This window comes from Phoca vitulina, unplaced genomic scaffold (genome assembly GCF_004348235.1).
Source record: "Phoca vitulina isolate PV1807 unplaced genomic scaffold, GSC_HSeal_1.0 scaffold8, whole genome shotgun sequence".
Taxonomy (NCBI): Eukaryota; Metazoa; Chordata; class Mammalia; order Carnivora; family Phocidae; genus Phoca; species Phoca vitulina.
Window position 1 is genome coordinate 17,708,690 of NW_022589711.1, and position 275,830 is coordinate 17,984,519.

General features: G+C 36.2%; 1 protein-coding gene across 3 annotated transcripts; it reads left to right on the forward strand.

The window, feature by feature from the left end:
- Window positions 1-90,685: 90,685 nt before the first annotated feature.
- On the forward strand, window positions 90,686-225,865 carry HTR1F (5-hydroxytryptamine receptor 1F). Of its 3 annotated transcripts, XM_032406331.1 has the most exons (7): window positions 90,686-91,342; window positions 96,986-97,131; window positions 100,423-100,636; window positions 104,362-104,483; window positions 130,603-130,744; window positions 136,122-136,309; window positions 223,851-225,865. In XM_032406331.1, exon 7 carries the CDS (start codon window positions 223,905-223,907, stop codon window positions 225,003-225,005), a length of 1,101 nt encoding a protein of 366 aa, XP_032262222.1. In that variant the 5' UTR covers window positions 90,686-91,342; window positions 96,986-97,131; window positions 100,423-100,636; window positions 104,362-104,483; window positions 130,603-130,744; window positions 136,122-136,309; window positions 223,851-223,904; the 3' UTR covers window positions 225,006-225,865. The 3 variants fall into 3 exon arrangements, with proteins under 3 accessions (XP_032262222.1, XP_032262223.1, XP_032262224.1); XM_032406332.1 differs by lacking the exons at window positions 90,686-91,342; window positions 96,986-97,131; window positions 130,603-130,744 and having other exon boundaries at window positions 99,807-100,636; window positions 136,161-136,309; XM_032406333.1 differs by lacking the exons at window positions 90,686-91,342; window positions 96,986-97,131; window positions 130,603-130,744; window positions 136,122-136,309 and having other exon boundaries at window positions 99,807-100,636.
- Window positions 225,866-275,830: the final 49,965 nt, after the last annotated feature.

Genomic DNA, 275,830 nt, shown 5'->3' on the forward strand with positions numbered 1-275,830 from the left:
GGAGAAAGACCAAAGTCTCCCTGAGCAAGAAGAAATTGTGCCAAAGACAACCTTCTAACTTGAACTGTAGTATTGGCTTTTCCCTGGGTCTCCAGCCTGCTGGTTTACCCTGAGGGTTTTAGATTTGCCAGCTATGATCTCATGAGCCAATTCTTTAAAATAAATCTTTTCCCCATATACACATATTCTATTGATTCTGTTCCTTTGGAGAACCCTAATAGATTTGTAACTAGGTGTTTGCAGATGTATTCAAATTAAAATGAGATTATACTGGATTAAGTCATGTGCCCCAGACTATCTAATGGATAGGTGTTTCAATGTTTGATTGGTGTTGACTGGTGTTTTGGTAAATAACTAATCTAATGACTGGTGTTTTGGTAAAACTGGTAAAAAGAGGGGAATTTGTACATAGAGACAACAGGGAGAAGGCTAGGTGACAATGAAAGCAGAGATTGGAGTGATCAATCTACAAGCCAAGGAAAGGCAAGGATTGCTCATCAGAATTTCAGGGAAAAACCAACTCTGCCAATACCATCATTTCAAACTTGTCCCACCAGAACTGTGAAAGAATACATTTCTGTTGTTTTAAGCCATCCGGTTTGGGGTAACTGGTTACAGTAGCCCTAGGAAACTCGGACAAGAGGTTAAAAAAGGTTTCAGAAGTATTATGATGTACTCTCTGAACATCAACCACAAAAAAACTAAGGGGAATTGAATTTGGGAGTAAAAAGATCAGGTCCAAAGGTAACATGTATAACTCATTAAGCTCTATTCTCTATGTTATTGTACTGGCAATGAAGATTTCACCAAAAAAATAAAAATAAACCACTTGTAAAATGTAAAATGTTCATCTGTTTTGCATTTTAGACCAATTTTTATGTTCTGGTTATTCATGCATTTTTATGCCAACCTTTCGTGAATATTTCTGCACAACCTTTTGTTTCACACAACTCCTGCTCTTGAAAATCCCTCTTGACCCCTTAGCATTGGAGGGACCACGTTCCAAGGGCATAAAAGCATATCCCAAACAGAAGCATTCATTCAGAGACAGCTTAAGCAAAGTGAAATCATAAGGCAGTTATGCATCTGTCAAAGTAATTCTTTAGATAACATGCAATGAATTCTGATTTGCTGAATTAACTGTTTTTTTCCTACTGGCCACAGGAAAATTATTCTAATATTATCTTGACCTTAGATATTCAGACCTTTACCCACCAAGGTTAATGTATTAGTTCCTGTAACTGGGTAGCAAATTATTATAAACTTGGTCACTTACAACAACAGAAATTTATTCTCGCAGCTGTGGAGGCCAAAAGTCTCAAATTAAGGAGTCGGCAGGGCCGCCCTCCCTCTGGAAGATATAGGGGAGAATCTGTTTCTTGCCCCTTTCAGCTTCTAGTGGTCGTCCGTATTCACAGACTTGCGACCACATTGCCTCCTCTTTTGTCTCATCTGAGGACCCATCATTGGAATTAGGGCCCACCTGCATAAATCCTTAATTGCAAGTGCAAATACTTTTTCCTACTCATAGGCTCCAGGGGTTAGGATATGAATATATTTTTGGAAGATCCACATTCAGCCCACTACACTAAGTTTTACTCATGAATTTCTCTTTAATTTTCCACCCAAATCTGGTAATCCTGTATTCACCTTCCAGGAGTTATCTCTTGAATGAAAATATTTTGCATCTGTGTCATTTGACACATAATTAGCCACAATTGTTTTAATTTAACTCTAATTAGGAAATGGGCAGAAACAGCTTTTATCAAATAAGTTGAGACCACACATAAAATGAAAACAGACCTTCACTCCTGAAACCAGTATTACACCATATGCTAACTAGAATTTAAATAACCTTTAAACATAAAAATGAAAACAATTTAAAAATAAAAAATAAGATAAAAATAGACTTTCAGCGTAGCAATTACAATCTGAAGTTTATTTTATACAGGAAGTCCATAAACAACTGAAATTAAAACACATTCCCGAAATGTAAAAAAAAAATCTACATAGGAACACACACCTCCACGTATATGAACAATGTTTTCTCCTGTTTATGTCACTTTATAACTAAATCCTATCAATTTTCTTTCCTTCCTTCTTCAAAGCCTACTAAATGCTACTGGGTTTCAAATCTGTTCCTCTCATATTCCTTATCTCCTTTAATGACCCCATCCTTAAAAATTGCAAATCTGCCATTTCATTCGCCTTCCTTCCCCTGCTCCGCATCCAGTCATTTATACAATCCTACGCGTTTTACCTTCTAAATGTCTCTTGAATCCATTACATTCTCTCCAGCTGTCCTCCTTAGTTAACCCACTCCTTGGTTCAGATATGCGTCCCCTCTTATTTGATTAATTGCAAAGGACAACCTGAGATTCCTAGCTCACAGAAGGACCCAGGACTTCCTGCACACGGCCACCCCTGACCCCTTTCCAAAATACAATTCCACTCATTCCATTCCCTGATTTAGAAGCCTCCTGGGGTTCCACACTCGTAGGCTAAAGTGCAAGTTATTCTTTATGACATGCAAGTTCATAATCTCTTTCAAAACCTCCAATTCTCCCTGCTGCCCACCACCTCCAGCTAACCAGGGGCTTACACTATCGCCCAAGAGTTCCCAACTATTTCACTCGTGGGCTTCCAACTTGGAACACACAGCACAATCCTGCTCTTCATTCTCCTTGTTTAAGGATAAACCCCTGTTCATCTTTCAGGAAACAATTCAAGCATCTCTCACTCTATGACAACCACTCCATCCGTTCTTACTGATGACGGTGAATTTTTACATGCAAAAATAGGGCTGACAATCAAACGTTACTCACCTATCGTGGACTCACAGCTTCTAGAGTTCTGCGGGTGAAATCTGAAACTGGCCACTGCACAGGGAGGACAAGAAGCTGAAGAAAGTGGTAGTTGTAAAAAGCAAGGGAATTTACACATACAGCTTGTCTCGGAGGACTGCAAGACCAGCAGACCTATTACAACCACCCACCAGAATCCTGACTTTATATAGAGGCCTCAAAGGGGTTTAGTCCTATATATAGTCCAGGTGATCTCAGTAACATTACTCTTTCAAGGCTGAATCCTCCTTGAAGTGGTCCCTGCTGTGGAAACCGAAAGCCGAGAGGTACATTCCAAGGACAGTGAGGGGAAAAGAGCCCCTGATTGCCCCGATCCAGCTCCGAGGTCAACTGGCGGTCATGTCCTCTGGATGACCTCCTCTGACACCTGTATGGCCTATTGTTAAAGTGTTGAAATAGTTTCATTCGGCTTTATAATCATTTAATCAGTGCCATGAGTCCTCAAGAATTTTCCTAATGATTGCAGATGCCAATGTTCTTCCTGCAAGAGAAATACCTGATATTTCAGGGGAGCTGCAAGGATTTGCCCCAACACTGTGGTCAACATCGATTCTGATTTGTTAATGCCTATATGTTGTTTCACTTTTTAAGAATCTTTAATATAACTTCTAAGAAGGAAATCTAGGAATTGATACTCCCAAGTTTTCATAATTTAGAGCATCATCCATGAGTAAGAAACTATGCAATTATGCTAGAAATTCAAGGTATAATCACATGTCTTTAAAGGGTATATAGCTAGCAGGCAAAATATACATCTATGCACATAAATTAATACAAGATATCCTATATAACTGAGCCATGCATGGTGCAAAGAACTATGTGTTATAGAAGAGGAAGCAATCAATCACTGCTGGCCCAAAGAAATGAGATAGAATCTGACAAATGCACAAGATGTAGTAAATGTAGAAAGGCATATAGGGAGGCAATTCCGGATCAAGTATTTGGTGCAAGTAGTGAACTGAGATAATAGAATGTGCACAGCGATAGTGATTAAATCAGTTTAAACAGAACATTTGGTGTGTATAAGTGACCAGGGAAAATTAAGCCAGTAAAGTTATGGTGGCAAGCATAAAAAAACTTGAATGGAAGACTAAGAAAAGTGCATTTAATCAAGAGGAGAATATTTATTGCAATACTATTTTTAAATTGTGGAGAAAACCACAAGTCATTCTTTGTCCATTAATAGATCAGTGGTTAAAACATGATACAATCATGCTACAGAATTTTGAGACACATGGGGTAAATCCGTATGTATTGACAAGAAAAAAAAACACTAAGACGTATTAAGTTATAAAAGAAAGTGATAGAGCCGTAACTGTCCCTCTCTCCTTTCCCTTTTTCTTGCTCCCTCTCTTTTAACCACAAAAGTATCCATAACTTATTTGGGAAATTTTGGAAGTTAATAAAAAGAAATTTGAGGAATTTTGGAAACTAATAAAAAGAAAATCATACCCTCCACAAAATAGAATTTTATACATGTTATACTTCGTAAGGCTAAAAAAAAGACAAATTAAAATAATCTCCATTCTACACCTCTCCGGGCACCCCCACCAGAACACTTGTAGGACCAAAAAGGAAAAAAAAGCATTGAAGGTATTTAACCATAGGAATCGTGACAGTGATGAAATTGATGTGATTTGAAGTTGGGTTTGTGAGTGAATGACTAAGAAAGAATTCTTGAGGCATTTTTGGTGCAAAAAGGTAGTTTTATTACAGCACGGGGACAGGACTCTTGGGCAGAAAAAGCTGCACCTGCAAATATGAGGGGTGACTATGTATTTTAAGTTTTGTGGAGGGAGGAGAGGTAGAGATAACAAGTTTCTAAAGAATGTTCCTATGCAGGACTTTGAAGATTTCACTATTGTCAAGATAAGGTTACTTTTAGCCTTTTTTTTTCTTAAGACTTATTTATTTGTTAGAGAGAGCACAAACAGGGGGAGCGGCAGAGGCAGAGGGAGAAGCAGACTCCCCTCTGAGCAGGGAGCCTGACACAGGACTCCATCCCAGGACCCTGTAATCATGACCTGAGCCAAAGGCAGACGCTTAACCAACCTAGCCACCCAGGCGTCCCTACTTTAGTCTTTAATGAAATATAAACATTATTAAGGCATAAGACAGCCACGAACTCCTTGAGGAATGTCACGCTCTGCATGTCTCAGGTATCTATCAATGGGCTGCAAGCTGTAAGGAGATTCCACTTAAACTACATTTTCCTTGCCTTTGTTCTCCTAATCAGTAGGATCTGCTTTTGCGCACATCATTTGTTTCACCCCTAAGATACTGAAGAGGTTTCAAAATTTGAAAACACTGGGGGAGGTCATCGAGAGGGTGAGACTTCCAGCCCACCGAGTGAGAAGGACCCCACAGCAATTGGAGGCTTTTCACCCCTTCCCCTGTCCTTGGAATATACATTCTGCTTGCTTTCCCCACTCCCAGAAGCTGCCCCCAAGACATAACCTTGAGATAGTGAGCTGGTGCTGAGAACATCTAGACGCTGCACGTGACTGAACCCAGTTCAGCCTCTACATAAACTTTTAAGATTTTGCCGGCAGATGAGATCTACTTGTTTCGCGGCTGCTCAAGACAAGCCTCGTAAGTTCCCTGCTTATGAAAACGGCCACCTAAAAATCTGGAGGGGCTTGCTTCTTTCTTAGGTCTCTCCCTGTCTTCTGAGTATGGGACCAGTTTCATATTTCACCTGGGAAGCTCCCAAGGAGGTGGCACACAAGCAGAGAAGTGTCTGCTTTTTATTAATTTTAGTATTGTATTAGAGTGTATTTTTTAATTTTTACCAAGAAAGTTTAAGAGTTTTTCCCACCGATACTGATTTTAGAGGAGAGAAACCAAATGTAAATGTAAAAGTAGGTTTGCTGATTACTCGATGATTTAGCGGCTTCTCTCAAACTTTTCTAGAAACACAGAAAATTACTCTTAATCCATAATCATTTGCTTCCTGGGGAAAGAGCTTTTCAAAGTCAGAATATAAAGGAGGTGTTAAATAAACCTCCAGTTCTCAAATAAAGCATCTCTGCCAGAAACAATTGAAAATAAACATATTCTTTGGTAGAATTTATGCCACAAATTGAACTGTTTCTTCAATGCTTGCCCATACAGTCCATTTGAAAGAATGTATGTCACAAGGAAAAAAAAGATTTGACGGAGAATTTTTAAGACTGAAAAAAGATTGAAATAGCTTCACCCCCTTCTCCTTACCCCAAGAACACTTACAGGTCCAAACAAAGAAAGCAATACCTTTTGATGTCAAGATTCATACAGAATTATTTGGTGCATTTTATTGTTTTATTCAAGACTATTTTCAATAGAAAAGTTTGGTTTTTTTTTCCCCTTTGCCTCAGAGCCCTTGTCAAGTTGCTGCTACCTCTTAAAGACAAATGCAAACACCTGCTGAGTAATATCTAGTGGTCTGCAGACCCGGAGAGTACCTCAAAAGCATACCAAGTACACTGAAAACATTTTTTATGAAAATGTTTCATTCTGTGACTTCGAGTTTAAACAAGAAAACAGAGGAACCTAAGTTTGGTAAGATCCTAAAAAATTTGAAATTTAATATTTTATCACTTAAAAGAAATAAGGGTACTTCATTTTTCTTGTGTGGAACTAAAATCGTAAGATGTCTTCATATATTCTAAAACCAGTAGGCTGTGTTTAATATTATGATTGAATTTTCTCTATATAATTTTGCATAAACTCAAAAGAATAAGAGTTGATATATTTTAAAATGAAAGAAAAATTTACCTTATGTATTTGTGTTATATGTTTATAAAATATATTTATATAAGACATAAATATACATGTATTTTGAATACATATAATGAATACATATTCATTTGCTGAGGTCTAAAAAAGAAGGTGGTTTATATAAGCTAAAATGTTCTAAAGAGATCAGATTTCTGAATTTATATTATAAAATTATTCCCACGGTGATCAACAATGCAAACTTTAATACTTACAAAATATATTAACCCTCCTTGTAGTAGATGTTATAATAACGTGGTCCATATAAAAGACTGAGATATCAATTTTTTTAGGTTGATACCAAATGGTATAATATTTATTGAAATGTGTGACCTGACATAAAGTCTTCATCCTCAAAAACATTTCTGAAAGATATAAATTAAACTATAGTGGCAAGCAACATTTTTTAAATGTTTCATATAATTTGATTTGCTTTTTTTTTTTTTTTTTTTAAAGATTTTATTTATTTATTTGAGAGAGAGAGAACGAGAGACAGAGAGCATGAGAGGGAGGAGGGTCAGAGGGAGAAGCAGACTCCCCGCCGAGCAGGGAGCCCGATGTGGGACTCGATCCCGGGACTCCAGGACCATGACCTGAGCCGAAGGCAGTCGCTTAACCAACTGAGCCACCCAGGTGCCCTTGATTTGCTTTTTTAAGAAAACATTAATTGTATACTAATATCAGATATTAGTAAATATCGGGTAGTGTGTATATAAATAAAGAGACATTTACTTTTCTTGGTATTCATGGCACAAGTGACTGGCTGGCAGTAAGTGGACAATGCTGAACTCATTCTAAATCAATCTCCACAGAAAATAGCTATTTGAGAGATAAGTTTAAAAAGGAAATCAGAAGAAAAAAAAAAACACAACACAGAATTTGAAGGTCATGGAATTTGCCAAACTTTTCTACTCAAAGAAACATTCTACTTTCAATATTCTTTCATTTAAGTTGTAGTATGGATATAGATATGTAGTTTATTTGGGCTTTTATAACTTGTATATATATATGTGCATGTGCCTATACATAAATACTATAATCAATAGTTTTATAGTGAAAATTTCTTGTTTTCACAAAGACCTTCAGATATTAAGTATAAGACAACATAGAAAAAAGTATGTTTTACTTTGCTTTATTTTTTTATTTTTCCTCTAAAGGCAAATATTTAAAATCAGAAATACCTAAGATATGTTTTGCTATGATAGAGAAACTCTATCTTCAGAATTAAGAAAAAAAAAATCTGACTAAACAATACATCTGGGCCCTCAGAGAAACTTTGCTCTGATTATTATTCACAATCCCTAAATTGCAGAGGAAATGAAAATGGCAGAGGCAAATTTAGCAGTTCAGTGGTTGGGATCAAGCTGCTTTGTCATCAAAATAAAATAGAATATATTGGTAGCCTGACATATGAACAATAAAAATGCACACTCATTGGGGCACCTGGGTGGCTCGGTTACTTAAGCATCCTTAAGTAACCGAGGTCATGATCTCAGGGTCATGAGATCAAGCCCTGCATAGGCTCCGAGCTCAGCAGAGTCTGCTTGAGATTCTGTCTCTCCCTCTTCCTTCCCCTCTGTCCCTTCCCTCATTTGTCCTCATGCTCTCTCTCTCTCTCTCTCAAAAAAATAAATAAAATCTTAAAAAAAAAAAAAGGCTCACTCGTTGGTGAGTTAAACTGGAAATTGTACAAAGCAGATAAAAATGTCCTATTTGTTCGGTTAGGGTTTCAATCTAAACAACAGCAACTTTTACCTGTGTACCCTAGAGCTTTAGAAGTATATAAATTTGTAATTCACCTGGATATATATATTATCTCAATTTTCAGAACCTCACAAAGTATGCCATGGAGTAATTATATTTGCTTATATAAATCATGTTAAGTTGTCAAAATAACTCATTAATGCCTTTCTATCCTATACACCTAAGATACTGCCTCACCCCAAGAGCTGGGCCCTTCATTTGATTATGTGTATGGGACATGTGCCCACAATTAGAAGACACCTATTATTTGTGTTGAATAAACTGGATGACTAGGAAAATTGTGGTCCCATTCTTAAGCTATATATTTCCTAGTATGCAAATGATGATGCAAGTCTGGACTTTAGAGAGGGTGACTAAAGATTTGGAAATTCTAAGAAATACTAGAAAATTACAGAGAAATTTTACTAAAAATAGATGCCTGTGTTCCACCCTGAGCATTTATGAGTCAGAAAGACGGAAGAGGCAATAAGATACGTGCATTTTTAACAATAGTCCCACGTGATGTTGAGGTCATTTTCAAGGTGATCAAAATGGAATATTTGTGCAAAGGGGCTACACTACACCATTCATCATTTTAATAAAGAACAGAGAAGATGTCAGATAACAGTCAACTAAAATATGTTGGCCTTACCCAGTTTTGACATTTTGTGTGTGTGTGTGTGTGTGTGTGTGTGTAGGAATTGCAGTGAACTTATTCTAAGTTGTTATGTTTAAAACAAATTTTGATAATTACAGCATATAGACCTTTGAACAAAATATAAGACTTATGTTTTCTAGGAAGTTTAATAGTAAGAACTGTCAGTTGTTGTGTTCCATTAGGTTGGAATCTCAACCTAGTAGAAAGCTGGGAACTGTAAATCAAAAGCCGAATTGACCAATACCTGCCAGCACCCTATCTTTCAAAAGACTACAAACATAAGAAAGCTGGGATACTCAGAATTCCTTCCTACACATTTTTGTATCCTTTTATACTACAGGTAATCTAATGGGAGCATAGGCATTGCCAGGTTTGCCTTTGAGATTAGTCAGTTTCAGTGGGGAGAAGGCACAAAGAGAAGGTGGAGGAAAGGAATTGCATAGCATCACCATTCCTGTTGGGTCAATATTCTCAGATAAGTGGACTGAAAAATATTTCATGTGATCCACTATATTTTTTATTGCAAACTAAAGCAGGACAACTACTAGGATCTGACATTAAAATTATTCTGGTCTCAGGACGCCTGGGTGGCTCAGTTGGTTAAGTGTCTGCCTTCAGCTCAGGTCATGATCTCAGGGGCCTGGGATTGAGTCCCACGTTGGGCTCCCCGCTACTGGGGAGTCTGTTTGTCCCTCTTCCTCTCCCTCTGCCCCTCCCCCACCGCTCGTGTGCTCTCTCTCTCTCTCTCTCTTTCTCTTCCAAATAAAATCTTTTAAAAAAAATTATTCTGGGGGCGCTTGTGTGGTGCAGTAGGTTGAGCGCGCAACTCTTGGTTTTGGCTCAGGTCTGATCTCAGGGTCTTGAGATCAGGCTCCATGCTCGGCACAGAGTCTGCTTGCGATTCTCTCTCTCTCTCCGCCCCTCCCCCCTGCACACAAGCACATGTGCTCTCTCTCTCTCTCTTTCTCTCTCTCTCTCTGAAATAAATAAATCTTTAAAAAAAATTATTCTGGTCTGGATTCCCAAGAATCCAGCTTTGAGAAAGGAGACAAGAATAATACAATTTTATGAAACTATATCATTTCTAATGAGACTTGAGAAAGAAAAATTTTAGAAAAATAATTCTATCAGAATTTGAGTTTTAAAAACAGAGCTGGAAAACTTCCAGTTGTACTCTTATAGAGGCACAGAAATGATGTCTAATAAAGGAATATGATGCACATGGCCAGGAAGGTGAAGTCAGAGGTGGTGGAGATGGCAGAGAATTGGGCTGGCATAGCCTCAACCTCACCAAATACCGTCTGCGCACAATCCCATAGCTGCTTCCACAACTGGAAGCATAACAATATATTCCATTGCCCTCATTAAAAGGTACAAGTGTTATTTAAAACTGTAATAGTTTGATTGTTTAGTAAAAGCATGATAAACCAAATAGTTTCCATACTCACATGATGAATATTAGACAAGCCTGCCTCTCAATGTGTGTATTTCTGTTGTCTTAATTATACAGTTTATGATATATCGGGAACGGTGTTCTGGTTTATGAATAGCACCTCATCAACCATGCATTTCATCTGCCATTCACCCATTATTTTTTGGTGACAACCCAATATCTACCTATGGTAATTACATGCTGGTAATTTATTTTTAATATCTTCCAGCTGGTTTGGCTGGAATTTTAAAATAGATAATAACAGCATTGAGTCCTACAACAATGTGATTTTTTTCCCTCTCTATTAGATACAAAATGACTACCTTTTGTGAAATAGAGAAATTACAAAAATAATTTTCTAAGACACTTGAACATATTAGAAAAAGACATTTAACAAATCATTAGATTTTGAGTGCTACATCTGTCATCCAATTGTTTCATGGATGTATGTCTTATTACTTTATCCTTCTAAGTAGAATACCATTTTAGTCTATTTTTTTCAAGTAAATGAAATATTAAATAACATTAATTTTCCAGAAAATTTAAATCAACCAATTTTAACTCTTACATTTATTTTAACCATTTTGGTTGTCTTTCTAATATATAATGGCTAGTGCTAATTAGGAGGAAAAGGTAATAAAATAGAAATTATTAAACTATTAAGCAGATTTGTAAGAGGCATCAGGGTGTGACACAATATTTTGGAGATCTTTGGTGTGTACCATTAACCAAGATGAAACATATTAAACCAGAAGTTTAGGGATCTGCTAGGCATATGAAAACTAGGCAAAATATGAATACATTCAAGCACTTTTGGGACAGTGTAAGAAAATGAGCAATGAACATAAGAGAGACTGAGTTAAGAATTGAAGAGGCATCATATTTAACATCTCCCTTTTAACCAGATTTTATTCTTTTGATCAGTACGTTAATATCTTTAGATAGACCTCTCTTCTGATCTCAAAATACATGTGTAATTGTCTGCTAACCTCTCCACGTCGTTGATGTCACAGAGCACCTTAAATTACACAGACACATCTAAACCAGTCATCCTCCTCCTCCTCCAGCAAGTTCCAAATCAGTTTGAAAAACTTTTTTTTTAGTGTGGTCATCCCTAATCCATTTGATTAGTCCATTTCTTTTGCTACATCCTTTTATTGTACTTCCCACAATACATATTTACCATTAAAAAATCTGTCTTCCCTGCAACCCTATGAGCTCTTAAAGTAAGGCGTAGGTCTAAAAATGTTCACCATTGTTTTCCAAACACAGTGAAATATCTGCCTCATGGTATGTATTTATTAAATTGAATTAAATTGATTTGAATGAAAAGCATTTACTTGAAAGTAAGGCCAAGAGTAGAGTATTTTTCTCTATAACATGAGTCCATGATTTAAATAAAGTCCAAGAAGTATAATGAAGGATAATAAAATAAGAAATAGGAACATAACCCAAAAATAAAAAAGAAAAGTTGGTAAGAAGAAAATCCCAATGTATATTCCATATGCTGAGTTTACAAAAAAACCAGACACCCATTCTAGCAATTGTCATTAGAGCATTTTAGCATTATTTTCCAACTTGCCAATGACATTGATATTTATGTTATAAATCAATATTTTTTTAAGATTTTATTTATTTGACAGAGAGAGACACAAGCAGGGGGAGTGGGAGAGGGAGAAGCAGGCTCCCCACCAAGCAGGGAGCCCCAAGTGGGGCTCGATCCCAGGACTCTGGGATCATGACCTGAGCTGAAGGCAGATGCTTAACCGACTGAGTCACCCAGGCTCAATATTTTAGAATTACAAAAATATATATACAAGCACAATGCCTAAAACACACACACACAGACACACACACACACACACATACACACAAACCCATTTCAACATTTAGAGAGTATACCATGATTTTGTTGTTATTATTTAAGGATGAATTTTCAAAAAGATATGAAATGTAATTTAACTTTAATTGTATTTTATTGATTTTTATAATGAAGTAATTATTTCCCCGTCTGGTATCCTAAAATGCATTGGGTATCCTAAAATTGCATCTTACTTTAGCAATTAATACCACGTAGGTGTCATGATAATGTTCAAGGCCATTACCTTAAAGAGTATTGCCAAGATGTTTCATTATATCATAATCTTTATAAAAATTTGAATCCTCAGACTTCTGTCTTTCATAGTTTGATTTTAGTTTGTGTGAGGGCTGCAAAATAATGTGTACAACTTTGTCAATCTTTTTTGAAGAAAGTATTGACTTATTATTCATAACCAAATTTAAACAGTAGGTAAGAGCCAGCTGCTTATAAATTAAAAACAACCTTTTATTTAATAGGAATCTGTAGAAAATTGGTAAATTTAAGATCTATTTATCATTAAGTTTCTTTTCAAAATACAGTTGGATCTGTTTACCTCATTGCTCAATTTTATTAATATTTTACAAGAGAATTATTAGCAATTTGTCTTTCATATAAACACTAATATTTTTGTGAAACACAAATATTTGTTTCTGGGATAGTCTGAGCTTCTTCTATATTTTAGACAATGAATGGTATTTTTTTGACTTGGTAGTTAGGAAATAAACCTTATTTTGCAATAAATACCTATATCAAGGAACAACATGTGCCTCAGGGATAAGTTAATTGTATGAAAGAATTACTCTTTGATTTTCTTAATGACATAAGGAAAAAACAAGACAACCAAAATTATTTTTCAGGTTAATGTTTTGCACTGGTATTTTTCCATTACTTCTTCAAGCATATTTCTTTTACCATTGAGATTGCTTCCAAGTTTATACCTCTCTTAAGGATTTTATATTGTTTGGCTTTGTATTTTATATTCTGTTATAGAGAATTTAAGCAGGTGTAGAGTAAATTAGATAGCATAACAAATCCCTGTGTATCCTTCCCCCAAATGCAAAAATTATCTCTGTTTACAGTTCTTGTTCATCTATGACCCCTCCCACATCCCACTCCCTAACATGGCAACAATTGGTAATGATGATGATGATGATTACAGTGATATGGGGGGGGGGGTGGCTAGCATTTACAACCATTGAAATACACAAATCTTAAATGCACAATTTTGAAAAATGGATGCCCCATAAAGGACATAGGTCTATTGCATTTCTGTCTTCCCAGAAATTTCCCATGTCTCTTCCCAGTCAATCTAGCCATCAGAGGCAACCACTCTTTGAATTTTTTTTCAAATCAGATTATTATTGTCTATTCCAGGACTTCACATAAATGGAATTATACATTATGTATTCTTTTGTTTATGGCTTTTTCGCTAGCATTTTTTTCTGTGAGATGCCTCTATGTTGATGTGTGTATCACTACTTCATTCTTTGTCATTGCTGAGTAATATTCCATTTTATAAATACACAAAAATGTATTTGATTCCTTCCTTTATTGATGGCTATTTGGATTGTTACCAGTTTTCAGCTGTGTATAAAACTGCTATGAACATTCTTGAACCAGTCTTTCTGTGGACACATGTTTTTATTTTTCTTGGATAGATAATTAAAAATGGAATTGTTGGGTCAAAAGTAGGTGTGTACTTAACTTATTATGAAACTACCAAATCTTTTTCTGAAGTTATTATGTCATTTTATTTGTAATGCATGAGATACTGGCTTTTCCACATTTTCACCAACATTTAGTGTGGTTAGTCTTTTTACTTTTAGCCATTTTGATAGGCATATAGTGGTATTTCATTGTGATCTTAGTTTGCATTTTCTTAACCAATGGTATGCAATTTTTCTCATGATTTTTGGCCATTTGTATCTTCCTTTGGGAAATATCTGTTCAAATATTTGCCCATTTTTATTTGTATTTTTCTATTACAATATCATTGAGCTAAAGAATTTTTAATATGTATATTGTTGGATACAGGTCCTTCATCAGATATGTTTTGCAAACATTTTCTTTCAGTCTTTAGCTAGCCTATTCATTTTTCTCTTAATGGTATCTTTTAACAATCAGACATATAACTTTAAGGAAGTTTTTTTTGTTTTTTTTTCTGTGTCCTCTTTAAGAAATCTTTACCAAATTGAAAAAAAAAAAAAAATTTCCTGTTTCCCCCTTAAAGCTTTATAATTTTAGCTTTTATAATTTTTTTTTCATTTTTCAATTGTTTCCTTCTTATAAATACACTTGATCTTATATATTCATCTTGTATCTTGAGACCTTGCTAAATACTTATTAGTTCTAAAAATTGCTGGTAGTTAATTTTTTGATTGCCATGTAAGCAATCTTATCATATGTGACAGAGACAACTTTATATTTTCTTTCAAATCTGTATGTTCTTTATAAATATGAGCAATATTTAATGTTATTCAGTTTATTTACAGAAAATGTTTGATCACAATTATAAAAAAATGTAAACTTATTAACAATTTGAGAGCTATCCTAGAGTTATCTGTAGAATTCTAGTATTCCAACTTTGTCTAATAACTCCTTTGAAGCTTTATATGCACATTAAGGAGTAAATAATAGTGAAAGAGTAATTGAATAATGTTATTTTATTTGCACACAATTAAAAATCAAAGTGTTTTTTAATTCAGTCTATTAGGCCATCATTTTGGACATATAGTTCAGACTACCATTTTATTTTTAGGAACTTCAGCATAGAAAACTGTTCCACTTTATTCTTTCTCAAAGTTGTTTTCCACAGATACAGCTTCTGTGGGAATAAAGAATTTAGGCATCTTAAATCTTAGGAATCCAAAATTCCAATAGTGTCAAAGTTGAGAAACTCTGCTGTAATGAAGTTATCCAAAGGCTTCAGGAGACTGGAATGTTAGACGCTGGATTTATCATGGAAGGCCTGTTCACCCATTCCCTAAGTCTATGCCCTGGAAGGGTCCAGAAGAAACTCTCTTTGCTACTTACAATTATGAGAAATACATTAGTGAGGGAAACCCCAGTATCCTTGAAAAGCTCTGTGGTGGCTATTTGTTTTCTGTGTACCAGAAATGATAAAGGGAGCTGCTGTTATCAAAATACACTCCCTGAATTCAGGTGCGGATAATGAGATTCCAGGATGGCAAGAACTTAGTGGCAACACAAAACTGCCAAAAAAAAAAAAAAAAAAAATGAGCATAGTTACCATAAGGAACACCAGAATTGAGGCCAGCATCAGAATGTTTTGACCAGTATAGATCTTTAGCTTTGACCAATTGATCATAACGTCTCTAGAACTGAAATAGATGGACAATCTACTAAAGTCTTATTTAATTTATATATATAGAAAAGATCTAGATCTGGTGAACAGACTTGTATCACCACACTAGAAAGTCACAGCCCTTCCACAGTTCCCACAGACTTTAGCAGTTTACAGACCTAGAGACCCTTTAAATGAAAGGGAGCCAGGGTCTGCTTGAGGATATCCCACTATAATGACAAAAATTTGTACTATAAATTTTCTTTGGTGACACTCCCAAAATCACCAGGGTACTGCACATTAGAGAGATGGAATAATCAACATTTTCAGCTTTGTGGTCACTGGTTCTGAAATGACACTAATTCCTGGGGACTCAAAACACTGTTGTGGTCCAATAGTCAAAATAAGGACTGAGATCAGGTGATCGATGGAGTTTTGGTTCAATAAACCCAGTGTGTCCTCAAAACCATCATGTGGTTCTCTCCTCTGATTTGGAATGCGAAATTGGAATCGGCATACCCAGCTCCTGATAGAGTTCCGATGTTGGCTTCCTGACCAATGCGAGAAGAGCTATTACGGTGTGAAAAGTCCAGTGGGTGCCACTAGAACTGCCTCTAGCTAACAAACATTTAACCAATAGCAATACTACATTTCTTACGGGATTTCAGTAATCAGTGTCAGTATCAAGCACTAAAGTGATGGTAATGCGCAGAGAGTGATCTGTATCACACATACCCTAGATTTCTCTGAACCCAAACCTTCCTAAAGAGGATACCTGAGGAGTGAAATTCTGTTGTTTCCTACTTGTTTTCTGTTTTCTCAAAGCAGCACTTTTCATGAGTATAGTGGGTGAAACATCATACCTATGTTTATTTCCCAAACCCACCTGATCAGAGATGTCAGAGCACCGGAACAATAGGGCCCAGTAACCATGATTGACAGACCCAAGCCAGTCCTTTCCTATCTGATTAAAATTATTTTCCTTGGTCAATATTTATAAACCCCTCCCAAAATCATCCATAATTTTCCCCCTAGAGTTAATTAGACTAAATCCAGTTCGGCCTCTAATTTCAGTCTAACTTCATTTGCATGTCTTGTGGATAGCAGTGAAGTGGGAAGAGGCCCCACTCCCCCAGCTGAAGTAGGGCATGAAGAGTTCAATTCTTCTTTTAGTTCCATTTGATCAATGTTCCATGTTCTTTACTTATTTCCTGGAAAAACTCACATTCCACTTAGAATTTTAATTTGTGTGTGTGTGAAAAACTATACATGATTCATTCTTGTTTAATTAAATATGCTCTCTAAGGATGAGCATGTTCCCTTCCTTATTTTTAAAATTATTTGTCTGTGTTTACCCTCCTTGTTTCAAGATGAGACTTACCATAGGTGTTAAAATTACTGGTTTCCCTCTTAGTATTGCTTTGGACTCATAAATTCTGATATGTACTGTTGGTCTTGTCATTTATTTCCATTTTTTGGGGTATATTTCTATGATATGTCTTTATCTCATTTGTTATCCTGTTGTTGTTGTATTCCTATATATCTAGAGCAATATCTCTTTTCTCCCCCTTTCTCCTTCCTAATGTTAGGGCTTATCCTTTACTCTTTGATCAAAGTTTTCAGAGGTTTTTCTGTATGATACTCTTGAAAGAATCCATTCTTATATTCATAAATTCTAGCAGGGTGAGGGGCAGTTACTTTGTTGTTGCGTGGTATTTACAATTCTGCTTCATGAGTTCTGCTTCTAGATTAATTTCTTATGTCTCTATTTGGCTGATTTTGCTCCTGTTTTGTTTCTAATCCTGAGTTGAAATCATTTAGTTTATGTTTCCATTTTTTATGGAATTATAAAAGAAAGGTTAAGACTTGATCTCTGACTCAAGCTAAATAAAACAGGTTTCTAAATATATTGTCATTATGGTTTTAAGTTTCCATTTAACAAAAAATGTTATAAAATTTATTATAATTCCTCAAATAGTTTCTATATTCTTTATTTCATAAGAGAACTTCAATTTTTTTTTAATGCATGATTTCTTCCAATGCCACTTTTAAAGGAATAGAAAACAGAGAAGTCATTTTGCTAAAGGTCATAAAGCCACCTTATGCCAAACCTTTGAATTCCTAGGTCTTTTTTTTTAAGATTTTATTTATTTATTTTATTTTGAGAGAGAGGGCATGAGTGAGTGAAAGAGCAGGAGCACGGGGAGGGGCAGAGGGAGAGAGAGAAGCAGACTCCCTGCTCATCAGGGAGCCTAAGATCGAGCTCAATCCCAGGACCCTGGGATCATGACCTGAGCTGAAGGCAGATGCTTAACTAACTGAGCCACACAGATGCCCCAGATTCCTAGGTTTTTGTATTTTTCACTCAACTGTGGAGTATTTTACTATTTTTTACTATATTTACTATATTACTATAGTATATTACTAATATTTACTATATTACTAATATCATGTATTCTTAACAGTTCTGCCTACCTTTCAGTTTCCCAGTTAAATGTCTATTTTATGAATATTATCTTCTACAATATCAATATTACAACTATCTCCCATGAGATCAATGTTGAATTGATAGCTTTAAAAAGATATCTTCCCCCACGACTGTAAACATATATGCTCACTCATAGCAGATTCATCTTAACACAAGGTTTTATCAAAAATAATTCTATTTGCTTAAAACAAACAGCAAACAACCTCCCCTCAGTTTTTATTTTCTCTTAGATGTTTCAAGAGTACTGATTATTAACATAGATCCTCTATTGAATCCCAAGATGATTAGTTTTATTAGTTCCCAACTATAAACAGAATAAAATAATAGTTAAAGCTTTAATCTTTAGAGTCTCAAAAAATTGTCTTTTATCTAATGATACATGTTTCAAAAATTCATCCAGTGTCCTAAAACTGTAGATATTATCTCACTTTCTTTGACATAAGGTAAAACTTCTATATGGAGCATATATTCTGTTTGGTATTTTTCCAAATCATAAACAGTTTCATTGTTGCTGTTGTTTTTATATTCCTTTCTAATAAATGCAACCACAGAAGCATCAAGTGCAAAACTGCTTTTGCTCAGTTATTGATATCAGTAGAAGTAAGTGAGCCCTCTGGGGAGAACCAGGCAATCCAGTCCCAAGGTTCAGAGACAGATTTTTGAACAAAGAAGAAGCCAATCATGACATAAGAATAGAGAAGCACTAAACAATCACTCCTGTCTCCAAATCTACTCAATTCCAATAAAGAGGCTTTTTAGTTGTGATGAAGAGAAGAATCTCCTACAACACTACTAATCATGTTAAACTACAATTACCTATTCACATCTTAGACAACTTGGGTCAGGAAGCAGTTTTCCTGCCATTCACAAGTGCCATGAGCTGAGAGGGGGCTGAGATTGAAAAGTGGCCAGGCACAGGAAGGACCAGAAACCTGGGGCTCCTGGAGCAACTTGACCCCAGCAGGCAGATTGCCACACATCAGAGAGGGACACGAGGAAGACGGGGGCAGGATACAAAACACACTGGACTTCTTCAAAATTCTGCCAAGGGCTCATTACATGTTTTCAACTATAGCTGGAGAATACAATCACCTGGGAAGACTTTAAAAACAACGCTGATGTCTGTGTCCCATCTCACAGAACTGTTAAATCAGGATCTTTAGAAGTGAGGCCCTGTCATCAGTGTTTTCAAAAGCTCCTTGGTGAACCTAAAGCACAACTTAAGAACTCCGGAACTCCATTCTGGTCATGATACCTTGACAGATTAAGTGCAACAAATGACAGCTACCACTAGAAAATTTGAAGAATCTTGTCTCCTCATCTCTCTAGACCAGGATTGGCTTGTCTCTCAGAGAAGCAAACTTTGACCTGGAGCTATAGGTTTTAGGCTTTCTTTACTGTTATAAGGTGAGCCTTACTTTTCTCTTTCAATAGTTCATCTGACTATGCAGGACATTTAAAATATATAATGGATCCTTTAAAATAGATAGTGGACCCATTTTGGCATTTTTTTTTTTTACCATCCAGCTTCCTGAGTATATTTTCTAGTATTTTCTGGACCATCAAAACTAATAATAGAGGATACCACTATGTCCTCCAATTAGTTAGCCAACTTATGGACCAATAGTAAACATTACATGGCAGACAACGTACAAGACCCCAAGGTTGGTTTGGGATAACAGTGGAAATCCAACCAGACAAATATAGGTCAGTATCGAAGGAATTTGGAGAAGTCTAAGATCAAAATTCTCCAAGTCAATGACTGGTAGGAAGGAAATAAGATAGAAAGATGAGCTATTGCAGCAGCAGAACACAAGGAGCATAAGAATGATGGGGAGTTTAGGAGTGCGACATTTGTATGTATATATATAGCAGATGCCAAGCTACCAGGGCTACGTAAGACATAAGTGCTGGGTCCCAGGAATTAGTTCTAAAAGAGAAAGATTACCAAAATAGGCCTTCAAAGTAGGCAAGGAGATAGAATTGGGGTAGAGCAGCATGTTAATCAAGAAAATGTATTGTCTGCAATGGAGGAATCCAAAATTAGAATAAAATCCAGAGGACTGAAGAATTCCACTAAAAACATAGCTTTGACCTTTTTGTAGTTTTGGCCACCTCCTTTTATTACCTTGAACATTTCTCTAAGTCTGTTCCTTCCTTGGGGATAAAAAGACCAAAAAAACAAATAAGAAATAAAACTCTTAAGAAATTGCTAACAAGTTTGAAGTTCCATAAGATATTGCCCAACTCAGAGCTCTAAGGCATTAAAGACACCTTGGTTGCTGTGGTTCCTTTTTCTGTAGGCAGAGTCCATAGGGAGTTCATCTTCAGGTTTTATTATTTCTTAGGAAAAAAATACTTTACAGGCTCAGTCTTTAGTGTCTAACTTAATCATAGATTTGTCTGTATCTTGGAGTAAATATATAAAGAATATTTTAGCTGGAAGAAGAATTTGCTATCATCTTCTTTTGCTTAAACAACAACAACAACAAAAATCAGACATGTGGGAGGCTCTTTCCTTTATGAAAACAAATCCTACAGTTTGCCTATCAGTCACACTTGGTGATCAGAGGTATATGCAGAACGTTCTGTCCTTCAAGCTCAAATGGCCTATTTCATTTTGTATAGATCTACTTTGGGTGCAAAATTAGCATCCACCCCTCACAGGCACACAGACCTTTTTCTTAAAATATGAGAATAATATGTCAGGAATCTAGCTGTATGATCCTGTACTGCAAATTTTTAAAACTTCATAGTACACGAGGTCTCGACATCCCCACAAGCAGGCTGGGAGCAACTCCCCCGCCAAGAGATGACCAGGGACAGCAAGGTGATAAGGCTTGTTTGCCTTCTTGCCGTCCCGTGTCCTAGGGACATTCAGATACACCAGTAAAATCCCCTCATGCATTTTGCTTTTGTAATCCACCCTGACACCCACAACAGCACTTGCCCATGGGTCTCCCGTTCTCTTTTGGGCTCCTTGACGTTCCTCCCATACGGCCCCCCACATGGTGTGCTGCACCACCCTCTTCTAGGACAGATGAGTATAATTAATCTGTTTCACTTTCATGGCTTCTCCCTGGTGTTATTTCCTGTCTGCCCCGGACTGGTCATCAAACAACCCCGTGTTTAAGTAACACAATCATTCCTTACAACGCAGATCCCCACTCTCCAGCTTTATCAGAGAGCTAAGTCCATCTGGTGAACACCCCTTCCCCACATCCCTTTCCCACAGGTTATCTCTAGCTGCCTACTGTTATTCCGTGGTTTCCAGTTTCAAGAGATGAGAGAAAGCAACAGTGGCCACATGCATCAGCGTGGCTCTAGTCCGATATCTCCAGAATCTGTTTTGCCCTATGTAACGTGACTCTTTCTTGCAGAATTACTATAAATTATTATATTAAAAGAACCTCTCATTTCTCCATTGTGAGTTAAATTTAAAACAAGCCCCTTCTTTTATCCTAACTTGGTTAGTGCCCAGGCCTTGAAAGCAAAATAAAAACCCTGGCCTGCCACATGAAACACAGGATTCAATCATTTACACATTTATTTTTGTTAGAACACAATAAACAATGAAATAGCCTCATTTTGCCTCATGTCATGAATTGCAATAGTGCACATTCCAAGGAGTCAGATAAACATAGATACATAGTAAACAACTTAGTATTTTTTTTTTTTTTTAAGATTTTATTTATTTATTTGACAGAGAGAGACATAGCAAGAGAGGGAACACAAGCAGGGGGAGTAGGAGAGGAAGAAGCAGGCCTCCCCGCGGAGCAGGGAGCCCGATGTGGGGCTCGATCCCAGGACCCTGGGATCACAACCTGAACCGAAGGCAGACGCTTAACGCCTGAGCCACCCAGGCGCCCCACAACTTAGTATTTTAATACTTTAGTGGCTAAATTGTGATTTTTCTCCTACTACTAAAATATCATAATGTTTAGGCAGACATTATTTCCGTTGTTTTGATATATTGACACTCTGAGCTCTTCAAAAAAATGCTTTATGCTCTGAACTCACGTTTTCATCAAAAATGAAAGCACAAATACAACAATATGAGAGCAAAAAACTTGGGGAACATTTAGATGTGAAGAGTTGCTTAATAGCACATCTAAATTTCAGTGCTAATATATACTGCTTCCTTCTATGAGAAAATATGGGGGGAAATAGATGAATAATATTTTATTTTTTTAAAAGAAATACAGAAGAAAAAATGAGCTAGAAGTTCATTTTAGAAGTACCCATTTTTTAGCTCTATTTTCTAGCTATAAATTGTTCAAACAAAATTTCTTCAAGACTGGATATGTTTTTTAGATCACTCACGCAAGAAAAAGAATATACTTGTATTAACAGTTCTAACTTCGGGACACCTGGGTGGCTCAGTGGATTAAGAGGCTGCCTTCGGCTCAGGTCATGATCCCAGGGTCCTGGGATTGAGTCCCACATGGGGCTCCTTGCTCAGCGGGGAGTCTGCTTCTCCCTTTCCCTCTGCCTGCCGCTCCCCCCCTTGTGTGCACTCACTGTCTCTCTCTCTCTCTCTCTCTGACAAATAAATAAATAGAATCTTTGAAAAAAAAACAACTTTAACTTCTAAGGCATTAATTCCTTACTTTAAAATACTGTGTCTTGGGACGCCTGGGTGGCTCAGTTGGTTAAGCATCTGCCTTCAGCTCAGGTCATGATCTCAGGGTCCTGGGATCAAGTCCCGCATCGGGCTCCTTGCTCAGCAGGAAGCCTGCTTCTCCCTCTGCCTGCCACTCCCCCTGCTTGTGCTTTCTCTCTCTCTCTCTGACAAATAAATAAAATCTTTAAAATAAATAAATAAAATACTGTGTCTTTTCAAGTACTTTGAGATAAACCAGTACTATAAAGGCTTTTTAGCAGCCATATTCTATAGCCTTTATTTAATCTACTAAACTAGATTAACTCATTCATTCAACAAATATTTATAAATCATCTATGTGCCTGGTATTATCCTTTATCTAACACTTTAATGATGCATTATTGGACTTCAAGATGCTAACTGGGGCTAACCCAAATAATCATAGGTTGATAGATAAATCCAAACTTTCAATCAATAATTTAAAATGAGATGAAAGATCATGCATTCATGCTGCCCTGTTAGTGCTCCCTAGATAGGCAAGTTTACAGGGTTCAATCAGGTAGACCCCAAAATTTCTGTTATAGCATGTCAGAGCAACTCTTCCTATTGGTCATGGGGCAGAGCTATATGCAGACTCTTTATTTCTGCTCAGATTGCTTCTTTCAAACCACGCATTTGGGGTGGAAAAAAGGGAGTGTTTGATATATCTACTTTAAGTCACTTTTCCCACCCACCTGTAAAAATGCACAACTTTGCTAAGTGTACCTCTGTGATCTTTCCCTTTTTTCTTATTCTATAGCTGTCCACATTCCTCACTGATGACACATTACTTCTATTGATTACTTAGTATTTCAGTTGGGTCCAAATCATTCTGTTTTCATAAGATGACTTTGTCAATTGCTATTCTGATCTATTATGTGTTTATTTTATAAATGTCTCAGATACTTTTTTTTTGAGTGATAAAGGGATTCATAGTAAGGTATATTTCATTTATTTTTTGCTCTGAAGAACCACCTACAAGCCCTATTTTATAAATGTGGTAGCTGAAAATCAGAGGGATTATAGCACTAGCTCATCGATGTTAGTAAACTGAAGTGGAATTAGACTCAAATTATTCTTGAGTTTAATTACTTCTCTTTACTTTTTGATGTTTCTTCCAAGATTATGGTAGATATGTGAAAACCCATAGAACAGATGATATCTAAAGATGAGAAAGAACTCAAAATAGAATGGCAAAATGAGAGTTTGCTGCTAGCAGCCTGAGCCATCCCAGGCCAGCACACGTGCTGATTAGGAACAAGAGATAAAAGACCCCCTACCTTCTTTGGCCTGCAGCCTGGTCAAATTTCTCCACAGCAGAGCCCATGTTTCTTTTCAGGCATATTGGTTATTTTAATTCAACCTCTGCAGGGGTATTGGGCAGCAGCCCATCTTCAAGGTATTGAAGCTTTTAGAAACCCAAAAATTCCATTGCCGGTTTAGATGGTTTGGCAGGTTTTGAGTGAGAACTGGCTCGATCCTGACATTACCAATCATGTAAACTAACAGCACACCTTATGCTAAGAGGAGGACTATAATAAATAAATGAGAAGGACATTACCAAGAGCAGGCTCTGCTTTGTTTACTACAAATACATATAAAAAGATTTACAACCACTTTGTATATCTTAGGAAATTCCACAGAAATGTGACAATGCAACATCAAAATTTGAATGTTGCTTTGCTTTCCATCTTTCTTCTCAAACTATTTATTTAATTTAAAACATTGTTTTAAAAACATTGTTTTTGGCTAGAGGTTCACGTTTCCAAACTTTTATATAATGTACAAAGACTATTTTTTGCTAAAAAATAAAAATAGAGAAGGATTGTTTAGGAATGAATATTGTAGTTATTCCAAAGAAAGGGCAATGTAGTTTATAACTTAAGAATTTTTTTAATCTATGAATTACTGACATATTTTGCAGAGTTGATGTGATATTATAAATGTATTAGTAGTAAGAGGCAGTTGAGCCAGATTAGTAAAGAAATTTGGCTCCAGCTCTAGAGGAAGACCACCTGAGTATGAATCCTAGCTCCCCAACTGCCTGTCCAGAAACAAATAATTCACTTGACCTTTTTAAGCTTTAGTTTGACAGCTTGTAACGTTGCAAATGCCAGTTCCTCTCTTGTAAGATTATTGTGAGGAATTAATGAGGATAACCCGTGCAAAACCCTAAACCCAGTACTTTTTTAGGCATGCACTATTATTAATATAATCAGTGTAATTTCCCACCACCCTTGGTCAACTTGTTTCTTCTAAGGATTCAACAATCAGTATTATCATTCACCTACTACACGGATAACAACTAAAAATCTCCACTCTAAATAGAAGACAGTGTTAATCCAAGTTTTTGTTATTGTGAAATGACATCACAGAGCATCTCCTGTTGTTTAAATTTCAACAGAATATCACTCTGTTCCAGAAAAAGACCTTCTATGTTTTTCTATCAAGGAACCCTGACTTATAAGAAAAATAAATTTGACCCAAATGTTTACCCAACAGAAATTTATAATCGATGTTAATTATGTGGTAGTATAGTTTTTGATGAATTATAAATGACATATAGAAATTACAAAACTTGTTTTTAATAAATATAGTAAATACTTAAAGCACTCACCACTGTTCCATATCATAGTCAGTTGAGAAAAAGGAAAGGAAGGAGTCATGGGGATGAGAGATGAGGAGATTAAATTGAAAAAGGAAGTATGAGAGATTAAAAAGAGAGAGAAAAGAAAATGAGAGAAGGGAAATAATCGGATGACTGGAAGGAGAAAGAACTAGATATAGAACTGGAAGAAAACTATGTTTGAAGAAAGAAAGATAAATACCAGCTCTAGAAAAATCATGATTCCCCAGGTATCCGGGCTAGGGCAGGTTTACAGATGCATGAGGAGCTACTGATCTTCTTGCCCTGGTCCATCAAAGAAGGCCATTTCCTTCTCTTGTCATCCATCAAAATCTCCAGACTCTAGGCCAGATTCCTTCAGTTTCCAAATCCAGGCATCCTTCTTGAGATTCTCTCATTGCCTGTTTGGAAAGAATTGCTCATTTGCTCTCCAGTGATGACCACTTGTCAAGCTCAGGAGCCAAACAAATGCTCCCCAACTTTAATTTGCTGTAACTCCAAATACTGTTACATTGTAAGCCACTCCACTGCCTCTGCCACCACTGGGTTGATAAAACTGATTTCTAGAAAATATCATATATAATTGGCTTTTTCTGATCTTTGTGACCTACAGAGAGCATCAGATCCCCCAGTGGGACCTTTCTATCGTGAAACGAATGCTTATATGTGTGTAGATGATTAAGGTAGGATCATCCTCCATCACTGAATCTATGCTTCTGAAAACTCCCTGTGGTACTGGAATATAGTTGAAGACATTTGGGATGCACAGTCTTGGAATGAGATTGCTGGGAAGAGAAAACATGGAGAGTAAGCATAGGTTTGGTCAATTTTTTATTTTGCCAATTGAGATATTTTATTTTCAAGAATGCAAATTTGTCATTTAATACTCTTGCTCGTTGGCATCCATTCCACTAAGATGAAGTCTCAAATACTTAATATGACCTCACAGGTCCTGCAGGATGTGGCCCTGGGTTGGCATCCCAGACCATCTCCATCCATACCATTCATTGTTCTCTTCACTTCTGCTCAAGATCTGTGCACATGCCAAGTCCTCCACATGAAAATGTGCTTCCCTTCTTTTGCCACATTCTCCAGAGTCCAGTTTAAATATCACTTCTTCATAGAGCTAAAATATCACTTCTAGAAGTTACCACATCTCTGCTCAGATCAGTCAGGCTTCCTTTATTATGTGTTGTGATAATACCATCTACTTTCCCTTTGTAGCATTTTAGCACAGTATAGTGTGTGTGTGTGTGTGTGTGTGTGTGTGTGTGTGTGCGTGCATGAGAAATTAGATAATATCTTTTTCTTACTTTAAATTATTTAAATTCTTCCTTCCATGAAGGAAGAAATCAATCTGATATCTTCATCGTTGCACTCCTTTTGTCTTGGGAATAATTCACATATGGTAGATGCTAAAAATTATTTGTTGAATGAGCAAATGAGTGAATTAATTCTTTACAAACTAACCATTACTACCACTTTCAATTCCTTGTAAAAACTCATTTAGTACCAAACAACAAATAAGGACTTAATCCTAGCACAAAAGAGTTAAACTAAAATTCAAAGAGCTCAATAAAAAAAATTTATGTTTTTCAACCTATTAACTAGGAAAATCTTAATTATGTACTTGAAATTCATCTAAGAACTATTTTTTTCTGCACTTAGAGATTGATTGTTCCAGATATAAGATGTAGTCATTTCAAAAGAGAGGATACTTCTTATGACATTGGCTGTAAATATCCTGAAATGACACAGGAACCAGTTTTCATTAGTATAGGATCCTGCTTCCTAGTGATAAAAACCATGTGTAAAAGGAATCCTGTCAAAAATTTTTAATAGTAGGTAAAAGTAGTTTTGACTTCATAGTGCAAATTTCTGTTACTTCCTCAGTCTGTCCCCATAATTTCCCTAGGCCTATTTTGTCTTGTTACTTGACACCAAAAGTTAGAGTGTGTTTATTGATTGATTGATTTGGTTGGGAGGGTGGTTGTCAGTAGGTGTGAGGGACACTGGAGAACTAAGATGTTAAGCCTTAAGCATGGATTTCTACAGTAAAATTAATTAAACTTTCAGATTGAACATGATACAAGAAGAGTCAACTGGCACTACCCTGCAATGATGTAATTTCTTTTCTATTGACATCCTATCTGTCATGGTCAAAGAGGTCAGACATCATATAACAACAAGTAAACTCAGGAAAATATAAACTATACACACACATACTTAAAAATCCAATAGGCCATTTATGTTAAGTTTAAATATTGCTATACTATGTAAACCAGAACATTGTTATAAATATTAAATTATTAATCAAATCTATCTTTCCAATGTAAAAAATACTTTATGTTTTGATTTATTCTTGGAACAAGATATTATTTTGGGGCCTAAAAATAACATTTTCAGAAGATGGCTCATACATTTAGATGATTACCAAAAAGGATGTGAAAGATGCCTAATATTTAAGGATATAGAACACTTCTGTCCTAAATAGCCTGACATAATACCTATCACAGTGCAAGTAGCTCGCCACTGTTCAAGGATAAAAATCTATCACTCCTCACATGAAAGGGTCTCTACTCTGTTTGGATGTTATACCCCCATGAACAAATCATTACTTTTAATGGAAGTGGTTCTATGGATTCTAAGCCCTAGTGAGCTGACAAGAGTGAGAGCAGTGTGCTAACAACCTACCCTCAAGTTTATCTTTTAGATTACTGGAATTAGCAGTATTTTTCTCTTCTCAGATTTAATATTTGGTTCTTGTGCTGATGCTATGGGTTTTGCTATAACTGTTGTTTCCCATTCTGTGTGAATATAATTACAAGAGACCTCATAAAAGTAATTAAACTGAAGAGAAGACACTGATCATAGTAACCTAATATGAGATCATTTCATTCAGGCACTTATAAATCATCCCTTGAATAACGACTGGGTAAGAGCAGAATGTATTTGCTGATTGTGATTGACATTCATTCCATTTTTGTCATGTCTGTGTTCTCATTATATGCCTTTGGATCTAAAGCCTGAAGTAGGTTGCAATGTTTAAAATTATGTACATTAATGTATTTTAAATCCATATTTTTATCAGTAGATGCACAGAAAGTCTAGCAGCAGTCTTTCTGATGATAAACATGGAAATAATCTAATGAAATTCTACCAAAACAGGAGTTTCAACAAACAAATGAGTTTGGAATTAGTAACTATGTTGCTGGGGAAAAATTGGAACATTAAACTATTAATTAAGTTTTTGGACAATGATGAACACTTTTGTCATGTAATCATTTAAAAAGAATAAAAGTAAACTAAAATCAGTGACTGTTTAAAGATTTAAATTAAGAGGTACAGTTAAAAAGATGTCAAACAAAATATTTAAGCATATAAAACTAAACAGTGAAAAAACTATCTCCTAAAGAACATCAAAAACACATTCAGAGAAATTCAAAAATAAGCAATTAAAACAACCCTAATTACTAAGCTAATCTATGTTTTGAAAATTGTTTTCAATTTCACTGTCTTTTTAGAAAAATAACAAATGAATGTTAGTTCCCTATAAGAATAAGGAAATTGTCATATTGATTTACTCTCATATATCTATCCCTAGAGCACGATTTTCTTGAAAGCAAGGCTCTTTTATTATTCGTTATTTGTATCTTTACCTCTCATAATAACTGAAGTATAATTGAAAATAACCTTGCTATTTTTTTAACACTGTTGGAAGCAGAAGACTGGCTAGCTAGCCTCTCTGAAATCAACATTTTGAGTTATGCATATCCCAGTCTCTCTCGATTGATATTCTTTTAAAGTCAAGTTAATCTTTCTCTTTATTCCATTTTTTAGGGAAAAAGTTGATTAACCCATTCCACAAATTTGCATTCCCATTTTGGCTGGTTAACTTGCCTTTGAAAGTTGAATGAAAACTTCATTCTACTATTTAGAGATTAGGTTTATTCTTCTTAGATGGGTTTTGTTGTATTGTGTTTTGTTTTTAGTATGCCTCTCATGGCTCTTATTCTACATAAAAGATCCCCTATCATTCATCTGTAAGCTTACAGCAATCTCTTCTCCACTCCAATTATTCTCATTTGCCCTTCTCTGCCATTACTTTGCTACCAATATATTCTGGGCAAAATAAACTATATTTTAATAAAAAGTGGGGCACAAATTTCTTTTTATTTCAATATCCTTCTTGATTATTCCCAAATATTGCTGTGGAATCAAGCATATCAATGTATTTAATTAATAAAAATTGCAATGTGAATCTGGTTTTAAAAACTATGTAATCAGGGCGCCTGGGTGGCTCAGTCGTTAAGCCTCTGCCTTCAGCTCAGGTCATGGTCCCAGGATCCTGGGATGGAGTCCCACGTCGGGCTCCCTGCTCAGCAGAGAGCCTGCTTCTCCTTCTCCCTCTGTTTCTCCCTCTGCTTGTGCTCTCTCTCTGTCTCTCTGTCAAATAAATAAATAAAATATTAAAACAAAACAAAACAAAAATAAAACCCACAAAACTATGTAATCATTTCATTGTGCATGTGCGTGTGTGTGTGTACACCACATCTCCTTACTCATCCATCTATCAATGGACACCTAGGTTGTTTCCATATCTTGGGTATTGTAAATAATGCTGCAACAAACATAAGGGTGCATATATCTTTTTCAATTAGTGTTTTCATTTTCTTTGGGTAAATCCCCAGCAGTGGAATTATTGGATTACATGGTATTTCTATTTTAACTTTTTGAGGAACCCCCATACTATTTTCCACAGTGGCCGTACCAATTTATATTCCCACCAATAGTGCATAATAGTCCTTTTTTTTCACATCCTCACCAACACTTGTTATCTCTTGTCTTTTTCATTTTATCCATTCTGACAGGTGTATGGTGATATCTCATTGTGGTTTTGATTTGCATTGCCCTGATGATGAATGATGTTGAGCATCTTTTCATGTGTCTGTTAGCCATCTGTAGGTCTTCTTTGGAAAAACATCTATCCAGGTCCTTTGCCCATTTTTTAATCAGATTGTTTTTTTGGTGTTGCGTTGTATAAGTTCTTTATATATTTTGGAACCTAACCCTTTTTCAGATAGGTCATTTGCAAATATATTCTCCCATTCAGTAGGTTGCCTTTTTGTTTTGTTGATTGTTTCCTTTGCTGCGCAGAAATTTTTTATTTTTATGTAGTCCCAATAGTTTATTTTGCTTTTGTTTTTCTTGCCTTAGGACACATATCTAGATGAGATCTTGCCATTTGTGACACGAATGGACCTAGAGGGTGTTATGTTAAGTGGGATAGGTTAGACTAAAAAGACAAATACTATATGATTTCACCTCATATGTGGAATCTAAAAAAACAAAACAAATAAACAAAAAGCAGAAACAGACTTATACATACAGAGAACAAACTAATGGTTGCCAGAGGGAAGGGGGATGATATGGGCAAAACTGTATGAAAAGGAGTGGAAGATACAGTCTTCCAGTTATGGAATGATAGGTCATGGGAATAAAAGGGACAGCATAGGGGATACAATCAATGATATTGTAACAGCATTGTATGGTAACAGATGGTAGATACACTTGTGAGCAAAGCATAATGTATATGTTGAACAATTATGTTGTACACCTAAAACTAATGTAACATTGTCAACTATACTCAAATAAAAAAAAAAGTTTATGTAATCAAAAAATTATGGTAGCATACAAAAGGAAGAATTAGGAAAGCTTCATGGAGAAGGTGGCTACTAATTGGAGTTTTCCATTACAGAAGTAGTATGCATAGTGTTTAAAGCATTCATTTTGTTAAATGAAGATGATAATACCTACATCATAGACTTGTTTTGAGGATTAAAACAAGATAATATCTGTGGAGTGCTTTTCTCCCTGCCTAGTCTATTCATCCGAAAGACTGTACCTGGCACATTCATGGAAGGTATAGGATGATGATGCTTGTGGTGTCAATAGCAATAGTCAGATTTGGGGAAGAGTATTCCAGATGTTGGCAAAAAACTAAGAAAACATTTTGAAAACAGCAAAGTGTTTCAGTTAAGGTATAGAGAATATCCTGTTGCAGCTAGAACATGTTGTAGAATAAACTAATTGAGTCAATAGATTGGAATTTTCCCCTAAGTGGACTTTACCACCATAATTAGTAAAGTAATAACATCATGTTATAATGTTTCAGAAGTGGCACAAGATTGAGAAAAAGATCCACAGATATCCAAAGAAAAGAAAAGTTATTGGAACCAAACTTAAATCCACAACAAAACAGTAAATTACTTTTACTATTACTAATACTTCTAAAAGTAAATACTTTTAATTCCAGTCCACAGACAACCATTTGTTTTCTTCATAAATGAGCAGTTAAGAATTATTTATCCAACCTGTTAAGTTACAAATATCACTCTATATGCAAGAAGCTGTTCATTGGGATCCAAAAGAAATTATGTGTAGGTGTGTATGTGTACATTCTGCAAAATGGGAACAATAATGGTACCTACTTCATATGCTTATTATAAGGATTAAATTAATCACTATAAAGTACTCAAAACAGTGTTGGACACATAGTAACTTTTTTCCATAAACATTAGCTACAATTTATAATGTTGTATTAAATGTTCATTAAGTAGATCCCAAACTTCCACATTTTGAAATGCATATAAGCAACTGTATGGACTTTTCATTGAAATACTTGTAATTATTTTGTGGTCTCTGTTTCATAGGATTTTCGCTTTGCTTTCCATGCTATGAGTATTCCTACGATATTTGGTTTCATTAAGACATGATCTTTGCCTATTTAAACCCCACATTCCCTTCAAGGTGCATCTACATGCTACCCCTTCCATGAGTCTTTATGCTTTCAACCCCAACATCCACCCCAACCACTATCAGTAGCACAATGTCATTCCTAACCCATTGGGAAAAAAATATAGTCATTCAATGGTTTCATTCAGCCTTCTCTTCCCTTTTATCTCCTAACTTGATTAGAAAATTCCTTGGGGTCAACAGTTACTTCCTATCTCATTTTTGTATTTCTGATAATAATGAGCTGTCATTTAGTGGACAAAATCTTGTAAGTAAGACTGTTTTATGCTTAGTATAATTAACATGATTGACTTTCAGGAATAGCAACTGAAAACAACACTAGCAGAACCAAATTTTCACTGGTAGGGAGCAGGTTTTAATAAGGGAAAAAAAAACATGTCAGGCCATCTGTTATGGACTGAATTGTGTTCCCCAAATATTCATATGTTGAAGTGCTATTCCTCAATACCTCAGAATGGGACTGTGTTTCAAGGTAGGGCCTTTAAAGAGATAATTAAGGTTAAATGAAGTCACAAGGGTGAGCTCTAATCTAGTATGACTGGTATTTTTTAATAAGAAATGAAAGAGACACCAGTGATGTGTGCACACAAAGGGACAACCATGTGAGGACAAAGCAGTTAGAGGGCAGCCATCTGCTCACCAAGGGGAGAGGCCTCACAGGAAGCTAATCCCATTAGCATCTGGAGCTCAGACTTCCTTTATTAGTTGTGCCTCTTCCCCAAATCCATATGTTAAAGTCCTAACCCTCAGCACCTTAGAATGTGGCCTTATTTGGAGACAGGGCCATGGCAGATATAATTAGTTAAGATGAGGTCTTCCTGGAGAAGGGTGGGCCTCTAATCCAACATGACTTGCCATCCTTCTAAAAAGGGAAATGGGGGGCGCCTGGGTGACTCAGTCGTTAAGCGTCTGCCTTCGGCTCAGGTCATCATCCCAGGGTCCTGGGATCGGGTCCCACATCAGGCTCCCTGCTCAGCCGGAAGCCTGCTTCTCCCTCTCCCACTCCCCCTGCTTGTGTTCCTGCTCTCGCTGTCTCTCTCTCTCTGTCAAATAAATAAGTAAAATATTTTTAAAAATAAATAATAAAGGAAATGGGCACAGAGAAACACACAAAGGGAAGAAGACGTGTGAAAATCTTCCATGTGGAAAAGTCATGTGGAGTTCTATGGCCACAAGCCAAGGAACCACCAGAATGTAGCAGAGAGGCATAGTCCTCAGAAGGAACCAATCTTGCAACACTTTGAACTCAGACTTATAGCCTCTAGAACTCTGAGACAATAAATTTCTGTTGCTTCGGCCATTCAGTTTTGGTACTTTGTTACAACAGCAAGAGCAAACAAAAATGCAAAATTTAACTTGTATTCATCTTTACATAAGAAGGACATTTATTGGGGCACCTGGGTGCTCAGTCAGTTATGCATCTGCCTTCAGCTCAAGTCATGATCCTAGGGTCCTGGGATAGAGCCCCGCGTCGGGCTCCCTGCTCAGTGGGAAGTCTGCTTCTCCCTCTTCCTCTGTTGCTCCCCCTACTTGTGCTCTCTCTCTGTCCAATAAATAAATAAAATCTTTAAAATTAAAAAAAAGGACATTTATTGGGATGCCTGGGTGGCTCAGTCAGTTAAGCCTCTGCCTTTGGCTCAGGTCATGATCCCAGGGTCCTGGGATCGAGTCCCACATCTGGCTCCTTGCTCAGCGGGGAGCCTGCTTCTCCCTCTGCCTGCCATTCCCCCTGCTTATGCACGCTCTCTCTGACAAATAAATAAATAATCTTTAAAAAAAAAAAAGGACATTTATTGTAAGGCAGACTTTGCTGCTGATAATCTGTGGAAGCCTAGTCTGAAATTGACTGTTGAATCTAATATAAAAATTGGAGCCAGAGGGGAAATTAGTATTCTAAGAGAAAAAAAAAAAAAAAAGTGAGCATGTGTGAAGTTTCTCAGTGGTTCCAAATAGGATTATTAGTCCCTCATTTCTCTAGCTTCCCTTCCATTAGCTTGAAATGCTCCTTTATAATTAGAAATGGTAGAGTAACAACTGCAAAGACCATACAAACTGAAGGAGTTGGGATTTAGAAATTCCTCTGCCCCACTTCAAACCTTCCATCTTGCCTTCATGCCACTGGAAGCACGCTTGAGAACTAACTGGTAAACATGGCATTCTGGAGTAAGAAAAAGGAAAAGCAAAATTCACTGGACACACTGTCTTGTATTGGCTTTTGCTGAGCAATTTCAAAGAGCACAGTTGTAACTGGTTGTAGGGAATTTACACAACAATTCAACTTAATCCTAGAAGAGATATTTGCGTCCTCATCGACTGAACATTGAATTAAAGGGGAAATCAGTGGGTGAATGAGTAAATGCCTAACTATAAACTGTGTTTATGGAATCAGGCTGGCCAACCATAGGTCATCAGAAAATATTTGGGTATTCTCTTTGAGACAGTCAGAATCAGGAATTGTATTTTCTACCCACTTCCTCCAAAATCATTTACAATAAAGCTAACAAAGCCTATGATGACTCAGGGCTCCTTATTTGCAACAGCCCCTTAGGAGAGGCCCGAGCAATGTGTTCTTTTGGTCAAATGCTTTTTGTAATATTTTGGGAGAAAAAAATTCTATTCTTTTTTTCTTAAAGAAGGCCCTCAAAATTTTATAAGCTTCTGAATCCGTCTCTGCCTCCCAGACAGCCACATTCATACTCTGTCAAGAATGAGGGCTTCGAGCTTCCTGGTTGTAGCTTCAGGGAAATGAAGGTGCAGAACCTAACTGAGCGAAGCTAAATCTTGGCCCATTAAATAGCTGACGGGCTCACTCATGGGTGACGGGAAGCTAAAAGAAGAGCCAATTTGTCAAGCGCTGCCCTGGACACTGCCAGTGAGCTCTATGACTACATTAAAAGTTGTTCGGCACCAAAGCCACGTACTCTTTCCCTTGGTAATGTAGCTTGTGATGTTTCCATCTTCACTTCTGCTAAATAGGAAACGTATGTCGGAAAAGTCCAGTTGAGGATAGAAAGGATAGATTAGGGGAGAGAGAGCCAGGGAGAGAATAAAAAGTAAGGAAAGGATCTGGGGTAAGACTTTTTTTAAAAGGGAACAATCAGTTGAAGTATGAAAATCAAGTTTATCTTCGGGAAATCATAATGAGCTTTTAAACCCTCACTGCCTTTTGAAATATACTCCCTTTCTGAAAACTTGAAGAATTAATTTAAAAATATGTGGGAAATACATGAAAACTCAAGAATAAAAATATTCTCAATATGAGTGACACAGAGTTAAGGAGATGCAATGACAAAAGAAAAACTTCGAACTCTCATTTTAATCCTCGTTGCTAAAGTCAAGTGAAGTGATTAAAAGTGAAGAACAAAACTATTAATTTAACTTTCCTTTTTTTATTTCAATAAGTTATACAAAAGGTTGAAATGTGCCCTGTTTTTTTAAATGTCACCAATTGTCCTGCTATCAGAAAACCATTATCTGCTGACGTAACATCTGAAGGTGATAATCAATCTACCAGCAATGTGATAAATTAGCTCTTATTAATCTAGACATGGGAGGCATGAACTGGTTATGGAATTGTTGCTGAATTTCAACCAAACTTATCAGAACCTGTCTTAATTAAGCCTAACATCAGGACTTAATTATTAATAATCTTTTAATAGAAAAACAAATTTAAAATCTCACAATAAAAATCTGGAAAATTCAATACACAGTCAAACCATTCGATAATAATCAGTGAAAATTTGACAATAAGTATCAAACCTAAAATCATTTTTAAAAATTCTATTTGTCCTCTGTTCCCAAACCCCATCTCTACCCCAAATCCAGAAAAAGTATTTGTTTTTCTGTTCTTTCTCCATTTTCATAAAATAATAAGATTACATTAGATGACGCATCTTTCCTTAAATATTTAATGTAATGTCTTTCAAATTCACCTTTGAGGATAAATCTATTCTTCTTTGGATCTGAAGTGTATATTTTTCTGATGAATCACTGTAGCTTAAAATAAGTATTTAGCTGTTATATTTAAATATCTATAATTTCCTAAAGAAGTTCTAAAGAGCTCCTTCGGATATGATCTAATTTGACAACCATTTAGAAATTCATCACTATGATTCGTAACTCTCCTTCAATGAACAATAAAATAGTCCACTGGATTTATTGCTTTTGATTTTACAAACCAAAAAGTCTGTCCTATTAAGCTTTATAATTTAAATAACTAGTTTTCCAATAGTATGCTAACTAGTATGTGTGATAAGTGTGCCAAAATCTTTGACTAATGTCTGATGCTAATGAGAAATTTCTTGACAATAGATCTGTTATTTAAATCTCAGTTACTAGCTTTCATGGGCAACAAGATAGATTAGCCATATGAAAAAAAAATGTCCTTAAGTATACAACAAAGAAATCAAAATGTTTCCTTCAGTGGGTTGCAGCTTTCTTTGTTTCTATTAGGAATAACTGATAATCAGGGCGGTGCCAGAAGAAGGGGTCAATTTTCAGGAAGTTGCACCTGTGATTTCAGCTGCTGCAGGTCAATGGCAGACACTCCAGCTGAAATTGCAGAAGCTATAAAACTGTTGACAGCAGAACTCAATTTTATTGCTTTCACATTCCAGAGTGAACATAACAGGAATAGGGTTTAACTGGTTGCATCCCAGCCTGTAGATACTACTACCAGGTAGAGCCATAATATTTTGATATTCCTTTTCATTTTTGTCATTAATTTTTATTTGAATAATAATAATAATTACCTTTTATTGAGGTCTTACTGTGTGTCAGGCATCATCTAGAGGTTTTACATGTTATTCATGATTCATAGATGAATAAAGTGAAGCCGAAAGGAGATAAACAATCTACCCAAATCCTCAAACCCTTTCCCATCTACACAGCGATTTGAATTGGGCTGCTAAATGTGAAGTCACATTATATTATAATCCTTCTCCATATAAGATGGTCCTTGGACCAGTAACAATGGCTGCACTTGGGAGCTTGTAATTCTCAGACAACACCCTAAAACCTACTGGATCAAATCTTCATTTTAACATGTTTCTCACTTGAGTCATATGTATATTTAATTCACAAAGCACTACACAACATTCTATGTTATTGAAAAAAATTCAAGAGACCCAATGGATATCCTTTATCTCTCCAGCAAATTAAAAGCAGTGACTTACTTGTAAACATTTACAAAAACATTCCAGCATTCACACTTTCAGGTGTATAAGTAATGTAAAAATTAAAGAAAAGTGCTTGAGAGAAGCAGCATGTTGGAGAGCATTGCTAGGAAATAAGGCATATCAGATCTGTCCTAGCCAAAATTCAAACGTGTTTCATGATGTAGTTTCCAAATCTCAGCAGCATGCATTTACCAGCAGAAATAATCATAGTAACTGTCAGATGTTTTAGTTAATAGTCAACTAATGTATTCACATTTGTTTATTGATCCATCCTTTCAACAAGTGTCTGCAGAATGCCTACAAGAGTGGGTCCTACAAATTTCACCAGCATCAGAATCACCTGGAGGACTTGCTAAAACACAAATTGCTAGGCCCCACCCCCAGAGTTTCTGGTGCTGTACATTTCTAACAAGTACCCAGGTGATGCTGATGCTGCTAGTCCCAGACCTGCACCTTGAGAACCACTGACTTTGAAGATGTCAGGCATTAGACTAGGTATTTAGATGGTTATAATGATGAATGAGGGACTGTTTCTTTCTTCTAGAAACCTACACTTATGTTGGGCAGCTACAATGACTACACAAATCTGTGTAAAGTACAGAGTGATCATCAAAAATGAGTGAGTGACAAAATAAATACGACCAGTATTCAAAAAAAAAAGATAAACTGACTTCCAGCTGAAAGGTTGAAGTGGAATTCGGAGAGGAACTGATGTGCTTATAACAAACTGTGGGTAGAATTTGGACGACTAGAATTTGGGGGGAAAGGCATTCTTGGGGTAAAGAATCATTGAGTATTTATTTATACTAAGATAGAGACTTATAAGACTATAAAACAGAGAATAGTTGATTGCTCCATCATAGTTTTTGAGAATGGGAAAGAAGGAAACAAGATTGGGAAAATATGCTACAGACAAATAGTGAAGGGTGAAACTAAGTGCACTGGACATTTATTATAAGACATGGCGTGCTAATTAATAGTTAATGGAGCAGAAACATAATCATTTCTGTGGCTTACGAAGTTTAATGTAGAAACTCTCTTGCCTAAATTCCTACAGCTAATATGTGTTAGAGGTGGGATTCTAAACACTGGTCCTCCTGGCTCCAAAATTTTCTCTTTCTATTCTTCCATTTTCCAAATGTTTTAGGGGAAGGGGGGAAAAGAGGGATACAGTGGTAACTAAATGTAGCAAGTTCAAGGGAAAGATGGATAGAAATACTAGACAGATAGGTAGATAGATGAGAAGAGACAGGAAACTAAGTGTGCTTGTAAACTGAAGGAGAGAGAAAAGGAAAAGATTAGGAGGGGAACTTGATGGTGAGTAGTATTCAAAAAGACAGGAAAGAAGATACGTTACACGAGTGGCTGGCTGAGCTATGAAAGGAAGACAGCTTATGCTCCCACCGTAATAGGAGGGAAGCAGAAGTGAGTAAGTGAAGACGCAGATCATCTTTACCATGTAACAGATACAGATGAAAAAGGTACACCGAAACTTCCAATAAGATTGTTTATCTGAAAGGGTGTCCTATTCTTCACAAAGTGCAACAGGAGGACATTTGGAAAGGATAAAGGTGAAAATGTAAACATTACAAGATTGAGGAATTTAGAGAATTTAAAATAGAGATGTTTGCAATAGAAGAGGCCAATTGTGATTCACTTACATTATTTTTTTACTCCAAACAAGAAATTATGTTCCTATAATTCAGGTACTGGTTTAAAATATCACCCTCTAAAATACTGCATTCCATACTCACCACCCCACCTCCCTGATTTCTATCACCCTGTTTTATCCCACTCTGTATTTGAGATTATCATGTTAATTCACTTGTTTCCTATCTCTCCACCATCACTAATTTATATAATTTAGGAAAGTAGATACCTTGTCTATCTTTCCCACCACATATCCCCAGTGCCGAAAGCAACATTTAGTACATGCTATAAGCCCAAACAAACAATATTTGTTAAATGAATAAATGTTATTTATTCATCCTAATATAGCATTCTCAAAAGTTGGAGGTTGGGATAACCCAGGATTAGAGTGCAGGAGAGTGTGATTAAAACAAACAAACAAACAAAAAAAAACAAAAGCAAAAACACACAAAAAAAGAAGGAGGAGAAGAAGAAAGTAGGTAAATTATTTAAAGTACAACAGATATAGCATAGAAATGTCTGATGTGGGAGTATAGATACAGAAGTTACTTTCAGAGTGGTGGTTCTCAAAGTCTAGTCTAGGGCCAGTCTAGTCCAGGGCCAGCAGGATCAGCATCTTTTGGGTACTTGTTAGAAATTCAAATCATCAGCCCCACTTGAGGACTATTGAATCAGAAACATTGGGGCTCGTATATGTTAGGTGATTTGCAATTGCTTCTCAACATTCTGGCCAAGTTAAGGATAGGTGATATTTTGCAAGCTAAAGTTTGAGAACCACAGTTTTACCATGATGATAGTTCCTAATGACAAGCTTGCACTTAAAAGAAATTGTTGTACATATGTCATGAATAATAGTCTATGCAAAGTATGCATTACACACAAGTCTCCCTCTGCTGAAGGTACTCAGGACAAAACTACATGACTACTTGTTGAGTCTGTTGAAGATAGAGTTCATGAATCTATAAAGTCGGGCTCAGAGTATGTCACTGGGAGTATTACATTAATTAATTAACCTTCCAGTTTTGGAAGTCAGTGATTCTAAAAGCTTTTACCCTACATTTAGTGCACTGTAGATAAACACTTAAAATGGAATGTCTTCAAATCTGCTCTTTTTATTTGAAAATAATTCATTTCTCTACAAATTACAGTCATCTTCATTAGCTGAGAACTCACAATTGAGGAGCTGAACTAAACTGATTTCACTACATTTATATAGAGATAAAATTGTCACAGATATCATTTATCTCTGTATATTCCCCAGTTCTTTTCAAGGAAAATTTATGCAGTGCCTCCAATTTTTCCACTTAAAAATTGCCAACACAACAATAACCAAACACTCCACCCTGTAATGTTCTTTGAGAAAAGAAGAGAGGGAACTAAATGAATGCAGGAATGTCAACCTAATACCCGGAAATCAGAAACAAGTCTCCAGGACCTCATCTAACAGGTATTGGGAGTTTGATTAGATTCCTCTGCCAATGAAGTATGGCTTTGCTGTCCAAAAAATTTCTAAGATTTTTAACAGCTTTCCAAATGATCTACATTCTGCCAGAGATGAAATATCTCTTCCAGACACCAGACTGATTGAAAAAATAAAAAAACATAAACAAGTGCCACATTGCATTCTCTAATGAATTATCTTAGCAAAGAAATCCAGAGAGAGTAGCAAAGTGAAACTTAAATTGGTATCATGACTGAGGCAGACAATGAAGGGGCTGGGAATTAGAGGTTGGAGGTTTAAGATAGGGATAGAAACAGGAAGAGGGTTCTAATGAATGATCTCATGGGAGATAGACTAAAACTGAGTCACAGATAAGAGGCCAAAAACTTGACAGAAAAAGCTTCATTTGATGTAAATTGGGACAAGTAGGGTGTCTGGGTGGCTCAGTTGGTTAGGCGTCCAACTCTCGATTTCAGGTCAGGTCATGATCTCAGGCTCCTGAGACTGAGCCCCACATCTGCCTCTGTGCTCATCAGGGAGTCTAATTGAAATTGTCTCTCTCTCTCTCCCTCTGCTCCTCCCCACTCCCCTACCATGTGTGTGCACATGCTCTCTCTCCCTCTCAAATAAATAAATCTTAAAAGAAATAGTTGGGACAAGAGTAATACTTCTGTGAAGTTTCATCATAAGATACTTTTAGTCTGATTGTTCTGTCCTGTGTGCTTCTAGAAAGAATTATATGATCCTAAAAGGCTATGGCTAGAACAGCTCAGATTTACAAAATAAAAGTAGTCCAAATTATCTGGGACTTCCTCTATCTATATCTGAGGGAAGAACTATACCCTCATATTGTGCTTGGGTTGGGAGGATTGACTTTCACAAAAGAGGAGTTGAGTTCATCAGAGACAATCTCATAGTTCTTGTCTAGGAAGTGTTGGAAAATTTATTTATTTATTTATTTATTTATTTTTTAAAGATTTTATTTATTTGAGAGAGAGAGTGAGAGAGAGAAAGAGCACAAGAGGGGGGAGTGGGAGAGGGAGAAGCAGACTCCCTGCTGAGCAGGTAGCCCGATGCAGGACTCAATCCCGGGACTCCAGGATCATGACCTGAGCCGAAGGCAGTCGCTTAACCAACTGAGCCACCCAGGCGCCCAGTGTTGGAAAATTTAAATCGACAAGGTCCTCACAATATGCTGGCCTGAGCTGAAAGGAAGGTAAAATCTAAGATGCACTCTTTGTACTCTGGTGTCTGCTACATAAAGCTGGGTTTAACATACATTTGCTAGAAAGTTTAATAGATGTCAATTATAACCTTTTTATTCTACAAATGTATTATAGTAAAAACTCATATAAGTTATCTATGATCCTTCATTTAGCTATGTAGGAGACCAAAAAAGAATGTATTCTTTTTTTCCAAAGATTTTATTTATTCATTTGAGAACGAGAGAGAGAGAGGGAGAGAGAAAGAGCATGAGCAGGGGGAGGGGCAGAGAGAGAGTAGCAGACTCCCCGCTGAGCAGGGAGCCTGAGGTGGGGCTCCATCCCAGGACCCTGAGATCACGACCAGAGCCGTCGGCAGACGCTTAACCAACTGAGCCACCCAGGCGCCCCAAGAATATATTCTATAAATGCATTCCACACTTTTTGAAGTAAAGATTTGTTAATCAAGCACTCACTAAACATGAGATTTACAATGTACTTAGCATGCATTGTGTACTTATACCCACACACAGTGGGATTCCTCAAGATTTACTTTTTTTTTTTTAATCAGTATACATATCTATAATAAAAATATGTGTTTGCCTTTCCAATATAATTCTCTTTAAAGACCATCCACTCCTCCAAATTCATCTCTCAAAAACCTAAAAACATTTAAAACTGAAAGTATTAAATGCTGTTGTTTTGCATTTGTAAGATATTCTTCACATGTTGAGGTCATAACTATTATGACAATTTGTAGTCCTCACCATTTGCTTATTCTAAGACCTAAAGAGAAAAAAGATCTGGATATTGAATTTGTCTGGTGGGCTTACAATGGCCACAGATGTTGATACTATTAATATACCAGTATAGCATGGTTAGTCATCTCAATGAAATAGCAAGAATATGATTTTGTTTACCAAGTAAAATTAAGTGCAATTATATAGTGATATAGAATTAATATAAAATGGATACAGAATATAATGATTGAAAAAATTTTTCCTGTTTCCTCTTGTGCTTTCTCCTTCAAGTTTAAGTAATGAATCAGTACCTTTTAAATAGTATTTTCTTCATTGTTGATAAAGTATTCTTGAAATAAAACTTCCAGAATCCTAACCAACCAAAGAAATTATATGTTATGAATTTAACTATCAGTGGAATTTTTCATCATTTTGTTTCTTTTTAAGATAATCCTTTTCTCATCCCCAAAGTAATATATACATTTATTTGGAAAAGTTAGGGCAAAGCAGCAAGAGTAAATATACAGAATATTTGAATCAAGAAATAAAGAAATAATCCCATATAGGAAGAACACAGTTGTTTAATCACTTCTGTCCTGCTCATGCACAGTTAGCTTGGAAACTGCTGGGAAAGGATGTGTTTATTAGGTTGAAGAACTGAGCTGAATGGCAAATAATATGTCTGGTTATTAAAAATCAAACTTTAACACATACATTGTAAATTCCTCTTATTTGAATTATCAAATAATACACAGCATTAGACTGTCTCTACAAAATTTCCCAAATTAGTCAAATATAGAGTTCATAATTTCTCATAATAGGAGACTTTAGGTAAATAAATCACTATAAATTGCTGGGTTTTAAGCCACATTACATTTTTTTAAAAATACCTTATCTAGGGGCGCCTGGGTGGCTCAGTCATTAAGCATCTGCCTTCGGCTCAGGTCATGATCCCAGGGTCCTGGGATCAAGCCCCGCATCGGGCACCTGGCTCGGTGGGAAGCCTGCTTCTCCCTCTCCCACTTCCCCTGCTTGTGTTCCTGCTCTCGCTGTCTCTCTCTCTGTTCTTATAAAAGGACTCAGTTGTCACTTGCATTTCATAATTTGAAAGATACTGCTATGACTTTCACCTCACAATTTCCATCAAATTAACGTCTGAAGTTTCAGCATTTAGATTGATCTGTCCTAAGCTTGTACACTCATGTTACATTGAAAATGAAATGACTGATTAGGAGCACCCTGACCTACTGTGGCCAGGAGGGATATTTAAAAGACTTACAGAGGAAGAGTGATGTCAGCCATATGTTAGCTCAAAGAGGGATTCTTTTCTCGGCAAGGCTAAGTCAGGAGTCTCTTCCTGCACAGTGGTAGAACACAGTTCTGCCCGACTCCACAGCATGGGCAGAATGCAGAGGCAGTGCCAGGGTCACTAAGTGCTTAGATGAAGTGAAAAGAGAACACTCTTGATATACAGAAAGGGAAATAAAGTCAACACTGTGAAACATGCTGCAGGCATTTTTCAGAGCAGATTGGAGGGAACTAATGTCCTCTAGATTTCCTTGGATAACACTCTGGCATTTAAATTGAACCTTGAAATTCTGCACTAAATGACATTATAATGGTACTTTCTCCTAAAAATCCAATAAATCTACAGTAAAGAGATTTTAAAGACATAATCTGATAAGCATGGAGGGACAGCAAAGGAGACAACAGAAGACAAAGGTGAGAACAGATGATTGATACAGACTTTCTAAGAAAACCAAACCTTAATTCAGCAAGTGAAGAAAGTTTACACCACAGAGTGCTCAAAAATTTCATGGATCTATAGCACCAGATACCTCTATAACTGGGGAGGCAGGGAAGCAAAATGTCAGGAGGAATCAGTGAAAGTTGTTTGCGTAGCATTTAGATTGCCATCTCATACTCCTGGATAAGACTCCCTCTCCCAGTTCCTTCACCCTCACTACTTTTTCTGGAAATTTATTCATTATAGAAGATACAATGAAGAGTCTTTGTGGTAAATTATGCTAGATACAGTTGAGGATCTGCGTTCTAAACCAAAAATAGAATTAGTGAACATATGACATTTGATTCTATATCCCTTCAACAACTTAACTCTCAAAAGGCTAATGTTCAAACAGTCTCCATGTAGAATATTGGGAAAATTTTCACCGGGAAATCTGACAAGCCCAAGAGAAAAGAAAAAGTGTTGGCAAGGATGTGGAGAAATTGAAACCCTTGTGTCCTATGGGTAGGAATGTAAAATGGTGCAGCCATTATGGAAAACACCATGGAGTTTCCTTAAGAAATTAAAAATAGAATCATCACATGATCTGACAATCCTACTTTTGGTTATTTATTTATCCAAAGAATAGTATTCCATTGTATGTGGATGGACTACATTTTGTTTCACTCATCAAGGAAAAAAAATAGCAAAATACTAGCAAAGTACTTATACATTAAGGAACACTATCTTAAAAACCAATATTAATAAGAAAAAATCAAACTGATATTATGATTTATCTATAAAGAGAATGAGCCACTCAAGAAATAAAAACCCAAGCAACTAATAATAAACATAGGGCAAGATGCTCCACATTGGTATTATTCAGGGAAATGCAACTTAAAACAACAAATGTATATCATATTTCAGTTATCAATTTAGAAAAATGAAAGTGCAATTGCATTAATGCTGATGAATGGGATGAAAATTGCTTTCTCATGCCTTACTGGTAGGACTCCAAATTGATACACTTTTTTTTGGAGAATATATCTTATCCTTTAACCAAATAACTCAAAAATAAAAATAAATGCTTAAGAACATATTTACAAAGATGTTTGCAGAAATATTTCTGAGGTAACAAAAAAAATTCTTGAAAGAATTAGAGAATAATTATATAAATTGTATCACAGTTGTTCTATGCAATATTATGTGCTTATAACAAGATATCTTTGGAAAAAGAACTTTATTTTTGATTTAGAGAAATACTAATATCAAGGTGAATTCCTACAGACTTGATGGAGCAAAGTTTAAATGTTTACACACTTATTCCAATTATATTTATGTCCCATAGTGGGAGGATTTCTTAGAAAATAGAGGGAAGCAGTGTGTTGGGGAACATGACATTGGTCTGATGGGTCTTTAGCAATTTGATTTTTTTTTTTCAACTTATATTTTTGGGACTAGCCCTCAACATGTTTTCCAGGTCTTCTGTCTGAATTCCAGACTTCAGAAATCATTTACCACTCAGTTTTCAGTAGTGCTTTTACAGAGAAACCAATGACTTCAACAACCACTTTAGGAAACTAGAAAATGAAGAGGAAATATGCAAAATAAGAAGAATAGCAATAATAAAGATTGAAGCAGAAATCAATGAAATAGTAAACAGAAAAACAATAGAGAAAGTGATGATCCCCAGAACTGGTTATTTGAGAAGATTAATAAGACACGTAAACTACTCACCAGACTTGTCAGGAATAAAAGAGAGGACACAAATTAACAATACGGGAAGTGAGAGACTGGTCATTACTTCAGAATCTACAGAGGTTAAAGTGATAAAAGGAATATTATACATAACTTTATGTCAACAAATTAGACATTTTAGATGAAATGGAACAATTCCTTAAAAGACAAAAATTACCACAGTTAACTGAAGGAGAAATAGATAAACTCTGACTAGACCTATATCAAATAAATAAATGCAAAATTAGGCCACAGTGAGATGCCATTGCACAGATCTTTAAAGAGCCAGCTGTATCAATTGTTATGAGGATGTGGTGCAACAGGAAGTTTCATACACTGCTGTAGGAGTACAAAATGGTATACCCACTTTGAAAAACAATACGGCAGTTTCTTAAAAAGTTCAGAAACACACCTAACCTTGTGATGATTCAGCCTTTCAGGTATTTATCCTAGAAAAGAAATGAAAGCATCATATGGCCACATAAAGACTCTCACATGAATGTTCACAGAAGCTTTATTTTTGATAGCCAAAACCTGGAAACAATTTAAACATCTATCAACAATTGAATAAGCAAAGAATAACAAGTTGTGGTATATCCATATCATAGAATGCTACTTAGCAATAAAGTGAATGTCATACACACTACAACATGATATATCTTGAAATAATTATGCTGAGTGAAATAAGCCAGACAAAACATTCTGTTATTTTCTAGGAAATACAAGTGAATATACAGTGACAGAAAGCAGATTCATGGTAGCCAGGGAAGGGAGTAGAGACGAGGATAGGGTAAAATTCCCGAGGAGCAGGAAGAAACTTTTAGGGGTCAGGGATGGGTTCCTTACCTTGATTGTGAGTTTCACAGGTATGTACAGATGTCAAAACTTATCACTTTGTACACTTTGAATATGTGCAGCTTATTATGTATTAATTATATCTTAAAAAGTATATGCGTGTGTGTGTGTGTGTGTAAGTGTGACTCGTCGAGCTGTGGCACAGTTGTCCTAAATATGTGGCATATATATACACATAAATGTCATATATGCACATGCCACATATATGTACATATATTCCTACATGGCATATGTATATAACTTATGGCATATGCTATATATGTCATATATATATGGGCCACTGTGCCACAGCTTGATGAGTACCATGACAGAAAGATCATAGTTAGGAGTATGATACCAGGAGATACTCCTTGCCATCATCTTTGGAGATCTTGCTGCAAAAAAAATACTTTCTCTCTTTAAAGATTTGTTTTTCCTCCTGGAAACTGTGATCTCCAAAGCTGCTAAAGCCAGACTTCAAGCTAGTGGATGTGGAGAATAACTCCTTATGTGATAGAAAAGGAGGCACTCTCCCCTCCGACTAGGCGGTGGAAATTCCTGAATCAAATATCAGAACCACATGCAAGGTTTTCAACTGTGTTGAACTGAAATCATTTTACTACAAAATTCCAAATATGGCCCAATTATTATAATACTGCAATTCTGCAGCAAAAGTCCTATTTCAGGTTTTAGTCATTATAGAATAATATGAATACATTATATGCATAAATCCAGAGCCTCGGAAGACATCAAAAAATAAGCCCTCATGATATGCTTCTAAAGAAAATCAGTAGCAATAAAAATTATGCCTAATTTACGTGGCCAAACGTTAATCATGGGCTCAGTAATATTTTATTTTCAGACATTTTAGAAGCGAAGTTGCTAAAGTCAACATGAGAAAAGACATTTTTAAAAACACATTCTATCATAGATGTTGCTTATAATTTTTGTTGCAAGGATAATGTTTTAAATAAATCAGCCCTGTAGGGCAATCCTGGGCCACCAGGTATATGTTGGCTCATTTACGTAGGCCACATAGAGCTGGTGCCTTGGATTCTGAATAGGACAAGCAAACAGGGCTTGGAACTGGTGGACTGTATGCCCCCTTCATTGCCCTCTTAGGCCAGTTGGGGAGATTTAGGCCCAGAAAGGACCAGAGCAGTGTTCAGTTCACAGAGCAAATAGTAGTGCAGCTAGGAGTCTAACTCACATCACCTGCCTTTCCACTGTTACCTCCTGGGAAGGGTAAATTCAGGAGTGGGAGCAGTCATCCTGGGGAGAGCAAGGAGCAGACTAGGGGTTCAGGGTCAAGGGACAGTGTGATATTGTGGTTTATAGTAAGAAATATGTATTTGGTCTTTGTCTGCATTCCTGGCACAGTACTCCTGAAAAGCTTGGAATTTTCTAAGTGATGAGACTGATAAAGAGTGCCTTTTGTTATGTTAATGCAGTGCCATGGGGAAGCATCTAAGGATGGGGGCTGGTTGCCAAGGAAACCAACTGAGTTGTTGGAGGGTTGGAACTTTCCATCCCACCCCCTGAAACCCCCATAAAACCCAAAAGGATGTAGTTTGGAGAGTTTCTGGGTTGGTGAACACATGGAGATGGGAGAGTGGTGCGTTTGTAGAGTTCAAGGAAGCTCCACGCCCCTTCCGCATACCTTATCCTACGCATCTCTTCCGTCTAGCTGTTCCTGAGTTATAATCTTTTATAATAGACTGGTAATTCAGTAAGTGAACAGGTTCCCTGCGTTCTGTAAGCCACTGTAACAAATTAATCAAAATCCAGGCGGGGTGGATCATGGAAACCTCTGATTTATAGCCAGTCAGTCAGAAGTACAGGTGAATTTGTGTCTGAAGCAGGGGAGAGGGAGGACAGTCTTGTGAGACTTGCCAACCTAAATAAGGAGGTAAACTGAGGAAAGCTCCAAAAAAACGAATTCATTCAGGAATAGCAGAGGAATTGCCATTTGGGACATGCCAACTGCAGCGAACTACAGGCAAGTCCGTTCGTTGAGGGTTTGGGGTGGGCTGTATTTATGCGCAGAGAATGTAAAGGGGGGGAGGGTTCAGTTAGATTCTGATCAACTGAAAATCAAACAGAGACCAGCCCTGACTAACGAGATGGAGCATGCTCAACAAGCCTCACTTGTCAAGTCGGAATGGCATGTGCATCCTGGCCCCCGCAGCATCTTAGCTTTCCATGAAAGAGTGGCAACTGCACCTGTGAAGGACACTTCATCCCCCCACTCCACTGCCCGAAGCACAGCTGCCTGCTCAATGAGTCCTCCTGTCCCTGAGATTCCCCAGAATGGGCGTCCTTTCCTGAGGGCTCTGCTAAACAGAAACCTGACGGTGTGCACAGGGCGGCTGTGGGTTCGGCCGCCTGACCAGCTGTGCCAAACTGAAAAGGACTGTATTTATTCTACTGCGTGGGCAGATCTCAAACTGTTCTCATAACTCAGACAAATATTCCCTTGATGAATTCTATTATGTTTTCACCGACTCTTGAGTCATTGCAAAAGGCCTAGAGGTTTGGTCAGCTACAGACTGTTAGATCAAAGACACCTTTCTTTAGGGCCATGGAGTGTGAAAATGAGGCTGCTCATCAAACTATCTGGGCCACTTGTCCAGATGGCCATGATAAAGGTTTATTCTCTGATGAGTTTGGCTAGAATCACACTGCTGATTGAGCCTGCCCTGCACAGACTGCCATAGTCCCTGCACAGATTCATCACCATCACAGTAAATAGCCATCTATCCAACATTGTGGGCTGGGCACAGGGTAAAGGACTCTGTGGTCCTGATGGGGAGGCTACCACCACATGCCAGACCCTTGCCAAAAGTTGGCCTGTTGTCTCAAAGTGGGAGGGACCAAATTAAATGGCACTTGGCCCCCACCCAATGCATACAGATTGATTATATTAGCCCCTGACACTCTTATCGAGGTTACTAATCCTGTCTCACTACTGTGGGCACATTTTTTAGGTTATGGAATCGCTGTCCCAATCCAGGCAGCTGACTCTAGTCACACCATTGTGGTGCTGGAAATTAATCTTTATTATGTGTTTGGCTTTCTGAATCATTTGTAGTCTGACAATGGTGCTCCTTTTATCACAAAAGTCATTCAACAATTTTGACAATGCCCTGATAGGTATTTGATGGATCTTCCACACTGCCTACCATCCTAAGGCATCTAGTATTTTTGAGCACTGGAAAGATCTCCTAAAAATCAACTTAAAAATTATATTTCCCTCACTGCCTCCTAATCCACCCACCACCCAAGTAAGGCAGGTTGGTCATTCAAAGAGCATCTAATGATCAGGATGAAAATGGTGGTGGCGGGGGGTGGAGGGGGTATGTTGAAAATTTGGGATTCCAATATGATGAACCCTGAGTCTCGTGGTCCTTTCTTTTCCTTAACAGCAAAGAAACAGGCTTGATGAGCTACTATATTCTCTGAGGGGCAACTGAACCAAAACGGGCCTTAAGGGATTCAAACTGAATTCTGGCCCAGCCACCTGAGCTCTCTTGTTAAATGCACATGGTTTTAGAATGTAAGAATAAAGACTCTTTGGTATGCTGAACAACAAGCATACTGTACAACAAACCCCCTATAGTGGCCTACTTGGTCAAAATAGGAGATATACTGAGTCTCTGAAGATTTCATAAGAATGTCCTCATCCCTCTTGCACCTTCTAGATGAAAGGTGTAGATGACAATAGAGGACGGTTGGGAAAAGGTGACATTATAACTATTATAATAGGATATACAGGTTTTGTATACCTTAGACCCAGGAGGTGCAAGAGAGTGAGGGGTCTTAATGATTTCTGCATTTCAGAATTGCCCTGGAAGCCTTATCTGTGAAAGAAAATATCCTGTCATAATGTTCCCAGATGGTTGCAAGCACCTTGAATTTAACTGGCTGTTGAATTTTCTATCCCCTACCAGAGTGCCTGGCAATGATTTGATCACCATTCCCCTTAACCATCCAAGAAGTCTATTGGAAATAGCAGGGGAAGGCCCCATCTCCCATATCTCCCTAATAAAACACTTGTCAATACTTTTGGATGTCTTTCCCACCCTTCTTCTTGTAGCTGTTGCTTTGATGCTCCATGGGACAGATAAATATCCCCCAGCTGGTGGCATGTGAGAACCAGACAGATCAGCCAAACTGCCTTCAGGCAGTCTGTCCAAAAACAAGAATGAGACTCAACTATTCAGGCTGAACTGGGAACTAAAACAGCTGTCTGAGAGGTGCTGTTAGAAACACTGTCAACGTATGTCCCCTGACCAACATAGGTCCCACTTGGAGGAGTCTTTTATTAAATAATAATTATTATTATTTCTTTTAATTTTTAAGTTTTTATTCAAAATTCAGGTATAATTAATTAGTTTCAGATGTACAATAAAATGATTCAACAATTCTGTACATTACTCAGTGCTCATCATGATCAATGTACTCTTAATCCCCTTCACCTATTCACTTATCTCCCCCCCCCCACCTTCCATCTGGCAAACTCTAGTTTGTTCACTATATTTAAGGGCCTGTTTTTTGTTTGTCTCTTTTTTTCTTTGTTCATTGGCTTTGTTCTTAAATTCAACATATGAGTGAAATCATACGGTATTTGACTTTCTCTGACTGACTTATTTCACTTGGCATTATACCCTAGGTCCATCCATATTGTCTCAAATGGCAAGATTTCTTTCTTTTTTATGGCTGAGTAATATTCCATTGTATATATGTACCACTTCTTTTTTTAAAAAAAATATTTATTTATTTATTTGAGAGAGAGAGGGAGAGCATGGGGAGGGAGGAAGAAGCAGACTCCCCACTAAGCAGGTGTGGACTCAATAGTTTAATTTTGCTTTTGTTTCCACTTGGGGGATTCATACAATTGTAAACAATACTTTCTTCCCAAGATTCACATGTACGCCCTGATGGAATTTCTTATGCAAAAGCCATTAAATTTCCTTCCTTCTTCAAGTGTTTAAGGAAACTCAACTGATAATTGATATAGCCCTCAGAAGATTGTGGAGATCTTTTCAAAATGGCTACTCTCAATTCCTTAGGGGAACTTCCCAGAAAGATAGCTGATTCATGATTTATAAGTACTAAGTGGGCAGTTTTACCTACAATGAGAGTCCTTCCATCAGAAAATATGATACAAATTTGGAAAACTAAACTACAGAGCATAGGCTTGTTCATATCTCATCATAAACTCCTCATAATGCAAGTCACCATTAATTGTGTCCATTCATGAATATAGGTTTGGCAGTCAGTCTTTATGAAAGACATGGTTTCAAATTCCAGATGTGCCACTTAACAATGGAATGACCTTGAGAAAATTAGAACACTTCAGTGTTTTAGATTTGTTTTATCTCTGAAAATATGGATAATATTACCAAAGTTGAGAAATTACATAAATTTGGCATAGTTACTAGCATACAATAGAGGTTCAGATAATTCTTTCCCTTGCTTCACTTAAAATCTTTAATGATACAATTGAAATTTTTAAATTATTTTTCTTTGATCATTTATTATTTGGGACTTTAAGCTACTGACTCTAAGAGAAAAAAAAAAAACAGGTTTGCCTATACAATGTGATGTGCTGAAAATGAATTGGACTTTGGAATCTACAAATCTAGATATAAGTTGAGATGCCATCACTTTTTATCAGTGTAAGCTTCAGCAAGTTACTTAAATTCCTGGAACTAAAAAATTAGGGCTTTGAACTAAATGATCATTACTGTGCCTCAAATTTCTAAAAGAATAATGTCTTTTTGAATAATGTGTGGGATTACTAAAATACCTTTTAAGAGCATTGAGATTTATTTTTTAAGGATTTGGAAGGATCATCTTTTAAAAATGCATTACATATATTCTTACCCTCTTTAACAAATATTCAGAATACATTTAACCATATATTGATAAATCAGGATTACTATTAAGGTTATTGAATATCATAATGTGCTGTTATACTGAGTAGTCAAAATATTCATGCCTCATGATTTTTAGATTTAGAGCTTCAGATATGTGGCAACATCCTTCTGAAATCTGAAAAACATAAACTCTTATTTTTAAAAATAACGTCAGAAAAATAGCTGGTCAAATTTTATTTTTCTTTTCAAGTGAAAAATAAGTAAAGGTGTTTATCCTAGGCAAAGGCTCTATCTAAATATACAGGTGACCCTTGAAGAACACAAGGGTTAAGGGCACTGACCCCTACACAGTCAAGATTCATGTATAACTTTTGACTCCCCCAAAACTTAACTACTAATAGCCTACCTTTGACTGGAAAACTTCTTGATAACATAAACAGTCAATTAACACATATTTAGTATGTTATATGTGTTATATACTGTATTTTTACAATAAAGTAAGCTAGAGAAAAGAAAATGTTATTTAAAAAAAATCATAAGAGGGTGCCTGGGTGGCTCAGTCGTTAAGCGTCTGCCTTCGGCTCAGGTCATGATCCCAGAGTCCTGGGATCGAGCCCCGCATCGGGCTCCCTGCTCCGCAGGAAGCCTGCTTCTCCCTCTCCCACTCCCCTTGCTTGTGTTCCCTCTCTTGCTGCGTCTCTGGCTGTCAAATAAATAAAAAAAAATCTTAAAAAAAATAAAATTAAAAAAAATTTTAAAAATCATAAGAGAAAATGCATTTTCAGTACCATATTTTATTTATAAAAAAAAAAAAAAATCCACATTAAGTGGACCTGCGCCATTCAAACTTGTGTTGTTCAAGGGTCAACTGTATCTTCAATAAGATTCCCTACATTATTAGATTTATTCTTAGAAACAACTTGCATTCCAAGTCATTATTAAGCACTAGCCCTGCTGTTTTAAATGACAATGGGATTCCTATTGACAGAGTTCTACAGCACCAGCACTAGCTGAGATTCTGGAATATGTTAGGTCCCTGACAGTGAAGTCAATGTGGTCTAAGCACTATTGCAGCTCACAGCCAGCTAAGGCTCTCTACAAAGATTTTCACAAATTAATTCTCCAAGCATGAAGTGTATTCTGATATTTTTTTTTTCAGATACATAGCCAAAGAATGAAATTAGTGTGTAGGGACTGTGTTGGAGCTTTGGTGGGGAACTGGGGGGAGAAGAAGAAAGATGGATATTGAATGCCACATCATTTGAGCCCATTATCTCATTTTTACTTCCTGATTATTCAGATTCATTCGGAAGCTAATAATCATGTTTCTTAAAACAGAGCATCTAATTGCCATGAGTGTGACATCTGAGAGACTGTCCGGTATGGCAAAACTTTTGCAGATCACAATGACTTAAACTCTGCTTTCACTCCTATTTCAGGGGTATATTGATCAGATTGAGCCCTGACATGTTAAGGGGAAATGGACTTGGTAAGGAGGAGAGGCAAAGATTTGAATGATGCTCCCTGCCTGCAGATTGTCTCAGCAGCACAAGAAAAATTTATTTTTAGACGGAAAATTTCAATGTTGAAAGTGGTAACTAATAGTATTTTATTAAACATTTGTAGCAAGATAAGTACTCATTAATAATCTCTATGCAGTACCCTTTTTACAGAGCTGAAGGCATTTTTTCGCTCACACCTCCTCAGTCCGTTAGGTAGAGCCACTAAGGGAATCATCTGTTTTAATGATTTTTTGGTCCTCATTATTGAGAACTGTAATTGTGTCTTCCTAGCTCCCTAAGTGTATGAAATAGAACAATTTCTTCATCTAAAGTAAAGTGGTGAAATTATGTGTCCACTCTTTCATTATATTTATAAAGAGTACATGATTTAAGTCCAGAACCTCAAAGTAATTTTTGTATCATTTTGCTGAAAAATGTCCAACTAAAATATCAAACCAGGCATGTAACCAAAAGCATTTTTTTTAAATGGATCACGTCTTAGTTTTTATTTGTGAACACTCACTAAAGAACATTTGGGGAGTGACTACATGCCAGTTCTGTTGGTAGTGGTGGATTTGTTCGTTTTGCATAGAAACTACATTTCAGTAAGCAGCAGGACATCAATAAGAATCTGAAGGGAGTGCTCTAGACTTCCTAATATAATATTTCCCAAATTCTCAAATACCATGGAAAATAGATATATTACTTTCTCCAGGAAAAATTCTAAGATCTTATTCTCTTGATATAAATAGTAGAGGGTTTCAGTGAATTGAGGAAGTTATTGATGAGACATATATTACTTTTCTTCCCTTTAAACTCTAACTGCTACCCACAATCCTGGCTACTTTCTCCACCTGTGACTCTCAATACCTTTCTAAGAACGTCTCCCCTTTTATAATTTACTTTCTCTGCAGAAAGACTACTTTCTGTCTTTACTATCCCTTCAGAGATCCTTGGTTGTCAAGTACAAATATGAGAGACCGTTCTAAGGAGGAGTGGATGGGATCTAAGGACTTATTTGGTATTGGGGGCAAGGGAGATGACAGCATTTAGATAAGGAGAATCAGAAGCCTTTGGTTACCAGTAGAAATAGAGGTAATATATTTATTTATTACTACAAGTAAGGATCATTGTTGCACAATTTTCTTACTGAAAATTTGCTGTCAGCTTGAGCTCCAGAACATTTACTGGGATTTCTCTTGTTCTTCCCCAACAATTGAGAAACTAAGAGTGAGAAATCAGTAGCTTCCTAACCACTCATTCCAAGATTCCATCTGTTTTAGATAGATTTTCTTCTTTATTTGCCAAAATAGTTTAGATTTTTTTCTGTCTTTGTTGCCTCACCTAAAAGTAGATCTTTTCTTCAGATCTCAATTATATACTTGAACCCGGAAACTTGAAAGCTTTTCACTGGAAAACATTATCTTCTTTGGCTACTTATGCACAAAGTGTTTGGAGGAAATGGCATTTCTTATTCATGGCTCTTAGGAGCTCCGTCCACTATCGTGCCAGACATTGTACTAGTACTGGAGGTTCCAAGGCAACCCAACCAAGAAAACTTCTCTGCCCCCAAAAGCTTACAATTTAAACATGCAAAACAATAAATGCCACACAACATGGCAGGTATATGGTAAAGGGGAAGGGAGAAGTATGCAAGGAATCAACAAATTCTACCTAGGAAATGAGGTATCACAAATGGCTTCATGGAGGTGATGCCTCTACCTACTTTTGAATAAATAATAGGAGTTTGCATTCCCTGCAAAGAGAGTAGGTCACTATAGGTACAGATGTAGCAAACAGACTGATGTGCTCAGGGAATGTCAAATCAACATGTAACGACAGTGCAGACAAATATTCTACAAGAGATAAAAATAGATAGGCAGTCAGGATGCCCTTTACAGAAGACTTAGATATTTCTAGGGGCATTGTGATTGCCTGTCCTACACCCATCCACCTCATTTCTATTATGTGGCAGCTATGTAGTTTGAGTGGGATTCACTCTAGTCCAAGTTCAGAGGTGGGTCATGATCGATCTCAACCATCAGGGTCATTCCACACCCCTTGCTATTATGGTTGGTTCAGTGAGAGACACTAACCAAGGTCTAAATGAGTCAATGCACTGAAATTCCCTAAGGGATTTGTTCAAAGAAGGCCCAATCAGCACAAAGCTAAAAGCCATGTTTTAAAAGTTCATGAGAACTGACTGGAACTACCCTTCCTCTGAAGAAGGAAGCTCCTTGTCTCATTTGCAGCTAAACAAAGTCAGCCTAAGAATGAAGCTAATGGAGTAGAGGAGAGGAACAAAAGAAAAGCAGTAAAAAAGTGCATGAGACACAGCCTGAATTTTAGTGAGATGATCCACTCAATTTACTTTACCACTGAGACAGAGTTAGTGTTAAATTTTCTGATACAGCACCCTCTTGGAGCCATTGAAACATTTTAGTTGGAGATATAATGTCACCAGTTTTATGTTTTAGAGAGACCATTCAAGCCATGTGTGTAGAAAGAATTTGAAAATCACAAGCCACAACACTGGCTACCTAACTTGCTAACAGTGTGCCCTGCCCCTGCGCTCTCCTATAGACACATCCTCTCCAACCAAGCCTCGGCTCCAAGTTCCCTCCCAGACCAAACCCAAGCAAACCTGGCTAATGCTGCACATGCCTCCCCCACCTGCTTCTGCAGATCTGCCCCCTTCAATATGCCCTTGGCCAGACCCGTCCAAAGCGGTACCATAAGGCTGGCATTGTGCAAGAAGCCCCAACAAGAACTCCTATTATGGGGACAGGGGAAGATAACCACACACACCAGTCTGACTGCAGCCCCAGCAGGGAGCTGGTGGCAGACATCTGGTCTGACTGCAGGCCCTGCTCACCAATGACAGCTTCTCAGGGGACAACACAGGGAAAGTACCCAGCAGTTTGGTGCTACCGCCTCTCTGGCAAATGCCTCATCTGACTCAACTCAAGCCTAAGGCAGCTCCAGAATGGCCCACTAACAACAGGGGGCCAAACCCTGCCCACAACAGCCAGAGAGCCATTACAAATGATTGGACTGAGGCAAAAGCAGCTCAGCCACAATAATAGGGCATACATAACACACATAGGAGACATTCCTGAAGCTCTGAGTTCTTGTGAACAGGGGACATGGAAACGCAGGGCACTATAGGACCTCTTTTTCATAAGGCCACCGCTTTTAAGAGCAGGAGATGTGGCTGACTTCCTAACACATAGAAACAGACACAGGGAATTAGTCAAAATGAGGAGACAGAGGAGTATGTCCTAAATGAAAGAAGAGGACAAAATCACAGCAAGAGAGCTAGACAAAACAGAGATAAATAATATACCAGATAAAGAAATTAAGGTTATCATCATAAAGATACTCCCTAGATTTGCAAAAAGATACTCATCAGTGGCTTAATTGGTTAAGTGTCTGTCTTTGGCTCAGGTCATGATTCCAGGGTCCTGGGATGGAGTCCCATATCAGGCTCCTTGCTTAGTGGGGAGCCTGCTTCTCCCTCTACCTGCTGCTCCCCCCTGCTTGTGTGCTCTCTCTCTCTCTCTCTCAAATAAGTAAAATATTTTTTTTAAAATACATGGAGGTTAAACAACATGCTATTAAACAGTGAATGGGTTAACTAAGAAATCAAAGGGGACATTTAAAAAAAACATAGACAAATGGGACGCCTGCATGGCTCAGTTGGTTAAGCATCTGCCTTCGGCTCAGGTCATGATCCCAAGCTCCTGGGATCAAGTTCCGCATCAGGTTCCTTGCTCAATGGGGAGCCTTCTTCTCCCTCTGCCTGCAACTTCCCCTGCTTGTGCTCTCTCTCTCTCTCTCTCTGACAAATAAAAATTCTTTAAAAATAAAAATAGAGACAAATGAAAATTAAAACACAATGGTCCAAAATCTTTAGAAGTAGTAAAAGCTGTTCTGAGAAGGAAGTTTATAGCAATACAAGCCTACCTCAAGAAGCAAGAAAAGTCTCAAATAAACAACGTAATCTTATACCTAAAAGAGCTAGGGAAAGAAGAATAAAGAAAACCCAAAACCAGCAGAAGGAAAAAAATAATAAAGATTAAGGCAGAAATAAAAGAAATAGAAATAACAACAACAACAACAACAACAAACTAATAGAAAATATCAGTGAAACCAGGAGTTGGTTCTTTGAAAAGATCAACAACAACGACAAAACAAAAAACAAAAAAAACAAAAACAAAAAAAAGAGGGAGGACTCAAATAAATAAAATCACAAATGAAAAATGAGAACTAGCAACTGACACTACAGAAATACAAAAGACTATAAGAGAATATTATGAAAAATTATATGCCAACAAATTGGACAACTAGGAAGAAATGGATGAGTTCTTAGAAACATATAACCTCCCAAATTAAATCAGGAAGAAACAGAAAACTAGAACAAACTGATTAACAGCAATAAAACTGAATCAGTTATCAAAAAATTCCCAACAAACATAAATCCAGGACCAGATGGCTTCGCAGGTGAATTCTACCCATCATTTAAAGAAGATAGAACTATAAGACAACACCTCTGATGAACCTAGATGCAAAAATTCTCAAAAAAATATTAGAAAGCTGAATCCAACAATGCATTAAAAAAATTATTCACCATAACCAAGTGGGATTTATTCTAGGCATGCAAGTGTGGTTTAATATTTGCAAATCAATCAATGTGACACATCACATCAAGGAAAGGATAAAAATGATATGATCATTTCTGTAAGTGCACAAAAAACATTTGAGAAAGTACAACAATCATTCATGATAAAAACCCTCAAAAGTAGGTTTAGAAGGATCATACCTCAACATAATAAAGGCCATATATGAAAAACTCACAGCTAACATGACACTCAATAGTAAAAAACTGAGAGCTTTTCCCCTAAGGTCAGGAACAAGACAAGAAGAGGATTCTAGAGGGGAGAGGGGTAGGGGAATGGGTTAGCCTGGTGATTGGTATTAAAGAGGGCATGTACTGCATGGAGCACTGGGTGTTATACGCAAACAATGAATCATGGAACACTACATCAAAAACTAATGATGTAATGTATGGCGATTAACATAACATAATAATAATAATAATAAAAAAAGAATGTCCACTCTCACCACTTTTATTCAACATAGTAATGGAAGTCCTAGCTACAGCGATCAGGCAAGAAAAATAAATAAAAGGAATCCAAACTGGTAAGGACAAAGACATTTTTCACAATTTGCAGATGACATCATACTATATATAGAAAACCCTAGATTCCACCAAAAAACTACTAGAACTGATAAATGAATTCAGGTAAGGTTGCAGGATACAAAATCAATATACAGAAATCTGTTGCATTTCTGTGCACTAATAATGAAGAAGCAGAAAGAGAAATTAAGAAAACAATCCCATTTATAATGGCACCAGTAATAATCAAATACCTAGGAATAAAATTACCCAAGGAGGTGAAAGACCTGTACTCTGAAAACTACAGAACACTGATGAGAGAAATTGAAGATGACACAAGTATATAGATATTCCATGCTTATGGATTAGAATAACAAATATTGTTAAAATGTCCATATTACCCTAAACATTCTACAGATTTAGTGTAATCCCTATCAAAATATCAATAGCATTTTTCACAGAACTAGAAAAAATAATCCTAAAATTTGTATGGAACCCCAAAAGACCCTGAAGAGCCAAAGCAGCCTTGAAAAAGAAGAACAAAGCTGCAGGTATCACAATCCCAGATTTCAAGATATACTACAAATCTGTAGTAATCAAAACAGAATGGTACTGGCACAAAAATAGACAGATCAACAGAACACTATAGAAAACCCAGAAATAAACCCACAATTACATGGTCAGTTAATCTATGACAAAGGAGGTAAAAATATGCAATGGGAAAAAGATGGTCTCTTCAACAAATCTTGTTGGGTAAACAACATTTACATGCAAAAGATTAAAACTGGACTACTTTCTTACACCATACACAAAAATAAACTCAAAATAGATTAAGAGCTTAAATGTGATACCTGAAACCATAAAAATCCTAGGAGAGAGAAGAGGAAATAATTTCTCTGACATCAACCGTAGTAACATTTCTCTAGACATGTCTCCTGAGGCAAGGGAAGCAAAGCAAAAATAAACTATTGGGACTTAATTAAAATAAAAATCTTCTACACAGCAAAGGAAACAATCAACAAAACTAAAAGGCAACCTACTGAATGGGAGAAGGCATTTGCAAATGACACATCTGGTAAAGGGTTAGTATCCCAAATATATAAAGAACTTATATAATTCAACACCAAAACCACAAATAATCCAATTAAAAATGGGCAGAAGACATGAACAGACATTTCTCCAAAGAAGACATACAGATGGCCCACAGACACATGAAAAGTTGCTCAAATCACTCATTAGCAGGGAAATGCAAATCAAAACCACAATGAGATATCACCTCACACATGCCAGAATGGCTAAGATCAAAAACACAAGAAACAACAGGTGTTGGTGTGGATGTGGAGAAAAGGGAACCCTCATGCACTATTGGTGGGAATGCAAACTGGTGTAGCTACTGTGGAAAACAGTATGGATGTCCCTCAAAAAATTAAAAATAGAATTATCATATGATCCAGTAATTCCATTACTGGGTATTTACCCAAAGAAAATGAAAACACTAATTCAAAAAGATATATGCACCCCTATGTTTGTTGCAGCATTATTTACAATACCCAAGATATGGAAGCAACTTAAGTGTCCATTGATAGATGAATGGATAAAGAAGTGGTACATATATATACAGTGGAATATTATTCAGCCATAAAAAAGAATGAAATCTTGCCATTTGAGACAACGTGGATGGACCTAAAGGGTATAATGTTAAGTGAATAAGTCAGTCAGAGAAAGACAACTACTATATCATTTCATTTATTATGTGGAACTTAAGAAACAAAACAAAAGAACAAAGAAAGAGACAAAAAACAGACTCTTAACTATAGAGAACAAACTGATGGTTACCAGAGGGGAGGTGGGTGGGCGGATATGTGAAAGAGGTGAAGAGGATTAAGAGTACACAAATCATGTTGAAGACATGTATAAAATTGTTGAATCACTATATTGCATACCTGAAACTATTGTAACACTGTATATTAATCTTACTGGAATTTAGATAGATAGAAGATAGATGATAGATAGATAATGATAATAATAATAACAATAATAATGAGGGAGAGGAGGGGGAGGAAGAAGGGTGGAGGGGAGGAAGGGAGGGAGGAAGGAAAGGGAAAGAAAGAAAAAAAAAGAGAGGGAAAGAATGACCAAAAGAGAATGGGAAAGGTGTTGGAAATACCACAGAAAGTAAGAAAAGTTACCACTCATTCATTCACAAATGTTATCACACTCTGACTTTGCGTCAGGTGGGGTTCTGAGTGCTGAGATACACAATGCAAGCAGATAAAACACATACTTTCATGGAGTTTACAGTCTCTGTGCGTCATTTCTTGCCTTGGACAAAGCAGTTTCAGGTCAGTGGTCAAGGCAAATTCAAATTGCCCAGGTGGAAAACTGAGTGGAATGAAAGGAAGCAAATCCCTCCATTGTAGCCTGAAACATTGAGAAGCATGGTCTTGAAGCAGGCAGAAAGAGTAACTAGTTGTGGAGTGTCCAATCACAGGCCGTCTTTGATTGTAAGATGATAATGATCATGTTTAGGCTTTGGAACAAAGAACACAAGAAAGAAACATTTAAAAATACAGATAAGAAGGGGAACAGTAATTATTCTTGCAAGGTCCTAGACGAGGTGGGATAAGTTTGAATCAAGAGCACAAATGATGAAGTCAGCCTTGAATATGAAGAGGGTGTGAAAACAAGAAGGTGGTTGGCCATTTTTGGCCTCCCCAGATGGAGTGTGGGGCTCTGCTCCATGGTCTTGCAGAGCCACGCACGCACCTATATTTTACTGTTGTGATTATTTTTAAGTGCTTTTTCCTGACGAGCTTGAGCTGTGTGCAACCAGCAGTGGTGCGTATTACCTGTTCACTAATGAGAACAGTGCCTGGAATATTTACATGCTTAACAAATGTGTGTCAATAACAGATGCTCCCAGAGCAGGAGTGAGCATTCCTGACTTAAAGGACTATATTCTACAGGTAAAGGAATTTTCAATCAACTTCAATTAGTTCTCACTTTATTTCCATGAGGCTTTAGGAGTCAGTAAATAAAATAAAACACTTCAAAGTTATAGTGGGGTTTTCTTTCTAGTTCTTATTAACCTTTCTTGCCATCATAGCTGTAAATAAATATACAAACAACTCCATAGGCATTCAACCTACACCCATGACCATTGTCATCTATCTTCACTGACTAATGGTCCTCCAAATGGAAACAGCTTATCTGCAGTTACCTCTTTCAAAAATGTGAAAGTACTTATGTTATGAGACTTCAGAGTTAACACTACAACTTAAGTGTTATAGACCACTAGTCTCCCCAAAGCATAAATAAATATAGAAATCTCATAGAATACTTTCTATTGATGATAAAATCAGAACTGTTTCATAGTTAAGAGTTCTCTAATGACTCACATAACCAATATTCTCTATGAAAGAATATGATTTAAAATGCAAATCAGGTCTTTCCCTTTATACAGCTAAGCACACTATTGCAATCACCATTCCTGCTCTTTCTTCCCCAAATGTCTCTAATCATATCAACAAAGAATAGTTCATGACCCAGTGAATAAGAATAAAATGGCTTACTTTTGAAAATCCTATTTTAGAGAGACCTCAAATAGCTTCAAAGTTCAAGTGACTGAACTTTTTTCATCCTTAGTTGATAAACTTGTTTTTAGTTCTGAGGGAGGAGACATTAAGAAATAAAATGTTAATGTGTAGACACTACCATTGACCTCTACAGAAGAGATTACACCCTCTATTAAGAATAAATTCTTGACGTTTTGTACCACATTTCAAATCCAATTACAACCAAAAGTTAATGTGATAATGATTTCTAAGCTCTTACCAACGACTCACTTAATTCACATGGTTGTTAGGAATACAAAACTTGTTCTGTAAGTGTTGGCCCTAATATATGTTAACTCTGTTACATCCCTATTGATCTTTTGTATATGTGTATCTATTAGGAATTTGTTCCACATAATGATTTATGCTAATAGGGGTTTATTTTTCTCACATAAGAAGTTTGAAAATAGGAAGTAGCTGTAGTTGGGTCAGCTGCTCAGTAACATTGGCAGGGAATTGCTCTTTCTATCTCTCTGCTGTGCCATCTTTAGCGTATTAATTTGTTTCTCATGAATAATGATTATGATCACAATATGCCTGCCTCAGGTCCGGATACCTGTCTATTTTTAGGGTAGAAAAAAATGGGGACAAAAGATGCAGGCCACCACTGTTCCTTATTTCAAGAAAGGAAAAGCCTTTGCAGAAGTCCCTCCATATACTATCATTTTGGTCTCATTGGCCACTCTTAGCTGCAAGAGAAATCAAGAAAGCAGAAAACAGTATTCTAGAAATTGGATTAAACCAAACATTATGCATTGCCAAGGGTAGTGCTCACTGTTGTCTCAGACAAAATCAAAGAACAATCATAGAAAAAAAGGGAGAAGACAGGTTTGGGGTAGACAACTAACAATGTCTGCCAGAGTACATAATAAAGTCTATTGTCTAGACAATACAATTTTGCTTTTCCTCACTTTCTAGCTAAAAAAAGGAGTTTAGGTAGTAACAACTCTAATCTCCTCAAGAGCAGGGACTGTGATTTCCTCTATTTTACTACAATACAGATACAATAACTGACATAGCAGATATCCAATACACATTGGATGGGTGGATAAATAAATGAATGGATGAGTTAAATCCATATGTGAATTACTGATTTTCAAAAACTTGAATGCCATAACATCATTCAGTACTAAAATTATATTGAATAATATATATTTTATGATGTGTAGTTGTGATCCTCTCATGTCTTTAACTTCCTTCTTATTTAATATATTTTTTCCAGCTTTATTGTGAAGTAACTTACACTGTGTAAGTTTAGGATGTGCAACATGTTGATTTGATACACTTATATATGGCAAAGTGATTGCCACTAGAGTATTAGCTAATATCTCCATCATGTCACATAGCTACCATTTCTTTTTTGTAGTAAGAACATTTAGGATTTACTCTCTTAGCAACTTTCAAGTATATATTAAGTATTCTTAACTATAATAACTCTGTAGCTTAATAACTCTAGATCCCTATAACTTATTTAACTTATTCAAAAAGTTGCACTCTTTGATCATTTCCCCCACTCTGTAGCCTCTGGTAACTACCATTCTAGTTTGTTTCCATTAATTCAGCTTTTTCAGATTCCACATATAAGTGAAATCATGTGATACTTGTCTTTCTCTGCTTGACTTATTTCACTTAGCATAATGCCGTCAAGGTCCATCCATGTTGTTGCAAATGGCAGGATTTCTTTCTTTTTTTATGTCTGAATAATATTCCATTGTGTATATATGTCACAATTTCTTTATCCATTTACCCATCCACAGACACTTAGGTTGTTTCCATATCTTGCTGTTGTAAATAATGCTACAATAGACATACGAGTGCAGATATCTCTTCAAGATCCTATTTTCATTTCCTTCAGATATATACCCAGAAGTGGGATTGTCAGCAATCCCACTTTTCATATGGTGGTTTTATTTTGAATTTTTTGAGGAACCTCTACATCATTTTCCATAGTGTCTGCAACAATTTACATTCTCACCAACATTGCACAAGTTTTCCCTTTACTCTTCATTCTTGCCAACACTTTATTTCTTGTCTTTTTGATACCATTCTAATAGGTGTGAGGTGATATCTCATGGTGGTTTTGATTTGCATTTCCTTGATGATTCATGATGTTGAACATCTTTTCATGTACCTGTTGACCATTTGTATGTCTTCTTTGGAAAAACATCTTCATTTCCTCTCCATTTTTTAATCACATCATTTGATTTTTTGCTAATGAACTGTGTGAGTTCTTTATATATTTTGGACATTCACCCCTTATCAGATATATGATTTGCAAATATTTTCTCTCATGCTATAGATTCCTTTTCATTTTGTTGATGGTTTTCTTTGCTGTGTAGAACATTTTAGTTTAATATTGTCTCACTTGTTTATTTTTGCTTTGTTGCCTTTGCTTTTGGTGTCAAATCCCCCAAAATAATCATTACCAAGAGTCATGTCAAGGAACTTAGCCACTGTGTTTTCTTCTAGGAGTTTTATGGTTTCAAGTCTTACATTCAAGTCTTTAATCCATTTTGAGTTGAGTTATGTATATGGTATAAGGTACGGGTCTAATTTCATTCTTTTGCATGTTGCTATCTTGTTTTCCAACACTGTTTAGTGAAGAGATTATCTTTCCCCATTTTATGTTCTTGTCTCATCATAAATTAATCTGATCTATATGTTCTTCCTTTACTAACTTTGGGCTTAGTTTGTTCTTCTTACATATTTTTAACTTTTGCAAAGCCATGTGAAATTTAAAGGGAGAAGCTGAGTTATTTAGATATTAACTGTATTAAGGATGAACCACAAAGTAAATATTCACAGTAAATGGAAGGAAGTAAGGAAGGGAAAAGGGAGTGGGGATGCAAGGGGAAAAAAAAAAGGAAAGGAACAGAGAGGAAGCACTCAAGCTATCAAAAGATTGTCAGGTTTTGGATGGCAGCCAGAGGACCAAGAGTGAAATGCAACATCATCCAAAGCTCTGGAAAACAAAGAAACAAAAAAAAGTTTAAGTTGATTTAGGTGTGTCTTTTCAAGTTTAAAATAAAACCAGAATTCTATTAAATAGTCTTTGATAATTGTTAAAGTATAATGGAAAAGGATCTTAATTATATAGGGGCATTAGAAGCTCCTTAAATAATACTCAGAATGATATTTCTATCTTTTTAAACAGTACCAAATAGCATGAAGCAGGCAAGGATTTTCTTTTCCCTGTAAATCCTTTATTTTATTGCCCAATCCTCTAATTAACCTTCCAGCTTTGACAAAAGGGAGTCATTGCTTAGATTGAGAAAAGGCCCCTAGACTACCTAGTACTGAACTAAGAAAATCTCAATAGGAAAAGTAAAGAAAGTTTCACACCATCTTCTGAACTCTCTAGGAGCCTATGATAGATAAAAATAAACGTTTTCCTTCTCGAAACAAGCTACCTCCACAACTTTGTCAAAGGTGCAAAAGAGAAGCTTTTTTTTTGCAGTTACTTTTCAGAGATTTAAATTTTTATAGGAAAAAAAGAAAGTTGTAAAGAATCCCATAATCTATTACTCTTAACCACACAAGAAAAGACTTGTTAAACTGATGGAACAGTGCCCTCCTAGTGCGCAGTTGTTTTAGTTGCAAGGCAAATATTAGGAGAAAACAAACAGCACCATAAGTATCGTAATTCTATGCAAATACAAACCAGTCAAGTAATGGAAAATTGAATGGAATCATAAAAATTTAAAACAGAATGAGACCTTAGAGAACAATGAATCTACCCTCCTCATTTTAATGAGGAACAAACTAAGATTTAAAGCTATATAACTGGGTGACAGAGGTCAAACTAAACTCAGGTATCCATTGGCACGTGATTAATCCATTTCATCATGCTCTAAATTTTTGGTAGGTATATGACTACCCCTGAGTTTATCATTATGATCATCAGATACATATGCAAATTTATATGTAAATAGTTTAGTTAATCCAAAAGTTTGACAGGTTTTCATTGACTACTTTGATTTGCCTAATGGCTAACATGATTATGAATTTTAAAACTGTCCATATTAAATGGGTGTTCTTGGCTTTTATTATGTATAAATTATTATGCATATAAAAAATTTATGTGTGGAAGTTTATGTGTATACTTGCCTATTAAATTCTAATATGCATCATATAGACATTAAACCTGGGGTGAAGTCTGTCAGAGCCATGCTGCAGCTGGTGAATATCAAAGATATGGCTATTTGCCTTCAAGTTAATTGCAAATAACTTTTGTCTGAAATAGAAAAGCATCACTGCAGTTTTACATTCATTTAAAATCAGTCCAAATTGCATATGTAGTTGCCACAGACTAGATTAAAAAGTTGATATTTCCATTGAAATGGTATGTGCTGATCATCTGAAATGGTACGTGCTCATCACAAACATTGTCCTACAAATTCAACTTCTCTGTGTATCAAATGTTTTCTTGATTATATAGTATTATATGAAGGATGGCTCAATAAATCTTATGGCCATGTTTTTATTTAATTAGTAATATGCAATTTACTGGAAATTAGTGGGGTTTTTGCTCTTTAGAAGAGTTTCTCTGTATGTTTTATTCAGAAAATTAGCTGAATGTTATCTTATTAAACATATCAAAGCAAGTCTGAAATAATTTATTCTAATGAAACTGTAGCTATTTCACTTGTGAAGTTATAATCATGTTTTCTAAAAATTCAAAATTATATTCTCTTGTATCCCACTCTAAAATTTCTTAAATGATTAATATTTGAACAATAACATCCTTACTTTAAATCATTTTCTGGTTCAAAAATTAGTTAAATATTCATGTTGATTGAGGAGACAGGAAGGTATACTCTCTTCTCACACCATATACAAAGACTAATCAAAATGGGTTAAATGCCTAACTATAAGAGCTACAACCCTAAAACTCCTGTAAGAAATAGAGGAGTAATTTCATAGACCATGGATTAGATAAAGCCTTCTTAGATATGACCCCAACAGCAAGAGTTTTTTGTTTGTTTATTTGTTTGTTTGTTTTACTGTGATACACAATTTATTGGAGAGTTAAATTGCTCATGTGGGTTAGTGTCAAAGGTCTTTTAATTTGGACTTTATCAAAATTTAAAACTTTAGGGAATACCAGCCAAAAAGTTAAAAAAACAACCCAAAGAATGGGAGAAAATATTCAGAAATCATACATGAAATAAGGAACTTAAATCTAAAATATATAAAAACTCTTACAACTCAATAATAAGATACCAAATAATACAAATAAAAATTGGCAAAGGATCTGAATGAATACTTCTCCAAAGATATACAAATGGCTAATAAGCACATGAAAATATGCTCAGCACCATTAATCATTAGGAAAATGCAAATCAAAATTCCCATGAAGTACTACATTATACCCAGTAGGTTGGTTATAATCAAAAAGGCAGATAATAACTAGGGTTGACAAGGATATGGAGAAATTAGAACCCTCATATTGAATGAAAATGCTGCAGATGCTTTGGAAAAGCATCTGGAAGGTCCTGAAAAGGTTAATGTAGAATTACCATATGGCCAGCAATTCTCCTACATCCAGAAAGAAACGAAAACATATGACTATGCAAATGCTTGTACACGAGTGTTTATAGCATCATTATTTATAACAGTTAAAAACTGGAAACAACTCAGATGTCTTCACCTGATGAATGGATAAATAAAATGTAGTAAACTCATGCAATGAAATACTGTTCTACAACCAAAAGGAATGAAGTACTGATACATGTTGCAACATGGATGAACTTTGGAAAAAATGTTAAGTGAAAGAAGTCAGTCACAAAAGACCACATATTGTATATTCCACTTACATTGAATGTTTGGAATAGGCAAATCTATAGAGATAGAAAATAGATTACTGGTTACCTAGAACAAGGGAATGGGATGGGGGAAATAAGGAGTAAGGGCTTATGAATGTGGCATTTTCTTAAAAGAATTTTTTATTTATTTTAGAGACAGAAAGAGAGTGAAGAGAGAGATCACGAGAAGGGGGAGGGACAGAGGGAGAGAGAGAGAGAATCTCAATTAAACTCTCGGCTGAACATGGACCCTGGCTCAGGGCTCAATCCCACGACCCTGAGATCATGGCCTGGCCAAAACCAGGAGTCTGACACTTAACCAACTGAACCACCCAAGCACCCCAGATATGGCATTTCTTTTGGGGGTGATGAATATGTTCTAAGATTGATTATAGTGATGGTGGCACAATTCTGAATATATTGAAAACCACTCAATGTAGACTTTATATGGGTGAATTTTATGGTATATGAATTGTATCTCAATAAAAATGTCAAAAAAGACTATAAAGTATGAGCTTGTGTTAGTGAAAGAGCAAAGGAGCAGAGAAGGGATAAAAGGAAGAGAAGAGGCCTAGGGACAGGACTGAACAACAAGATAAGGGCTGGAGTTGAAGCTGGTAGGACTGCCTCAGAGATAATCAAATAATAATAGCAATAACTCATACTTTATAATAATATAAAGTGTATTATAATATATGTGCCATATATAAGAACAAATAATAACCAAAACTCAATAATATAACAAAAACTCAGACCTTAAAATACTTACTGTATTGCAGTACAAAACCATTCTTAATACCTTTGACTTTAAAATTAAATCAATATACACAACTGTGTTTTAATAATAGTGTTTTGAGAGGAAAAGCATTCTTTGGGATTAGTCATAAAATGGATTCAATCCAATACATGCCACTTACTAGCTGATTAACCCTATTAAAGTTACTTAGCTTCTCTAAGCCTCATTTTCCCTATTTGTGAAATAGGTACATTGATACATTCTCTTAATACTACAGTACAGTACATATAGTGTGTTTCTGCTTGGCATGGTATTGGATTCCATAAATGGTAGCTTTTAGTAGAATAAGTAGTATAATCATCATCATTCAGTGACAATTACTACCAGTTTGCTGTATTCTACTGAAATTTCTATTATATTTATCTACTATAGCAATAGGATAGTCTAAATGTTGTTACTTAATAGAATATTGTTTCTAGGTTCTACAGGAGGATGTAGGCAAAAGAAACTTTTCTTTTCTATTACATATCAAACAGTTATAGAATAGCAAATACTTTTCATTGTATAGAAGAAAACATAGGGGAAAAGAGAATAATCAAAAACAACTGATCTAAAACTCAACTGTATATTATTACAAAATAATATAACTATCTCATTGTGGTGTCACCATTTAGAAAAGAAAGTTAAAGTGAAAGGAAAATAGAGCTAGAGGTATAGAAAATAGGAGACAAATAGAAATTGGAGTCTCCAAAAGCAGAAGAACAAGAAAAATATATGCAACTGAGGACAAATAATTCTTTATTATTATTCCATCAACTTAAAAAATGGACAGTTTCAGTTATGACAAATAGGCAATAAAACATGACAATAAAAAGGGTAAAATGACATATAAGTTTTGTATATTGTAATACCATATTGTAAAATAGTATAGTATATAATAATATATAACAATTAGTGCCAAACATTTGCCTATCTATTTTACAGAGAGATTTAACTCTGAGAGGTTAATTAAACACATGTATTTGTGCATTTATCCATAACATCTCTGCTAAAATGACAGGAAATAAAATGACGATAAGCCACAAGGAATAAAACAACAGGAAAGCAGACATGAAATTTCCATATTTTAGTACAAGATGAGAAAACTGAAAGCAGATAGATGACTGGAGGCTGGCCCTTCCACACCCATGAAAGGCTCAGAACTGGAGAGCACAAGGCATCTTAGAGATGGATGAAGCACAGTACTGAAAACGGTTGTGTTGGTTGTTAAGTCTTGAAGCGTAACAGAAAGCTATGGCTAGGTCCCATGACCATACATCATAGCCAGGGAATAATTTCTCTATCTTCACTCCAGGAAAGAGACTGGGGATTTATTCTCCAGGAAAATTACACCGGAGATGTTCTGTACAGAAAACAAGAGATGCAAGGCACCATGCAGGAAGATTAAGTCAAAATTTACATAATAAAACCTGGAATCCCCAGTTCCCTTACCCCCTACTATTTCCAGAATGCCTTCTGAAACAGACTGGAAGATTCTTCTTGGTAGGAATTGAACAACCCCAGAAAATAGATTCTCTTTCCATGGCATATATACCTCACTGACCCATCAATTTTAATGAAGCCCATTTTTGGGTAGGCACAACCTGGCACACAGAGCCTCTGTGTCCCAGGTTTAATTATTAATGCACATCCAAAGAACACCAGACATTTGAAAATACCTCTAACATGGAAAGCAGAGAGGGACAGTGGGAGAAGAGAAAGGAGAGATATTTTATATAGCATCATTGGATAACTCTGTAAAAGTACTGAATAACTTCAATCATTCAAGAAATACCATTTTTGAAAAACAGAAAATAGGCTTAATTTATTATAAAAGTTAAAGATATGTACCTGATACATTTATTCATGCAGACATTTCAAAGATTACTGAGCATCTTCCAGTTTCTAGGCACTAGACAAATTACTAACAGTAAGCAAAGAAGAATAAAAGTTTCTCTTTAAAGTAGCTCAGGGTCTAAAAGAAAAGAAACAAATACACAGCCCTTCCCCAAAAATTACAACAAAGTGTAATAAATGATGAAGTAACAGGATGGACACCATCTGAGGCATCATACAAGAAAAATAATTAGGGCGCCTGGGTGGCTCAGTTGGTTAAGTGACTGCCTTCAGCTCAGGTCATGGTCCTGGAGTCCCTGGATCGAGTCCCGCATCGGGCTCCCTGCTCGGCAGGGAGTCTGCTTCTCCCTCTGATCCTAACCCCTCTCATGTGCTCTCTCTCATTAAAAAAAAAAAAAAAAAAGAAAGAAAAATAATTAAATGTTTGGGAGAGTCTCCTTCCCAAGGCAGTATAAAGAGATACTGTAAAACAAATTCACAAATACTATTACATATGGAAATATGTGCTTTTTAAGGTAATATAAGGAAATATGTATAATTAAAAAATGATTAAAAATTTTTCTTTCTTTGAAAATCAAAAGCTTTATGGGTGAACCCAATTTCAAAGAAACTTGACTACTTCATCAGATATTCTTAGTAGGACTCTACTTATAACAGCAGGCTTACTCATATTAATCAACCGCTGCATTGGGCTTTCTATTTTCACCTTTGGACTATTACTATCAGGGCACTTTAAATGGTTACAGAATTGACATGGAGCTTTGAACAAATTGTATTAAAATCCTTTGAGAATTGTAGGGACGCCTGGGTGGCTCAGTCGGTTAAGCGGCTGCCTTCGGCCTGGGTCGTGATCCCAGGGTCCTGGGATCGAGTCCCGCATCGGGCTCCTTGCTCAGCGGGGAGCCTGCTTCTCTCTCTCTCTCCCTCTGCTTGTGCTCTCTCTGTCAAATAAATAAAATCTTTAAAAAAAATAAAAAAATAAAATCCTTTGAGAATTGTACTTAATTAAGCAATAATAATTTATCAACAGCTTTACCAAGCTGTTAGCTGGTTAGTCTAATTTCACATTCATAAGAAGCATACATACAAAAACATAATAAACATATTAATTTTTAGTAATCACAATGTGTTCTCCATCAACAACACATATCAATCTCCTAAATAGTATTGTTTTGGGGTAATTTTGTTCCATGTTAAACACGCAGAGTCTACTTTTTTGTCTTAGTAAATTTCCAGTAGTAGACATTAATTACAGTAGAGCCTGTTTTACATATATTTTAAGGGTGTCTGGGTGGTGCAGTCAGTTCAACGTCTGACTCTTGGTTTCTGTTCAGGTCGTGGTCTCATGGTCCTGAGATCAAGCCCCATGTGGGACTCCACACTGAGCACAGAGTAAGCTTGAGAGTCTCTCTTCCTCTCCCTCTGCCCCTCCTGCTTGTACTCTCTCTCTCTCAAATAAATAAATAAATCTGAAAAAAAAAAAAAGAACTGGCAATGACCCAGCATAGGGTTTTACTTTGATTTTTCAAAAGCATCCTTGTTTTTACTGGCATCATCTCTATCACTACATCTATGTAGAAATAACCAGCAGGACATTGTGAGGACAAGAGAGAAAGCCATGTTTATCTTAAGTACATACTGTTTTTTTCTCAATGTTGCCATTCAGTACTCTGGTTGATTGAGTCCTCACTGCTACACATGCATGCAAAGCACCTTCTCTGGCCGTCCAGAGCTATCTATGCAAATTACACTTCTATGAAATATCTTCACTTTAAAATTTAGTTTATATGTGTTGCTGTGATAAGATTCTGATCCAAAGATTAGTAACCTTGAAAATATTTCGTAAAGTGTCAAAACCTGATGGTTTTGTTCTGATTTCCTTGCTAATTTTCTTCACATAAATTTGATCTTCTGTTGTGTAATACTTTACTCTTTCTACGAAAGTTTATATAGTATATCCCAGTATACTCAGGATAACTTCTAGAAATAGATTTGGCATTAATCCCACCTGGAATTTTAGGAAGCTGAAACTGGGAGAAATTAAATATCTTCTTTAGGTCACCAAACTGCTTAATGGCTAGAAGAAATTGAGTCAAGTTAGTTCAGCTCTAATGCAAAGCTCCTTCATGATCCTTATGCATAGTTTTCTCATGAATACAGAGAGAGAACTGCCATTTTCCTGTTGCCTTAACAAATACAGACTAAATGACAAATTGTGAAGTGGTATTGAAAATATTAAGACTAATATAAATAATGGCTAAAGGTAAAACACAATGATAAAATAACTGAGAATAGCATCAAAATTATTAAGAAACATGGCTGTACTGGTGTTGACTATCTCTTAGTTGGAGGGTTAGAATATACAGCAGTTTCATGTTGTTCCTATCTCTTTAACTAAATGTGATCAACAGTTATTCTCCCATGATACCATCATAGTAGACTTAATAACAACTTGTTTTTATACTCGCATAGTCTTCAACTTTTTTGCCCATTCATATTATGTGTCATAGGCAAAATACCAGGTTGCTATTTTTTCAGTTGTGGAACCAAAGAACAACTTGGCAACAGATAAGAATATCATTTAAGTGTTTATGTTTATCTTGTTCACTACTCTTCTGCCCAATAAACTAGCTGTGCCCAATTCACTTATGGTAAGATTGTTCCATAGAGACAGACCTGCAACCTTCTAGTTAAGTGGTCTTTCTGCCCTATCATATTGTACCTGTTTGGAAAATAACTCATGAATTTAGCTAACTAGAATGAGAATTTTAATGATTTATGTATAAAAGAACCAATCTAAACTATGAACCCAATTTTTCTTTGGTGTTTTAGGTATTACAGTATTCTCCTAGGGAGAGCTGCCTAGGCATATTTTCTACTTACAAGAAAATAAGCATTATTTTATAATAGGGATTATTTCCCAATCCAGTCTTCCCCTACATATTATGGAATTATTCAATTATATGTATTCAACCTCTTCAATAAGTACTTTTTTATTTGACTTCTTTCCAAAAGAACTGAGCAATTATCTTATGAATTTAATGAATGAATGAAGTCAATCTAAATTATTATGCAAAAAATAAAACATTTTTCCTATAAACTTAGGGAGAGGTTGCTTATTTGATTGCTTTAATTTGCATTATGAGTTTTCATTTTACTCTGCAGCATTTTTTCCAAAATAGAAAAAAGCAGTACTTAAAATAATGCTCCTAAAAAGTGACCTTTTGATGTGATGGAATGAGTCAGTGGATCTTACTTGTGAGGTTTATGAAGTCAGGTTTATCTTCTGTAGGTAACCAAATAAGGAAAATATAAGCCATTAAAGGCAGTCTACATTATGTAGGCCTGCACTATTTGTGTTAATTTTGTCTACATTACATACATCTTTTTACAACTTCTCAGCTTTTATCTTAATTTTACACTTTATGTCTGGCTTTTGTAGTTATTGGAACAGTGCTGTCAGCTTAATTGAAAGGAACAAGGGAGCTTCAACTTAGTCTTAAACTGAGACCAATCAATAGTATCAAAATAGTGCAATTTGTCCTTAATGAAAATCTCCTTTCTGGCAAAATCTCAAGAAATAGACTATTAGTGTCTTGCCTATTAATACATGTCCCTGCATATTTAAGATTAAAAACAAACAAGATCTTTAAGCACTGACACTTTCTGGATCTTTCATCTAAGCTTTTGAAAAGAACTTGTCTGTGATGATTTAATTCATCTTAAACAACTTAAAGCAGTGAACTTAATAACTGACTGAGTTTCTGGTCTTTTTCTCACTGAGACTCAGGCTTCTAAGCTATAGTAGGATATCTAAGGAAGCAGCCTAGTTGCTCATCCTCTAGTTACTCGGAGTAACCCTCACTGAGTGCTATGATTGTGTCTTGCCTACTGGGTTAAGTATCTGTGAACTGAATAGCAACTGGAATATCTCTGGGGTACAACATGCTGTTGCAGCACGCAAGGTACCGTTTCATCACTGATACCTAAGCAAATTTGTTTGCTGCAGTCGCAATAGCAGAAACAACTGAAACCTTAGATCCCTCCTTGTATCGTATGTAAGGTCTTTCCCACATCTTCACCTAATATATATCATTTACTCCCCAGGTGTACTTTAGAATTGGCAACTCCAATACCACAAGTCCACACACGGCATCTGGGAACATCCCTCTGTGTAGGTGGATACATTCCCCATTTGTTTGTTGAGATGGTATAACCTTGGATTCTTCCCATGGCTGTCATCTACAAGATTTATTACAAATTACTCTGGATACATGTGTAAAATCAAGGTGGTCAATATTATATCTTCTGGGGAAATTACTGTGTTCTATTAGGAAAGTTATAAATCTTGACTTCCTCTGTGATTATTTTCACTATGCTTTCCCAAATGAGTAGCCATTACCACATAGTCATATATCTATAAGGGACGAGGGCTGAAACTGTGCAAATCATGGCACAGAGAATCAAGTTCCCTTGTTTCAGAATTGTGAGAGAATAAAAATATGAAATAAATGCCAATGATAATCTGAAATCATTACCCATAATTTGGGTAACATTTGGCTAACATTTCTTGATGACTAAGTGCCAAGCATCATGTTTAATGTTTTTATGCAATATCTCATTTAAATATGTGATTCCAACAGAAGAAAGATGGGCTGGAAAATACAGGTTTTATCTATAAAGAAGATGGTCTTTGGGAGGCAGAAAGTATTGAGAAGTGGGAGAGCAGAAAGGATCTTCAGTAACAGGAGTTCCCTTCTGGGGAAAAGGATATAGAAGGCAGGCCCAGGGTGTGGGAGGGGCAATCGATGAACTGTGGGGGTGGTGCTCTGTACAAAAAAAAATCTGTCCCATCCTTCCTCGCTTTGGAGACCTGTTCCAGTGCTGGAGAACTGCCACCTTCCAAGAAGCACTCAGGTTTCTAGGGGAGTTCTTGGTAGGCTACAGCTGAAGAGACTGTCTCCTGGGCTATCTATCTATCTATCATTAGTCTGGAAAAATGATTTGAGGCCAGCAACAGGAAAGGTCAAGTATTTTCTCAAGGTCACATCCAGATCAAAACACTAGAGATGTATTCTAAGAACTTGGAGAATGAACTGCAATGGATGCCTTAGAATAAAGCCTTGAATAAACTCAGGTCCCATTACCCTGCCTATCTCCTTTGTCATCCTTCCTCCTACCCCATTTTTTGAGGAAATGCCTGCTTTGTGAAATTGTGGGTAAACAGATCTCTGGGCCCACTCAAAGGGTGGGTCTCAATCCCACTTCTTGAAGACTGCTGCCTCTTGACCACTTCTTCGCTTTCCTTATCTGACCTCACCTCATTCCTAGCCACTCAATCAAAGGAGACAGAAAGGGAGAGAGACACTGACTTGGAAGGAGAACCAAAAGGAAAAGGAGACTAAAGTCGTTTTATTCTAGATGTTTTCGGAAAGGTGTTCACGTCATTTCCAGATTCCATGAAGAGATAATCTCCAAGGTATCACTCAAGTTAAAGAGACGGGACTTTTTCCCTCCCCCGCCCTTCACCACGCACCAGTGCAAGACGAGGGAGGAGACGGCTGGGAGAAGAGGGAGGAAGGGGGAAAAGTGAGAGAAGCAAGATGAGAAAGGGGTGTTGAAGGAAGAGATGAAGGCAAGAAGAAAGGCGTGTTAGGGGTGGTGGCGAGCCTCCGGCGACGGCCCGCCCGCGCTCCGGACCCAGCCGGGCGCGGCGCCCGAGTCCCGCAGCGCGCAGCCAGCCGGCGGCCCCGAGAGCAGCCAGGACGCGCCACTCTACGCCCGGCGGCGGCCGGCGCCCCGCACGGTAGCCCCAGCCCGCGCGCCCCCGGACCCGGAGCGCCGCCTTCCCGGCTCCCGACTGCTGCGGGGCAGCGCTCCCGGTGAGTGTGCGGGTCGCGCCGGAGCCTGGCGCGCAAGTGGGGAAGCCGAGCGGGGGGGAGCCCCTGGCAGTGTCCGTCCTCGGCGGGCGGGCCAGGAAGCCCTGCAGGGCTGGAGCCTCATACCTTTCCGACACTTCTTTGGGGTGAACGAGCAGCGCTGGAATTAAAGAATGGCCCTTGCCCACTCAGCCCGCAACCTCTGCTCCCTGGTGGCGAAGTTGCGGGGAGCAGGAGTGGTTCTGGGCGGAGCAGGTGCTCCAGGCTGGGAGGGAGGGGCCCGACCTAGGCCCAAGGGCGAGGGGTGGCGGTCGGAGTCCGCGACACCCCACTTCGGGTGCAGGCTTCCGGCGCTCCTACCTTGAGGAGCCGCTGGGGTGGAGAGAGACCGGGCACCGGCCAGAATCCAGCACTGGAAGGACAGTAAAGTCTTGGAAACCATCCCCCGCTGGGATGAGTCTGAGGAAAATGGTTAGAGAAATGTGAGGAGCCGGGAGGAGGCGTAGATCGGGATAAAAGGTTGTAGTTTTCTAACTTGATTTCCCGCGGGTACGAACCACTGAGGTAAAGGGCAAGAGAGAGCTTCCACCTCGCGGCTGCAAGGTGCCTGGGCGGCTGCAGGTCCTCCCCGACGAAGGAAGGCGCCTTCCTGTTCAGAGGGGCGGTTGAGCAAAGGAGAAAGGGGGTCTGAATGAGGGTTGTTATTCAGGGTTCCGGTCCCCAGAGGGGCTAGGAAAGCCGCATCTGTGAGCCTGGAAAGTTAGGAAATGAAACGCAGGAGATGAGGAGAGCATGTATTCGGAGTGGAGCATTTTGGGTGCCTCAAATGCTGAATGGTGCTCCTGGGTTATTTCCAGAGGCGGCCCCTGATAGCACACTGGATGAGAGCTAAGGATGCACTTCCACGCACCTTGGAAGAAACCTTGAGAAGACTTCGTTTTGTGCATGTAAAGTATTTCCCTGGCACTTGGACGATTGTAATATAGTTAAGCTGATTAGTTAAGTGAACATTTAAGATTACATAAGCAGGAAGAGTCATCAGCCACTCATATCATTTTTTCTGAAATACCTATGTAATCATTGCAGTTTGACTAAATTTTAGTGGGTGTGCTATACCAAAATCCAGGAAAAGGAAACAGGTTCGAGATGGGTTTTACTCTGGTTCCATTTATATACAAATCTTTGAGATTTGATTTGCTGATCAAAAGCCTAAATCCTTACGTTTGAGTTGCGCCTTTTGTTCATGTATTTGCTGACGAAGGAGGACTGGACTCTAAGCTGGTTTTCACTGCGGAGTGGGAGTGTCAAGAGGCAGAGCAAACCTGAGGAAACCTCTCCATCCCTCTGGGCTTACAAATGCTGTTCCTCCTTCTCTTTCCCTTTCTCCCTCTCCAAATTCATAGGCAGGTTTGAGCATCATCACTGTGTGTCTCCTCCAAGGCAAGTGTAGTTCTTGCTCCTCTCCAACCCATTCAAATCTGTGTGTCACAGTTGGTCTTGATAACAAAAGTAGTTATTCACTATTTCCAACCAGAAGTGTTTTTCTATGCTTTAGGTAGATTGTTCATTAAACTCAGATGTTTCTAGAACAAATGTTATACTTGCCTGGTATAAGCTTAGGAGTTCCCAGATGTGAAAAATAACTTATTTTGTCCAAGATATTTTAATGTATTTTCCTATACCTCCTCTGGTCGGTATGAATCATTTGTCAAGCCTGGTCCACTGAGGCTTATTACAGAGTTAATGAGCTTAGTTACATCAAGGGTGTGTTCCCTTTCAACAGTATAGAAAGATCTCTGTTGGAAGGAAGACTTAAAGCATAATGCAAATTTTGAGACTTTATCTCATTAGGCAAGTTTTATAGATGCCTGGGATTGAGCAATAGCACATTTGTAAAGGCAGCTTTTTCAGTTTTAAATAATTAATGTATTACTTAGCTCATTTTATAAAGTTCTTAAGCATATTGTTCTTATAAAGACTATCATAAAGCTGCTAATAAAAATAATATACCACAACTTTCCTAGCATTTTTTTTTTTTTTTTGCTTTTAGTTTAGGATTGGGTGCATATCTCTTTTAAAAGACTTGCAAAATTACAACATAATTCTTAACTGGAAATGAGAGGAGTGATAGTTTGAATTTTCGTATCTAGTAAGTATGGTCCCTTTTGATTAACTATTACTGAAATCACTTCAAAGATTTTTAAAGGGCACTTTCTAGTATATTAGTAATAAATGGCTAGTGTAAAACAACATGGATATGGTAATATTTAAAAGACCATGGCAGGATTCTCTTTTTTCAATATGAATTTAAGAAGTGGGAGGGATACTGTTTGAGGCAGAGTAAACAAGATGTGGTTTGTTGCTTTCTGATTGCTGCTAACTGAAAGCACTAATAATCCTTAGGTAATAGAGTCCTGAGAGCCATAGGGAAGCATCTGCAGTGATCTGATATTGAACCATAATTCCTGTACCCTACAGTGAGAAACCTTGCTTTTCCATTCCCTCAGCCTTAAATTAGACAGACAAGAAATATTCACTTCGGCTCTAAAAGTGATGAACTCTTCAAGTGTACTAGGGAAACTCAGAATTGGCATCTGTAACAGAAATTATTACTTCTACTCGAGAAGTACCTGGGTGGTGCAGTCAGTTAACTGCCTGACTCTTGGTTTCAGCTTGGGTTTGATCTCAGGGTCATGATCTCAGGGGTGAGATCTAGCCCTGCCTGCGGCTCCGTGCTCAGCAGGGGGTCTGCTTGAGATTCTCTCCTCCTCTCCCTTTATCCCTCCCCACCCCCCACCCCCCACTCTCTTTCTCTCAAATAAATAAATAAATCTTTTTTAAAAAGCAATTATTACTTCCACTTGAAAAGGTACAAAGAGAAATGTCAGAGCCTAGGACCAAACATTATAAGCAAAAATTAACATCAATGAGTGCACATACGTATTAAAGCAGGGACTGTATTGATCTGGTAATTTCTCCAATTTCTTGATGGTGTTTTCTTCTCTCAGAAGTAATAGGTGGCCTTTTAACCCATGGTATGGAGTTTCTATTTTCTTCTATGTACAATAGGAGGCTATTAAAGCATTTCTAGTGGGGAACAGTTTTACCAGGATCCTCTGGCTGTTGTGTTGAAATAATTTTTTAAAAATAAGAGGGAAAGAAAGGAGACTGTTATGAAGCTACTAGTTTCCTAGCCTCATCTTTGACTAGGGTGATAGCAGTGGATATGCCAAACCCTGGATATATTTGGAGGTAAAGGTGACAAGACTTCATGACATATGAGATGTGGTTGCTGACAGAAGGAAAGGAATCAAGGTTCATGCCTAGATATATGATCAGAGCAGCTGAAAGAGTGCGATTGTCGCCAACTGATATGGGAAGAATAAGGAAAAGCAGTTAAGTTTTGAGCAGCCTATCAGACCTTCAGATGCAAGCATCCCAAGAGTAGTTGGGACAGAGCTCAGGGGAAAAGTCAGAGTTGGAGATAAAAATGTGTAAGTCACTACTGTGTAAATGATATTTAGAACAATGGGACTTCATGAAATGATTTCAGGAGAAAATGTATTTAAAGCATCAGACTGAGAAAAGAGCTCTAGAACAATCCAAAATACGGACACTGGAAAGAGTAGGAGCTAGAAAAGGAAACAGAGAAGGAGCAGTCAGTGAAATAGGGGGAAATCCAGAAGAGTGTAGTATCATGGAAGCCAGAAGAAGAAAGTATTTTTTAAGAAGGAAGAAGTGAGGATCAGCTATGTCCAATGCTGCAGAAGAGTTAAGTTATATGAAGACACAGAATTACCTTGAAATTTTATTTGGCCTTGGTAAGAGCTATTTCAATTGAAATGGTGGTGATAAAAGATTGACCGATAAGGACTGAACAAAGACTGGTGACCTTGTGATTCCAGTCCAAGGAATTTATCTTACAGTTATATTTGCACTTACGAAAGATCATTTATGTTCCAAGTTACTCCCTGCAGCTTTTTATAGAGGTAAACAATTGAACGCAATAAATACCTGTGAATAGAAAACAAGCCAAATAAACTATGCACATTCATTCAATGGAATACTATCCAGCTGTTAAAATTATTAAGTCAGCTTTGTATGTACTAACGTGAAAAGATTTTCAAAGTATATTAAAGAGAAAAAGTTGCAATCTGGTGTGCATGGTATGTTATTTATTAAAGAACAAAGAAAAATCAACCTATATATGAAGTCATATATAAAAAAATAGATAATAGTGGTTGCCTATAGGGAAGAAAACTGAGCAGTAGGGTGCAATAATAGCAGAGAGATAACGTATTCTATATACTTTAATATCTTTGAGTTATGTGCACATAGTTATTCAAAATACTAAATAAAAGTTAATACACAAATCTGAAAGAAAATTGTAATGTTAAATAATAATAATGAGGAAAAAGGAAAGATTGGAAGGTGAGGAAGTGAAAACTCTGTATAAAATAGCTCTTTCAGGAAGAGGATTAAAAGTAGCTAGAGCAGGCCCTGGAGATTTGTTTTTAAAATGGGAACTTTAATGGTATTAGACCAATGAGAATGAACCAGCAGAAGGAAGAGTTGATTTTGAAAAAAAGAGCTATGGGAGCAAAGTCGTTTAATAGTTGGTAGGGGGTAGCATTGCAGAACCTAGTGAGGGAGAGAACTAGCAACACTAGGAATAGGGACAGTGCCCTTTCCTACAAAGCCCCAGACCTGTATCAGTCCTTCGGTCAGCCTCCTTACATTCCTAGGGCTAAGTGCTGCCTGGGACATTTGTATAAGCTCTTTTTTTTTTTTTAACAATTGCATTGTTTATTATTGTCATAGAATTTATCAGTCAGTGACAAAAAATAAATAAAATTAAGTCAGGAGCAGACTCATGCTGTCAGACTTTAAAGTATGTTTTATATTTAATTCAAGTTCTCCAGCTTCATTACATCTTTCCTTATAGTGTACGTAAACTTCTCAGATCTTCCCCTAGAGTAGGCTACCTAGGACATAAGGGGCCATCCCTCTAATTATTTCCTCATTTGCATATAGATTTTCTCATTTTAATACTATGACCATAGATGGGTATAAAGTGCATGTATCATCACATTTCTAGTATTGGACACTCGATACAGTTGGACCCCTGTATACAGTTGAGAGTTTACTATACTGACAATCTTATATCCTACTTTTTCATTTATTTTATTTTATTTTATTATGTTGTGTTAATCACCATACATTACATCATTAGTTTTTGATGTAGTGTTCCATGATTCATTGTTTGCGTATAACACTCGGTGCTCCATGCAGTACGTGCCCTCTTTAATACCCATCACCAGGCTTACCCATCCCCCCACTCACCTCCCCTCTAGAACCCTCAGTTTGTTTCTCAGAGTCCATAGTCTCTCATGGTTTGTCTCCCCCTCCAATATCCCCCCTTCATTTTTCCCTTCCTACTATCTTCTTCTTCTCTTTTTTTTTTTAACATATAATGTATTATTTGTTTCAGAGGTACAGATCTGTGATTCATCAGTCTTGCACAATTCACAGCACTCACCATAGCACATACCCTCCCCAATGTCTATCACCCAGCCACCCCATCCCTCTCACCCCCCACCACTCCAGCAACCCTCAGTTTGTTTCCTGAAATTAAGAATTCCTCATATCAGTGAGATCATATGATACATGTCTTTCTCGGACTTATTTCGCTTAGCATAATACCCTCTAGTTCCATCCATGTCGTTGCAAATGGCAAGATTTCAGGGTTTTTTTTTTTTTGATGGCTGCATAATATTATATATATATATATATATAGTTTAGGATATATATATATATATATATACACACACCACATCTTCTTTATCCATTCATCTGTTGATGGACATCTTGGTTCTTTCCATAGTTTGGCTATTGAGGACATTGCTGCTATAAACATTGGGGTGCACATACCCCTTCGGATCACTACATTTGTATCTTTGGGGTAAATACCCAGTAGTGCAATTGCTGGGTTGCAGGGTAGCTCTATTTTCAACTTTGAGGAACCTCCATACTGTTTTGAGAGTGGCTGCACCAGCTTGCATTCCCACCAACAGTGTAGGAGGGTTCCCCTTTCTCCGCATCCTCGCCAACATCTGTTGTTTCCAGACTTGTTAATTTTAGCCATTCTGACTGGTGTGAGGTGGTATCTCATTGAGGTTTTGATCATTTCCCTGTATAAGCTCTTCTAATTGATGCTACTGTAAAGTCTTAGTTCTAATGTCATTTGGACACTTAATCTCTCATCAAAACTTCTCTTACCAATGGTTGGCATTTTCTACCAGTAGTTGGCACTTTCCAGTTCTCCAAAACAGCCTGAGCACAGCTTGCCACCCTTCTCCTAGCTCTGTCTCTGTCCCTGCCCCCTTTGCTCTCAGGATGATTCTTCTTTACTAGGAATTCAGACACTCCCAGAAATGAAGCTCCCTCCCCTCGTCTGACTCTTGTATATTTAACTGCTCAGCTACTCTCCTCCCCTCCAATCCTAGAGTCAAGCCGACCTCCCCCTCTGCTCTGGATCCTACAACTGCCCCATTCCAATCTGAACCTGGCTTCATGCTGTCATGTCACTCCTATTCTCAAACAGCTTCTAGAAGAAAACCAATTTTTATTTCTTTTTTTTTTTTTAAAGATTTTATTTATTTATTTGACAGAGAGAGACACAGTGAGAGAGGGAACACAAGCAGAGGGCAGTGGGAGAGGGAGAAGCAGGCTTCCCAAGGAGCAGGGAGCCCGATGTGGGACTCGATCCCAGGACCCTGGGACCATGACCTGAGCCGAAGGCAGACGCTTAACGACTGAGCCACCCAGGCGCCCCAATTTTTATTTCTTGCCACTATCTCCTCCCGTCCCATTAATTCCTTTCCCACCATAGCCTGACTTCCACCCCTACCACCCTGTGAAGCTCCTGTGGCCACTGTCATCATATTTTTAAAACCAGAGGCTACTGATCGCTGAAACCTTAGCTTGCTAAACTATGTAGGAGTAGTTGACAAAGTTAACTATTAACCATCCATGCTTTCTCTTCCATTAGACTCAAAGATAACTTTCTTGCTCTTGAAGAAGGTTAGTGACAGCACTCTCTTGGTCCAGTTTCTTTGTCTTTGAATTTTACTTCTCCGTTCATCCAGTGATCCTCTTCCACTGTCTGTCCTTAGCTCTCTTCTCCATTCACTGCCATTTTTTTCTTATTCCCCTTTGGTCAAAGATCCCTTTGAGAATCTAAAAACAAAAAGAAACAAACAACTATAGTATGTCTTCCCAGAAAAATAAGGCACATAGATAGAAATATTTGCAGATAATTTTTGTCAATTAAGAGACTCACTGAAGTGCATCCATGAGTATCAGGAATCCTTCCTACAGCTTCTTATAAAATAATATCGGGGCGCCTGGGTAGCTCAGTCAGTTAAGCGTCTGCCTTTGGCTCAGGTCATGATCCCAGGGTCCTGGGATCAAGCCCCACGTCCGGCTCCCTGCTCAGCGGAAGTCTGCTTCTCCCTCTTGCTCTGACTGCCGCTCTGCCTACTTGTGCTCTCTCTCTGTCTGTCAAATAAATAAAAATCTTTAAAAATAAAAATAAAATAATATCATTACCTCCTGTGGTTTCAGTTACCACCAAACGAGATGATGGGTCCTAGTTATTTCAAAAGTGAGGACGAACCTCAGTTCTAACATTGCCTATTAATGATTCTCTTTCTCTGTATCCAAGTCCCAGCACATACTACCTTCATGAGTTTTCCATATTTTCACACTACATTATTTCTTCTTTACATAATTTCTCTTTAATTTGAATCACATCTTAAAATATAAATAAATTATAATTTTATCACTGTAGTATGTAAAATCAATATTAATTCACATATAATAGGCAATGATAAAAAAAAAATGATACAACAACAAAAAGAGTAGTGGTCTTGTTAAATTTTAATCAGTGTTTATTGCCAGGTAAAAGCCTTGAGCCTGAGGCCAACTTCCCCTCTGCTTAAAAGGGAGATAGCAAAAGTTAAAAACAAATCTTCAACAAACTGCAACTCTCTCAAGGGCTTCATCCAAAGGGAAAGAACACTGAAAAGGGAATTCCTCACTTTGTGATACAGTGTTATTTAATGCCATGACCTAGTGCAAGTGAAGTCATGTTGTATAGCCCCAGTGGGACTTGGACTTGGGAAAATTTCCCTCTCTTGTACCTATCCAGCCCAAACTTCCTCATTAAGCTACAGACCTGGAGATCACCGTATGGACAGACAAATGACCTCTATGTCCAGTCGACAGGTTCACAATTAAACTCATCTTTTTTCTCCCCTAAATGTAGAAGTCTCTTATATTCCATTTCCCATCAGAGAAACTCCCAGATTCCTTTTGTAAAATGTTTCTGCATACCCAGCCAAACTCAATCAGTCTGTTGGGTCCCTTGAATCTACTTTCCTGATCATCCCTTAACTTACTTTAACTCAATATGCCTGGCCTGGACCTTTTTAAGTACCTTTAACGTCATCTCCCTGGGCCAAGCCTTGCCCCCATGAGTCATTTGTCCCATACTGTCACGAAATTAATTTTAGAGATTAGTTCTGTCCTATGCTTAAAATCCTTTGGTGGCTTCCCATTTCCTTCTGGGAGCAAGCCAAGCTATTTAGCTCCTTCTTCTAGCCCTCATTTACCTGGATTTCTGCCCCAGCTTCCTTCCCACCACTCCCACCCTGCCCACCTGCCAGCCATGCTTCAGCAATAGGGAACTTCTCACACTCATCTGACATATGAGGTTTTCCTCTCTGTTCTTCACTTAGCTCTGGATGTCCTTCCTTCTACCTGGGAAATTGTTAGTCATTTACCAAAATTCAGATTTATTTATTCTCCTTTCCAGACCCTTCCTTTAGCCAGAAAACAATTCACTCCCGAGCCCTGGTTATGAACCTTTTGCAAGCTTCTGTGCTGTACTCACCAGGCTATTTGTATTTTATTTATTGAGACATGTCTTCTCGCCAATAGACCAGTGAGTCCTTGGATGCCAGAATTGAGGCTTTTTCATCTCTGTTTGCCCTGACCGAATGAACAGTAGTGTTTGGTACAAAGGGCATCAAAGGCAAACTTGTCTGACTCCCCTGCTGCTCACGGTGAAAGTGCCCATAAAGAAGCCACAGCCCTGAACACTTCACAAATACCCTTGGGTGGGAGTGATTTTGGAAAAATCATTTCAAAAACATCTCTTTCTCTATTCAGTGGTGTCTCTCTCTGTGGCATTTCACTCTTTCGAACTATTTCACAAAATTAAAAGGCCAGAAAATTCAGAGAAGCTTCCTAACGTAATCTTCTATACCCACAATTTCCAAGACAGATGGGCTATTTTCTTATATAATGAAATCTCAAGAGAGGGATATTATATAACCTCACTCAATAACGCACTTTGGTGTTCAACTACCTTTACTTTTTTATACAATATAAATTGACATTGCTGTGGTCACTCTGTTTTTTTATGAAGTGGACAATACATGGTTACATTTTCCTTATATCAACTTGTCATCTATTTCAAAACAATGTCAACTAATATTGAACGAAACTATCTCAATTAAACCAGGATTTATTGATATTCACTCATCTTTTGCAAATGTCTGCCTCTTAGCTATTCAAGAGGTCTTTGGCTCCAGTTCAACTTACATCTTTCCTCTCTTTGTTATTTCTCCATCTTATAATTAGTATATGTCAGAGTATTCACACACTCATGGTGAGAAACTGATGGACTAAAATCGCCTTTGAGAGAGAGATTTTATATAAGTAGAAACCAGTATATACACTAAAGCAGTCAAGGTTATGTGCAAATACCTAGCCATCAAAAGCCCTAATTTTAGAATTATGTTTTTTAATCTTGCGACACTTCACATTTTGAGGCATTTGTCATATTTTTAAAAAGTTTATAAAGTGTGGGGCGCCTGGGTGGCTCAGTCGTTAAGCGTCTGCCTTCGGCTCAGGTCATGATCCCAGTGTCCTGGGATCGAGCCCCGCGTCGGGCTCCCAGCTCCGCAGGAAGCCCGCTTCTCCCTCTCCCACTCCCCCTGCTTGTGTTCCCTCTCTCGCTGTGTCTCTCTCTGTCACATAAATAAAAAAAAAAAAAAAAAAATCTTAAAAAAAAAGTTTATAAAGTGTGATTGTTTTCTGATTGCCATAGCAAGCAAGATTTCCTGCCTCCTGCATAAATAGCTAAAACAATATCAGGAAAAGACTGATTTGGCTCATGCTTACAAGCACGGGTGGTTTAGTTAGGTGGTACAAGTAATAATGAATAGGTTAGTTGCATATTTTCACAACTTCTGATTAAATAATGTTTGCAATAATGAGTTCCCCATTTGGAAAGTGGTCATTTCAACGTTCTGTCTGCGCATTACCCAGTGCACCCACTGCAGCACAACACTCATAACTCAAGGCATCTTTTAGCTGTGCTTTGGCATCTCGGCAGCTGTGCTTGACAAGGCAAGGACCCTTCAATCTTTATAATTCTAGTTGAAATAAAAGCAATGGAGCTCTCTATTCTTACCTTGCATGACTAAAGTCTAGACTGTGTGATTTTGACCCTTTCTGTTTTGAGAAAAATAGCTTGAATTTTAAAAAAAGCTCGAAGAACCATTTTCCCTCAAATTCATCTGCGGATCTTTCTTTCCCTTCTTCCCTGATTAAGTTCAGTTAGCCACCATTATTAGTCCTAAAACATATCAGAAGAGAGAAACTCATATTCTTCCCTTCATAGGCATAAGCCTGGAAAGGGCTTTCAAATGAATGGGTTAAAGTTCTGACAAACTTCATTTTGGTCCTAAAGAAGGTTACCAAGATTTAGCGAAAATCCATGCAAGTTTCCTTTCCTCTCCATATACTCTGTCGCTAAAAGCATTTGCGACCTTTCATTAAATATCATTGCTACCTCAGAAGCTAAGTGGAGAAAATCTGTCAAGATTGTTGCACTTTCTAAAAAGTATAGAAGTGTTTCCACCATTGTAAAATTGTAGACAGACAGTAATTCTGCAGGGGCTAAAGAAGGTTACATTAAAACCAGTATCACATGTTGGAACATTAGATTTTTTGGAAAAACATCTCATTGAATATAAGGTACAAATATGTAGAATTCACAGTGAAACAGTAGGGAAGTGTTTTCTGAATGAATAAATGTATGATTGTCTATAGCATACAAAAGTGGTATTGGACTCACAAAATGAAAATGAAAAGTAGAAGGAATGCTCCTGCTCTGGACACAAATTAATTGAGTGGAAGAAAAATTGACAAAATTAGAACTATACGTAATTCCATGAGTATAATCATAATGGCTTGAGAATGAACTGTTTGATAATTTTTATAGTTGCTTTCCAATGTAGTAGTATATTTTATCTTCACATCCAGGCAGGAATGATTATCCCCATTTTACAGAAGAGGGATGTGATGCCCAGAGACTTAAATGGTTTGTCCTAAATGGTGAGACTGGCGGGGGCCGGGTTGGGGGGGAACCTGGGGCACAAATCCACATTTCACCTTGGTCCATTCATCTCCCAGCTAGAGTATGTTGCCCTTTGACCCTAAAGTATTGGAGAAAAAAACTACATCCTCCTCTGGATTCTTTTTTTAAGGTACATTTTATCATTTTCATTGTTAGGTTTAAAACAAAAATGAGTTGCAAAATTTACACTTAAAACTGAAAAGTATTTTCTCTCATATTACTTTACAGATGCTTCCAATATACAAAAATGTTATTTTATTCTAGTAACATTTTCCTTGTTATTGAAAACATGAATATATAAAACTATTTAAAGAAAAAAAATAAAAGTCTCCATAATTCTATCACAACATTCTCACAAGAATTGTGTATTATATCATAGTTTTAATAAACTTATGCTGAATTGATAGGCAAAATTATATATCTCAACTCTTGTTGATATTGGTGTATTTTTCCTTTGATTTCTTATAAGGTTGAATATATCTTTTTTATTTTTATGGTCATTTGAATTTCTTCTTTTTGAATTATCCATCAGTGCTTTTTTGATTTTACTATGGACATGTTTATGTTTTTCCAAAGCCTTGTTTGTTATATGCTGTAAATTTTCCCCTCTCTTGATTTATAACTTTGACCTTGTTCCATGGTAATTACTGATAACACTTAAGTTTAAATTTTATGTGGTTCAACACTTCAGTTTTTTACTTTACTTTAGTTTTAGTTTCATGAAACCAGAAGGAAGTTTACAACTTTCCATCCGAAGATCAGTTGGATATATGTTGATATTTTCCAATATTTATTATCTTATTTTCTGTTTAGCTCTTTGATCAACCTTTAACTCATTTTTATATATCATGTATGACCTTTTTTTTCTAAAGATTTACCCTATTGTCTTAATACCATGTTTTGAAAAGTCATTCTGTCTTCACTGGTATGAAATATTAAATCTATCATCTTCTAGATGCTTCTGTTTGCAGTGATCGGTTCTGTTTCATTGCTGTCTCTCGATTGTTGTAGTACCTGAACTACTTTTAGTTATTGTGAATTGTGCATTATTTTAGCAACTGTTTTTGGCAAGGGTTTTCTATCATTCTTCTCCAAAATTTTGTGTATTTTTCCTGTTTGTTCCCCCCTTAATGAGCATGGGCAATTTTCTGAGATATCAAAAAAGTTAAGATTTAAAATAAGCATTTTGAGTACATTTAATGTGAAAGGACTGACTGGATTTCCCATGGAGGAATATGATATCTCTCAGTTTATTTAGGACTTGTTTCATATTGTGAATAAAGTTTTATAATTGACTTCTCATGGGTTCTACACATTTCTTCTCTGGGTTTTTCCTAGGTATTTTATGTTATGGAATATTAATATGACTTATGATTATTTCTTATCACATCTTCTTGTGGTTATGGCTAGTTCACAGGAAAGTCACTTATTTTTATTCATTTATCGTTAATCTATTTAGTTTGCTAAATTCTTGTTAATATAAATAGATTTTTTTATTCTCTTGATTATTTAAAATAGACTATAATATATTCCGAATCCAAAAATTTTGTCTGTTTCATATTTTAAGCAAAAACAGTAGTATATAATTATATTTATAAAGCTATGCCATTAGAATTACTAAATATCATTCTCAGTAGTACAAACCAAATAGTATACCATTGAATTCTAATGTTCTTCTTTAATTTAAAAGTTATTTTGAAGAAGCTATTATGAGTGACAAAGTTTTAGGTTTTTGTGTTTAAATATTTTCAGTTGATGCTTATTTTATTATTACATTGTATCCAGAAAATGCGGCCAGCATGATTTCTATTTAAGATGCTTATGTAAAGTTTTCTTTTTGGTTTATATGTGTTTAATTTGTGTAAAATATCACTGCACACTTGAAAGAGTGAATTATGTGCTGTGTATGGCACTAAAATTTAGCATTATATTAATCACTTCTATACTCTTGTTACTTTATATGATTAATCTGTTACTTATTTATAGAGGTCCATTAAAGTTTCCATCTATAATTGTATTTGTCTATTTTCCAGTGGATATCCAACTTACATTTTTTTGTATATTGTGGTGCTTGATTATTGGGCACTTAAAGATATATGATTGTCTAGTTTTCCTATGTGAAATTTACTTTCTCTTTTTTTTTCATTGAATTCATCTTGTTTAATAGTAGCCTTGTTGTCCTTCTTTTCTTTAAGTTTGCCTCAGGTTTATTGGCCTGAATCATATTTGAATTTTTCTTACAAGCAAAATATTACTAGCTTTTATTTTTACCTAATCTGGATACTCGGTCTGGGTATTTTCCCTTTTAATAAATGAGCTTTCCTTACATTTTTAATTAACTACTTTAAATACCACATTCCATTATACCTGGACCAAAAATTTTTCAGTGTTTTCTTCTTTTTTCTTTTGTCACTACCTTTTGATATTGATGGATAATTTCTTGATTTGATTTTATTCTTTTTGATAGTATAGCCAAGTGGAGTTGATGTGTATTCTATTAGAAATTGATACAGGTCATTGTTTAAATTTCTTATAGGAAGTGAAGGGAACAAATCGTTCAGTTATTTCAGGACATTCAATAGAGTTCTGTTGTGAAAAGACGCATTCCTACAGACAAGTGCTCAAACTACTTGATTCAATAGCTCTTGGCACAACTACACATGTAAGTTGCAATTTTAAAACGGGCAAAGTAGGGCTGTGAATAAATAAGGGGGGGAAGGAAATTGATGGGTTTTATTTTATAATAGTGGGAAATCTTTGAAGCATAAAGGACACGACAATAATGTTTCAAATGTCAACAGATGAAAACTCAGCTATGAAAGATATATAATAGTAAAGGAAAGAGATTAATGTTAAAATGATTTTTTAAAATGTTTCTAAAGATTTTGGATGAAAATGTTTTGACTAGTGGTATTCCAGTAAATGTTTATCAACCAACAGGGGGAGGGAGAGCAAGAGCCCAGATCTGTAGAGTTTGCTGATCTTCATAGTGCAAACAATATAAATGCCCCTGAAATAATCAGTTCCAAACGACCAATGTGAAGTCACTGAACACAGTTCAGTGGAAAGAAATGTGCCCAATGACTTTTAGCCAGTGGGAGCCAACTCCAGCGTACCTCTAGTATAATCTCAGTCACACTTTTTTTAAAACGATTACCAGGCTATGTAAGATCTAACCGGTAAAAATAAAGGATTTTTTTTTTTTTTTTACCTGGTTGTATGTACTTTCATGTTTAAAGTAATGAACAAGGCAGTGTGGTACAATCCAAAGTGATTGAGACCATTAGGATCAGAAGCTGATTGGCTTCAATCCCAGCACCATCACCTGGTGTGTGATTTTAGCAAAATTACCTAATTTAGCTAAGCCTTGATATATTCATCTGTAAAATTCTGAATAACAAAAGCTATTCCACAGGCATCTTGTGATGACTAAAAGATACAATAAATAAGAATGTAGCTGATATATAAATAGATAATAAAGAATTATTTTTTCTCCATCTTCTGTACTGTTCATTTCCTTCTTCCTGTCCTTACTCATTAGCAAGTAGAAAAAGGAGGTCAGAATTGATGCAATATAATTAGTAAGGAAATGGTCATAGGGTCTCTAGTGTTGGCACACCTACGTAGCAATCTGCACAAATGGCTTTTAGGGGCGCCTGAGTGGTGCAGTCGGTTAACTGTCCGACTCTTGGTTTCTGCTCAGGTCATGATCTCAGCCAGGGTTGTGAGATTGAGCCCCATGTTGGGCTCTGAGCTCAGTGGGGAGTGCTTGAGACTCTCTCCCTGGTCCCTCTGCTCCTCCCCCTGCCCCGCACATGCGCACGCATGCTCTCCCTCTCTCTCTCTCAAATAAATAAATAAATCTTTTAAAAAATGGCTTTTCTATGGGAGGGAGAATTCATGAGAAATGCAGACACCACAGGAAGAATTCAAGAAAAATAACCTACATTTGTTTTCTTTTCCATCTTTGAAGTGTCAAAATAAAATAAGCACAAAACTTTGCAGGAGCTAGGGGCAGTGGCACATGGATAATCTTTATGACCCGATCTCGTGGCTTATCATTTTGCAGCCTCTATGGTGAAGGAAAAGGAAGACAAAGAATGTGGAAAGGGTATTGAGTGGATCAACCTATGTATGGTATTTGCCACAAAAGTACAATTCTGCGGAAGGTGGAAATAATATGTCTTGGGAATGCATGGAAGAAAATAACTTCTGGCTATAATAAACAGGAAAGACTTAAAAGCCTGACATTTAAAATGTTATTTGCAGGATTTTGTTGAATAGAAATTGTCAGATTTGGGGCATTTTCAGTGAATCAAACAAAAAGAATGAATTGACACAGAAGTATAAGAGATTTTTTTTTTTTAAGATTTTATTTATTCATTCGAGGCACAGAGATAGAGAGAGAGAGAGCACGAGCAGGGGGAGAGGCAGAGGGAGAAGCAGAGGGAGAAGCAGAGGGAGAAGCAGGCTCCCCGCTGAGCCAGGAGCCAGACGTGGGGCTCGATCCTAGGACCCTGGGATCATGACCCGACCGAAGGCAGATGCTTAACCATCTGAGCCATCCAGGTGCCCCAGAGATTTTTTTAATGAAAAAGTGAGTAACCTAATGTATTTCAAATGCAAACTAGACCTAGAGTAGGATCAGGAGATCTACTACAAAAGTAGCTTGGTACCTAATCAACAAATGAGTCTATGTAAGATTTTCTGTTTAGTGTATAATTAACATATTTGAAGATGCATGCACTATATTGGCTGCTTTATGTGTTTCTATTTCATTCCCAAATCAATACTAAAAAGAAAACAATCTCATTTTATGGAAAAGGAACCTACTGCCAATTATATATGGATGATCTAGGATTATACAGCTTATCAGCAAAGAGACATTTGAAAGGTTTTGACCAGGGAGGTAACATGATGGGGGTACAAATTCCTATAGTTACTTGATGTGTGCTAATTAAAATTCGTAACTTTCTCTACTCCAAATGTAAAATTAGAAGCTATTGATTACTAAGGCAGAGAAGTGTCATTCTTCATGTAGCTGATGATAATGTCTTAGTAGACTTCCTTAAGAAAGCAAGAGTGACCACCCTAGCATTTTACTTCCTCCCTCTTTACAACATATCATTGAAGGTGCTTTTGCCCTTTCTGGTATATAAAGCCAAAGTTATCTAAGTAATTATTTCAAGATTATTATCCAAGTTTTCATTGAGGAATAAGTTAACCCATCTACTCTCCTTCAGTGATTAGTTTGGATTAATTTTTCAGTTTCATTTGCAGAGAACCACGCCTTAAGGAAATTTGAAACATGACAAGAGAATGTGATTAAGCAAAGAACATGTGCAAATATATGATTCTAGTTAAGAGGAAGGACTTAGTTGAGTGGCTAGGGAGATATCATTCTCTTGTAATTGTTCGTTCTTAATGAAATCACCAGTGCCCTCCAAATTGATAAATTCAAAAAACAATCTTCAACTTTCACCCTATCTTATCGCTTGGCAGTATTTGCTATAATTTACAGAAGTTACTTCTCTTTTCTTTAAACCACTTTATTGAGGTATAATTAGCATATAAAAAGCAGTAAATTCTTAAAATATGTATACAACTCAATATATTTGACGATAAGTACACATCTGTGAAACCATCACCACAATCTATGTCATAAACATATCCATCAATTCCAGAAGTTTTATCTTGCCCTCTTTATTATTTTTTGGTAATAAAGACACTTAACATAAGATCTAGCCTCTTAGCAAGTTTTAAAGTATACAATACAGCATTATTAATATAGGTGCTATGCTGTTCAGTACATCTCTAGGACATATTCATCTCCCATAACTGAAATTTTGTACCCTTTGACTAATGCCTCCCCATTTACCCCTCCCCACTAGGCCCTGGCAATCACCATTCTACTCTCTGCTTTTATGAGTTTGACAGTTTTAGATTCCCCGTATAAAAAGGATCATGTAGTAGTTACCCTTTTATGACTGGCTTTTTTCTCTTAAGATAATGCCCTACACGTCTATACATGTTGTTGTGAATGGCAGGATTTCCTTCTTTTTAAGGCTGAACAGTATTCCATTGTGTGTGTATTTATAAATGTGTATATATATAATGCATATATACATTTATATATCCAAAGGAATTAAAGGAAATAAAGGAATTAAAGTACTCTTCACAAAACCAAGATCAGGAAACAACCCAGTGTCCATCAACAGAGGAATGAATAAAGAACATGAACAGAGGAATGAATAAAGAACGTGATTACATACACACATATATATATGTGTATATATACACATATATGTATAAATATATACATGTGTATATTTATACACACACATTTGTATAAATGTATAAATGTACATATGTATAAATGTATATACATATGTATATGTGTGTAAATGTATATATGTGTATATACATTTATACATGTATTTGTGTGTATATATAATATTTATATATATATAATCATGTTCTTTATTCATTCCTCTGTTGATTGGATTGTTTTGTGAACTTGGTTTTGTGAATAGTGCTGCAATGAACATGGGCATGTAAACATCTTTTCAAGATTATGATTTTAATTCCTTTGGATATATACCCAGAAATGAGATTGCTGGATTATATGGTAGTTCCATTTTTAATTTTTTAGGTATTTTTCATACATTTTTCCACAGTGGCAGCAACAGTTTACATTCCCATGGTAGTGCACTAGGATTCCCTTTTCTCTACATCCTCAACAAATTGATCTCTTGTCTTATTGATAATAGCCATCCTAACAGACGTGAAGTGGTATCATTGTGGTTTTAATTTTCATTTCCCTGATGATTAGTAATGTTGAGCACTTTTTAATATACTTGTCAGCTCTTTGTCTGCCTTATTTGGAGAAACGTCTATTCAGTTCCTTTGCCCATTTTTTAGTCAGGTTTTTTGTTTGTTTTGTTTTGTTTGTTTTTGCTATTGAGTTATAGAAGTTCCCTATATATTTTGGATATAAACACTTTATCAGATAGATGACTTGCAAATATTTTCCCCCATTCCCTAGGTTGCCTTTTCATTCTCTTGATTGTTTTCTTTGCTATGAAAGCTTTTTAGTTTGATATAGTCCCACTTACCTATTTTTTGCTTTTGTTGTTTGCACTTTTGGTGTCATGTCAAGGGTTATCGCTAAGATCAATGTCAAAAAGCTTTTTCCTTATGTTTTCTTCTAGAAGTTGTAGTGTTTCAGGTATTATGTTAAGTCTTTAATATAGTTTTAGCTAATTTCTGTGTACGGTATAAGATAGGGGCCCAATTTCACTCTTCTGTATGTGTATACTCAGTTTTCGCAACACCATTTGTGGAAGAGACTGTATTTTCCCCATTGTGTATTCTTGGCACCTTTCTCAAAGATCAGTTGATAATATATATGTGGATTTTATTTCTGGGCTCTCTCTTCTGTTCCAATAGTCTGTATGTCTGTTTTTATGCTAGTACCATACTGTTTTGATTATTGTACCTTTGTGATATATTTTGAAATTAAGAAGTAATGATACCTCCATCTTTGTTCTTCTTGCTCAAAATTGCTTTGGCTATACAGAACCTTTGTGGTTCCATATGAATTTTTAGGATTGTTTTTCCTATTTCTCTGAAAAATGACTTTAGGATTTTGATAGGGATTGCACTGAATCTGTAGATTGCTTTGGGTGGTATGGACATTTTAATAATATTAACTCTTCCAATCCATAAACACAGAATGTCTTTGCAGTTATTTGTGTCTGTTTTTCTTTGATGAGTATTTTATAGTTTTCAGTGTATGTGTCCTCCACCTCCTTGAGAGAGAGAAAGAGAGAGAGAGCCTGAGTGGAGGGAGGGACAGAGGGAGAGAGAGAATCCTCAAGCAGACTCCCCGCTGATCTCAGAGCCTGATGCAGGGCTCAGTCCCATGACCCTGAGATCATGATCTGAGCCAAAATCAAGAGCCAGCCACTTAACTGACTGAGCCACCCAGGCACCCCTAGTTAAGTTTATTTATAAATATTTTGTTCTTTTTCATTCTATTGTCAATGGATTTTTGTGATTTCCTTTTCAGATAGCACATTGTTGGTATATAGAAACACATGTAATTTTTATATGCTGATTTTGTATCCTGCAACTTGCTGAATTCATTTTTTAGTTCTAATGGTGTGTGTGTGTGTGTGTGTGTGTGTATAATCCTTAGGATTTTCTACATATAAGATCATGTCATCTGCAAAAAGAGATAATTTTACTTCTTCCTCTCTTCTTTGGATTCGTTTCATTTCTTTTTCTTCACTGATTGTCCCAGCTAGGACTTCTAGTGCTATGTTGAATAGAAATGATGAGATCAGGCAACCTGGCCTTGCTCCAGATCTTGGAGGAAAAGCCTTCTTTTTCACCACTGAGTATGATGTTAGCTGTGGGTTTTTTGTATAAGACCTTTAGTGTGTTGAGGTAAGTTCCTTTTATACCTAATTTGTTGAGAGTTTTTATCATGAAAGTGTGTTGATTTTGTCAAATGCTTTTTCTGCCTCTGTTGAGATGATTATTTAATTTTTATCCTTCATTCTTCTAATATAGTATCACATTGATTCTTTGGCATATGTTGAACCATCTTTGCATCCCAGGGATAAACCCCACTTGGTCCATGTGTATGATCCTTGTAACATACCGTTGAATTTGGTTTGCTAATATTTTGTTGAAGAATTTTACATCTATGTTTATTAGAGAAATTGGGCTGTAGTTTTCTTTCCTTATGGTATTTTTATTGGGCTTTGATATCAGGGTGATGGTGACCTCATAAAATGAGTTTGGAAGTGTTTCCTCTTCTATTTTTGGATGAGTTTAAGAAGGGTTGGTATTAATTTTTTTAATGTTTGGTAGCATTAACTTGTGAAGTCATATGGTCCTGGACTTTTTCTTTGATAGGTTATCTTTTATTTCTGATTCAGTTTCCTTGTGTGTTATTCATCTGTTCATGCTATTTCTTCTTGATTCAGTATTGTTCTATTGCATGTCTCTAGGAATTTATCCTTTTATTTTACATTTCCAATTCATTGGTATATAATTATTCATAGTAGTCTCTTATGATCTTTTTTATTTCTGGGGCATCACTTATAATGTCTCTTTTATTTTTAATTTTATTTATCTGAGTCTTCTCTCCTTTTTCTTGATTAGTCTAACTAAAGATTTGTCAATTTTTGTTGATCTTTTCAAAAAACCAACTCATTGATTTTTTTCTATTGTTTTTCTATTATTTATTTCATTTATTTCGACTCTAATCTTTATTATTTATTTCTTTCTGCTAACTTTGGGCTTAGTTTGTTCTTCCTTTTTTAATTGCTTGAAGAGTAAAGTTAGGTTGTTTAATTAAGATCTTTCTTCTTTTTTAATATGGACATTTATCACTACAAAATTCACTCTTCATACTGCTTTGCTGTATTCTATAAGTTTTGGTATGCTGTGTTTTATTTTTGTTTGTCTCGAGATAATTCTAAGTTCCCTTTTGATTTCTTTTTTGACCCAGTGGTTGTTCAAGAGTGCATTGTTTAATTTCCATGCATTTGTGGGTTTTCTCCTTTTCCTTTTGTTATTGTAGTTTTATGCCATTGTGGTTGCCAAGTGGCATTTATGCCACTTACTACATTTATGTGTAGATTATGTATAAAATACTCGAAATGATTTCAGTCTTCTTAAATTTGTTGAGATTTGTTTTGTTACCTAGTATGTAATCTATCCTGGAGAATGTTCTACATGCACTTAAGAAGAAATGTGCATTCTGCTGTTGGGTGAAACATTCTGTATATGTCCGTTAGTTCAATTTATTCTAGTGTTGTTCAAATGATGTATTGCCTTATTGATTGTCTCCATTATTGATAGTGGAGTACTGAAGTCTCCTACTATTATTGTATTGTATTATATTGTATATCTTTAATCAAATTTTTGTGGTTATAGTTATTCTTAACATTTTTAAATTTCAGAAACCACTTAAAGCTCTCTAGTTTCTACAGCAACACTTTCCTGGTTTTCTGACTTTTAACTGTTCTTTCTATATTTTATATATTTTGTTAAATGGTTTAATTTTTGGGGGGGTGGTACTTGGGAGGCAATAGGTTTGGCAAAAGCAAGGAGGTAGAAGAATGATAAAATCAGGTACCTTTAACCTGGTGTATAGATTCTTCACACTCTGGCCTCTGTCTACATTTCCAACTTCATCTCTAAACCAGATTAACCTGCCATTCTGAATTTCCTAATGGAAGCAATTAGCAATCGCATCCTCAACAAAATCTTCCTAGAGTCTCTCTACAAATTGTTATTCAATTTACTGGCCTCTCACAGCTCTTATTTGTATATATTTATAGTTGAACTTACTACATTTATGTGTAGATTATGTATAAAAATATCTCCCCCACCCTCACTATGCCGTGAGCTTCTGAAAGGCAAGGAATATGTCTTTAATTATGGTGTACCCAGTGACTACTAACTAAAATAAGGTTTTAAAAACTCAACAAATGCATATTTAATAAGCAAATGAAAGTTTAATGAATTAATATTCCCTGGGCCTCTTATTAATAGTATCATCTTGGTAAAGTCTGTAAACATCTTTGTGTCTCTGTTTTATTTACCACAAAAGAGCTAAAATAATTCTTAGACTCCTTAAAATCTCAAAATTGTTGTATCAAAATAAGAAAATGAATTACAGAAATATTTTATAAACAAAAGGTATTATATGCATAAGTAGGACCAACTTGAATGTTATGAGTCCATAGTTTCTCTGAAATTCCAAATAGCTACTCACATGCATGCAGGCACATGCACGCATACACACAAATGAAATTAAATGCTGCCAGATTTATCGTCCTTACTAATTCCTACACTTCCCAATGTATAGAAAAAGTATCAGTTTTGCTGATTTGGTAGCCCTGCAACTGAATGCTATCAAAGAGGTGGCATTAACTTCACTCAACATAGCTTTCTGAATTGTCTTGTACTACATCATTATTGTTCTCTTAGATTTTAAGTTCCTGAATATGAAAAGTGCATCTTTATATAATACATATCATTATATACAAATCGTCAATAAAAAAGCATCTTTGATAGTGATAATGACTTTCTGAATCGTTATAAATAGGATTGGAAGTAATAATAATAAAAAAAAAACTGATGCTCAATAAGAAGAGTCAGGCAGTGGTCCTTATCATCCATCCCCATTACGAAATTCTACACAGAACAGTACGCATTTTAGCTAGCAAAACATTTCCAAGTCCTTGAAACTATACTAGTTGGGAGTGCTACACTTGTGGAACTGCTGAGAGCTCCAGCTTTTTATTATCGTTCTGTTCTGTATGAACTAAGCCATGCTTTTGGCATCCTGCAAACTGTTAAATTTTACAAATGAGATGCACAGCTGGAATGTGACTCGACCTCTGCTTCTGGCAATCTTTCAGATGCCTTAACTCCAAGTGACATAAAGGAAGCTTTAATCTAAAAAGTTAGAGAAGACAAAGGGTAAGATTACTAAGGTGTTTCAAAATGTGTGTCAAATTTATCATCATTCACTGCGTTGGCAGATGCCGCGTCGGTACTGCTGCTCACGCCGCTGATGAAGCCATGCTATATAAAGCACAGCTCTGTCAAATCCAAGGGAGCTAGTAGAAAGATATTCTTTGTCAGACATGGAATTGACAAGTACATTTTCTGTGGAAACTGTCTGATAACCTTCAGCATGGCACTCTGCTTTTATAGGATCCTGAAGAGACACCATTATCAGGAAGGAAAACAAGAGTTCTTGTGATTTATTTTTGGTTGCTTTAAAGAATTATACAAATGCTGTGTAACTCTGGGAATTCTGCACATGTTTATTTGCTTCATGTTTGAAGAGCTCTCAACAGAGAGACCTTAGCTTAGATGTAAAGCAACCCTCTGAATGAATCAGAGAACCTGTCAAGTGCTGTACCAGGTACGTGCATATGTAAGACACACATCTTCAGATTTTTTCCCAAGTATTTCCCAAGTATTGATACTGATACCAGAGTATCAGAGTCCAGAGAGTTTGTGATAGGAACTTTAAAAATAATCCATGTACAAGGCAGTGGGACTGATGGTGGGGTGACAGTGAAGAGTCAAACCCACTGTTTAGCATAGCGAGGTTGCATATTTCCTGTAGGTCGGAGGGAAAATCTGGACAATTCTGTATTTGAGACATCCTGCCAGTACCACACCATGAAGGCTGCTCACAGAGTAAGCCAACTCCAGAAGCAAAGGGATCTGTGGAACAGGAGGAATGGCGGAAGATGACAGACAGCATACAGCATAGACCTAAATGTCCTCCCAGACCTCCACTTGATCCACCTGCAACCCTACCCTGCCAATGGTGGGCTTTCAGGCTCCTCCACTGCCACCCCTCCTTCAGCCCCTCTTCCCTCTCCTCCTATCCCTTTCCTTTCTCTAGTTATGTTTTCCCCTGTTTGTGTATCCTACAGACATACCATTGAGTCTATAGGCCAAACCAACATCCAGCTAGTAAAGAAATCTAGAGCAAAATATTTAAGGAGGCATTTACTCTCCGGGCTGTGTCTGTACCTCCTTCAGTTTTGCTCACTGGGAACCTTACTTGTTTCATCTCAGTTGCAGATGTGAGGGAAGGGTATAATAGGGCATCTTAGTTCAAGATGCTATTACAAAGTACCATAGACTGAGTGGCTTACAAACAATAGAAATTTATTTCTCCCATTTCTGGAGGCTAGGAAGTCTCAGATCAAAGTATTCACAGATCTGGTGTCTAGAGAGCTTGTTTCCTGGTTTATAGATGGCTGTCTTCTCCCTTCTTCTAATCCTCGCAGGGAGGTGGGGTTAGAGGGAGCTCTGGGCTCTCTTTTTTTAAGGGCACTAATACCATTCATGAGCGTTCTACCCTCATGACCTAATCACTTCCCAAAGGCCCCGCCTCCTAATACCATTACATTGGGGACCAAGTTTCAACATAATGAATTTGGGAGAGACATAAAAATTCAGTCTGCAGCATGGGGTAACTTTGGGATCTTCTCTTTATGCACTGCAGGAATTTGACTAGCTTCAACAACTCATTGAAACTTATAGAACCTTATCATTAGATTTATAAACTTATATATTGGTTCTTGTTGCCTTCTGGATTGAGCTTTGGCCTAAAATTCTAGGGAACAAGAAAAATATCCTTTAACTTCTTTTTATACCCATAGAACAACAAAGAGAGTTTACATCAAGTTTTTCACTGGTATAAACAATTCAGTGAATTGTCTCATATGCATACTTTTTTACTTCATTTAAATTATTTCTGCATGATAAATATCCAGCAGTAGGATAACTAGTCAAATGATATGAACATTATTGGGACAGGTTGCTTATTGCCACATTTCTTTTGAAAAGAATTTTACCAGTTGTCACTATAAATATGTATGGTTGTATTCATTTCTCCACAACCTGATATACATAAAAGTATTTTAATTGCTAATCAATTGGCACAAGATGATAAGATTTTATTCTCAACTCTTGAATATTTTTATATAGTTTTGTCAATTGGTTCATCTTTTGGCTTATTTTCATAGGGCAGTTTTATTTTTCATCTATTTTGTGAGTTTGGATATTTTAAATTCAAAGAAGGCAGCTAGAATTTTAGTGAATTACCTCAATAACTAGACTCTTCTTTGTTATTTTTTCTCTTTTCTTTTACATCACCATTATAGTGCTATTCCTTTTCAAAATATCTTCTAGTTTTGTTTTGTTTTGTTTCCCTGTTCATGCTGGGTATGGTAAGTTGTAGAAAGAAATAAAACTGGAAAATTAATTAATTTATTATTTATTAATTAAAAACTTTATAATTAACCCGTATCTCCATCACACTAACATAAAAGATCATAAAGTTTTAATGTTTGTAATAAGATAATAAAAGAACATTAGCTATATGAAGTAAAATGTTTTTATATTTTATAAATTACCTAAAATGAGATTCAGTATTAATTAGTATTTTAACCAAAATCCATGCTTAATATTGACAAACTACAGACTTTAGTAAAATTAGGAAAAATTTAATATTGAATGTGAAAAATTTAATTCAAACTTGTTAGACCTCTTTTCAAGAACATTGCACTGATAATTTTATTTTTTAGCTTTCATTTTCTGCTTTTTTGCATTTCTGTGTGGATATTTTAATTTCTTTTTGAGCAATAGAAATACTTCAACCCAACTTTGGACAGTAATAATAATGAGCAAGTCTAAATCTTAGAATCTGATAGACAAAAGTGAAAGAAATAGACATGAGTAAATATTTCAATAACATTAGTTTCCTAGATTATGAACCATTTTACCATGATTAATACTTGGTTAAAATCAACCTCATAAATGTGTTATTTTTTTGTTGTTGTTACTATTAATGTTACTAGTTTTCTATCTTAAAGGCAAAGGAATAAACCTAAAATAAAGTGGCTAAGATTTACAAATTTGACCAGCAGTAGTATTTATTACCCTATTTATGTTTTGTAAGTTTTGCATGACCATTTGAATACTAATTCAGGTAAATCAAATTGTAAATTTATCTTGAATGATACTAAATATGGCCAAATCAAAAGCCAGTGTAAGCACTCTGGAACATATCAAATAAAATAATTTTTTTAATTGAAGATTACGTCCATTGATTTCCAGACTAACTGATTAAGACAAGCAGTAATAGGCTTGCCAATTTTAAAACAAAGGCATAAAATAAGTTACATTTATATAATCCTTGTATTTTCCAAATTACCTCTAAGTACATTTTCTTTGATTTTCTTATCAACTGTATGAATTAGGAAAGACCAAAATTATTGGTTTCTTTTTTTTTTTTATGAGAAATTCACCCCAGCTGACATAGCCAGCAATCTTATGGTATTCTATCCTTAATCCCACAAAGCATGAAATGTAGTATGCTACTAGCTTATTTTATATTAAATGTTAACAACTTGATGCCCCACACCTGCTAGAAAAGAGACTTCCCATAACCCCTTAAATCTCAAAATATTTGTGATTGCTTTTCCGTTATTGATAACACTAGTCCTGCTCCCTGTGTGGAATAAATAGTATCTTTTTTTTTTTTTTTTTTTTTTTGAGAGAGTGAGCGAGAGAGAGAACACAAGCCAGGGGGAGAGGCAGAGGGAGAAGCAGATTCCCCGCTGAGCTGGGAGCCCTTTGCGGGGCTCAGTCCCAGGACGCTGGGATCACGACCTGAGCCAAAGGCAGACGCTTAACCCACTGAGCCACCCAGGTGCCCCAAATAAATAGTTTCATAAAGAGCAGGTCAATGAACCCATTCTCCCAAGTGTCATAATTAAATTTGCTCTCGGTTCTCTAATTGATTCTCTAATCCAATGTCTGGTAGATATTGATAAATGTTAATTACAAAAAGAATAGCCAAATATCCTTATTTAGTATGCATTGTATAACACAGCCATTATAATTTATATTCTCACAAACACACACGCGCGCACACGTGCATCTTTTTCTCTTTTAACTTCTAAACCTGATGTTTCACTTTTAAAAGTGGCTGTTGATGGGGATGGAAGAGGAAGGGCGACTGCTACATCAGTACATCAGAACCAGGGCATATATTGGCTGGAAAAGTTTTGAGAGAATCAAAAAGAAATAATTTGCTTCATTCTTTTTTTTTTTTTTTTTAAGGAGCTAAGAAGAGAGGGTGAGATTAAAGTGGACTGTGAGCCTCTTGCTGACTTCTCACAAGAGCAGGAACATGAGGAGGCAGAGTGGTGATGAAAACCAATAATTCAATCTATCACAATATGGTGAGCATTCTCAGATTTAAATGATGAAGAAAAATAAGTTGTGAATTAGGGAGAGTATGATAAAAACAATGTGGTAAATCAAGGAACTAAAAGCAGATGTGACACTAGAGGGATGAAGGTGTGAGTACTGTTTCCAGGAAAGGCCACCACCATTGACTAATCAGTTTGCTAATGGCCGGTCGTGTTTAAAGGTGCAAGGAGGATAGACCCGAGAACCTGCTGGAAGAAGATACGGTAGAAACTTAGAAACGTTGCTAAGAGAACAGTTGAGTGAGTGAACATGGATCAACGAAAAAGTGAATTAAGATAAATGCTTCTAGAAAATGAAAAATAGACATAAAATACTCTATCAGAAAGAAAACCTGCAGAATTTCAGGTTTAGCAAAGAATTTTTACAATCATCATCATCACTTGGAAGATCCAGTTTTTCATTTTTATTCTTTAGAGGGATGATAGCTATCTCTAATAAAATGACAAATCGGTTTTAGCTCTTATCTCCATGTTTCTGCGACTATTAGATGTAATGGTCAAAGTGAAGTATTTTAATCGCAGCTACTGATTAGCTTGCTCAGGCTGCTTACTGCCCCGTGTGAAGGGCATTCATACCTTACCCATGCAATACACAGTCTGCACAACCCATACACATGTCTCTGATTCTAAGCATAGATAAGAAATATGCTATGGTGAGTGCTGTGAATTGTGTAAGAGTATCGAATCACAGACCTGTACCTCTGAAACAAATAATACATTATATGTTAAAAAAAAAAGAAGAAGATAGTAGGAAGGGAAAAATGAAGGGGGGGAAATCGGAGGGGGAGACGAACCATGAGAGACTATGGACTCTGAGAAACAAACTGAGGGTTCTAGAGGGGAGGGGGTGGGGGATGGGTTAGCCTGGTGATGGGTATTAAAGAGGGCACGTATTGAATGGAGCACTGAGTGTTATATGCAAACAATGAATCATGGAACACTACATCAAAAACTAATGATGTAATGTATGGTGATTAACATAACATAATAAAATTTAAAAAAAAGAAGAAATCAAACCACATAATAAATGGTGTGATCTTGGGAAGAGCAATGGATTAAGAGTCATAAGATCCTCATTCAGGTCACATATACCTAGCTGGATGACATTATTCAAATCAGTCAGCCTCTCTGAATCCCATTGTGCCTATTAGCAAAATGATGATAATAATATTTACCTTCTAACCCTTACATAGTTGTCTGAGTTAATCAAAGAATGTTTCATAAAATTCCAAGTTTTATAGAAATTCTTATTATTATTTAGGATATTAACACAACCATAAGATAACTCTGTTGCCATGTATATGGATTTTAATAGTTCTTAAGAGACAGTCTGGCATATTATCTCATGTAAGCTACAGTTCCAAGCTAGAAGTATTTGTTTAATAATTAAACTATTTTTTTGTTAAATGGAAAGCCAAAATGTTACCATCTATGAAAAATACTTTTAAATTTATACTAATTTGTAATTCTATGTATTAGATTTTAAAACTCCAGTGGTCCCCAGTCTCTTATTCTTTTTAAAAGATTTTTATTTTCCCACTGCATAGATTCTCAGTTATGATAGAGAATATTAACAATTTATAAGCTGTAGTGCTTGCCAGTTTGAGTTACAGAGAAGTAATGTAGACAGTAGAGGTATTCTGTATCAAGAGCCTCTTGCCCACGTAGTCTACTTTGCAGTTCATCGTCCTTTTCAAGACCTCGAGATGTAGGAATGCTCTTGGAGTCTCAGGCCTCTTCCCTTCTTTATCCTTATTCATATTGTCTCAACTGTTCCCACAGCTTAAAAAAAATTTACATATGCAGAAGTTTTCCAGATTTAGAGCCCCAATCCTGAATTTCCCATGACCTCTAGACTTAGACAACAAATGGCTCTGCACCATCTTTGTATCCAGTCTACATGTCCAGATCAACTTCTCAGTGTTCTATCTAAAATTGTTCCTCCCCAGTTTTTCCCTATTTTTCCTATGGTGCCACTAAACCCTTGGTTGTTTAAGTCAAAAATATGGGTGTCATTAGTGACCCCTTCCTTTTCCTCTCATTGTCATCCAATCCATCAGCAAGTTCTACTGATTCTACTGTAATATATATCACTTATCATGCCCTATAAAATGCTATATGATCAGATCCGTGGCCACTATTTTAAGCTCAACTATGTAAAACAGGCTTTTTTTACTTGTCACTCTTCATATCACAAAGCCCTCTTGGAAATTATATTTCTATTTATATGGGTTTTTTTTATTGTCTCTTTCCCCTATTAGGAAAGGACTTGTCCAGTTTTATTCTCAGGTCCATACCTGCAATGCTGCCTGGCACAATAATACTTGTGAATGAATTAATTCATAGCCATTGTATGAATCCATCAGTGGAAACAGGCTTGGAATCCCCAGGAATCAGATTAACAGCTGCACATGACCATCAGTGTGCTAGGTGTGGTTCCATAAATGCATTCTTTGTTTACGAAGTACATTCTTGGCATTCCTTTTGAATACAGATGGCCAAAAATACCATATTGATTCAAAGATATAATCCTACCTATTTTCAACTCAGGGTAATTCTATAAGAATGGAAACTCTCAAAAACTAAGAAAGGGAAAGTCATTTTTGTTTTTGTTTGTATTATTCATCTCTCCAACTTCCATCCCTACCTCCTGAACGTTTATACTTAGGAACATCCTTTGTCTTTCCCCTCTTGGTCAAAAATGGTATTTGGACTTGATGATAGTGATCATCAGGAGTAATATTATGCCAAATCCTTTCAAATTGTGCAGTAGCTAAAGCATAAAAATATGTCATGGTGGAAAAGAAATGTCATGATGGTAAATCTGTTTTACTACTCTTCAGACCTTTTATTTGCCCTAACAACTTTTCAGACCATAGCCATAATAGATTAACTTTGCAGGGTGGATTTACATATCTCTTACCAGAAAAAGTAGTGTCTGCTTCAAATCTTTAAGTTGTATTTGAAATATTTCCCAAATATTGACCCTCAGAGTTGTCTGGACCTGACTGATAACGAATTATAGTCTGCTATGGTTGGGCTTGCAATAAATTAATGACCAATGAATGTATGAAATGTGGTATGGTAAAATCTCTGGTTCCTCTCTTGTGAATTTGTTTGAATAATTACTAAAGTATGTCATTGTTTTCAGGTCAAATTTAATCTCCTAATCATGGAGCTTGTACCTCCTCCTATATTCTGTATGTTGGTTGATGGTACCTTTTTTTTCAATCCAGTCTCTCAAGCCAGAAGATTCATTTCTTAATGCCCAGCTTCCCCTCATTTAATATTATCTATTGGGTCACCATATCCTCTGCTTACAAAATATTTCTGGCATCTGTTCCCTTTTCTCCATCACTGTGACTTCTTTGAAAGATTGACCCATTCTAGTCTCACAGAGGTGTATTGACCTGGTTTCTGACTGCACCATACCTTCCCTATAAAACCAGAGAGGGGTCAGCTCAGAATCATGTCCCTGAGAGGCAGTATGGTTTGGGACTGATGGGTTGGAGAGATGCTACGTTGAAATAGGAGATTCTACAAAAAAGAGTGTAAGTGATGATACCAGACAAGCAGGGTTTCAGATCCTGTCTCTGCCTCTACCAGTGGTATCACCTTGGGTAAGTTCCTCTCTGGAACTTAATTTAACCATATTTGACTTTGAGATAATAATTCACACTTCATAGGGTTATTGTGAAAACCACATAAGATTATGTTACTAAAAAGTATTTCCTGACATGTGTTGAATGCTCACCAGACGTTAGTTTTCTTCTTGCATTCTCCTACCACTCTCGGCACCATTGTCTGTTACCCAGAATGCACTTGCAGAAACCCTGCTTGCTTTCCTAGGCGTCTTGTACTGATCTCTTTGCAGTAGCAAGGATTTCCTTTTTTCTCTATACCAGGATAAAGGAACTCAATAAGACCCTATTCTGTCTCAGGGAACCTGTTTCTTTCTATGCTTCTGCAAATCCTCATTCTAGAATACCTGAAACCTATTTCCCTTCATGCTGTTTTCTTGCTTTGATATACATCAATGACCCTCTCTAGGTGAGAAACAAAAATACAGATTTTTTAGCCTTCTCTCCCCTACCCTTGCATATTTTTCCAAACTCAGTTCCAACACTCATTCTTTTCAGCTGCTTGGCTTTCTCATAAAGTTCATCTTTGTTCACTCCTTTGTACCCACATGACCAGCCTCTCCAATTAGAATGCCTCTCCCCACCTGCTGCTTATATGTCCAGTGAATGCCTGATAGTTTCAGATAAAGTCCTTTATAAAACTTTGTCAGCCTTGGCCTCAGTCCATTTTTCTCAGCTTAGTATTCCCCTTGCACTTGGATATGTCTCTATAAGCATGTATCTTGTCATATCAGTACTGTTTATGTGCTATTTGTCTTACCCACTATCAAATCAATTCCTTGAATGGATGACAGTACCACAGCACCTACAATATGCTTGAAGGTCCATAAATAATGAATGGCTAATGGAAGGTGTTATCATCATTATTCCTATTGCCCTATTTAAAAATTTATTTCCAAGATTTTATTTGTCAAACTGTACTACCATTTTGTACTCTATATCATGAACAAATATGATTTTTATGTAAAGCTATTTTCATGTAATTCTGAACATCAAGATGTAAAAGCCTAAACAAATAGTCTAGTATGTGTGCTTTTCTCATTTGCATGAAAACAATGTTCTGCAATTGAGATTTTAAGTTCAGAAATTTCAAAGCCCTGATTTAAAAAAACCGAGTCCTTAGTAAAAGTTATCCATATTTTAGCCAGTTTATTTAAATAAATTGGAAAGCAGTGGGGCGAAATTTCATCAACCTTCAAAATAAGCACTCACCTTTTATTCACAAATTTCTTTCATATTAGAAATTAGTGCTAAAAAAATAGATCTACCTTGATAGCCTTGAGAGAAACTCCTTACTTGGAAAAGGGTGAGGAGATAGGAGAATAAACGGCATCCAGCTATTGTACCACATTTAAGCTCAATACAGCCAGGCTAAGCAACCACACACATCCACAATCTAGATCTTTCTCTCCTAGGATAACTTAATGAACTTCTCTGGTTCCCTGCCCTGGGTCTTCATCACTAAGGAAAAGTCAGAGAAGGCAGAGCATTTGAACATCTAGCCAGCAAGCCTACTCTACAGTAGATCTAGACCAGCAGGCTTGAAGATTTCTATAATTTTATCTGGGGATGGGGAAGGTAATTGTACTGTCTTTTCCCATATATGTGATGTGTTTATATTATTTACATTATTTTAAGATATTGTTATAAATTTTGTTCCATCTCCTAAGAAATCTGGTGGATTATCTATGTCTTTACATTCTTTGGTTCGTGTGTGAGAATTTTCAAGAACCCACTTTGTAAAATAGCTGACAAAGTGGGGAACTTGTACTTCCTGACAGAACATGAGTTGAGAGTGTCATTCAAGTTCAATTAGTTAAGCATTAAAAAATATTAGTCTCATGCCTGGGAAAAGATAAGAATATCTTCAGCCCCTTTTCATTACTTTAAAAGGAATTTTCTAACAAATCCAGTTTAAGTATAAATACAACTCCTTTTTTTTAAGATTTTATTTATTTATTTGAGAGAGAGAGAGAGAGAGCAGGAACAGAGGGGAGGAACAGAGGCAGCAGGAGAAGCAGACTCCCCACAGAGCAGGGAGCCCGATGTGGTGTTCAGGGTTAGATGCGGGTCTCCATGCAGAGCTTGATGCAGGGCTCAATGCAGGGCTTAATCCCAGGACCCTGGGACCATGACCTGAGCTGAAGGCAGATGCTTAATCAACTGAGCCACCCAGGAACCCCATAAATACAACTCTTAATTGTCTATAACAATGGGGAATAGAAAATTGAAACCTACAGATAATCCAAAATTTTATTTTAAAGAGCACATTAAACCTCTGTTACCAATGAGCTTCTTAACATTGCTCAGAGTTGAGAATTAATTAGTGTGAATTCTGTCTTTTTGTATTTGACACCTCACCCATGGAGGATGAGCTGATCAGTAGTAAATTAGGCACTCAGTAGAGAGTAGCCAGAAAAGATTGAAATCAGAAACCAAAGGACTTGAAAATTTAAAATAAAATAAATCTTCGTTTTGGTTTTATTATAGCAATGAACATTCTGAGAACTAAATACAAAACATTTTGAATGTGTGGATTTTCTAGAAAATATTATCTCTTGTCATTCAAAAGTATAGATTAGTATCTTTGATTCAACTCTCTGAATCAAACAGTGAAATAACTATTTCCTGCTGTCTCAAGTCCATTCCTTCCTGAGCAACAACATAGAGAAAAAGAAAAAGAAACTTTCTCTGTTTCCCTTCTGGATTTTCCAAGTGCTCTTCATCAACAGAAAACCATTTGTAGATGGGGTCCCGTTTCGAAGGTAGACAAGTAATAGTTTTTATTTGTGGTGTAAAGTCAGCATGCAAAAAAATAAATAAATAAAAAGTCAGTAAGATCTGTCCAGATATCTTTGGTTCTGCCCCTCCCTTTGAAAAGGCTCACCCCCCAGACCAGCAGTACCGCCCAGCAAACAAAGCCACGACCACAGAGAGCTTCCTCCACAGGCTCACCAGCACTTCCTACTGCCTGTTGCACAACTTCAGTTTTGTCTCCAAACTCTGACAGTTTGCTTGGGTGATTTCATGAGAATTAGCCACCAATTTCTGAAGGGATATTCATTTTCACTTACTATCCTTTGAGGATAAGTCATATTCTGTATTTGTATATAACATGCAGAATCTGAAATCCAGCACTGAAATTCTCAGATGAAGCATAAGTGACCTGTTGGAGGTGCCTAAAGAAATAGGCATCTTCCTTAATAAGCTAAAATCCAAAGCCTCCAAAGTTGGCACAGGCACAGAGAGAGAGGAATCCTGCACTCATGGGAAGGCATGCAGACCCATACCCTTCACAGTCATGCTCCTGGGACTTCCCATTTCTTTAGAGATCTCTTGATTCCATTTCCACATCCACAGTGGCTTGAGTGGAACTGACAAGTGCTGCATCGAGGTTCACACACTTGCCTTCCATTCTCCAACCATGTAATTACGACTGTGTGTTCCTTCAAGGACACCAGCCAGTCTTGTAAGATACACCATTAGTCTGACAGAGAAAATACTCAAGTCCTCCTTTGGAAAGAACGTCATTTACTTAAATTGTGAAAATACTGATGGAGACAGTGCTTTTTAATCAAAGGTGTATGCAATTTGTGAATACTTTGGAAATTACTGATATCCTCACATAAAGCCAATAATAAATATTTTCGACAGAAGTGTAAATATGATCTCAGTGAAAAGATGAACTATCCTTTGTTTAAAGTTTGTAGCCCCAAAATAGTATTTAATCTAACATATATAATGGTATTCCCCTAATTTAAGCACACTTAACTTTTAATCTTTTTACAAAATAAATTGAGTCATATTATAAGATTTAAAAATGAATTTTAAATTTTCAAGTGAAAATAATTTGGCAGAGCATACTTCAAAAAAAATCTCCCTGGTCATTTAAATATTTAATGTAGATACAAGTTTTTTGTAGTGTATTCGTTACTCTAGATACTATTCTAGAGGTATTACAAGCCCTTTGAAATCATGTGCAAAAATGTACATGTCTGCATATAATATTTTTGGGGAAAAGATAAAATTGCCTACCTCAGAACCACAGCATAAAGTAAAAATCCATTTATGATGTGTAAATTCCTCTATGTGTGCAGGTTTTTAAATACTAAAAAATATCCATATGTATGGATTCACTGAAATGTATAAGAATATCACAGAGTCCTGGGGAGCCTGGGTGGCTCAGTCTTTAAGCGTCTGCCTTAGGCTCAGGTCATGATCCCGGGGTCCTGGGATTGAGCCCCGCATCGGACTCCCTGCTCCGCGGGGAGCCTGATTCTCCCTCTGTCACTCCCCCTGCTTGTGATCGCGCTCTCTCTCTCTCTCTGTCAAATAAATAAATAAAATCTTAAAAAAAAAAAAAAGAATATCAGAGTCCATCAGCATATGCTCGTAGATATATTTTCAGAACAGCATGAATATTCTTGGTCACAAGATAAATGATATGTTTTATAATGATACAATTTTATTATTCATTAGCTCATGTTGTTATGCTCTGGTTAATCATCATAAAGATACTAATTTCTCATGACTTCTCTTATTCACTTTATGGAAAGAAACTCTTTATTGAAAAACCAAATAGTAGCAAAATAGATTTGAGAGGATCTGTTTAATGAGTATTTAGTGATATCTCACTACATTTTGGTTGCTTTATTTTAAAATACAGAAAAATATTTTGGATGTTTAAAAAGTGAATGTGCAGTGGAGAGTGACTAACGTGAGCACCAGCATTATATTACCACCCATGTCTTGAACTAGGAGACTGATGGACTTGCTCCGATAATTTGTATGATGAAATTTTGGGGTAAAAATGGATATCACTTAACAAAAATGCTTTTCCATGGTTCTTTTTTCTAATCAATGCTTATGGCACATTTGAAGTAGAAATGGGTCTTAAATATCACATATAAATATAAGTTACAGTTTCATAAAAGAAAGGACTGTGTCCCGTTCAGTGCAGTATTCTCAGAATCTGACATTCAATCAATAATTGACGAATGAAGAAACAATGTTTGTTGAACAGTATATACAGTGAATCAATAGTTATTCTTCTGATCCCTGTAAGTAGTAGGTGCATTGTGTGAGCGAAGAATAGCCTAAAGAGCTAGATGTTCTTATATAAATGAGAGGAATTTACTGTTATGATGGACAAACATCATGATGCAGCAAAGTGATAACCTAGTTGGAGTGCACAAACATTTTAGCCTACAAAATACACAATAGTAATAAAAAATTAGTAACTAAGTTTTATAGGGTCCTAATACATTAAAGGATATTAAGAAAAATTATATAAACAAAGCAAGGGAGCATGCTTTTAATATCTAATAGGCACACTCCAGATTATTTAATCATCTAAAGAACGTGCTTTGATAAATTCACTGTTGGTGAATTTAATCATCTAGAGAACGTGCTTTGATAAATTCACTGTTGGTGAAAAGTCCACATTTCGTTACATGTTAACTTGCAGATGTTTTTCTAACACAGAAATAATTTCTGTCCTGGAGAAAAATAAACGCAACTATCATAGATTATTATCCCATAGGACATTAATCAGTGTTGAATTTTACCTAGATCTTGTACTAATAATGTTTCAAAATGCCTATAAATGCCCAGATCCTCAAAATGCTGTGAGTCAGCCTTGCCATCTGATTGGTTTATCCATTAATTAGTGGGTTGAATAAAATCTTTGACCCATATTTAACTTATATTTGTAAATGAGTCATGTTGTTAACTTTTTGAAAATTATACTTACACTATGGATTATTGTACTCTTCACCACCCCATGAAGTAAATAAATACTAAAATCATCCCCAAACACCATTAATATTACTAATCGTATGACAGGTACTACCATCACCCCTGTAAGGAAACTGAGAACTAGGGAGGTTAAGTGACTTGCCGAAGGTCACACAGTCAGTAGGGATTGCAGACTCTAATTCCACAAGCCTGTGCTCTTAACCACTACACTGTGACACCCGTCTAGAGGCTAGAAGAAAACTCACACTGAATAAACAAGCTAAAAGCCATGTCTCACGTGAGTCTGAAAAGCATTGTTAAAGGCAAAGTGAATTTATAAAAGTACTTGCTTCATTAAATGAATGTGATGACAGATACAATTAATAATATATATAATGTATAATATGTATGATACATATGTATACACGTGCACAGGTACATACATGCGCAGAAATACTCTTTCTTGTAAGAAAGGATCATCATAGTGCATTCTCTGCAACTGAAGTCATAATAGAGGCAAAAACCTTTGTCTCTTTCACCAAGTCAAGCTAAAGCTTTTTCAGATCGCCCCAGGGTTTCACATTTGACGTTATCAAGAATTCATATTATAGCAAAATAATGATGTTTGAAAGTTGTATTTGAGATATTTGAAACTTGTATCAAAATCTCAGGAATAAAAAGCCTTTGGATGGTGGATGAATAGAGAAAATATTTGCAAGGTTTTGTTTGTTTTTGTCTTCAAATTGGCAAATTTCAGACTTGTATAACAAGGTTTAAGTGTTTTGAAATCACCATTTTCTTACCTGAAGGTTTTCTTTAGGGTGTGAGAGTCTGAATCAACAACACCTTTTCTTTAGCTGTTAAGAAAAGGCCATGTATGAGAGATTTTGGCATCTTGTTTAGACTGAAGTTGCAAAGGGTAACACTCAGTTTGTCTTTGTCTGCACTGTTCTTCATCCTGACTGTAAACTGCTTAGAAAATTGCCATTGTTTCCACTGGTAGCCTCTGCTTCCTTGAGAGTCGTTTTAAGTAAAAGCATATAGAGCAAACAGGCTTCTGTCTCTTTTAAGTGCCTAGAATGTTCCTAAACTGGAACTAGGAAAAATAAAAATAAAAGCCTTAACTGTTTGCCTCTTAAAGCCTTTTCCCATATGTTGCCCCTGAGCCTACTATATCAAAACAACCTAATCTACCTGTTTTTTAAAAAATGTATATTTCTTGGCCTTGTTCCTGACCTACTGGATCAGAACCTCTGAGCTGGAAACGAGGAGATAGTATTTCAATAAGCAAAGCAGATAACCCTTGCACTCTACAAAGCACGTTTTTAAAAAAAATCCTCCGTATATTTTTATACAACTTGGACATATACACAGATTCTTAACTTTTTACTCTGAAAAAAGCATCTACTTACATTTTAAATAAGTAACTTAGGAATCAGAGTTCACATGCTAAATTCTGATTAACTTTAAAGGAAAGTTAAAAAAAGAAAAGAAAAAGTTATTTTGTTCCATCTGCAAAATATATATAGATTGGGTACTTAACTCAGGAGAACATTTTGTTTTATGCATGGCAAGAAACTGCTTAGTAAGATTAATACCCTAACTGCTGCAAATTAGCTGATAATCATGTTCATAATTCAGAGGTTGTATTTTTGGGACAGAGATAGTGTATTTGGATATAAAACCCAAAGGGGGAGTCCTCTAATCGGTAAACTACATGTAATATGTGCTTGAATTTCTAAATTGGAACTGTAAGGTGTGGGTGTGTGTGTGTGTAGACTGATGTATACATACACACACATACAAGTTATGCATAAGACTTACGTGTATATATGTACATACATGTGCACACGCACACACAATACACTGTTACTCTATCACAAAACCAGATATGATGCTTTCCCAAGTTAAAGAATCTATCTGTGCCCAATTTATACAGTAATGCAATATTTGGTATCTACCTCAAAAAGTTAGAAAGTCTATAGACCACACATATAAAGCAATTAGCAATGTTCTCAGCTATTTATTTTTCAATTTTCTGTACTTCCTTCCAGGACTGATTCAAGAAGTAGTATTCCTATCATACAAGACTAAATGTCATTTCCCAGTTCTTAAGTTGAAACCAAATTCCTTCCTACCATGAATTTCATCTATGCCTGGATCTTACATTCTCCTAGAGAGATGTCCAAATTAGAAGTAAATTGGACCATTAGTTGGATCCATTTTGATTCCTTGTGAATAAGTCTTTCCCAGAGCATTTGTTAACTAGTCTGTACCCTGTGGGTACACACCTTCTAAAACTAATGAGAAACGTTCCTCAGGGCACTTTCAGACCTTTGCATTAGTTGCAATCTGCCAGTGCAAAGAATCCTCACTTGATAGTTTTAGGGTCACAAGGGCTAATCCTAAATGAACACCTTCATTGCTTGTCCTGATTATTCTCCAGGATTCTACCCAGCAGAAAAGGAAATATCTTGCATTCCGCTCACTATCAACAGAGCAGTCAACATATATTTTCTCGTCTGCCAGGGGATATACTGCCCCTCGGGTCAGATGGACTCCATGCTAGTGCTTAGCTTCTTTTGGAAGTCTTTTTGTGGCTCTGTGCCACCAACTCACAGCTTTAGGAAGAAAGCAGTAATTCTACTGTTACCACAGAGAACTCAGATTGTGAACTCAATGCACTCATAAAAGCAGCATCAGCAAAAAGATTGCCTCTCCCATTGAGATGATTGTTTTTAATATGAGAAGGCCATTTCCTCTTTTAGTTTTTGGGTTTTTGTGCTGAGTCACACAACAATGTGTCCTAGTAAATAATAATTTCTCAGAAGATTTTGTTTGTTTTTCATATTAAGTCACACAACTTTTATTCGGAAAAAAATTTTGGTATCCACGAGTGTTTTTTTTTTCCTCCATAAAAACGAGTCATTTGTTTTGGATAATGGAAATATTCAGTAAGTGTCAAATAAAGATGAAGCTACAGAATTCCTTAATGCTTTATTTTTTTTTTTCAGAATTCCTTAATACTTTAAATATAATAAGTTCTTAACTTATTAAGGACCGATATTTATTGGTATGTGAATATAGCCATCCAATTATAACTCCAAATTATATTTGTAATGCCCCCATCTCTGAGAAGCTGACAGTACTGTATACAAGTAATCCACGATCGTTTTGCACTCCAGTATCTACTCATTCCTATCCTTAGTTGTATAATTATAAATTAATGGTGGTGATGTTTAACTTTGAATTATTAATATAGTATCATTACAACAAAATAATACTTTGTAGAATATAGGGAAAGCATTTCATACAATTAATATCAATGCATTAGATAGCACCTTTTTTTTACTTTTTATGCTATTTTTTTTTTACTTCAAGTATAATTAACATAGAGTGTTATATTAGTTTTAGTGTAAATATAATGATTCAACAATTCTATACATTCCTCATCAAGAGATTTGTACTCTTAAACCCCTTTATCTATTATCTACGCATCCCCCACCCACCTCCCCTCTGGTAACCACGGGTTTGTTCTCTGTATTTAAGAGTCTGGGTTTTTTGGTGTCTCTTTTTTTTTTTTCTTTTTTGTTAGTTTGGATTTTTTTTCTTAAATTTCACATATAGGTGAAATCATATGGTATTTGTCTTTCTCTAATTGACTTATTTCACTTAGCATTATGCTCTCTAGTTCAATGCATGTTGTCTCAAATGGCAAGGTTTTATTCTTTTTTATGACTGAGTAATATTCCAGTGTGTATATATATGTGTGTGTGTGTGTGTGTGTGTGTGTGTATACACATAACCCACTTCTTTATTTGTCTAACGATGGATACCTGCGTTGCTTCCATATCTTAGCTGTTGTAAATTATGCTACAGTAAACATAGGGATGAATATACCGTTTCAAATTAGTGTTTTTGTTTTCTTTGGGTAATTACCCGGTATTGGAGTTACTAGATCTTATGGTAATTATTTGGTTAATTTTTTGAGGAGCATCCATACTGTTTTCCACAATGGCTATAACAATTTGCATTCCCACCAACAATGTATGAGAGTTTCTTTTTCTCCACATCCTCATCAACACTATTTCTTGTATTTTTGATCTTAGCACTTTTTTTTAGTTGCAATATCAGCAATCCAATTAAACTTTTATTAACAAAAGAATTTGTTAATAAAAAAGAATTTGACTGGGGCACCCTGGGCTGCTCAGTCAGTTAAGCATCTGCCTTCAGCTCGGGTCATGACCTCGAGGTCCTGGAATTGAGCCCCACGTTGGGCTCCCTGCTCAGCAGGGAGCCTGCTTCACCCTCTCCCTCTGCTGCTCCCCCTGCTTGTGCTCTCTCACTTGCTGTCTCTCAAATAAATAAGTAAAATCTTTAAAAAAAAAAGAATTTGATCGACGTAACTGAACAGGCCATAAATTCAAGGTCACACACAATAAAGGCTCAGTTTTTCTCCATATTCTCAACTCTGCTTTCCTCTGGTAGCTTCATTAACAAGCCTTCATTATCTTTATAGAAATAGTCATAGCAACTCCAGGTTTATCGTTTGCTAGCCTAGCAATACTAACAGAATAGAAAAGCTCTTTTCCAGAAGCTTCAGCCAAAGTCCTGAGATTGGCCATCATTGCAATTTTTTGATTAGCCACTGTGAGGCATGTTCACAGTCTAGAAGCTAAGAGTACACACCTAGCCTTGCCTGAATCACAGGAGAAAAGAGTAAAGAGGAATAGTTTCCTAAGGAAAATCAGATGTTCTTCCTGGGAGTGAGGATAATGAATTCTACATAGGGAAAAACAGGAAACATCCTCCATAATTTAATAATAGAAATAGATGAGAGATTCAAGGAAAGACACTTGCCTGGAGAGGGCATGGAAGCCCTGTACCCTCATGCTACGCATCTAGCTGGATGTTCCTGAGTTACATTCTCTTTATAGTAAACCTGTGATCTAAAATATGGCTACACACACCTGTCTGCAGGAGAATTTCTTCATGATGAAAGGAGCAACCCAGACTCACAGTATGATGAACTCATTGAAAAATACATTAAAGATGTATAAAGATCGTGCCAGTTGAGATAACCATCAGTTCGTTAAAGAGGGAAATGGAACAGGGGTACGTGGGTGGGGCAGTTGGTTAAGCAGCTGCCTTTGGCTCAGGGCATGATCCCCGGGTCCTGGGATTGAGCCCCACATCAGGCTCCCTGCTCAGTGAGGAGCCTGCTTCTCCCTGTCCCTCTGCTGCTCCCCCTGCTTGTGCTCTCTTGCTCATGCTGTCTCTCTCAAACAAATATATAAAATCTTTAAAAAAAAATTTTTTTAAAGAGGGAAATGGATCAGACAATTGCTGCCAATGCTCAGAAGAATGAATTCTTGATTGATGGGTTTCCAAGAAATCAAGACAACCTTCAAGGTTGGAACAAGACCATGGATGGAAAGGCAGATTTGTCTTTCATTCTGTTTTTTGACTGTAATAATGAGATCTGTATTGAACTATATCTTAAGAGGGGAAAGAGTAAAGTAAGAGTGATGACAACAGAAAGGGCTTGGAAAAGAGAATTCAAACGTATCTTTAGTCAATATAGCCAGTTACTGGCTTATATGAAGAAATGGGGAAAGTCAAGAAAATAGATGCCTCTGAATCTGTCATTGAAGTTTTTGATGAAGTTGTGATGAATTTTTACAAAGAAAGTAAACTAAACCTGAAAGCATCCTTGAAATCATGTTTGAATATTGCTTTGATAGCTGCTATTACAACCCCTTCTTAAGGCAATCTTAACCTTTCATAATTACACCTCAGTTAATGGCTGGCAAGTATATAGTAAGACAAATTAAAATTTTTATCTTTAATTTTTTTTGGTCACAGGAGAAGACAGTGAATTCGGGTCTAACTTCATCTTACCTATGGTACCCACAAAACAAAGATATCAGCTACATCTTTGTTTTTACTCGAAAAGCATATCCTTTTATAATTTGTGCCTTCTGTGAGCAAAGCTTTTTAGTATGTGTGTACATCCCTTTAGTAATTACAGCACGTTAGGACCAGAGATTCCCCACTTCCTCATTTTCTTGCAGGTTTTAAGTTTCCAACCTGTTAAGTGAGTTTGTGGGCCAAATACCAAGGAACCTTTTGTGTAGTCAGTTCTTAAAAAATGTATTTGGTAAACAAACTCATAAAGTAAATTCCTAGAAGTGTTTTAATATTGGGGCTCCTGGGACCCCAATATTAACCAACTGAGTTGGTTACGTGGCTGCCTTCAGCTCACGTCGTGATCTCAGGGTCCTGGGATCAAGCCCCGCACTGAGTCCCACATACAGCTCCCTGCTCAGGGGGGAGTCTGCTTCTCCCTCTCCCTCTTCCCCTCCCCCTGCTTGTGCCTCTCTCTTTCTCTCAAATAAATAAATAAATAAATCTTTAAAAAAAACATGTTTTAATATTTATCAAATAACTGACCATTTCCTATAGAAAGGTAAGAAAACCTGGGCTTTGTTTTATTACAACTTATACAAAGTTGTGTGATGTGACAGGACATCTTCATTGTTTCCAGGGATTGGGACGTGGTCATTGGGGGTTCAGAGCCTGGAAAAATTGTCAGCTTTATTCTGACATAAATCTGAGGATAGGAGGCAAGGATCACATCCAATGACCTGTGTTCCTGTACTCTATTACGTAGTGTTACTAATGCTTAAACTGATCTTAACAAAATTCCTAACAGTGGAATCTTGTAATGCATGTACTGGGTTTATGGTAAAATGATTTGTTTAGCGTTTTAATAGTACTTCATTTAGAGTTTTTTTGTTTGTTTTTTCTAGACTAAATGTGGGGTTTGTATGAAATAAAGAAATCTAATGGTTAAATTTCCCATCTGTGTTTCTTTCTTTTTTTTTTTTTTAAAGATTTTATTTATTTATGTGACAGAGAGAGACATAGTGAGAGCAGGAACACAAGCAGGGAGAGTAGGAGAGGGAGAAGCAGGCTTCCCGCGGAGCAGGGAGCCCGATATGAGACTCTATCCCAGGACCCTGGGATCATGACCTGAGCCGAAGGCAGACGCTTAACGACTGAGCCACCCAGGCGCCCCCCATCTGTGTTTCTTGAATACTTTTTTTCAGTGACTTGTTTAAGGATATTTAAAAATCATTGCACTCTGACCAGAAAAATAATAAATATATCTGATAAGTGTTAAAAAAAGAAATAGATGAATCTTAAAGACTCCAAATGCATCTTGATAATTTATTATTAGATTATGTTGAAAGCATATTATATATTGGCTAACAGTTTTCTAAATTCTTGCCTTGTACTCTCTTTTGTAAATAGAACATATTTTTTAAATAAATGGTACTTAACCTATTTCCCTGGATTAAGTTACATTGAATGTGTTCACCTCCTCCCTTCAGTTAAGGCAGATAAAATATTGTTATTACCATGTTATGGCTGAAGAATCTTTTTATCTTTGATCAAAAACCGGTGTGCCATATTTCTATTTACTTGATATTTTTCTAGAATTTATTTTATCTGTGGGAATACTATCTGGAAATAATAACTGTGATTGTTGAACAATTTTTTTCAGAAAGCAAAGGTATTTATTTTGAGATCTCTGGAAAGAAACCAGATTGAAGCCTCCAAGAAGGCCCACTCAAAAAGTGGGCCATATAATCATATAATAATTCCTAATAGGAACTGACCCATTAGGGAGGAGAGATGTTAAGGGCTGAGTTAGCTGGGGATGGAGGAAGCCACTACTAATCAAAACACCAACCTATAATTCTTCTATCTCCTCTCAGTGGAAGAAGGACCCTTTAAGAGCCAGGATAAATATTTTCCCTTTCTTCTGTATTCCATACCCTCCTGCCACTTCAGAGACCTGAAGTGTCTCTCTATCTAGTTCTCTATCCCCCAGGTCTCTCTATCTTCAATCTTTCTCCATGATCCTTTCTCTTCTATGCATATGATTTCCCTCACTCTGTGTCCACGATGTATTTGTTTCTAACTATTGCCCATCTCTCTCCTTTCCTTGGCATCTGTAATCCTGAGACTGATTTCATGTGATATTATTCACTTTTTCATCTTTTATTTATTCCTCAACTATTATTCCCAGTAAACTCAAACTGCTTTTATCACAATTGCCGTGGCCAAGCATTGCCTCAGAGCATCAGATGCTCTGATCTTCATACTCATTAGATGTTTGGCTCTTTAGACAAGATTGGGTGTGTTCAAAGTGGTATGGCTGTAGACTGATGTTTGGCTCTTTAGCTTGACTACTCACTTATTCTTGAATCCTTTTCACCTCCCCCCCCCCGCCATAAACAAGGATTTAACTATCCCTCTGACTCCATTCTTTTTTTTCCATTTACCACTCAATCCACTTCAAAGTGACTTTTTCCCTATCCCTTTATTATAACCAATGAAATCACCAAGCTAGCAAATCAAACAGCCAGAAGTTGAACACAGTTCTGCTGGTCCCAACCCCATACTGGGTTTCTGTTATATTACTCTGTAGAAAGTGTAATGTCACATTCATCATTTTAAATTCTCGATCCATATAGGGAATTTAATACAGAAGATAAATTACCATAGCCCTTTTTATTGATACCAAGGAATTTTTAGAAGTCCATGCATAAAAACCCAGTAAAAACCCATAAAACTACTATAATCTTTTCTCCCTTCTCACTCTGAGACTTCCTACATGATTTTGGCTGGTACATTTATTAGAATCAGTTTTCTTGAGTTCTGATTCTTGCCTTTACATTTTGAAAGTTTTAATTTGTTACTAAAATATAATATGCAGGGGAGGTAACTGAACACAAAAGACATTTTTTTATTATATGAAAGACTTCAAGACTTCAAATTTGGGTTTATTTGGTATCTCTAATATATGACAGGATATTATAAAACCTATCTTAAAAATGAAATTCATGGGTAAAAGTTTCAAGTGATTAAAAGACCGTGATTATTTGCTAATAACCATGGTCCTTAAAAATTTATTTTGGAATAATTAATAGAGTCACAAGAAGTTGCCAAATAGAACAAAGGGGGTCCCAGGTACCTCTCACCCTGTAAACTTGGTAGTTATATTTTATATAACTGAAATACATTATCAACATCAGGAAACTAGTTTTGGTAAAATTCACTTACATATTTCTGTGCCATTTTATCAAATGTGTAGATTTGTGTAACCACCACCACAAACAGAATACAGAACTGTTCCAACGCCACAGAGTTTCCCCCTTATACTACCCCCACACTCTCCCACAACTCCTAGCTCCTGATTACTGCTAGTATGTTTTCCATCTCTGTAATTTTGTCATTTTGAAAAGGTTATATAAATGGACTCATGTAGTATGTGAAATTTTAAGATTGGCTTTATTCACTCAACATAATGTCTTGAGATCCATTCAAATTACTGTATGTCAATCAGTTATTCCTTTTTATTGCTGTGATTGCCTGTTGGTACTTTGTAGTTGAAGCGTTTTAGATTTAAATTGCTGCAATATTACTCAATAATGGACTGAAATGAAAACAAATTAAACTATACACACACATTATGGAAAAAATATATAAGAAAAGAAAACAGGGGCCCCTGGGTGGCTGAGTCAGTTAAGCGTCTGCCTTTGGCTCAGGTCATGATCCCAGGGTCCTGGGATAGAGCCCCACATCGGGCCCCCTGCTCAGCGGGAGCCTGCTTCTCCCTCTCCTCCCCAGTCATGCTCTCTTCTCCCTATATCTGTCTCTCTCTCTCAAATAAATAAATAAAATCTTAAAAAAAAAAAAGGAAACAGAATTGGGACAACTCCACATTTTTAAAATCCAAGAGTCTCTTCAATGGGAAATTCTAGAAAGGACCTAACCTGTGTCTAAAGTAGAATGGGTGACCTGCTGCATGCTAAAATCTGAGTGGGTCTGAAAGCTTCCTTCCAAAAATAAATAAATTAAATAAAAAATAGAATACTTCTCTAGGTTTGCCTTAGTCCCTCGATTCTCCATCATTAATCAATCCTTTTGATTATACCTGGCAATGAAAACTCTTCTTTACTTATAATTGCACTTTTTGAAAGGCAGAGATGAACTAAAATATTAATCCATTATCCCATTAATTGTTATAGCAAATACATGAGAATACAAGGGGAGTTGAGCACTCAGGTGAGTAGAACCACTAATTTAAAGAAAATGCATTTTTTTCTATATTATTTGGAATTCTAGACTTCTATGAAACTCAATAACGTAAAAAACTAAAGTGAAATAAATTTCATGTTTTGAAGATTTCCCGAGAACTGCAGCTCATACCTCACTCCTGGTCACTTTTTTTTTTTCTCCTTTTAAAATTAAAAGTTGATGAGATTATAAAAGTATCTCTTCGTTACCACTAAGATTACATTGTATACTCACTCTTCTGGAAGTCGAAGAATATTTTAATATTAACAACTCAACAACTCAAAACAATAACTTTCATAAAGAGACCCAATACATTGAAATGAGTTATAAAACATCATTTGAGCTGCAACAGAATTTCAAATATCTAGGATTTTGTATCAGTAAAATAGTTTCCTGGAAAACAAATTCTTAAAATAATGGCAGCCTCTATACTCAGAGAAATCATAATGAAATATTACTGCATATGAGATGGCTCTAAAATTTTTATACCAAACAGTACCCACATCTTTTCTGGAGGAAGAACCAGAAGCTAGAAATTTCTACAGATTACAAATCAGAAAACTTTGAAGACTTACTCCTTATGAAACAAACCTACAGCACTTAATCTGTAGTGTATCGGGATGTCTGCCTAAGGAAGAAATGTATTTCCCTCCACCAGAGACCATAGTCAAGTAATTTTTAAAAGCTGAAATATCCCTCTAAGAACCATGCAACAACAGGCACACATTCACTACAGGATTGAAAGGACATGCGTCCAGATACTGTAGTTGGGTCTTAGTAAACCTGGGTGTCATGCTCACAGTCTCCAAGTTCAGACAAGTTTTCATGACTCTAGCTCTGAAGCATGGCTGGCCGACTCCATTATTCGAGTGGACCTGTGTAACTGAAGCCCCTGAGATTGCAGTTCCACCTGTGTATCCGGAACGATGCCAGAAGTTTCCTGCAAGTAGTGATAACTTATATTCACTCAAGAACAATCTCAGAAATAAAAATATTAATAAAAGCAAAAGTGAAGATAACTTGTAAAGCCTTTTGGTTTATGTTAGTGGTGTCAATAATACCATTTAAAATTATTTTAACTTCTTGAGGTAACCTGCATATGTAACTCATTGATATGTTTAGCTGGATTCTGTTTATGATGTTATTTCTTGAATATTTTATATATTTCATCCTAAAACATTAAATGTGAACTGTGTTCTTCCTGAGTGTACTTCATAGTTCTGTTTAATGTTGACATTGTATCCTTTGAAGTATCTTGTGACCAAACGCAATACATTTATCAATATCACATAAACTTACTGCTGCCCCTTCACTATCTGACTTTCTTTCTCAAACAAAGGCAAGGCCTGGCATAAGTTCTATTTACAAAAGAAAGAGAAAAAGAAAATCTGTTTCCGTGCATTCCTCAAGTTCTCATTATCTGATTTAAGTGAATATATTTGTCAAATGATTTGGACATTTTATATGTTACATATTTCCCATTTTTAACTCCTAGTTTCTTATTTAGAGATGGAATATATTCTCCTCTCTGAAAAGATTATTTTGGCATTTTCCCTCAGAAACTCATCCACTGGATTATAAATTCCTTCCGAGCATGGGTTTTATTCATCATCAGATTTGACATTTTTTTTAAAGATTTTATTTATCTGTCAGAGAGAGAGCACAAGCAGGGGGAGCAGCAGGCTCCCCGCTGAGCAAGGAGCCGGATGTGAGGCTCGATCCCAGGGTCCTGAGATCATGACCTGAGCTGAAGGCAGATGCTTAATGGACTGAGCCACCCAGGCGCCCCTTTTGACAGTTGTTAATGGAGAACTCACTGTGTGCCTGCACTCTTCTAGGTGCTAGGGGTAAGCAGTAACTCAAAGTCCTCACTCCTGTGGGGTTTGACATTCCAGTGGGGGAGGAGACCGACAGTAAATATAATCAATAAACGTACAGTGAGTTACGTAAAGGTGGGATGAAGACAAAGCAGGATAAGTGAGAGAGAATGCCAACTTTATAATTTATAATTTAATAAATGAGAAAAATAGGCTCATGAAAGGTCAAATGACTTTTCTGAATCACCCAGCTAGATAGTAACATAGTCAGCATTCCTATTTGTTGTTTTTTTTTTTAATTACAAATCCAACTTCATTGTCATGACTGAATGCTGTCTTCAACGTTTGACCGGAAGGAAGACACTATACTGTAATATTACAGAATCCTCTTGAGCATGAAGTTTGATTGAAAATCTTCCTGGTTAAAGACAAATTCTTCATGGATAAGAATGTAATTGTATCTTAACTGCATAATATAATTGATAACTTTTGAAATAGAAATTCCAAGTTTTTCACACTGGAGTTTAATTTTATAGAAGTCTTACAGGAATTTTCTAGCGGACAGTAAAATGTCATTTTGTGGCTAATTACCTTGTTAATTTGCTTTAATTGAAAGTAAAATAATCACATGGTCATTGTATTCAGAAATGTCCATTTTTCCAGATAAGTGTATTATTTTTTTAATTAATTTATTTGAGAGAGAGAGAGCAAGGGGGAAGGACAGAGGGAGAGGGAGAGAGAAAATCTCAAGCAGACTCCCCACCGAGCACAGAGCCGGATGTGGGGCTCGATCTAACCACTCTGAGATCATGATCTGAGCCAAAATCAAGAGTCGGACACTTAACTAACTGAGCCACCCAGGAGCCCTAAGTGTATTAGTCTTTTTTAAGGTATGTAGCACATACACACAAATATCCAAATCCAAAATGGGGGGAAAAAACTGAATATAAAATTCATTAAATAAAATATACAAATGGTTATTTATCATGAAAAATGTACAACTTTCCTCAAAAGAAATATAAATTAAAAGATTAATGAAATGCTTTTGGGAGGTTTAGGCTTTTATAAATTAACAAAAATTTGTAAATAGTCATAATGATGATTTGACAGAGGCACTTTCATGGTATACTTTTGGCAAGGGGGTTAATTGGTACAAATTTATATAGTTCTACTTGACAGTAAGTATCAAGTACTTAAATATCAAGTACCTCGAGCTTGGACTGAAGAATTCCACTTCCAGAAATTTATTCTTAGAAAAAAATCATAGGAAATCAAGATGTTTCATAACTTATTGCAGTGTGTTGAGTCCTTTTTTATTTTTGGGTTTTGAATAGTTAATATTCAAAGATTCCTTGTTTTCAAGAAGAGAGAGTATACATGTGACCTGAATGGGAATAGAGAGATTCTTTCTCAATCTAATTAACATCTGATTTTAGGAGAAGAGGGGGAGAAAAAGTGACCAGGAATGAGGCATGAGCAGATGTTCTTGGGAAATCTTCAAGAAATAAAATTTGTTTGGGGCACCTGGGTAGCGCAGTAGGTTAAGCGTCAGACTCTTGGTTTCCACTCAAGTCATGATCTCAGGGTCGTGGGATCGAGCCCCACATCAGGCTCTGTGCTCAGTGGAGAGTCTGCTTGAGATTCTCTGCCTCTGCCCTCCCCCCCTTAAAATAAATAAATAAAATCTTTTAAAAAAGAAATAATTTTTTTTTATTTTCATGTTTTAAGTTATTAAGCTTTAAAAAGTTTGATATTTCAAGTAATATATATATATTGAAGACTTTTTTTAAAGCAGATATTAGGTACAAGATGTTTAGGATTCCAAAAACAAATAATCTAAATGTATATTTGTCTTAGGTGTTTTAAACCACAAAAAACTAAGCTGCACTGTGATTCTAATTACAATTTCCTTCCCAGATATCTTGGCATTTCATTGCTATATTTTTATGTCCTTTCATAAAGTTTCATACTTTTTGCATAATCTGACATAGTTTCAATAATATTTTAAAGACTGCCTTTTAAAAGCTAATAAAATTAAGCCGTGAATCCATCTTGATGCCTCTTTAATATCTTTATATTGATCCATTTAAGTTTGTCCCTTCTTATGTTAATCTTAGTGATTTGTCTTTCTGGGAGAAGATTTTCTCTAGGATTTAAACTGCACTTGCAGAATGATGCTTGTATGGTTCCCTAATGATTCTTAACAGTTCAGAGGGTGAATGCTCTGCAGTGGCTTTTTCTCCAGCTCCCTCAGCCAGTCTGACTGGCAGATGCAGAAAAGATAATTTACTTTGACGTTGAGAACGGAGAGAAAAGTGGGATGCATTTAGCTGCCACATTTCTCGAATCCTGTTTCTCCATCCATTGTGTTACCTCTAATCAGAATAAAGTAATATATTAAAATTGGGTACGGAGGACGGGAGTATATGTCAAGTCTCTGTACTTCCTATTCAGTTTTGTTGTGAATCTAATACCACTCTAAAAAATAAAGGCTATTTTTTAAAAAAAGAAATATGTAGAAGTAAATATATTTGAACATGATTTAAAAGTTTAAAGTATCCAAACGGACAGTCTGTACTTGTCTTGTATGGCGTATATTTGATATTTATACCCCTGGTCTTTGGGGCATGTGCAAAACAAAACTGCTTTCTGCAAAGAATTTCTTCCAACATTACTGAGGAAGATAAACCTCCAATCAGTTGCTAACACGTAGTTATTAAACCAAAAAGGTTAGGGGCACCTGGGTGGCTCAGTTGGTTAAGTGTCTGCCCTCGGCTCAGGTCATGATCCCTGGGGTCCCCGGATCCAGCCCTGCGTCAGGCTCCCCGCTCAACTCCCTGTTCATCGGGGAGTCTACTTCTCCCTCTGCCCCTCACCCAGCTCGTCCTCTCGCTCTCTCTCTCAAATCTTTAAACCAAAAAGGTTAAAAAAAAAAAACAAAAAACAAAAAACTTACAGAATATGCAATTAACCCATTTTCTCCAAAGTTTGTGCCAACGTAAATGTCCATTTGGACAAACGTAATGTCATAGAAACTAGTGCAACCTGCATCATATCTCTAAGAATGGAATAAAAGTCTTAGACTGCTATTATAAACTTCAATCTGTGTGTCTTCACATTAAGTTTTACCCTCTGAGAATCTCAGAACACAATCCCTGGGACATTATTAGTAAAATTGATGCACATCAGCTTCTATTGATTCTGGCGATGTTTTCATGCAGTTTACAGCCTGTGTTAGTTACCCTTTCATTTCTCCAGACTTGTTAGTGTTTTCTATGTTTTGCTCTCTTCCTTTATGATGTTGCTCTGCCTAGGACTATTTGGTGAAACAAGAAATTATTTTATCATGTTCACATTTGCTGCTTGAAGAACACAATGAGGCAGAATGGAGACGAGCAGGAGAAAATTGTCTCTGAATGTTCAAATATACAGTTTGCCAAATATTTTTATGTTGCGCCAAATTAAGTATTTTCCAACAAACAGAAAATTCTAAACACACTTGTCTAGTTCTGGGAGAGAATACGTATAACTACATCATCGTAATTTATATTCCATATGCACACTATAATGACTAGGAAGAATATCAAATGCATAATCCAAATTTTAAAAATTAATTTAATTAATTAATTCCTTAGCTAAAGCCAGCCATACAGATTTATAACGCATGACAAATGCCTTCCAAAAGGAAGAATGATCCTAGGGGTGTTTGTTCCATCATAAATAAACCCAAAATAGGAAAAAAAGGGTAACTAATTTTGAAGAAGGTATTTTAATATGTCTTTTAAATGTCCATGATCTTCATTCCATTCAGAAGAAGGAGGAATCTCTTAAAGCCTTTCAAAATTGTTCTTTAATAGACAAGATATCTCGGATTCTGGACTTCAGAGTCATGCAAATTTGGTTACATTATCTTGACTCTGTCAGTGGCTCTGAAACGGTCAGTTTCCCACTCTCTGTATTCCATTATCACTGGAATAGCATTCCCTAAGGTTCTGTCCCAGGCACTTTTCTTTCCCCCTTGGTATACTTTTGTCAGTGACTCCCACATATGTTTCTCAAGCCCAACCTGTTTTCTGAGTTCCAAATCCATATATCTAATGCCAACTCAGTCTCCTTACGTGAATGACTCAAAGACATTTCAAACTCAATATATCCAACAGAACTCATAATATTTTTTCCCAAACATCTGCTGGAACATTGCCCTTCACAAAAAATCGCCCCATGTTCCCTGTAGTTGATGCCAGAATTTTAAAACTACTGTTGGACTCCAAATGCCCCATGCCAAATCGAGTCCATGCCAAGCCTAAATATTTCTTAAATGTAGCACATTCTCTCAATCTTCATTCCTATCATTCTTCCCTGGTCTCCCACTATGGCCTATTAATTGTCCTGGAAAACAACACTCGACCTCCTTTCCGATCCATTTAAACTCTTGCAACCAGAGGAATACTTAAAATGTGAACATTTTTGAATTGCACACTAGTTTAAAATCCTTCACTCATTTTTCATTGTTTTTAAGATGAGATCCAGGGACCTCCCTGTGCCCACCTCTTCAGCCTCACCCAGACACTTCTTCCCTTCTTTCGGTCATTCTGGTCTTTGGGGCATGTGCAAAACTCTAAAGTTTGTGAAGTACTCTAAACTTGGCTTTCTCTCTAGACCTGCCTCCATGGTATAGCATTTGCTCAAGAAAGTGTTTCCCCCACCAACTTCCGTCGCTTCATCTAACTTACTCCATTCTAGGTCTCATCTAGGACATGGTATCTTCAGAGCATTCTTCCCTGACCTCCTGGGCCGTATGCTGGTCTCAGTTTTACAGGCCAGCAGCACTCTGATTTTGCCTTCCGTTTCCAGCAAAATGTAAGGACAATGCCAGAAGACTTAGGTTGGTGTCATTCTTTATTTTTAACCACTATGTCCCAGCACTTAAGATAGAATTTTACTTATTATAGGTTTTTAATATTTTTTATAAAGTGGATGAATACGGGAGTGAGTGAATATAAAGGCTAGACAAATTAAGATTTCTTCATCTTTAAACTGAGGGTATTAATGCATATCTCCTAGGGCCATCATAAAAGATCAGTGTAAAGGGGAGGGCTAAGGTCAAATAATTTTGTGTCCACTCTTTTTTTATCAGTCTTGATGTATTCATTTTCAAGTGTTGCTGTGACAAATTATCACCAACTTAGCAGCTTAAACAACACAAATCTATTCTCATTCGCAGGTGAGAAGTCTACTTCAGGCTACACTAGGTTAAAATAAAAGCAGGGCTGTGTTCCATCTCCAGGCTGTAGGGAAGAATTTGTTCCGCTGCCTTTTCCAGCTTCCAGAGGCCACCCCCATTCCTTGTCACCTCTTCTTCCATCTTCAAAGCCAGCGACGGCAGGCTGAGTTCTCTCACACTTCAACATTCTTCTCCTTCTTTTCCTGCCTTATCTCTCACTCCCACGAGAGAATGTTCTCTAAGATTATATTGCGCCCACGCAGATAATCCAGGATAATCTTCCCATCTGAAGGTCTATACTCTTAATGACACCCAAAAAGTCCTTTTTGCCATGGAAAGTAGAATATTCACAGGATCTGGGGGTCTAGAGCATGGACATCTTTGGGGGTTATTCTGCCTACCACAAGGTGTGATGGTGATATCACTATTATTTTTATTAAACTAAATTTCTTCAGTATTCTAATGCCTTAAAGGAAAATAGAAAAATGAAAAATGGTAAAAGGCACTGTTACTGTATTTCTCCTTTGGTAAGGAATGCAGTAGTAAAAGGAGAAAGAGAATCATAACCTATTCTCTACCCCCAACCCAAACTCAGGCCCTGGTCAAATTACTTTCAATAAATCTCAAAATGTTGTTCGTGGATAAAGGAGTTTAAGGCTTGATAAATATGCCCAACATGTAGAGTCTAAGTGAGTTCACAACTTTCGCTGAGCAAAGTAACATATGGAACAATGTCAAAGTTTGTGTACCTCAGGCATATGCCCAGGCTCGGATAGGCCTATCACATTGTGGCTTGTGATCACCTACGACCCTCTGCTCATTCTTAACTGTCTGTATTGGGCTTAATCGTAAAAACTTCACTCTTAGCCAGCGTATTGCATTGGTTAGTCTGAGAAGATAACATTACCTTTTGTTTGTGCTTTGCTACTGCTTGGGCTTCTCTTTCTACCAACATGAAATGCCCTTCATATCAACCACCTTTTTGCCTTTGCATATTTTACTTTTTAAAGATATTTTGGAATTCCATGTGCTTCATGAACTTTCTTATATGTCATTGTCCTTATTTTAGAACCCTGAGTACCATTTTTGCGAATGTGGTTTCAGTGCCTTCAAGGACCTGCAATCACCTGTAAAATTAATTTTATTTGAGAAAGATGGATATTCTATGTTTTTTTTACCAACAATGGGATATTTTGTGTACATTTCCTCCTTTTTACTAAAACCAAGCATATCTTTACTAAGAATGACAGAAAGATGCTTTACCATAGAAGTCAACACTTACTTTGTAATGGATCAAACCATTTCTATTTCCTTTGCAAATCCAGGCTGCAAAGTCACAGATCTGAGACACGTGGTTGCAACACTTGGGTTTTTATTAATTTCCCTCTTCTACAGTGCATTTCCTTCCTTGAGTTTAAGAAGTTTTGTCAAAGGAATGTATTACTGCTATTCATTGCTGTAGCACATTAGTCTCACGTAAATGGTCATTCTAAAAAGATACTAAATTGGACTGAGTCAGGTTTCTGGAGATTGGCCAACACGACCAGCTGGTATCTTAGTGTGCAGTATGTCATTCCATAGACAACAGGAATGAGGTACTAAAAGAATGTTGCTTCTAGAGTAGAACCACAAAAAGCATCATCCCTACAGCCATATGACATTGATTGGTTTTCATAGCTACAATGCTAAGGAATCAATAGGGCCACTAATTAAGGGAAGCAAACCTTTTTTTTCATGTTCAACACCTAGGGAATTATATCATCTACTGCTCCTATATTTACCCCTAAAGGGTAAGTTCCTGCCTAAAACAACAGTATTAATTATTAATATGGCAGACAGCAATATAAGTCTGTCTTCTGTGGAAGGGATGAGCTGGAAAGGGGGTGAGATTTATGAAGCACTCTAAAGTGTGGTCTGTGAGCCCAACACCATTGACAACACTTGGGAGCTTCTTACACATGTCAGCCACTTATGCAAAGTCTACATACGACATTGAAGATAATGTAGAAATTTCAAAATGCAGTGCATAGATATAAAATTTGCTAAGAAATGTTTATCATAATTATCTGAATATATTATTTTTCATTAACAGCATTTTAGATAACATGCAGTTTAAAAGTGAAAAATGGAAAATTTTTATGAATATAGGTAATTGTAAAATCAATTCTCTTGTTTAGAGTGCAACCAATAACTTTTTTTTTTTTAAGTAGCCTCCACGCCCAGTGTGAGGCTTGAACTCATGACCCTGAGATTAAGAGTCGCATGCTCTACTGACTGAGCCAGTTCAGTGCCCTCAATAACTATTTTTTAACTTACTATGCCAATCAATAAATATAAGGGTATTTCTATAATATGTAAATACTTGAGTACCATTGAATGCTGGGTTACAGTTTGTGTTATTATTTAACTGAGGCATAACGTACATTGGGCTGTAATTTTTAGGGAGCATCAGGCTGAGTTAGGAATTCTGTTGTACTTTGTCTGTGGAACTCTGACTCAGGGCGCATCTGTACCCAGACACACCTACTTCTTTGGCATTCACCACCCCTCCCCCGTTTTTCCTCTATTGATTTTTATTATTTCTTAGATTCACAGTCATTTTTGGTTGTTTTGATAAACTGCCCTATACATTGAATTTTATATTTAACTTTCCTCTCTTATCACTACTGATGTAATAAATATACAGAGTGAGATATCCTTTTTTTTCAGTTTTGTTAAGATCCAGGTTTAGAGTCAGAACAGGATATTAAGTTTATCTCAATCACAGTTCAGCATTTCTTTGCTTGCATAAGGACATGGCATAATAATTGGAATATTTAAATTAATGCTTTGCCCAAGAAACCTTTAGACTCAAAACAATTTTAAGTGACATATTGAATAAATAACTCTGGAAGAGAATGCCAGAGTGCGAGCCCATTTTACCTAAGAAGGTATGAAATTTTGCTTTTGCTTGTAAGCAGAAAATTGAAATAGTGGCTCCACTGTTTTTACCAGAAATTAGGTTCACCTATTAAGAAGAACATTGTGTCACCCTTCCTATCACTGTGAATACTAAATCTGTTATGAATGAAGTCAAAATAATTAAATTTTGAAGTAAAGCCCCAAAAGTTAGGATGAAGAATATTACCTCCTGGAAATGACAAGCTTCTTTAATCTTCAGTTAGAAGAAAAAAATCAAAATGATTGCCTTTACAAGAGCTACATTTCCATTAATATGCCAATAATAATTATTGACATTAGCCTAAACATCTAGATAAGCCATTTTCATCCCTTGTGTAGAATAGCAATATTCAACATGCCTTACAGTTTATCTTATATGAGATTTAAACTTCTCTTGCCAAAGTTTAAGGCCACAGAGCTCATAAATATTTTTAGAAAACACAAAAATAGTTTTTTTTCCATTGCACTGTGAAAATTAGATGGCTGCTTCCTTTCCACACCTCTTCTAGTTACATAAATTTGTGTTTTCCTAAATCTTTGTTGATGGTCATTTATATATATTGGGTTTTAGTATACTTTTAAATGACTTAAGGAATTACAAGGAATTATATCAATTATATCAATTAAATAAGGAATCATATCCTTAACTTTTCACATTTTAGTTGCAGTTAATATAGTACTACTACACATAAAATATCAAAACCATGTAACCATGTAGATCTATTTACCCCCCCATCCTTTATGTTAATCACATGTATTACATTTATATATGTTAGAAACTCCACCATCCAGTGTTATAATTTTCCTTTAAACAATTATTTATATTTTAACTAAGAGGGGAAAGAACAACTTGCTCTTATATTTACTGACACATTTACTATTTCTGATATTGTGCTTTAGTCCTTCCTAAAGATTCAAGTTATCGAATTTGATCCTTTTTGCCTGATAGTTTTTCTGTAATTACATCTCTTTAATTTCACATTTTACTCTAAGAAGCAAGAAGAAACCAAGCCACAGCTTCAACACTTTGCTCGGAAATTTCCTCAGCTAAATATTCCTGTTCATTACTTACAAGTTCTACTTTCCTTATAACTGCAGAACACACTTCTGCTCACTTCTCTGCTGCTATAGGTCCCCTTTTTACAGTTTCCAATAGCGTGCTCCTTATTCCCTTCTGGGTTCTCTCTAGCAAGTGTATTAACATCCATGTTTTTACTAACAATCTGTTCAAGGCAATCCAGGCTTTTCCTATAATGCTCCTCAAAAAATGTTCCAGCTTTAGTCCATTGGTCAATTCCAAGGCCACTTCCCCATTTTTAGGTATTTGTTACAGCACCACCCCACTTCCAGTACCAAAATCTGCATTAGTTTTCTTTGGCCTTTGTAACAAATTACCACAAGCCTAGTGGATTGAGCAACACAAATTTATCTTACAGTTCTGGACATCAGAAGTCTGAAATTGTTCTCACTGGGCTAACATGAAGATGTTGGCAAGACTGCATTCCTTTCCAGAGGCATTTAAGGGAGAATTTTTTTTTTTTCTTTTTCTAGTGTCTTGAAACTACGAATTCCTTGGCTGGTGGCTCCTTTCCATGTTCAAAGCCAACAGCACTCTTTCTCATATCCCATCACCCTGAAACTGATTCTGCTGTTTCCCTCTTACACATTTTAGAACCCTTGAGATTACATTGGGCCCACAAACATAACCCAGAAAATCTTCCTCTTTCAGTTCAGATGACTAGCGACCTTACTCCATCTACCTTAATTTCCTTTGGCATGTAATTTAACATACTGACCAGTTCCAAGGATTAGGACATGGGCATCTTTGGGAGGCTTATTATTTGACCTACCATACATAGCCAGCTTAAACCTAAAACTATTTTTCTTGCAATGGCAGCAGCCCAAATGTCAGTTCATTTTTTGTAGCCTTAGCTGTGCTGTTAGGAGTCTGTCCCTGCTAATGTGTCGTTCAGATCAGTCAAAGAACTAGTTAGTGTTGATACATGGAATTCGGGGCTCCTCCTCTTAGGCTCTCTCATTTTGGGAATCTCACCTGACATCATTCAGTGACTATGGTTGACCCAAATTCTGTCCTCAGGTTCTTCAAGCCAATAAGATTATGGATTTTTTATTGAAGTTTTAGCTACCCTACATGATGAAGACCGGTGCTTGTCATCAGTTGAAAAGTCATATATATGGGAAGCCCACTCCGTGTGATTCCATTCTACCAAGCGTTGATTTGTCTCCAATGTCTGTCTACTTTCGGACACTATCTAGTGCCTGCAGGTAGGTTTTCTTTTTACTTCAGACATAAAATATATCTGTGTGAAGGTTGGTATGAAAGTTAGTCCAAGGGTTGATCCCAGCCCTCTAACCATACCAGAAGCTTTGATATTCATTTTTTAAATTGCTGATGACCAGGCAATTTCTCACTAAAATGAGCACTAAATAATTTATAAAAATAACTTCAATAAGTCAATATTCCAGTGTTCTAAAAGAATTTCAATTGATTGTCCACTGCTTCTACCTAGACTATTCAAAATAAGAGCCTCAAATGCAAAAGCAAATATTGTTACTAAGGCGTTATCAACATATGTCCAATCTGAATATTTATAGTTGGATAGAGATTTAAAGCTGCTAGTCAGAACGTGACTTTAGATTCAGATCCTTGCTGGAGAGAGACTAGTTAAAGCAATTAATTTTGTTTATAATGCATCCATAAGCAAAATCATAAATACTTTGAACAAAAAACAACCAGTTGCTTCAGAATGTCTTTTGAGTGTATTAAAACACATCCTCATCTTTACTATAGGGCATCACCAGATTTTACCCTATACATTCCTATACATACTTACCTTATGCCTTCACATTATAAGGGAATTCAGAAATTGACCTAGAGGGACATATCAAAACACAGGGTGTTTGCTGGTTTCATTATGCTTTCTACTGTTTTGTTTCTTATACACAAGATTTCTTTCTCTGTACTTGTAAAAAGAAACAAAAACAAAAAAGTTTTAATGGTTTTTCCTGTAAAATATGTGTGTTTGATTTCTTTCAGTTATTCACCAGAGTTTCTCTTAGGCCAGTGATTTCCATAAGGAAGCGAAATTGTTTGGGTTAGGATTTATTTCAGAGGCATGCATGCCAAAAATGTGTGTGTGTGTTTGCACACATGTGTGCATGTGTGTTTGTTTTCAGATGGTAGAGCAATTGAGGAAAAGGGAGGGAGTATAGTCCCACTTTTCTAGATTTCTTTATGCCCACCCCAAGCAATATTTCTGTAAAGAACATTAGCTTAACTTGAGATGAAATCTTAGACAATTGTTTAAAGACAAAATGTTGATGTAATATGATTGTTGGAAGAAGTGAACTGCTTTATGAGAAGTGTTTTGATATAGAATACAACAAAAACAATTCAGTACTAGCTTGTAATATGTCAAAGTATATTTTTAAACACCGGGCCATGGAATCTTTTATACTTCAAAAGGAAATATCCTTGTTTGAGCTCATCTCAACCTGTGGCAGCACTTTTCATGTGGGCCAGTGATGCTGGCTTCATATACTTCAGCATTTTCCTCTTTGATGAGAATGTGGTAGTAAGACAGCAAGTTCTGGGGCACCTGGGTTGATCAGTCAGTTAAGCGTCTGCCTTTGGCTCAGGTCATGAACCTGGGGTCCTGGGATCGAGCCCCATGTCGGGCTCCCTCTCCATGCGGAGCCTGCTTCTCCCTCTTTCTCTGCCTGCCGCTCCCCCTGCTTGTGCTCTCTCGCTCTCTCTGTCAACCAAATAAATAAATAAATCTTTTAAAAAAGCAATCAAAAATAAATAAATAAATAAATAAAACAGCAAGTCCTTAGAGAACATAGAGGTATCAGATTTTTAAATCTCTCACTGCACATTAAAATTTTCTATCTTACTCCCTCCTTCCCTCATGTTCTCTGTTTTCTCACATACCCACACAGAAATCTTCAGAACAGTTAAAATGGGGAAAAAATGAAACATATATTTTATTTGCTCTAGCATTGGATAAAATCTTTAAGGGGGCAAACATTTTTAATTTTTATTCAGAAACCTCTAAGTAAAATAGATTATCCAGGAAGATGAGTTATATCCTGTATCCTTGAGTGACCTCCAGCAAATTGATCTATATATGTTCCATGGACTATGCATTTCTTACTATAAGAAGCTGGACATGTACTCTCCAGTGAAAGTCTATTAATTCTTCTAATGCACGGGTTTCTTCACTTAAAAAGTATCAAATTCTGTTTCATTCTTATTACCATAGGTGTTCTCATTTTACTCACGGGCGAAAATGCAGTCTGGCTGAAATTTAAAATGGTACCTCTTTATCCATATAATAGGGACCTTGAAGTATACTTGCACTAGAAAACTTTTCCACATCTGGATTTGACTTCATAGCTTCCTCTTTTTCTTGTCTAAATCATTAATTAAAGACTTACATCTAAATATCGTCTCTGACGCACAAACAGGATAAATGACAGGTCAAAGTAAAGATATTTTGCTATGGTTTATGACTTGGTTTCTTTCTTCAGCTTTCATTTGTTATGTTTCCTTTTAGTATTTCCCCTCTGTGGTATTCCTTATGGCACTGCTATAATTTGCCCTCTCCTCTCATCTTACAGGGTTAACCAACCACACCAATTCATGAAATAAAATATGTACAATTTCTGACACTTTAGAAGATGACTTTGTTGCCACAGTGGCTCTTAGCTTGGAAGTTTCTCACATTTGTTGGATCTCATTGTTTCTTCTAGCTTTTTTTCCTTTTTTTATAATAAACGAGTTTTGCTCAGATTAACATTTGATAAATTTATGAACAATTATGAAGAACTAATTAGATTAATTCTGTAGTCTCTTTTCCTGTTGAGATTTGGATTAGTGTGTGATTTTCTTTTACTGTGGTGGATAAGTAACACTTGCGAAAAGATCTGCTTAGAAAAGGAGAAAGAAACAGATGGCTCACAAAGATATGCTTCGATAAAAGAGTCAGTGCAACACAAATCTTGATAGCAGATTTTCTTAAAATATTTTCTTATCCCTACTGACTTTGATACTTCTGATTATATTTTGTTCTCTTAGGTGAAATGTTATCTACCTGAATTGTTATAAAGTGGTTAACATTTCTCAAAGCATCAGGAAAAAAAAAAATATATAAGGAGTAAATAAAATTGAACTCCAAAATAGATTGCCTTGTCAGAGAATTATAGAAAAACCTCTATCTGGTTTTAAGCCTGTGTCTATAAAGTACAAACAAAGATTTTATTTATTATTAGTATTTTCTACTCTATAGAGTATAGACTTCAATTAAGTGCATTTAAAGATCTAGCATTCCCTATGGAATTAGCATTATTGCATTGAATATCAGTGTACATTTACTTGCAACAAACGTTCTGGTCCATCGTCTGAACCCTGTATGGTCTTGCCTTTTTAAATTATTACTAAACCAGGAGAAATAACTGATACAGGCATTTCCAGCAAACTGTGCTCCAAAATGAAAGAGAGATAAAGACTTTAACAGATAAACAAAAGCTAAGTGAGTTCATTACTACACTGGCCTTACAAGAAATGCTAAAAGGAGTCATTTGAATTCAAATGAAAGGATGCTAGACAGCAACATGAAAGCATGTAAAAATATAAAGCTCTCTGGCAAAGGTAAATATACAGATAAAAACAGAATCCTATAACACTGCAATGGTGATCCATAAATCACCTTAATTCTAGCCTAGAATTTAAAAGATAAAAGCATTAAAAATAACTGAACTATATTATTAGATTAGTGGATACAAAATATAAAAATACCTAATTTGTGACACCGATGACATAAAATAGGGAGGATGCAAAGGAGTGGAGTTTTTATGTGCAACCTAAATTAAGTTGTTACTAGTTCAGAACAGAGTCCTATAACTGTAAGATATTTTATGTAATCCCTATCACTACCACAAAGAAAATTTCCAAAGAAGATACATGAAAGGAATCAAGTATGTCAGTAAAAAAAATCAGTGGAACACAAAGGAAGATAAATAGAAAGGAAAAGAAAAATAAAATAGCTATAAAATATTCAGAAAACAACAAAATGGCAATAGTAAATCCTTACCTATTGGTAATTATTTTAAGTGTAAATGGATTAAACTCCACAATCTAAAGATATAGAGTGGCTAAATAGATTTTTTTGAAAGATTTTATTTATTTATTTATTTGAGAGAGAGCATGAGACAGAAAGAGAGAGAGCACAAGGTGGGGAGGGGGAGAGGGAAAGGGAGAAATAGACTCCCTGCTAAGCAGGGAGCCCAATACGGGGCTCAATCCCAGGATCCCGGGATCATGACCAGGAGCAAAGGCAGATGCTTAACCGACTGAGCCATCCAGCTGCCCCTAGAGTGGCTAAATAGATTTAAAAACAAGATCTAACTACATGCTGTTTGTAAGAATGACTTTAGATTTAAGAACACATATAGACTAAAAATGAAAGAATGGAAAAAGATATTCCATGCAAATTATAACCTATAGAAAGCAAATGTGATCATACCTTTAACAAGCAAAATAGATTTTTAAATCAGAAACTCACAAGAGACAAAGAAGGACATTATATAATGGTAAAAAAAGGTTCACCAGGAAGATATGACAATTTAAATATTTATGCACATAACACTAGAGCATTCAAATATATGAAACAAACATTGACAGAATGGAAAGAAGAAATAGAAAACAATAAAATAATAGCAGGGGATTTCAATACCCCACTTTCAACGATGGATAGATCATCCAGTCAAAAGCAATAAGGAAACAAAACTCAAACAACACTAGAGAACAAATGGACCTAACAGACATATACAGAATATTCCATCCAATAGCAGCGGAGTACAGATTATTTTCAAGCACACATGGAACATTCTCCAGGATAGATCATATGTTAGGCCACAAAACAAGTCTTAACAAGTTTAATATTAAATTTATATCAAGTATTTTTTCCAACCATGATGGAATGAAACTAGAAATCAACAGCAGAAGGAAAAGGGAAAATTCAAAAAGAAGTGGAAATTAGAGAACACACTCTTGAACAACCAGTGGGTCAAAGAAGAAACCACAAGGAAAATTGGAAAACATATTGAAACAAATAAAATCAAAAACACAATTTAACCAAAACATGGGTTCCTGCAAAAACAGTATTAACAGGCAAGTTAATAATGATAAACAGGTAATTAAAAACAGGAGAAAGATCCCAAATAAAGAACCCAATTTTATATTTCAAGGAATTAGAAAAAGAAAAACAAACTAAGCCCAAGTTAGCAGAAGGAAGGAAATAATAAAGATTCAAGCAGAAATAAATGAACTAAAGAATAGAAAACAATAGAAAAAATCAACAAACTAGAGCTGGTTTTCTGAAAAGATTAACAAAATTGACAGACTCTTAGCTAGGCAAACTAAGAAAAAAAGAGAAGACAACCAGACAAAGATAATATTAGAAGAAGAAAAAAAAAAAACTACAGACCAATATCACTGATGAATATTGATTCCTCAAAAAAAAGTTAGCAAATTGAATTCAATAGCATACTAAAAGGATTATAACATCATAACCAATTGGAATTTAATTTTTGGAATGCAAGGATGTTTCAAAATATGAAAATCAATCAGTGTTATACACCAAGTTAACTGGATGAAAGACAAAACTACATGATCATCTCAACTGATGCAGAAAAAATATTGTACTAATTCAACACCCTTTTGTGGTAATAATATAAACAGTCAACAAACTAGGAAATGAAAGAAATTACCTCAATATAATAAAGGCCACATATGAAAAGCCCATAGATATCATATTCAACAGGGAAATCTGAAAGATTTTCCTCTAAGATCAAAAACAAGGCAAGGATGTCCATTCTGCAACTCTGTTCCACATAGTATTAGAAAGCCTAGCCTGAGCAATTAGGTAAAAAAAAAGAAATAAAAGGCATCCAAATCAGAAAAGAAGTAAAATTATCTTTGTTCACAGATGATATAATCTTCTTGAGGAAAATCCTAAAGATTCCACCAAAAACTATTCAAACTAATAAGCAAATTCAGAAAAGTTGCAGGACACGGTCAACACACACACACACACAAATTGGCTTTCTACACACTAGTAATGAATAGTCTGAAAAGGAAATTAAGAAAACAATCTCATTTACAGTAACATTAAAAATAATAAAATATTTAGGAATAAACTTAGCTAAGGAAGTTAAAGACTTGAACACGGAAAATAACAAAATGTTGCTTAAAGAAATTAAAGACACAAATAAATGGAAAAACATCCCATGTTCATGCATGGATTAGAAGACTTAACATTGTTAAAATGTCCATACTACCCAAAGCAAAGATTCAATTCAATCCTTATCAAAATCCCAAAGGCAATCTCTTTCAGAAATAGAAAAAACAATCTTAAAATTCATATGGAATTGTAAAGGCCTTGAATAGCCAAAACAATCTTGAGAAAGAAAAACAAAATTGGGGGTCGCACACTTCCTGATTTCAAGACGTTTTACAAAACTACATGCCAGTATGTACCAACTGACATACAAACCAACTGAACAGAATAGAGAGCTCAGAAGTAAACCTTCATATACATGGTCAAATGACCGTCAACTAGAGTGCCAAGGCTGCATAATGGGAAAAAGATAATCACTTCAATAAACGTGTTCGGAAAACTGGATATTCCAACTGTGGGAAAAAAATGAAGTTGGACTTTACATTACACCCTATACAAAAATTAAAATGAATTAAAGACCTAAGTATAAGACTTAAACTCTATTTCCTAGGAGAAGATATAGGTGATAAGCTTCATGACATTAGATTTGACAATGATTTCTTAGATGTGACAACAACAGCACAAGTAGTAAAAGCAAAAAAATAAGCAAATGGGACTATATCAAACTTTAAAAGTTATATTACAGCAAAAGAAACAATCAACAATTGAAAAGACAACCTATGGAATGGAAGAAAACATTTTGAAAACTATATATCTGACAGGGGGTTGATAATCAACATATATATACAATTCCTACAACTCAACAACAACAACAACAAAAGAAAAAAAAAACCTGATTTAAAAATAGGTGAAGGATTTAAATAGACATTTTCTTTTTTTTTTTAAGTAGGCTCCACACCCAGTGTGGGGCTTAAACTCATGACCCTGAGATCAAGAGTTGGATGCTCTACCGACTGAGCCACCCAGGCATCCCTTAAATAGACATTTTCTTAAAGTATATATACTCATGGCCAATAAGTATATGAGAAGATGCTCAACATCACTAATCATTAAGTATTTTATGAAATAAAAAGTTCAAAAAGTATTGATGAAGATGTGGAGATACTGGAACTCTTGTACGCTGATGATGGGAACATAAATGATGTAGCTGCTATGGAAAACAGTATGGAGATTCCTCTGAAAATTAGACTTAAAACTGCCATATGATCCCACAATCCCACTTCTTGGTATTCATTCAAAAAATTTTAAAACAGGATCTTGAAGAGTTATTTGCACCCCCGTGTTCATTGCAGCATTATTTACAATAGCCAAGAGCTGGAAACAACCTACATGTCAATGGATGGATTAATGGATAAAGAAAATGTGGTATATACATACAATGGAATATTATTCAGCCTTTAAAAGAAGGAAATCCTGCCATATGCTACAACATGTATGAACCATAAGGACAGTATACTAAGTGAAATAAGCTCATCACAAAAGATAAATACTGCATGATTCCAATTACATGATGTATCTTTGAGTAGTAAGACTCAGAAACATGAAGTAGAATGGTGGTTGCCAGAAGCTGGGGTTAGTGGTGAAAGCAGGGTTGTTGTTCAATGGGTGTAGACTTTCAGTTTTGCAAGATGAAAAAGTTCTAGAGATCTGTTGCAAAACAATATGCATATAGTTAACACTACTGTACTGTGCACTTAAAAATGGTTAAGGAGGGAAATTTTATGTTTTGGTTTTTTATCATAATAAAAAAATCAAACTTTCAAAAAGTAATTTTAGGCCTAGGAATGTTAAATATAATGTCTAAAGAGTTAATAAGGAAGCATCATTTTTTGGTGGGGTCAGTCCATTGATTTCAGTTAAAATAGAAAAACTGATAAAGTAGAAAGAATAAAATACTTGCAGTGAGTTAAAATCTCTGCAAAGTAACCTAGTTTTGCCCTTTATAAGTTCTAAGACATTAGCCAAACTATATTATCTCTCCAATGTGTTTTTCTTCTTTGTAATAAAAGAAAATAGGATAAGTGTGACCACATAGTATATTATAAGGATTGAATGAGATAATGTGCCTGACTTAGCTAGCCTAGTGCCTGCCCAGAGTAGATAATGAATTTTCTCATTCACTTCCCTTTTCTTTCCAATTCATGAAATATTGATTGGGTGTCCACTGATGCACTAGAAAACCATCCAAAAAGATAGGTGAAGAATTTTTAAATTATGTGGCAGATTAAAGAAAATATTAATTTGATTAAAATATTAATAATATAAAATTAATTATAAATTAATAATATAAAACAATATTGTTATTGCAATGTGCCAGGCACCATAAATGCATGATTGCCTTATATCTTACCATTCTGACAACAAATATGAGGAAGACACTATTATCATTCTCATTTTACCAATAAGGAACCTGAGGTTTAGAGAATTTAACCTATCCAAAACTCCAGCTAGTATGAGCAGAGCATGACTCCATATCTGACTCTAAAGTTCAAGCTCCCAACTGCTGCTATATTGTACTGCTTATGGAGAATGAGCTCAAATTATAACAGCCTTGCCTCGAAATTTAGATCAATCAAAATGTAGCAGTCTTTATCTTAGGTAAGGATAAGGAAAAGGGGAGATGAGTAAGCAAACCTCCTTCATTCCTATTATACTTCCAAATTTCCACCTCTTTCCAGACCTCAAGTAAAATGGATTTTACGGTTTCCCCAATTTCTTTCTCAGTTTTATTGTCTTGGTAATCAAGGCTTTCTAAAATGCTTTACAAATGGGAAACAAACATGGACTTGGACGATTGATACTAGCTTTAATGGAGGAGGGAGAATGAGCTGTTATCTTGAGAAATGGGTTAAGTTTGAACAGACTGAGAATATAGGGGAAGGCTCAGAGGTAGGAATTAGCAGGACATTTTTGTGAACAATAATAAGATCCTAGAGCAGAAGTTTTGCTTTGAAAAGATTAAACTGGAACATGTATGGAGCTTTATTAGACCATTCATATATTAGACTTTGACCATTATGACCCAGATCATTGGTTATCAAATCACCTTGAAGAAAAGTCGATATTGCTTAAGATTCTGGAAACATTCCCAGAGCAACCCTGGTAGACCCATTTAGTAACTGCTAAATCATCTGACTGGTACAAAAGGTCTAATTGAACCAGAAATGTTGACAAAAATTATTTCCCACAGGACAGGGATGTAACAAAAGAGGATTTTGCCTTCTTCAGCTGGATCAGACTCTATTGCTCATAGTTTTGTTTCACTTAGAAGCATAGGATGAGGCAGAGGCAATATCTTTTTAAGCTTGTCCATTGTGTCTCTGAGTAAAACTGAGGCATTTTGCTTTCATATCTACTCTTTTGTATTGATCTCAGTCTTTACGTACACACACACATATGCATACACACACACACACACACATTTTTTTTTCTAATGAATGAGGATAGAGAGAAAAATAAAAACAAGGAAAATACTTGTAGGCTCTTTCCAGACATTATGTAAAGTTATTTGTTGTTAGTTCATCTCTTTCCCTGGTCTTTGCTTGAACTCAAGTTTTATGTATAAGTCATATTGTAGTTGAGAAAAGCAATATTCAGTTTGTTAAAGCTATGAAACACAGTAGGAAATCTGTTATTCTTTTCATCTTTCAGTAAAAAAAAAATGTAATTGACACCCCCCCCAAAATGTTACAGATAGAGGTATAAATATTTTTAAGTATACCGTGGAAAATGAAATTTGATTTGTGCTTTTTAAGTATGTATGCACTAATCATATAGAATCTTTTGAAATCATAGATGCTATGAATCTGTTCTTGGTTACCTATAGATTTCAACAAAGCTGTTTCATTTTTTAATTTAGAAGTAGGCTGGAAGTCAAAAATGGTGATATTATCTGCAATCTAAGGGGGAATGTACTGCATATCATTTATTGTTAAACAGAGTTAAAATCTTGTTTATCACAATAAACCTTTTCTAAAATTCTCAATTAAAATATTCACCTTGGGTGATTTTTAATCATATTTCACTTCCTATTTTCACTTATACAATATAATTCTTAACACCGACGTATACATGATATTAAATATCATTAATGTTTTGTTATTTCACTGAGTATTAACCCATAACCCTCCATAACTTCAGAGTTGCCTTACAAGTGAAATTACTTTATTGAATGTCGAGTTGATAGTTCATTAGCCAATGGCCCCTAACACATAGACCACACACACACATACACATACCCCTCCTTGGATGCTATATTTAATTAGATTTTTCTGTAATAGTGTCATAAGAACATTCTAGTACATGTAGAATCGTTCATTACAGAAAAAGATGTCAATTTCCCAAGATTCTTAAAATTTCAGCAAAAGAAACATTTCTCATGATTTTATCCTAATGTGTAAAATACTACCAAAATTTCCATAAAATGAATTATTCATTTCCTGTACAGCTCACCCAATATATTTATTTGTAAGTAAAATTTAGTTAGATAAGCAAGATTTATTTAACCTCCATACTTAAAACACCAGCCTACCTTATTTCTCACACTATTAATAAAATATAAATTTTAATGATTTTTTTTTTGTTATCTATCCATAATTTTAAAATATACAGAACCTTAGGAATTTCCTCTCCAATGATTCTAATATATTCCCTTATACTTAAGAGAGATACAAAATTTAACATTTAAAAAATATTTTTCGTATAACTAGAAGATGAAAATCTGAATACAATCTGAGGGTTAACTCCTAATAAAATTAACTTGACTATGTCTGTGCTTCAAATGATTTCTATCTTAATTCAAGAAATATTCATAGATTTCCAATTTCAATCATAAAATCACTTCATTCAAAACAAATATTTGTTCTGCAACCTATTTTCATATAAAACTTTCATCAGAAGCCACTTAAATATACCTCACTCTAAGTTGCAGAAATGGCTAACATAAACATAAATTATACTCAAGACAAATAGTGGTGTTCACATACAGGATTTTTGCTTCAAGAATGGCATAAGAGGAAGGTTCTTTACAGATTGACACTCCTCCGTGTAACAACTATATACTCCAGACAAAATAAAACAATAACAAAATAAAACTAACAACCTGAAAGCTCTGGAGTATAAACGAAGACATGTAGACCCTTGCAGGAGAGCTAAAATTTGAAAGAAGTTTCCAAAATGGTTTGAATTTCCCACTATTGTAGCCTTGGTCCAAGAGCAGGCCACAGTTATACAAGCAGTCAAGAAAAGTGACCCACTCTCAAGAAGTAAACAGTCAATAGAAGCCAATTCTAAGATATACCAAAAGGGAAAATTGTCAGAAAAGGACATTCAAGAAGCTATTATAACTATACTTAATATGGCAAAGGAAAATATACTCATATTGAAAACCAAGATAGAAAATCTCAGCAGAAATATGGAAAATGTTTTTAAAATCCCAATAGAGAAATTGAAAAATAAAATATCTTAAATTAAAAATTCAGTGGAGATCTATAATAGGATAATGGAGATGACAGAAAAGAATCAGTGAGCTTAAAAGATAGATGGTAGATATTATCCAGTCTAAAGAAAAGAAGAGGAAAAAGATAGAAAAACACATAAATTTTCAAGAACCTAAGGAGAAAAGCAATTAAAATAATTAATTAATGTGTACTTAGAGTCCCAGAAGAGAGGAGAGAAAGAATGAAGTAGAAAAACTATATGAAGAAATTATGACTGATAATCTCCCTAGTTTGGTAAAAGATATAAATGTAGAAATCCTCAAAGCACAATAGACTCCAGGAAATATAAATGCAAAGAAAACCATGCCTAGGAACAATATACTCAAACTCGTGAAAACCAAAGATAAAATCTTGAAAGTAACCAGAGTAAACAACATATTACATATAGGGAAACAATGATTCAAATACTCTAGCTTTCTTGTTGAAAACCACAGAGGCCAGAAAGCCTGGGAGGGATTATTTAAGAGCTGACAGTAAAAAACAAAAAACAATAACAAAAAACAGTTAACTCACAATTTCTATTTTCAGTGAAAACATCCTCTGAGTACAAAAGTAAAAAAGAAAAAATTTAGATAAAAGGATTTGTTGCCAGCAAACCTATATTATAAGAAATGCCAAAAGATGTTTTTAGGCTGACGGGAAATCTTTTTCGAGAAGAAGTGAACAGCACTGGAAATGATAAGTATCTGGATAAAATAAAAGAATATTTTTCTTCTTAATTAAAAAATATAATCATTTGGGGGCGCCTGGGTGGCTCAGTTGGTTAAGCAACTGCCTTCGGCTCAGGTCATGATCCTGGAGTCCCGGGATCGAGTCCCGCATCGGGCTCCCTGCTCGGCAGGGAGTCTGCTTCTCCCTCTGACCCTCCTCCCTCTCATGCTTTCTGTCTCTCATTCTCTCTCTCTCAAATAAATAAATAAAATCTTTAAAAAAAAAAAAATAATAATCATTTGAAGCAAAAATTAATTTTATAATGCAGATGTAACATGTATAACAATTGTGACTACAAAAATCCTTGTCTAATGAACACATTTTAAAAATACCAAGATGGTATACCTCAATCCATATCAATAACCACATTAATGGATTAAACAGTCTGATTAAAAGGTGAAAAATTTTCACAAAAATGTGAAAGCAATACCCAAATACATTCTATTTACAAGAGATACACTTTAAACATAAAAACAAAGAGAGGTGCCTAGGTGGCTCAGTCAGTTAGCCTCAGGTCATGATCTCAGGGTCCTGAGGTCCAGCCCTGTGATGGGCTCTACACTCAGTGCAGAGTCTGCTTGAGATTCTCTGCCTCTCCTGCTGTCCCTCCCCCCATGTGCTCTCTCTCTAAAATAAATAAGTAAATAAAATATTTTAAATAAATAAATAAATATAATAGTTGAAAGTAAACAGAAGGAAAAAAATCTAGCATAAGTAGTTTGGAAATACTCTATTATAATATTATATGAATAATACTATATTAATATCAGATAAAATAGGCTTTAAGATAAAAATATGGCCTGAGGTAAAGGAGATTTCATAATGAAAACAAGGTCAATTCATCAGAAATACATAGCAGTCATGAAAGTATACAATAATAAGAGAGCAACAGATTACATGAAACAAATACTGACATAATTAAAGGGAGAAATAAACAGTACTACAATCTTTGTAAGAGATTTTAACACTCTTTTTTCAGCAATCACTAAAACTAGAAAAAAAAAATTAAGACATAGATGATCTGAGCAATACTATAGGACCTTAACAGCACTGATATTTATAGATTATTATACACAGCAACTGCAGAATACACTTTTCATTCACAAAGATACACCATGTGACAGAAAACACAAGTCTCATTACACTTTAAAGGACTGAATGCATAAGAGTATGTGCTGTGACCACAATTAAATAACCCAATAAACACTAGGCAAAAGATTGAGAGGACACTCTGCAAGAGAAGATGATTGAGCAATTAGCGCAAGATTCTCAACGCCATTAGCATTAAGGAAGTGCCATTAAAATTCACAAGGAGATAACACCACACTTATAAGGATGCCTAAAATTAACATGCTGACAATACCAAGTGCTGGAGAGCATGTGGAGCAACTAGAACTCTCAAACACTGGGGTTACAGAGGTAAAATGATACAATAATTGGAAAATTGTTTTACAGTTTTTTTAAATATTAAAGATAGACCTATTTTACTACCTAGCCATTCCATTCTTATCCAAATTAGTGAAATCAGTCTTATACATGAATATTCATAGCTTTTTTATTCACAGTAGCCAAAAATTGGACATGATTCAAATGTCCATCAATCAGTAAATGATAAACAAGATGTGGTATAGCCATACAGTAGAATATTACTCAGGAATAAAAAGGAGAGACTACAAATACATTCAATAGCATGAATGAATCTCAAAATCACTATGCTGAGTGTAAGAATCCAGGCTCAAAAAAGTATACAACATATGACTACATTAATATAAAATTCTAAGAAATGTAAATTAATCTATAGTGACAAATAAGTAAGTGACTGCCTGGTCTCAGGGCAAAGGAAATGATGGACTACAAAGGGACACAAGAAAACACTGGGGAGTGATATAAAAGTTCCATATCTTGTGGTGTGGTTTTCAGGTGTATATGTCTTTCAAAAAATGTATCAAATTATATATTTTAAGTGGACACAACTTACTATACATAGATTACACCTTAATAAAATTGATTTTAAAAGAGATACACTTTTCACCAAAATTAGAACTCTTGAAAAGACATCATCAATAAAAAAACAAATAGAAAATATCAAAAATTCAAGTTGAATAAATAAAAATTCATTTTCTTTTGATAAACTGTGGTTATTGAAATCCTGGTAAGAGTTAAAGTTGATTTAGAAATGTTAGCTGGATTACTCCATTTACCTTGTCAATGCAAATTAAAAAAAAAATTTTTTTTAATTTTAAAGAGAAAGGAAAAGAGTTTTACTCAAGCCTAGGTTGACAGCTGGACAGCTGTCCAGGATTCAAAATCTTCACAAAGAAGAGTATGCTCTGGGGAAGGAACATTTGGTGCAGGGCTGTATACTTTTTTTCCATAAAGAGCTACAAATCATCATGATGAAGGACATTCCAGAAAGTTGCAGACTTTATCTTATGGTTTTAGTATGTGCAAGGCTGTATGACTTTAATCTTATGGGAACGAGGTAGGTTTTTTTGTTTTTCTTATCTTTATGTTCAGAATGCTCCCTTTTGGTTATTTTTTTAATGAGGCAGATGTACAATCAATGTGTTCTCAGGACAGAAATAGAGCCCATGCTTTGAGGTTTTGTTGAGTCATTTTGACCTTCATAAACAGCTTCTCTGGGAGCCTAGGAGCAGGGCCCACAAATGTTGAAGGTTGAAATTTTCTTTTATCAACAGGAATAGACTTAAAATATATATATATTTCTCCAATTTATTCATTGGTACCTAAAATTAAAATTTGTAACTAACTCTTTAAATTGTTCAGCCAAAAAAGTGTATGTGTGTGTGTGTATATATATATATATATAGCATATACATGCATTGAGGAACATCTCCACATATGTACGAGAGAGAGACTGAGAAAGAGAGACAGCGAATATGTCAAAATGTTAACAATTTGTATATATAGGTGAACTTATGTGGATTCTCATGTTACTATTTTTTCAATTTTCCTCTAGTTTTGAAATTTTCAAAGTAAACAGTTGAAGTAAAACATAATCAAGACTTACCAAATTTACATTAATGAGTCTGCCCACTGAAATTTTAATACCCAGGAAATTTTAATAACCCAGGAAGTGATGTGAATACATATTTTATAAAGCATTATAATTGAAGCATGAAATTACTAAATGTATTGAGGATAAGAAAAGAGCACTGTGAGAGTGTCAAAAAAAATCCACCTAATCAAAGCAATTTTTATATCAAGACCTCTGATTATTTTGGGAGTGTAAAATAATGACTGGCTATGACTATAGACTCTGCAGTCTATTCCTTCTTGATCCCTTACTAACTATATAACTTTTTTTAAAACTCAGTGTCCTCATATGTAAAAATGAGGAAAATAAAAGTACTTACCTCAAGGATGTTGTAAAGATTAAATGAGATAATGAGCTTAAAGTGTATAATGCAGTGCTTAGTACAAAGTAAGAACTCAAGAAATGTTAGCATCTATAATTCCTATTATTTTAGGAGAAACTGAGGGAGATACATTCATAAAATTGTGAATGACTAAATTTACTATACAAAAAAATTCCTATTTTTATCCTACCACATGCCATTCCCCAGTTATTGTGGAAGACTATTTCATTTTTAGATTTTAGGTCGTTCCGAGAAGACTTTAGATTTCTTTTTACATTTTTATTTTAATTCCAGTTAACCTACAGTGTCATATTAGTTTCGGGTGTGCAATATAGTAATTCAATACGTCCATACATAACCCTGTGCTCATCACAACAAGTGCACTCCATAATCCCCATCACCTATTTAAAGCATTCCCCCCCATCTCCCCCTCTGGTAATCATCAGTTTGTTCTCTATAATTAAGAGTCTGCTTCTTGATTGTCTCTTTCTCTCTCTCTCTTTTTTCCCTTTGCTTGTTTTGTTTCTTAAATTCTACATATGAGTGAAATCATATGGTATTTGTCTTTGATTTATTTCACAGCATTATATTCTCTTGCTCCATCCATGTCATTGCAAATGGCAAGATTTCATTCTTTTTATGGCTGAATAATATTGCATTGTATATATATACTACTTCTTTTTTATCCATCAATCAATGGACACTTGGGCTGCTTCCATATCTTGGCTATTATAAATAATGCTACTATAAACATTGGGGTGCATGTATCCCTTTGAATTAGTGTTCTTGTATTCTTTGGGTAAATATCCACTGGTGCAATTGCTGGATCATAAGGTAGTTCTATTTTCAACTTTTTGAGGAACCTCCATACTGTTTTCCACAGTGGCTACACCAGTTTGCATTCCCACCAACAGTGCAAGAGAGCTCCTTTTCCTCCACATCCTCGCCAACACCAAGTTATTTCTTGGGTTGTTGATTTTAGCCATTCTGACAGGTGTGAGATGATATCTCATTATAGTTTTGATTTGCATTTCCCCGATGATAAGTGATTATGAGCATCCTTTCACGTGTCTGTTGGCCATCTAGATGTCTTCTTTGGAGAAATATCTGTTCATATCTCCTGCCCATTTTTACTGGATTATTTGTTTTTTGGGGTATTGAGTTGTATTAGTTCTTTATATATCTGGATACTACCCTTTTATCGGATATATCATTTGCAAAAATCTCCTCCCATTCAGTAGGTTGCCTTTTATTATTGTTGATTGTTTCCTTCCCTGTGCAGAAGCTTTTTATTTTGATGAAGTACCAATAGTTTCATTTTGCTTTTATTTCACTTGCCTCAAGAGACATATCTAGAAAGAAGTTGCTACAGCTGATGTCAAAGAAGTTACTATCTGTGTTGTCCTCTAGGATTTTTATAGTTTTAGGCCTTACATTTAGGTATTTAATCCATTGTTAATTTATTTTTGTGTATAGTGTAAGAAGGTGGTCCAGTTTCATTCTTTTGCCTGTTGCTATCCAGTCTTCCCAACACCATTTGTTGAAGAGGATGTTGTTTTCCCATTGGATATTCTTTCTTGCTTTGTCAGAGATTAATTGACCATACAGTTGTGGGTTTATTTTTGGGTTTTCCATTCTGTTCTATGTGCTGATCGATGTATTTTTGTGCCAGTACCATACTGTTTTGATTGCTACAGCTTTATAATAACTTGGTATCTGGAATTATGATGCCTCCAGTTTTGCTTTGCTTTTTTAGGGTTGCTTTGGCTATATGTGGTCTTTTGTGGTTCCATACAAATTTTAGGATTGTTTGTTCTAGTTCTGTGAAAAATGCTGTTGGTATTTTGATAGGGATTGCATTAAATGCATAGATTGCTTTGAGTAACATAAACATTTTAACAATACTTGTTCTTCCAATCCATGACGATGGAATGTCTTTCATTTCTTTGTGTCATCTTCATTCTCTTTCATAAGTGTCTTTAGAGTACAGGTCTTTCATCTTTTTGGTTAGGTTTATTCTTAGGTATCTTACTATTTTTGGTACAAGTGTAAATATGATTGTTTTCTTAACTTCTCTTTCTGAATCTTTATTATTGATGAGTAGACATGCAACAGATTTCTGTACATTGATTTTATATCCTGCAACCAAATTAATTTATCATTTCCAGCAGTTTTTTGGTGGAGTCTTTAGGGTTTTCTACACATAGTATCATGTCATCTGCAAACAGTAAAAGTTTGACTTCTTCCTTACCAATTTGGATAACTTTTCTTTTTGTTGTCTGATTGCTGTACCTAGGACTTCCAGTACTATGTTAAATAACAGTAGTGAGAGTGAACATCCTTGCATTGTTCCTGAACTTTGGGGAAAAGCTCTCAGTATTTCCCCATTAATGATGATGTTAGCTGTGGGTCTTTCATATATGGCCTTTATTATGTTGAAGTATGTTCCCTCTAAATCTACTTTATTAAGGGTTTTTTATCATGAATGGATGTTATACTTTGTCAAGTGCTTTTTCTTTTTCTTTTTTTAAAAGATCTTGTTTATGTATTTGTCAGAGAGAGAAAGAGAGCGAGCACAAGCAGGGGGAGGGACAGACAGAGGGAGAAGCAGACTCCCTACTGAGCAGGGAGCCCGATGTGGGACTTGATCCGAGAACCCCGGGATCATAACCTGAGCTGAAGGCAGACACTTAACCGACTGAGCCACCCCGTCAAATGCTTTTTCTGCATCTATTAAAATGATCATATGGTTCTTATCCTTTCTCTTACTGATGTGATGTATCACGGATTCGTTTGTGAATATTGAACCACCCTTGCATCCCAGGAATAAATCCCACTTAGTCATGATGAATGATTTTTTTAAAGTATTGTTGAATTCAGTTTGCTAGTATTTTGTTGAGAATTTGTTGAGGATAAGGTTTTTAAAACACAAAACCCAATTTTATCGACTTAAGCCTAGAGAACATTTTTTTCCCTCCAAATTCGGGCAAGTTTTCTGACTGAGAAGACTTAGAGGTGGAAAAAATCTCACATATCTAAGTTTGAAATGCTACAAGAAAAATGTTAGGCAGTTAAAATAATCTTTTGAAACAAGGCTTGTCTGATGATCCAGACTACAGCAAATTGATTGTTTTCTTGTTTCCTTTAAATGAGCCCATGTTTGATCATTTGACATTTACTATTTGATTATTTAATAACTGGAAACTTATTGCACTCAGTAATTGCCAGCCTGCTGATCTGACAGTGAAATTCTGATATGAAAATGAGATTAATAATTTAACTGTGATTTAGACATGATAGCCTTTGAATTTAGATTACAAGTCTTACATCAGGGACCTCTGTTGAAAATATAATTTGGATTTCATTAAAGTAATAAAGCTGGAAAAAAAAAAAAAGTAATAAAGCTGTTTTAAATTTTCATTAAAATATTTTATCATTCTTTTCCTGGTATCAAATTGTCAGGATACAACTATAACAAAGGTGATCTTATGATTTTAATAGGAAGTTTGAAACTCTGTGTTATATATGTGTGGTTCTTACCTTATATGTACCTTTTATCCTGAACTGCCCAGCGCAGACTCAGATAATATAATGTGATCATGGATAACACCTATACAATGTGCTTCTTTTGAAGAGTTTGTGTTATCCAATCAATAGTCAGTATTCTCTTCATTAATGAAGAGTTTGCTCTTTGTGGCATCTTGAGGAAGCAAAAACAATTTAAGTTAATATTCAATACCTTAACACATTTAGATAAGATGTACTCCTATTTTTAAATATATACTTTAAAACTTAACTTCAAAAATATACCCGAGGGAATATAATTGCTTAAAACTTTGCAGTTTTCACAGAACTTCGTATCTACTCATATCTATTATGGATCCTTTTAGCAATCCTTTAGGGTGTAACAGGTAATTTTAGAGATTGGAGTTTTCAAGAGATTAATGAAATTGGGAGAGAAGAAGCAAATCTTCTTTACAGAAGGATTCTAAATAATATATGTAGATAGCTCTCCCTCCAGGAGGTGGAGTTTAGCTTCCACCAGTTTCAAGTATGGGCTGAACATTAAAAGGGGAAAATAGTAACTTGACAGTGGAGAAACCTGGCAATACCTTAACGAAGTGATCTAGATTAAATCACTAGTAATGTCATATGGATATCATGTACCTTCTGATATGATGGGATAAGAAGGGCACTTTTCATTATTCCAAATTATTCAAAATAAAGTTTAATTTTTTTCAAAAAAGTACTCACATATGGATATCAGTGCTAGGAGTGAAGTGGGTTCCTGCTGAATGTGTTCCCCACTCCACCTCAAATCAATCATTTCCTAATGTACGGGAAGAAAATTTTGTGCATATATATAAAAAGAGTGCTGAGGGGCGCCTGGGTGGCTCAGTTGGTTAAGCGACTGCCTTCGGCTCAGGTCATGATCCTGGAGTCCCGGGATCGAGTCCCACATCGGGCTCCCTGCTCGGCAGGGAGTCTGCTTCTCCCTCTGACCCTCCTCCCTCTCATGCTCTCTGTCTCTCATTCTCTCTCTCGCAAATAAATAAAATCTTAAAAAAAAAAAAAAAAAAAAAGAGTGCTGACACTGGTGCATATTTTAATTTGCATTCAATTCAATAAAATTACAATTTAAATTAAATCTTCAGAGAAATCCTATCTAACAAATGCACATATAAATCTAGTATTTTTGTTAAATAAAAAACAAAATTTGTTCTTTGATCAATGTTCAACTGACTTTTAAGTTTGGCAGATTAATTTCCCCTAAACATTTAGCAGCATTTATAAGCCTGATTAATTCAATTTCCTTAGACATTTTAAATTACAATTACAAATTTTAACACATCCAAGTCTCTCAAGCATTTTAAACACCTAACAAGAGAGATTTGCAAATCTAATAAACAATCTCTTAAGCACTTAACTACTACTTACAAACCTAAAAAGTCTAAATTTCTAGAGTACTCAAGTATCAAATATGTAAGCAATCAAATATCATATACAAACAACTTCTCTTTTCTTACATTTATCAATTTAAAATCGTAAGTACAAAATGTACATCTCTTAGTTATTATTTCTTAAAATCAAAATTATAACATCAAATAAATAATCTTGAAAAATCCCAACTAAAAACCGTAAGTTTAGGGGTTCCTGGTTGGCTCAGTCGGTAGAGCATGGGACTCTTGATCTCAGAGTCGTGAGTTCAAGCCCCATGTTGGGCGTGGAACCTACTTAAAATATTTTTTAAACAATTTAAAAACCATAAGCTTAATATCAATCACATTTTCTTAAACATTTAAATTAAAACAACAGATCCAACATGACAGATTCTTTAAAGTCAAATCATCTTCAACATTTACAAACTTAATGAACAAAACACACACAAGTTACATGAGGCTTGAACTATTCCTAAGCTTAGCATAAATGTATTATATGCCTTACTTCCATATTTTCTCTATACATTGTAAACATTTACATATTTGTAAACATAATATAAACATTTCACTGATGTAAATGACCTGCAGAGTCATTTGCTGACTACAGGGGGAGAAGGCCATCCAGGCCAGATTAGAGGTGTTGGTAAACCAAGATGCCAGTTTATGGGAATTTGGGTTCACCTTTCAAGATGATTTATTAGCACCTTTTTTTAAAGGTCTTTTCTTATAAAAAATGGAACTTTCCAAATGCTCTCCTTTTCTTGCAAAGACTCTACATGATTTTTAATTGTCTGAATAGAATGGAGATTTGGTAGTCCTATGCACACTGCAAATAATCTGCTTACTATCTTGTTGGTTTCTGAACCCTCTTTATGTTTTACTTCTTATCTGTCAAACTCATCATTATTTAAGGTCATTTTATTGATACATTGCTGTATCTCATTTTATGTCACCTTTTAAGATCTTTTTCATGGATGAATGACCATAAAGTTATCTATTCCAGTCTCCAATTTGTTGTCAGATTCCATTCATTATTATTTCATTATTATTTCATTATTATTTTTCAACTCAGCTACTTCTTTCACAATTGCTATCATTTGTACTTAATCTCTTTGGCTACCGTATAATGTTGGCTGGGGTGGGGTGGGGGGGCGAGAAACAGAAAATTTAAGTCAAGCTCATGTTTCTGTTGAACTGTCAATTCAACACTTATTTTCACTCTCCCATGGGATGTCTTCTCCTCTTCCCCAGATCTTGTAGAAACCTAAAGGGGAAGAATTGCATTAAAATCACGTTAAGTGTTGCAACCCCAATTCTGATATCAGCATCCTTGTTTCTTATCAGAGCCCATCAGTAGTTTTGTGACTTCAATTCTGATGATTGTGGATGAAGCATCTCAATGATACAATTTCATTTAACTTAGATAATAAGCGAAAGATTTATAGTTGAGAGATGCTGTCATGATACTTTAAAGATAAAGAGTATTAAAAACTATGAAAGGGGACAAACTGCAAAATAGCCAAATTTAGTTTAATTCTGTTACTGGCACTTTCCCTAGAAGATTCAAATACCTAGATTTCTTTTATTTAATATTTCTATTTCCAGTGATCACTAGAGTTGTTCATTTTAATATCCAGATTCACTATAACGTCTGCATGCTTTATGATTGCCCCAAAGGCAGCAAGACATGGTAGAAAGAACTTAGTTTACAAAGTCAGAAACTTGAGTTTAAATTCCAACTCTTTTTCCTTCACTTTTCTGACGGTCAATTTTCTCTTCCTGAACAAGGGGATTAAAACCTGGCTTGAAATGAGTTAATATTTGCAGAGTTACTCAGTACAATTGCTGGCCCATAGTCAGTGTTCCAGAAATAGTAGTACTTTTTTCATGTCATTGCTTTTCAGCTTAGATTAACCTATGGTGTTAATTATATAGAAAATGTTGCTCCAATGCCACCTTTTTAAATACAGCAAAATTATATTATGCACCTTTTTTGAGGGGCTTTGTTTTATTTTCACCTATACTGCAATGAAGAGCAGTTATTTTGCATCTTGGATCTCTTGGGCGAGTTGCAAATATTTTTGTGATGTAGCTAATATCACAATTGTTAATAAAGCATGACATGCTACTTGGCACCTTTGTCAAAGTTTTTATGAAAAATTGGTTAAATCCCTAAAAAGAAGAGGGTCACTAACATACAAAAAAGAGAGAGAGAGAGTTATCATTGCCTTTATTATAGAACTATATAGATCATTAGATTGTGGGTATTTGACATCTGAAAAAGCCCCTTCCAACTTATATATTTCACGAAAGAGAAAATTGGAAATCAGAGATATGGTACAACTCTAGGTTTGTATGGCAAATCAGCCAGTGAACCCAACTCTTCTGAATCCATTTCGACTGTATCTCCATTACATCATGCAGCCTCGATAAGCTGCTTACCTCATACGGTTCCCTTAACCAGAATTCTTGTGAGCAGAGATTAACTAGACATCTTTTTAACTCCGGTTCTTATTAAACCCAAATTTTCTTTCTGGTATCCATTTAGTTAAGTAGGTGGCTCAAGCCTCAAATGTAATTTCAGATTTATCCTTATTTGGTTTGGTAGTGAAAACATTTAACTCTGACTCATTCAAAAAGATTATGAAACAAAGATACAAATGCAACGTGCTAAATGAGTTGAAATAGCCATCTTATTTCCTCACTTTTATTTTTTAAAATGTCTCAGGAATCCTACTTTTCCTGTGTGCAATGGATGGTATTTCAGCATCATTTGGTCTGAATATTCTAGCACCAGTTCTGCCGTTCCAGTAACCATGTAAATCAATACATGCATATCTGTTCACATTTTTTCATCATTCCCCAAAAACGATTCCAGACACAGTAATGGTTTTAATTCACAATGCATAAATTTAAGCAATTATCAACTCCTTTTAAAGAAAAATAAATTGTCATAGAATCCCAATACATTTTTAGACTCCAGAGTTTTGCGGATTCTCATTTGAGAAACACCAACGAATGGTCTCATCTCTTTGACACTTCACTCTAACATACCAAATTGAGGAATGCTAGGTCTAAACATCATGCCAAGAGCAGCAAGTAGCTGCTAAAACACCTGACCACAAAGAAGTTTTTAAGGACTGTGGCCTGGGACTGTTTAGCTTGTTAGTATAAATTTGTGTGTTCGTATAAAAACCTGACCCATGCTAAAATCCTTTAGAACAACACTGCTTTGCGATACATGACAGGAACCAGTGATTTTTCATAAGATTCATCCTGACTGATCTCAGAGAGTTATACTCTGCATTCTTCCTTAAGAACACAGGAATATATTCATCCAAAATGAATACATGTGTCATTAATTTTATTATGATATTGCATAAACAAGATGCATATAGTTTCTTGAAATTAGTCACTTGTCTGTACACATTATGTTACAGACTTTACTTAGCCACTTATCCCTCAATCATCTTCCTCAGTTGGCTTAACTTTTCTGAATTATTTACTCTTCAAAAAAAAAAAAAAAAAAGTAAAGAGCAAAGACTCTGGAGCCAGACAATCTGAATATGAAATCTCATCTCTGCGTCTACAGCTGGGTTACCTTGACTGAGATACCTCATCTCCTTTTGCTTCAGGTTTCCCAACTGGAAAATGGGGATAAAATAATAATAACCACCAAATGAAATTAAGTGAGTTAATCTGTGTAAGGTGCTGAGAATAATTCCTAGCACATTAGAAGGGCTACAAAATGTTGCTGTTATTAACCACCTCTAAGAATTTTTGAGGGAACAGAATAGCGTGTATAACACCAGTAGCATGGTGCCTGGCTTATGATTATGGCCCAGTTAATGGTGTGAATAGTACTATCTCTGCTGTAGAACTAAAATACTGAATTAGATATTAGCCCCAAAGGATTAAAGGGATTTAAGTAGTTTGTAAAATTCAAAAACTGTTTTAAGGAGTATCTCCTCAGAGGCCGCTATAATGAACAAACACATGCACAAAAAGGGGGAGAGGGGTACAAACAGATGTGAGTTTGCCTTTTACTAGTTAGATAACACTGATCAGGCTACTTAACTTCTTTATTGACACCATGAAGTTAAAAACACTGATCCCATGACATTATTTTGAAATTTTAATGAGATAATATATATATGAAATATCAGTAGAAAGTAAGTACTCCATCAATGTTGTTTCCTGCTCTTTCCCTTCAAAAAAAAAAAAAAAAAGGTTTGCTTATTGGGACTGATTTCCCCACCATACAAAATACATCTTTGGATTTTACCAAATTTATAGCAAGTTCAGTTTATTGGAAAAAAAGGTACTACGTTCAACTAAGTGATTTCTGTTTCTCATAGTTTTCAACTAACTAGCATCTCTAAATTGCCTGTTATTTTCCAGATTAAGTGGGTGAATGTGTCATACTTGTAGATAAAAAGCTTTTTATTTAGTGAGCATTCATTATTTTTTAAAGTTTCTTAAAATGAAATTAACACATTGATGAATTTTTGTATTTTTCCAACAGTTCAGGTAAGTGCAGTACAGGTAAGATATGGGTTAAAACCACTGCACCAAAAAAGAGAGATGGGAGGAAAGAAACATTGGCAGGTGGTGTGATGAGAAAGTGATTTATAGTAGTAATGAATTGAAGCCCTTCCAAAAGATGTATTTACCAGAAGAGTGCTTTAAAATGTCACCTACATTGCTAAATAATAAATACTTTTAAAATAAAATGGTAAAGAGAAACTGTCGTGAATCATTGATTTCATCCACTTTGGGACAATGACATTGCTAGGGAACAACAGAGGACCTACTGGACTCTGAATGCCACCTTTCTCAGTGCTGCTCATCTAGGACCTCTGACTATTCACCTGTCATTCTATTTCATCCCAGAGCCATTAACAAAAAGGGGCCTTACCTATTCAATGTCTATGCTAATTAATGGTCACAGCTGCAGCATGGGCATCCTCCTGAAGAATGCAAAGGATACCTGGAACCTAACTGAGCTGAATTCAGGAAAGGGGTTTACAGTCCATCTACCATTTTGTATGATTGCCTAATGTGTTCCAGCCACGGTGCTAGACATTATTATATCATGTTACCCAAGATAGAACATTCCTTGTATCTTTATTCAAATTAATTAGCTGAAAGAACACTAAGTGATTTAAATTTAAAAGTAGATCTACCTAACTTAAATTTTTGGACTCTGTAAATGACATAAAAAAATGTTCTTGGCATCAAAATTTAATCATTTAAAATTTGATCAGTTCTCCACTATCTATCTGTTTCACATTTATTTTAGAATATCCTGTCGTAGAAACAGTTTGTTCATCTAAAAGGGATCTTCAAAGTAGTTTTGATTTTTTTTCATGAAATTAACAAGAGTTTTGTCTAAATTAGTTTGTCTGCTCCGGTTCATAATATTGGTGGATATTTACTATCATCATTTCAATTAAGCAAAGGACTATGTCATGCCTTTAGATTTCTGAGTTCTTATTTTTATAATGAATAATATTGAATGCTCTCTAAGGTGAAATTTAATCAAAATTGGTAAGTGCGTAGCTCTGTTACACAGAGGCTCCTCAGGATTATAATGCTGCTGAAATTGATGAAGGCTACAAAGCATTTGTCAAATAAGGAAAATTTAACAAATTCTCTGAAATTTAATTAAGCTGAAGTTTCAGCTTTTAGGATATCCCATTGTGGTAAGTAATATTTTTCTTCAAACTTTTCCTCAAATAGGAAATTATTGCACTTTTTTCTGATTACTAAATCAATATAATATTGTCGATGTAAAATTATAAATAGTATAGGGATGTATAAATAAAATGCAGAAGTCTCCTATAATCTACCTCCAGAGAAATAACCATTTTTAATCAGTCTTATTGGCCCAATACTCAGGTTATTTATTTTTATTAACTGAATCTCTCAACTTAGCATGTGAACTATGTGTGGATCACTTTTTATAATTCTCTCATTTTAAATAACTTCTTCATTTCTTAAAATTTTATTTTTAAGTAATCTCTACACCCAACATGGGGCTCGAACTCACAACCCCAAGATCAAGAGTCATATGCTCTACTGACTGAGCCAGCCAGGTGCCCCTAAATAACTTCTTCAATTACAGAACAACTTTCAATTCAACCTTCTCAAACAGGAAAACTTACTCAGTTTAATTTGACAGTAAAAAAATAAAAACCTTCTTTAATTTCTAAATGGATCTAATGATCCCATGATAATATTAGTTTTTTGAACTTATGAACTTATATCTATCCTACAAAGACTTTACCTTAATGCAATAGTACCCAATACAGTATATAGAACCCTTTGAGATCCAATGGCACCACTTTTCCGGCCTTGTGTCTTATGACCCCTCCCTTTTCCTGCCTCCCCCTGGACACACATATGTACTTTCACAGAAACAACAAATTTGCTTTATCCATTTTCATATTCTTTCATACCTCTACACAAGTCATTTCTTCCATCCTGTCTTCCCACTTCATCCTGAAACTCTTACAGGTACCTCTTGCTGGTAATTTTTGCTATTCTCAACCAACTTTGTGATGCATATTTATGCAACCTATTTATTACACTTACCTCAGTATATTATAATTGGATTAAATGTATGTCTTTCCAACATTGTAAGGCTGGCCCAAATTAAGTGCTCAATAATTAGTTGGTAAACTGAGTGAGTAGATGGCTTGATGGATAGATGATGGGTGCATCGTTGGATGAATGAATAGATGGCTAAAAAAATAGATGAATGTATGACAGGACGCATAGTTGGATGGGTATAAGTAAGACAGAATGGAATTTCCTGAGACAAAGGAACCTCATTTATTCTGAAGTAAGACCCAAAGTTTTCTCTAAACAAGAGGCAGCATGTAGAACATGTAGAAGTTTCCATGATGACCAAACATTTAATAATATCAGAAAAGGACATATTATGCTCCCTAATTTCAAACTGTATTACAAAGCTATAGTTATCAAAATAGTGTGTTACTGGCACAAAAACAGACACATAGATCAATATAATAGAATAGAGAGCCCAGAAAGAAACCCACACTTATATGGTCAGTTAATCTACCACAAAGGGGGCAAGAGCATCCAATGGCAAAGAGAATGTCTCTTTCAAATAAATAAAAGGTGTTGGAAAAACTGGACAACTAGAAGCAAAGGAGTAAAACTGGACCTCTTTCTTATACCATATACAAAAATAAACTCAAAATAGGTTAAAGATTTAAATGTAAGACCAGAACCATAAAACTTCTAGAAGAAAACAGGCAGTAAACTCTTGGACATTGGTCTGAGCAATATTTTTTTGGATCTGTCTCCTCAGGCAAGGGCAACAAAAGCAAAAACAAACAAATGGGACCACATCAAACTAAAAAACTTTTGCATAGTTAGGGAAACCATCAATAAGACAAAAAGGTAACCTATCTTTTTGGGAGAAGATATTTGCAAATGATATAACTGTAAGAGGTTAATATCCAAAATATAGAACGAACTCACACAACTCAAAACTTAAAAAAACAAGTAATCCAATTAAAAATGGGCAGAGGATCTGAATAGACATTTCTCCAAAAGACATACAAATGGTCAACAGACAATGAAAAGATGTTCAACATCACTATTCACCAGAGAAATGCAAATCAAAACCACAGTGAGATATTATCTCACACCTGTCAGAATGGCTATTATCAAAAAAATAAGAAATAACAAGTGTTGGGAAGTATGTGGAGAAAAGGGAACCCTTATGCACTGTTGGTGGGAATGCAAAATGGTATAGCCAATATGGAAAACAGTCTGGAGGTTCCTCAAAAAATTAAAAATAGAACTATCATACAATCCAGCAATTACAGTTCTGAACATTTATCTGAAAAAAATGAAAACCCTAACTCAAAAAGATACAGGCACCCCTATATTCACTATAGCATTCTGTACAATAGCCAATGTATGAAAGTAACATAACTATCCATTAATAGATGAACAGGTAAAGAATATGTGGTATATATGTATATGGTGGACTATTACTCAGCCATAAAAAAAAAAAGAAGGAAATCTTGCCATCTGCAACAACATGGATGGACCTAGAGCGTATTATGTTAAGTGAAATAGGTCAGAGAAATAACAAATAATATATGAGTTCACTTTTAAGTGAAATCTAAAAACAAAATAAATGAACAAGCAAAACAGAAACAGACTCATAGATACAGAAAACAATCTGATGGTTTTCAGTGGGGGGGGCGGTTATAGGTAGGGATAAAATAAGGGAAGAGTATTTTTTTTAAGATTTTATTTACTCATTTGAGAGAGAGCAGAGCAAGAGAGAGAGAGCACACGAGTAGGGGGGAGGGGCAGAGAGAGGGAGAAGCAGGCACCCTGCTTGAGCAGGGAGCCCAGCGTGGGGCTTAATCCCAGGACCCTGGGATCATGACCTGAACGAAGGCAGACACTTAACTTGACTTAAGGCACCCAGGCGCCCCAATAGGGGAATAGTATTAAAAGGTACAAACTTCCAGTTATAAAATAAATAAGATACAAGGATGCAATGTGCCACATAGGGAATGTAGTTAATAATATGTAACAACTTTGTATGCTGACAGATGGTAGCTAGATTTATCATGGTGATCACTTTGTAAAGTATATAAATGTTGAAAGTGTACTATGTTGTACACCTGAAATTAATATAATATTGTATGTCAACTGCACCTTAAATAAATAAATAAATAACAGAAAGGTTAATATTGGTACTAATTTTATTCCCTAGAAAAAGATTTTTTATTTATTTATTTTAATATTTTTACGTTTTTATTGTTTTGCGGGGGGAAGGGCGGAGGGAGAGGGAGAGAGAGAATCTCAAACAGGCTCCATGCCCAGTGCAGAGCCTGACTTGGGGCTCGATCTCCCAACCCTGAGATCATGACCTGAACCAAAATCAAGAGTCAGATGCTTAACCGACTGAGCCATTCAGGCACCCCAAAAATTTTTTTAAAAGAAGAAAAAAATGTTCTAATTATAGTCCTTTATATGAACTGCTTACACTTGTATCTAATTATCATTCAAGAATAAACTACTGGGGCACCTGGGTGGCTCAGTCTGTTAAGCATCTGACTCTTAATTTCGGCTCAGGTCATGATCTCAGGGTCCTGGGATCTAGCCCCATATCAGGCTCCCTGCTCAGCCGGGAGTCTGCTTCTCCCTTTCCCTCTGCCCCTCCCCCACTCCTTCTCCCTCTCTCTCTCAAAATAAATAAATAAAATAAAAAAATTAAATTTAAAAAATAATAAATTATTATACATATATATCATTAAATATATGTCAGATGACCTTTCTGCTAGAATTAAAAACAATATGCTTATGTGTCCGAGTACTTATAATTTCCATTCTGTTATCACTATATTTTATATTATATCATTCTATATTATTAGTATTATCTATGGATATAATCCATGAGTCATATTATCCTCAATGGGGTACTTGTGTTTCTAGAATTAGTAACCATCTATAGCTAATCCGAACACTTCAGTGTATTGGGAGACTGCATCTATCATTCTCCCACTGTTACTCTGCACATGGCAGTGTTGAAATCTTCCCTAAAAGACCTAGTAAAATACTATTTTCTAATGGTGCTTCATATGCTTAAGGAAAAAAAAAAACAGTCATAAAGATGTTAAGAGAGTAACCAACACTGAAACTACGGTGGGTTATTGACTAATACCTCTTATGTACCAGGTAAGGTAAGGGTCGAGCACTGGAAACAAACATCAGACATGGTTCTTACCTTCCAGGTGCTCAGTTTCAAAGAGAACTTAGACAAAATAGCTACTTTAAATTCTTACCAGGAAACAAAACGGGCTAAAAATGACGTAAGTGAAAAAAGCCCAAATTACAATCCAGTGTGATAAGACTTCAGAGAGAAGTCAATACAAATCTGTACCAGGTGGGCTAATTGTGTAGTCTTAGGTTGTAGAATGGTGGAGCCCAGAATTCATCTTCAGTTTTCTAGTCCTAGCCTTTCTTTCATTTTAAGATAGAAAGATGAAGCCCAGAAATACTAAATTCCTTGAAGCCTTGAGGAAGTTACTTAGCCTTTATAGGTTTTGTCTCATGCTGATGTTTTTCCTATAGGCACAGAACATTGGGTAAGAATCAAATGGCAGGGGTGCCTGGGTGGCTCAGTCGTTAAGTGTCTGCCTTTGGCTCAGGTCATGATCCCGGGGTCCTGGGATCGAGCCCCGCATCGGGCTCCCTGCTCAGTGTCTTCATCAAGATCACCATGATCATGAACAGAAAAAATCAAAGACATAATGATTATCCTCAAAAAAAATTTGGCAAAATCAGGGGCGCCTGGGTGGCTCAGTTGGTTAAGCGTCTGCCTTCGGCTCAGGTCATGATCCCAGGGTCCTGGGATCGAGCCTCGCATCGGGCTCCCTGCCCAGCGGGAAGCCTGCTTCTCCCTCTCCCACTCCCCCTGCTTGTGTTCCCTCTCTCACTGTCTCTCTCTCTGTCAAAAAATAAATAAAAATCTTAAAAAAAAAAAAAAAAAGAATCAGATGGCATATATCATAAAGCTAAATCATAATTCATGCCTCAGGAGGTTAACTACTAGTAAGATTAAGACAATATGATTCAGTTCTCTAACATTCTAGTTTTTACCAGAAAAAAATTAGGTACCTACTATGTGCTAGGTTGGCTGATATAACTACAGAGATATGGTAGCTGACCACCTTTTTTTTTCCCTTGGGGACTCTGTATTTCATTTTACCTGTTGTTTTTTTTTTAATGCTTTTGATTTACATACATATTTTTTATTCATCCACCTGAGTTATAATTATTTGCCTGCTGAAATTCTTTTTCATTTAAACATTTAAACATTAAAAATGTTTAAAAAAAATGTTCACACTAATCTATTCTTGGTAGCTGAAATTCTTTTAGCAGTTATTTCTGAGGCAAAGCATTGGTTTATTGTGTGTGTTTTCTCTCCTTAAGAAATAACGTCAGTCCCTTTACAAGGGAACTATTTCCCTTTTTATTCTGAAATTGTAACAAGATTTTGCTGTGAGAAACAAAACATTAAATATACTTAATACGGTTCGGGAAGTAAGCATTGACATTAAATTTTCTGTGACAGAGCTAATTTTTATCATCTGTGGTCCACTTTTAGCCTTATGAATATTTCATTCATCAAAATTAAAATAAATAACACAAGTAAGCATGGCCCTTTGACAAAGCTAGCCAAGCCAAATAATATATTAAAAAAACAAAATCAACTTATCTTCTCAGTCTCAGACACAAAGGAGAAAATGCCCTAAGTATTTTTATGTCATCAGTATTGTTAATATACCATGGTATATTTTAGGTGCACTTTCCTTTGACCATGATAAATACGATCAGAATTCTTTCATTAATACAGCTTTTTAAAAATGTTCACACTAATTTAAGAAACAAAACAGAGGATCATAGGGGAAGAGAGGAAAAAAAATCAGGCAAGACGAAACCAGAGAGGGAGACAAACCATAAGAGACTCTTAATCATAGGGAACAAACTGAGGGTTGCTGGAATGGAAGGGGGTGGAGGGATGGGGTAACTGGGTGATGGACATTAAGGAGGGCATGTGATGTAATGAGCACTGGATGTTATATAAGACTGCTGAATCACAGACCTCTACTCTGAACCCAATAATACATTATATGTTAATTAATTGAATTAAAATTTTTAAAAATGTTTAAAAAAAATGTTCACACTAATCTATTCTTGGTAGCTAGCTCCTTAGTTTTTGTTTTATTTATAACAAAATGGAAACTTGTTAATTTACAAAGGACCTAGTTATATGTTAATAAAAATTAAAGCTCATACAGGAAACTTATACATTCAATACTCTTTTACTAAGCAAATATCATTGCTAGCTATTTACTCAACAGATATACCCAATATATAACACCTATGTATTCTCCAAAGGAAAAATAGAAGAAGGCCCCCAGCAGCTTTATTTGTAATAGATCAAAAACTGAAAACAGCCCAAATGTCCATCATTAGTAGGATGCCTGAAATTGTGGTATATTCGTACAATAAAATAATATACAGCAGTAAAAAAAGAAAAAAAACAACCATTGCATGCAATCATATGAATATCACAATTACAATGTTGAGCAAAAGAAGCCAAGCACAATAGAATATATACATATCACATGTCTCCATTTATATAAAACTCAAATATTAGCAAGTTAATACGGTGATGGAATTGAGAACAGTGGTTACCATTTGTAGGGGCGGGAGTGATAATGTCTGGGAGGACACAGGGGACCTTCTCAGGTGCTTATAGTGTCCTTCTACAGCCTGATCTGAGAGGTGGTTTATGATATGCTCATTTTATAAAAATCCATAAAGCTGTACACTGATGATTTATTCACTTTTCCATATTTTATTCTTTAATAAAAATATTTGTCCAAAAAACAAAGAAAAAGAAATTGGTGCCACTTACATTAATTGTTGGCCTAGACTTATCTAATATTCCCTACTTGAAACCTTTTTTCTCTTCTTTTGTTCACTGTCTCTTGATTTTTAAAACATACCTATTTTCTTTTCTCTCATGGATATATACTGAGATCACTGATTTGTGACAAAAATTTTGTGTGGCCCTCACAAAGAAAAAAGTGCTATAAAAATAAATTGTAGGAAGTTTGGATTCTTCCCATGACAATATTGACTATCATCAAAACATTTTTTAGATGGATTTCTTCTGAAGAGTGTTATTACTGATTGTCAGTATTTTGAATGAGTAGGAGAGTAATGCAAATCCCATTCAAGAAGGACTTAGAGGTATAACCTTTTCTATTTTAAAGACTTTTTATTTGGCAAAGATGGAAACAGTCACTCCACTTTTCCTTTTTGAGAAACTGGTACCAAGATAGCATTTTAAAAAGTTTTAAAGTAAAATACTTAAAGGCTAAACTGTGGATTTAGCCAAGGATGCACACTTGGGTGATAAAGCACAAAGAAACACAGGGATTTGATATCTGTGGAAGTCAACATAATGGTTATTGTTGGGAGGAGAATAAGGGCCATAATTGGGATGAGGAGCAAAGAAGGACTCCTGGAATAGCTGACAAGGTCCTCTTTCTTGACTTGGATGATGGTTTCAAAGAGTGTTCACCTTAAAACAATTCATTGAAGCATACATTTGTTTTGTGTTTGATTTGACAATAAAAATTTAAAAATAAAGTAAAATGCTTAAGTTGTCACTTGAAAAAAAGTATCCCAATATAAGACTCGGGGCGGGGGGAGGGGGAATACCAAAGATTATAATGGTAGCCTAACTTTTCAAACTTGGTTTTCTGTAACTCGCATTCATTTAAGCTGTTTATTATAGGGTCTCATGAAACTTACCTGTCCTTTCTATCTGTATTGATATCAAACTATATGTTTTGTAAAAAGCAATCACTTCAGGTTACTAGAAGGAATAGCAATTGAACAAGTCATTATAGGACTGCTATGCCAAAACTGTTTTCTCACATTCAATTTTGAAAAAAATCCTTTTCTGTTGACAGTCTACTGATAATGTTGTTTGCTGAACTCTTTTAGTTTTAATTAGTAGGAATGAAGAGTTAATGACATTTTTAATCAAATGATTTGAACATAAAATTTAAGTAGCTATGTTTTCTTAATAAAAAACATAATGAGCTGTCCAAAACAAAACTGATTTGCAAGATCTTGTTAAGCCATAGCAAATTTGTCAGATGCTTTAATGGTAAAAATAGCCATAGTGACCATTTATTCTAGAAACAATTGTTTTCCATATCCACCATGAGAATGCACTATTCTAGGTTAAAAGGTGTGCAGGAAAGAAGGAATAAGTAAAGTAAATATTAAATAACTAGACTGGAAGCAAGAGAATAAAACAAACCATAATACTAGCATTAAATATAGGTAAATAATAATGTGGTTTCTGAATAAGGAGGGCTTTTTAGCATAAAAGCAGTGGAAGAAATAGCAAAGAGATAGATAAGAGATTCTGGTACCGTGATACTTTATTTAGAGCAGTTCAATAAATACCACTTTAAGGAAACAAAAGGAATGAGATTGATGACTCTTGGATTAAAATGCCAGTGAATCTTGTATTTTGTGAAAAATAGCCACATTGTTATGTAATCGGTAGGAAATGTTTGAAATGTTTATGTAGCTAGCTAGCATCAGCTGGTCAGGAAAGTCTTCTCAGGATCCTATTCACAGAGAAATCTGATTTGTTTACTTAGATATTATTTTAAAAATTCCCCAACTGGGATAAATGTCACAGCAATATTTTAGTCATGGGAGGTAATTAGTTTAATAACTTAAATGTGTTTGGAGGCTATAATGTAGTTACTGTATTCTGAATAAAATTATATTTTGAAAGAGAGAATTCTAGAAATATTTAGAATTATGTCCATTTCCCTTCTCATATCCTATATCCTTTTCCCTATGCACTGGTTTCAATAAGTCTTATCTGAACTGTACTTAAGAGATGCCCCTTCTGTGTCTGCTAAATGAATGGAAGAAAAAACATGTAGGTGCTTGTGAATCTTTAGGATTTAATGCTCATCTTCTTCTCAGGCAAAGAGACTTGTTATTTCTCAAATTGCCTTATACCTGCCAAAGAGAGATTAGTCTTGTAGAAATTCTTACCTGGAAATCTTTTATCTTTTTCTTTATGGTGGAAAACCTTCCTTAAAAAATTAAATTTCAGTAATCCCCCATATCTGCAGGGGATACATTGCAAGACCCCCAGTGGATGCCTGAAAACACAAATCGTACCAAACCCTATATATGCTATATTTTTTCCCATACATACACACCTATGAAGAAGTTTAATTTATAAATTAGACACAGTAAAAGGCCAACAATAATAAAATAGAAAAATTATAACAATATACTGTAATAAAAATTATGTGAATGTGGTTTCTGTCTCTCAAAATATTGTACTCACCCTTGTTGTGCTGATGTGAGATGATCAAATGCCTACATGATGAGGTGAAGTGAGTGACATAGGCGTTGTGATGTAGCATTAGACCACTATTGATCTTCTGGCAATACGTCAGGAGGATCATCTGCTTCAGGACCGTGGTCAACCTTGGGTAACTGAAACTGTGGAAAGCAAAACTGCAGATAAGGAGGCACTGCGGTAATTACAGTGAAATTTTGTAACCAAAAGGTAAAAGCACTTTTATTGTGCATTACATGTTTCCACATAGATTCTTTTACATTTTAGTAGGGTAGTAGATATTGCTAATGTTTCCCAATCTCTTCTTTTCTTCTGCTTCTGGGTATCAAAAAGGCTATATTTTCCTACCCCTTAAAGTCAGTCATGGTCTTATACATAGTTCTGGCAAATGAAATGTGAGGGGAGATTATGTGTCACCAGCAGTAAGTACTGATACCCAATTATCTAGCCCATTCTTCCCCTTCTGTGCAAAGCAGGTATCATATGATGTGGAGTGACTACATGAAAAGAGTCCCCAATCAACCCATGTTGAATATGTACAGTGAGCAAAAAATTTTGTTTTAAGTCACTGAAATTTTGGTGTTCGTTGCCACAGTAATACCCAGCTCATATGCTTCAGAATATCACTCGTCTGTCTCCATATACAATCTTTCTTCAATACTACATATGCATTCACTAACAGTGAAAAAAAAGCAGATTAGTGTTCACAATGTGCTTTAACTCCTTGATTTAAAAGTAGAACAAGTCATCGATATGTGTTTAAAAGATTCAAATCATCAAAGTATAGTTTCCCTTTCTCTTCCCCTTTAGAAGTCCACTATTGGTAGATACTTTGTAGAAATTCAGGAGCCCTGGAGATACAGCATCAGTCTCTGTGAGAAGGATTAAGTTCAGGTATAAAAAAGAAATAAAAAAATATATCCTTAAACATGATAATTTATTTTTCTTTTATATAAAGCTGAATTTGAAATCTAGGGCCTATATGGTAGATCCATAAAGTCTCCAGAAATCCAAGTTTTATCTTTCTGATCTACCTTCCTCAGTTCATGGTTTTATCTTCAAGGTTACCTCTTGGGTCTAAGATAGCTACCAAAGCTCCAGCTATTACACTGACGTCTAGGCCTTCAGGAGGAGAAAAAGGAAGATGACAAAAGAGTGTCTTATCCAGCTTTCTTTAAGCAGCCTTCATGATTCCTCCTGGAAATTTTTTACACTTCCTTTTACATCTCATTGGCCAGAACTTGGTCACATAAACTCACTGACCTGCACATATAGCTTGGAAATATAGTCTTTAGCCAGAATTAAAAAGGGGTTGGATATTAAATGGCAGCTACAATCTGGACCCCATTCCTTGACAAAGAATCTATTCCATGTTGGCTATAATAACTTTCTATATAAAAATTCTTTTAACCCCTTAAAATCTAACTACTAGCCCTACATATCCTTCATATACACAATGACAGCACTCTCTTAAGTATTATACCTTTTTCTCTTTTCTTGATAAATTAAATGATCCTTTTTTTATTTCAAATCCTGTTGGCACCTATTACAACTTGTAACTCTTACAAATTGAAATAATACTACTCTCTCCTGCTTCTCCTCTTCCCTCTTTGATTATTCCTTTCCTTATGTTTTAATTTACTATCTCACGTGGCATCTTCCATAGCTCAATACTTGGTCTTTAATATAATTCTACATATATACACAATCGAGCTTTTCCTTATCACTGACAAAGTAAGCTTATCTTTCTTATTTGAAGAAGACTCACCAATAGAAGATATCTACTTCCAGGTGTTCAGAGGAATCATTAAAATTAAGGAAAAAAACAATATGACATATGGGAACATAATTCTGTTTGTTGTACTGACAGCCTAAAACAAAATAGAAAATGACAAAGCACCTACTGTCAAGTATATTGATTGGATTTAACTTACATTCTTCCATGTGAGAAAATTATAATTTATCTTAAGAATTATGTTTTTGTTGGAGATTTGCCTCAAAGCAAGGTATTAAGTAATACTGGTTTAACTTACATGCAAGGCAAGTTCCACAAGGTCATGAACATTTTAACTTGACAAATATTATTTACTCTTTGCTTTTTCAAAAAACAGATACTTTCATTTCACATTTTAAGGCTTGAGCTTATATGAGTCCATTTCACAGCAATACAATCATATTCACATATTCATATTTCTTTGGCATTGCTGAAATGAGAGTACCTAAGTGGATAAACTTGGTTATTGATAGATCTTCAACATGAGGTTGACCCTTGGAATTTATGTCCATGAGTCCCTTAAAAGGTACTCTCTGCAGGTGACTCAGTGGTGACTCTCAAGTTTAACAGGGACTTCAGATAAACCAGATCCTTTACCTTAGACAGTAGATCAAATTAGGATATGTATATAGACAAGACTCTTCTTGGAACAGTATCTTTCCTGTCTCCCACTTGTCAGCACAACCTCAGCCATGTATCTTTATTATATGCTCCCACAGTACCCCATTTTGGTCTGTCAGAACACTCATAATATTCTAATTATTAGTTTATTTACATGTCCCCTATTCTGTGGACCTCTTATGACAAAACACTGATCATTAATCTTTGTATTCTAGACTATTTGGAAACCCCAAATGGTATATTATATTTGGAAATCTCAAATATTATATTTTGTAAAACTACTTGTTCTTTGAATAAAGAAAGAAAAAAATGAATATGAACCTTTATGGTGCAAATTTATTCTGATTTTCCTTTCTATTTGTTCTATTTGTACACATACCAATCAGGATTTGCAAATACCTCAACTGAATTACTGCATTTATTCATTTATTATGCAACAGACATTTATAGATGTCTACCTATGCAGAGCATAGTGCCAGATACTGGAGATACAAAAGTAAATAAGACAGGGAACAGTGCAGAGCAAATAAGCCCTCAATGACTTGAATACACAGTAATGTCAATTAATTTTATAGATGGTAATTCTACAGTGCATTAATTTTAAAGCATTATTTCAAATTTTGCATCAGAGGTAATCATGAAATGTGTAAATAACCTCCTCTAGTGCCTTGATAAATAATTTTGTATAATCATTTTCTGTGTCTTAAATTGTGTATACAAATGTCTGTAGTTCAGATAATCTTCATTTACGTCTAATTGAAAAACACATAAATGCTTTCTTCAGCTATATAGTGAAATTTGTGAATCGAACGTGCTTTATTTGGATGGCTTTAACAGTTCTAAGTCATAATTTTAGAAGATTTGGGATCACTTATTTATATACTTTTTTAAAATTTCATGATTAAATATGATTTCCTGTATCCCTAAAAATGAAAATCCTGATTGAATATGAATATTTCCACTTGGACAGATACAACTCACATTTATATAGAGTCAATTCATGTACGAGAAACAAATCTTGCTGTTTGCAACAGTGCATACGTAATCTTGCTCTAGAAACACTGCTGAAATGAACTGCCTTCCATGGGTTTTCATTCTCCTCACTTTATGCTTTGGTTTCAGTCCTTTCATTCTTCGTTTGCCCCATTTATCTTTTATCAGCTTACTTTTCCTCCTGTGAGATAAAAGCACAGAAACTAGGCAAGACCACTGTTCATCAGGAGAAGAAACAGAAAACACTTATCTGTAAAGAGGGAGAAGGAAATACACATTTTGTGTGTGAAGGTGCAACTTATCAGTTCCAGGTGCCAAGAAAGCCATCAGTGATAAAGAACCATCGCAGTCTAACTGCTCCCCGGAGCAGCTCTCTTGGTGAAAATGTAGCGAAAGCACATTCATTTTTATTGCAAGAACGCAATGTGTGAGTTCAGAAAAATGAGATGTCTTACTTTTTATATTGCTTTGTCAACCAGAGGTAGGTAAACAGGGCTATGAGGCTTGATGGATTTAGATTTGAAGGGTGAGAACCTTAGGCTAACAGGAATCAGTTACGTCTGGGAGCAAGGTTCAATAGTTTAGGTGTTTGCCATTCAGACCATGCTGGTCTCTGCAGTGAGTGCAACAATAAGGAACAGCCATGTAAAGTGCATGGCACCTGACACTTTACTGGTAGAGTGCAGTCCGCAGCAAAACAGTGACAGAGTTCTGCACCAGGGTAGAACTTGCCCTGACTTTGACATGTCAGTGAAAATGTGGTGTCTTGAAAGACAAGGGAGAATATCCCTGGCTGCCATTTTGGTTGGTCTTTCTCAGCTCTTAAGGTCCTCCAGCTGCTAAGTGTTATTCTATCCTCAAACCCAGATATCTTACTCACCCAATGCACTTTCTACAATATTCTATTGGCTAAGGTTCTTGAGTTTCAATTAACAGAATCTAATTATAGCTATTTGATCAAAAGGGATATTTGGATACTGGAAATTTCAAATGAGCCCTACTCTTCAGATAACATTAATAGGATTACATCTAAGCATAAGAAGTTAGAGACTCTTCTTCCAAAGGGATTAAAAGTCTAATTGGTATACCAAGAGTAAGTCTAGGCCTTTAAAATAAAAGTAGTGGAAAAACAAATAAATAAATAATAAAAGAAAATAAAAGTAGTGAGAAGTTATTTTCCAAAAATGAAACCAAATCTCATAGAAAAGTAAGGATTTAAAGTCAGAAAATTTATTATATTTTCCTACTTTAATTAAATATTCAACAGATATTTACTATATGTTCATTATAAGCCAAGGACATTGCACCTACTAACTGTAAGACCTTAGGTAATTCTTTTAACTATCTTGAATCTCAGTTTCTTCTTTTGTTTAAGACAGGGATTTTTAAAATCCCCTACTGGGGATCCAAATGAAATAACATATAAAATAACATTATAAACTCTAAAGCACTGTACTAATATCAATTATTGAAAGTCCTTTTACTTTACAATCTTACCTTAAATTGACTTTGTACTTCTGTACCCATCTGGTAGATTGAGTTAATTTTATGTGCTGAGTGACTATTTCTGGTGTCTACAGAAATCACTGCATGTGTTTAATGACACCAGAAGAACTACCAAAAATTAAAACATTGAAATTAGTAGGAATTACCACAATTGCCTTCTCAACTCTAAATATTCCAGACTTGAGTTAATCTACAATTAGTGCTCACTATACAAGAACTCCTTTGAGTAAAAAATAGAAGGTAGATTCAAGAGATGGAGAGTCTCTTTGAAAGAAAAAAAAATTCTAATAACAGCTAAATGCAATGCCTGAACTCACTGGATAGTGGACTACTAAAAAAAAAAAAAAAGGAGTAAAAATAGCATTTATTTGACAATTGGAGAGATTTGACTATATTGGGTATATTAGATAAGACTATAAACATATTAATTTTCTCCAGTTGTGATAATAGCATTGTAGTTAGATCATAAAATGACAAGACACAGAACGGGAGACAATCCACAAAACATATAAATGGCAAACTATCTGTATCCAGAATATACAAACAGCAAAGTAACAGTAACAAAAAAATGAATGAGAGGTTGAGATAATGTGAGAAGTATAACAATAAAAGCTAACACATACTGAGAGCTTAACATCTGCCAAGCAATGCTGTGACAAGTTGTAGCAAAAACTGTTGGTGTTTCACCTGGGTCCCCTCAGATCTCTAATGCTTTTTCTGTGGAATATCACCCTCTATCCCTCACCCCCAGCAGCCCTTAAGCTGGAGGACAGCCCTTGAGCTCCTGGAGCTGCTATGTCCCCTGTGCAGAGAACCAGAAGTGCCTGGGAGTTTATATCCCCTTCCCCCAAAGTGAAAACCAGTGACTGACTGGTACGGGGACCTGTGCCTTGAGTAGGACAACTCTGAGGTGATATTTATACCCCAGCTTGTGAAATCAGCCCAAGGCAGCCCTCGGTGGGACTTTGCATTGTGGCTTCTTTCCCCAAGTCTCTTGTTGGTTTCTCCCAGGATATAACTTCCTCAGCAATCCCTGGCACACAAATCTTCATCTCAGGGTCTGTTTCTGAGAAATCCAATATAAGACAAAGCAGTTTACAGTGTGTTATTTTTTTTTCATCTTCACAACAACCCTAAAAGGAAAGCTAAGCAACTTACCTTAAGAAGTACAAAGTTGGAGTGGCACCTGGGTGGCTCAGTCAGTTGAGTGTCAGACTCTTGATTTGGGCTCAAGTCATGATCTCAGGGTCGTGGAATCGAGCCCAACATCAGTGAGCTCCTCACTTAGTGGGAAGTCCGCTGGAGATTCTCCCTCTCCCTCTGCCCCTCACCCCTCAAATAAATAAATAAATCTTAAAAAAATAAAATACAGGGGCACCTGGGTAGCTCAGTCAGTTAAGCAGCTGACTCTTGATTTCAGCTCAGGTCATGATCTCAGGGTCCTGGTTTTGAGCCCCATTTGGGCTCTGCCCCTCCCCCTGCTCTCTCCCTCTCTCTCTCAAATAAATAAATAAATCTTAAAAAAAAAAAAGAAGAAGTATAAAGTTAGATTAAAAGTTCAGGATATCGGGGAGTCAGTTAAGCATCTGCCTTCAGCTCAGGTCATGATCCCGGGGTTCTGGAATCGAGCCCCACATCAGACTGCCTACTCATCAGGGAGCCTGCTTCTCCCTCTTCCTCTGCTGCTCACCCTGCTTATGCCCTCTCTCTCTCTCTGTGTGTCAAATAAATTTTAAAAAAATCTTAAAAAAAAAAAAATTCAGGGGCACCTGGGTGGCCCAGTCAGTTAAGCATCTGACTGCAACTCATGTCATGATCCCAGGGTCCTGGGATCCAGCCCCAAGTCAGGCTCCCTGCTAAGCAAGCTTCTCGCTCTCTTCCCTGCTTGTGCTCTCTGCCACTATCTCTGTCTCTCTCTCAAATAAATAAATAATCTTTAAAAAAAAATCAGGATATCTGACTTTAAAGCTCATGCTCTAAACATTACTTCACAAAAGTGGGACCTTATTGGTAGAGAAAAACAACATGAGGAGTACCTGACAAGGAGCCAAAAACTCTAAGAGAAAAAGAGCGGAATTAGGGTAGCACCCGACCTCCTCCATCTTCACGTCACTGCCTATAACCAACAGGCTCCATCACTAGGTAGTTTGGCATCACACTAACCGTTCCTTAAGAGTTGACTTCACTTTCCTCTCCTGTCCCAGAAAAAGGAAGGTCAGGTAACTTGTCACCATTATCTCCCAGTTTTCACCTAAATAATTCCACCAGGGTAAGACTCCTGCAGTAGGACTGTCCTCACTAAGGATTTCCCACTTAATCAAACTGCTTTGTTCAGCCAAAAGACTTACGAATTGGAAATTTACAACTGGAAAATTTTAATTGGGGGATGCTTGGGTGACTCAGTCGGTTAAGCGTCTGGCTTCAGCTCAGGTCATGATCCCAGGGTCCTGGGATCGAGTCCTGCATCGGGCTCCCTGCTTCTCCCTCTGCCTGCAACTCCCCCTGATTGTGCTCGTGCACTCTCTCTCTCTGACAAATAAATAAATAAAATCTTTTAAAAAAGAAAAGAAAAAAGAAAATTCTTAATTGGTTTAAAATATTCTATGAAATGTACTCCAATTAAAATTTAGAACAATCAAATAATCTAGAAGCAAACCATTGGTGTTTCATTAATTTTCTGTTTTGTTGAAAAAAATAATAAAATCATAAAATTGTGAGAGACTTCATTAAATATTTCCGTGTTAGAAATTGATTTAATGGCTGCACATGAAATAATTTGGGGAAAGAAACTGCTAACTTTAAGAAGTTTAGGCTTAACAGCAATCCCAACATTTTTAGAGTTTTTCAATGTTTGCCAATACCCCGTCTATCATATACTTTAAATAACGTACTAATACTCAGAACAAATTTTACACAATGGAGAATTTTTTTAAAGAATACAGTTGTGCATTCAGAATCTGAAACTAAATGCCCTATCTTCTATTATAACTTTTTAATATAGAAAATTAAGCAAATAAAAGTGAACAATTATAAATGACACTATAGAATACACTGTGTTTTGATTGAAAGATTTATAATTTCTTCTTCAGCAATCTGAGTCTCTATGCCTGCTTGAATTTCAGCTTAGGTTTTTTTTGTTTTTTTTTTTGATTCATTACTAAATCATTGATTCTACTGGATGAAAGGTAATAATTACCTTTTTAAAATAAATGAGTAAGTGACTTAGAAAAAAAATAATTTTTCTTTTTTATAACACTCCAGTGAAAGACTGACCATGGAATGGAGGAAAAAATCTGTGATATTTCTAACCAAATGATGCAGCAAAACTTCTGAAAATAGTGTTATAAAACATAAATAAGAGCTAGAGTGAATTTCAAAGCAAAAAAAAATACATCATTTAAAGTTGACTTTATACATGAAATCACGGAACATAAACAACTGAAATAAGTTTTGTCTGGGTTTCAGAGCAGCTGCTGCTCTTAATAACAAACGTTTTTTTGTTTGTTTGTTTATTAAAGACTTTATTCATTTATTTGAGAGAGAGAGAGCACGAGAAAGGGAGGGTCAGAGGGAGAAGCAGACTGTCTGCTGAGCAGGGAGCCTGATGCAGGGCTCGATCCCAGGACTCCAGGATCATGGATGAGCTGAAGGCAGATGCTTAACCAACTGAGCCACCCAGGCACCCGATAACAAAACTGTTTTATGACACACTAGTAAATACATAAATCCATTTATTTGACTGAGATACTCATTTTTCTTGAAATCGTAATGTTGATTATGGGAAATTTATTTTTTCTTTCCCCTCATCTGTGGTCTCCACACTTTTTGTAATAAGAGTGTCTTAAGTAACAAGAAAAAAATACTTCAAAAAACTGTAGGGGCGCTTGGGTGGCTCAGTCGGTTAAATGTCTGCCTTTGGCTCAGGTCATGATCCCAGGATCCTGGGATCAAGCCCCACGTCAGGCTCCTTGCTCAGTGGGGAGCCTGCTTCTCCCTCTGCTGCTCCCCCTGCTTGTGCTTTTTCACTCTCTCTCATTCTCTCTGTCATAAATAAATAAAATCCTTTAAAAAAAAAAAACCTGTAAAATATTATTTCACAAAGTTAATGGAATCTTAATTTATTCATATTTGAGGAAATACTGGCATGTATTAACTCTGTAAATATTGGCAATTGATTGGCATTTGAATAAGAAACAAGGAAATACAACTTGAAAATATTGAACATTAGTACCAGTGGCATTCAAAGGATTATACTTGAGCTTACATAATAAATACTCTGTTCTAATGTTCTATCTAAAATTTTGAAAAGTCTCAAAGTTATCATTCTAAAAACCAATTATTATATTTTTCCATAGATACAGAAAGTTAAAAAAAGATAAAGCTAAAACTGTACTGCCCGTTGATAATTTATTTTTCCTAGCCCCTTGATTTATCTTGTTCTTAAGTTCCAAAAAAATTTTGAAAACTACTACAGAAATATAATTAAATAAAAGAACTTGTAATCTTGCCATCCAAAGAATATATTATACTATAGTAGTTGAATGTGGTTCATTGTTATTTATAAGTATAAAACAAATGTAATTTTTCTAACTTTTCTAAAATCAAATGTTTATTCACACATAAGGAAAAGTTGAATGTACTGATACATATGAATAAAAGGATAGAGATAATTCACATATAAACTAAGTCCAGGGAAGGCGAGAAAAGGAAAAGGAAAATAAAGTTCTGTCCCTAAATATTCTGAATTGTTAATTTCTTAATTGAATGGCTCTGTTGAAAATAGTCATGGATATTTTGAGTCTAGGAACACATTTGACCTTTCTCGCCAAGCATTTCTTTCAATGAGTATCTTTGGACACCTTTAAGATTAAATCTGTAATTTAAAATCAGCAATTTATGGTATTGTTTGATACAATTATTTTTGCCCTCAAAGTACTATTATTGCCATCACACTATTTTTTCTTTGTTATTCAGAGTAATTTGAAATTTTCATTACTGGAAGGAGTATGCTAAATAGAGGTCTTTTGCTTTCAAATTGTCTTTAAGTTAGATGTGCAAGTATAGGAGAAAAGTGGTTTGGGTAGATAGCTTAAGAAAACATGAATATATGTGAAATGCTAGAATAGTTCTCTCGTAATTAACAAAAAATAAATTAATCCTCTCAGCATCTTACATTATAATTTTAAGTCTAAGAGAAAATTGACACTTTTCTTTTTGTTCAATGAACTTTAGAACTATTTTCACATACAGTATTACATAAAAGCATAACATTTAGAAAATTAAAAATATTTTTGTTAGCTATAACCACAAATGTCCAAGGTACAGAAAATATTAGAGAAGCTCAATAGTATGGTATTTAAAAGCTTGGGTTCTGGAGGGCAAAAGGCCAACAAAAGCCACTTCCTACTGCAAGCCCTTGGGAAAATTATTTAAATTTTCTAAGCCTTATTCTACTTCATCTGTAAAATAGGATATAACACCTACCCTACCACCTAGGAATTTGATGATTAGTGGAGATAATGTATGTGAAAACTAAAATGCTTGGCACAAAGTAATTGCTCAAAAATATTAGACATCTTTATACTTATTATTATAATTATTATTATTTCATTATGAACAAGGCTAGTTACCATTGAACTAGATTAATGAAATGCTAATGTCTTTCTGTTAATACACCCAGCCAAAATAATGTTGCTGTGTTATTTTAATTTGGTTTATTATTGCAAAATCAAAGTTTGAAATTGTCAGGATCAAATCTGCTCTGTTTTAAAATTTATCAAACCACTCATATGTATGACTTTGTCGAAGAATGAAAAAAAGATTCTTATCTAGTTAACACTAATCTTCTTAGATCCTTACTTCGTTGAAAAAACTTACATTCAGAAAAATACTACAAAACATTAAGGCTTATCCTAACATCCTAGAGGAATAAAGAAAAGTAAATATAGTTGACCTTCAATTTTAAAAGTCCTGATTTTTAGGTTGACTATTTTCATTGCTTCATTCATTCTGGCTGAGTTGCCCCCAGTTTTCAGAGCAGCCTAGTTAATTATTACAAGATCTTCTGTGTCTAAATATATTTGAAAGACCAAAAGGTAGGTACCCTTACTTAAAAAATGAAGAGGTCACTAGAATAAAAAGTCTCCAGGATATTGTACTGTATCTAAAAATTCATATCTTTGTCCTATTAAATTACTTCTTCATTAAGTCCATTTATGCATAAATTGTAAGTCCCAAGTAAGATGAGGACTTAGGAAATATCACATTTTAGTTCTCCTACCAGCTGGTATCCTTTTTTATACACTGCTCTTTTAAAATCACTATTTCAGGACTATTCTGTAAAGACTTTAATTTTTAATATTATGTTTGCTTTTTGATAACAGAACTGAAAGCCATGTTATAGAACCTTGCTTTTGAAGTACTTACTAAACCCCAGTAACACTCTCAATGTTGTTAAACACTAAAACCTTACACTGAGCATATTTACTAAGGTCTATAAAAGAGGAAGTATATTTATTTTCAGATTAGTTACACAGACTATTCTGTGTCTACCAAATTTTGTATCTCTAAATTCAATCAGTGTTTATTTATCTTAGCTTAGGTTTTAGAAATTACAGTTTTTGAAGACAACTCTCAAACCAGACTGCCAACTTGCCGAAGTCTTTGTGTAAATTTGTTCTTCAGAGCAAAAAGAGTTTGTGTACACACAGACCCACACAGACCCAAAAGAAATTCATTGTATTGCCAAGTAGACTGGAGATTCTTCACGGCATAGCTTCTAATACTGCCCTACAAATAACTCCATTCTAAATACTTAGGAAATGATTAATGACTTAAGGGCCTCCACTACTGACAATAGTCAGTTATGAAGAATAGCAGCAGCCTGAATGTATGGATCTACATCTCAAGAAAAGAAGGTCATTTTAGGATGTAGATCCATGCCTCTTCTGCCCCAGTCTTTGGGGAAGGACAACTCATTCCAGAAAGACACGCTACTGTAAAGGACTGCCAAATTCCTTCAAGTCTGATAAGTGTGTTGAGGGAAAGACATCACACTGAGAAAAGTAAATAGTTTGATAGCAAATAATAAAGTTCAAATGAAAGCCACTACCATCTGTCTTCTGTCTCATGGAACCAGAAGAACAAGCTGGCCTTCTTGTTTCTTATTGCCACTTCCAGACCTTTAGTGTCTCACCCTGAGTCTAAAATCCGCCCTCCCCGTGCTCCCCGAAGTCCACACCATCTTCTTTATTTTATATCATTCTTCCTGTGACCTCACTATTACCATCTACTGACCTAAGGTCAGAGGTCAGAGGTTTTTAGAATTTGATTTATTAAGTGTTTTTCTCCCATTCCCTGTCAGGACCCATGGGTATTCAAAACATAAAACCCTGTAGCCTCACAGTTCCCAGTTTAAATGTTTTTACATATATTCTAATTTTTCCTCTCACAAGTACTTTCACACCTTGGACTTTTCCTATTACTCCAATCTGGTCCATTGGAGAACCTTCTAGTTCCAGAATCTGGTGTTCTAAAACTATCTTTCCTTCTTTCAGACTTCATTCATTTCCCCTGGTGTTTACACTATTTTCAGCCGTTTAAGGACACAGAAAAATTACCTCTTACATATATGTTCTTAAAAATCATTTGAGTATGGGGGCGCCTGGGTGGCTCAGTCGGTCAAGCATCCAGCTCTTGATTTCGGCTCAGGTCATGATCCTAGGGTCCTGGGATGGGAGTCCCACGCCTGGCTCCCTGCTCAGCGAGGAGCCTGCTTCTCCCCCTGTCCCTTCCCCCACCCCAGGTTGTGCTCTCTCACTCTCACTCTCGCTCTATTTCAAATAAATAATAAAATCTTTAAAAAGTATCATTTGAGTATGTTCTCCACCAAAATAGGCATTAACTAAGAAACATGAAGATATTCCCAGAACCAGCTGTGGAAAGCAGTTATTGGAAGGCCCACGGTAACAATTTGTAGCAAGAGCAGAGAACAAACATGCTATCCTTGAGCAAGAGGCAACAGAGTCCCTAGAAAGTTACCTGTGAAGGAAAAAAAATGACTATATATAAAAATTCGATTGCGTGGTTAAGTTTAGGAAAAACTGCGGCTATCATGAAGCAAATTGTGCAAGAAAAATGTAGGGAAACTAGAAACTTTAGGAAAAGGAAAAACTGACATGAAAAAGACTCATAAGATTAGTAGTCATTGGTTTTGTGATAATATGTGCATATTATATGTAAATATATGTAATTATATGTAAATCAGATATACTCCCACAAATATGTACTTGATTTCCAACTTATTCTAAGCTCTGTGAACTTAATAATGATAAAATTGAATTGAAATGTTAGGAACTTCCACAGTATGAAAGTAGAAGTTGTAAGGTATGAGGCAAAACGAAATTTAAGGGATCAACAGGGGTGTAAATATCCTCATTTCACATAATAGAATCAAAAAATATTTTTTGTTAATGAAAGCAAAGAGAAAATTGATAGGGTGTTTCTAATAGTCACAAAGATAACCAATGAAAACATTTTAAATACTGGCATAAATATGTAGGAGGAGTGGCGCATAGAAGGTTGGATAATAGAGTAAATAAATGAAATCACAATCTATTACAGCAAAAAAATGATAGATTTTTTTAAAGATGTAAAAAATCAATAGATTATTTCTGATCTGAATTTTTAAAAAGCAGTGGGAGAAGCTTATTTAACTTTCAGTTCATTTTCCTGTCTTCAGCCCCTCATCTTACTCCCATCTTATATCATACCTGGTGTTTGTAGATCATCAATTCTTTCCAGGTCCTCCAAGATAAACTGGTTCTACTCCATGCTATATTCTGCTTGGTAAATATTCTGGCCTATGGTTACTCTGCTTTAGGGCCTCAATTATTATGCCCCTATCTATTTTTTGTTTTATTTTGCTATCTACTTTATCAAGGGTAATTTGCATAAGATAAATTATATCAATTTATAATGTAAAATTCTATGAATTTTAATGGTCGTATATACCATGAAACCACCACCATAATCAAGGTACACATTTAAACTATCTTCAAAAGATTCATTGAGCCTCTTTGTAGTCCTTCCCTCCCTTTGTCCCTGGAGCCAGCAACCATTGATCTGCTTTTTGGCACCTATATTAGTTTACATTTTATGTTAAGTGTTATAATATAAAATGTACACCTTTTGGTTTGGCTTCTCTAACTCAGCACAGTTTTGAAATTCATCCATGTTATTCCATGTATCAGTAGTTTGTTGCTTTATACTAATGAGTAGCATTCAATCGTACAAATGACATATCTTGTTTATCCATTCACCTTGGTGGACATTGGGTTGCTTCTAGTTTGAGGTGATTATGAATAAAGTGTATTGAACATTCATGTGCAAGGCTTTTTGTGGACATACTTTTTCATTTCTCACGAGTAAAGATCTAGCAATGGAATGGCTGGATCATCGGACATGTATGTTTAAGATTTTTTTAAATGTAGAGTTTTCCAAAGTAGTTATATTATTTTATACTCCCATTGATAGTACATGAAAATTCCACCTGCTTCATATTCTCACCAGCAACTGGTATTTTCCATCTTTTTAGTATTAGCCATTCTAGTGATAATTTCATTATTATTTTAAATTAAGTTTCCCTGATGACTAGTATGTTGACCATATTCCATGAAATTTGGGCTATTCAAATATCTTCTTTTGTGAGGTGTCTTTTAAACCATATGTCCACCTTTTAAAATGAATTATTTGTCTCATTATCTCATTATAAGAGATCCTTATATATTCTGGATATAAACCTTTTGTCATTTATATGTCAAATGGATATTGTCTCCCATTCTGTGGCTAGACTTTTTATTTCTTAAGAATGTTTTTCAGAAATGGAAAGGTTAAAACATCAATAAATTCTAATTTAATTATTTTCTTTCACTATGCTTTGTATTAATTAATCCTGTCTACAAAAGCTTTGCTTAGTCTAAAGTGACTAAGATTTTTTCCTATGTTTTATTTAAAAAGTTTTAAAGCTTTGGCTTTTCCTTTTATGTCTGTGATTCAAGTTATTTTTTGTTCATTGGTGAAGGACCAATATGCATTTTTTTCCCATATGGATAACCAGGTATTTCAGCATGATTTATGACTTTCCTTTTCCTGAATGGATTATCTTGGCAACTTCTTCAAAATTCATTGACCATATGTGTGTGTGTCTGTTTCCAAACTCCTTTTTTTTTTTTTTTTTTGCTTTTTAAGTTTTTAATTCCAATTAGGTAAAATACAGTGTTATATTAGTTTCAGGTATACAATATAGTGATTTAACAGTTCCATACATCACCCTGTGCTTATCACAAGTGCTCTCCTTAATCCCCATCACCTATTTAACCCATCCCCCCCATCTATCTCCCCTCTGGTAACCATCAGTTTGTTCTTTATAATTAAGAGTCTGTTTCTTAAAAAAAAATAGAGAGAGTCCATTTCTTAATTTCTCTCTCTTTTTTCTTTCTTTGTTTTGCTTCTTAAATTCCACATGAGTGAAATCATATGGTATTTGTCTTTCTTTGACTTATTTTGCTTAGCATTATATTCTCTAGTTCTATCTATGTCATTGCAAATGGCAAGATTTCATTCTTTTTTATGGCTGAGTAATATTCCATTATGTACCACTTCTTTATCCATTCATCAATTGATGGACACCGGGCTGCTTCCATATCTTGGCTACTGTAAATAATGCTGCTATAAACATAGGGGTGAATGTTTCCCTTTGATTTAGTGTCCTTGTATTCTTTGGGTAAATATGCACTAGTGCAATTGCTGGATCATAGGATAGATCTATTTTTAACTTTTTGAGAAGCTCCATACTATTTTCCACAGAGGCTGCTCCAATTTGCAGTCCCACCAACAGTGCAAGAGAGTTCCTTTTCTCCACATCCTCGCCAACACTGGTTATTTCTTGTGTTGTTGATTTTAGCCATTCTGACAGGTGTGAGATGATACCTCATTGTAGTTTTGATTTGCATTTCCCCGATGATAAGTGATTATGAGCATCCTTTCATGTGTCTTTTGGCCATCTAGATGTCTTCTTTGGAGAAATGTCTGTTCATATCTCCTGCCCATTTTTAGTTGGATTATTTGTTTCTTTGGGCGGTGAGTTGTATCAGATCTGGTAGAGACTGTTAGTTTATACATTCCCTTTGTTTCCTTAAAATCCTTAACTACTAAATAAAGCGGTTCAATTTCTTTCTTTTGCTTGTTGCTGTCCAGTTTTCCCAACACCATTTGTTGAAGAGATTGTCCTTTTCCCATTGAATATTCTTTCCTGCTTTGTCAAAGATTAATTGACCATATAGTTGTGGGTTTATTTCTGGGTTTTCTGTTCTGTTCCGTTGATCTATGTGTCTATTTTTGTGCCAGTACCATACCATTTTGATTACTACAGCTTTGTAATATAACTTGAAATCTGGAATTGTGATGCCTCCAGCTTTGCTTTTCTTTTTCAATATTGCTTTAGCTATTTGGGATCTTTTGTGGTTCCATACAAATTTTAGAATTGTTTGTTCTATTGTTTCCAGGCTCTTTAAGGTATTCCTGTGATTTATGCATCCATCTTTTCACCAATACTACACTGTCTTTATTACAATAACGTTAGAATATGCCTTGAAGTCGAGAACTGTACATCCTTAAACTATGTTCTTTTTCTGAAAAGTAGGTTTAACTTTTTATTTAATTTTAGATACAGCTTGCCAATTTCTAAAAGTGAGCGTACTTGTATTTTGACTGGTACTAATACTGAACTGACAGATAAACTTAGAGATAATTATTTTCATAGAGTCATCAAATCTATGTGTCTCCATTTATTTAGGTCTTCTTTAAATTTATCTCAGCCATGTTCTGTAATTTTCAGAACAGATGGTTTGCAATTAATTTTATAAAATTAATTCCCAAATACTTTGTGTTTTTAGTGTTCTTGGAAATGACTTTTTATAATTTCATTTACCAGTATATAAAACTCCAATCGATTTTATTAACCTTGTGTCCTGTAACTTGGAAAAATTCACTTATTCTAGTAATTGGTTTTTAGATTTCTGTACATTTTCTAAGTAAATAGATGTGCCATCTGCAAGTAGAAAAGCTTTACCTCTTTCTTTTTGACCCTTATGAATTTTTTCCTTGTCTTTTTTGACATGTCTGTAGCATACAATGTTGAATAGAAGCTGTGAAAGCAAGCCTCTTTGCCTGTTCTCAGGTTTAGGAGAGTAGCATTCAGACTTGCCCAAGCAAGTATGATGTTAGCTGTAGATTTCTAATAAGTACCTTTTGTCAGATGGGGAAGTTCCCTTCTATTCCTAGTTTTCTGAAAGGTTGTATTTTTTTTTTTTTTTAACCATGAATGGGTGGTGAATTCTAACATTTTTTTTCTCTGCTTCTATTGGAATAATAGCATGGTTTTTCTCTATTATTCTGTTAATATGTTGAAATACAGATTGATTTTATTAATGTCAATGTAACTTGCAGTTCTGAGATAAATCCCACTTGATCATGATGTGTCATCCTCCTTAAATAGTACAGAATTCAGTTGCTAGTATTTTGGCAAAGATTTTAACATCTAAATTAATGGGGCTATTGGGTGGTTTTGTTTTTGTTTTTGTCTTTAATGTCCTTCTCTGGTTTCCTTATCAGGATAACATTGCAAATGTTCCCTCCTCTTCTATTTGCTGAAAGCATTTTTATTAGATTTATATCATTTTTTTCTTTAGATATTTGGTAGAATTCACCAGTGATACCATGTGGAGTTTTCCTTATGGGAAGATATTTAGTGACCAGTTCAGTCTCTTTTACTGATGATATAGGGCTCTTCAGATTATCTTTTTTTTTTTTTCTTGAGTGAACTTTGGTAATTTATGACATAAATTACCTGCAATTACCTGTAATTCTGACACTATCTCTTCATAGATAGCATCAGATCTCACAAGTAGAAGCAGCTCAGTTCCACAAGACTGCTTCCCACCCCCACTTCAGAAAGCTAGGTTATCTGCTGTGCTTCTGATGGACTGGCTAGAGATCCAAGGTTCTAATGACCCCTCCTTGAGTTCCATTAATTTGGTAGAGCTGTAATCTGAAAACTGGGTTCACCTCTTGGTGGGCATCAAGCCAAAAGACACAACCAAGCCAAAGAGTGGAAAAGGAAGGATTTTACTTGTAACAAATAAGGAGAACACTGGGGATATTTCCCAAAGCAGTGTCTCCCCAAACAACAAAATTAGGAAGTTTTAAGCTAAGGATGCATGCACATTCATGAAGGGGGTTGGCGAAGGAGAATTCAGTATAGAATTGGGGCAATAGTTACCCTCAATTGACAGAATCCAAGTCCTAGTTGACTGAAGTCCTGAGGACCAGCAAGGTTCGGCATCATCAGTCCTCTGATCCAGTTAGTACGGTGTGTAGGTGCTCAAAGGGGCTTGAATCCTGCAAAAATGACTCAAGAATGTGTGCTGGGTCGACCTCTACTTTTGAAACAGCACTAGTTTTATCACTGATGTGGTTAAGCTATTATGGGCCTGGTAGAGACTGTTAGTTTATACATTCCCTTTGTTTCCTTAAAATCCTTAACTACTAAGGTTTTTGCATTTCTTTATAATTCCAACGCCTCTAGTAAGTTCTGCAAGAAGTTTTCTTGGGCAAATACAGCAAGTTGGGCAGAGATCATGAAAATAGCTAGGGCCTAAAAATAGCTTTTTTGTGTGTTCTAGAAGCTATGTCTCATCTTTTCTTTTTCTGGGAATTCCTAACTTTTTACAGAGCAGCTCACAGACTTAGGAAAATGCTTACTTACCTTTACCAGTTTATTAAAGAATGAAGAAATACCTCAGGCAAGGTCTGGGAAGGTCCCAGTTCGGGAGCTTCTGTCCCCGTGGAGTTGGGGTGTGCCACCTCCTGGTATGGATGTGTTCACCAGCCTGGAAGCTCACCAAACCCTATACTGCTGAGATTTTTATGGAGGCTTCCCCACATAGGCATAATTCATTATTAACTTCATTTCTAGCCCCCTCCCTTCTGTGGAGGACGAGGGGTAGAGCTGAAACAGCCAAGCTCCTAATCATGGCTTGGTCTTTCTGGTGACCAGCCCTCATCCAGGAGCCCACCCAGAGTCACCTCGATAGAACAAAAGATGCTCCTACTGCTCTTAAGACCTAGGAATTTAAAAGGGTTTTAGGAGCCCTGTGTCAGGAACTGAGGCAGAGAGCAATATAAACATTCTCTCATAACTCATTAGTGTCCTTCAAGGAATTTGTCCATTTTATCTAAATTGTCTAATTCGTTGACATTATTCCTAATATTCTCTTAATTATGCTTTCAATATCTGTATGATTTATATGGAAAACTCTTCTTTCAGTTCCAGTATTGCTAATTTGGTTTTAATCTTTTATTTTTCTTGATTAATCCAGAATTTCATCACTTGCTGTCTTTTCAAAAAACCATTTTTTGACTAATTTTCTTTATTTTTATCTTTTTATATCATTGATTTCTACTCTTTATTATTTCCTTTTTTCTACTTACTTGGATTTAGTTTGCTCTTCTTCTTCTAGTTTATTGAGTTGGAGTCTTTTTTTTCCTTCCAAGCTTTTATTTAAATTCTAGTTAGTTAACATACAGTGTAATATTAGCTTCACTAGAATTTAGTGATTGATCACTTACGTACAACACCCAGTGCTCATCATGAGTGCCCTCCTTAATCCCCATCACCCATCCCCCTGCCCACCTCCTCTCCAGTAACCCTCAGTTTGTTCTCCATAAAGAGAATGTCCATGTCTGTTTTCTGGTTTACCTCTCTCTCCCTTCCCCCCACCCCCATGATAAGCAAAATAAGTCAGACAAAGACAAATAACTGCATGATTTCACTCATATGTGGAATTTGAGTTGGAGTCTTAAGTCATTGATTTCTAATACAAGCAATAAGTTCTAATTTTCCTCTAAGAACTATTTAGTTGTCTACTGAAATTCTGATATATAGTATTTTTATTATCATTCATTTCAAAATATTTACACTTCCCTTGCAATTCCTTATTTGACCCATGGATTATTTAGAAATGTGTTTTTCAATTTCCAAACACTTAGGTGTTATCTTATGTATATTTCACAGTTGTCAGGCATTCTGTAAATATAAATTAGACCATGGTAGAAAATTGTATTGTTTAGATCCTCTGTGTTCTTACTCTTTTCTTTCTGTTTTTCTCTTTCTTTCCTTTTTTTTTTTTTTGATCTAAATGTTTTATCATTTGCTGAGAGAAGTGTTTATGGTTTGTTTGTTTGTTTTTGTATTTTTTAAGATACGAAAAAAGATTTGTTTATTTGAGAAAGAGAGAGAGCAGGGGTGAGGAGCAGAGGGAGAGGGACCTGAGCTGAAACCAACAGTCCCATGGTCAACCTACTGAGCCACCCAGGTGCCCCAGTTTTGGGGTTTTATTAAAACTTCTACTATGTTGTCTATTTCTCTCTTTAACCCTTGAGCACACAGAATCCCAAAGTAGGGTTGTTAACTCATTTAAAAACATGTAAAACCCTTCAACAGTTCATGAACCATAGGAAGCGTTACAGAAATATTAGCTACTTCTAAACTAACACTCTTTGTTTACTCAGTAAGTCTCTATTCCAGCCCTACAAGGATATTAAAACCATTCCTTAGAAGGTTGCTAATAATTTGCTAATAGTCAAATCCAAATCAGGATCCCTGTACCTGCACCCTCTTCTAGTATATTTCTGATGCATTTGACACACCGATCATCATTTCTCTCTTAAAATCTCTTCCCTTAATTTCAGTGATGTGCATGTACTTTATTTTGTCATCTCTCTCCCTAATCCACTTGTGCCCTATCTGCTTCACCATTAGAGGTGTTCCCTTACAGGATTCAGTGTTTAAAACTCTTCTTGTTTTGGGGGGTTTTTGTTTGTTTGTTTTTAGCGAGAGAGAGACCATGAGTGGGGAAGGGGGGTGGGGTGCAGAGGGAGAGGGAAAATCTTAAGCAGGCTCCACACTCAGTGGGGAGCCGTACATGGGGCTCCTGAGATCATGACCTAAGCCACATCAAGAGTTGATTGCTTAACCAACTGAGCTACCCAGGTACCCCTAAAACTCTTCTTGTTTTGTACTTCTTCCTTTGGTTATTTCGTCTCAACCACCACCTCTATGCATATAGTACCCACATCTTTTTCTCTAGCTCTGAACTTACTCCTGAATTTCAGATCCATATTGTCAACTGCTTGATGAATACTACCTCCAGGTAAAATTCCAGCACCCCAGATTACATATGTCTAAGTACAAACTCATTACTTTGACGACTACCCCAAAACTATTAATTGACTTGAATCATACATCTATGTTATTTGACATAACCAACCTCTCAGTCACCCAAGTTGAGGAAGGCAAGAACATACATTGGTTAGGACTACAGGCTCTAGAGCAAGATTCTTTGAGTTCAAAACTGCTCTCTGAATTCAGTTCTCCCATCTATATAGGTGGGATAATAATAGTACCTAAATCTTAGTATTGTTGGGAGCTTTAACTGAGCTGATGACTATGATGCAATTAGTACATCATAGACTTTTGCCAGCCTTATTATCTTTGGATTTTCCCATACTTCCCATGTGCCATGCCACAGCCTGGCAATTTGAGCTCTTTGCCTTTTCAATAAATACCATTGTTATTGTCATTACTATTACTTTAGCATTTTCTTTTAAAATTAAGATTATACTATACTAGAACAAATCTAATAAAGTCTTCTTCAATTTTTTCTTCAGTTTTGCAAATTAGAAAAAAACAAATTAACATCCAAAATTAAGGAAGAATTTGAAAAATGTTTTAGTACAGCAAGAAAGTGGTAGCTTGCCTAAATTCACTTTATGAGACTTCAGACAATGTTAGTATGAGAGACACAAATGTGAGATGTATAAACTGCATTAGCAAAAGGATTTAAGACATTGCTATGGGGATATTTCATGCTGTTTTGATAATGTGATTTTCTTAGTGCAATAATTAAATTCACCCTGAGATGTGATGTGAGACCACCATGGTTTAGGGAGGTTATGAGTTTTACAGATTAAATAGAAATGACTCAGTAACCTAGCTAATGAAATAAGTACATATTTTACACCATAGTACCCCAACTGAATATAAATATCATTTAAATAGGAAAAGATATCAAGTTGCAACTTGCTCATTTTCCATCTGAAAAAATTGACTGGGCATCTATTAAAAAAAAAAAAAAGTTTGTTAAATAAAAAGTAACACTGACGTATTTCCTTTGCTTCTTTACGGAAATACTAAAAAGTTCATCTTGATCACCTAAAAACAGTGATTCTCAAAGGCCTGCCTGCACATTACAATCACCTAGGTAGTGTTTTAAAATCCCAGTGCCACACCCCAGATCAATTAAATCAGGATTTCTGGGACTGAGACATAGGCATCAGCATTTTTAAAAGTCCCTAGGTGATTTCAAAATGGCAGCCAGCAAATTAAGAACATCTGCCTTTGCAGTACCTGATGACCCAAGTGGTTACTGACCTACAATTTGGAAACATTCTAGATGAATCACAAAAAGAAGTGGTCATTGTAAATTACCATAAAATAGTAGCTGTCCAGTTGATTAACATAAAAAAAAGAATAATTGCTATTTTAGAGTGGTAATTCTCAAAACTGAAGTAGTCTGGATAGTTCTTGGGATAGCAAAATTCAAACGAAATTGACTTTAAGTGGATTTCCATGAGTAAGGAAAGAATACATGTTTGATGCCTAAAGAACCTGTATCAAATCCCAGTTGTGCCAACTTGACTGGAAATATGACAATAAACAAATCACTAGACTTCTGAGCCTCAGTTTCTTCATCTATAAAAGGGTACGATGCTTTTGTTATGAGGATATTATGAAAATCATATAAACAAACCATATAAGGCATCTTGCGCAGTTTCTAGTACTATAGTGGATACTCAACAAAGGTTATTTCCAAATTTCGACCTCTAAAGACAAAATATTTCTGCCTAAAATTTTTCATCCAAATTGAGATGTACCAAAAGTATAAAATAGACACTGGATTGAAGACTTAGCACAAAAAAAAACCAAAAACACCAAAGAGTAAATAATTAAAAATTATTTATATTGACTATATGTGAAAATAATATTATTTTGGATATATACAGATGAATAAAATATTATCAACATTAATTTTAGCTGTTTCTTTTAAATTTTTTAATGTGTTCACTATAAAGTTTTAAATTACATAGTATGTAATTTCTCTTGGATAGTGTTGTTCTAGATTCTATCTTGTGAACAAACACTAACTTTTCAAGACAGCTCAGTATCACCTTTGTGGAGTCAATAACCCTATACTGAAATATTAATAACAAGAGTTAATAACTTTAATAATCATTAACATGAATTAATCTTGTACACCAACTGTAGTAAATGCATTTTTTAGCATTATACCTATGTTATTATATTTATCCTTTAGAAATTCACTTGCTAAATATTTAATGAGTGTTTACTATGTTTCAGTTTCTAGAAATAAAGAAGGCTATGCCACACACACAAAAAGCTTATTTCCAATTTTCCTTTTGTTCCACCCCTGTGCCTTCCCTATTCTCTATTCACTGTTACTTGTTAATTGAGTTTATTCAATTTAAACTAACCCACCAATGATCAGAGTGGGCCATTTGAAATCTGTCCCTTACATTCAGCCTTACTGATACTCTGGTAGACTGGTTTCTGATGATTGTCATATTACTCTAGTGTTCAAGCCACCTATGATCTGGAAATCAGATGAAAATGAGATGGAACTTTCTTCAGAATCCCCAAACTGTGTTTCCTAGAACTCTAATTAGTCTCACAAAATGTACTTGGTGTGCCACACACACAAAAAGGTGTATTGTCAAAAAACAAAAACAAAAACAAAAACTAGGGAAAAGCAGTATACTGTGGTCCCCTCTTACAGATGCCCGGCAAAAAGTAGCATACTGAAGCTTCAGAGAAGTCCTGCAGTAGAGATATGCCTTTAACCCATAATATTCTAACCTTTATCCCTATCCTATCCTTTAACCCTCCCCCCAGAGGCACCCATTAACAGCTTTAGTGGGCCAAGTCCAAGGAGCACAGCTTGAGAAATACTGCTGAATATTATTGATGACTAGTCAAAAGCGAGAAAACTCATTTTAACTTGCTCCCCCTTGCCATTAGATAATAGCCCATTCCCAGCCAACTCAAATGAAGTGACAAAGCCTAAAAGCTGTGGGGGAAGTTTTAAAGTAAATTCTGAGGTGAAATGTTAAGGTAGAGATTTAGTTAGAGTTTAAAGTGTCATCAGCATTGTGGCTACTTGTGCTGTTGAATTTTTTCTTATAACTTTAAAGTATGATGTGTACATATAGCATCTAGTATTATGACAACTCCTCTGTAGGGCAAAAATTATACAACTGGATTCACTGTTTTCTCATTTTGTAATCCAAAAATAAATAAAGAAGACAGTAAAAAAGAGAGGAGATAGGATCTAAAAAGGAATGGAATGTTTCCACAAATCCTACCAAATATGATAAAATGTGTTAGGGTTGCCAGACAAAGTGCAGGACACCAACTTAAATTTGAATTTTAGATAAACAATGAATATTTTCGTCAGAATAAGCATTCCAGACATACTTTAAAAAGTATTGTTTATGTGAAATTCAGATTTAACTAGACATTATCTATTTTTTTAATTTAATTTTTTTTTAATCCTGCAACCTGATTGTACTAAATATCTAAACTTCATTAAAAATAACATACATAGGATACAAGCAAAGAAAATTGATGAATTTTTAGCTTTCAAATATTGACATTGCTACAATTAAAAAGAGAAAGGGAAAGAGAATTAGGCAACTTTGATTTTTTGCAAACAGATGATAAAAATTAGGATCTGTCTAGGAATTCAGAATAGTTTATTTGGTAATGACTTAGGACAGCAATATTTACAGACAAAAATGGATAACTAATAAGCAAATAAATTAAATTTTGCAGAAACTGTTTTGGGAAATGGAGATAATAATGGAGAAATAGCTACAAAGGCGATTTTAAACTGCATTTTTTAAAAGTCATAAACCTATAAACAGCTTTTATTTGAATGAATGTAAAATGCCTTGAGCATAAAACTAAAGATAAGCCAAGAAAGACATTCACATGCAAAAAGAAAACATGAACTTCATTATAGTTGAGTCAACACTTGAGAATTGCACTGTCAGAGAGCTGCTTTTAAAAATAAAAAGGAGCAGAGGTGCCTGGGTGGCTCAGTTGGTCAAGCATCGGACTCGACTCTTGATTTGAGCTCAGGTCATGATCTCAGGCTTGGCGCCCAAGTCAGGCTTGCACTTTGGCGTGGAGTCTGCTGCAGATTCTCTCTCCCTTCCCCTCTCCCTCTGCCCCTTGCCCCGCTTGCTTGCACTCTTTAAATAAATAAATAAAATCTTTAAGGCATAAAATAAAATAAAAAATTAAAAAATTAAATTTAAAAAGGAGTTAAATGTATATCTGCATTTTGCTTTAATTCATTATAAACATAATAGATTTTTTCCTTTATATTTAAATTAGGAAGATATGAAGCAATCAGCAATTTTTGAAAACTAAATTATATTAATTGCATTGATTGGCATTTTATCTCAATATTTATAACTCCTTAGATTTATATCAACAAAATTTTTATAGTATCTAACAAATGGGGGAAAAACAGAAACACAGAATACAAACAATTTGTCCTTGTTAGGAAAGATAATTTTTAAATAATCAAAATTTAAAAAAATTTTTTTAAATAAATAAATAAATAATCAAAATTAAATTGTTTCTTAATAGCTCTTAAACAAATGCAGACACCACCAGCCCCCCTCCCCGACACACACCACTACCACCACCACCACCACCACCAAAGTCCCTCTTTGGTTCCACAGTTAAACCTCATGATCAGGGGTGCCTGGGTGGCTCAGTTGTTAAGCATCTGCCTTTGGCTCAGGTCATGATCCCAGGGTCCTGGAATCGAGCCCCACGTCAGGCTCCCTGCTCAGCGGGAAGCCTGCTTCTCCCTCTCTCGCTCCCCCTACTTGTGTTCCCTCTCTCTCTGTCAAATAAATAAATAAAATCTCTAAAAAAAAAAAAAAAAACTAATGATCCTGATGTACAATAAATATCACCCTAATAACACCAAAAATTATGTTTCACTTTTTGACTCTTTTCATAAATTCCTAATAGATCAAATAATTGTGATTTCATCTTTTTCAGTAGTCTGCTTAGGATTAATTAAAATACTGATTTTATACCCTGATAATGATATTTTACTAAATTTTTCAATAAATAGAAAATGAGTAGTCTTAGGCAAGAGTTAGTGACATGTTTAACCTTTCTAACCACATAAATCTATCAGATGTGAATTATTGGCCTTCTCATTCATTGAACCATCTTTGTTTTCTTGATTTATTTTTCATACTAAATTTACCCTAAGAACATTTTCATTTGCTTCAGACATGTGTTTAGAACTAACACGCAATGCCTTCTCAATAAGGATTGCTTTGGGACATTAATCAGAGACATTTATACGATTTCTAAAAAAGTTTCATGTTATGGAAAAAAAAACAGTTCCTGCCACATCTCTAGAAAAGCTTCTTATATCAGAATATATCAGAATATATCTTATAATATATCAGATATAATATATCAGAATATCAGGAAGGAGGGGATGAGTGTCCTGATCTGCCTAATTGCCTAAGTGTGAAGAATTTAAGAAACCCAGAGTTATCCTACTCAATCTTATTTGTTCCTAAAGGCTGCAAGAGAAAATGAGACTTTGGTGGAATGTTGTGTACTCCATGGTGACACAAAACTATCACCTTCGCCTGGCCAGGTTACAACCCTCACTTTTGACATTTTTGTTGCCTCAAGGTGTTGCCTACAACATTGGTTCCTGCGTAGGAAATCCATGATTTTGTAGTTCAGAAGTAAGAACGGGGTTCATGACTCCTCAAACTCCCGTAGAGTTGAAAGCATTCGGGGGAGAGCATTTATACTATCGCCTCAGGGCCAGAGAGCTTAACTCCCTCTAAATTCATGGCGTATCTTATCCAAGCCTATCCAGCAATACCCATGATTCTTCATTCTGGCTGAGTTGTAAACCCTTTGAAATCAAGGTCTGTAATTGGTTCTTATTTTTCAAAGCCCCAGAGCAACTGACTTCATACTTGGTAGGAACTCATTAAACATTCAGAGACTAAGAAATTAAACACATCTTCTTCTGTTTAGCACCAGAACCTCTCTCCAGTTCGGGTCAGTTTTCTGGGCTTTCCTTCCCTCCTTGCAGTAGGATCCAGGAATTCAAACCACTTTCTTCTTCCCCAATACCCACACAAGCCCTTTGCGGTTCTTTTCCCCTAAAATTGATTTCCTAGCAGAACACAGTTCTCGGCTTATTTATTTCTCCTACTTCAAGATTTAGATTAACTCTTCTCGAAGAAGCAAGACCCAGGGAGGGAGGGCATGCAAAAAGGCTGGCACTGTAAAAAGGAGTTCAATTAGAGTAGTTTCCTCTGAGACTGCCTTGACATCGTCCAGCAAATACAAAGTGACCTAGAGAGGAAGGAGTAGCCACATTTCAAAGAGACTGGGGCAACATCTGTGCCAACTGCCCAAAATATCATGGTCATCAGGTCTTCTGATCTGGTTTTCTCCCTGCCTTGGAAGAACGCCAAAGTATTCAACCTCTTTCAGGGATCTTCTAATGGCAAGCCTACCTTAAAATGCTATAACATTGTCCCAAATATGAGAGTATAAAAATGTGGCATAGCCCAGACTCTTACTCTGAAACTTCTCTTCAACTGAGTATACATTAGGCCAAAGTAAGTCACTGCTAAGGCTCCAATGTCACTTATTTACCCTGGTCACAAACATACCAATAAAAATAATCAACATGGAGCAATCAAAAATGTAATTCTTCAACACTATCTAATATTTAGATTTTGTTGACATCGTTTGGGGTAATTGCCCCTTCTCTGAAATTCCTTTGTCCATCCACCCCACCTTACCATAGTTCCTAAATCCACTCCACTGGCAACATCTAATACCACCTTACTTTAAAACCAATTCAAGCTTTCTCCTCAGAAATTACCAAGAGGGCAGAGAGATACTGAGTCAATTAACTGCTCGATGAAGCAGGCAGTTGAATGGAAAAGTTATACAACACTGTAGCCAGGACTTCGTGTTGGTCGATAAGCAAACAGACAAAGTTAGTAAAGAAAAGAGCAAAGGCAAATACAGATGAGAGAGACCAACTGAATCTGGAAAGAAAGTAGGATGATTCCCCTTTCCATTTCCCTTTCAGTCCCCTCAGTGGCCTACTATACTTTATTTTCTGACCTCGTGTGATATAAAGTCCTTGTTCTAATGACCCCCTTTGCTTAATCTGGCTTGATTGGATTTCTTTTTCTTTTTTTATAAAAAGTTATGCCCTTCATAAACCCACATGAATTCAATTAATAACATATTAATCCAATTAATAACAGGAATTTGCTGAAACTGTGAATTAAAGACCTACATTTTTTTAAATTTATTTATTTGAGAGAGAGAACAGGGGAGGGACAGAGGGAGAGGGGAGAGAGAATCTCTTTATTTTCCCCCTAGATTATTTTTTTCATTTTTATTTAAATCCAATTAATTAACATATAGAGTATTATTAGTTTCACAAGTAGAGTTCAGTGATTCATCAGTCTTATGTAATGCCCAGGGCTCATTACATCACGCACCCTCCTTAATGTCCATCACCCAGTTACCCCATTCCCCCACACCCCTCCCCTCCAGCAACCCTCAGTTTGTTTCCTGTGATTAACAGTCTCTTAAGATTTGTCTCCCTCTCTGATTTCGTCTTGTTTTATTTTTTCCTCCCTTCCCCTATGCTCCTCTGTTTTGTTTCCTAAATTCCACATATCAGTGAAATCATATGATAATTTTCTTTCTCTGATTGACTTATGTTGCTTAGCATGATAAATTCTAGTTCCATACATGTCATTGCAAATGGCAAGATTTCAATTTTTTGATGCCTGAGTAATACTCCATTGTGTGTGTGTGTGTGTGTGTGTGTGTGTGTTTATACATATATATACCACCTCTTCTTTATCCATTCATCTGTCAATGGACATCTGGGCTCTTTCCATAGTTTGGCTATTGTGGTCATTGCTGCTATAAACATTGAGGTGCAGGTGCCCCTTCAGATCACTACATTAGTATCTTTGGGGTAAATCCCTAGTAGTGCAATTACCGGGTCATAGGGTAGCTCTATTTTCAACTTTTTGAGGAACCTCCATACTGTTTTCCAGAGTGGCTGCACCAGCTTGCATTCCCACCAACAGTGTAAGAGGGTTCCCCTTTCTCTGCATCCTCGCCAACATCTGTTGTTTCCTGTGTTGTTAATTTTAGCCACTCTGACTGGTGTGAGGCGGTATCTCATTGTGGTTTTAATTTGTATTTCCCTAATGCCGAGCAATGTTGAACATTTTTTCATGTGTCTGTTGGCCATTTGGATATCTCTTTGGAGAAATATCTGTTCATGACCTCTGCCCATTTCTTGACTGGATTATTTGTTCTTTGGGTGTTGAGTTTGATAAGTTCTTTATTGATTTTGGATACTAGCCCTTTATCTAATAAGACATTTGCAAATATCTTTGGGGAGACAGAATCTTAAGCAGACTCTGTGCTGAGCATAGAGCCCCATGTGGGGCTCGATCTCACGACCCTGAGATCATGACCTGATCCGAATCCAAGAGTTGGATTCTTAACTGACTGCACCACCCAGGCACCCCAGTGACCTATGTTTTTATGCAAACAATATGCTAATAATATTTCTCTAAAAAGATGCTCCAAAAGCTGTTTAATAGACATTTCCTATCATTTTTTGCACTATTCACTTACTTTTTCATATATATTACAAAAGTAAACTTCCATCAAAAGGAGGAGCTAATGTCAAATTATGAAATAGGAGAATGGAAATTGTACAACTAAACTGGACCATACAAAGCCAAAGCAAAATGTGGGAGAGGATGCCATTTCATTCTGGACCTTCCATAGAGATAAAAAGCATTTTGATTGTATGCTGCCTTCTTAACAGTAAAGTCAATAGACATATTCCAAGGACAATAGATTATAATGATGTCTTTAGAGATAACTGATGCCATAACCTATGAGTAAATGTAAGTTTTCCAAGACATTTTAAAGATACTAAACAAACACAGAATTAACACAAATGCCAAATGTTATACCCACAAAACACTAATTTTAAATATCCTGTACAAATACAAAATTTAATACAAAATTTAGCCAGGAGAGATCAAGGCAAGGAATATCTATGTACCCATGAATTGTTCTTCAAGTCAATGCTAAAAGGTTATTGACTAAGGCTAGACCTACCCAGGTCAGAGCCACATCAGCTGAAACTGCTAACACTCTACTTTCCCTTAGCTCCCCTGCATCTCAGATGACCTTTTGAATTACCTACTAAAATGTCCTTTAGGGACTTCATATTATGTCCTCCTCTTCTTAGATAGAGTAGGACACCAAGAGAGGTATCAGAACTGTTGTATAATTAACCTCTGAATCATTTTTTCTCTCACTTTTGTGAGCTTTTTTCCTATTCAAAGGAGAAAATTGATTCTAAATATGGTATTCTATTTCTATTATACGTTAAACTTCAGCTTTGACAGAAAAATAATGGTCTGTCACATGAACATTTTTTGCATTGTAATTTCTTTTCATCCTTTTATGACAATTGACATCTGACAGAAAATGGTAAATAAGTTAAATTTTAAGTTGATGATAACCCAAATGACAAAAATAAACCCACTTCATTAGTGATCTAAGAATTAAAATAAATAATTATTTACTAATTAGATTATTTTACATGCTTTTTAAAACTCATAAGATAAAAGACAGCTCTGCTTTAACAGGGCTTAGAAAATCTTTCAAATACATTAACTCATATACTCAATTCATTATTCTGCTTGCTGAATCTACAAAGGGTGTTTGCTTCCAGAATTATTTATATGATTTGTTGACTTTAAAAATTCCTATTACAGTACAGATCATTAAAATATTAACCTAAGTCTGTTCAAGCAGTAATAAAATTTAAATAGAAATGGGTTAAATCATGTTTGTTTAATTCTTTTGTTTATAGTACTCATGTTTATGGTTTTTAAGCCCTTTTTGAGCACAAAGATCAATACTTTAATAGTCAAGTATGCTGGTAACAAATGTCTGAGAAATAAATAGAAATTTTATATATATTTAGTTTTCTGGATATTATTGTAGACATTCTACCATAGCAGAATACCACGGTCACATGATACCACTAAATTTTGTTTTAGAAAGCTGTTATATTTTAGATGTGTAGATCTATGCAAAGTAAGCAGTGACAGAAGTGGATAGATTCTGGTAGACAAGTCCAAGTGATTGGACATTTCAACACCAAGTCCTTCAGACAGTGTAGAGGCACCAAAAATGAAAGAAAAGGTCACCCATCCCCACTACCCAACCACCACCTTCCCCCTCTGCCCCTAGCTCTTTCCATCCCTCACTCAGCTCTCCATGAACAGTCAGGAAACAGTCTGTGCATTTTGAAATCTCACCTACCCTCTGATACCCCGTCCCCACCTCTAGTTCTCTACTCCCATAGAACCCCCTTACACTTTGCTCTTGTCTAACACTTAACATATCACATGAAAAGTTGGCTCTTTTCTTGTTTCTTTCTTTTTTTTTTTTTTTAAGATTTTATTTACTTATTTTGGAGGGAGAGAGAGAGAGAGAAAGAGCAGGGGAAGAGAGAAGCAGACACGAGCAGGGAGCCTGCAGGGAGGGCTCCATCCCAGAACACTGAGATCATGACCTGAGCCGAAGGCAGACAGTTAACTGACTGAGCCACCCAGATGCCCTTCTTGTTTCTTTTCATACTCTAACTGAAAGTTTCTTAAAGGCAGGGACTAAAAAAGTTTTTTAACAAAAATTGTGTTACCAGCATAGGGCCTAGCATGTAAGAGGCATACAATAAAATGTTTGTCAAGTGTTTACTGAAATCTTCTATACTAGATATTGTTCTTGGCACTGAACAGCATTGAACCAAAAAGTCTAGATCCTTGTTTTCATGAATCTTACAATCTAACAGGGGAAACACATAATACACAAGTAAAAAACTGTAAGAATTTTAGATAAGGATAAATACTATGAAGAAAAATAATGTAGTATGAGAGTGTCCGAAACTTTAATGAGGAAGAGTCAGTTGTCTAGGAGAGAAACTTCCAAGCAGAGGGAACAGCAACCCAAAAGGCCATAACCTAGGAAGGAGTTTGATTTTATCAAGTAGCAAAACTAAGAAGGCCTGGGGTGCCTGGCTGGCTCAGTCGGTGAAGCGTGCAACTCTTGATCTTGGGGTTGTGGGTTAGAGCCCTATGTCGGGTGTAGAGATAAGTTAAAAATAAAATCTTAAAAAAAAAAAAATTAAAAAAACTAAAAGGCCTGTGGCCCCAAGAATAGTAAGCATACAGGAACTGATACCATAGGAGACTGAAAATGTGAGTGAGAACCAATTCATAAGGGCCTTGAGGGCAATGTTAAGGATTTAGGCTTTATTCTAAGTGTAATGGGAAGTCATTGAAAATTTTGAAGAACAGAAAAGAATCATTTAGCCATGTTTTTAAAGACTTGCTTTGCCTAAAATATAAATAATGGACTATAAAAGCCAAGAAGACCATGTAACATGAATAAAAATTAAACATTCTATTTTGGGCTGACACCCTAAGAAAACAGATATCAACTCTCATATTCCACTACAAGATGCTATACTAAATTATGCCCTGTTCAGAACTGAGAAAGCAGTGGGGAAACCAAGTTTTAAATCTCTTAGCCTTCACTACCTCAAGATTATTGCAGTGTTAAAATTGAAGAGGGTAGGAATTAGAAAAAAGGATGAGGATGGTATTTGGAGAAAGTTATAGATTTGCTGAGAGTTTACCTCCACTTTCTATAAGGAAGTGTGTTTGGAGGTAAGGGAGGTTTGGGGGTGAGGGTGGAGGTCTCACCTCAAACTGAGAGAGAGGAACTCTAAGGAGACTGCCCATAGCTTCTACAGTCTGGAAAACCGAGATTGGTGGGAGACCCACACCTGGAATATCCTAAGGTTGGGAGACTTTTGTTGACCAACTGTTTTGCCACAAACCCAGCAAAGGTGACTGCTTTGGAAATGGCTATTAGACAATGGACAAATAATCATTTTACAAATATTGACTGAGGTCCTATTATACATCAGGCACTGTTTTGGGAACTTGGAAGATATCAGTATCAACAAAACAAAAAGATTCCTGCACTCAAATCAATTAGACAAAAACATTCATATGAAGTAAACATATAGTGCAGGAAATTATAAAGGGTAAGGATAAAAGAACAAATAAAGCTGATGAGGAAGATGGAGGGGAAAGGGTACCATAAGAAGGAATGAAAGGTAAAGGTGGGTTGAAATATTAAGTAGAGTGGTAGGACTTTAAAGCAAAGACCTGAAGGAGGTGATGGGGTTAATTAACCAAGTGGTTATCAGGTAAGAGAAAACAACTAGAGCAGTTGTTTCTAACTTGAGCATGTGTCCAAAACCTCCAGAGGCTTTAATATACTCCCAAAGTTTCTGATTCAGTGTCAGGAGAGGGGATGAGAATTTGCCTTTCTATAAGTTCTCACCTGATGCTGATGCTGCTGGTCCAGGACCTGCACTTTGAGAATCATTGAATTAAAGCAAAGGCCCCCAGGTAGTAATGTGCCAGATGTGTTCAGATGGTTCTCTGTGAGGATTGCTCAGTGAAGAGTTAGCTGGAGCCATTCTGAAAGAATTTTACCCTGGAGGGCTACCTTCTGAGGCTGTGGGCTGAGCAACAGAAAACCACGGGCTTAGGGAAAATTTTCGTGACCAACTGGACAAAATCACAGCTCAGCCTTGAAATTCTCATTTGGCTCATTAAATTCACCCCATCCTTCAAGATGCTACCTCCTCCAGTTGTAATCTAAACTTATTTCCCAACTGGTGTCGTTATCATTTGACTTTAGCTACTTTTCTGTGAATATCCTCATTGTGCTTCTCCCACAAAAAGGTATATAATCCAACATTTATTTTCCACTCATACCAGGGTTACTGAGCATTTCCAAATTAAAATTGCACTGGGGTGCCTGGGTGGCTCAGTAGGTTAAGCATCCCACTCTTGATTTCAGCTTAGGTCATGATCTCATAGGTTCTGGGATTGAGCCTACATCCAGCTCTGTGCTCAGTGGGGAATCTGCTTCAAGATTCTCTCCCCCTGCTCCTCCCCCCTACTTGCGTGTGTACGCGCCCTCTCTCTCTCTCTCGCTCTCTCTCTAAAATGAGTAAATAAATCTTTTAAAGAAAATTGCACTGTAGTAAAGAATGATGTACACAGAATTCTTTTTTTCTGCCTTTGATCATTCCCTTCGTACTCTCTATAGCAACTGTGCCAAATGTTCTTCTTACCCTTCATGATCCCTGCCTCCTCCCCCTCAACAGATGACAATGTCTCCTATTCGGAGAGAAAACACAGTCTATGACACGTGAAAACCTCCAAGTTCCTGCCGTTTTCCACCCTCCCCCAATACATATGTGCTCACATGTTCACTAGCTACAAACTTATTTCCTTCACTTATCTTCTTTCCCCTGGTCTCAAATAAGACCATACAGGGCGCCTGGGTGGCTCAGTTGGTTAAGCGACTGCCTTCGGCTCAGGTCATGATCCTGGAGTCCCGGGATCGAGTCCCGCATCGGGCTCCCTGCTCAGCAGGGAGTCTGCTTCTCCCCTCCCGCTCCCCCCTCTTGTGCTCTTTCTCTCTCTCACTCTCTCTCTCAAATAAATAAATAAATGAAATCTTTAAAAAAAAAAAAAAAAAAATAAGACCATACAGACAAAGTATTTAGGAAGGTGTTTGACATAAACTAATGTGCTCCAATAAGTTTGGTGCTTCTTTTTTCTGCTTTGTTAGTTTATTACTTTTGAAAAATAGGTAAATATATAATGAGTAAAATTTAGAGTCTCTTTCCAAACCCTTTTCCCTATTTCTATTCCCAGGAGACAACCACAGTTATCAGTTTCTTGTGTGTTTTTCCGGAGATATTCTATATATAAATAAGCAACTGTATTCATACATATTCTTAATGTTACACAAATAGTAACATACCATACAAACTTTTTTACCCTCTGATTTTTACTTTAAAATATGTTTTAGAAATCTTATGTCAGAATATAAAGAGCTTACTTGTTCATTATAAGTATGCACAATAATTTATTTGTCTGTATGTATTGATGGACATATTCATTTCTTATACATGGTAATATATTCATAGGATAAATTCTTAGAAATAGAATTATTGTATCAAAGGTTATCACCACATTGTCTCCATGGGTAGTTTATGTCAGCAACGTGTAAGAGTACATGCTTCCCTCAGTCTCAATCAACAGAGTATTTTCCATTCATTATTCATTCATCAAATATTTTTTTTTAAAGATTTATTTATTTATTTATTTATTTGACAGAGAGAGACACAGCGAGAGAGGGAACACAAGCAGGGGGAGTGGGAGAGGGAGAAGCAGGCTTCCCGCTGAGCAGGGAGCCCAATGTGGGGCTCGATCGCAGGACCCTGGAATCATGACCTGAGCCAAAGGCAGATGCTTAACAACTGAGCCACCCAGGCGCCCCTCATCAAATATTTTTTGAGTGACTATTATGAGCCAAATTTTGTGCTAGGCCCAGGAACTAAAGTTTCTGCTCTTACATAGCGTACATTCTAATGAGGGAAGATGCAATAAACAAATAAAGAAATGACAGTTGAGTTTATAATTTAACTTTTCACTTTGCCTGAAAGCTTTAGTTCCCATGCTGCATAAGTACACCAAATTATGTTTGTGTTTAAAAAAAAAAACAAATCTCTCAACCCAGAGTTTCTATTCTTTTTACCTTTTGAAAAGTTTCTAAATTTTAAATTTTTCATTAATAATCAAACCCCTTAAAGGAATACTTCATACTGACTTTCTCCAATTCTTCATCTTCCATTCATTCTTCAGTGCATTGCCCTCTTCAATCCCTAGTGATTTTATAGATATGCAGGGATTCAGCTAATAATGTGTGAATTAAATTTCCAATCCCAGATCTGCCTTCTAGATGATTCCATACAGGTTGTCTTATATGTTAGTCTCAGTGTGTTTGAAACTATTACTTTCACCATGACCCTATCCTTTTCCCTCCCCACCAAACCTCCTTTTCCTGTGTTCTCTCCATGTATATGATATTATCATCCAACTGGTTGCCCCTCATGGAACACAGGAATCATCCTAGGCTCCTCCTTTCACCTCAAGCTTCACTACCCCCCAAATTAAGTTAACTGTCAAACTCTGTCATACATTAAGAAGGGGTTTAAAACTGTTTTCTCTCCTCATCCCCTTGTTTCATTCCTTGGCTGAAGACTCACTGTCTCTCACCTAGCCTACTTAATCATTTTTTATCATAGCCTCTAACCTTTACCTAATTCTGCTTCATATTCTCCAGTGGCTCTGCATGGCCTCCAGCATTGTGGTATATAAAACTCTTACTTCATGTCCAATTCTTCAGCCTCAACTCTCATACCTATGCAAATTATCTCCTACCATACTCCTGCTGATATTATATCTTCACAAATTGTTTCCTCCCTCAAAAGGCCTTCACTGCAACCTACTGGCCCCATCTATTGATCCAGGAAACTCATTCTTTTTTTTTTTTTTTTAAGATTTTTTTTATTTGACAGAGAGAGACACAGGGAGAGAGGGAACACAAGCAGGGGGAGTGGGAGAGGGAGAAGCAGGCTCCCACGGAGCAGGGAGCCCGATGCGGGGCTCAATCCCAGGACCTGAGATCATGACCTGAGCCGAAGGCAGACGCTCAACCGACTGAGGCACCCAGGCACCCGCAGGAAACTCATTCTTTAAGTCTTAGTTTAAATTTAAATTCCTGTGTAACGTCTTTTCTGGTCTTTCCCGGCAGAACTGCTGCAGTTTCCTATGAATGATCATGGCTTCTTTCTTACATATTTACCAATGCATGTATCATATAGTACATTTCAGGTTATAAGTAGTGGCTTCATTCTCGGGCTTCACGTGGTGGCAAAGGCATTTCAAGAGATCTAAACTTAAATAATCATGGCTTAATGTCCAGTGGAAAAATAAAAATTCCTCTTCTTCGGAACTCCTACAAAATTACTAAAATTCACTTGTCTTTGGTACATGCTCACTTCCAAACTCATCATTGTTAGTTACAATCATTGCCATTACCTGAGCTGAAATCAAGAGTCAGACAATTAACCAACTGAGGCATCTAGGCGCCCCATGACATATTCATTTTTATATCCAGACTGCCAACTACAATGCTGAAACTAAATTAATATTTGCTCAATAGATAAATGTCTCTTTTCCCCAACTACTGCTAAACAATATAGTCCTTGATGTCATGGGCTGCATCTTTCATGCATATGCATCACATGTAGAACCTAACACACAGTGCATTGCTTAATAAATTTTATCAACTGATGTTCAAAACTTAGGAAATAAATCAGGAGGTTCAACCGTTGTGTTCTCCAATATTTTGTCATTCTGTCCAGATGACAGTTCCGGTTTGTTCTATGCTAAGTCACAGCTAGGTAATATATAAATCATCATCATTTAACCATGCCATATTTGAAACATCCAACAAACTCTTTATAATTTGTTTATAATTTTCTCTAAAATACATGACTTTACTAGTGTCAACTCCAAGTGCATGCATTAAAATATTTTTAATCTAAAGATAATAATGGCCACTACTATAGTAATAAACAAAGTAGAAGAAGGGTAAAAGTAATTGCAGTTGCTGAATGAGAATGTGTATTTTATTTTACTTTATTTTTTTTAAGATTTTATTTATTTATTTGACAGAGAGAGACACAGCGAGAGAGGGAACACAAGCAGGGGGAGAGGGAGAGGGAGAAGCGGGCTTCCCGCGGAGCAGGGAGCCAGATGCGGGGCTCGATCCCAGGACCATGGGATCGTGACCTGAGCTGAAGGCAGACGCTTAACGACTGAGCCACCCAGGTGCCCCGAGAATGTGTATTTTAAATTACAAAAAGCTAGTGCAAAAATCTTGGAGAAGAGAAAAACTATTTAGTAGCAATTTCAGTATTCTCAGATGGGAAAAAAAGTTAAGTCAAAGTACATGAAGAGGAGTTCTTTCTTGTTATTCGGATATAGACAGATTTCTCATAATTATTTTGGGATTGAGTCTCAAGATGTTACTATCTTAACCCGGTGCTTCAATCTGTATCTTGGCATTTTAGGATAATTTACTGTGTAAAACACAGAAATACAAGATATTATATTCCAAAGCATTATGTAAAGCCAACTAAATAAAATGAAAATAGAAAGATGCCCATCTTATTTAACATTGTAGCTACTTTGTACCATAAATTTAAAGAAAGCCAGTGTATATTTAAGCTAAACATGTTTCAGTCAATCACTGCCTATCTTATCCAAATTTAAAAGTTAAGCTTTTCTTCATATTATAGTTAATAGCCTATAGTTAATAACCAGCAGACTGGAAGACCAGATTATGCTTAAGCAGAGCTCCAAGTCATGGCTATATAATATCTGTCTTGTGTTTCAGTGCTGAACATTCTATATTATCATTAATTGAAGATTACAAATCAATTACCCAATTTCAACTGACAGCAATTAAGCACTTATACTATGTTACTAGATATTCTGCTTTATATATCAGCCCTAGCAAGCCTGTGGTGTCCAATGTCAATATTAATCATTTGTTTTTTCTATGATACTCAGTTAATCAAAGTGGTACTTACTAAACCTACCAAATATAAAGCTGTACTTTATTTTTTTATTATTAACATATAATGTATTATTTGTTTCAGAGGTACAGGTCTGTCATTCAACAGTCTTACACAATTCACAGTGCTCACCATAGCACATACCCTCCCCAATGCCTATCACCCAGCCACCCCATCCCTCCCACTCCCCACCACTCCAGCAACCCTCAGTTTGTTTCCTGAGATTAAGAGTCTCATGGTTTGTCTCCCTCTCTGGTTTCTTCTTGTTTCATTTTTTCCTCTCTTCCTCTATGATCCTCTGCCTTGTTTCTCAAATTCTTATAAAGCTTAAATAAAGGGGGTCAAAAGAAAGAAAGTGAATTAAAGATGAAAAAAGAAGAGAAATACTTCCAATTTAACATATTTACAAAAGGAAAATAGAAGAGCATACATCCCAATCAAGTGAAATACCTTTCATTCCATTAGTTACATTTGCATAAAATATAAAATATAATAGTCTAATAAGAGCTGGCTAAAAAAAAAAAAAAATCAGAGAGAAAAAAAGAGATTGTTGTGCTTGAAATTGCTTAAACCTTGCCAGCTTGGTGCAGTTAACTAGTTATTATGCATCAAAATAATTGAAGTTGTCAAATCAAAAATCATCACTAAAATTAGATCTCTTTTAATCTCACAACAGCTTTCACTGAGTTTTAACACATCCCAATGATGTGATTTTTTTTTTTAAGTAAATAATTTACCATGACATTTTTATTCATGTTCAGGTAAACTTAGCTATTGTCTCCCCACATTTTAAGAAAGACTTTGTCCAATCTGATATTTTATTCTAGATTAAGAATACAAAATTAAGTATCTAGATGAAGATATTTACCAGATTGTTAATAATTAATTTGAGAAAGAAAATTTTTAGGGGTGCCTGGCTGGCTCATTCAGTTGGGTGTCTGACTCTTGATTTCAGCTCAGGTCATGGTCTCAGGATCGTGGGATCGAGTCCCACTCTGGGCTCCGTGCTCAGCAGGAGTCTGCTTTAGATTCTCTCTCTCCCTCTCCCTCTGCCCCTCCCCTGCCCCCATTCACTCTCTCTCTCTGTCACTCTCTCTAAATAATTTTTTTTAAAAAGAAAATTTTAAAAATATTCTTCATATCTAGCATATAGCCAAAACTCAATTTTTTTTTTTTTTAAGATTTTATTTATTTGACAGAGAGAGACACAGCGAGAGAAGGAACACAAGCAGGGGGAGTGGGAGAGGGAGAAGCAGGCTTCCCGCGGAGCAGGGAGCCAGATGCGGGGCTCAATCCCAGGACCCCGGGATCATGACCTGAGCCGAAGGCAGATGCTTAACGACTGAGCCACCCAGGCACCCCATCAAAACTCAATTTTTTAGTAACCTTCCAGTAAAGGTACAGAATTTCCAGATTCTTTGCCTAGTTCCTGGTGATAAACACTTACATAAGACATATCATATCCAGTGTCATTATGGAGTGAACTATTTGCCTTCCTGAATACTCAAGAATAAGTAATGTCAGGCAAGGAGGAGAGAAAGATCATGAACATATTCTTTCAAAATTTGATCTCTAGCTTGCTAACCTATTACTTGTTTTCCATTTTAACTCAAATATTAGAAGAGTACATCATTTCTCACTCATGGTAATTGCATATCGTTTCCTCCCACTGCCACCTTTACGTGGAATTAGAAAATTCGGCATTACACAATGATGGTACTACAGATACTATAAAATGAAGACTGAGGTAAAAATAAAAATATTGTCATACTTTTTCCCTGTTAGATACATTTAATGCTTTCACAAATGCTTACTACAGAGAACAAATGTAAATACTGAGTTTATTAGGGGCCAGGACCTAAGGGATTTATATTTAATCTTTAACCACACTTTAAAAGATTTGACTCTTATTAGCTTCATTTCACTGAAGAAGGCGAGTCTTTGAAAGTTGAAATGACTTTTTGAGCTCATACGAGTAAGTGGGGACACAAACTTCAGATGAAGATTTGTTTAACTCTAGCACTGAGGCTTTTATTCGCAATATGTGGTAGTCTCTTAATAAACTGAAGCCCCAATTTCAGGAATATGCATCAGTTCTTACTGCCTTCACAGCCCCACTCCTTCCATATCCTCCATCCCTCCTCTGCTCACACGCATACACACATTTAGCTTCTTCCCCCACTAGGTTTCAGCAACAAATAAAGAAGTAGTATAAAATACTGAGTTTGTGCATGTGTATTTGCTTCCTTTTCCATGAACAGGTGCTTTTATAGATGGTTTCACAGTTCATTGAATGTAGTGCAGTTTTCCCTAAGATTTTTCATTGTTGCAATTTAATTGTTTTCCCATTTTTAGCAGACTGCTTGGCAGGTGTCTCTTGAAAACAATAACCAGAAACATTCATGCAATGAAATATGTGAATATGTAAATTTTATTTAAAATCAGAATTGCTCTCTTCCTTCTAAATATTTTTTTTTAAATATTCTATTTATTTATTTGACAGAGACACAGCGAGAGAGGGAACACAAGCAGGGGGAGTAGAAGAGGGAGAAGCAGGCTCCCCGCAGAGCAGGGAGCCCGATGCTGGGCTCAATCCCAGGACTCTGGGATCATGACCTGAGCCGAAGGCAGACGCTTAACGACTGAGCCACCCAAGCGCCCTTTTTCCTTCTAAATATTTTTAAGATTCAGTTAAAGTTGGTTAATGCTTCAATGGTTAAAACTGCTTTCACTGGGGCGCCCGGGTGGTTCAGATGGTTAAGTGTCTGCCTTCAGCTCAGGTCATGATCCCCAGGTCCTGAGATGGAGCCCCACATTGGGCTCCTTGTCTCAGCAGGGAGCCTGCTTCTCCCTCTTCCTCTGCCTCTCCCCACTGCTCCTACTCTCTCTCTCTCTCTCTGTATCTCTGTCTCAAATGAATGAATAAAAAATTCTAAAAAAAAAAAAAAAACGGGGCGCCTGGGTGGCTCAGTCATTAAGCATCTGCCTTCGGCTCAGGTCATGATCCCAGGGTCCCAGGATCGAGCCCTGCATCGGGCTCCCTGCTCGGCGGGAAGCCTGCTTCTCCCTCTCCCACTCCCCCCTGCTTGTGTTCCCTCTCTTGCTGTGTCTCTCTGTCAAGTAAATAAAATCTTTTAAAAAAACTGCTTTCATTAGCAGTCTTAATGAAAATATTGCTTAATATTTTCAGTATTCAGTTACAGCGGCTTTGGTTATTAATTTCCAACAATTACCTAGCAGTGTATCTGCTTGTATTAGCCTGGGACTGGTCAGGGAAACAGAGTCACTCAAAATATTCCTGGAATATTAATTAATTAATGAAGACACTGGAATCTATGTTAATGTGGAACACCAGGATGGGGGAAAGGTCAGGAAAGTCAAAATTTCATTCAACCCAGTTGTTGCCTAAAGTCAAAGGAGACACTGAAGCACCTTAGCCTAAAGCCCCTAAGTAGGTAGTTCTCAAAGACTTTCTTGGAAACTTTGTGGTTCTCAAAAAATCTGAGAAAATTCCCAACAACTATTTCCAAGAGCATACAGAAGCTGCTGTCAATGTTTGACCATGCATCTGGCTGAGACCACATTCAGAGAGTCATCAACCATTCTTCTCTTCTACCTCCTAAGCCCTGTGGGAATTCCTCTCACTATCAAACCCTACAGCCAGATTTAAAGAAGCAGATTCTGGGAAATGTAGTTCCCTACTCCTCCTTACATTGCAGGTATTGAGAGCTCATAGTGATGCCAAAATGACAACAAACATTCGAGCACAGTCCATCCTTGTAAACTCAGCATCAATACACATGACATTGGCGTTGGAACAAGGTAGTATACTGAAAAAACAGTGAGAAGACTATTAGTGCATGAACTTTTATGGGGGCTAGAAAGGAGGTGATGAAATCATCTTAGAGACTAGAAAAAGGGCAGCCCATGTTTTGTTGTAGCAAAATAATTGCTAAAAATGTGGCCTCCAGTAACTTGAAAGATAAAATGTGCTTGATGAACTTATGGATCTGGCCAAGAGGATTTCTAGGCAAAATGTGTAAAGTGCCAACTGACAGTTTTTTAGCTGTATGTAATAAGGTGTGGAAAGAAAGAGCAATTAGAGTTTGCAAGCAAAATTAGAAGAAATATATAAGAGCCAGGACTTGTCAAGATAGGAAAACAAACCTATTTTGTGGTATTTCATATCACTGATCTGTCTAGATAGCAAAAGATTCTCAAAATAAAAATAGTCTTAGGATGAAGAATAGATCAAGGATATGGTTTTATTAAGACTTCAGAAAGGTTTAAAGGAGTGCCTAGTAGAGTCCTCAGCTAGGCAAAAAGGCTTCTGAGAATCTTAAGGATGTTGTCCCACAGCCCTAATACTCTAGGCAAATTAAAGAAAAGTCTGTCTTGTAAAACTATGCATGTGGCATTTTGGGGCCTGTCATGACTTCCAATCAGATTCATGGGGAAACATAAAGTTTTTAAGAGAATTTTACTTACTTTGGGCCAAAGGGGAAAGACATAGTTCAAAATGAAAAGCTTTTCTATAGGCAGAAAGCAGGCTGTGAAGTCTACTTAGCTGTAAATCCAGACTATTTCTCATGGAAAGACAGGACCTCTCTGAGAGCAGAGTCAAGAGCCCAGAGAAGGGATTCAAGAGCCACAGTGGATTAGAGAATTAAATTAACAAGCAGAAGTGGATCTAATGAGGGTGCATTTCTAACCCTCAGAATAGAACATTCTGACAGCATTTGCCTGAGTAGATTTAAATCAGTGGCTGTTATGTGTCTCCATTTCCTCATCTTTTTGAGGGTGTGTGTGTGTGTGTGTGTGTGTGTCTGTGTGTCTGTGTGTGTGTGTGTATTTTAAGTTGATAACAACTTAAATTTGAACACATTCCAAAACTCTATATTTCTGCTCCTTCCCATGTTTTATATTTTTGAAGTCACACTTTACGTCTTTTTATTTTTTTCCCTTCACTAATTATATTTTAGTTAATTTTCCTAATTTTGTCTTTTAACCTTCACAGTAACTTATAAAGTTACTAACCCACTGCCTTTACTATATATTTACCATTTCCAGTGAGATTTTTACTTTCATGTATTTTCTTATTATTAATTACTGCTATTTCTTTTCAGCTTAAAGAAGTTCCTTTAATATTTCTTATAAAGTTGGTTTACTAGTGATTAGCTTTTGCTTGTCTGGAAAACTTTATCTCTCCTTTAATTCTAAATGATAGTCTTGCTGGGTAGAATATTCCCGGTTGGAAGTTTTTTCCTTTTAGAACTTTGAATATATCATGCCACTCCTTTCTGGCCTGCAAAGTTTCTGCTGAGAAATCTTCTGTTAGCTTTATGGGGGTTTCCTTTATGTAAACAATTTGTTTTTCTCTTGCTACCTTTAAGATTCTCTCTTTATCTTCAACTTGTGACATTTTAACTATAATGTGTCTTGGTGTGGTTTCTATCTTTGGGTTCATCTTATTTGGAACTTTCTGGGCTTTCTGGACCTGGATGTCTGTTTCCTTCTATAGGTTAGGGAAGCTTTCAGCCATAATTTCTTTAAATAAGTTTTCTGCCCCTTTCTCTCTCTCTTCTCCTTCTGGGTCCCCTATAATGCAAATTTTATTCCACTTGATGTTGTCCCATAGGTCCCTTAAGTTATCTTCATTTTAAGAAATTGTTTGTTTTTGTTTTGCTGCTCTGTCTGGGTGAGTTCCACTGCTTTGTCTTCCAGCTCACTGATCTGTTCTGCTTCATCTAATCTGCTATTGAACCCCTCTAGTATATTTTTCAGTTCAGTTATTGTATTCTTCAGATCTGTGACTTCTGTTTGATATTTTCTTATATTTTCTATCTCTTTGAAGTTTTCACTGTGCTCATCCATTTTTCTCCCAAGTTCAGTGAACATCTTTATGACCATTACTTTGAATTCTTTACCAGGTAGATTACTTATCTTCTTATCATTAAGGACTTTTTCTGAGGTTTTGTCTTCTTCTTTCATTTGGAAAATATTTGTTTCCTCATTTGCTTGACTCTCTGTGTTTGCTTCTATGTATTAGGTGAAACAGCTCTCTCTCTCTCTTTCTCTCTCATTCTTTATACTTGTGTAGGTAATGATCCTTCTTGTTCAACCTAGCTTTTGGTTGTCTCTCAAACCTTTGTGATTGTCTAAACCACCTGATTTATTCTTGATACGCCCTAGTTGTGGAGGGTATACCAAGACCTGTCAATGATCCAAGGGGAGGAATCTCATTTAGCACCTAGTTTCAGCCTGATTGGAAGTCAGACCCTGAGGCAACAGCTTTTAAAGTATGCAAATATATACAGTCACGTGGGGCCACAATCAAAATCCCTGCTAACCTCTGGATGAGGAGACCTGGAGGTATCCCATAGGTGACAGTTCAAAAAATTGGGACTCCAGATGAGTGTAAAGCTCCTTTCTGGGAGATCTCATCAAGCTATAGGGAGGCTGGGGTGCACAAGGATAATTTCTCCCTGCTTATATTTTGGAAACACCTCCTTAGCTTCTAGTTGTATGGGAAACCTGAAGCCTGTCCCTCAGGCTGATGTTCCAGGCTAAGAAAACTGACCTTTTTCATAGAAAGTCTCAGGTTGTATTTCAGTATGCTGTCTGTGTAGTGCCCTGAGGGGGTGGCCTCCAAGACTGTCTTCTGGTTGTTACATTCCTGGGAGTTCAGGAACTCCAGCCCCCTCAACCACCAGGGCCAGGCAATTAAAGGGTATCCTCTGTGTGGATTGCATGTGCCTGCTGGCTTTAGCTAGAAAGTTAAAGTGCAGGGGGTGGGGCACTCTGGCAGGCTTCAGGATGGCAGCAGGGAAGTCTTGACTGCAGGCACCCACAGGCTTCAGGAATACAATGGGAAAGAGCCTTGTCTGTATGTGTGCTGACTTTAAGTCGAGAGCAGGAGAATGCTGTGACCCATGCTCACCAGCCCCAGTTAGGACGGGGCTGGGATGTTACAACCACTCACTGCTCACTGACATTAGCTGGGGAACTGGAGAACACTACAACCACTCATGCTCACCTGACCCAGCCAGGGAACAGGGAAGTGCTGCAACCATCTGGGCTCTCCAGCTTCCACAAGGCAGTGTGATAGTGCTGCAACCACTCACCCCTGCCTGTCTTAGCCAGATAGCAGAAGGGTGTGATGTCAAGCTCCCTACCCGTGGAGGGCGGGTGAAATGTGCCAAGATGGTGAAATGTGCAAAAATGGTGTCTACCAGTGCCTCTGTCTCCAGGGAGAGTTTCAACTGCCCTGGGCCCCTCCAGCAGATGCTTTTAGATTAGCAAATGAATCTCCTTTACCTATAGTCTAGGCACTTCTCAAATTGCTGTTTTCTCACTGGGTCTCAGGGCAAGTGAGACCACACCAGAGTCCTTTCAAAGGGAAATCTCAGTTTTCTATAACACTTTGGGTCCCTTAGATGTCTAAGCCAGATGTTTTGGAGACTTATCTCTCCAGTGCAGATCCCAGGGGTTAGGTGCCTAATGTGGGGCACCAACACATTGCTCCTCCAGGAGAAGAACCAGACTGGTGAGATCCCACCCTATTGTGTATCGCTACACCACGGACAGGGTTTTTGGTGAGACCATATCTCTGCTTCTTCTACCTCTCTGGATGTGGTCTTTAAATCCTTTGCTGTGGAGAAGCAGTTCATCTAATTTTCAGATCTTTTTCAGAGGGAAATGATCCATATGTAGCTGTAGATTTGGTGTGTCCATGGGAGGAGGTGAATTCAGGATCTTTATGCCCCCATCTTGCAAAAGTCCACATCTTGTGTTTTTATGCCTCTGCCTTTGCTCATACTTTCCCCTCTACCTGGAAAGTCTTTCACTGTTTCACCATGGTATGATTAATTCATCAATTTTTCTAGGGTACTAAACACACTCTATGATACCCTTATTGCATTGTATTGTTGTATTATATGTTTGGCTGTTTCATTAATGTGCTAGATTCTTAAAAATAAGAACAATGTGTTGTTTTGCTGTTTTGTTTTGTTCAGGGGTATGTTTGTGCGTTTGTTTTTTGCCATTCTTTTATACCTAGCAGATTAATCAGCACATAAATAGCACTCAGTAAATATTTCTTAAAGGAATAAATGGGGGCAAAGAAATATAATAAAAACACAAAGGAAGTCTCTGAATTAGAAAGGCAGTAAAAAAAAAATTGAAAACACTATGAACACATTTCTATTACAATTTACATATTTTGACATAGTCACTATTTTAAACATCCCCATAAAGAAATAAGCAGTTCATTCTACTGGATATTTGCCTATACTTGAAAACACTTCTTACTCTATAACAAAATCTTTCCTACAAAAGTTGGAAAGTAACTACAAAAAAAGTAGTTACTTTGCAGATCTCATGACTATAACAGAGTCATTAAGTAAAATAAGAAATTTTTCATTGACAGGAAAATGGTGATTAAGGGAATGGGTTTGTTCTACCAATTATTTGTTATGTTATCATCATAGAGAAGTTTATTGAACTTTGGTAACTCAGTTTTCTTATCCATGAAATGAGAAACAATAATTGCACCTACCTCAGGGTGCCTGGGTGGCACAATCAGTTGAGACCCCGACTCTTGGTTTTGGCTCAGGTCTGATCTCAGGGTCATGAGACTGAGCTCCACACCAGGCTCTGTGCTCAGCAGGAAGTCTGCTTGAAGATTCTCTCCCTCACCCTCTTTCCCTCCCCCTCTTGCTCTCTAAAATAAATAAATCTTTAAAAAAATAATTCCTCCTATTTCATAGATTAGCAGTGAGGATTAAATGAATTAACATATGGAAAACACTTAGCACAGTCCCTGCAGAAACACTCAGAAAGGATAAATATTATTATTATTCTAATTGAAGCAGCTAACCTGTAGGTTCTCAAGAGGTTTGATAGAACTGAATTTTATTTTCTTATCTTTACAATGTTATTATTAAAACTATTTTTGTATGACATCCCTCCCCAATGTTATTTACAATATAAAGTAAACCAAACTATGCCTCTATGAACTTATAGTTTAATTTGAATGAAATATATTTGGACATTAAGATCAAACTGACAGCTGAACATAAATCAGCATAAAAAAAAAAAAACCGTGTAAATAGAGGAGTAAATGCATCATGTTGCTAGATCAATAAATTGGCAAATACTCATGCTGAGTAAAGCCTGGGGAAAATTTTCTATTTGTTATTATCAAGAAGGCTACATACAATTGATGGGACTACAGGCTCTGCTTAACAAGTAATCCTGACTATTTCCCAGGGAAGACATTCAAAATATAGAATGCAATCTATGTTCTAAGAGTAGGAGAATAATGTGTGACATAGTCTATGTCCAGTAACCCACAGGTGGTCCCTAGCACTGTAAGGACTCACAGTGGGAACTTAAGATGTAAAGGAATAGGAAAGAATCTGATTGGAGGTCATGTATGAATTAATGAAGGTAGATGGTTTACTGAAATTCTAAGTGGCAAGGAAAATAAAACAAAAAGAAACCCAATTGAGATTGCTTACATTTGTTTTCCTATTTTCTTTGTTTTTGATAAAAAACAACTATCAGAAGATTAGTTTTCTAAATTTAATAATGGTAAGATTTCTTAAAAACCACAATCAAATTTGTATGACACATTTTGATTTTTCCCTTAGCATTAACTACCATTTTACTGAACTTAATTTAAATGCTACAATATGATTCTTAGAGGATTCAGTTGAATTGTCAAATAATTCACCTGCTAATTTCAAGCTGGTCCATTTACTGACAGAATTCATTTTTATTATGAAAACACACATAACTATTTCCAAACAGTTCCTCTTGTTCAATATTCTATTCAAAATGTAATTTCAGAATTACCTCTTGAAGAGACTTTTATGTCAAAACTGTTTATCAGGCAAATTAAAGTGGAAAGTTATTTTTGCTTATAATATGGAAAATGTCATCACTTTTAAATCAACAGCATAACACTAAATAAACACTAGATAAATTCCCATAATGCTAAATAATAAATTAATTAATTAAACACTAAACACTGTTGGAAAGAATTAACCAATCAGGAAAATATTTAGTTTTTTAACTGAATATTTGGTACAAGTTTGATAATGAGAGGATGGGGGAAAATTAGAAGGAAGGTAGAAATTAATTAATCTACCATGTTTCTAATATGTCTAATTGGCTTGGAGTAAGCATTTCACCTGTGACTATTGACTGCCTAAACATATTTCCAGGGTAAATAGCTATAAAGACTGTGAGGTCCACTGATATTGAAAGCACATAGCAAGGATTTTCATGACAATCCTGATGGTACAGATGATCACACCATTATACCTCAGGCCCTGTGATCCAGTATGGATTTAGGAAATATGGGCATAAGACCTAACTCTCACTACAGGCTGAAAGGAGTGGAAATAATGTTGGGGGAGGGGAATAACAGTCCTAGAGCTGGAGGTCCAAGAGCTGTACTGCAAAAAAGACAGCAATAAAAATAGTCACAGAGAGGCGCCTGGGTGGCTCAGATGGTTGGGCGTCTGCCTTCAGCTCGGGTCATGATCTCCAGGTCCTGGGATCGAGCACATCAAGCTCCCGGCTCAGTGGAGAGCCTGCCTATCCCTCTCCCTCTTCCTCTCCCCCTGTTGTGCTCTGTCTCTCTCTCTCTCTCAAATGAATAAATAAAATCTTAAAAAAAAAAAATAGTCACAGAAATATCAGAAGAAAAGCTAGAGTGAGATCATCTATTTAGAAAACTCCAAGAAATAAGAATGTGAGAAAGAGAGATGCTGAGAAAGTCGTACACAGAAATGTAAGAGCTGCTCTCAATTGAGAGGAATTCACAGACGCTATAGCAGTAAAAGGATTAGACAGACAGCTGAGTAACAGCCATGTTGGGTTCTCCCCAGAAACCTACTCCCTGGACTAACAGCAGCAGCAACACCTGGGACCTTGTTAGAAATGCAGGTGTGGGGCGCCTGGGTGGCTCAGTTGGTTAAGCAGCTGCCTTCAGCTCAGGTCATGATCCCAGGGTCCTGGGATCGAGCCCCACGTCGGGCTCCCCGCTCAGCAGGAAGTCTGCTTCTCTCTCTCCCTCTGACTGCCACTCTGCCTACTTGTGCTCTCTATCTCTCTGTCAAATAAATAAAAACCTTTAAAAAAAAAAAAAAAAGAAATGCAGGTGTGAAGGCCCCAGCCCAGTTTTAGTGAATCTCTAAAGGGTGGGACCCAGTAATCTGTGTTTTAACAGTCCTCCTGCTGGTTCTGAGGCCAACTAAAGCAGAGAACCGCAGGTTTAGAATATGTAAGGAAACTTTAGCTTCCATTCTTTATCTGGAGCTGCCTTAGTTGCCCTTTATAAATGGGCAAGTGCTGATATAAATAATGTAGATATATAACTCCTTCTCAACTACACACAGGACAACTACTCATTTTCTGGGTAGAAGGTATTCAAATTTCTTGTGCCACTCAATTCGCTTAGGAGCAAGCCATCAGCACCTGCCTTCAATGAATATCAGAAAATAAAAATTAAATTTAGTCCTGGTAACCAAACACAAGTAGAATACTAGATACGCTGTACCTCAAGGTTCTATTATACACACACACACACACTTCATAGGAAGCACTTAATATGATAATATTAAGTATTTTAAAGTACTGTTTTATCAGTTCCAACAAATGAAACATAACCACTTTAAAATAAAAATAATTTAAGGAATATGGAGGTACAATAATAAAGCTTCAGATCTCTGTCTTCTCTCTGTCTTTTCCTAAAATATAGGTAGCTGCAAAAGTGAATTATTAAACTTATTATTTTAAATGTTATTTAAAAAGAGGGGTGCCTGGGTGGCTCAGTCAGTTAAGTGTCTGCCTTTGGCTCAGGTCATTATCCCAGGGTGCTAGGATCAAGTCCCACATCAGGCTCCCTGCTCACCGGAAAGTCTGCTTCTCCCTCTCCCTCTGCCACTCTCCCTGCTTGTGCTTGCTCTCTTTCTGTCAAATAAATAAATAAAATCATAAAAAAAGAAAAAAGAATTATTAAAAAAGAGAGAAGCTTCAGAGGGGAGGGGGTGGGGGAAGGGGTAGCCCGGTGATGGGTATTAAGGAGAGCACATGTTTTAATGAGCACTGGGTGTTATATGCAAATAATGAATCATTGAACACTACATCAAAATAATAATAATAATAAAATAAATTTAAAAATTTTAAAAAATAAAAAAGAGAGAAGGGCTGATGCAAAAAATAAATAAATAAATACATCTTATAAAAAAGATTAATCCGATTTCATTACACTCCAATTGCTGTCTGACTTATAATTAAGCAATAGCATGGACTGAAGCAAAAATTATAAGCCATGTTTGAGGTGTCCTCTTTCAGAAGTAACGTTACATGGTCCTTATGATGGTGACTTATAAAGAAGAATAATTTCCATTTCAGAGTGAGTGCCATTATAAGGTCTCCATGCTGGCAAGTTCACCTTGTTAAGTGAGTTACTTGGTCATATATGTCACTGTATTAATGGGCAGTGTTTTATGGTTATTTGACTCCAACTAATTTTATTTCATCTTTTTAAACCAAATTAACTACTTATATCCACAAAGACTACTAAACACTCTGACATTTTCCTAATTTCATAAAATGATCAAGAATGCTAGGGATATACTAAAAATATTTTTTGTTTATTTCCCTTTTTATAATCTTTATATCCTGACATGAAATACATTAAAAATTCCTTTAGTCTCCATGAGCCCAATGATAACGTCCTCAATGTAACTTGAAATTAAGTACGAAATTGTTTATGATTTTGAATACTGCCTTTAATATATTTTCTTACATTACATTATCTAATGCATATATATATATATATATATATATATTAATGGCATGTGCTACTAAACTTTTTCTCCATAGATGAAGGGAAAAACATAGCTAGGATTAATACAGTTTTTAAGTGCAATTCTATAATGGTAGAGATTTTACTAAGTAGTAGGTTAAGTTTACTCATAAAAATTGTTTTATTTGAGCTGTATTTTAAGAAATGTTTTGAAAGTTATTATTTGTTACTGTTCTCATCAGAATTTTTTAATTAAATGAAAAGAAAAAGAAAATCTATAATCTAAACTCCCATTTTTTTTAGTCCATAGAATATTCTGGGAAAACATACACATATACTTTTTAAAAATTTATTCTGAAAGGGAGAGAACAATTTTTGAAGACTTCTCTGAACTGATTTTCTCCTCCTTTGTTACAGGTATCCATTTTTTCAGCTCTATTAATCTTTTAAAACAAACCAAAAAAAAAAAAAATGGATTTCTTAAACTCATCTGATCAAAACTTGACCTCAGAAGAACTGTTAAACAGAATGCCATCCAAAATTCTGGTGTCCCTCACTCTCTCTGGGCTGGCCCTGATGACAACGACCATCAACTCCCTTGTGATTGCTGCAATTATTGTGACCCGGAAGCTGCACCACCCAGCCAACTATTTAATTTGCTCCCTTGCAGTCACAGATTTTCTTGTAGCTGTCCTGGTGATGCCTTTCAGCATTGTGTATATTGTGAGAGAGAGCTGGATTATGGGGCAAGTGGTCTGTGACATCTGGCTGAGCATTGACATCACGTGCTGCACGTGTTCCATCTTACATCTCTCTGCTATAGCTTTGGATCGGTATCGGGCAATCACAGATGCTGTGGAGTACTCCAGGAAAAGGACTCCCAAGCATGCTGGCATTATGATTACAATTGTTTGGATTATATCTATTTTTATCTCTATGCCTCCTTTATTCTGGAGGCACCAAGGAACTAGCCGAGATGATGAGTGCATCATCAAACACGACCACATTGTTTCCACTATTTACTCAACGTTTGGAGCTTTCTACATCCCACTGACATTGATTTTGATCCTCTACTACAAAATATATAAAGCAGCAAAAACGTTATACCACAAGAGACAAGCAAGTAGGATTGCCAAGGAGGAGGTGAACGGCCAAGTCCTTTTGGGGAGTGGTGAGAAAAGCACTAGACTAGTCTCCACACCCTACATGCTAGAAAAATCTTTATCTGATCCATCAACAGACTTTGAGAAAATTCATAGCACAGCGAAAAGCCCCAGGTCTGAATTCAAGCATGAGAAATCTTGGAGAAGGCAAAAGATCTCAGGCACAAGAGAACGCAAAGCAGCCACTACCCTGGGATTAATCTTGGGTGCATTTGTAATATGTTGGCTGCCTTTCTTTGTTAAAGAATTGGTTGTTAATGTCTGTGAAAAGTGTAAAATTTCTGAAGAAATGTCAAATTTTTTGACATGGCTTGGCTATCTCAATTCCCTTATAAATCCACTGATTTATACAATCTTTAATGAAGACTTCAAGAAAGCATTCCAAAAGCTTGTACGATGCCGATGTTAAAGAAAGTTTATCATTAAAAGGTTGGGGATTTCTTGAGGGGAAGTAACTAAATGGATGCTGAATAATAAAACATTTAAACTTTTAGAAGGAAATAAATTAAAACTGCTAAAATTATAAGAATATAATTTATATTTTAATAGCAACATGACTATAAACTTATTGAGTAAAAGATGCTTCTTTTGACCATCATTCTAGAGTACTCAAATGAGAAGATAATTTATTGTTTATAAGCAATACTTTGCCTATGCAATGTCCCTAACAGGCTAACTGGAAATATATATTATAATTACTATTATTAATAACAGTGATTTTCCAGGTTTATGGCTTATAATAATTATAGGAGAGTGTTCAATTAACAACATCTGTAATTTCTATATAATCCTATGGTTTTATTATATGATTCTGTTATTTTATAGGAAAGATAATTCCCCACAAAGCACACATTTCTCCTACCTAACTATTCCTGTCCCTCTTCATCTTATCCTGAGAAAAACGGGAGGGGGGAGGAACAAACAAGGACTCCTGGGGTTCCTGGCTGGCTCAGTCGGGAGGGCATGTGACTCTTGATGTCAGGGTTGTGAGTTTGAGCCCCATGTTGGGTATAGTGATTACTTAAAAATAAAATCTTTATACAAAACAAAACAAACAAACAAAAACAAGGACTCCTAATATGACTGGAGGAAATGTCAAAGTCAGAGATTGATACTGTCTTTGTATTTAGATAGCAAAGAGTAATCATAAAGTGAGTCAGGCATTGCCAAATAATCCTGAATACAGAACTGTACACATTTGACATACTCTTTTTTTTCTTTTTTTTTTTTTAAAGATTTTATTTATTTATTTGACAGAGAGAGACACAGCGAGAGAGGGAACACAAGCAGGGGGAGTGGGAGAGAGAGAAGCAGGCTTCCCGCGGAGCAGGGAGCCTGATGCGGGGCTCAATCCCAGGACCCCGGGATCATGACCTGAGCCGAAGGCAGACGCTTAACGACTGAGCCACCCAGGCGCCCCTATATTCTTTTTTTTCAAAACAAATTCCTAGAATAATATTTTCTTAACCATGTATTACCAACATTTGAAATCAAAACCTTAGTCTAGTAACAGTAATTCAAGAGGGGTGCAGGGAAGGTGTTCTAATTGTCCCATGTTTATTTAGGAATCCAATTTAAGGCACTAAGTACCCTAGGTTACTCACCATAGTTATTATATTCCTAATGTCTTTTTTATATAAAATAGATTTCGTTTCTGTTAATGTTAACAAGTTCAGTTGCTAACTAAAATTTCAGTGGTACTTGGCACTTCAGCAGCTCCGTACCTTCAATTTAAACATTATATCCCTTTTATTAGAGGGAATGTGACAGGAATTCTTAGAACTTTCCACTGACTTCCAAAACATCTCAGTTTTTCAATTGGTAGAAATCGACAGGCAAAGATTCATATTATGCTAATTATAAATATATTTTTTTTATATATCTCCCAGTCACTCCACTAGTTCAGTAAGCCAAAGCAATACCATAAATTTCTCTATTTATTCTCTTACTTATAGAAGGATTGAAAAATAAAATAACCATGCTTCTGAGAAGATTTCATTTCATTTGAACCAGCAAGTTGATAGACTGCCTTTTGGAAGGCATACCATCAACCAAGATCATTTGAAAAACAATACATTCCTTTTTTTAAGCTACATTTTTATGTGTATTTTAAATATTATTTCCTGGTCAGGTACTTAAGAAATCATCAATTTTTTTAATGTATCTATGACACATTACTCTCAATCTAACAAATATTTACAGAGTTCTCATTCTGTTTAAGGCATTGAGATATACTGTATGGAAGATACAGAAAATAATGAAATACAGTTTCTCCCCTTAACACATTTACAATTTAAAAGGTGAAACACAAGGGGGTGCCTGGCTGGTCAGTCGGTAGATCATGCAACTCTTGATCTCGGGGTCATGCATTCACCCCATTGGGCATAGAGTTTACTTTAAAAAATAAAAAGGTGAAACAAAGAAACAAATGAACGTTATAATAGAAAAGAAAAAACAAAGCTCTGGCATTGAAGTTGTGTGCATAATTATGATGATTCAAAGGAAAAGTTGATCACATTTGATTGAGAAAAATCAGCAAAATTTCATAAAGAATGTATCGATAACAAACAGCATTTGGGTAAGAGAAATGGAAAAGCATACTCCGGTTGGTGGCAACAGGAGTGAATCCTGCCAGCACTTCATGGCTTTTGTTCATGAAATAGCAATGCATTTGGCAGCTATTTAGGACAAAAGAAGAGATGAAAAGAGAAATTGGCCATTATTGTGGCTGACTTTAAATGTCAGAAAAGGAAGTTTACAGTCAATTTGGTTGTCTGTCAGTGAGTGGTCACTGATGCTTTTTAGTAGAAATATTACAAGTTTAGGTTAATTCTAAAACAAAAATATGTATATTTGAATGAATTTGAGCAGAAAGGGTACAGGTGATAATGACTTCTTAGAAAACAAATCAGTAATCCATGCTAGCAAGAGGTGAAGTTCTGAACTTGATTCTGGCAATGGGAATGTAAATAAAAAAACAGAAGAGAGACAGTATGGAAACAGAATCTATAGAATATGGCAAATATGTTAATAAGCAGACAAACGGAGAGACACTGAGATGACTTGCTCTCAACTGAAATGAGGAACTCAAGAGAAGGGGCCTGTTGGCGAAATGGTGACTTCTGTTTTGCATATGTTAAGCATTTAAAGACTGGGAGAGCTCACAGGCCCTGCTGTGCAGGTCTGGCCCAAGTAAAAACAACAAGTTTATCTACTGCTCCTGGCCACTTCTTTTGTCCTCCTTTCTTCTATCTCCTGGGGCCCTATGCTATGTTGACAGTCCAAAGCCTGCTCTAGTCCCCGTCATTCTCTGCTTGTTTTTCTTACCACTTCTCACTAAAATTTGATTCTGTGATTTATTCGTTCAAAGACCTTGCTAATGCAGAAATAATCTGTTCAATTAATTTATTTACACCCACCTCAGAAATTTAGTTAGTTATACGGGAGATCTCTAAGAGACACACAGCCCATCAACCCTAAGGAGCAAATCTCAAGCAGGGTGAGGCTCACCCAAATACACACACTACCATCTACTCTGAGCTGGACTAAAGCTCAAATCCAGGAAAATAATACTGTCAGGTCACAGGGAAGTTAAATCTCCCCTCAGAGCTCAGGGAGAATCAAGTTTATTATTTCTGTGTGTATGACGTAGTTTTTTTTTTTTTTTTAATCCAAAGGGGCCATAACACATTACAGTACTTAATCACTTTATCTTTGTATTTCCTCCACATGCTGAAGGTACAGATCATGCCATCCCTCATGAACAAATACAAGTGATTTCTCTTTGATCTTTAAATGGTAGGTAACATCAGGGCTAATAATCTGCCATTTTCACATTAAAAAAAAAAAAAAAAAAAAGAATGCCCCAAATTGCATCACTTAGGCCAAGTCACCTAACTGAGGTGTAATACCTAACCTAATTGCAGTTTCAACCTCTCACCAGAAATTAAGTTTTAACTGTTCAGTCAGGAATTTTCTGATAAGCACCAATGATGTAATCTGTCACCTGAGCCGCTCTGTCCCCTAAAGGAAAATGAAGTAATCTGCATGATAAGACCCCCTGCTCTTCCCCCTAAGGGAAAGTTACCTTGCCTGCTAAAACCCTCTTCTTTTACTAATAATTTCCTTTCCCCCTAAGGGAAAGTTACCTTGCCTGCTAAAACCCTTTTCTTTCACTAATAATTTCCTTCCCCCCCCCTTCTTCCTATGAAAAACTTCCATTTCATACAATTCCTCAGAGCGCCCAATTCATGAATCACTTAATAAAGCCAATTTGATCTTCAAATCTATTCAGCTGAATTTTTGTTCTTTAACAGCACTTTCTTTGAAATTTATGAAGAACAGATTACACATAACAGGATGTACTTCCCTGAATATATAGGATTTATTCTCTCAATGAAAATTCCTCAAGTCACTAAAAGCTTAAGATTTTCACAGAAGAATATTTTTTCACATCTATAACAAATGTAACTATGATAATGTATATATTTAACTGATAGGTAGAAAAAGAAAATATAAGCATCATAGAAAGTGGTTAAATATTACATTAAAAAGGTTAACTTCCTGCTACAATTTCAAATATACCAGCACCAGAGACGTAAGTGGAGGTTTTATTTTCGCTCTGCTTCTTCTAAATATTTTCAAGTAAAGGATATATATATATATAAAAAAAAAAAAGGCAAGGACAAAAACACCAAAGGAAGATAGAAAGGCAAATTACTAGATACTAAATTCAGTTCAAAACATCACTATGTACAAATTATGTTTGAAAATCCACTTCTGCTTATGAAGGGGACTGTCTTTATTTTACTGGTATAGGAATCTGGATTGCCTACCTTGTTGTTTTGTTTCACAATAGGCCCATATATTTGACATAAACAGCTTATCCAGGACTGGCAGGTCATGGGTCAATCTTTAATGTAGGCCCAGTTTCCATTTTGTATCTCTAAAACCAATCTTCCTTGCGCTTTTTCTGGTGCAACTGATTTCCCTCCCCCTCGATTCCTGGGCTCTAATGGTTCCCTGGTTGCAAGTGAAGAAAAACTTCTTTAGGGTTCAGTTCCAAATTCTTGCTTATATGAGTTATGTCAGTTCCAAACTTTAAAATTCCCTTCATAGATGGGGCGCCTGGGTGGCTCAGACGGTTAAGTGTCTGCGTTCGGCTCAGGTCCTGATCCCAGGGCCCTGGATGGAGCCCCACATCAGGCTCCATGCTCAGTGGGGAGCCTGCTTCTCCCTCTCCCTCTGCTGCTCCCCCTACTTGTGCTCTCTCACTCTCTCTGTCAAATAAATAAATAAAATCTTTAAAACAACAAAATAAAATTCCCCAGTAGCGCCAAATCTTCATATTCATTGGCTCAATCCTAAGCTTGTCCCTCTGTATCCAAGAGTTTTGTATCAGAAAAAAAAGAAAAAGAATTAATTGGAAGCCAATTACTAGAAAATCTGTTGTCTTGCTCTACCAAATATTATGTGAAATGTTGGGGTTCGGGAGCAAACGATCAAAAAAGAATTCTTGAGACGTCTTCGGTGCAAAAAAAGGTGGTTTTATTAAAGCACGGGGACAGGACCCGTGGGCAGAAAGAACCGCTGCACTGGGGCTGTGAGGGGCAGCTGATTATATACTTTCAAGCTGGGAAGGGGTTAGGGATAGTGTAAATCTTTAAGGAATCTGGAAGCAAGGTTTCCAGGAGTTTGAGGGGCTAGCTATTATTAGGATAATTCTTTCACTACTATCTAGTAAAACTTTAGTCATGAGACCCTTCAGTTGTATATCAGTGGGCCATATGTTTGGAGGATGATTGCCAACATATATCCTGGGGGGGTAGAGATAAAGGAAGTTTCCAAAGTTAAGGACTTACACAATCCTGGAGGTAGGGTTAATGTCAAGCTAAGGTTGCCTTTTGCCTCTAGCAAAGTATTAACATTGAGTCAGTTGAGTTCCTGGAGGAAGGTCACTCTGCCTGTCTAAGCTACCTGTCAATGAGCAGTTAACTTGTAAGGAAATTTAATTTTTTTTCTATTTTTATTTTGCCTTTGTTCTCCACATCAAATATCATGAAAGTAGGGGTGCTCTTATGCTTCTTGCTGAAATGCTTTCCTCTACATCAAGGAATGAACAGTTTCCTCATGAATTTAGACAAGAGTTTGTTGACTTACTGTCAGAGAATAAGGTTTACTGTATTACAGTAGCAAGGACTGAAGGATTTTTCCTTATTATATTCTAAAGTCCTTCAAAAACAATTGTGTTCAATTCAGAATGTGTCCACATTCATTTGTTTCGGAAAATTTGTTTCTAATCTCCTCCTAATAACTCAAATGATTACATTCAGACTTTTATTCACCAGAAAATATTTCTAAAGGCAAGTTAATATTTCTGTCATGAATAAAGTAAATATTTTCTTATGACATTGTGGTAATTTTTCTTGGTCTTATGAATCAGTATGCTTTCTCCATTATTTAAAATGAAGTTATTGTTGAGAGAAATATTTTCCAACATTATAATAAACGTGTGGTTATTGATATAGAATATCTTCTCTGTATAAAACATGATAGTAGTACTTGAAACCCACCTGGGAAGGATAAACATTTTTCAGAATTTATGCTCTCTGCTTAGGCCAGAAACCATAAAAATTCTGAGGAAAAAAATGTACATTATCAATAATAACAGCAATGTCTCATCCAAGCAGCCTTTCAATAAAGCTGATATTTAGTCACAGGTCTGATTTCTGCCTTGGAGAGTTTCCACCTCTGCAAGGGCAACAAAATGACCTTACTGATTTATGTCCACACGGCAAAGCTTGCTATGACTTCCTTCCTATGCTCACCAATAGCCTTTTCATTATGTTCTAGTAATATTCCTAATTTATATGTAATTAATATTCACTCCTAAAAATTATACTTATTATATCATCATATTTTTATATTGAATCATTATTATTATAATGTATTATATTGCTGGGTCTGCTGCCTTGGGATTTCCTCTACTGCAAACCACTTAATAAAGAAAAATTTTACTCATCCCCAGGCCCCCTCCACACACATACACATCAACAATTTCCTCCTTGTGTTGGTTGTCTTGGCTAGGATTCAAATGGATCTGTGACCATAGTATAGAAAGAGAGAGGCAGAGTGACTTTGCAGATGTTAAGGACTGACCTGGGGATAAAAAAAAATGTTCTCCTTAGCACAGCACATATTGAACTTGAAGATGAAGGAGGAAGAGGAGGAAAGGGAGATGTTTTAACAGAAAGGCAGAAGAGTAATTCCAGTATCAGATTTGTAAAACCAGTGTGCATAAGAATCACCTGAAACGCTGGTGGCAGAGTCCAAAGATTCTAAGTGTGTAAGTCCAGAGTGGAGCTGCCAAAATCGGAGTTTTCAGCAAGATTCTCCCCTACTCTAACAAAGGTGGAGCATGGAGCTTTCCTACAGACCACTGCTTGAAAGCTCCTAGCTAGTTAAGTGTTCTGTGGAACAGAGTTAATAACTCAAACTGAAATTTCACCACCATTTCACTAGTAGAGGACCCATCAGAATCCAGAAAACTATTTTGCTACTACATGAGAAGTGCCTAATTCAAAACTGAACAGAAGTAAAAGTCACATCAACATTGCTGAGTGTATTATAAAGCATTCAGTTAGGGAAAAAAAATAACCTATTAAAATCTATTTTCAATCAGTATGTTATTTAAATTTTTTTTTTTTTTTTTAATTTTTTTTTTTTTTTTTTTAAAGATTTTATTTATTTATTTGACAGAGAGAGACACAGCGAGAGAGGGAACACAAGCAGAGGGAGTGGGAGAGGGAGAAGCAGGCTTCCCGCAGAGCAGGGAGCCCGATGTGGGACTCGATCCCAGGACCCTGGGATCATGACCTGAGCCGAAGGCAGACGCTTAACGACTGAGCCACCCAGGCGCCCAATCAGTATGTTATTTAAATTTACTAGGACAAAGAATACAAGCTTTTCATCACATATGAAGCAGCAACTTAGAGGATTAGAAAATTCTCTATTTGAAATCAGCAAAGGCTAAAATGGGAGTCCTGATTCTGCTAATCATTATCTTGATGCTGAGCAAGTTCCATCTATCCTTCTTGCCTCACATTAGAGTTAAAGGCTAAGGAGATACAGTGAAATGAAGCCAACACTCCTGAAGAATGCTGAAGGACTACAAAATGTAAATTAGCATTCTTCTTCTCCTCTATGGTAGGTCTGGAAAGACTCAAAGCACATTTGACATGGCAACTGGTCTTCTACATTGTACACTGCCTTTTTCTGAGTCTGGAGAGAAGCAAGTCCTTGATGGCCAACTGCGCCTGGCTCCCTCTGGAAGCTCTATCCTGGGTAGAGCAGTAATTCCTAACAGCCCTCTCTACAGCTATAGAAATGCTGCCCTGGAGGGCCTGACCTTCCTTGCTCTATCCTGGCATTCCTCTTCCCAAAAGCCTGGCATCATCAAAAACATGTTGAGCTTTCTAGAAGGATGCAATGCAATCCTTCTACCCTATTTAAAATCATCACTACCATTATTCCAGCATTAATTTCTTCTATCAATAGATTCAGAGGTGATTTTCCATATGTTTCAGGATTAGGGTTTTATTTTTAATCCTTTAAACACTACAGAAGAAGCTTTAATTTGAAAAGAGAATTCTAAGTTGGTGAAAACAAGACTGCAGGCTTAATTTTGGCTCTACTGAGTGTAAGAAAAAAATTACTAGTTTATAATAAGAATATTAAAATTTAAACTACTCCGTAATGGCTCCCTATCGTTTATGACACTGCATCTAGACTCTCTTGCTTGCCTTTTAAGGCCTGGATATTAACAACAAAGATACTCTCTAGAAAACCTTATTTCCCCTTATCCTACCAAGCCCCAACAAATGCTCTCTTCTTTAATCTGGTCCCCCTTTCTTCCGGGTCCTCACAATATGTCTGCTCATTCTTGCCTCCATGGCTCTTTTAGCTTTTTTTCTCCCCCCTCGCCCCTGAAGTGCCCTCTACTTCCTTGATGTTTAAGCAGCTTATTGTTCAAAGCACAGAATAAATTCCACTTCCTCCTTAGACTGAATGAATTTGTATTCAGTTTCAATATTGTAAAGACACAGGATTGTCTTCACTAATTCCTTATCTGTTCTGAATATCACTAATTTCTTCATGAGTGTTTGGTTTTTATAGCAACTAAACGTAGTAAGCTACTTGAAGGACATATGTTTTTTTCTTTATATTCCTTCTATACTTGTTTCAAATATCTTTAAATGCCAATCTTCTTTTCTAAGTAAATCCGGTCCATTTCACTGTGTACTAGTAGCTGAAATGTAGTTAAACAGTTGATTTATCGTTATTTCTAAATTTAACAAAAAGAAATCCCAATGGATTTTTATCAAAAAGGAAACTGAGAGGTAATGTGCGTTTTGCTAAAAATAGAAAGCTAACCCTTATTTTTCAATGACTAGGTTGTATATTACTGACAATAAAATAACGAAATACATGAAATTCATAGAACACGAATTTTTTGGCAATATCTAAGCATAATGATAAATTTCAATAAGCTATTTGGTAAGGATACATTATAAATCATATATGCACTATATAAAAATGCTTTAAATTACCTCTTTCTAAAGACAATATTTCTAAATTGCTATTCTAAAACACATACAAATAAATACGCTTGGTCATATTAAAGTTCAGCTATTGGCTTTCAGCCTGCCTGACATGAAATCACTCTTCTTCATATACCCTCCCTGGCCCCAGTCCTACTCTGTTTCACAATTTGTATGCGGATTAAAGGAGGATAGTATTTTAGAAGAGGAAATATCTCTGCAGTTAAGTACAAAATGCAATATAATCTTCAGCTCAAAAAGAACAGTTATTACTTCCTGGAAAATTCTAGAAATCATTCCGTATGTTTTTAAAAGCTGGAGAAACAACATTTCTTCACTTTCACTTGGTTAATCTTCGTAAAAGAGGTAATAAGTAATTGAAGCCCACACCTACCTCACCATCCTGTATGTCATTGTTGTCCTTGGATTCACAAATTCTGGTTTTAATTACATACTTCTAAAAAAAGGGAATAAAAGGTGAATTACAAGTTCGTATTTTTATCTATGTTTTCATTTATGCTGACGTTTCAAAATACAAAACAACTCAGCAATGCCTTTTTGTGTTAGGCTTGATTTTTGTTTCTATTTATATCTTCCCATCAATCTAAAAGTTTAAATTCTATCTATTCTACTTGTAATACTTCTACAAAATAACTAATTATAAATGCATGCATGCATGCATTAGGAATTTTCTGTCATTTTCCCTGTTCTCACAGTATGCCATAAACAAAATATCTGGGGGCTCAGATTGGATAACTGACTTGTTACGTTTGTATTTTCCGCTGAGAAATGGCTGAACTAGAGTTGTGTATGTACACTATTAAACCTGAGCCAACACTTCAAATGTATTTTCTTTCCCCCAAATCTTCCCATTGATGAAAAATAATACATAGTAGTTATTATCTTTAGTACAAAAAAAGACATGAAAAACCACTTATTTATTTTAACAGTTTTAATAGCAAGTGCCCAAACTTTAGAAAATGTTCAAACATGAATTTTAATAGTCTATGGAATATGAAAGTCTACTCAGTTTGTTGCTGTTAAGAGGGTCGTAAAAATAAATGTATGCTGGAATTTGATGTTGCTTAGCCTAAAAACATAGTAAAATGTGAAATAAACCATATTCTTCAAATAATGAGTGTTCGTTTTCACTTTATTGTTTCAAAATATCCAACAGCATTCTACTTAAAAAAAACTACAAAGAAAGAATAAAAAATATGCCGCAGACATGGAGTCTTTAAGTGTCCAAATGTTTCTTCATAGTGTTTGTGGAAGCCTGAGTTATAAAGTGAGTCTCTCTTATTTGACCATATAAACTGGAACAATTTCCCTTATGGACCTTCACCTCGCTTCACTGAAAGAATTGACATTCTCATTTTTTAAACTCTGTTTAGAACAAGGGCAATTCCTTTTACTTTCCTGAATTAAAAAAAAAAAAAAAGTAAAAAGTAGTTCCCGAAATACTATTAATAAATAGCATTCAAGTGCAGATGGAAAAGAACAATGAGAGTTTTCCTCATCTCTGCATTGTGTTTTATTTTGAGTTCCAATCTTTCAAGAACAGTTTTGAGTGGAATCATGTTGAATTATGTGTTAGGTTTTGAGAAACAGCTTCTTTCAACTTTTCCCTCTCAAAATAAAGGACAAAGTGAAGGAAGCGTTGGCACTTACAGAGGACTTAAAGAAGAAAAGGTTATAGTGCCAAAGAAAATGTTTGCACATATTCCACAAAGATATATCTTCATTAATTATTAAGCAAACCGTATCAGAAGGAAACTATAGGGAAAAAAAAACACAAACATTTGCACCCATTCCGAAATATTTGTGCTACTTCTAGAGAGGTGTGGGTTTGTTTGGTTTTATTTGGTCTTTGTTTCTTTTTCTCCTCCTCCCCTCTCCCGTCCTCCTTCTTCTTTCTGTTACAGTATCAATTTAGTGTACACATCTGCGATTTAGATAGTGGAGTTTTCCAGCAACTTGATGACTGAGGTGTATAGTAAATGGAATCTGCCGCCGAAGGTCTGTCCTTCCTCTGCAGACAGAAAGCCCACGACCACATCTGCCCCCTGGCGTTGGCTTTGGGGCTTGGCGCGATTCAAAAAGATGGCGTGCTTGGAATTTGGAGCATGTGCAATCCAGGCGCTCGGACGCTGACTCGGACGCTTTGCCTTCAGCGACAGGGTTCGCGCAGAACTGATTTGACTGTACAGTGCCCGGGGTGTTTATTTCCACTACGCAGCTTGAGGTAACCGTTTTACCACACAGTGGATTTTTTTGTTGAGTCTTCAGAGCAAACTCTATCTTTGTACTTTGTCAGTTTAACTCAGCTGAATTTAATTTAGTGATACCAGCACAATTGAAATACCACATTTGCCTGTTTGAAGATGTAGGTGCTCGTATCACGTCTTGACATCGGTCTGAAAAGAATCGTACATCATGTACCAACGTTTTAAAATAGAATCTTTCCAAATGATAAAAAAAAAAAAAAAAAAAAAAAAAAGACTTATTCAGGAATAGGATTTATCCCAGCATGGGTTTCTCTAGCAGACTTGGAAACATGGAAGAGAATTAGATGTGGATAAATCTCTTCCTCTGATAAAAAACTGCCATAGAACTTTAAAGATTCTTTCCACTTTTCTTTTCGTTTTTCCTTTTCTTTAAGTGACCTGCGATTTAACTATGGGGGATTTGACTTTGGCTTTCTTTCAAGTTTTTCTCCTCAGACTTTATTGGAATTCTTGGTTCTAATGCTTTTCTTTCAGGAGGTTCTGAAAAGTTCTCAATCACGATTTTCAAATATCGCCTCCTACCCCAATCCGCCCCCTCTAGAATTCCAGTTGGATCTCTGTTAGACCATCTTAATCTGTCCTCCATGTCTCTCATATTTTCTACTTCCCTGTATCCCTGGGCTTCAATTGTAGGTAGACACTTTGGTGTAAAACCATCTATTGAATTTAAAATTTCTATTTTTTTTTTTTCTAGAAGCATTGGGTTTTTTACACATCTCTTTACTCCTTACTTGTGATTCTATGCTTTTTTTTTATTTTTTGAAACATTTTAAATAAACGTATTTTTATTTTTACCATCTGAAGATTCCTGTATCTGAAGACTTTTGAACCTTTATGTTGTTTATGCTTGCTCTCATTCATTATGCCTTGTTTTTCTCTTGTTTTCTCTGATTTTTTTTTTTTTTCCCTCTCTCTCTCTTTACTTTGGGCTCTCATTTTCATTTGAATTTTATCAGTGGACATTCTTTGAGGCCTGGAAGGATTTCTTCCTGGGAGGATTAGCATTTGCTTCTGTTAGGCATCCGTAGGCATTATCAGTGCTGTTTCAATTTAAACTAAATTACTGACTTGAGGTTTTTACTTGTATGTGTGTGTGTTTCATAATACCAGATGGTGTGAATTCAGGATACAAACTTAAACGGAAGCCAGATGGTGGTTTTGATTCTTTAGGAGAAATCCTTTTCTACCTCCAATCAGAATCAAGGTTCAATGTTCAAGTTGCAAGATGAGTAGGGTTTTTTTCCGTCGGTTCCCGACTGGTGTCAGGGTGTATTTTCTAGCTCATTCTTAAAGTGGAAGTGTAACACTTTGGGGTTCCAGTTTTATTTTAAAAAGGGTCCCCTAATATAATCCCTGAGGTCTAGATTTTGTCTCCCATCCTTGAAAACTCAAAAATTTATGCTTAAGATATCTGAGCTCAGCAAATGCCAGTAAGGCAAAAGCCAACCTCAGGGCCTTACTTATATCTCAGAGTTCCTGCCTTTAACTTATTTTTTGGCCTAAGCAGAATTTACCTTTTTTGCCAGCATTTAAATTTTTTAAAAATATTTTTGCTCAGCAGTTGTAGTTGTTTTCAGCAATAGGATCAGTTCAGGTATTCAGAGGCAAAATTGTTTTAAATGTGTTTTTTCTTCTGCATTCATTAGAATTATCTCAAGCTCTTACTCCATTTTATTATCATTTTGTCTCTTGCTTGTTTCTGATATTATGATTTATTTGTTAAGTTGACAATTATGGGTCAGTTCTCAGATTGTTTTCTTGTCTCTGAAATCTCCTTTTAACCCATTAACTCTAATCATCTTGGTTTTTAGCTCTTTTATTGGGTTATATTTTGTTACTATGTTACTGCATAGCATAAAACACTCATGGGGATTCTGCCTCTGTAGTGTGAGTTATGTCTACTTCCAGACTTTTGCATAATATGAACTGTCTCTTTCTTGTTTCCTCGCTCCCTTCCTTTCTTCATTCTTGTTTTTCTTTCCTGTCTTCCTTTCTTTCAGTTTTTTTCTTTTTTACTCTACTATAGTTTCATTGTTATGTGATTTATTTTTACCTTGATCACATTTATCGTCAGGTATTACTGCCCAGTTCAAAACAAAGTAGATCATTTTCCTTGAATCACTTGGCATCTAATCTAAAACCAGCTGGTCTTCAAGCATTTGAGCATGCAGGGATGGCAGGGTGCAGGCTGAGCACACAGGGATCGTGACGGGGTGGAGGCTGAGCAGTGGAGATGATGGTGGCAAGGGTGCAAGAGCATGGAGGCATGGTGGGCAGAGTGCAGGCTGAGCATTGGGGATGATAGGGATGGAGGCTGAGCATGTGGGGATGACAGGGATGGAGGCTGAGCATGCAGAGATGGTGGGAGGGGTGCAGGCTGAGCATGCAAGGGTGACAGGGGTGAACCCTGATGTAGGGGAGTTACATTTGCTAGGGATCTGGCATCTTGAGTTCCCTTCTAAGATTCAGTCATGAGTGGATTGTTGGATTGGCTGCCATTACAGTGTCACACAGTTCCATTAAACATAGTAAGCTTGTTGGCAAACTTTCCTATCTGATGAATTCTCAAGGATGTAGTTAGGATTGAGTTTGAGGGAGCTTAACGCCTCAGTCTGCATATTTCCAAACTAAGTGACATTAGTGAGAATTTTCAGGATACTCTGGACTCCTTTTCCCCACTAATTCTTCTGGGAAGTGAATCGCAGGTTTAGAAGATCAAACACAATATGACAATATTTTCTGTTTCTTGCTCTCACCCCCCTTTCTTTTCACTTATGGTATTAGGTTGTGACCTTTTATTTGTTGTGTTGCTGGTGGTAGGTTTTAGCACCACCATCCCCCTTTTGTAAGTTTTTGTAATTATTTGATCATTGGCCTACATTTGGGGGAATCTTGCTTCATTTTCACTGTCCTTAGCCAAGCAAAACTTACTTTAAAATGCCATCCTAAAATAAAAAGTATTCTTTTTATGAATAGTTTAATTTTAGATAATTAGGTTTCAATAATATATATCTGTGAAGGATAATGTGCATATAACAAGGGTAGTTATTCTTTATAAATTATCACTACCCATAAAAGAAAACGCAAGTAGGAATGAAATACAAGATAATTTTTTTTTTGTTGGAGGGGGTGTAATTCTGGATGCTGTACTTATATAATAGCCCACTGGGAGACCAGTGTTCTCAGTATCTAGAGGCAGTGAATAGGTCCTGGTTGTCTGGAAAAAAGATCTAGAAGTACCAGAGGAATACAAAGCTAACAAAAATAAATTTGACTTCTTCTTTTTCACTAACAACCAGCCTTCCACTTATTTTTTTTAAAGTAGCCACAAAAGTCTTCCTTATGTCAAGAAAATTGTTCAGTGTTGATTTTAAATACTGTGAACTAACATTCATTCTTTATTCATAATAACTGCTACTCCAAGACTGAGGTTTAAAGCACAGGATTTTTTCACTACTATCTTCTGCCCTCTGCAGGGGAATTTAAAACTCACAGATATATTGGAAGTCCAGAAGAAACCACCCTCCCTATATTCCAATGTAAACTTGACACAGGAATGCTCATAAAATCTCGAAATTTTATTTCTATTGCATAGATGCCATATGACTGGGAAATGTTACTTGATAGATGATTGATAAATGGAGACTTCTCTTTTGAGTGTAGCAGTGAAAGGAAAAGAGAAATGTGCTTGGGATAGAAGTTATGTGTCGTTTGGTTTTGATTCTTAAATAACAGGTAGTTGAACATATTGGCCAAAACGTGAAACATTACTTGTTACATTATTTTCCCCTGAATTTTCTTTTCATTAGTTGATTCCCATTCAAGGCAGTTTCGCTGGAATAAATGCTAAATAGTGGCCTTCAAATTCAGAAGCCTCAATACAAGTATAACATAGAAGAAAATTTTTTAAAGATTTATTTATTTTACAGAGCAAGAGAGCAGGAGCAAAGGGAGAGGAGGAGAGAGTCTCAAGCAGACTCTGCGCTGAGGGTGGAGCCCAAAACTGGGCTCAATCTTATGACCCTCAGATCATGACCCTGAGATCACGACCTGAGCCAAAACCAAGAGTTTATCGCTTAACTGACTGCGCCATCCAGGCATCCTTTTAAAACATGTTTGTCTCATTAAGTCCCACTAGTGATTGAGTTACAAAATATGGAGCTGGGTAATAGAAACTCCAGAATTTATTCAGGGTACCTGAAAGTGAAGGATTTCTTGAGCTTACTTTCCTTCTGGGAGCCTTAGCAGCTAGGAGTTCCCAGAGTTTTCCATTCTAGAAGACTGCAGTGGGAATCTCTTTAATATAGTTGCATAGGATATAGGGGTAGAGAAAAGACTGAAACAGGCCCAGTGAGCATCCTATGGCCAGGGGTAACATGATAGTTCTCTCCAAAGATCCAAGATAGGAGATAGATCTCAGAAGTGAGAAAGAGAAAGAGAGCCAACCAGCAGCTGCCTTCAGGGGCACTTAGGGCCACTTTGATCACATCTTGAAAATTATATCAGCATAGAGAGAGAATGTATGAGTACCATATAAAATGAACTACCTTTCAAAGATTATAACACAGCATTGAGACAGATCAAACAAGAGAAGTTGATGTATTTTCCCAAACCTGGGAAGAAAGAATGTGGTGGAGAGCAGATTCTGAATTTGAATAACCTGTGAAATACTCAGATATCCATGGAGCAATTGAACTTATTTGGAAATAATTAAGCTTTATCCTTCAGACAGAATAGGGTCTTAAGATAGAGATTTTTGTCCACATACAAAAAAAAAAAACAAAGTTATATTTTTCTTACTAGCATCTGTGATTGGGGGGAAAAAAAAAACAAAGATTCAAAAGAGATTTCTGAAGAAATCTTACCAGTGCTAGAACTTGGCGTTTGTCCACCCTTTTGCTACATCTTCCTCTCTGTTCATGCTTGGTGTTCAGAATGTCTCCTATTCTACCTAGTCCCTTTCTTAGTTTGGTTAACTGTCCCCGACTAAAAAGAAAGCACCAGGAGGACAGATGTTGTATTGGTTTTGTTTATCATATGTCTTCAGTACCTAAAATGGCTCCCGGCTAATAGTACATGCTCAATAAATACTCATTAAAATGAAATAATTAAAAAAAAAAAAACTAGATGACTGAAACTTAGAGGAAAAACAAGTTTTTTGTAAGATATGCAGAAAAAAAAGCAAGATATTACCCTCACCCTTTCCTTCTCCTTAATGGACTGTGTATAATTTTTGTGGGTACTTAATTTGGTATGTGGCAGTTACTTAGGACCCAACTTAAAAATAATAAGAGATTCACCATTTGTCAACACAAAGGACTGGCAGAGTGTTATCCTTTTCTTAGAATTGTATTTTAAATGGTATTCTTTTTCCCTTTTGGATGCTCCTCTCACCCTCAATCCTTCTGGCTCAGCATCACTAAGAGGAGAGGGAAGGGGGTCAGAGACATATTCATGAAGCAAAAAGAATGAGCGGACAGATCCAATAACTTAAGGTATTTCAAACAAACATTGTTGTCTGCTGCCCCTTACTGGTAAGATAATAAAATTGCTAAATTACATTTTAAAAGTGTAGTTCTTGGCACTGAAATCCTATTTTACAGGAAATAGGTCCTTTACCACAATAAAAATTATATAAGCAAATCATCTCAAATGCTAAACACCATATGAGGCAAGTCACTTCATTGAAGGCAGTTTTCTGGCCTTCAGTTTGGATAAAGAGAAAAGTGAAGTAGGAAAAATACTAAAACCAACCCCTTTAGTATAAAGTGTTCTCCCTTGCTTGAAAACTTGAAAGTTATCATTGGCAACAAATGCCCTCGATTGATTTCTTTGAACTGACAGTCTCATTTCATTTATTTTTAAGAAAATATCTGCCAAATGCCCACATCTGAATAACCATGGTCTGTCTGCCAGTCACCCTTTCAAGTAAAAATGGCATTCCACAAAAAGCAGCAGCTAATTCAGGTTGCAGCTGAAACTAGAGGCCAAGTGCTTTCCTCAAGATAACCATCATAATACCTCAGTATTCAGCAAATTGCCTTATGCACACTTCCCATGTCATCACACAGGACATTAGAAAGGAGCAGGCCCAACCACTGGGAAAATGCTTTAGCAGGTGCTTTAGAGTAAACCATCGAATTCTGAGGGCTTACAGAACTGCGGAGGTTGGACCTCTGAATGCAGAGCCAGCAGTTCTGCCCTGGTCTCTGTTAATGGTTAATGAGCCCAGAGATTCCAGTTACTAGAATAATGTTCTACCTCTAGTGCCAGGTTAGTTGGCCATGGAGGACTTTAATTTGGGCATGAAATGACCATGGCTTTACCAAGGAGGTGATCCGGAACTGTAGGTTAACAACCTAATGTGTGGTTTCAACTGCTGTATCTTCGGTCAACAGCACTGGCCCTGGGTTTGGGTTGAGATAAGCACCCCAAGGCAGCGTACAGAAAGGACCTCATTCTTGATCAACAAGGAGACACAATGATGGATAAGCAAACAAGACTGAAAATTTAGTCTAAAAGTCAAGGCAAAGTTGAAAATGGAACGTGAGCAACGAAGTCAGAAGTCAAGATTGGGGGACAGACAGAAGGAGGAAGCAGTTGAAGAATCAATTTGGCTAAAGGTGAAGAAAGCAAGCCTCCAACAGCACAGAGTTCTGGCCATCCCCTCTCTGTGGTACCTGGTGTGTGACTGGGACTTGTCAGCTCCCAAAGGGATTACACTGTCCCTGCCCCGCTGTCCTCTACAGCGCTGTAGAGGACAGCTGGGCAGGGAGAAAACTACCTGAAGCCAAAAGGAAACAGGATCAGAAATAGTGGCCCCAGGAGGGGAGCTAACAGTCAGATGGTAATTCCAAGCAGAGACATGGCAAATTGTATATTGTTTCTGCTAAGCATAGCGTCCTCTGCTCCGGGAAGAAACTGTTGTCTCTCCTCTTACCTTTGTTGTAAGCTATGAGAAAGAATAATGCTGCCTCCCCTCTCTCATTTTCAGTCAGTGTACTTAAACTTCATCCCCCACACTCTGCTAAAACTTGTAGAGGTCATCAGTGGCTTCTTAACTGAAAAATCCTATTGACTTGTTTTAATCCCCATTTGCTACTTTTATTTCCATGACACTTCTCAAAGGTCTCTTCCTAAGAGAGTCCTTCCCTGATCTCCCTAATAAAACAGTGCTCATTATCACACAGTTGCTTTCCCCTGTGTTATCCTCTTTTTATTTTTAATTATAGAAAATTTCAAATATAGGAAAGTAGACATGATAGCTTCAACAATTACCAAACGCATGGACAAACTTATTTTATCCAGATCCAAATTCACATTCCCCTCACGTAACTATTTTGAAGCAATTCCCAGACATCATATCTTTTTATCCATAAATATTTCATATGTATCTCTACAGGATAAAGACTCTTTTTGTTAAACAATCAATACCATATCATGACCAAAAACAAGGCAATAATTCTGTAATATAGCAAATATCCAGTGTTCAAATTACCAATTTACTCATGAATGTCATTTTCCCCTAATTTGAATCAATATTTAAATAAGATATAGAATTGTGGTTAGTTGTTAAGTTTCTTAAGTCTCTTTTAACCTATAGGTTCTCTCTCTGTCTCTCTCCCCTCTTTTTCCCCCCTGCAGTCTATTGAAAAAAAAAAAAAAAATCATTTGTGTAACATTTCCCACAGTCTGGGTTTTGTTTATGAGTTTCATTACTATGTTCCCCTGTCTTTCATATTTCCTGTGCAGGGGTGGCTGGATCATATGAAACTTTCTTGGTGAAACTGCTTCACAGTGGGTGTAGTATTCTTCCAAAAGAAAAAGTACACTATTTGCTTTTGTCATGTAGACAGACATTGGTGGGCATTGCCTAGATCCATTAATGCATTAGCAGTTGCAAAATGATAAAAGTCCAATTCTGTTGTTCCATCTTAATTCCTTAACTGGAGTATTTCTATAAGGAGAAACCCCTCTCATCAACAGTTTGGTTACTCTGTTATAGAGTTCATATAGAAAAGACAGGATAAATGCTTGATTGGTTCCTTTTTAAAAATTATTTCAAAATAAGGGGTTCACTAGCATTCTGCAACAGTTACCAATCAGTGTTGTTATTTGTCTCAATTAGCTATTATTAGGTTAAAAAAAAAAAACTCTCCGTCTCCCACGCCTACAAACTCAATTGCTTAAAACAATAAAGCACTTCTGCTTCTGGCCAAGATGGAGAAATAAGGCACAGATTACCCTCCTGCCTAAAATAATTTTTTTAAATATACAAAATACAAGAAACAACTGTTTGCAAGACAGTGGATGTTAGGGAACAAAGGACAGTTATCCCTGAGAGATGGAAAACAAACAAGGTAAGCCCAGTGAATGCCCCACCATACTGATTTAAGGGAATTTATAGGCCATGACACAGGGAGAGAGAATTGAGGCAGACCCCAGAGTAATTACTTCCTAGGTTGAGGAGATACAGTGGAGCTTATAAGGAGTGCAAAAAACTAGAGTTCACAGGACAAGTACCAAAAAAGGAGAGAATTGTTCAGAGCTCTAGAGATAGGCAGAGATACTTCCTCAAGTATTAGCTGAGTGCTGATCAGCAAATGCATGTGAGGAAACTACATGAGATTAGAGGAGGAAGAACCATCTGAAAGGATTAGAGGCAACAGTGCCCGCCACTCACATAGGGCCAGAAATAGTGCTGACCCCCACCAGCCAGTCTAGAAAACCCTATCATTCGTTAAGCATTGGGAATAGTACATGGAAGGGTCTTATCTCAACAGTAGGGATTAATTAGTACTAGACTAAGTACTGAGTTGGTTTCACCTAAGAATCTTAAATTGAAGAGTCAAAGGTCAGGGGCACCTGGGTGCCTCAGTTGGTTAAGTGGCTCCCTTTGATTAAGGTCATGATCTCAGGGTGCTGGGATTGAGCCCTACATCGGGCTCCTTGCTCAGTGGGGAGTCTGCTTATCCCTCTCCCTCTGCCCCTTCCCACCCTGCTCATGTTCTCTCTCTCTCTCTCTCTCTCAAATAAGTAAATAAAATCTTAAAAAAAAAAAAAAGAGTCAAAGGTTAAACTGTTTTGAGCTAATATAATTATAACCTGGAACAAAGCTCAAGAATCCTTTTAGGAATGTAAAAATATCTCTTAACACCCAACAGGGTAAAATTTACATTTTCTGGCATCCAATAAAAAATTATTAGGTATGGGGGCACCTGGGTGGCTCAGTCAGTCAAGCATCAGACTCTTGATTTCAGCTCAGGTCATGATCTCGGGGTCCTAAGACTGAGCCCCACATCAGGCTCCATGCTCAGTGTGGAGTCAGCTTGGGATTCTCTCCCTCTCCCTCTGCCCCTCCCCCTGCTCACTCTCTTTCTAAAAATAATACAATCTTTAAAAAAAAAATAAAAAATAAAGACCTCAAAGATGTTAAAAAGATCCAAAGCAAACTTTTAGAGATTAAAACTGCAATGTATGAAATAAATGTCAAATGTGATTAATGGAAGATTAGACATTTCAGAAAGAGAGATTAGAAAATTAAGTAGACTTTAAGATACAGCAGTAGAATCATCCAAAATAAAACACAGAGAACAGGGAATTTTAATAAAATGAGCAAAACTCTGAGTTGGCACAACTGAAGCAGACTAATCTGCACCTACTCATAGTTCTCATAAGAGAGGAGAGAGAAGGGGACAGAAAAAGCATTTGAAGAAACACAGCTGAAATTTTTCCAAATGTGATGAAAAGAATAGAACCGCAGATATGGAAAGCTCAACTAATCTCAGGCACAAAAATAATGAAAACTACACCAAGATACATCATAAACAACTTGCTCAAAACCAGGGTAATTTTAAAAGCAACCAGACTAAAATAATAATAATAAAAAAAAGACAATGTGTACAGAAAGAAAAATTCAGGTATCAGAAGATTTCTTGTCAAACAATGCAAGCAAGAAGCTAGTGAAGCAACAATTTTAAAGTGCTAAAAGAAAAAAAGTTAGGTCTATGCTTAGTGAAATCTTTCAAAAATGAAGGTGAAATAAAGACATCTTCAGACATACAAAAGCTGGAAGATCTCCACCATCCCATGCCATAAGAGGTATTAAAAGAAATCCTTGATTAGAAGAACAATGATGGGAATATGATCTATACCAAGGAATGCAGAGCGCCAGATATGCTACATTCATTTGTATGAGTGAGGTTTTTTAAAATTATTTAAATATTTTAGAAGATAATTGATTGTTCAAACAAAGATAGTAACAATATAGTGTGGAGTTTATAACATACCTAAAAGTGACGTGTATGACCATAATAGCACAAAGGTCAGGAGGGGAGTGAGGGGAGTATATACTATTGAAGGTAGCCTGTGATAAAGTAAAGGTGTATACTATAAAACCTAAAGCAACCACTAAAATAAAACAATAAGTTACAGCCAATAAGGGAACAATGGAAATAAAATGAAATCACACAAAACATTTAATTGAGCCAAATAAAGGAAGAAAGAGATGGAAAGCGGAGCAAAGATCACATGAATCAAATAGAAGACAAATAACAAGATGATATATTTAAACCTACCCATACTTATAATCACATTAAATATAACTTGTCTGAATATCCTAATTAAAATGAGGAAATTGTCATATTGGATTAATAAACCTCAACTCTGTGCTGCCTACAAAAAATACACTCAAATATAAAGATACGAATTGGCTGAAATAAAAAGAATGGAAAGAGATATATCATGCTGTCACTAATCACAGAAAGTTAGAATGACTGTATCAATACCACACAAAGTAGATTTCAGAGCAAAGAATATGAGGGTAAAGAATGTCATTTCACAATGATAAAATTGTCAATTTATCAAGAAGACAAAACATTCCTAAATGTTTGTTTGCCTAACAGATCTACAAAATATATGAAGCAAAAATTTATAGAACTATAAGGAGAAATAAAATCCACAAGTATGTTCAGGGAGTTTAATACCATTCTCTCAATAATTGATGGAACAAGTAAACAGAAAATCAGTAATGACCTCTGTTCTCAGAGGTCAGCAGTCTATGGCCTGAGAGCTAAATCCATTCATCTCCCTGCCTCCCGTTTTTGTAAATTTTATTTTATTGGGTGAGAGACAAGCTCATGCATTTATGTATTGTCTATGGCTGCTTTCACATTACAACACAAGATGTATATGGCTGCTTTCACATTGTAGCAGAAGAGTAGTATTTAGGGGGTAATTTATAGCACTATATTTTGTACAGAATGAAAATAAAAACCAACATAACAAACTTTGTGAAACACCACTAAAGCATTACTTAGAAATTTATAGCACTAAGTGCCAATATAACAAAAGAAAAACGATCTCAAATAAATGACTTCAATTTCCACCTCAAGAGTAGCATAATTGTGACAGCGATTCTATGGCCTGCAAAGCCAAAATATTTACTATCTTTCCCTTTAAAAAAAAGTTTACTGATGCATGACATACAAGAAGAGTACAACCACTTTGACCTAATAGACATTTATAGAGTACTCCATTCAATAAAGCAAAATACACATTCTTTTCAAGTGCACGTAGAACACTTAACAAGAAAGACAATATTCTGAGACATAAAACAAGTCTCTCTTAATTCAAAAGGATTAAAGTCATACGACATATGTTCTCTGATTACAAAATTAAATGGAGACGATGGCTGTATCTGTCAAATCGTCATGATGATGGTTTTATGTGTGTGTACATACACCAAAAGTTATCAAGTTATACATGTGAAATATGTATAGCTTATTACATGTTCGTTATACTTCAGTAAAACTTGTTTTAAAAAATAGGAATTAAAAAAATAAGCTTGGGCAGGGGCACCCTGGTGGCTCAATTGGTTAAGCATCCAACTCTTGATTTCTGCTCTTGTCATGATCTCAGAATTTTGAGATTGGACTCTGTGCAGGGCATGGAGCCTGCTTGGGATTCTCTCTTTCCCTTTCCCTCTGCCCCTCCACCCCCCCCCCCCAAAAAAAAAGCTTAGGCAGTTCAGCTTCTCTAGGCTGACCTTGTTGGTCACCAGGTGGCTTGTGGCTCTCTAATGGCCTCAGCCAAGATGATTTAATTCTGTTCCATATCATCTCACACTGGCCAGCAGGCTAGCCTGGACTTTTTTGCAGTGTGGTGGCAGGGTTGCAAAAATGAGAAAGCACAGTTATATAAGATAGCAAGCAGAAGCATGTGAGGCTTCTTGAGGACTAGTTTGAGAACTGGCACACTATCATTTCTGCTGCATTCAAGCAGGTTACAGGACCAGTTCAAATTCAAGGGAGGGGGAAAATACCTCTTGATGGGAAGAGCTGCAGTCACAGTTGTAAGGTGCTGAGATACAGGAAAGGGAATAATTGAGGTTGTTTCTGTAATCAGTCTAAGAATTATTATTGACTTATAGACTCAATCATATTTGATGTATTTTAGTCAATTGCAGTTATCCTTACTGATATTCACATTGTCCATATTAGGATGCTGGGAGCTGGTGTTTAGTTGGAAAGCTTGCCCCATGCAGTCTGGAAACTACATTTCCCAGATTCACCTTTCCTATGTGATTTGAGTCAGATTCTGTTAATGACAGGAACTTGGGTAAAATTTAAAAGTTGGAAGCGGAAGTGGAAGTGAAAGCCATTATTTTCAGGAGTTTGCTAGGACCAGATTCAATCTCTTCACAGACCTATGAGCTCCTACTTCTAAGACATTGTAGGTAAAATTGACAGCCTCTCAAACTCCTCTAGAATTCATACCTTTCAAACCAAGCTCCAAGCTTCAGGCTGAAAACAATAATGATGTGATTTTGTGGTTTCTTTCCCAGATTTTCCACATTCATGTAAATTCAAATTCTTGTAATAAACCCTTTTATTCTCATAATAGTTGTGGTGACTCTTCTTTTGTTTGAATATGGGCTGATGAAGAGTTTCTTCAAATTGGTTCCTGAGTCCTTTTGACATAATATCATGTAGTCTTTCATAATTCATTCACTTCCTGGTGTAAGAAGATACTCTATTTTGTACTGTTACTGCCCAAGATCTGGAATTAGCCATTTCTTCAGGGATGTCCTGTTTGTTTGTTTGTTTGTTTTAAGTCACTTGGAATAGTTCCTCTCTACCTGAGTACACGATTTATTAATAATAGTTTCTATCACTATCTGACATTAAATTTGCTCATTGTCTGTCTCCTCCTTTAGAATATAAGTCTAATGAGAGCAAGGGCTTTGCTTCATATACCATTGTATCCCTAGTACATTTCCAGCTACTAAATAATTTTGTTTTCTTCCTCTCATCAAGGGATTTCTTATAATTTCTGTTTTATTACTAATAGCGTGAGTCCCTTTAATGCAGAATTCCTCCAACAAAAATTGAAGACATTATGTTCTTACCTTGTTTATTTATAAAACATGTCTCACAGATTTCCCTTTTTTTTCTTAAGGGTTTTTCTTATGCAGTGAAGAAAATGTTGGTAAAATAAATAAATAAGTATAAACCTTTTATGTTAAAATTATTATGCAAGGTGAGTAGTTATTTTTTTCATCTTTATTATACTAAAGTTCAACATGTTTTTTAAGATTTTATTTATTTATTTATTTGGGGGGGCGTGAGCATGAGAAAGGGGAAGAGACAGAGGGAGCCCAATGTGGGGCTCCATCCCAGGACCCCGGGATCATGACCTGAGCCAAAGGCAGACACTTAACCAACTGAGCCACCCAGATGCCCCTTAAATTCAACATTTATTAACAATTTTAAAAAAAGTTTTCAGAAAAGTGCCTGTGAGACCAAGCATTTTTCTTCCAGGGACAAGTCTTAGAATACATACAGTAAAAATCCACCACACTGGGGCAAAAGTAAATGTGGCTTTGAGCAAAAATTTGCTGCAGTGCAGCTGCTATGTGACACCTAGTAGCTCTGTGGTTTTTGTGGACACAAAAAATAAGTAGTGAACTCAAAAAAGGTATAACCACAGTAGTCTATTCTATACAGATACACTGGTGCCAAACATTTGATGCTAACCACAGAGCGAAAAAGTCAGTATGCAGATTAATGCATGGTAAAAGTTGAAATGTAAGTAATCATAATCACACCACTACAAACCACATGTTTTTCATAAAATGTTGTTGGCAGGCTGAGTACCTGTAATTGGAGGAAGGCTTCAGACTAAAGAAATATAATCTTTCTACTGTAAACTTCAGTGATTTGAATTGATCGAGATAGAGGAGTAGCTATAAATTTTGGGGGGTTTTTACAAATCAAATTACCACAGCTAAACTAAAAATGTAGCTGAAGAGATCCTTTATGTTTTATTAAATCAGTGTGCTTTAATATAAAAAAGTACATATTGAAATTATATTTGTAAAAAGTGTTTCTAAAATCAAGTTTTAAAAAACAATTCTTACCTTTATATTGTACGCATGCCTTCTTTTATCTTCTTTATGAATTCGCCTAGACAACTTACAAAGATATTCTAAGTTCTTGGTGTCTGAATTCTTAAGTTTTAGTGTTTTATAAAGTAGCAACACACTGAAGATGGAAAATGTTAACTCTCAATGAGTCAGAAACCACTCACAGATTTCTTAAAACCAGAAAAGTAAACAGGAATGACCTAACGAGTACTGCCAAACCAATACCCAAGTTGTGATCTGCTGTGGCAAAATGAGTCTGATAAACTATGAATGGGTTAAAGAGATAATGGTGAACATTTGTATTCTCTTTATACTATAAATATAAAATATGTCATGTCAAGCCAGAGAAGCCTATAATAAAAAGTCTATTGATCTATAATAAAAATGTATCTATTTTTTGATAACCCAAAATTCATTTCATTGCAAGCCTTGATGGGGCGGGGAATAGAAAAAGCAGAGCACGCTGGGTAACAGAAGTACAACTCCCATGGCAGCATGCAGAAAACGATCAGGTTTCAAGTCTTCTGGGCTGGGCTTAAATAAATAACACACACACACACTCGTTTTTTCCTCTCAGTCTGGGCGTTCCGGAAGCAGACACCAAGATGAAGTTAGAAATGCAAGAGCTAGAGAGGAGGTAACACCTGTGAAAGACAAAGAGCAGAGGGAGCAAAAGCTGACAGACACAGCCTACAGTCTGCAGTGCACGTCTGACACCTGTGAAAGTGAAAGGGGAAGAATGAAAGGCCAGCCAAGAAGAGCTGCAGACCATAGTGTATGTCTCTGAGGAAGTCTCAGGCAGCCCAATGGGGAGCAATGGTGCAAAGATTTCCCACAGCGGAGTTTCAAAGTAGGAGGAAATCGCCAGGCTCTAGTAGCCTGCTGCGTTTCGTCTCTCCAGGGAGCTCTTTGGAGAGAGCTTGGCCTTGATGTGAACACTGGGGCAGACCCCGAAGGCACTGCAGTTGGAGGCTGGCAGCTCACTGCAGCTTCGCCCTTGAGGGGAGATCTAAGCGGCATACCTTCACAACTGCTGCATTTCCCATTCAAAGTATGGGGATCCATAAAGCTTGCTTTTTTTTTTTTTAATGATAAGATAGTTTTTAAATGCCAAATATAATATGTACTATCTTAACAATGTCATATGGACTATTCTTTCAGTTATTGTGAAAATAAAATATGTACAAGGAAAAATAGATTTCAGAGAAATGCAACAAGACATCTACAGTAGAAAAAGATTTAAAATGACATCAAACTTTTAAAGAACAACAATAGAGGGGCGCCTGACTGGCTCAGTCAGAGCAGCTTGCAACTCTTGATCTCGGGGTTATAAGTTTGAGCCCCACATTGGGTATAGAGGTTACTTAAAAATAAAAATCTGTAAAAAAAAAAAAAAAAAAAAAACCACAAAAAAAAACCCAGAACAGAAGTAAGGGGACAATAGAGTACTCATTTGGAAACTCTGAAGGAATTTTGAATTGGAGTTTTATATCTAAGTGATAGGAGGATAAATGTGAGGGTAAGATGAAGATGTTCTCAAGCATACAAGGTCTCAGAAATTTTATTACACATTTATTATCAAAAACAGAGAATAAGCATTCCCAAAAGAAGAGAAATTAACAAAAACATTTACTGGTTTTTATATGATCACTACCAAAAAAAGAAAGTAACAAAAAGGGGGAAAAAGGGAAAAAGATGCATCAATAGGATTCTGCAATAAATGGATAACAATGTCAAAACCCTTGAAGGGTGCTAAAAAGACCAGTGGGAGTGGAGAGAGGGCTAAGATATTGATCTTCTTTGAAGGGAACATAACAATCTTGTTTTAGGCTGGATTTTCCCAGGATCAGACCCTGAGCCAAAGATTTGAGTACAAATATTTTATTTTGATGGTAACCCCGAAAATCACCAGGAGGGAAATGCAGAAGGGAGACAGGGAAGGGAAGAAAGCCAATATAGGACATGTTAGGGAGCAGAGTTTCACTTTGGGCAATGAAACTAAATCCCACTGGGGCCTTCTGGGAGATGCAGGACAGGCCTCAGATTTGTCTCATTCAAAGAACAAAAAACTGGGTGTTACCCAACCAATTCCTGTCCCTCATTGGCTAAGGGCTCTTCCCGTGAGCATTAGCTCCCTTGAGATCCCATTCGGCCCCATATATGGCCAAGCACTCCCCTGAGGCCCAGGAAACTTCTAGTTTAGGGTCACAGTACTCTAAGTAAGAAGCTCTTGGCATGTGTGGGAAACATAATGGCATAAGGGATATGGCATGGTCACCAACAGCATCAACTAGAGTCCACCCCGGCACTGCACAGATCTACTTATGTCCCACATTACGTTCCTTCTGTCTAGTCACTGCTCTTCAATTGAGTGGCCAGTCACAATTTAAAATAAAATGAAATACTAACGGTAGGGAATAGCTGGCATTTCTGTTAGTCTAACTTGCTTCATTTGAGTGAAACTCAGACCCTCATTCTTGAAGGGTCTGATCTCCTTTTTACTTTTTTCTAGCCAACCCATGGTTGTTGCAATTGGCTTTTCGCTGTTACCATCAAAAAAGTACCAAGAAGAACCCAGTGAATATCCTAAGTTCCAGACATACTTTTCCTTGGCCTGAGGAGCCAAAAATGACCAGGTGGCAGCCATAGCTTCAGATTTAGTAGAACTTTATTGGCCCTGTGTAGTCCAGGAGAAGTCCTACTTCTATCCTTTGATTCCAGGATTTATGTGTTCTGGCCGTCACAGTCATAGTGCATGTAATAAATGTTGGTTCAAAGCATGTATCATATCTTGAAGGACAGCACTGCAGTATCACGGAATGTCATCCACAAGCTAATGACTTAGCTTGTACCTATTATGAAGTCATTTCAACATTGTATCACACTGGCAGATTCGGGTAATGTAGTATAGGACCAGTGGTTTCTGGTCTTCTGCACATTGTCATGCCTCCTTTGCTGGTAAAAGGGTCCAAAGCATCCAAATAGCCACAGAGTTGTTGATTGATCTCCTTGAATGACTGTACCATTGGGGGCTCAGCATCAGTCTCTGCTGTGGCAGATCTGGCATTTCAGCAGCAGCAGTAGTTAGATTAGCATTGGTAAGAGGAAGCCATGCTGTTGAGCCCATGTACAGCCTCCATCTCTACCACCATGACTACCCTCTATAAGTATGCTGTGGGCACTGGCCAAGGACAGAGGCTAGCTAACCTCCAAGGATGTGTTCTTCTGTACACTTGGTTGTTAAGCTCCTCCTCTTCCATTGTATGCTTATTCCAAAAACCTATCCACATGTCTGTTACTCAGTGTTCCTTGATTCTGATCTTTCAATCTTGGCTCTTTCTAGGCTCCTGACCCACCAGCCAAGGTACCTGGCATGTCTCAAGATCTTATGTATAGTCTTCTTTCAGACTACTTTTCTGTCTACACAAATGTGGTGACCTAGGGTCCTGCCTGAAGCTGTGTCCTCTGGGAGGATTTCCCTTCATCATTGTCTTTCAGTGCTACATCTGAGTAGGTCCATAGTGTAGCAGCGGTTCATTTTTAGCTCACTCCAACTTACTAAGCCAACTTATCTGTAGAGAAAGGCATAAAAGAATGTCTTAAAAAATATTTTTTTAAAAAAAAAACTGTTTAGAGATTTTATTTTTTTTAAAGAAAGGGATGGGGAGGGGCAGACGGACAGAGGGAGAATCTTCTCAGGGCTCAACACAGGGGTCAATCTCCCAACCCTGAGATCCTGACCTGAGACAAAATCAAGAGTCAGATGCTTAACCAGCTGAGCCACCCAGACGCCCCTGTTTGGAGATTTTAAATAGCATTCTACTAAATGACCTCTGATTAAACAGAAAAATAAGAGAAACCTGTGAAATACTTAGAGCTAAAAAACAATGTACTGTGTATCAAGTCTAAGGAACACTACTAAAACATGGCTTAATGGAAACATGATAATTTTAAATGTATTTATCAGAAAACTGGAACAATTAAAAACAAATGGGCTAGGAGTTCAACCTAAGACGATAGAGAGGGAACAACAGAGTAAAACTGGTGAGGGGAAAAAGGGAAGAAGGAAACAATAAAGACAGAGGAAGAATCAAGAAAATAGAGAATGACCAATAATAGTAATAAAGTGAAAAGGAGAGATTAATAAAACTAAGAGCTGGGGGCGCCTGGGTGGCTCAGTCGTTAAGCGTCTGCCTTTGGCTCAAGTCATGATCCCGGGGTCCTGGGATCGAGTCCCACATTGGGCTCCCTGCTGGGCGGGAAGCCTGCTTCTCCCTCTCCCACTCCCCCTGCTTGTGTTCTCTATCTTGCTGTGTATCTGTCAAATAAATAAATAAAATCTTTAAAAAAAAATAAAAAAAATAAAAATAAAACCAAGAGCTTTTCTTTGAAAAATCAAATTAGATAGACAAGTAAATACACATATAACCTATGACTCAGAAACCCCAGTCCTGGTAATGTGCCCAGAGACAGTCTTGCACAAACCCCTAAAAGAACAGATACAAGATAGTTTGTCTCAGCATTATTTGTGAAAGTGAGCATTTGAAGGAATCTTAGTTATCCACCACTGAGACAATGGATAGATAAAATGTGATGATGCATATTATAGAATGCTATGAAGTATTCAGAAATAATGAACTAGAAATAATCAAAGCCACATGGATAATCTTGAAAACATGAGAAGTGAAAAAAAAATACATAGTATAATGTCATTTGTGTAAATTAAAAACACATGAATAGAGAAGAAACACTACATGTTTTAGGGATACAAAAATTTTCTAGGACATAAAACACATTAGCATATACCCTGGGGGTAGGGGAGCAGATATGAATTGGAATAAGATCTGAAGAGAAATATGATACAATTAAATAAGATAAAATCAAAGAAGAGAAAGCTATGTTAATGGTGATAGTGTATCATGAACCAAGAAATGAGACTGGCAACTATTTGTACCTGAGGTTAAAAAAGAAATTGTATGTCACTACTAACTACTAGTTACATGACATGGAAAATTTTATTTTATATAATGTAGAGATCACATTTTTTTCATACGGCCGAATAAATAGACACCAGATTTGATTTCTGATTCAGGTTTCCCCTGGGTTTTATTACGCTTTTTCTGTGAGCAAACTTTGGCCATAATTTTCTCAATCCCTAAGGAATTCAAGTATTTATCCAACTTAAAGCTCCATAGAATATTGTCATTCAGATGAGTTAATTAAGATAATAAATAATATTCAGTGAAAAAAGGTCAATACTATGACTCATAAATAGAAAATTCAGAAAATGTCTTTAAAGGTATCTAAACAAAATGCATTTCTTCCTATGTATCAAATATTCTAGACAGAAATTTCTATATTTCTAAATTCTCAACATTTATTCACGTAGTCTTAGAGGAAACATACTCCTAGTAAACATCAAAATAAAAATCTAAAAGTAGATACTTAATAGAATAAAACATCCCCTGAATTACATCAGAATCAATTTCATCTTTTTAAAAAATTCATATCTAAATAGGAAAATTAGAAATCGTGGAAAAATACATAGTTAATCAAATTTCAAAACATCCTAAAAATAATAAATTGTATTATTTGATCCTAAAATCCTAGTTTTAGATCTACATTTTTAATATTTCAATTCCCTTTTTTTTAACTTTTATTTTTTTTAAAGATTTTATTTATTTAAGAGAGAGAGCACGAGCAGGGGGTAGGGGCAGAGGGAGAGAGAAGCAGACTCCCCGCTGAGCAGGGAGCCTGGTGTGGGGTTCCACCCCAGGACCCCAGGATCATGAACTGAGCTGACGGCAGACACTTAACCCACTGAGCCACCCAGGCGCCCCAACCTTAAGATATTTAATGATTTTTAAAGTTGATGTACATGAAGACATTTTAAGACATTTTAATTGACTTATGTTATAAAATGTGCATTTTGTACATTTTAAAGTATATGTTTTATAGCTATAATATCTTTCCCAAAGATATCAATTTATCTTTGTTTTGGACACCAAATTCACGTATTTTCCATTGTTTTGAATACTGATAATAGCTTTGTCCTATGCCAAACATGGTTTTATACAAAAACCTGCATATTTAAGTTTCGTGATCAGTTTTGGAGTGGAGACAGAATAAAATTGTACTTTAGGCAAAAATAATCCAGAGGGGGTGCCTGGGTGGCTCAGTCGTTAAGTGTCTGCCTTTGGCTCAGGTCATGATCCCAGGGTCCTGGGATCGAGCCCCACATTGGGCTCCCTGCTCAGCGGGAAGCCCGCTTCTCCCTCTCCCACTCCCCCTGCTTGTGTTCCTGCTCTCGCTGTCTCTCTCTCTGTCAAATACATAGATAAAATCTTTAAAAAAAAAAATAATAATAATCCAAAGAAAACTTGGCTCCAGGGTTAAGGCTGGAAGAGGCCTTAATATAGTTCATGAAAACTATTATCTAAAAGTATCACTTGTGTTAAAAGTAAAATTTACATGATTTAATATACTGGAAACCTAGCTGGTATTCAATTAATATTTTGAAGGAAGGAAAGGCCAACACATCTTATCACAGCATATCATTTCCTTTTAAATACCCTTCATTGAACACTTTTGTCTGGAGAGGTAATTAGAAGGTTCAGAAGGCAGGACATAGGGCCTGGAGGATAGTGCAGTTGAGGCTGAGTGACAGTTTTGTCTGCACTTCTAAAATTTTTTCTACTATTGCTCCTCATATTCCCTATACTAGGTCTCTGGCTGAATATGTATCAGGAGGTGTTGATGTCCTCGAGGGTATAGACTTTGTGACTTTTAGTGCTGTTGTAGATCAGATGCAAATATACATACGTATGCATTGATGTTAGTGAGTAGGCTACTGAGAATTTATTCCCATCAGTTTCACTTTCAATTTCTTGCGGTGTTAATGGTTCCGTTTGGCAATGCGTATTACACTGCTGGCACCAACTCTTTAAACTTAGCTTCCTGTAAACCTCTGTACCAAAGAGCATCCCTATATGAAACTTTTTATAAAATGCCATTCAGAGATTTATGCTTATTCTGCATATTTAATTTACTTGGGCTTTTGTTGCCCCGCTTTTGTTTAACAATGTTTTTCTTGTTCTCAACTTGCACTCTGTGATTTTAAGAACATGATTTGTCCCTTGCTTGCTTGGTGCTTGGAGAAAATCTCTCCTGCTCAGTTTCACATCGATCACTTGGTATCTTAATAACTTCCCAGGATTTGGTGTTTTGTTCTTATAGCTGCTGTGATCTGTCAATGAGCCTTTACAACTCTTCGGATGTGAGCTATGTGGTTTCACATATCTGATTTAATTTCCAAATTCCTCCTTGATCTCTGAACTACTCCTCAAGGCCAGAAGCTGTGACTTACTCATCTTTGTATATGCAGGATCAAGATCAGAGCCTGAATTATGGCAGGTACTCAGTACTTGTTGAACAGAAAAATAAGCAGATTTGGGACTGGAATCTGGAAGAAACTTATTCTAAATGTCAAATTTGTTCTATACTATATGTCAGTGTCATATTATGTGGCCAAGTTATTTTACAATAGGTGCTTTTTATATATATGCTGCCACCAACCTCACAACAAAGTAGGAATTATTACCCTCACTTTATTAAAAACAAAACAGAAAACAGCAAATCTAGTGCTCGGAGAGTGTGAGTAACTTACTTGAGATGAAACAGGATTAGTATGAGTAGTAAGAAAAAAATCTCTTTCAAAAATTGAAGCTCTGTTATCTAATTCCAGCTGCTAGAAGATAGATATGGAATTTCTCCCAATCCCAGCATGGTGTCAACCATGGAAGGCAGGAATATTTGGGGGGAAATGGCCTGTTTAGAACAAGAGGTGGTTGGATCTTACTTAATGGAGTTTGAATTACCAGGTGACAGACCTAAGGGAATTCTGGTCCTCTAACTGGCATGCAACCACCCAAAAACAGAAAGGAGAAGAAGCAAAAAGCAGTGTAGAATTAATGCAATTTTCTGTCTAGATGTTAACATTCAAGTAGTCATCAAACAAGACCCAAGATTAGAAGGTCTGATTTTGTAAACTGCCTTCCCAGTATACCATAAACCAAATAAAACTTCCAGGACAAAAAGACAATCTAACAATCATTTATCAGATTCAGTTACCTATTGCTTCATAACAAATTACCCCAATATTTAGCAATTCAAACAATAATTTTGCTGTATCTCACAATTTTGTGGGCAAAGGAAGTTGAGCCGGTCTCAGCGGAGAGACTCTTCTGCTCCATGTGAGATTAACTGTGATCATTGGGTTATATAAAGTGGTGGATGGGATGATCTGGAAGGTCCAAGACCTTTCACCTGCATAACTGATACCTCGGTGGGAAAATCTAGAAGGCTGAGTTCAGCTGTACTGTTGCCCAGAGCACCTGTTTATGGCCTTTCTAGCATGACAGTTGCAAGATAGTCAGACTTCTTACTTGACAGCCCAGGACTCCCAGAAAGCGTTTTTCAAGAAACAGAAAGTATAAGCTGCCAGTTTCTTAAGGTCTGGTCCTGGAAACTGGCACAGTGTTTTTTCTGCCATAATTTATTGGTCAAAGCAGGCATAGAACCCACAATGATTTAAGGTGAGGGGACATAGACTCTCACTTCTGGATGACAGGAATGTCAAAGAATTTGGGGCCATTTTTAACCCACTACATAGCCCAATTAACTTTCAGTAATTCTTGCTTATAAATTATATCCTTCAATACATTTTTTTTTTCAAAACCGAAAAGAAACATTTTTGTTCCTCTCTGTTCTCAGATTACTACTCCTGTAGCCATATCATATCCTACCTTATATTATGGCTACCATATATATTTTATCACCACTTCTAAAGTTGACACTGAGATATTTTTACATTTATGCCCCATAATTGCTTATATACCAATATGAATGGATAGTTCAGGCAGAAATTTCATAATTTCTTATTGAATTGAATATGAAATTTCATAATGAATTGTTATTCCCACTCTTTTGTTCTTTGCCTCTAACTGTTTAAATACTTTCAGACTCTGCTCTTCTAAGAGGAGGCTGAGTGTGCTGCCATTACCAGCGTCTCAGTGTGCACAGAATTTTTCCCATTATCATTAAACAGGAAAGTGTAAAGCCAAAAAGCATTTGGGGGACTGTATAGACCAGACTTGACATTTCACAGAAGTAAAAACCGAGGTTCAGAGAACTTTATATTAACTTGTCCAAATCATGCAAATAATTTATAGGTCAGCTGGAACTAAATCTAGGGCTCATGGGTCTTCTTCAGTCGTACTGACAGTATACATATTTTGTGTTGGTATTTTTTCAGAAGGAATCTTATTTGGGAACTAAAAAGGAGAAACTATTTTTAAAATGCCAAATTAATCAAATGGAATACCAAACCATAGAGACTAGTGAATTTCCTGAAGGCAGATTTAAAACAAAAACAAAAATAGGGGTGCCTGGGTAGCTCAATTGGTTGAGCATCTGATTCTGGATTTCAGCTCGGGTCATGATCTCAGGGTCATGAGATGGAGACCGTGTTGGGCTCCACACTCAGTATGGAGTCAGCTTGGAATTCTCTCCCTCTGTCCCTCCCCACCCCCCGACTCACCACCCCCCCAGCTCGCACGCTCACGTGCACTTTCTTTCTCTCAAAGTAAATAAAACCTTAAAAATAAATGTCACAAGACTCAGTCTAAATGCTATTCATGGTATTCATCTCTCTCTCTCTTTCTCTTTCTCTCTCTCTGGCTCACTCTTTAAACTAACTTCCCTTTGTCTTCTTCCCCTTCTTTAAAGGCATCTTTCCAACCCTTTGTCCTTCTTCTGGTTACCTCTTAGGTCTTTCCTGTCTCCAAGACAGTTCTGGTCACTTTGGCCAAATGGGACTACTGGCTCTTAATTGTTTTCAAGATAATTCCTTGCAGAAAACATAATGTATTTTCCTTCCACAGGAATGTGCTAACATATTAACCCATATCTCAGATATCCAGTAGAAAACCTATAAAAGGCAAATCAGCTTCAGATTCCATTTTAACTTATTGGCAAACATAGTTTCTTGAAACTTCCTCAGACTGCTTGCCTGGTATTGAGGATATAGGTGATAAATAACACTCAAGTAGATAAAATTATAATGCCAACATTTGTAATTAATGCATTTACTTATTTAATTGATTTTACAAATAACTAGAAGAAATTCAGTCACTGTGAGAAATCTCATTCCAAGGAAATTATAAATCTCATTCAGTCAAGGTGATAACCAACCCTCTCAAACCACACAATCTAAATTGAATTTCTTTTCTTTTTCTTTTTTTTTACTGTACTTTTCCTGTAGCCTATTCTCCTCGCTGAGGAAATAACATTTACTTTATGGAGTCACTATCAATAAGCTCTAGCTGTTGTAATGCTGAAAGTATAGACAAAATTCTTTAAATAAACCAATAACCACACCACTCCACTTGCCAGGGCTATTAAGCACCATTTGTAGGAGCAGTTGGGTAAAGAGGAAGGATGCCAGAATGTTATATATCCTGAGTTATTAGAGTATCAGTCGTACAATGAAACTTTTGACACCAGCTACACGGATCCTAAAGACTGTAATTCTGAATTAATATGACCAACATATCTTGAGGCCCTCTCGCAGTCATAAAAGTAGCATGTACATAACTGAATATCTTTGTAATAAATTTGATAGGCTCCCATTTCCCACTGGTCAACTGTTTGCTCCAGGGACATTAACTGTCTCACATTTTCAGGTTAGAAACCATGAATATGCATGTACAAGAAAATGAAAATTCCTGAGAGTCTCCTACCCAAAGACAAATGTTGTAAATACCTCAGGATGGATTTATTTGTAATTTGCTTTTTCATTTAATATAAAAACATAATGTGAAAATTTTTTCATGTCTAAATCCTCTTCTATAGCGTCTTTTTCTAAGAGCTGTGTAGCATTCTACCCTATTACTGGTTCATAAAAATGGACTAATTATTGGTCATTTAAATCTACTTCTTTGTTCTTAAAAAACTGCTGTCATGAATATACTAGAAGTATATTCATTGCATACATTCATGACTGTTTCTTCATGACAGAAACAAGTGGAATCTCTGGACCAAAACATTTGCACATTTTAAGGCTTTTACTGTGTATTCTCAAAATGTATTCAAAATCTACCATTTTTATCCTCTTTTCCTTTTTTTTAAGATTTTATTTATTTATTTATTTGAGAGAGAGAGAGTATGTGTGTGCGTGCATAGGCACAGGGAGAAGCAGAAGGGGAGGGAGAGGGACAAGCAGACTCTCTGCTGAGTGGGGAGCCGGATGCGGGGCTCAATCTCATGACCCTGAGATTATGACCTGAGCCAAAACCAAGAGTTGGACGCTTACCCAACTGAGCCACCCAGGCCCAGGCATCCCCCCTCATTTTTTATTCTCTTAACATTATATGAGATATCCATCTTTCCCATACGCTGATAACATTTAAAAAATACTAGTCATCTTTACTAGCCAAAAATAAGTTATCTCACTGATATTTCAATTTTCATTTATTTGAATAGAGTGAAGTTATTACACTGTACTGGGATTTTTTTCCCTCAATTCTTACCCTATTAAAGATTCTTGAGGTTCCTATCAACTTAATCTTGTGTTCCTCAGGTCAAGAGCAGAGTGTCTCTCACAACACCCAGACCGGGGTGTACCCAATAATGTTTGTTGAATAAATGAAGATGGCATCAGAAAAAATTAGACCAGAAACTTGATAGTGAGCAAAGTTCGCCCATAATTAGGAATTGGTCATATACTCATATACACACAAATATACAATGGAACAATTCACACATAAATAATATTAAGAAGAAATTAATTCTCTCAAAAGTGTAATAGAAGAACTTTCTTTGGGACTAATAGGTAAAAGATCATTCTAATGTAGGTAAAATCCTTAACTGTAGAATTCTTAAATGTGGTTTTACTAATTTATAAATATACCCCTGCAACTTGAAGTAGGAGCTTCTAAATTCCTTTCTAAGCCTATTTATGGGCCTGCTGCAATGAACAGACCCGATGCATATATAATTAGAGCTTTCCCTTGTGTATATTAAATTCATTGCTAAAACATTAAAAAAGTGTATTCTCTTAAGTAATACGATGAATTCTGTTGATTATCGAAATGCTGATAAAAGAAAAAATATAGTAATCGTATATAATATAATAAAAACCTCAGTTAGGTGAAGGAATATAATGCAAACCAGCACAATACAAGGCATAACTGTGTGGAGTGAGTTGGTGTGTATCTGTGTGCTTGTCTCTCCATGATACCACAACCCAGCTGAAGCAAAGAAAAAGTTCACTGTTCTGATGACCTTCTAGAGGGTGACCTTCCTTGACGACAAGGCAGTGTCAACATTTGATGTTACCACACTGTGCAACTTCCCAAGCTTTTTGTTTTGTCAGTTCTTCCTTTAGAGCCTGGAGTTCAGCCAGCAGAGGGGAAAAAGAATGAAAGAGGTTAATGTGGTGTCTCTCCGGATTGGATGGGGGCCCCCAAATGTGGGGCGACCGGATTGGGTGGAAGCTGATAGCTCGGGCAATGAAAGAATTCACCCGAGGCAGAACAAAGGAGATAGACGTTTATTGAACACACTGCAAGGGCAGGACAGCCCAGCAGAAGCCTCTGCCACAGGGCAATGGGTGGGGGCTGTATTTAAAGGGGGAAGGTGAGGAGGTATGGGAGCATATGGAATTTTCCTTTTTTGGTACCTGTGTCCAGGTGTAAGTAACCCATTGGTCAGCTAGGGCTTATTGATATTTTGAGGTGGGTCTCCTGATGGGCCTGTCTGTATTCAGCCAGGGGGCTCGGGTCACTGTGGGCCCTTTCTAATTCCATTATTCAAGCCTGTTGCCTAAAAGCAGCCTCTACAGTTGACATTTGCCTTCCACTCACATTCCACCAGCTAGCACACCATGACCTGAGAGAAGGAGACTGGGGAATGCAGTCCAGCTGTATGCAAGTTTGAGGAGCAGCTAGCCATTCTGTGCCACTTGGCCTTTTGGGTTTTGTCATATCTGTGTGGCGTCACACAGTGCCTTGGAGTATTTTGCTCTACCCAAGTCTCATATATGCTATTATTTATTTGGTATGTTTTACATTCACTTATTTTTTATACTTAAGGACTTATTTTAGAAGAAACCTAGCAAAACTATAATTGGAAAACCAAAGTGAAATATCCATAAATAGAACTTAACTATAAAAACTGATGTACTAAAAACAAAACAGTGTTATAAATTCTAAGCCTCTGAGCTGAGGCTGGCTTTTTCTTTGATGAAAATGGAGAGTAGAGGGCTAGAAAGAGGCAAAGTGTCTATTAAAGTATTCTTTTTCCATTTTCCATTTGTGAATTCTATTTGTTCTTTTTTTTTAAGATTTTATTTATTTATTTGACAGAGAGAGAGAGCATGAGCAGGGGGTAGGAGCAAGGAGAGAGGGAGAAGCAGATTCCCCGCTGAGCAGGGAGCCTGATGACACAGGACTCGATCCCAGGACCCTGGGATCATGACCTGAACTTAAGGCAGACGCTTAACCGACTGAGCCATCCAGGTGCCCGAATTCTATTTGTTCTTGACTGTAATATTTTCAAAAATGTTCGTTTTCCTAGCCTCTCACTCATATACCATTTTCAAACTTTTGATGCAATTTGAAGTACAGTTCTAAGTTACTTTTTAAAAATCCAATATTCTTTCAAAAGCAAACTTTTCTATATGATAATGACAGATATATTTGGATTCATTCCTGCCACCTCATGTTTTGTCTTTCGCACTGCTTTCTTCTTTTTTTATTCCTTTCTTGATTTGTTTGAATAATTTTCTTTTTCTAAATTTCATTTCCATTAATGGGATTGGGAATTACACATACAGTTCCTGTTCTTTCATTAATATACACATTTATATGTTTAGTAATATCTATAGTCAATTATATCAACATCTAAAAGTTATAATTTTAGCAATAATTAAGGTTGACCTTAGCATGGTTTTAGGTTTTATTTACTTTGGTTTTTACTCTAAACCTTTATCCCAGTCTCTAAATGTTGTCATCAAGAATTTTAGGACCATATTTTTCACTGTTTTTAAACGTTATACATCAACACTATTAAAATCTAACTGTGTATTTATGTGCTGCTCTTGTTTATTACATCTTCTGTTATATTCATTTAACATTTTTTGTTATGTATTGTCATGTAATTATATTAAAGAGGTTCTGTGGGTGATAACTTTTGGAGCCTTTGCAGGTCAGAACATTCTTTTTGATCTTACATTTAAATTCTAGTTTGGATGGGAGTGCCTGGCTGGCTCAGTCAGTAGAGCATGTGACTCTTGAGCTCAAGGTTGTGAGTTCAAGCCCCGCATTGGATGTAGAGATTACTTTAAATAAATAAATAAATAAATAAATAAATAAATTCTAGTTGGATAGGTAAATACTTGTGATTTCAGAATAATTCATACTCAGCATTTGGAAGGTGTTTCTAGAGTATTTTCCAAAACCACCAAGTGATTCTTCAATTCTCAGTGGACACCAACTGGGTGTCCTACAATTGTAACTCAATTATGACACTACCTGGAGATAGCATTAGATCCCACCAGTTAAGGACTCAGTCCTGCAAGACTGACTTCATGTCAGATGCCAATCACAAGTTCAGGCTGTCACTCGTGCTTCTGACAGACTGGTTATATGTGGGAGGTTCCCATGACCCTCTCTTCAGTTTTTTTAATTTGCTAGAGGAGTTCACAAAAGTCAGAGAAACATTTACTTACATTTATCAGTTTATTATAAAAGATATTCATAAATAGCTAGATGAAGAGGTACATAGGTGAGGTCCAGAGGGCTCTTAAGGGCTGGAGCTTCTGTCCTTATGGAACTGGGATGCAACACCCTCAGCATGTGGATGCCTTCACAAACCTGGAAGCTCATCAAGTTCAGTAGCATAAACTCAGGTGTGTTCAAAAGAATTAGCCATGAATAACAAAAGACACACCTATCTCTCAGGAAATTATAGTTTAGGAGCTCTGTGCTATGAACCAGGGATAAAGACCAAATATATTTCTTACTATACCACAGTATTGATATATTGACTTCTGTTACCCAGTATTTAGTATTATTCAGTACTAAAGTACTGTCCAGCTCCTGGAGGCATTTTCTGACCTTGGGATACAGTCTCAGGGAATGTCATGGTGCCCCTTGAGTTTGCAAAGCATCATTTCCTGTTTGGATAGTAGTTTTCCTTTTGGGGAGCTTTCAGCAATTTTTCTGAGTCCTAAGAGTTCTGAAATTTCACAAGTGATTGTCTAAGGCAAAGATTTTTATTGTGTTAACATTTGAAAAAAAAAAAAACATTCAGAGCACTCTTGTAAATTTCAACGTTTGTGGTTTTGGGCATCATGGAAAATTTCCCTTTGTTGCATATTTGGTTATTTGTCCCCTTCAGATTCTCTTTTTCTGTCTTTCTGGAACTTTTATTTGATAGACAACATACATGCTCACCTACTCTTTCCTGCTCTTTGCCTTTTGCCCTTCAATTGTGGAGAGTTCCATAACTTTATTTCCCAAATCATTTAGTACTGATTGTCCATTTATTAAATTTTATTATTTTTCATTTGGAGGAACTATGTTTTCCTCTGATTGCAGTCTTTTTGTTGCAACCTATAGTTTTGTGAATACAGTGTTCTCTTGTATGATATCCAATCTGAAGATAGTTCATTTTTTTAAATGTTCTCTTGGTGTTTTGAATCATCTGATGGGTCATCTTAGTCAATGTTATTTAATGCCTTTGGTTTTGTCAAATACCTGGTAAACTTTTTGACTGATGCACTAAGTTAATGAGTAAGTTGGTATTATGGGGTTGAATTGTGTCCTTCAAAAAGACACATTGAAGCCCTAACCCCAGTACCTGTGAATGTGACTTTATGTGGGAATAGAGTCAATAGAGTCTTTGCAGATGTAATCAATTTAAGATGAGATCACTAGCATAGGCCCTAATCCAATATGACTGTGTCCTTATAAGAGGGAAATTTAGGGGCTCCTGGGTGGTTCAGTGGGTTAAGTGTCTGGCTCTTGATTTTGGCTCAGGTCATGATCTCACGGTCCTGAAATCCAGTCCCTGCATAGGGCTCTGTGCTGGGTGTGGAACCTGCTTAAGATTCTCTCTCCTTCTCCCTGCCCCTCCCCCCCTTAAAAAAAAAAAGAGGGAAATTTAAGTACAGGCACACTGGGAGAATGCCGGAATGTGACAACAGAGGCAGAGATTGCAGTGCTGCTGCTGCAAGTCAGAAATTGCCTATAAGCCACCAGAAGCTGGGAAGAGGCAAGGAAGGATTCTCCCCTGTAGGCTTCAGAGGGAATATGGCCTAGCTGACAGGCTTGAGTTTAAATGTGTAGCGTCCAAAACTGTGAGAGAATACACTTCTGTTTTCATGTATATATGCATTCATATACATACATAAACATACATACATACATACATATATAGATGAAGATTATTACAGGGAATTGGCTCATATGATTATGGAGGCTGACAAGTCCCAAGAACTGCAGTTGGTAAGCGAGAGACCCGAGAGCCAACGTTGCAGTTCCAGTGTGAATATTGGCAGGCTTGAGACCCAGGAAAAGCTGATGTCCCAGCTCAAAGGAGCCAGGCAAGAAGAAATTTCCCCTCACTTGAGGGAGTGTTAGCTCTTTTGTTCTATTCAGGCCTTCCACTGATTGGGTGAGAGGACAATCTCTTTTATTCGATTCAAAAGTTAATCTCTTCCAAAAACACCCTCACAGACACATCCAGAATACTGTTTGACTAAATATCTGGGCATTCCATGATCCAGTCAAGTTGACACATTAAATTGACCATCACAAATCTGCCCCTGGTCAACTTGGTACCCATACACATCTCATTAAACCATACTTAATCTTCAAATAAAGACAATAATAAGGTCATAATTCCATCTAATATGGCACAACTATCCTGTGTACAACCAGAAACATACTAACCCTTCCTTAGAAGAAAAGCTTAGGTCTTGATGTGAGGTTTACTCTTCTCTTTAATATCCTTTAACTTAAGTTCTGTGATGTAAAATTAATACCTAAATAGTATGATATAAAGGCAATACATTTATGTACCATGATAAGGGAATAGGAAAAGAAAGAAAACAAAGAAATAGATACAGATACATAAACACACAAATGTATTTGTAGCAAAAAAAAAAAAAAAGAGGGAATACTCTGACAATTACAGTCTTCATTTCTGTGATTGGTTTTGTGGTCATTGCTGGTATTTATAACTATCTTCTTTCACTGTCCACTCTGTATTCTCTTTACCTTCAGGAAATACCTCAGCTGGGCATGTTACCTGGTTGGGGGACCCAAGTCTTCATTTCTGAAGGGTTTGGGCCCTATGTGGCCCTGCCTGGATGCAGTTGTCAGAGTTTTCCATTGACCTTAATCACAGGGCATGGCAAAACTAAGAGATACCCTAAGGGATCTCTGTATTCCATACCTACTCTTCCTTACCTCCATTGTGGAGTAGCAGTCCAATTTCCCCTTGGCAGTCAGGTTCAATTACCCCAGCCAGCCCAATAACTCCCTTCCTTGGCTATTGATGCAGAGACATGAGAAGCCCAAAGTGGCTGAGCTGTTGTCTCAACTTCCAGTTTAATAGAACATCATAGTTGTGTCTCCTGATGGAAGCATTCCTCCCTTTCGAACTAAGGCCTCTAGGCCAGCAGGGCATAAAGTCATGAGAACAGGAAGCAAATATTTTGCTAGTGGGTCACCAGGGGTAATAGTAAGTGGCACCACTCCCATTTCTACTCCTTGATTCCCGCACTGCTTGTGGGAGAAACAGTACAATATATTGGATGCTGATTCAGGGTATATATAGCCTTCTGGAGAACCTTCCCCAGCCCTGTAAGGTATTGCCATCTAGCTAACCTTATTAGCCATTCACCCTGCTGATTACTCAGAGACAACATCTCCTTCTCTTCGTATTCATTCACTTTGAGCTTGCCATTTTTCTGGATCTGTTCTGAATTCTTCAGTGGTTTTCTTCAAAGCATTTGGGCTTTGTTTTCTCTCACTGTCTCACTTCTCAATCGATCTAATACAATCTACTTTTCATCATCCATATAATTCAATCTTTCCATTATCCAGAGATTCCTTAAGATGTCTTATGTGCTCATGAAAACCTTTCTTATTTTCTAATGCTACTATGTATTTCTTCTCAGATTTTACGGGGTTTGAGACATAAAGGGAAGCAAATATATGTGTTTGGCTTGTTATATCTATCCACTCTCTGGCTTTGATGTTTAAACGTCACATATTGAGACCAGAAACAAAGGACTTCTGGTTAAAAATGGTGAATTAGTGGAGTGCCTGTTTGGCTCATTCAGTACAGCATGCCACGCTTAACCTTACAGTTGTGAGTATAAGCCCTACATTGGGTGTAGAGCTTACTTTAAAAAAGTAAATAAGAATATTTTTTAAAAAATCAAGAAATAGTTATTTAAAAAAAAAAAAACCCTTGTCCAAGTCTTTATAAAAAAAAGGTGAATTAGGATGTTTTTATCTCCTTTGTCTCATAAAACTTCACTAAAATAAAAATACATAAATTAAAAGTGTGTGTGTGTGTGTGTACATGTGTATAAAACACAAGGACAAATGAAATGGGAAAGGACACATTAATATATGATAAATTTTGCCAACTGTTTTTTTTTTTTTTTTTTTTAGAGGGGGGGGGGGAGAGAATGGGGGGGGGGGCAGAGGAAGAGGGAGAGGGAGAATCTTAAGCAGGCTCCACACTCAGCACCAAGCTCAATCTCACAACCCTGAGATCATGACCTGAGCCAAAATCAAGAGTCGGATGCTTAACCGACTGAGCCACCCAGGCGCCCCATGCCAACTTTTAAAAGCTAGAGTGTGGTTGGGCGGGTAATAAGTGACTGCCTGGAGTGGAGAAAGTGCCCAAGTCATTCACTCTAGGCTCAGCACTTACAAGCTGAAATGAGGCTCTGAGCATGCTGCAGTCCCACTTCCCTAGACCACACAAGTAGGTAACCATTTCCCCACTCATGCATCTCCACCCCTCACCAAAGAGCCAGAAGGTTATTCTCTGGAAAATGTGAGCCCGAGAAACTCTAGATTCAGGAAAGTCAGCCAACTAGAGGGTAGTAGTGAGGCAAGGGGCTAACTACATGGGGTTAAAAGAATTATTACGTATTGAACCAGAAACTCCTGTATTAGTTTCCTCACGCTGCTGTAACGAAGTACCGCAAACCACCAAGTCGGTGGCTTAAAGAGCAGAAATGTATTGTCTCACAGCTCTATAGGCTAAAAGTCCCAGATCAAAATGTAGGCAGGATTGGTTCCCTCTGAGTGCTATGAGTGAGAATCTGTTCATCTCTCTCCGAGCCTCTGGTGGTTTGCTGGCAGTCTTTGATGTTCCTTGGCTTCTGCCGCATCACTCCAAGCTCCGCCTTTATCTTTATGGGGCATTCTTACGAGTGCATGTCTCTATTCAAATTTCCCGTTTTCACAAGGGACCATGATATTGAATTGGGGCTCATCCTCTTCCAGTGTGACCTTGTCTTTTTTTTTTTTTAAGATTTATTTATTTGACAGAGAAAGACAGTGAGAGGGAACGCAAGCAGCGGGAGTGGGAGAGGGAGAAGCAGGCTTCCCGCTGAGCAGGGAGCCCGATGCGAGGCTTGATGCGGGGCTTGATCCCAGAACCTTGGGATCATGACCTGAGCTGAAAGCAGACGCTTAACGATTGAGCCACCTAAGCGCCCCTCCAGTATGACCTTATCTTAAGGAGCTATATCTGCAATGACCCTATTTCCAAATAAGGTCATATTCTGTGGTATTGGGGTTTAGACTTCAACATTTGAATTTGGGGGTACATAATTCAATCCATAATAGTTCCCTTACTCATCCTATTCTCAGAATTCCAATAATTGGGTATTCTATACATATCTTTGTCACCCCTCTCCCTATGTGTTTGAAAAAATTAAAACTAGATAAAAGATTTTAAAAAACTGACATTTGGAGTTCTTCAAAGACTGTGTTTTGCTTCTGATTATTCTACCTGTTGTCAAGTCTCACCCATGCATACAGAGATTGCAATCAGCTCCTTAGTTCTTAAATATGAATGAGCATCCTAGAATCACTAGATACCTAAATAATGTTTCCAATAAGGAAGAGACAGATTGAAACAGTCAGAAATAGAAAGGCCTGGAGGAAACAGACACAATGCAGGATCAGAAGAAAGCTTTTTAAAAAAATTATCACAGAGGGATAAAATACTGCAATCATAAATTTATCTTTTTTTTTTTTAAAGTAAACTCTACCCTAATATGGGATTCAAATGCATGACCCTGAGATCAAGAGTCATATGCTCTACCAACTGAACCAGCTAGGAGGAGCCCCTGCAATCATAAATTTATTAATGGGATGCGATGAAAAGGAAAGGTTTACAAAAAAAAGAAAGAGGTCTTAGAAATCAAAAACAGGGTAGAATAAATGAAGGAGAGTAGATTATCAAAGAAATAATAAAAATATAATATGAAATATATACAATGAAACATATGTATGAATATATGAAAATACATATACATGAATTATATGTGAATTATACATATATTCCATTTATTTCCCTGGAGACCTTCCTTCTCAACCCTTTTTCCTCTTGCTCTACTCTCAACCTGTGTTTCTCCAGGTCCAATAGAGTAGTCATCCTGGGATGTCTCTTCACTGCTTTTCTGGAAATAAGTATTTACAATCTAAAAATAACATAAAACCACCTTATAAACTAAGAAACAAGTTTGAAAAAGCTCTAGACTTACGAATAAAAGACAAGGAAGCAATGACTTCAAATTATCAAAGAAAATTATTTTCAATCTTCTTGGCCAAAATTTTAATTGTGAGGCAATGATAAAGTTATTTTTAGTCACACAACATATCAAGAAATAAATCTTCTATACATTCTTTCTTGGGAATCTTTTGGATCATCATGCTTAAGCCAAGTAATGGATTATGCAAAGCATAGGTGTGGACTACAAGAAAGGAAGAATCTAGCCAGACAAGCAGCAAAGCAAAGAGACATTTCAGGATGACCACTGTTTTGGACCTAAAAAAAAAAAAAAGTAAATTCAGGGGCGCCTGCGTGGCTCAGTTGCTTAAGCAACTGCCTTCGGCTCAGGTCATGATCCTAGGGTCCTGGGATTGAGCCCCGCATCGAGCCCTGCATCGAGCCCCTCATTGGGCTCCCTGCTCCGCGGGAAGCCTGCTTCTCCCCCTCTCCCACTCCACCTGCTTGTGTTCCCTCTCTCGCTGTCTCTCTCTCTCTCTGTCAATTAAATAAATAAATAAAATCTTAAAAAAAAAAGCAGATTCAAATTTGAGCAGGGGGAAACAAGGCTGAGAAGAAAGTTCTCTGGGAAAATAAATAGGATTAATAGTTTATTTGACATATTTTTGCATTATAAAGGTATCTGCTATAAATAAGTATATGAGTATTCGCCATATCTCTTGGTGCATTTGGGAAAAAAGGGAACATAAGCAAAAGGAAAAATGATATAAAATGAAAAATTTTTAAAAAATAAAAAAATTGTTTGAGAAAGGAAATAATCACAGTACACTATTCAGTTCAGTGGTGAACAGTCATTTACATGGGCATAAAAATGGAAACTTTTTTTGTTAATTTTAACTACATAAAAATCCTATGGTGAGAGAAAGTGTGGAATGATGATAGTGGAAAACAACAAAATGTTCATTTTTAAGCATCATGCCTAAAATTGATAAATCAAAATTGTAGCATAAGCATATTATATTGAAAGTAGAAGAAGAAACAGGTAAACGAGTTCAAGGCAGGTGATGGGAGAAGTGAAGAATAGGCAAGGGTGAGAGGATGAAGCAGGGATTACTGATTATAAATCATTTACATTATTGGAGTTTTAAATCTATATGTATGCGTTATTTTGAAGAAAATAACAAATTAAAAAAAAAAGAATACAGAAGCAAAGAAATACCAAAATATGCTGATCATAATTTGAAAACATATTTGTACATGTTATGTCTTTCCCAGATGTGGTATGATGACTGGTACTCTACCTACAGCTCTAAGAAAACAATTAGGTTGATCGGATATATATATTATTAGCTTCATTGTTGACACAAGTTAACAAACACAAAAGTCAACATGATGGGCACATTTACATACACCTAATGAGTTTAAGGTTAATTGCAAAGGCAGAGAATTTTATTGTAAAACCTATAGAAATGTAGAACCTAGTCATGTTTATGTATAACTCCATGCAGATACTGGTTGCAGCATTCTGGCAATATTCGCAGTTTTTTTTTTAATTTACCATTTTAACCATTTTTTAAAGTTTATTTATTTATAATCTTCACCCAACATGGGGCTTGTACTCATGACCCTGAGAACAAGAGTCACATGCTCTACCAAGTGAGCCAGCCAGGTGCCCCAGTATTTGCAATTTGAATTACAAAAATCTGCTCCATCTTATGGGGATACCTAAAAATGTGGATTAATAACTACATGGATTGTAGACCTGAATTTCCTACTTAAGACTCTTGTGATGTAAGCAAGTTGATAATATTTTGTATTAGCCAAAGGTGCAGCATTCAGAATCTACAAGAGGAAGAGATTAAGAAGCATTAGAGAAGAAAGAAGGAAATCTGATAAGACAGAAAGATTAAGAACAGATGGCCATTGGTATATGGGAAGATTGCACCTTGATTGTTCTATGTCACCGTGATACTGCATAGTAAAGAAATTACTGTTGTGCCACTAAGCAAGGGGATGCTAGGCAATCCCCCGCTAGAAAGAGTTTTCAAAAGACTGTGGATTCCAGAATAGTTACCTCCATGGAGAGGAATAGAGTTAAATGACAATTACCAGACATGGAGTTTCAATCCTGATTTAGTGCTGGTTTTCTGAAATAGAAAATTAAAGCGTTTCACAGACATTATAAGTTATAAAGAACTACCTGATGATATATTATGACATTCATCTTATTCCCATTAACTGACAGATTTTGAAACACATTGATGGGGTTTGAGCAGTGATTAAATTTATTATAGGCATTATTGAAACACAGTGGAGTAATGTATACAACTTCTGTGAACAACAGAAGTTTAGGCTATTTATAGAAGAAGAATACAGGGATATTAAAGTTGTAGCTTTGAAATTAATTCCCCAGTATGTACTTAGTAATGAATAACTTGGGAAAAAGAAAGATGACTTAACTTTGTAAATGTGCAACTAAATGTTATGAAAGTAAATTTTAAAGAATTAAACAAAAAAGATGTTTTAAAATATTTATTCAATATTCTCATTAATAAATGAGTGTAAATGAATCATGTGATATTGCTATTCTCTACAGTTGGATATAACTACTGTGTTTGCAGGTTTCAATAAAAGTCTACTTCATATTTCTACACACATATATGTGTGTGACAAAGATAACTTTGCTTGTTGTAAATAAGTCAATACACAGGGATGTACAAAAAGCAAGTATTCTCTCTCACTGCATTCAGTATCACCACGTCAGTAATCTTGGCATATGGTGCGTGCCGATCAACTCATACATAGTGCACTTCTACAGCAGTGTTTTGTTTTTTTTCTCAGAAGTGAGAAAATACACTTTATATTTTTTAGTTAATATTGTGGATATCTCTTCTGATCCATACTTTTAGGTCACTTGAATAGCTCTGTAATATGGATGTGTCATGATTTTTGGACCATTCCCCTATTGCTGGACATTCGTAGTATTTGCAGTTGTTTACTATTATAATGTTAAAATTAACTTCCTTTTCATATACCTTTACATATGGATTATTTTGTTCCATAGGATATATTCATAAAAGTAGAATTTGCTTGATTAAAAAGAATACCTAAAATTATTATTATTGAATAGGTACTATATGAGCAACATAAGAAAAAATTCAGAGAGGAAAAATGAATATAAAAACAATGTCCTCCATTACACATTGATTCATTTGATGCTTAAAAAGAAAAGTTTGGAGAATCTGTCATCTAATATATATATCAGCCCAGGCAGGGCATTGGATTAACTAATTCCACTGATTATCGATATCCAATATTCAACGGACCTCTTAATTTACCATGCACATTGCATTACAATGTGTGGCAGGTTTGTATTTTACTGGTCTTTAAATTGGTCAATTCCATTGCTTAATAGATTTTAATCTGAAAATATGTATTTTGTGGATTACAAAAATTACCAGATTTTCAAAGGATATGCAGACCATTTAGTACACAAATTTTCAGTTTTTACTGCTCTTCTTGTACAAAATAAGACTTTGAGAATCAAAACAAAACCAGTGATGACAGTTTGGCTAACTAGTCTTATGACAAATGCTTAAAGGAGCTGCTTAGAAAAGACAACAATATGTCCCCTCCGCCCCCATCACAGTGTTACGACAATGAATTATGATACTGTATTATCACTAGAATGTATGCTGCTTGAAGGCATAGATTTATTTTCTCTGATGTGTCCCCAGTAGCTAGGGTAGTAATTAGGTATAGGATAGGGACTCAATAAATACTAGTTGATTGCATATTATTCAAATTTAACCAAGAACTTTAGGACATAGGCTTTTAAGTGATCTGATTCCAACATTTAAACGAGAGAGGTAAGAGACATTGACTGTACATAGTATGCATATAAAACAATTGAAATAAAGTAACATACTGAGAGGTAGTCAGATGGAAATCATACCCTACATTATCAAATGCATCAGATCACAAGTAGTCCTATTCTACCACCTAGTTTTAGCTTTCACAGGGCTAGGTTAGTTGCTCCGATCCCAGGAGCATCTTTGCGTGATGACATACTTTATTACAGGTACGTAATACA

Excerpts from the sequence above, each read along its gene's own strand:
- HTR1F (XM_032406331.1), top strand. The coding sequence starts at position 223,905 with ATGGATTTCTTAAACTCATCTGATCAAAACTTGACCTCAGAAGAACTG.